The sequence below is a fragment of the Lissotriton vulgaris genome, chromosome 8, assembly GCF_964263255.1.
Source record: "Lissotriton vulgaris chromosome 8, aLisVul1.2, whole genome shotgun sequence".
In the NCBI taxonomy this organism is placed as follows: Eukaryota; Metazoa; Chordata; class Amphibia; order Caudata; family Salamandridae; genus Lissotriton; species Lissotriton vulgaris.
The window spans coordinates 1,098,023,632-1,098,311,989 of NC_141696.1; the positions used below are offsets into that span (position 1 = coordinate 1,098,023,632).

The 288,358-nt window shown below is 44.9% G+C and overlaps 1 long non-coding RNA gene across 1 annotated transcript; it reads right to left on the reverse strand.

Annotated features, from left to right (window-relative positions):
- Positions 1-208,263: 208,263 nt before the first annotated feature.
- Positions 208,264-211,473, reverse strand: LOC147698311 (uncharacterized). Its single transcript, XR_015299194.1, has 3 exons — positions 209,876-211,473; positions 209,561-209,779; positions 208,264-209,447 (listed from the first exon to the last, which is right to left on the reverse strand). It is a non-coding gene; the product is annotated as an uncharacterized LOC147698311 (long non-coding RNA).
- Between the last annotated feature and the right edge of the window lie 76,885 nt (positions 211,474-288,358).

A 288,358-nucleotide genomic window follows, 5' to 3' on the forward strand; every position in this document is an offset into this window, starting at 1 on the left:
GGCTGACCTTGTCCCTGTATATGGCTTTAAAATGTATTTTTGAAGGGAAAGAATTCCCTTCAGGGTCCTCCCACAAATGGATGAGGCGCATAGCCAATAAAGTGGCCTTAATCTTTTGTAACCTTGTGCATAAGGAGCTAACTCCGGGGTAGTCCATAGTCTTCGCCAATAGGTAAGAGGTCTAAAACCTGCAGCCTCCTCAAAAGAAACACAACCCAGATCTGCAAGTAATGGTCTAAGAGGTGTCGATTGAGGAAGGCCGGTCAATGCTCTCAGAAACCTTGTTCTAAGCTTAGACTAATGGAACTAGATTTTCGAAGCCCCAAAGTTCAGCTCCATAAATAATTGAAGCTCTAACCTTCCCTTGGTAAATAGTTAGAGCCGGAGCTACTGGTTTTGTTCGGGATTGCCGGTGTTCTTTTAAGAGGGCCCTTGCTCGTTGGTTGTGCCTCAAGACCAACAGATCCATCTGTGGCTTCCAGTTCAACCTTTTGCCTATAGTAAGGCCCAGATATGTAAAGGAGTCAGTTTGTTCAGGGACGAATTATTCATTTTTACTCTAGTTTTCACATTTTTTAGTTTATGCAAGACCATGAACTTGGTCTTGTCAACATTGACTACAAGGTTGTGGTCTTTACAAAAAAGACTAAATCGGTCGAGGGCTCTTTGCATACCTACTTGTGTTTTAGACAAAATTAGAGTGTTGTCTGCAAACATTAAAAAAGGAAACCTCAATCCTGCGTAGGAGTAGGAGCGTCCGTAGGATAATCGGTGTAGTATGAGATAACATTATATATGAACAACGAGGAGAGGGTAGGGGCGAGAACACACCCCTGCCTAACTCCCTTGTTCACAGGGAAACGTTCTGTTAGCTCACCCTGTTGACCCCAACGGACTTGGGCATAGGTAGATTCAAGTAGATTTATGATGAAAAATAAGATCTCCGCGGGCATCCCTGATTACTTAAGACTGTCCCATAGATTGTTACGGGGGACTAGATCAAATGCAGATTTAAAATCTATAAATGCTGCATACAGGGTCCCCCAGCTAGGATCACTGTATTCCAGTATATTAACATGAATTTAAAGACATGGTCGATAGTGCTAACATGGGAACAAAATCCTGCTTGATAGGTGGATAAAATTTTGTTGTCATCAATCCAATTATTAACCCTGTATAGCACTAATCTGGCCACCAGCTTTTGCATTGTGTCTATAAGGCTTATGGGCCGATAATTAGACGGGTTGGCACAATCCCCCGTTCTGTAAATGGGGATAATTTCAGCCCCATGCCAGGAGTCCGGAAATGGCGGCGCCTCTGGCCAAGCCATTCGCAAAAATTAAAATATATTTGATTCAATTCTCCAGATCAGATTTGAATATAATGGCCGGGATACAAGCCAGGGCCCTGCCTGCAGTTACCCCATCAAGGGCACGCTCAATGTCCACTAGGGTAAATGTTAGGGCTTGATCTGGGGCTACAGAATGGTACTGCCCTGGGCTATTTGAATGGTATGAAAATTGGGTCTGGTAGTGTGCAACCCAAACTTCTGGGGGGACATTGTTAACTGGTACCGGACCGGCATTATCACTGCCCCACTTAATTAGTTGCCAGAATAGGCACCAATTTTTTCCATTACTCGCGTCTAACAAGTCCGTTCACCTGTTTTCCTCGAAGGCCTTCTTTGCCCGTTGTTGGGTTGCCTTATAGTCAGACCTCAATTTCCTTACCTCCTGCATTGAACCTGCCCTTAATGCTTTAGACAAATCCCTGCCGGCTATCCTACATGGCCTGTCATACCACTTAGCTGACTTGTGGATAAGGTATATATTGATTCTTTTTTTGGATTTTGTAAAAAAGGATCTCAGCTTAGCAAACAGGGCATCGTGAGCTGATGTAAGGGCAGGAAGAGTGTTCTCATTAAGGTCAAGTTGTGAGAGGGCAATGAGAGAATCTGCAAATGTTGACTTAATCCAATTTAGAATGCCCTCATCCTCAGAAATCTAACCCCATTTTAACCTACGTGAGTCGTTGGACAGAATAACATCTGCTGTTACAATATCCATTGTACCCCTCAGGAGTGGGCGGGACTTTGCCTCTAAAGATAATATCAGGGGATCATGATGGCTCTCCGGTCTTTTCAGGACCTCCATGTCCCTCACCCTCTGCCAAAATTCTAAGTTAATAAGGAAGTAATCGATCATACTGTTTCTTAACCCATTGGTATAGGTGGGGTTACCTTTACTGTCTGATTTTGATCTTCCATTGACAGCCCGGAGCCCCCTCTCTCTTCAGTGTCAAACTTTTTAACTGTAGGACAGCTTCAGTCCATTTCTTAATTAGAGCTAACATCAAAGACGGAACACCCCAAGTAGTATCCTCATCACTAGTGAGGTTACCATCTTCTAGACCAAGTGGCTTGAACGTGCAGTTGAAGTCCCCCGCAATGATCCGGTTGTGTGATCCTTTTAGTGATTTAATAAGTGTATCCAGGCTGGAGATGGTCGGTGAAGCCTTGCCTCCCACCAGCCTTCTGCCTTAAACATTTATCAATATAAACTCGGGGTCATCATCAGTTATTATCTTAATAACCAGGATATCCGGATTATCTATCCCCAGTTCTTCTACCTGAAAACCCGCCTGTTGTCTAACCCAGATAATTAATCCACCTGAGGGACGCCCTTTGGTGCTCGCAATTGCTGGCTTACCAAATGCCAGGTATCCTGGCCGAAAAATCGTACTCAGAGACCAGGTCTCCTGAAAGGCAATGATATTATGGGACTCCATGTAATTAGACCAATCAGAGGAGCTAGTCTTCGATACCAACCCAGCGATGTTCCAGGATAAAATCCTCAGTGAGCTTGGACTTAATTCCTCATCTTGTCCTATCTGTGCCAAGTCCCCTGTACACTGTGACCCGCTAGTTGTCACTAACTGGGGGCTTGAGTCTATCACATGGGGAGTAACGATTTGATTATGGAGGTCCTCTGTCCCTAGTAGTTCTACAGGTGGCAGTCAATCACAGGCATCTAGGCCAGACAAGGGAGCAAATCTATTAACTATATTAAGGTCAAATGGTCGGCCTATGGCTCTATAATGAGCACTACGAATGCCCCCGCCTGTTAATGCACAAAAAAGAATTACAAAGTTGTGTTAAAAAAACGCCTTTATCGGATGAATTTCTGCAGGTGAAACCTGCTGATATTTTTCGGGGGAAAATATCTGGCATATACTTGAGCTTGGAGCTTTTAGTTGCTAGAGGTGATAATTATGGCACCGGATGAATGACAAATGCCTCAGTGTTATTTTTTTATTGTGTACGATAAATATTTCATGTCATAATAGCCAACTCGTAATCAGAGCTTAATCCGAATATTGAGGAAAATGGAAAAGGTAGCTTTCCACTAAAACACCATTGCACACTGAATGCTAAAAACGAGTGCTCCTCTGTTTGGTTTTCCAATGAATATATTATATGATAATATTAAACTGTGACTGTGGACTGGCATGCAAGCGTCTGATATGGCCCAGATGAAACGCACTGTAACTGCTGTAGCCCAGACAACTTCATCTGACAACTGAGACCTTGGCTAGAGGGCTTATTAATATTATAGGGTGCCAGAAGCTGCCTGTTAGTTCCAAGATTTGATCTGCATAAGCAATCCACAGGTTCTGTTATCATGCATGATATTTCTAGGGAATTACATCCTCAGTACTCTGCCTCTCAGATATTTTGAAATTTTACTGAATCGTTTCTTCAGTCTGCACTTTCATCTGAAGGTTGCCTCCTTAATGGGGCTTTTTTGTGACATGTGCTGATAATCTCCTTTTTTAATATGCAGAATGTTCAACGCTTGGAAGCACAACTTTGAACATTGTGCTTTTTAATGTGCTAGCTTTTGCTAACATTTTATGCTAAATACCTTTGCTGCAGATTCTTTTAAATGTGCTCAAAAGGAAACAGTGAGGAAACGTTTTCATAACCAGCCATTCTGAGACTTAACTTCCAGTCTCTTTTCACCCTCTCCTCTGCATCTTTATTTTCTACCTTAATTTTGTTACTAAAAATGTAATATATAATTAATAATGATAATACAGCAAAACGTCTCCAATGTAAAATACAAAGTTTCTTAAAACCACGCTAAAACAAATCTTTCTAATAGATATCCAAACGCACCTGAAATATTCCATCCATAATGGCATATTATCTGACTCTTACACCTCTGACATAGATGATTCTATTTGCAATGACAGCTTGCACATCTTATTGCTTGCTGAGACCTGATTAACCCAGACTACTCAACCTCTTCTGGGCATTCTCTTTCCATAAGGTCACCATATGGTGACCAGGATGTATGATTTTATAGCATGTGAAATCATATGATTCATAACGACCCTTATAACTTCTCAAATGATATAATTTGTCACAACATAGTGCTTGTTTAAGGTCCAGGGAGGATCTGTCTTGGAGGTTTGGGCTGGACTGTTCCCATGGGCAGCAGGGTCAATACTGATTTGCATATGGCTAAATCCAAACTGGGGTGACATGGTGAGCAAAAGAGTGATGGATTAAACCCAGATCTGTGGCTGGGGTGAGTGTTTGAAAAGTTTCAGCACTCCGTCCATCATCATGTTGCATTGCTTTTTCTTTCCTAAGTGGCCAAGGAATGACCAGACGTGGGTCCCTTGCTCACTGTGCAACTGGATTTAATCTAGCCTGTTTTATGTGAGGTGATACCCTGAAACTGGTCCTAGGATGCTTCTTTCCAGACCAGGGAGGACCTGGCTTGACAGTTTGGGCTGGACTGTTCCCATGGGGAGCAGGGTAAAGACTGATTTGCATATGGCTGGGTCCAAACTGGGGTGGCATGGTGAGCAAAAGAACAATGGATTAAACCCAGATCTGTGACTGGGGGTGAGTGTTTGAAAAGTTTCAGCATTATGTCCATCATTTTGTTGTGTTGCTTTTAAATTTATAAATTAGCAAATTATACAAAGGCCTGTTATCACTCTATACCATGGTTTCCCACTAACTTACCTCAGTGTACCATGGCACACTAAATCACTCGTGTACAAAATTAGGATTATATTGTGTTTCCATTTCATAAACGCATAGTGTTGCAAGGGAAATGCAATACTTACATAACATTTACAAGACTACTCAAAGCCACCATACATTCCCATGCTTTGCTTGGTACATGTACAGAAACGCAATCCAGCTCAAGTTGCTACCTTGCGTTACTCTACACTTCATAATCTACAGTCAAACAACATTTCCACTACATCTGTGCCCCACTACACTGTATCTCACTAAACTATACACCACTCACCGTTACGCTATTCCACTGCACGCCACTGCAATGTACACCACTCCACTGTACCCAATTCCACTGTATGAGACTCCACTATACGCTACTCCACTGACCGCTAATCCACTATATGCCACTCCACTCTACGCTATTTCACTGTTTGGCACTCCAATGCACACTACTCCTCTGTACGCCACTATACTGTACGCCATTAAATTCTACTCTATTCCCTTGGATGAAACTCCCCTCTGCGACAGTCCAATGTATGCTATTCCACTGTACCTTACTCCACTGTACGCCATTGCAGTATTTGTGAATCCACTCTATGCCTCTCCAATGTACACACTACACTGAACATCAGTCTAGTCCATGCCACTCCACTCTACCCAACTTCACTATACACTGCTAAACTATATGCTATTCTACTATACGCACTCCACTGTATGCGATGGCACTCTATGCTATTCCACTGTATGGCATTCCACTATACGCCACTCAAATGTACGCCAAACCACTCTTCGACAATCACCTCTATGCTCTTCCATTGGATACCTCTCCTTTGCTCGCAACTCCACAGTATGGTATTCAAGTTTACCACACTGCACTTGCCACTTCAGTCTATGCCACACCACTATACACCACTCCACTGTACACTACTCCACTGTGCGCTAATCCACTGCACGCCATACCACTGTATGCTATTCCAGTGCATGGCACTTAACTCTACCACACTTCAGTGTACCCTATTCGACTTTCTACCGATCTGCTCTTCTACACTCCACAGTATGCTATTCCACTACATGTTACTCTACTATACGGCACTCCACTTTACGCCACTTCAATGTATGCCACTGCACTCTATGCAGCTCCAATGTAAGTCACTATGCACCCCTTAATAGAACTGCACTCCATAAAACTATACTGCACTTTATAGCACTCTACGTGACTCTACTTCACTCTATCCACCTACTCTCCACTGTCTAAATCTACAGTCCAAAATATGCATGTACTCTCCAGTGTACAACTCTCTATTCCTCTAAACAACACTTTTCAATACTGTACAATACTGCTGTCCACTTGACATTATGAGACAACACTTCAATGTATAAGAGTTTACTCTAATGTTTTCTACCCAACGACACAATAATCCACTCCATGCCCCTCTACTCTGTGATACGCGAATACACTGTAGTATATTTTAATGCACACCATGGGTACTCGCAAACATTTTCCCGGTGGCTAAAAAGTTTGGTCTTTGATATGACCGAGGGCAATACTGATGGTTGTGGGGGACATGTGGGGATACATTTGGTGTAAGGGAAGCGAAGCATGTACAACAAGTGGTTGAACTAAATTGAACAATGTGAAACCAAAAGACCTGGGATGAACCCATTTGACAAAACTGTGTGATCCTGGGCAATAGTTTTATTTCAATTTCCCTCCTTTTCAGGTCGAGTCAGCACAGCACGCATGCGCTGCTCTATGGGAGGCTTCATGTAATCAATAAAAACTTCTTTGTGTGGGTCAGACTCCTCCCACACATCTGATTGTCCTTTGCTTTTGTCTTTCAGAAATGAAAGCACGCAAATGGCCAAATGTGGGTGCATGTCCCACCTTTTCGATAAAGGTTTTCTCCCATGGCGTTTGGGTATTGGGAGCGAGCAGCTGCACGCATTGTGCCAGCTGCATTTCTTAAATTCCTTGCAGTGCGCGCGCACCACTAACGGGCTTGTTTTTTTTACAATCTCGCTCATCTCCATTTCCCCTGTTTACCTCCCTCTCTCACCTACAGTAGGGACGCCCAAAGCGGGCGTGCTCTTAATTAAAGAAACCTACTTGGACGCTTTGTCCTTTCCCCTCCCTCCTCCATCTATGACTTGCGTGCAGCTTTTTTTTACCAGATGCATTGTCCGCTTCATTGTGTTTGCATTGTTTTTTGCCCTCTTCCTCCGTTAATCTAAATACGTTCTTCTCCATTCCCTCTCTTCACTCCCCTCTCTCACCCACAGCAGGGACGCCCACAAAGCAGGCGTGCTCTTAATTAAAGAAATGTACTTGGACTCTTAGTCCTTTCCCCTCCCACCCCATCCATGCTGTGCAGGCTTTTTGTTTTTACTGGATGAATTGTCCGCCATTGTGTTTGCATTTATTTTGCCCTCACACTCCGTTAATCTGTCTGCCCATCGCACCACACACAGTGCTACCTCAAATCCAGTTTCAGCCAGTGCTTTATGCAGCTGGCCAACACCCGCCTTCACCACTTTCATGCTCGCAGCCCGGCCATGGCGGATGGGAAGGACAGAGAGGAAGAATCCCTGAACCTCTCCAAGGTGTGTGTCACAACGTGGTTCGTGATTAAACTAAAAAGTACGCATTGAAGAATATTGCATGTGTATCAGGTATTTTTTATTTACATTGAAATTATTAACATTTTTGCTTAAAAATATTTGGTTATTTTAGCCCATTTCGTAGGGTAAATACGTATCAAATCATTTCTCCCCAATGCACGGATGCCACCCTTCATGGTCCACGGGCGCTCTGTTAATTCAAATAGAAATCTGCTGACGCTTGCTCCATTTTTCCCCTCCTTCCCCATTCATGCCTTTCATGTGTCTTTTACACAGAAGAGTTTTTCATACATAGAGGGTTGCAATGGATTGTGATAAAAAATTAACCTGGCGCCTAAGAAAGTGGCCCACATATGGGATTACACCTTTTCACAAAACGCTGCTTCATGTGAGGCTTTAGCTGTACGCTTCTAGCATTCAATTGCCTCGGATCCTGTGTTAAATATTTATAAGGTGAAAGCCCACACAAGTTGCAGTAAAGCATGCCTTCTCCATTGTTTGACATCTTATAAGAGGTTTCCCCATGCCCTCTTCTCGTTTGATTGAACTGCAGGTACTGCATGTATCAACGAGGTGTGGGATCCCTTTATGTTGAATTGCATCTCTTACCAAACTTCCAAACACCTCTGGCAAAACACTTATAAGGTCCCGGAGGCGAGGCCTATTGGCTATGCCAATGCTTGCTCTTCATTATTACACATAAGAGGACCTCAAAATACATGACTTAGGATCTGTGCAGTACAAAATATTCTCCTGTGTTTGAATTTGATCACTAATGGCCTTGTTATCAGGGTGGGGAGCCGTAGAGGAGAGTATGACCATTTCCAAATTCATGTTTGAAAACTATCATTTTATTTTTTTTAAAATACTTCTGAATGCACTGCTCAAATCTGATTTACTAAGGTGAAACAGTTCTGCAGGTTAATGAAATACACTTTTTGAATTCTGAAGAGCCTATCATATTTTTGCACTTTTGCTGTCTTTAAATATACAGGTGTTCCTAAAGTTAAAGGGTTCAGTACACCCTAGTTACTTCCATTCTTTAACTGTATTTAACCTTTAAATAAATGCTTGCTGTTTATTAAAAAAAAAAAAAAATAATGTTTGTTCTGAGTGTAGTCAAAAGCAGCCCAGTGCTGCTGTTCCCCAGGGGGCCGCATGTAAAGGTCAGAAGGGCTGAATGTGGCCCCAGGGCTGTACCTTTAGTAACACTGCTCTACACTATGTTACGGAACTCCTTTGAACTTTATCCACTCTACTCCACTGTGTGAGACTTTACCTCTCACTACACCACTGTGCAATGATACACTGTACGCAGCTCCACTGTACAACACAATACTGTACTACACACAACTCCAATCTACAACACTCTACTACACTGTTACCCACTCTACCCTCTACATTCTACCTCATTTCAATAAATCAACCATACAATATTCCATTCTACAACACTTCTCTCTCCAACACTCTCCTTCATTTTACTGTACGACACTCCAATGAACGATATCTTAATAAATAACACTCAATACTACGATTTGAAACACATTTCAATGAAAACATAAATCTCATTGAAATTCAATGAAACAAATAAAGGTTACAGATAAATTATAGTTAGGAAAACTTTATGTATTCTTTGCATACAAACCATACTTAAACTACACAAACATTTGAAATTCGAAAGTTATAGTTATAACTGTATTTTACAATTTACACATCACTTTCGCAGTACTATAAGTTGCCCACCTACATGCACAGTGTTACTTATAACTTACATTTTAACTTAACACACCACCTTGAAGTTACTATATTTCATGCGGCTCCGTACGCAGTGTTTTTACCTCACTCGCCATACTACATTAATTATAACTCACAACTCAACCATACACTGTGCTCTGAAAAATCATCTCAATTGAAATGTCATGTGTTGTTATGAATGCTATGTTTCAGATGGTGTAAGCAATGTAATATGCAAGCGTACAACCAGTGTATTAAGATGGAGCAATTTTTTAAAATATTATTTCATAATTCTTAAACTTTGTTATTTTCCCTTATTTTCAACCAAAGGGAGATCTCCATACTGGTAACAGAGACCTCCACCCACAGATGAACTAGTAGTAACTTTACACTCATAAATCCTGTTCTTGCACACTCCACCCTTTGTTTTGAGTGAGTGAAGACAATGAAGTTGGCCCCTCCTAGTAAATTTACATTCAGTTTTTATGATTAGCAAAAAAAGTGTAAAAATTGAATTTTACATGTGAGCAAATCTATTATGCCCACTGTTTCCTCTAAAGTGTGCACCTGGGTGCCACACAGGCTCCAAAGTCTCCTCCTGCTGAGCAGGAGGGGAGCTCTTAAGGTGCTAAGTGGCCAAAGTAGACCTGGATAGAAAACAAAGGATATTCACAGCCGCAATAGAAAAGCAAGCTTGTGTTTGTGTTTTTACACTCCCAGGCCTTTAATCATGGGCGCCTATTATTTGGTTTTGCAACCTCATGCTATTTTCATCTCTGACCCAACAGCCCTTCGCCTGACTTTTATTGAGGCTCTGTCATTATTCAGAAGAAATCATGACCCCAGCATACAAAGACAAAAGTAAAGTTTTAGTTTACAAGCTACCAGTATGTTCACCAAATAGCCTACACTCCTCAGAGCTGGGAGAGTCAATACTGTTAACGTCAAATAAATGGGAGGTTTGCATGAAAACTAAGTCTATATAAGTATGCTTACATGCACATTTATGTTGCCAGACTGTATCTAATGGCACGTATCCCTTCTACTCAATCTTTTACCTTTTAACCCCTTTGCCGCGGGGCTAATTCCACCATGACGCAGGGAGAGGGGAGCCGCGCGCTGCACCGCGGTGCTTGTGACAGGCTCGGCTTGTTATGAAGCATGGTGGTGCTGTGCTCATGACGAACTCAGCTCGTCATGATCACGCCTCTTTAATGGAACGCCCAGCGCAGCAGGGGAATTATCCCCACGTGTGTGTTCCATGGCAGTTATGACAAGCTCAGCTCATCATGAGCACAGCTCCACTGTGCCTCATGACGAACTTAGCTCGTCATGAGCAACGAAGGTGTTAAAGACCACTTAATAGCACTCTGTCTACAATCATCAAGCAGTGGGAAAATTTTTAAGTTAGCCCTGGGTTAAAAGCCAGAGTCTCTGTTTCAGTACCTGCAGAATACATGTGGTATCCACAAATGATGGTTTATGAAGGGACGCTTAAAGGGCATGTGGGAATGATATGTCTCACATCTGTGAGACTTTGCCTTGTACTTTTATATAGTAGGAGCTAAAGTTAATATGAGGAATTTGTGGAAAAAGCCAACCTGTCTATTAAGCTGTTGCTCCTGTGTATGCATAATAATTGTTTGTGATCTAAATCACACTAGAATTATCTTCCTGTTATGTGTGCAATGATAGCCAGTACAATATTTTGTATACATGTTCTTTAGCGTCATTACCAAGAAAGATACTACATACAACATAAACACTTGTTAAGTATTGTATATTATGCTTCTTTCCCTCCTTCTCCTTACAACTGATTTTTACATGTACTCTGTATTATATAGTGTTATTCTATTTGGGTATTCTATTTGAAGCTCTGTCAATATTTTATATCTATTCTCAATGTCTGTATATAATGCTTTCCACACCCTTTGAGTCTCCTATGTGCTATATAAAACTACAAAGATAAAGTTAAGCCATTCACTTTTTTGGACTAAAGGGGTTTTTATGACTATAACTAGTCTATATAATTTCGCAATGTTAAAATGTTAAAACTATGTTTAGCTATTCTGGAAGACAGGTTATGACTTTACTATAGAGTTTTCAGTGATCTAGTGCTGCATTTCTATACGTATTTGACAGTGCCTGCATATATGCTACTTTTATGTGCTTATTTCTTAAGCACTGCAAAGGGGGCAAATAAATAAGTGAAAATATGACTGATTTTGTCAGGGCGAGTAAGTTAGAATGTGAAGAAGAATAAGTGAGTACCCTGTGACTCTACAAATAAATACCCAACAGGTACATAAAGTAATTTTCTGAATCCAAGCATTATTATATTTGGGTACATTGGCAAAATATGGAATTATTTCATGAACCACATCAACCCATCTACAGATTTTAGCCAATATATTGGTGTAATAATAATTCAAATATACCTTTAAGTATGTTTCAGTGCAAAATGAAACTGAGATGCTGCACCTAGATCCCCCTGAGGCTGTGAGTTTTATTACATCTGAGTTGTGCATGAACACAGACTCAGCGATGGTGCAATGAAAAAAAAGTAATTAGAGGGAACATCGATTGTGTTCAATTAAAATCAATGTGGAGATTGTGTTGCAAAAGCTGAATATATATTCTAACACTAATTGGTATCAGACCAGGTATGAGAGAGTGACACTGTTCCATAATCACTTAATTCAACTGTGCACCAGTTGCCCTCATTCGTCAGGGGACACAGCCGGGTACATGTATGTGTGTTCTTATATAGCGCTCGACTTACCCTAGGGCATCTCGGCGCTTGCCTTGGGAACCCGTCCTGGCTTTTCCCTGTGAGATAACCCGTACTGGGCATCCCCAAGGTGAAAGCCAGGCATCCCGCCGCGGGGGCCGTTGTGGAGATTAAGTAAACTAATGCCCAGAGTTGCAGAGTGTGAACCAGTGATTAGAGTGGGCACCGAAACGAGAATTATCGAGTCCGTGGACAATTGGGCTCAAGACCCTGCCGCGTCGGGAATTGAACCCTGGTCCCGGGTCTGACCTCTGCTTCAGGGTATGCCTCCTCTAAACAGGTCCGACCTCTGCTTCAGGGTATGCCTCCTCTAAACAGTGAGCCACACTTCTCATCTTGGTTCACGAAAGAGTACAACCCAGGTGTCAGGAGGCTGGCACCTTGGAACACGTTCATTTGTTTACTTCATTTCACAGGTCTCATGCAAAATTTGAGATATTTTCCATTCTCTTCACTGTCTTTCTTCTCTGTAGAGTTTTATCTCTACTCTCTTTTGAGGTTGATCTGAGGTAATATGAAGAAGCTGCCTAAAGCTATGCTTACTCTTGTTGATGCAACCCAGTGGATCCTGGGCTAACTTAAAATGTAATAAACTACCCAATGGTTATGACGTAGAGGAACAAGCAGCTTTACCTGGTTGGTGTGAACTAACCACTGATATGATGTGCAAGGAGAGGAGCTTTCATGGTAGATGAAGTGTATCCCTGGGCTCTAGCTATGTCTCAGAACTATGTGAGACATCTGAAAAGGGGCCATGATTAAACCTGAACTGCACTGAAAATGTATAAGACCCTAATCACACACTGGATTTTAGAATATGTAAAGTATTTCTCCAGTCGCACTTTCAACTTACTACAAAATGCAATTCGAACCTTTTCATAGATATTTCTGCCTCCATCTCTCATCTTCTCTGTTGGCAGATCTCAACCTGGTATATATTTCGTGGTAAATGTGGGATGGACAAAGGGTAGTGGTTGGAAAATGAGGAATAATTACTACTAAATTGTTGGGTTTTATGGAAATTGAAAAGAGGGTTTGAGGGAGGAACATCTGTATACAAAATGCGCCTCCACAAAAGAGTAAGACAAATGCTAATCACAAAATACACTTCTAATTACACTACAGCTATAATTGTGACAAAACAGGCACAAATGTACTGCAGTCAAGCCATGAAGAAACTAAAGCACGACACATCATTAACCAGTGGTACTGCAACACACTTGCAAAGAAAACGCAGGTTGCAAATAACAATGTGGAAAAATGCAATATTATTTAAGGTTTTACCAATTTTAATTATAAATGACCAATTAAACATGTTTTACATAAAAATAAGTGTTAATTAAGAATTAAATGAATGGATTTGAATGGTTATATTTTGTTTGAATGCTATTTTTCAAAATCAATTATTTTTAAAGAATGAAATATGCTGTAAAGTAAAGTAAAAGTCATTTTGACCCTAATATATCAGGTACTTATTCCAGAAATTACCACAGTATGAACATTGAATTATTTTACATTACTTTTTTGCCAACAAAAGTGATTAAAGCTGACACAGGGAAACATTTACTCCATGTATCATATGCCATGGTATTTCAGCATGCTCGGGAATTGTTACCCAACAAGAGTTGAAGACCAGCTTAAAAGGCTTTGGCATCATGGCTGATTTTTAAACAAAATAATGGACATAACAACAACTGTGACAAATGAAAGCTTTCCCTCACACATTACCATAGCAAAGAACAGGTAAATTAATCAAAATGTCAATGTTTCTCTTAGTTAATATTATCAACTGTCATGTTCTTCAAAAATATTTTATTTATTTGAAGTAGTGTTCATATGCATTCAGCATTTCTTTATTTTGTCTTGATTCTTTTTCAGCGGATAGAGTTGACCAACTATCTACACCATGGGTACTCATAGTACAGCCCGCGGGCCTCCAGCGGCCCGGCAAGCCTTCCCTGGCGGCCCGCGGACCGTGCAGACATCATACCCGTGTTTTACATTATTTTTTTGTAAAAGTATCAGCAAACACCCCGGCAGCGCAACTCTGAGACTTTGCTGCTCTGTGGGGGCCGGGCGATTCCTGCCATTGTCAGAGTTGGGCTGCAGGGGCGCTAAGAGGTGAACAAAGCCTCATTAACATGTGAATAGTCTTTTAAAGACCTGTGAAGTGCTGGGGTGCGGCTGTGTATGTGTGTGCCCGGAAACTGTCTCCGCCCGGGCACACACAGGCAGGGTGAGATAAAGAGGGTGACAGAGGAAGTGGGAGGGAGGTAGAGGGAAGGAAAGGGAGGGAGACCGAGTCAGACAGAGGTAGAGCGAGGGAGCACGAGGCAGAGCGAGGGAGGGAGGGAGACAGAGGCAGACAGAGGGAGAGCTAGGGACGGAGAGCGAGGGAGGCAGACAGAGGGAGAGTGAGGGAGAGCGAGGGAGGGAGACAGAGGCAGAGCGAGGGAGAGCGAGGGAGGGAGACAGAGGCAGAGAGAGGGAGGGAGACAGAGGCAGAGCGAGGGAGAGTGAGGGAATGGGACAGAGGCAGAGCGAGGGAGAAAGACAGAGGCAGAGCAAGGGAGGGAGGGAGGGAGGCAGAGCGAGGGAGAGGGAGGGAGACAGAGGCAGAGCGAGGGAGAACAAGGGAGACAGAGGCAGAGCGAGGGTGAGCTATGGAGGGAGACAGAGGGAGAGGAAGAGCGAGGGAGGGAGACAGAGGCAGAGCGGGGGACAGCGAGGGAGAGCGAGGCAGAGCCAGGGAGACCGAGGGAGGGAGAGCGAGGGAGGGAGACAGAGGCAGAGCCAGGGAGAGCAAGCGAGGGAGACAGAGGCAGACAGAGGGAGAGCGAGGGAGGGAGAGCGAGGGAGGCAAATAGAGGCAGAGCGAGGGAGAGCGAGGGAGGGAGACAGAGGGAGAGCGAGAGAGGCAGAGAGAGACAGAGCGAGGGAGAGCGAGGGAGGGAGACAGAGGCAGAGCAAGGGAAAGCAAGGGAGGGAGACAGAGGAAGAGCGAGGGAGAGCGAGGGAGGGAGACAGAGCAAGGGAGAGCAAGGGAGGGAGATAGACGCAGAGCGAGGGAGAGCGAGGGAGGGAGACAGAGGCAGACAGAGGGAGAGCGAGGGAGGGAGACAGAGGGAGAGCGGGGAGAGCGAGGGTGGCAGACAGAGGCAGAGCGAGGGAGAGCGAGGGAGGGAGACAGAGGCAGAGCGAGGGAGAGCGAGGGAGGGAGACAGAGGCAGAGCGAGGGAGAGCGAGTGAGGGAGACAGAGGCAGAGTGAGGGAGAGCGAGGGAGGGGGACAGAGTCAGAGCGAGGGAGAGCGAGGAAGGGAGACAGGCAGAGCGAGGAAGAGCGAGGGAGGGAGACAGAGGCAGAGTGAGGGAGAGCGAGGGAGGGAGACAGAGTCAGAGCGAGGGAGAGCGAGGGAGGGAGACAGAGGCAGAGCGAGGGAGAGCGGGGGAGGGGGACAGAGGCAGAGCGAGGGAGGGAGACAGAGGCAGAGCGAGGGAGAGCGAGGGAGGAGGGAGACAGAGGCAGAGCGAGGGAGGGCGACAGAGGCAGAGTGAGGGAGAGCGAGGGAGACAGAAACAGAGCTATTAAGAGCGAGGGAGGGAGACAGAGGCAGAGAGAGGGAGAGAGAGGGAGGGAGACAGAGGGAGAGCGAGGGAGAGCAAGGGAGGGAGACAGAGGCAGAGCGAGGGAGAGCGAGGGAGAGCAAGGCAGAGCGAGGGAGAGCGAGGGATGGAGACAGAGGCAGAGCGAGGGAGGGAGACAGAGGCAGAGAGAGGGAGAGCGAGGGAGAGCGATGGAGGGAGAGCAAGGGAGGGAGAGCGACGGAGGGAGAGCGAGAGCGAGAGCGAGGGAGGCAGACTGTGGCAGAGCGAGGTAGAGTGAGGGAGAGCAAGGCAGAGTGAGGGAGAGCGAGGGAGGGAGACAGAGGTAGAGCGAGGGAGAGCGAGGGAGGGAGACAGAGGCAGACAGATGGAGAGCGAGGGAGGGAGAGCGAGGGACAGAGAGCGAGGGAGGGAGATAGAGGTAGACAGAGGGAGAGCGACGGAGGGAGACAGAGGCAGACAGAGGGAGATCGAGGGAGGGAGACAGAGGCAGACAGAGGGAGAGCGAGGGAGGGAGACGGAGGCAGACAGAGGGAGAGCGAGGGAGGGAGACAGAGCGAGGGAGGGAGACCTCAGAGTGAGGGAGACCTCAGAGTGAGGGAGGGGAAGGAGAGAGAGGGAGACAGAGGGAAGGAGGGAGAGGGAAGGAGAGAGAGGGAGACAGAGTTAAGGAGGAAGAGGGAAGGAGAGAGAGGGAGAGGGAAGGAGAGAGAGGGAGAGGGAAGGAGAGAGAGTGAGAGGGAAGGAGAGAGAGGGAAATAGAGTGAGGGAGAGGGAAACAGAGTGAGGGAGAGGGTAACAGAGAGAGAGATGGAGAAAGAGAGAGAGAGAGGGAGACAGAGAGAGAGTGAGACAGTCAGAGTGAGTGAGACAGAGGGAGTGAGACAGTCAGAGTGAGTGAGACAGAGGGAGAGAGGGAGTGAGAGGGAGTGAGACAGAGGGAAACAGAGAGACAGAGGGAGAGAGAGGTAGAGAGAGGGAGGGAGAGGGAGAGAGAGAGGGAGGGAGACTCAGAGAGAGAGAGAGAGAGAGAGAGACAGACAGACAGACAGAGAAAGAACGAGAGAGTGCGAGAGAGATGTGTGTGTGCCGGGTCTGGTGGCTCAGTGGACGAAGGCGTCCGCTGCAGGGAACTGTGAACAACCTCATGTTCACAGTTTTTTTTGTTGCTCTAGCCCCGCCCCCTTCCCCACTGACCCCGTCCCCACCGGTGCGGCCCCCGGACACAAACCACACTGTAAATTTGGCCCCCTGAGAGAAAGTTTGTGGGTACCCATGATCTACACCCTCAACCATGCATCACATTTCTCAGGGGATGTCTGTTTCTGCCATCGCCCTGCCATGGCACATGGTATCAGCAATAGAGCAGAATAATAATATTGTAGTGATCTAAAGAAAACATGAGGATGGTCAGGAACTTTTGCTCCCAAACCAGGACTGTGTTTGGATACTCCATCTGGTTTCGGTAATTTATTTAGAATTTGGAAATTTGACTTTAAATATGAACATTTGGCTTTCCATATAGAACGTTTTTCAATGTGTTTGAATTTCATAGATTGGATTTTTTTTATATTACTTCTATTTTTATACTCTATTGTAAATCGAATCAACACTATTGTTTTTTAATATTGCCCTGTCACAAGGACTCACTACATTATCTCCATTTAGGATTTCACAAAATATATTTTTAATTAACAATGAATAAAATCCAAAATACATTTCTTGGAAGGATTGTTGATATTTTGTGAGTAAGTGATTGTGGATGTATTAATATGTGATTGTCTGGCATGATTGCGAAGCATATAAATATATTACACATATTAAAAACATTAAAACTTTACATGGTAACAACACTATAAAATGTATGTACATTTTGGTTAGATATCATGGAGTTTTATTATCAAAGGTGCAAACAGGGTGCAGTTTTACAATTCTGGTTTGGCTAATGGTGCATACCAATGAAATTAATAGTTATTTTGAGTGAGTGAGATGTTAAGAGAGTAGTGAAGGGGGCCTTGCCAAGAAGGTGGCGAGAGCGGCCGCGCTGCCTTGAGCTCCGCTCTGAGCCCGCCAGCAAAATCCTGTCCTTACCTTGCCCTGGCTGAATACCCCCTGAAATTTCAATAGCGGAAGTCTTCCCGCACCATCTTCCGTACTCGCCAGCGCTGTTGAGCGACGTGCAGGGCTGCTGTGAGCCCGAATCCTAAGTGCTCCAGTGCTGTGCCCACGAGGCCTGAAGACTCTGGACAGAGACGCTGGGACTTGGCATGGCTGTCGCCTACTCAGCCTGTGCGTGCACTGTAGCCATCGTTGGTGATCGGGTGCTACGGCAGCTCCTGACCTGGCTCCTGCACTGTCAAGGACCCGGGCTGCACCACACATGATCCTGTCTCGGAGGCGTGCTGCAACATTGGTGGAACTACCCCGGAGCACAGGTACACTGAGCCTGCAACCCCAATAGACTGTTTTGAGGTGAGGAAGCCTCCGGAGCCGTGTGAGATCAGAGGGACACCGAGACGCCCCTATGGTGGAAGCGGGGGCAACCTAATGGCCTTAGCCTAGTTTCTTTGTCCCTTCCTCCACTCACACTGTGCAGAGCGACCTGGGCCTAGGCCTCAACCCTTCAACATCTATGCACGGGCGCAGGGCCGGCTCTAGGCTCATGGTGGCCCTGTGCAGGGAGCGTAGGTGGGGGCCCCGGAAGAGGCGGTCCGGACGGGGCGGAGCTCAGGAAGGTGTTTTCATAATACGTCCAGAAAAGTCGTTAGATGATTGACCAGTACCTGCGGCTGCTCCTACCCTTCCGAATTCGTCTCAGAACGATACATTTTAGGAGGAGGAGGGCATTGTGACACACGACATGAGGGACTGGGCGCACAGACAGCTGCAGTGTCAGGGCCACCATGACAGGGGCACCGGACCCCCACAACCCCTCCACAGAGAAATAATCGGTGGCTCTTTGCCCAGAAACAGTAATATCGATGCCATATCAAATATGGTGTCTTACGCTTGCCGGGTGGCCACGTCCGTTGCAGACACTGCATAGCCACCTCGTGACACAACAAGCGTTTAACTGTTGTCGAACTTTGCTGCTGCGTTTTGCCAGCTTTCGCTGTTTCCACCAGGCACCACGTGGAGGTAGCAGCAATACCCAGCTTTTTTTTTTTTTTATGTTCTGTTTTTTAATTTTTTCTTTTACTTTTATACTTTTTGTGTTTTACTGTTTGCTATCTCTTCTATATTGTTTCCACTTTTCCATTTTCCTTCTTTCGTTATCTTACGACCTGTTTTTTTCATTTCTGCATACTTGCTGAATAGCAACATAGCGAGTCTGATTAAAACCATGGAAAACATCTTGCGTACTTCTTTATGAAAGGAAGTCAACTTTACGAGCCTTCTGTGCTGCAAATTCCTTGATAAGCTGTCCGTAATCTAGAGATCTAGTAATGTCATGTTCAATTGATAACAGGGCCAAATGATTCAGTCTCTCTTGAGTCATTGATGTCCTCAAACAATTTTTTATCAATTTCAGTTTTGAAAAAGTTCTCTCCCCTGAAGCCACTGTAACTGGGATTGTCAACGCAATGCGTAAAGTCACTGCAAGATTTGGAACTGCAGTGTGCAGTTTGTTTTCATAAATAAATTGTAATGTTTCCAAAGCTGTTGCATTATTTGCCACCAAGGAGGAGAACATTCGAAGCTCGGTATGTAAATCTCCAGGATCAACATCTGAGTCAGAACTGTCGGTTAACACTATGCTTAAATCTGCAATCTTTTCATCAATTCAGTATCGTTCATGCTAGCAATTTTCCCCCAGTCGTGAAGGAATCCAAAGAAATCATAGTGATGTTTCATCTGAGTGAACCTTTCAGTCATGGACACAATTGCTTGATCCATCAAGACGTTGAAGAACTCAATGCGATATTTCTCTTTTGGTTCTAAGATTCCCTCATCACGACTCTCGTATTGAAATTGTCTCCTAATCGTTCTTCTTCGCAAACTTGTAGATGCAGGAAAACTTATCTCATCTGAGCTCATCTCCAGTTCTTCCGCCAACTCCTTAGCTGAAACTTGTGCAGATGTCAAACCACTCTCCTTATAAGTTTCCAGAAACTGGACAGTCTTTTCAAGGCATTTTAATGCAATGTCAAGTTGCATATCCTTACTTTGCCTGATTTTGCAAACAAGATTTATTTGCTGCAAAAGGTCATACCAAATCACCAGCGATACTAGAAATGCATAACTCCTTAATTGCTTAGCCAACCCGGCTGCCTCAGTTCTGGCCTTTGGGTCATTCGCTTCCTCTGATACTTCAACCACGGCATCATAAACGGCGGCCACTTGGAAACGGACAGCCTTGACGCTATCAATACGGCATTCCCATCGAGTTTCGGATATGGGCTTTACTGTCAGATCTTTAACGTGCTTTATTAGTATTTGCCATCCATCTCTGTGTTGAGGCAGAAAACAGTATATAAATTTGATGCAAGATTCCAAAAAGAGTCACAGCGTGAGTGGATGATTTCGCCATATCACTAAGTACTAAATTCAAGCTATGGCAACCGTATGGAACATAGAACGCTCTTGGATTCATGTCAAGTAAACGTTTCTGAACACCACTCTTGCAGCCTCTCATATTTGCCCCATTATCATACCCTTGACCTCTGCAATTTTGAAACGGCAATTGCAATTCCTGCAGTTTTTGCAAACATGCTTCTGTGGGACCAGCACCTGTGCTGCTTTCAACAGGCAAGTATCCAACGAAAAATTCACTTATTTCGACTGGCATTGTTTCCACGTTCACAATTCGAAGGACCATTGTCATTTGCTCCTGATGACTTGCATCAGGTGTGCAATCCAAAATGACAGAAAAACATTTACTCTTGTGTATTTTTGCAATAATGTTGTCCAAAACTGAAGCTCCCATAAAATTAATGATTTCATTTTGAATATTCTTGCCCAAGTAATGGGCATGGATTTCAGCGCATTTAATTCTCCGCACATGCTCTTGCATATATGGGTCATACTTGGCTAGCAGCTCAACAAGACCTAGAAAATTGCCATTGTTCTGTTTGAACAAAGTATCAGTTGTACCACGAAAAGCCAAACTTCGTTCTGCTAGAAAATGAACAATGGATATGATCCTTTCCAAGACCTTGCCCCAACGATCACTTTCCCCTTGCAGTAACTTCTGCTGTTCTTTATCTATTGTTTGTCCTTGTTTTAACCTTCTTTCTAATTCAACCCAGGCACTGACGGCGCGTATATGTTTTGAAGAGGATTCATGATCAGACAGACAACTGTGCATGTGTGCCCAGTCGTCATTTCCATTATTAGTAAATTTGATCCCTGCGTCAGAAAACAATTTACAGCAAAAACAGAATACTGCATTATTATTTTTTTAATAAACAAGCCAGCGCCTATCTATAATTTCACCATTCCTTAATTTCCGTGAGTACATGGTAATAGAAAAACGACGTTTACTTTTTGAGTGCTCATCACTTGGATACTTTGTTTTAGAATCTGGGTCTCTGGAGGGACCCCTTTCAACAAGAAGAACACGTTGAGCGTCAGTAAGAGCGTTCGGCCACGAAGCAGGATCACTCCAATCACATAAGTCATATTCAGAACACAGGTCTGTAACATGGTCTTGCTCTTTGGCTTCCTTTTCACTACCAGCATCATCCGCCTGTAAACTCTGAACCTCCTCCAGAATGCCAGATGTTGATGGACCGATGAATGATGTTTCAGTTTCTCTGTCTGAGGGTCTATTGTCAGGATCCTCATCCTGAGTTGGTAATTGCTGCATGTTTGTATCAATGTCAGAGTCACCTTGTTCATTTTCATTGGTCTGCTCGTGAGTATCATTCTGCTCATGGATATTATCATCATTTTTGTGTTCTTCTTTATGGTAGTCAGCGCCTGTTTTACCTAGTGCATCAACAGTACTCTGGCCAGAGGATTCTCCATCTTTAGGTTTCCCTTGAGTGAGAAAGTTCAGGATTGCTCCTTCCTGTGACGCTATGAAAGCCTGCTGAGCCACCTTTCTCTTTCGTTTCGAAGAACCAGATTTGTGTACTCGAATTCTCTTCATTTTGCTTGCAATACAACTGGCCGGGCTACAGTGGGGAGAAAAAGAAGGCAATCAGCAGTGGCGGCTGGTGAAAGATTTTGATGTCAATGCGAAAAAAATGACCTGGTGTCAACACTAAAGGAGTAAGGGAAAATGTACAGAAAGCACACAACTAAAGTAATTAAAAAGTGGAATTACATTTATTGTAAATATAAACTCATTCATAATAAAAACATTAGTGAAAATGATTCAAAATACACCAACAATTCTATAAGTAACTTAATAACACATTAATCATATACATATATCACAGTTACAAAAAGCAATTTTAAAATAAAAACAACAGACAAAATAGAACAATAGATCACAATTATTGAGAGAATTTCATAAAAAGATCTGGTGGCAAACAATTTAGGTCGACGCGCGTTTCGGCGTTGTAGAAAACGCCTTCATCAGGAGCCACAAAAAAAGCTGAAAAACATATTTAAAAACAGAGTTAAAAACCAAATGGTTGCATTCCTAAGTTTGAATATAACAGTGAGAGAAATATCAAACTGTTCTCAAATGTGCTTTCATGACAATGATCCCTACTCGTGTAGCTAAAACATACATCTACACAAGGTACAAACTAAAGATTTAATATTTGAGCAGTGGTTAGCGGGCAAAGTGCCCTGAAGTCGCAACATGGATAATAACAAGAAGCGAGTTGAAGTTCATACAATCAACTCCAAATGATGGTGCCATAATATGTGTAGAGAAATATGACTCTAGTCAGTCACCTGTAGGGATTAGGGTGTCTGAGAAAGGCCTTCATAGTTGGCCAGAGTGATCTTGGTGGATCTCACTCTGAAAAACACTGTCCGTCTAACTAAGTGGGTCTCACTTTGGAAGTTAGTATCCATCTAAATAAGTAGTTAGTGGGATGGGGGAAAATTCCCTGAAAAATACTGTTCTATATAAAAAATATTATCAAATCATTAAAGTATGATTGTAGTGCACTGTATTTTAATAATCCATTTAATGATGAGAATTGCAGGTATGTAGTTATAGTCAAAATTAAAATTAGATCTGATAAAGGGATGGAATACATGAGAGCAATAACTGAAGCCCTTCACTTTATTGGCCCATCTTGAATGCAGGGTTGAAAAGAGGTCCCAAATTCCCAAGTAGATTCATAGTGACCAGGCTCAGAAAAATAATAAAGATGTGCTGGACTGTACTGAAATGTACAGAAATCTCCTTACCTAAAAACTCTGATGGTGTATGCAATGATTTTCTCAAACAGCTGCAAGAAAGCGATGCAACTCATTTATTTTCTGGTAGTGTATTGAACACGCAATGCGTCTGTAATGAGGGAAGAAGCATGGAAGGAGTTGTTACATTTCATAGTAAATGGATTTGAGCTAGCCATTTAAAAGTTTGTACCTTGTGTAGATGTATGTTTTAGCTACACGAGTAGGGATCATTGTCATGAAAGCACATTTGAGAACAGTTTGATATTTCTCTCACTGTTATATTCAAACTTAGGAATGCAACCATTTGGTTTTTAACTCTGTTTTTAAATATGTTTTTCAGCTTTTTTTGTGGCTCCTGATGAAGGCGTTTTCTACAACGCCGAAACGCGCGTCGACCTAAATTGTTTGCCACCAGATCTTTTTATGAAATTCTCTCAATAATTGTGATTTATTGTTCTATTTTGTCTGTTGTTTTTATTTTAAAATTGCTTTTTGTAACTGTGATATATGTATATGATTAATGTGTTATTAAGTTACTTATAGAATTGTTGGTGTATTTTGAATCATTTTCACTAATGTTTTTATTATGAATGAGTTTATATTTACAATAAATGTAATTCCACTTTTTAATTACTTTAGTTGTGTGCTTTCTGTACATTTTCCCTTACTCCTTTAGTGTTGACACCAGGTCATTTTTTTCGCATTGATTATTTCCCTGTATCACGGATTATTTTTGAAACAGGGGGTCCTTGATTGTTACATTGAAAGATTTTGATGTGTCATTTTCATTTAAACCACAAATTACCAAATCAAAGGATTTTCCCATATTAAAGTGACGCACTGGTCGCGCAAGCGGCTTGTAAATACAAAATGACAAGAACCTTAAAGAAAACCAAGACAACATCCGAACAAAGGGCATTGAAAAGACTAGGCGCGCCAAGCTTTCCACATGCATGTATCTACGTGTGTACTATAGATCATATACAATACAATCAGACACGATTACGGTTGTTTCGTTGTCATTTAACCCATGCATGACCACTGTCCACCTACCATGGATGCAATGCCTAGCTTACTGTCCTGTAATGCCGTTTACTTCTCTTTAATGACGAACATTGGTAACAGGGGAATTATCACTACATCCTACACATTTGGTATTAGTGAGAATGATCATTACTCACATAAAACCTCTCTGAACGTGGCTATGGAAATAAAAAGCGGAGCCTGAATTCATCGCCATCTTTGTCACTACGTCACGTGAGCCTTTCTGAAATTAACCCTAGGGGTCTTAAAAAACATAAATACCATACCACACACATTGAGCAGAATCAAGCCGTTTACTGCAGCAGACTTTTGTCTTCCCGTGGCGCATAATTCCGTGGGCCATGATTATGAGGTACCGGTGGGGCCGTATAGATGTGGTGGGTGAAAGGGCCCAGAGGGTGGAGTGCCTGTCCAATGCCCAGTCCCAGAGGTTCTATGATATACCCTTGCCCAGACAAAAAAGGTCAGCATCTAGTTTAACACAAATGCCTGCTCTGCACACCAGGTACCAGCTCTTGTTAAAAACACTATTCCCCTAGTACCCAGAATCATCCTCCCTTTTGTTGGTGGTATCACTGCATGGAATATACCAGCATCCAAATGTACCCCTGCCCTGGGTCTATCTCGACTGAATGACTGCACTACAATCTGTGCCCCATGGCCTATGAAGGAAAAGATGGCGTTCTCAGGATGCAGAGCCAGGCTGCTGGACTGTGTGGACTTACAGAAATAAACCCCTATCTGCCTGCTCTGAATCAACTGTGCTAGCATCCAGTGCCTGAGAACATTCTTATTACACAACCACACAAGCTGAAAATCTGTGTTTAACATAGCGTGCCACACGCCTGGTATTTTGCAGCTTCTATCATTGCATCCAGATATATAATAAAACAAGTAGCACCATTACAACCACAAGAACTAAAGTCAGGGCTATCAGGTTTGCCAATGGTTGTTAGGTGTGAAAGATAAATAAGCAGCAACCATGGCTTCGTTGTATATAACACTGATAATGATTCAGTTCTGAAATGATGAGACTGTGAAAGTACTATAGCGAGTCTCTTTGAAGTTAAATCGGAGGCAGTGAAGGGTGGTACTGCTGCAGATGTAAGATTTGTTTTTCATCCTGAGGGTGAGGGCAAAAATAGAGAGCCCGATAGGGACCCGCTCCAACACCTGTTTTTTTAGAACTGCCGGTGCTGAGCACCGGCAGGACCTGGCCCACTTAAAGCGCTGGCCACATCTCTTCTAAACCAGAACATAATAAACCTCAGACCAAGGGCGACTCCTTCTAAAGAGCGTCCGTCAAACTGCTAAGTCGACCACTATGGACAGGTCAGATAGACTCAGGTAGGTGGAAGTGGCCAGCCAGGCACAGACCAACACATACAAAAAGTCAGCTGCGGTTGTGTTTTACGACCGAGAATTAAGCTACAGACAAGCTGACAGCAGATGCATGTCAAATACAGAGCTGCTGAAACCGGGGAGGTCAGCTAGACTTGACACCACAGAATGGTCACGTAGACCAAGGGAAGCCAATTACAATATTCTGTCAGGAGGAACACACCATTTATGTGCATATTAACACATGGGAGATGTTTGCAAGGGCTCTGCTGGAACCAGGAATATGTCAGCTATGCTCAAGCTGGCATGTCTAGATTTCAGCTAAAGTCAAGCTGTCAAGAGAGGATAGCTTGGTCAGGCAGGGCCAGGATCGCAGAAAGCACATATAACCTATGGCTATGCTAGAAGCAGAGACATCAGCTCTTGTCAGGCTGCTTCCAGTAATTTAATCCACCCTAGGAGGAGATTGTGCCTCCATGGTTAGGTAGCAACAAAAAAAAAGACACATGATTGTGGCACAGAAGGCCGTATGCACTAACGGGCCGGGGTGCAAATGGTACACTACCAAGAGCTGTAACCCTGGCACTGAATGAACAGCATCCACCCTCTCCTCACACACCCAAGTTGCAAGAGGTACCAACTCGTCAATGCTGTTACTCCTCATGCAGCCAAAGAATAGCTCATCGAGGCCCTGCAGCCCTTACTCCTGCTGTGTGCCCCTCTTGGCCAACCCAATCCTACCCACCTCTATGCATGCACCCCAGACACGGACAGCCCACCTCGCTGCTCCCCTTTCATCAGTTTGAGAGCATACAACAAGCCCATCATCACCATTCTAGGTGCAGAGCTATCTGCCCCACCGACTTTGGTTTAAATGTACTTGTGGCCAAATACTTGAGAGGGCATGGGCGCCCTCTCACTATGCCCACTAGGAGCTTGGCACGAGGAATCATACAGCTGTACACTGGTCCTGATAACGGGGTTGCTGGACAGTATGTGAATACACGCAGGAGCAGCTAGGGGTGAAAACACATAGCAAAATGGCCAATGGGATAATGAGGACATAAGATGGAAGACCACATTAGTGGAATCAAATGCATTGCAAAAGTGCCTTAATGCAAGGGTATCACCTAGCAGTCTACAGCCAAGCCAGCCAAGTATGCAGTATGCACCAAACATCACTTCCAGGTACAAACAGCTCTTCATTTCCAGCCTTCGGCAAAAGAGAGATTGCTATTTGAAACTGGAGTACCAGCCATTTGCAGGCAGAGTGTCAACAATCACTGACACAACAAGGTAGGTAATTTTTGGTGAAAAACCGGCAGTGGCGCCCGCCATTAACAGACCTGGCAGGTAGTTTAAGGATAGAATTGGGATGCATGATGGGAGCTCTCAACAATCCATTCTATACTAAACTATAGCCTACCTACTCAGTGACTCACTGTTCGAGGCCTCTGGCCTGCACTAGTTGCACCGTCCTCCCACTCCCACATCACATTGCACATTATTACTAGTGCCGATTTGAAATTAATTGTGTCAGTACCTGTGCAGTGCTGAGTGCAAGTCCGCGGCTCACTGACTGACTGTCGACAGGACAGGGAGTCTCTCACACAGTCCAAATAGGGTCCGGTCCGGTCTCGGGGATTGGGAACAAACCGGAGTCAGAGTAGGTGTTCTCTGTGAGCAGGCTTTGTGGCGGCGCGTTCGGTTCAGGATCTTTCTTTGTTCTCCGATGACGACGCAGTCACGCAAGCACTCTAGTCTCGTGACCACGACCCCAGACCACCACACTCGTGACCGGGCGTAACGTAAGCAGATGCGAGTTGCGCACTGCGCACAGGCAGCGCGCGCCGCGGGGGCTGTCCCAGGGCCGTCACGTCATGGTAGTGCTAAGATTGACGGCCCTGGGACCCAGTGCTGGCTGCCTGACTCTGCCTCTGGGATTTGATTTGGGAAAGTGAAAGTAACTAGCACTACAGGTAAACAACAACAGCGCTGGCCGGCCGCTGCCATTGCTAGTAGCCGGAGTCGGAGCCGGGGAGGCTGCCAAATCCTGCCAGGGGGCCGCCAGTGCCACGAACGGATCCTCGTCGTGGCGGCCCCTGGGGTTTGGCGGCCCTGTGCAGGTGCACAGTTTGCATATGCCTAGGGCCGGCCTTGACGGGCGACCTGCCTTGTGCTCTTGCCTGCCAGTACCGGACTATCTGCCCACACCTCTTTTTGTAATGAGTTTAGACGGGGTAACCCAACAAAAACTCACGGACCTGGGTCACTAAGTACAGTACATAAAAAAAGGTCTGAGTTATCACAGTTGTTTCTAAATATTCAGCGGTTTTTACATGGGAAAATGTTCACCACATGTATGTAACATTATGCATTTTTAAGCAAAATAAACAATAAAGCTTACAATATTCAAAGTATGACTGTATTTATTTTTACAATTGTGTCCATTGTGAATTGCTGCATCACAAAAGTAACTTTTTGCTTTTAAAGTATATAAGCATAATTTTCAAAACATCATAGTGATAGTGCTCTCAGTGAAGGAAGGAAGGGATGTGATCGGGTTTGTGAGGGACTGGGTAAAGGTGGTGTGACATTGGTAGCATCATTATAAATCAGTAGGCCTTTACACTTAAGCTAGTACACATGCTCCCTAATCACATCACACTTAGGCTAGACAAATCCATTATATTTAATCCTATGGTGTGCTGGGTTGGTGTGGTCTACGTTTAGACCCCTATGGATATGGAAGGGTTATTCTTGCCTCATGTTTGGGTCTTCATCAGGAAATAAATGGGAGCACATTGATGTGACGGTCGGCGTCTGCACCGTCACTGTTTGGGCCAGCGTGGGCTCCTAAAGATTTTACTCTTACATCTATTTCGCGTGGGTGGGCCAGTGGAGAACGATTTCTTAATTCAGTGCGTGCCTGGCACCATTCTGCTTCATGGTCAGCGTTTGCGGCCGACTGAAGCAAACGCTGACCATGAAGCAGAATGGTGTCAGGTGCAGACGCCGACCGTCACACCAAATTTTTGATTGATCAATTATCCCTGAGGCCACTTATGATCTGGCGGTCAGTCTGGCTTCAGGTGGAAAAATCTTTTACCAGATCAAACCTTGAGGCCTGTCTCCTATTGGACACATACTCTAATATACCCTGGCTAAAATATGTGATTAGTTGTTTATCCAATATTTTTAATTTAAATGTCCTGGCTGATCCCAGCGCAGTGGCTCTAATTCCAAAGTCCGAGCTGAAATCTAAATTTTTGGCCTTTTCAGTAAGAAAGAGAACTTTGGCTAATAGATCTTTATCAACTGTTAAATTTTACAAAAGCTATACCATTGCTGAATGTTTTCCTCATTATTTAATATGGGTGACAAGGCCATCACAAAAATGTGCCCTAACCAGGTTGAGGTTTGGTGTAGCACACCATCTAGTAGCACTGCCTACCATTAAAAAGCATCTGCAAGGGCCATGTATGTGTGATGGTGTATCTAGACAAAGTACTGTGCACTTTCTTCTGATCTGTAAATTATATATGAATTTTCGTACAACCTATTTAAAACCGCTATTTTTTAAGTATGGCGTTCGTACAGTTATGCAGGCTATGAGTCTTATTTTTAACTTGCAACATGTCGATGTCTGTTTTTTAACTGCTACGTTTTTAATTCAATCTGTAAAAGTTAGGAAAAGCATGTGCTTTTAAATTCTTGTGTCTGTTATATTCTGGTAGTTTTCTTTTATTCTGTAAATAACTGTAATTATTATGCAATGTATGTACTTCGTGCTTTTATGGTCATTTTTTATGCACCGAATAAAGCTTCATGACTTGACTTGACCTGTAGTAATGATTCACCTAAGACATCCTGCAAGGCAAGATCTCGACTTTCTTTTCGATAGAACGTGCGCACTGGGTGCCGGGAGCCCCCCATGACCGGGAGCCTTCACCAGACCAGTGGTGGTGAGGCTGTTCAATTAACCCAACAGGTACCACATATTGCAAGTCACCCAGGCTCAGGCCCATGGCAAGTTGATAACTATGGTCCATATATACCCGAACTACACTTTATCATGACAATGCCATCGCTCCTCCTACCAGGGAGTTAGGAAATGCCTGAGGGACCACGACATCCAGTACTCACTGCAATATCCGGCACTCCGCCGCATTCGCCATAAGGAGGGTACAGAATTCTGCAATACACCTGAGGTGGTGTGGAACTGGATTGACCTGCAAGGCCGTGCACACAGACCAACCATAAAATTGAAGGACTCTCCCCAGGCCTGGAAACTAGTGGAGCCCAATAGGGGCCGCAGTAGAGGTTGGATACGCCGTGCAAAGTAAGCCCAGTTGGCCCAGGAACGTGCACAGGCCATCAAAACAGAGGAACACATTAGTAGTAGGCATGAGCGGGAAATCCGTTACGCTCGTGGATTTTGCGGATTTTTGGGAAATCCGCAATCCGCGAATTTTGCGGATTTCCCGCAAAATCCGCAAAAAAAAATCCGCGAGCGTAACGGGTTCAAAAGTTGAACCCCCACTCATGCAACTATTTTACAATGGCGCCAGCAAGCTGCCAGCGCCGTTGTAAAATAGTTACAAAGTTAGCTTGCACAGGAACCACTAGATAAAACGAAGCAGGTGCTTCCTGTGCAAGCTAACTTTGTAACTATTTTACAACGGCGCTGGCAGCTTGCTGGCGCCATTGTAAAATAGTTACAGCCTTACACAGGTCACTCAAGGGACCCCTGCGCCCTTCAGGGCGATTGCATAGTAACACACACATGGTCACTCGAGCTAGTTGATGCTCAAATTCAGTGACTCATTCATTAGCCCAAAAACAATCATGAGCGTCTTCGAGGCTGGACAGGTGTGCCTCTTCCCAAATCTACCGTGGAAAATCAGCTGTGATGCTGGGTAGAGGGCGGCCTTTGCATGGTCGCTCGAACTAGTTGATGCTCAAAATCAGTGACTCATTCATTAGCCCAAAAACAATCATGAGCGTCTTCGAGGCTGGACAGGTGTGCCTCTTCCCAAATCTACTGTGGAAATTCAGCTGTGATGCTGGGTAGAGGCCTTTGCATCCTTGACTTTCATGAGCGCAATCCCCGTGCTGTTCCTGTGACCAGGAGCTTCTTTCTCTTCATATAATTGTGTTCGCACGGGTTGCTGCAAGTTCGCACGCGTTTTGTACAATTTCGCAATTTGCGAAATTGTACAAAACCCTCGCGAACTTGCAGAAACCCGTGCGAACATAAAAAAAACAAAATCCGCACGGATTCGCGGATTTTGCGGATTTTGGCAATCCGCAAATTCGCAAATCCGCAAATTCGCGGATTGCCAATCCGCAAAATCCGCTCATGCCTAATTAGTAGCCAAACATCCTCTGAAAAACTGGACTCAGACACAGCAATGGATCAAACACTGCTCATCACAGCCTCACAGCTTGATGCACTGTCGGGGCCAGCCCGGGCCCTTACCCCATAGACTGCAGTCGCACTGGGCTGAACTTTCCAGAAACCTACCAGGGCTCCCACTGCAAAGACTGGACATTACGAGCACACAAGCTTGAACCCAGGCCGAGTCATCAGAGGCTGCACCCCAGCAATGTCAACTCGTTCTGCTGCGCCCTCGTCAGTGAGTAATAAGTAGCTGATATAGCACTGATATTGTTTATATTTGTTTTATATTCTTTTTCTGTTTATTTAAAGTGCATTTTAGTGTGAATGGCCAATTGCCCATTGGCGCGTTGGGGTGGGACGTTGGGGAATCTTCTTTATTATATCGATCTCTCTATTCGTCCTCGTAATGCTGGGAGTGTGGGCTGTTTGCACACTTTTAGCACTGTGTGGGGGGTGGGCTGTGGGGGATTGGGTAGGGCAGGGGGGACTGGATGCTTGAGGCTGTCCTGGATCAGACATCCACCTCACAATTGGATACATGGTGGCTGGAGATTATGGCTTGTTGACCTGGAACATGAGGGGCTTGGTGGGCTGTGGTAAATGACACAAAGTGTATCAATATTTATGTAGTCATGGGATCACATTTGCATTATTGCAGGAGACACACTTCACCGCACTAACACTTGCATCACTCCGTAAGCGCTGGAAGGGTACGATCATGGGCACTACCTACTCAGGATATGCCAAAGGCACGCTCATTTGGGTGGCACGGGGAACCTCGCTACAAGTCACACACTCTAGAGTAGATGCACAAGGCCGTTTTGTTACCATGGTGGGCCTCCTGAATGGGTCCCCACTGGCATTGGTGTCTCTATATGCTCCAAACTCAGGCCAATCTTTATTCCTGCAATCGCTCATGTCGTCCTTTTTCTCAGACCCCGCGGTCCCCTTGTACTAGGGCGGTGATTTTAACGGGGTGCAGGGCCTTGACTTCGACCGGTCCTGCCTCCCCCCTTCTGGGAGTGCAGTCCATCAAGCTAGCACAACACATGATGGAGTGGGTATCAAACATGCAGGTACACAATGCATTGAAGTACTGGGTTTTTCGGAACCCAGCGGTGCCAGGGAACACACCCGAAGACTTAGAGTTCTTCCTGTTTCAGACTACAGAAACACAGAGTCTTCTTGGTGAAGTCAAAGATCGTATTTATTGGCTGCAGCCAGTAACAGGTATCCTAGAAGTACAACACGCTGTATGTTCTCAGGAGACTGCTCAATCTTACAAAGCCAGCCTTCTTTTTTTATACAAAATATTATGCTTTAGGCAAACTTTCCTTATTTTACAGTTGACCATTCACATATTTTCACTACAAAGAAAAAGCAGAGTCATGATGACAAGCCCATATTTCAGTTCGTTCAGCCCATAATCAATTACCCGGCAAGGGCAAGTATTTTTATCAGATATCGCCAGACCCCCAATAAAAACGGGCACCTCCTCCTCATAAAGCAAGTCTTAAAGAAAGAAACAGGGACAGGTGTGTGTGAGATTAGGCATGGTTTGTGTGCGATGAAAGGTTCACGGCATGTTGCACCTTGATGCTAATCTCATTCGGCCACTGGGAAAGGAACTGACCGAACAGGTTTGGCCTTGGGCAGTGGAGTCAGCTTGCCCAGGTCACAGAGGAGTCAGCAAAGGTATACGTGTCCTTCAGACTCGTTTCTGGCCTTAGTCATTTGCCTATGTTAGGGCAATCACAAAATGGCTGCCGCTCACAAAATGGAACCCGAGGGTTCAGGACGGAAACTCTCATTTCAGGGTGATTTCGTCACCCGAATATGACGAAAATGCTTGTGCATGGTATTCTAATCATTTGCGGTCTGCCGATACCAAAATCGTCATGCTACGACGAAGTTTATAACACGGGTCCAGAATTTTCAGTACCACAGACCCTCCTTTTGCCCTTACATAGGCAATAACCTATACTCATGCTAATCTGAGTCCAGGTCTGTATTCATAAAGTCACTGAGATGTTGCTGTAGCATCATCCTATTACTTAGCTCGTTTCTTGATACAGGCTTCCTTACAAAAAATGTAGCACAGAGGCCACATATTGCAGGAGCACACTGTACACACAGACAGAACAGGAAAAGAATGGCTAAGATCATCCCAATGACTATCAGAATCTTCCATCCCCAGGCAGATACCAGTTCCCAGAACCACCCCATCAAAGACCAATCTCCTTTATCCACGTGAATAGATTCAGAGATCTTATGCAATTTGGAAATGGCCTGGTAAACTGTCGGAGCGTTATCGAGGATGAAAATACAACAACTTGATTGGATCACTTTACATACGCCACCTCGGTCTGCAAGTATGATGTCTAACGCGACCCTGTTCTGAAGTGTCATAAGGCGATCCGACTGGAGCTCAGCTGTCAAATTACTAAGGGCACCGGCAGTTTCAATCACAGTAGATTCAACCACCCTTGTTAATTGCCTTATGTTCCTGCTGTTAACCATAGGTCTCCAAAACGGCAGAAACCCCTTTACAAAATCTCCAAATTCTTGTCCTGCAGTGTCTTCCTTGCTGATGACACCTCTTACTATCCTTCTCTTGTGGTAATCTGCCGCAGCCGTGTAGGTGGGAGGCAACAGGAACGAAACAAAACATGTGCCCGAAAAGTCAGGGGGCAACCATGTATAGGCTCTATCATGGCAGATGAAATAGGTACCCTTAGCTGCTAGAAACGGAGGGGAAGTCTGAGACGCAAAAACGTATGTTTCAGTGCAGATACTTTTCCCTAGCTGAGCTCTGGGATTCTTGCCATTACCTTGCAGAACCATTGTAGCTAAATGGTAAAACCAAGTATGGGATACCCTTATCTGTTGTATGTGGCATAAGGCCACACACCCAACAATTAGTTGTGTTCACCACTAATTGGTGTTGGTGTAACAGCTGAACAAAGGAGTTATTAATAAACTCTAATCTACTAGTTGATTCGTGTTCAGGGAAAGGGTGAAAAGAATGCGAGGAAACAGTAGAAGGAGGTGTAGACTGTGTAGTGGGTGCAAAGGTCTCTTGAAAAAAGAATAAGACATATCCTATTAAAAACATCATTACACTAAACAATATGAAAATACATAATATCAAAAATCTTTTCTTTGTCATCAATATACACATTCTGGCTTTAAAGTCTTTCAGTTTGGCAGGTCTCTCCATCTCGAAAAACTCCATCCTCTCTAATTTGCTGCCCGCGGCGGTAGGGTGTTCTATGCTAGAGAATGCTTCTGTTAGTCTAGGGCAACTCCCTTAGACCAACCAGAACTGTTGACCTAACGTCTTCAGCTGCACTCCAAAGACTTAATCAACCGCAACCCTAGCAGCAGAACCCGGATGGCGGTTCTAAAAACAAAAATAAGCAAGTTTCTCAGATGAGAGAGCTGCACATTCAAAAATAGCAAAGAAAAAGAATTTTTATTTGTCCATAGTTCTCGGTCTCAAATTGTAACGCCTTCGTCCAGGTACTGTCTAATCTTGAAACAAGAGGTCAGGCTCTGTAGTGATCAATCGAATTGATGGTGGCACAGCTTCTTGCAAGATATTGTCGCTTTCTTGTTCAGAAAGTGTTCCTTTTACACTTGCATCGCTAAAAGGCAGGAAACGAGGCACAGTCTCAGTTTCAGAGTCAGCGATACCCTCCTGGACCCTACGGTCGTACGGAAGAGGCAGTGGGACCCTCTTACAGTGTACGCCGTGGATCCAGTGCTTTTTCCCTTCTACTCAAACAGCTGATCTTGTTGAGAGAAGGACGAGGTGGGGACCGGTCCAACGGGGCTGGTCATTCTTTGTCCGCTGGAAGTTCTTAATCAGCACCCACGATCCAGGATCGATAGGATGTCCTGGAGTTTCAGAGACCTGAGGTAGGGTATTGTGAACCTGTTGGTGTAAAACACGCAATTTAGCCGTCAATTCATACAAATAATCAAGCAGTACAGGGTGTACAGGGTGTTCGAGTTCACTATATTTTCTCGGCCTTGGCACTCCCCATATATTGGCCGGACGGCCAAACACAATTTCATAGGGACTAAGTCCCACACGCGAGTGAACAGTCATTCTCGTTGATAGGAGTGCTAAAGGCAGAGCGTCAGGCCATTTAAGACCAGAACTCGCTTGAATCTTGGCCAATTTCAATTTTAGTGTGCCATTATAACACTCTACTAGTCTAGCTGATTGGGGGTGATTTGCAGCGTGGAATTTCTGTTGGATGCCTAGCCCCTCACATACTTTCTTCATCACTCGACCCACAAATTAACTCCCATTATCACTCCAGACCATTCTTGGCATTCCAAATCTAGGGAAGAATTCCTTGACAAAGGCTTTAGCTGTAGATAAGGCAGTGTTGTCTTTTAAGGGATATGCTTCTACCCATCTTGAAAAGGCACAAACAACAACGAGTACGTATTTCAAATTGTTGCACCTTTCCATGTGAATGAAATCTAGCTGCAAAACCTTGAACGGATATGTTGGAGGAGCAAAATGACCAGCTGGAGTTGGAGTTCCCCTACCAGGATTGTATTTCAAACACACCATACAGTTCTTCACCAAGTTCTCTGCGCCCTTTGGAATTCCCGCATTCTGCCAAACCGGAGCCAACAACTTGCAAATCCATTGAAAACCACGTACAGCACCCGAAGGTCACTGACAGATGCGCACCAGACTCATGAGTCGGAGATACAGCGACGTGAGCAGCTCGTTCCTAATGACCCTCGGGTTGGTCCCTCTCTGTCCCAGGATCTCCCAGCATTCTAGGGCACAATGGACTACCTCTGCACGTTAGATTACAAGACATGCTTAGCACGCAGCCATAAGGAGGGAGACAAGGCAGGCAAGCTGCTAGAATGGCTACTGAAGTCCGATACTTCCCAACCCCCCCATCACTGTCATACACACCTCCGCCGGGACTCTTGTGAACATGCGGAAATCCAATAATCAGTTCTTCTACGAATACTACACATTGCTGTATGTGGCCCCCGTCGTGCATGACCCTGCCTCCATGCAGGGCTTTCTTGCGGGAATCCAACTCCCACAAATCAAACCAGCAGATTACAACTCCCAAGAAGACCCCATCGCGGTAGATGAGATCATGGAGGCAATCGGGCAGCTGGCAACTGGTAACGGGCTGGGAACAGACAGCTGGCTGTCGGAGTTTTACTCTACCTACTCTGAACAACTAACACCTTGGTTGGCCAGTATGTACCCCAAAGCCTTTGAGAAGGGTGAATTCCCACTCACTTTGAGAGAGGCAACGCTAGTGATCCTACCGAAACCAGGCCTTGACCCTCTCCAAATGTCCTCATATTGCCCTTGGTCGATGTTGAACGTGGACTACAAGATACTTGGGAAATTACTAGTGGATAGCTTGGTTGCGGCTGTCCCTCTATTGGTCTATGAAGACCAGAATGGCTTTATACTGGGGAGAAACACTGGCCCGAATCTACTTCAACTGTTTTCATTGTTAGAGTGGGTGAACGGGGAAGCAGAGATGTTAATCCCTAGACATCGAAAAGGCGTTCAACACTCTGAGCTGGGGTTATCTGCTGGTGGTGTTAACAGGGTTTGGCATCGGCCCCAACTTTATATGGTGGATATGATTGCTGTATCACAAATCACAGGCCAGGGTGAAGACGGGTCGCACTTTCTCCTCACCTTTCCCGATAGTGCTTGACACACGGCAAGGTTGCCCCTTGTCACTGATTTTCTTTGCCCTGGCCAGGGAGCCATTGGCATGTAGACTGCGACAATGGGTCATGGAAAGGGGCCTACATGTAGATCGTCGGTGGCACATAGTGTAGCTGTATGCGGATGACATATCAATCTACCTGCGAGGCCGGAATGAGGTACTGCAGTTGATAATGGATCTCTTAAATGAGCATGCAAGGCTCTCCGGACACCGAGTCAATTGGTCTAAATAGGTGGTGTTTCCGATGACACCTATGTTACCAGCCCAAAGACAAGCTGCACCAAACACGCCACTGGAATAGGCCTGATTGACTCTCCTGTTCTGGCTGGGTCTCCAATTGTCTCCCATGGGAGGGGCGGTCATCTTCAAGATGCTTGCCCTCCTGCATCTTTTGTACTTTTTTTCTACACTCCCCGCCGCCTGCCTCAAAATTATTTTAGGAGCTGGAATCCATTGTAATCTCCCTAATAGGGGGGGTGGCTCTTCATAAACAAGCATTGGAAATGCAATAGGTCTCGCATTAGGAAAGTTTGAGCAATTGGTATTGTAAATGACACTTTTTTTATTTATGTGTTGGTTTTGTAACTAGCAAAAGTAATAGCTTTGTCAGTTACAATGTCAATAGTTTTAACTTTCGCAAATGTGACACCTATAGCATTTGTAATGCAATGTGTGTTGTCTTTACGTGACTTAGATGTCAGCTCTGGTCGTTAGGCCACATCTCTAGAGGAAAGGAATAGATGGTGTCAATGAAAATGTTTGTGCACACACGTTGCTGATGACCACAAAATACGGCGCAAGGAAATGCAATGTATAGAGTACTACTTAAGTGTGCACGCACAGGGGGGTGCAGATACGTAGGTCACCACTGAAGGATTCACTGAATAAGCACTAATAGTAAAGGTGTGCTTATCACCGCAAGATACACTTGAATAGGGTTAAATTCCGATAAAGGGTGCATTAACTTGTGCTTAGATGCGCTGTATTAAGTGTGCATATCACTGTTGACACGCAGAGGTGAAGGGTGATAGTGTCCATATCACTGTGGTTTGCTGCGAGATTAAAAAAAACTTCCAAGTAACGATTTGCAAAGCAGTAAAAGTGTGTGTATCACTGTGGAGACACAAAGGTGGTACAGAAACAGATGACCAGCTGAAAGGTGTGCACATCACCATGCAACACGCACTAAGGAATTTTTCGCTGTACCACGGAAAGGCAGCACACTGGCGTGGAGAAGCAATCTCACATGAGATGGCTGTTATTGATGTTGATCACACGCTGAAGGGTGTGCGTGTCATCGTGTAGACATGCGTTGTAGAGGTAACTGTAGAATACCTTGAAAAGGCACACTGGAAGGAGAGCTTACATAAGATGGTCGCTGTTGTGAGGCGTGTGAGGGAAATGGCTGATGACATGGGGGAGTGCGCTGAAACTTTCGAGAGGATCGAGAGGATCGAGTGCTCAGGCAGTTGTGAGCAAAAAGTACGGGAAGACGGAGGGCATTTCTGTGGGGAGGGGGGAGGAGAAATGCGACACGGCGGGCAGGGGAGGGGGCAGAGCGGGGAGAGGGAACAGACGGAGGGAAGGCAGATAAGGGGAGGGGGGAGGAGAAATGCGACACTCACTGTGGAGACACAAAGGTGGTACAGAAACAGATGACCAGCTGAAAGGTGTGCACATCACCATGCAACACGCACTAAGGAATTTTTCGCTGTACCACGGAAAGGCAGCACACTGGCGTGGAGAAGCAATCTCACATGAGATGGCTGTTATTGATGTTGATCACACGCTGAAGGGTGTGCGTGTCATCGTGTAGACATGCGTTGTAGAGGTAACTGTAGAATACCTTGAAAAGGCACACTGGAAGGAGAGCTTACATAAGATGGTCGCTGTTGTGAGGCGTGTGAGGGAAATGGCTGATGACATGGGGGAGTGCGCTGAAACTTTCGAGAGGATCGAGTGCTCAGGCAGTTGTGAGCAAAAAGTACGGGAAGACGGAGGGCATTTCTGTGGGGAGGGGGGAGGAGAAATGTGACACGGCGGGCAGGGGAGGGGGCGGAGCGGGGAGAGGGAACAGACGGAGGGAAGGCAGATAAGGGGAGGGGGGAGGAGAAATGCGACACGGCGGGCAGGGGAGGGGGCGGAGCGGGGGCCTGGAGTGCGGCGGAGGGAACTGATGTGCACGCGCTTTTAAGCTCAATGCGCATGCGCATTGAGCTTAAAAGTCACGGGCACTGCAAGGAATCGCCACGATTCCTTGCAAGTCAGTTAAAGAGTGGTTAAGCCCCCATAGTCTCGCAAGCTCGATGCGCATGCGCATCGACAGGCGAGACCTAATTATATCTGCCACTATCGGATGGCGGCCTGGGTGCCCCAAAGTATGAGTGATACTATGCTGCAGCACATATGCAATGGCCAATTAGATGGCTGGCTAAGAGTCACCTCACTGAGTTGGTCATGGCGGCCCTTTCCTCGGACTACCCAGTACTACTGGAGTGGTTGTCAGGCACAACTATTTTGACCCAGAAAAATCAAGGCAACATCCTAATGGCAGCAGCTAGACCTAGCTGGTCCAGATAGGTGCTGCCAAAGGGTCAGACCACTCCATATGCCCCTGGCCTGCCTCTGGAGGTACTCCCGGGTATGCTTGCTTGTCACGAACACCTGGAACTGGGGCCCTGGAAGGAGAGGGGATTAGACACATGGGAGACATGTATGTAGACTCAAAACTACAAACATTTGGGGAGTTAGTGGTTGCCTATGAGGTACCGCAGGGCTCATTCCTGTTACAAGCCCTGCTTACACGCCACTCCCTATGAACTTGACATAATGACTGCACCGAACTTCCCACATCGCACCTTATGCAAATGCTGCTAAAGTATGGAAGGGGTAGGCACGGCATAACTGCCATTTACACCTCTCTTAGATTGGACGATACACCTGCACTGACAACATTATGTGCGTACTGGGATATTGAGCTAATCACCACCATCTCTGATAAACAATGGCTGCAGTGTCTCAGCCACCCAAAAATTATTTCGACCAGCGCCAGGTTGAAGTACACTCAATTCAATTATTTGCATCATACGTTCCTCACACCCCATAGGCTGGCATGCATGTACCCCACCGCTGCTGATATATGCCCCTGGTGCCGGGGACAGGGGCCCACATTTACACACATGGTATGGAGCTGTACAAGTATTCAAATGTGCTGGACTGATGTAGCCACTATACTCACAGAGGCAGTGTATACTCAGGTGGGGACGCAGCCTACTCATTTCTTATTGGGTGTCACAAAACACAGCGCTTCTCGTAAGGGCCTGAATACATTTCCAGACCTATCCCTGGGCCTCGCCATGCATAAAATGGCCATGGCATTGAAGGCCCTAATGGGTCCCAACATATATTCTTGGTTGTTTGACCTTTGCAGGACACTGGTGTCAGAACATACAAATCAGCTAGCGGATGCAGCACGAGCGTCAGCGCCCCTGCGACCGAATCCCACTCAAAGGCAAGATTACCTGACACTAATCGAGGCCAAGCTGTCAGTGGCACACCCTCCCTCTTAGCTCAGGTCATTAGCACGGGACCTTCTCTCTCTCAGCTTTACGGGACCCGCATATGTATACATACGCATCCCTGACCGTCGGGCACACTGGGCCCCTGCTGCTTTCTCCATTCTCTTCCCCATCTCCTCTGTTCTTCCCTTCCCCTGCCCCCCTCTCCCTTTGGCGCATTCTCCACCTGGCAGACCACGGCACCCAAATAGCTACAAATGTGATGCTCATTGATATGCTCCACAGACAAGTACTCTTTGGCCTGTGCCTACATACAGAGATCGACCTTTAGTTCTTCTTTTTCATGTTATTTCACTTTGTTATTCATGTATAAGTCCATGATGGAATTGATCTGTGTAATAATGACGGGTTTTCCTTTTGTTCCTATGACTCATGCAATTGTTAGTACATGTACTATGTCACGGAAATGTGAGGCGGCACAAATAACAGACTGAACTTTCCTTCTTACTGAATGGGATTCCCTGGCATCTCTCCTACACCATTCAAAATATTGTCATTATAATGCCAATGTTGGATTATGTTGTTATGCAGATGCTAAGGTTATTATTTTGTCAAAAACAATAAAAATCCTTTATAAAAAAGAAAAAGAGAGCAGTGAAGTAAATTGTTGACTGGTTTTACTATCCCCTTGGGGTGGGCGCTGTCCAGGCCTCCGGCTAAGCAGAACTGACTGTGGTTCTGATTTTGGGTTGTGGTGTTTGTGGTGATGGTGTTTGATGTGGAGGTGGTTGAATTGTAGGTGTTGCAGGGACATTCCCATCATGGTTGAGGGTTGTCTGGGACCTATTGATTGTGGTGCCTGAGTTAAATCCTGTGCATGCTTTGGCCATTCATATTGAAATTGGCTCTTGTGTGTCATTGTCTCTATCATCATGGTCAAGGCATTCTATCTTACTGTTTCTCACCTCAAACAATTAAGATGTTCACAGTGTATAATTGACACTACTTGAAACATTCACAACATGATTCAAGGCATGATTCTCCTTGTCAGCTATCAGAGGGAGTCCTCTAAGGTGGTCACAATGTAATGAACAGTCACCCCCATGTCACAAATATCCCCCTTTATCGTTGATTGCTCATGGAAAGATTGATGCTCCTAGAGGACAGCATGTGGCCATGCCAACATCCCCACCACACTCCAAGCATGCATTGCCATCTAACATGTCCAGCATGTTTTCCATCACAGAGAGGGTTTTCATCTGGGAGAATATTGAAGTGAGGAGAGCTCTATCTGACTAGTGGCGTCCTCTCCCTCATATGATTGCACATGCATTTTGAAGCGTTACTAACAGAGTTAACAGAGGTACCTGTAGGTTGAGGACTGTATGGAAGTACGTCCTGTGTTGCTAGGATAGGCATCCATAGCTGCTTAGTTGATGGCTAGAGACTAGCAATCCTCAGGATCGAACTTAAAAGGAAGACTGATGGTCAGCTATGAAGTGGACTGGGCTAATGATTTCTGTTGCAGCCAAAAATGGGCTCCTCATCTTCTTCCTCCTTCACCACCTCCTGCTTCTCCTCTTCTACTGAAGGGTCAATTGCTGAGATAGCATGTTTGAGAAGGATTAAATTTTGCCGGGGATTGTCCACCACGCTTCACTTGAGGTTGGTATAGTATTATTGTCAGTCTTTGTGTCTCCAGTACCTACCAGAGAAAGATGATAGAAGTAGAAATACATCAAGTAAAATTCGTGCTCAAAACTTCACCAGACATGTTTTATCCAGATTTCTCAACAAAGGCACTCTTTAGCTCAGTGACATCAGACCATCAAACATATGAAGCTAAGAGTTGAAGAATACAAGGAATTACAATATATGAGAAATGGCAACTCACCAGCTACAGCCGTGGATGCTTCCTTAATGGATAAACGCCTTGATATCAGTTGCTGAACCAGTATCCTGGAAGGCATTGGTAGTTAGTTATCCCCCGGTCTAGCAGCAGGAGAGAAAATTAACAAGAAGTCTGAGTTAAAGATTTATGAATCAAAGAATAGTAGTGGTACCTGACACAATGTCACTACAGAGAGATATACATGTAATTGACCCCATAATCCATAACTAACAAATAAAATATAAAAAACAGACATGTGCAGCAACATATAAAAGATAGTAAGAAAGTACAAATGATGTCATATCGTGGTACATGTCATATAGTCACAGCCATACCTGATTGATGGATGGTAGTGGGACAGATTGCTGTTAGTAGAAATCCCCTCATGTCATCTGTGGTGTTGCTTGCAATATGGAACCAGGGACTGTTATGTCACAGCTTCTGACAAGAGAAGCATGTACATAGTAATAAAACATATATTCGTATGCAGGGTGACAAGTTGGATTTACAGTAAAACAAATACACCAGGTCCAATAATCAATCATTAAAACATTCATAGAGCACTGGAAATCACCTGTGATTTAACTGGTCTAAAGGAAAGAATTACAATGCTATGTCAAACAATTAAGAAATGTATCAAAGTATATTACAGTCATGAATTAAATAAAATGAGAACATTGGTGAATACACTGATGTGTGTCAATAGACATGACTAAAAAAGGGGGAGGGGGCAAGGTGCTGGGTATAGGTCCAGTGGCTTGTGCTCCTGAATACTAGAGTTGTCATTAAAGAGAGTCACAGATCCTGAGATGGCAGTAAAAAAGAGAGAGAAGAAATATTGTTCCTATGGAGGGGTCGGTAAGACCTTTTACTTGATGCCCTCAAACACCCTGAAGGATGTCATTCTTCCTCAGGGGGCGGTGCTCATAGTCGGGCTGATGCTGCAATACCTTACAAGTCCCCCGAAGGGCTACTTTGTTGGAGATCTTTTTAGTGATCTAGCCATCAGGTGTGTGCGGGTCTGAGTGCAAAGGTATGTGAGGTGTAAATATTAAAATCTGACTGGAAGGAAGGTAGATTAAATTAATGAAAAGGATCCCTCTGTCATCATTAAAAGACCAAAAGGTTCCTGCTGTTGAGCGCGCCCACAGGATCCCGGGCGGCCGTCCCAGCGGCCCATGTTGGCGTGGATCCTAAATTTCAGAGACAGGAACGTCATCCTTCAACATTCCAGAGCTGGTGCTCCTCTGCGCTACGAGAACTCAGATATTTCCTTTTTCCCAGTCTTTACCCAGTGGGTGCAGAAACAGAGGCGGCTGTTCATGTCGATCAAGCGGGTTCTGTGGGACCAAGGATTCAAATACCCCATGTTGTTCCCTGCACGCCTCCATGTTGAGGCGGATGGGCGCGCATGGTTCTTCGAACAAGCCAAGGCTGCGGCGCATTGGGTTGAGAGCAGAGGAGCAAGAACCCCAGTGGGACGGAGTGGTGACGGGACTGGTGATGGTCAACCGGCCTAAGTGGACGCTTATCCAGTGGTTGGACAGTATTGTTAATTGTTCATGGGCATTTTCTCTGTGGCCAGATTAGCGTTTTTAGTAGTGTGGGGTGGGTGATGCACTGAGTGGGGATCTTCTTTCAGGATTGGGGTTGAGTGGGGGGCATTTCTGAATAATTCTGTGGAATATGTTTGGTAGGGATGAGACGCAGAATTGTCTGGCTTGGGTGGTACGGACCCCCCTCCTCCCCTCCCCTTATAGGGGTTTTCTTCCCTTTTTTCATCCTTGAATTTTTGGGGCGACAGGCACTCTGCCAGTTTTTCATGGGCAGTTTCAAACCCAGAGGGCAGGGCAGCGGGGTGGGGAGGAGTTGGGAGTGTTGGTTTATTTTGTTTGGTCGTAATTTGGTTTGCATCAGCAGCAACTTTGGATAATTTGATTGGGGGAGCGATAGCATTTTCAGTGATGTTTTCACAAATTTGGAGATGGCATCGGACGGGGACAGTGAGGTTAAACTGATGAGTTGGAATGTCAACCTTTTGGGGGACAAAATTAAGAGCAGTGTTGTCCTTCAGTGTATTAAGCGCTAAGCACCTGATATTGTTCTCCTGCAGGAAACCCATCTGATCGGTGACACATGTAAAGCGTTACACAGGGAGGGCTATGTTCTACTAGCTCATGCAGGATTTACCACGGGTTCATGGGGAGTTGGTGTTTTGATGAAGTCCTTCCTTCTTGTGATGGTGGATACTTGGTCCGATGCGAGAGGTAGATATGTGGGGATCTCGAGCAGGTGGGAGGGCCATTCTATCACCTTCCTCTCAGTCTATCTGCCACCCGGCCTGCAGGCCTCCACCTTCAGGGATTTGGGTACCTTGCTGTTGGAACTTCCTGAGGGCCTTTTGGTGCTGGGCGGGGATTTTAATTCAGTGGTTGCTGAAGACCTAGACCGTTATCCCCCGCGGGACCTCCCCCGTTCGCATCACTGGTTGCCCGAGTTTTTAGATTCCATGGGGCTGGCGGACGGGTGGAGGGCTTTTTATCCTGATTCCTCCCAACACTTTTCTTTCGGGGGCTCACTGGAGCTTATCTAGAATTAACTATTTCCTGTTGCTGTCCTCACAACTCTCACACATCCGGCAAGTACGCCATTTGGCCAGGGGTATTTCTGACCACTCGCCGCTATGGCTCCATTTGACGCTCGACCTCCAACAGGTAGGGCGTGTGGCCCGCATAAAGGCATGGTATCTGCGGGACCCCCATATCTGGCGGGAGCTCCTCGAGACCATTGAGAAATATTTCAATGAGAATGTGGGCTCGGTTGAGGCCTCCCAGGTTCTTTGGGAGGTGTTTAAGGTTGTGATACGGGGTCAGGCACTCTCTCTCATTTTGGGGAAGAGGAAGGAGCAGAGTAGAGAGTTAGTGGAATTGGAGACGGAAGTGGAGAGGCTGGAGGCAGAATTGGAGTTAAACATATCGCTGGGCGATCTTCATTTGCTCAAACTTAAGCAGCAGGAACTCAACGGACCAGGCGAAGGCCATGGTCAGAGCAGCTCAGGGGCGATTATATGAAGTGGGCGACAAGGCCGGAAAGCTCCTGGCCTGGCTGGACAGAAGGGAATGGTCCAGTAGACTCGTCCAGGAGCTACGCGTTCCTGGGGTTGACTCCCTGTCGGACCCACAGGCTATAGTAGATTCTTTTGCAGCCCACTTCCAGGCAGTTTACACCTCGGCCGCTCCGTACTGGGTCAAGGACTGCCGCAGGCTGCTTACCGACATTGCCTTGCCCAAACTGTCTGAGGTAGAGCGTGACCTCATTGATAGTGACCTAAATAATGAGGAAGTAGCAGCAGCAATCCGTGCTCTCAAGCCGGGTAAGGCTGAGGGCCCTAATGGGTTACCGGTCGAATTGTACAAGCATAAGCCCGACAGGTTGGCTCCATACCTCAGAACCATGTATGAGGACTTGAGACTGCAGGGGTCCCTCCCTTTAGACCAACGTATCACCACCATAGCCACCATCCACAAAGAGGGTAAGCCCAAGACCAAATGTGGCTCTTAGAGACCGATATCTCTGCTAAATGCGGAGCCTAAAATCCTGGCGAAGCTTCTTTCCACCCGTCTCCTGCCAGTGATCGGGACCTTGCTCCACCCGGATCAGTCGGGTTTCATTCCGCACCGCAATACGGCACTGAACTTGTGAAGGATCCATGGGGTGTTAAGTAGGGCCTCAACGATACAGGAACTGGTGGTCATAGTCTCCCTGAAAGCCACCATGGCCTTTGATACCATTGAGTGGCCATACTTATGGGTGGTGTTGGAGAAGTTGGGCTTCGGCCCGAAGTTCATTCAGTGGGTGCAACTACTGTCCTCCCTGCTTATGGCCCAGGTAGTAGTTTATAACAAGAAGTCAGCTACCTTTCTGTTGGGCAGAGGGACCCGACAGGGCTGCCCCCTGTACCCTCTGCTGTTTGCTTTGGCCCTGGAGCAGCTGGCAGCCTGGTTTCGCCAAGATCTGATGGTGCGGGTCATGCGCTGGTCCTTGGAATTGGAAGATCGCATTTCCCTCTATGGGGATGATATCCTTCTCTACCTGACCCCCCCCAGGAGATCCCTGAGCGTGGTCCAAGACATTTTTACAACTTACGGGCGGTACTCCGGCTATTCCATAAACTGGAGTAAATCTCCTATGGTTGTGGTGGTGGGAGAGCCTCCGATTCCGCCAAAGCGCTGCCCGCTGTAGACTCGCACTGACAGGTTTATGTATTTAGGTATTTTCCTCTCGCTGGACCCTTCTCTTTGTTATTCTCGAAATCTCCTTCCTTCATTGCTCCGGCTTCTCAGAGATATCGCCCGGTGGAAGACTCTTCCTCTTTCACTGTTGGGAAAGACCGCCTTGTTTAAGATGATGTCCCTGCCCAGATTTCTGTACGCTCTCCAGAACGCTATGGATTTGGTCCCTGTGTCATATTTTCGGGAGGTGGAGAGTCTCCAGCAAATTCTTCTGTGGACTGGCAAGTCTCGTATTGCCCTTGCCAAATTATCACTGAACTGGTATGACGGGGGCATCAGCCTCCCGGACATACAATTGTACTACTGGGCATCGCACTTGTCTTTCATCAATCACTGCACCTATGCGCAGCCAGGTAGCCCGGGATACAATATAGATAGGTGGCTCCTTTCTGGGGGGACTTTCATCAGGGCTCTCTATTCCAGACCCCTGCTCTATCCCCTAATGGGCCCACTAAGCATGCAGTGCAAATTTGGCACACGGCTACTTCCCGTCTGGGTTGGCGATGGAAACTCCAAGCAGCTGGGCGACCTGTGGAAAACTAAGGGGTTCGACAGATGGGAAAGGCCGCCTTGTTTAAGATGATGTCCCTGCCCAGATTTCTGTACGCTCTCCAGAACGCTATGGATTTGGTCCTTGCGTCATATTTTCGGGAGGTGGAGATTCTCCAGCGAGATCTTCTGTGGAATGGCAAGCCTCGTATTGCCCTTGCCAAATTATCACTGAACTGGTATGTCGGGGGCATCAGCCTCCCATACATACAATTGTACTACTGGGCATCGCACTTGTCTTTCATCAATCACTGCACCTATGCGCAGCCAGGTACCCCGGGATACAATATGGATAGATGGCTCCTTTCTGGGGCGACTTTCAGCAGGGTGCTCCATTCCAGACCTCTGCTCTATCCCTTAACGGGGCCCACTAAGCATGCCATGCAAATCTGGCATACGGCTACTTCCCGTCTGGGTTGTCGACGGAAACTAACGCCTGTAACTCCACTATAGGACTCCGAGCAGCTGGGCGATCTGTGGAAAACTAAGTTGTTCGACAGGTGGGATCTTATAGGTCTCTCTCGCATAGGAGACCTGTGGGATAACAAGGATGTTAAGCCCATTGCTGAGCTGCAGCACCATTACCACGTGGCCGATTCGGAACACTTTCACTACCTGCTGGTCCGTCATGCACTTCTCGCACATCATAAACCTGGGACCGCCCTGCCGCAGTCATCCCCCTTGGACGATAGGGTGCTGGATGGGCATCTCCCTGACAGTACCATCTCCCTGATATACAGAAAGCTAGTCAATAATTGCTCGGACCCTCTCGGGTCTCTCAGAGAGAAATGGCTTGGGGATGGTATAGAAATGGACGATGAGTGGTTGCAGTAGGCAGTCTCCTCTCCCAGAGTTGTGGCTATCCCGGCCCGCCTCCGCCTGGTCCAGCTCAAACTTCTTCATCGTGTTTATGTCTCGGGGACTCGATTGGTGCGAATGGGTAGAGTGGAGGAGGGAGCTTGCAGGTGGGGCTGTGGCCAGCTGGGCACCTTTTTTCATATAGTCTGGGAATGTGCTTATATCCATTCTTTCTGGCACGTGGTCCGCAATATCATTAATACGGTCCTGTCAGTACAACTCCCAGAAGAAGCCTGCAAGTGTCTCCTGAATATTTGGGAGCCGACAGATTGAATGTTTGTCAGACACAGTGGGTAACGTTGGGGTTAATGCTGGTCAAGAGGAATATAGCCCAGAAATGGGGCGCGTTAGACCCGCCCACGGTTCAGGATTGGGAGAGGGACATGGATTGGGCTATATTCCGGAAAAAACTGTATATGTAGCACAAGTGTGCCCTAAGAAGTGGTCCCGGGTATGGGGCCCCTGGAACTCCCATTGGGGTGAAATATGTCAGCCTCCCCTTACCCCTGTGAAGGACGACCCCCGACTCCTTAGACATTCCCCTGGTGTGTTTTGTACATTTTTGTGAATTTTCTCGCTATACCGATGATGCTGACTGTGACCCCGCCCCCCTTTTCTTCTTGATTTGTGATGCTTAGCTGATGTTTATGTGTTGTTTTCTTTTCTTTCAATAATAAAAACTTTTTTTTTAAAAAAGACCAAAAGGTTGTGTGCTGCAAAAGGGTAGTTATGGCCCTCAGTTATGGCCCTCAGTGGTCCTGAAGAAGCGCTAAGGATCTCCTGCTAAGACCCACACTACAGCGCAAAACATGTCGACCCCATTCCCATCTGAAACAGACTCTGCACTTTTATAGCTACTGAGGGCCACAACTACCCTCGAGCAGTACACAATCTTTTGGTCTTGTAATGATGAAAGAGGGATCCTTTTCATTAAATTAATCTACATTCCCTCTAGTCACCTTTCAACATTTACACCTCACATACATTTGCACTCAGATCCGCCACACATAATGGCTAGATCACTAAAAAGATCTCCAACAAAGTGACCCTTTGGGGGACCCATAGTGCATTGCAGCATAAGCCCAATGAGGAGCACTGCCTCATGATGAAGCATGACATCCTTCGGGGTGTGTGAGGGCATCAAGTAAAGGTCTTACAGACCTCTCCATAAGAACAGCACTTCTTCTCTCTCTTTTTCACTTCCATCTCAGGAACTCTGACTCTCTTTAGTGACGTGTCAATAGACATGCACACGTCTTATCACTTTTGAAAAGAGAGATATGATTGACCCAAACACAAAAGAGCAGGCTGTGGATCTACCAGTCTATACTATGTGTTTACTGTGTATGGCCATTCACAGTTTTGGGGCAGCACTAGGAGCAGAAGCAGAAGTGGTAGCACATGGTGATTCAACAAAGGCTCACAGAAATTGATTAACTTTTTAGAGTAAAAAACATGACAATATAAGTTATAGTTGAGTAAATTTGATCAGCAAAATAACCCCCCCCCAAAAAAAAATTAGGATCCAACAAACTAAGGTGTATATAAACTTTTTTATTCGGCTTTTCGCAGAGGAAAACCATAAAAGAAACGTTAAAAGGTACAATTTACATATTTGCACAGAGATACGAGTTAAAAAGGTAAGTTCAAAGAAGTTCATACAGGAACAATATACATTTAAAGCAAAGGTATCAAAACATTTCCTTTCGTCGAGGTAACATTTCAAGGTGCTTTTTACAGGTTTTTCCCGTGCTTCGTAATACATTTAAAAAAATTGAGAACGATGTAACAAACAGATTCAGATTCCAACATTTGAAGTCGAAGGAATGCAGGCCGGCATTGTCTAAGGCCCCAACGCCTCAATATAGGAAGTAGCCAGATTTTCCTGTGTGGATGATGGAATTTACAAAACATGATGACATGTAAATTAGACTGGTTAGATTTCCCGTCACAGGGACAAGAAGGAAAGCTTGAATCCCACCCGTTATTCAAAGGGAAAGCAACCAACCAATCTAAAAAAAGTATCCAATCTGAATATTGTCATCAGCATTCTCTCATATGTTGTCACCTGCAGTGTTAGATACGGATGAAGGCCGTGCGTTGTTTGAACCATGTTCGCATGAATGACCAAAGGTTTTGACGACTCGGATGCCAATCTCAGTGTCTCTAAATGACAGAGGGCTTGTTGCTTTAAAGCTCTCTTCGGGAGGTCGACTATGGACTCTGGTTGGAGATAATATTTCTTAAGGCCAAGGTCTTTAAAGAAATTTCTAATGTAACAGAGCCACTTTACTTTTGAAGACTGGTCAAGAGCCATTGTATCAGCTACAATGGACTGGGTCAGCGCATTTTTGACAGATGTCCAAATGCGCCGCCACAACATCAATGGTTGAATCTTGAGCAAGTCCTCTAGGTAAGGAATTCCTAGTTCCAGGTGAGAGGTGTAGGTTGAAGTGCCTCTCGGAGTAGCTAAAAGAAATCTTAGGAAGGTGTTTTCTGCTACCTGAAGGGCGCTGATGTCCGTGTGTCCCCAGACTCCCGCTCCATACAAAGCAATGGCCTGGCACTTGGCACTGTAGATTTTCAGTAACTCCACTGGTGCCCTCCTCCCCAACCTCTGGGAGAAGCTCATCAGGGCCGCTATGGATCTTTTAAATAGATGGCATCTTGTCTCTACTGCTGGCTTTCATGTCAATCTTTTGTCTATCATGATACCAAGATATGGGTACTGGGCAGTAACCTCGAGTTTTTGATTGTCGAGATAAATTTCTTTTACTCCTTTTTTCCTAGTACCTGATATCATGACAAACGTTTTTTTGACATTCACTTGTAGGTCCAGACTGCCCATAAAAGTCGTGTATCTATTCAGGGAGTTCTGAAGTTCGCGCGGTGTACGCGTGAAAATGACAGCATCATCCGCATAAAGCAGAGCGGGAATCAGGCGCTGTTTTATACGTGGGAGGTCCTGGGCCCCCCTCAACATCCCCGTCTCCAGGCCGTTGGTGTAAAGTGAAAAAAGGAAGGGGGCTAGGACACACCCTTGCCTGACTCCACGCTCTACTCTAAACGATGCCGTCAGCTCGCCGTTCAGGCCAAAGCGCACTCTTGCTGAGGCTCCTGGATAGAGCTCCCTCAGAAAGTCTAACAGGGGGGAATCCACTCCCATTTGGCTTAAGACCGTCCACAGTTTTGAGTGTGAAACGCAATCAAAAGCTGCGGACAGGTCTACATAGACCATATAGACCATGTTCTCCTTTGCCTGTACATATTTACCCATTATCAGACTGAGGTTGAGGGCCTGCTCTACCGTTCCGAACCCCTCTCGAAAACCAAACTGGAGATCTGAAATAATGCCTCTCTCCTCACCCCACTGCTGAAGTCGCTCAAGGATTACTCTCCCGACGACCTTGCCAAGTGAGTCCAGCAATGAGATGGGGCGATAGCATTTCACATCCTGGCGGTCCCCTTTTTTAAATATGGGGACCATGATAGAGTTGGTCCAGGAATTTAGCACTCCCTCATTTGCGGCAGCTGTACATACTCTTGTAAGAATAGGGGCCCAGAGGTCCAAGTTGTGTTTAAAAAAGTCCACTGGGACCCCATCAGGGCCTGGGGCTTTCCCAGTTTTGCTTATTTCCAAGGCCACTAATAGGTCGGGTATATCAAAAAGCAGCGGAATTGGATATTGTACTTTTGGTAGCGTGTTAACAGACCCATCTATGGATGAATCATTTTTAAAGATATTAGTGAAGTGGGCCACCCATGTTTCTTCATCTATGGCCACTTCAATCTTGGGACTATTGTTATCAGTGAGATAGGGAGATCTAACCGTTCTCCAAAAGGCCTCGCTGTTTTTTGAAACGGCGCTCATATGCAAATCTTCCCAAAGTTTCTGTTTCAGTTCCTGGGTTCTTAACTTGCGTTCCCCAATGTATTGGCGCCTGAGGAGTTGGATCTGTCCCGTGTCTCTGGGTTTATTGTGTAAGGCGAGTTTTAATTTGGAGAGGGCTGTGGTGCAGCTGTGATTAAACCACCCTTTCTTAACGGGATGCTTGGACGTTGGTTTAGCCGTGAGTAGTCCCTTGATTTTCTCTAAAATTTGTCTAAAATTATTTAGGACTTCTTTGTGATTTACCGAAAGATCCAAGCATTTAATTATGTTGGGGTAAGCCAACTCTACCAGTTTTTTTGTGATTTCATTAGGGTTAATTTTTTCCCATTTTATTGTATAACCATTCTGTTTTCCTAGCTCTATCTTGTTCTGGGCAAGAGTTTTTTCTATTTCTGTGTTTTGGGGCTTATACTCGATTAGATAAAGGTCCATCCTCGGCGCAGAATGGTCACTCAGTGAGTTGTCGATAACCTGGAAAACTTTAGCTATATCTAACAATCCAGGAGACAGGAAGATGAAATCGACTGTCATTTGGTGACCTCTGCCCACATAGGTCGGAATGAGGGAGTTTTGATCCAGACTTGGACGGTTAGCAATTACAAGATCCAAGTCGGAGAGCAGATTGTTCATAGCATTCCCCACCTTGGTGTGAACAAAGTGCACTAATGGGGCCTCGAATTCATCCACAATCCCACAACAGTGTAATTTCACCAGTGGGCATGGATGGAGGTTAAAGTCCCCTCCCCATAATAGATGAGTTGCCCCATGTTGGCCCTTCCACTGATAGAGTTGAGTTAATCTCTCATGCACATTATGGAGAAGAATCAAAAATTGGTCTTCCTCTAAGTTGTTATAAGAGTTGACCAAAAGGATGGACTCCTTATTCGCAAAAGAAAGAGAGAGAATTTGACAATTAGAATCAGAATAGACAGTGGACACCTTTAGGTGGTTCAAAGTATTTGCTATATACGTTATTAGCCCTCCTTTAGGCCTGCCTATTGAGCTACGCACAGCTGGGATAAAATAAGTTTTGTAGCCCAAAAGGTGGAGCTCTATTATGGACCATGTCTCTTGAAGGCAAATTATTTTACATGGTTCCAAAATGTTTTGGGCCGTCCCATCCTCAATCTTCGGGCGTAGACCCGCCACGTTCCAAAAGAGGATGGGTATGGGCAATGTATCAGCTATTAGTGCTACTGCTTCAGTGGTTACCGGGGGAGTACTTATTTTAGGGAACGAGTGGGGTGAGTTAGAGTTGATAGATTCAGTTTCCGTTGGTGGTCAATTGACCATTTCAAGTCCACTGAATCTATTAGTCAACGGGATGTTATACCAAGGGTCCCAGCGGGGCGGTTCTCTATGTACCGTCCTTTGCGTGTGGACCCCATTCTTCCCAACCTCCTCCCTGGTAACGTGATCCCACTAAGTGCCAAGAATTATCATACTCGCGATATCGGGGGCACCCATAATTTCTAGTATTAGAAAAATCAACCTGACGGGGGGCTGATTCAGCCCATGGAGGATCATGATCCTGAAAAAAGCCATTGGGTTGTCTTAAGGGGTAAAGAAAGGAGAGTGGTTTAATACCAATACCTCCGTTTGCATTCGTGTGGTCCCAGGAGCAGATATAATCTGCTACGTGGGGGTCTTCAAAAGTAATCACGATGCAATCCCCAGGGATCGTTTTTCTGGCTTTACCCTCCCATGGTGTCCTACGTACTGTCAGGATCCTTCCATACCAAGTTGGAGGCATGGGACGATTAGTCTGTAACCAATGTTGTGCCTTGTTTTTCAAGGACCAACTAGGTTCTGCATTGTGGTCCGCTAGCTCTGGGACACCAGTCATGACCACTACGTACGGTGAAGCTTCTGGTGGCAAATTGACAGGGAATCTAGCCTCCCCGGGACCTCTAGGAACATTTCTATTACCTATTGGAACCAGAGGATTATGGGCCAAGGTTTGAATCACCGGAGTTTTAGATGTTGCTTTATTTGTTGCCTTATTTGTTGCCACTGCCTTTAGTGCAGGTGTTGTTGGTGGCTGGGCGTTTCCCTGTGGCAGAGTAGTGGCTACGTTGGTAGTTGGATTCGGTGTGCTCTTAGTAGTCGTTAATGTAGGTGTTACAGCCTGAGGTACATTCTTTTGAGTGATTGCGGGTTTTGAATGGGCATTTGCAGGCTTTAGGGAAGATTGGTTTTTATGATTATTTCCCCCTATTTTTTGGGCCCCTGCCAGTTGGTTATGTTGTGAGAGGTTAACGAACTTGGATATCTGGATCTCGATCTCTAACTGTACTAACTTTTGTTCTACTGGTTGGAGAAATAGTTTAAAGAGGTCAGCGATCTTGTTTAACAGCTGTGAGTTATCACTATCTAGTGATCCCTTGCTAGTGGATAAACGGATAGGCGAATCCAGATTAACGGGATTAGGAATTTCGTGATCAATATGATGGATTAACGCAGAAACTACTAAGTGTTCTGCTCTAGGAGGTGGATTCTGTAAAGCACTAGAAGTATGAGCAGTCGTATTAGGGGTAGGGTTTTTCAGATCATTCTTTCTTTTGCTTATTGCGCCCTCCCTCCTTCCCCTTGCTTGCATTCTTTCCAGATAAGTCGTTTGTAGGGGGGTTTGAGGTAATAGCTCGGGTGTTCTTTCAAGATCTGTGCTTAACTGTGAATCTGCAAGCTGGGACACCGATAAATCCACATTGATAGGCAGGCTACGTCTCTCACGAATCACCCTCGGGCCTTCATTATTATTCCCCGGAATTGGTGTTCTGGCGTCAGCCAGATTACCCATGGAGGATCTTTTGGCAAATGCTAAATCTAAGGATACCCTTTCCTCTATCAGTGATATGCTTTGGTCTATGAATGTATTAGCCTTTGTGATGAGATCATCCATAGGACCAAGCAATTTACCCACGCTTAGTTTTATTACCTCTAGTCACCACCATATTACCTAAAAGGTGACAAAGGGAAACAGAAGGAAAATGAAAATAAAAATAAAAAGGGAGCAGCCCAGTCCAGTCTCGCCAGTCCTCGAACGGCCTCAAACGGCCCGCCCTTTGCCCGGGCTTAGCCCCGGGCTGAGTCCCGCTCCCGTCCCGCGTGCGCGGTAAGGGTGGGGTTAATGCAGCGGGGAGGAGGAGGAGTCCGGGAAGAGGGCACAGGTGTGCGTGATGTGGTGAGCGCTAAGAACTGTGGTCCTCGCAGTCCCGGACTCGGTGTTCCAGCGGCAGTTGTCTCAACACCCCAGGAGTCACAGGCAGAGACGAAGTAACAGCACCGAAGGGTCTTCCTCACGGGTCACAAAGCAGCATTAGGAACAGAGTCAAAGTAACGACTGCGAGCGGCACCCGCGAAGCGGGGTCCGCTAGTCGTAGATGTAGGCGCCCAAATCAGCTGGGAGGAGTCCGGGAAGAGGGCACAGGTGAGCGTGATGTGGTGAGTGCTAAGAACTGTGGTCCTCACAGTCCCAGACTCGGTGTTCCAGCGGCGGTTGCCTCAACACCCCAGGAGTCACAGGCAGAGACGAAGTAACAGCACCGAAGGGTCTTCCTCACGGGTCACAAAGCAGCATTAGGAACAGAGTCAAAGTAACGACTGCGAGCGGCCCCCGCGAAGCGGGGGCCGCGAGTCGTAGATGTAGGTGCCCAAATCAGCTGGGAGGAGTCCGGGAAGAGGGCACAGGTGCGCGTGATGTGGTGAGCGCTAAGAACTGTGGTCCTCGCAGTCCCCGACTCGGTGTTCCAGCGGCGGTTGTCTCAACACCCCAGGAGTCACAGGCAGAGACGAAGTAACAGCTAAGCCTGGGCGTAGTTCGCGTAGCCGCACTCCGCGGAGCTACGCGAAGATGCACTTGCACTCCGCGAACTACGCATATCTCCGCGAGCATGCGTAGTAGCTTGCTTGACCCGTTCGCGAGCCATTTTTCGTCTTCGGGAGCGCCGTGGAACTCTGGAACCTGCTCGACACCACATCTCCAGACGTCGCCTTCCTCACGGAAACATGGATGAGCGCCTCCTCAGCGCCCGACATCGCCGTCGCCATCCCGGACGGATACAAGATCACCCGGAGATACCGCGTCAACGAGACAGGAGGAGGCATCGCCATCGTCCACAAGAACACCATCCGCATCACGACCAACTCAGACGCCACCCTCACAGCCGCTTAACATCTTCACTTCCAGATACACACCGACCCCAGGACCACACTCAGAGGCACCCTCATCTACAGACCCCCACGACCTCGCACACAATTCAGCGAAGACATCGCAGACTTCATCAGCCCGCACGCCCTCGCCTCCGCTGACTACATCCTCCTAGGGGACCTCAACTTCCACCTGGAGAACAACAACAACAACACCACCACCACCCTGCTGGACAACCTCGCCAACCTCGGACTCATGCAACTGGTGAACACCCCCACCCACTACACCGGACACACGCTTGACCCAGTCTTCTCCTCCAGCAAGTACATCTCCTTCAGCCACTCCACCGGACTCCACTGGACAGACCACAGCTGTGTCCACTTCAGCTTCAGAAAGACCACGACTCACCACCACCCGCAACAGGTTCCCAGCAGGAACTGGAACAAGATCACCACCGACCAGCTCACCACTTCACTGAGCCAGAACCCTCCCGCCAGCTCAACGGACCCCAACCAAGCAGCCAACAACCTCACACAGTGGATCACCAATTGCGCTCGCCCAACCAGCCTCGACCACTCGCAGTCCGGCTTCCGCACCAACCACAGCACCGAGACCGCCCTCATCGCAGCCACTGACGACATCCGAGCCCTGCTCGACAACTGGGAAACAGCGTCCCTCATCCTCCTGGACCTCTCTGCAGCATTCGATACGGTCTGCCACCGCACCCTAGTGCAGCGCCTCAGCAACATCGGAATCCAAGAGAAGGCACTGGAGTGGATCATCTCGTTCCTCACCGGAAGAACCCAGAGAGTCCGCCTCCCCCGTACAGATCCAAGGCCACCGAAGTCATATGCGGCGTACCACAAGAATCATCACTCAGCCCCACCCTCTTCAACGTCTACATGAGCCCCCTCGCAGCCATCGTACGCCAACACAACCTCAACATCATCTCCTACGCCGACGACACCCAGCTGATCCTCTCCCTCACCAACGACCCAGGAACCGCCAGAACCAACCTACACGAAGGGATGAAAGACGTAGTCGAGTGGATGAGGAACAGCCGCCTGAAACTGAACTCAGACAAGACGGAAGTCCTCATCCTTGGATCATCACCCTCTGCCTGGGACGACTCCTGGTGGCCCCCTGCCCTGGGCAGCGCACCCAAACCAACGGACCACGCACGCAACCTGGGCTTCATCCTGGACTCCTCCCTCTCGATGACCAGACAAGTCAACACCGTCTCATCATCATGCTTCAACATCCTACGCATGCTCCGAAAGTTCTTCCGATGGCTCGCCACCGAAACCAGGAAGACGGTCACACAGGCACTCGTCACCAGCCGACTGGACTACAGAAACACCCTCTATACCGGAACCACAGCCAAACTCCAGAAAAGACTCTAACACATCCTGAACGCCTCCGCACGACTCATCTTGGACATCCCCCGACACAGCCACATCTCCGGACACCTGAGAGACCTTCACTGGCTCCCCGTCAGCAAGAGAATCACGTTCCAAATCCTCACCCACGCACACAAGGCCCTCCACGACCTGGGCCCCAGGTACCTCAACAACCGCCTGACCTTCTACACTCCTACCCGCCAGCTACGATCGACCAGCCACGCCCTCGCCGCCGTGCCACGCATCCGAAGATCCACCTTGGGAGGAAGATCCTTCTCCTACCTGGCAGCCAAGACTTGGAACTCCCTCCCCATCCACCTCCGCCTGACCCAAGACCACCTCTGCTTCAGGAAGCAACTCAAGACATGGCTGTTCGAGCAATAGCTGACCCCTCTCCCCCAAGCGCCTTGAGACCCTCTGGGTGAGTAGCGCGCTATACAAATATCCTGATTGATTGATTGCCTGCATGCTTGGGATGTGTAGCGCGCGAAGTTACCCATGAGGTTTGTCCCGCCCGCTCGCGTCCCCTTATTTCCGGTCACTACTAACGTGTTCGCAAGTTATTCTGTGCCAGATTGCAGTTACTGCGTGTTCGGCAACTCGATCTTACCGACAAGCATCCTCGCGCACGCGAAAATGCTATTGAACTACGCTACGCAGCAGTTTGCGGAGTATTCGACAACTTCGCGTTCTCCGCGGAGCGCGGAGTTGCCGAAACTCCGCAAACTCCGCGAACGGAGCGTAGTTCTTCGCCCAGGGTTAGTAACAGCACCGAAGGGTCTTCCTCACGGGTCACAAAGCAGCATTAGGAACATAGTCAAAGTAACGACTTGCTTGTTGCATTGCAGCTGGACAATAGAACATTGACCTCTTCTTTCAATTTAAGACTAAGTATAATCAAAAGCGCTCAGCACTGCCCTCCATTGACTCTCTGCTCCTCACGACAGTGACGACGAGAGCCGGGAGTGTAGTATCCACCTATAAAGTGCTAGTAGCTCTGATAGACTTTTGACATACCTGTTTGTGTTGTACATAGTGTTTGGAGACAGGCCCCTTCTGTTACCCTGCCACATTAGGAGGTAATCCTGCCACTGCTGTAACAACCAAATTAGTTGCAATGGTGACTGTAGGAACGAAGAGTTAAGGGTATTAATAATAATAGTGTCATACTAGAAAGGTGCGTTTTTTTAGCATTGTGTATGAGTGCAGGGCCTGCTCTAGAGCGGTGCGACCTGTGCCACTGCACCGGGTGCTGACTGCAGGGGGAAGCACGTTTATTTTGGTTTTAAAAGCACATGCTGCCGCGTTCCTTGCCTATAGCAATTTCCAGGCAACAATAAAAATGTCAAGATAACTCCAGTGATTTATGTTCTTCCTGGAGGGAGATTGGAGTTTTGTCTAGTTGTGGTTTTGATGGATTATAAAATAGCCCAGAGGATTAATATGCCTGCTGCAAAGAATGTGTACCTTGCAGATCACACAGAGCATATTATGTATATAGTTCAGTGGGTTACTGCTTTTCTGTACGACATCCTTTTGTTACTTGAAGTTTATAAATTAAAATTCTAATATAGAACAGTGAATTATTAACAGTCATCAAAGAACTGCATGCATACTGCAAAGTATAGATTAGAGCATAGATTAATATTGCAAAAAAGGTTCATTTAGGTAGAAATCGATTCTTAATATTAAAGAGAACCCCCAACTATGGTGTTCCGTTTTCAATTCTGAGTTTGGCTACTCCAGAATAGCCTTTGTCTCTTGGATCCTGGAGAACTTCTCCTTCACCCACCTCTTCTCATACTCTCATTTTGTTTAAATGTCCCTGTATTGTGTGCCTGCTTCCCGGAACCATTTACAGAGTTTGTAAGCTCCTGCCAAAAAAGCCACCTATTCTGCTTCACTAAAGGTTTATGGAGGCAGACCTTTTAGTTGCCTATAGTGGTTGAACATGAAGTTAACTACAAGGGATGGCTCCTCCTCTGAGAAGTGTCTCTTTTCATGGAGGGTTGTGGTATGTATCCTGGAGGATGGGCAAGGGTCATGTTGGCTGTAGTCTGACTTTTCCAATGGGGAGAAGGCAGAGCCTAGATGGTGAGCTCTTTGTATGTGTTTTATGCAGGGCCACTGAACCCCTGCAATTGTGTGGTCAGAGTTTTTTGCAATTTTTTCAGATTTGCTGCATTTGCCACATAATCCATCATCTGATATATAATCTGAAGATGTTAACAAAAACATGTTGTTTCTAGCTCCAAAGGATCATAAGTTACTAACAACACAGTGACACATGTTGCTGTGCATTGGTAGGCCCTTTGCAAAAGTTGACTGGTCACATTTGTGTTGCTTATTGCTACATTTGGATGTTAAATTGGTACTAATGAGGTGCAGCCAATTCCCAGACAGTGTTAACAAGTGTAAAAGTGTCAAAATAATTAAGAAATACTATACCAAAATGTGTCACGTTATACTGCACAATTTACCTTTTCTTGCTGCATAATTTAGTCAACCCTGTCACATAATTTGGCTCTCCCCTGCCACATTATTCCAGTGGCCTTAGTTTTATGGGAATGGTTGTTGGTGTGTGTGAGTTGGGCCCCTATTACCTTCTATTCAGCGGTCTCCACCCCGGTGGCAGACATATCCCCCAAACGGGCAAAATAAGTTTGTAAAGTTACTCGTAGTAACTTTATGGTCATAAATGTAGTTGTAGGTATTTCCGGCCCCCTCCTTTGATGGGGTGGTGATTCATAAGTCTACTCCTAGGTATAAATCTCCACATGGAAAAATTGAATAGCAAAAATGTGGTGAGTTACACCAAGGAGCAGGAATAGATCTGCTTGTGGGTACATCTACTGATGCAAACTCACCCTCGTGATATGGGCTCATGGGACTAAGAGCTTGTAACATAATGTATAGCTTAAGGTGCATTTTGTATATATATAAATACACTACAAGTCAATGTTTAAATTCCAAGATAACATTGAAAGTTAATTTGCCTGGTCTAAAGATCTGTACAGAAGCTTCTGGTCAAGTTACAATCACAGTTTGTCTGGTCCGTACCTCACATGCACTTACCCAGCCTCTAGTCTCTCTATTTGTTCTCAATAAGGGCCAGGAATGAGAACCCATGAAAGGATTTCATATCTTCTTAGGGTTGATGGTCTGTCAAAAGTGATTGAAATGCATTTTTGAATTGTAAGCACCATGTGTTAGCATCTTAACGAAGTTGAAGTCTTTGTGTCTCTGAGACTACTTCAGAACAGGAGGCAAGCACACACAAGCCCTTGGAGATTCATCACAGACAAAGTTCCAGTCTTTGTCCTTGCCTTTGAAGAAGCAGCAACTGCAGGCCAACGCAGCAAAGCAACACAAATCAAAAGGGCAGTGCGCCTCCTTACAGCTCTTCAGCTCTTCTGCTTTGCAGAGGTTCTTCTTGGTTCCAGAAGTGATCTTAATTCTTGAGGTTTTAGGTCCAGTACTTATACCCAATTTTGTCATTGTTCTCTTTGCTTCAAAGTCTCTGAGCTCAGTCCAAACCAGATCTGTCCTCCCTGGTCCAGCATGAACACAGGGGGATGGAGACAGCATTGCGCAAAGGAGACACAGCCTATTCAGGTGCTAACAAAACTCTTCCCACTATTCTAAATGCAGACCAGGTCTATTCAGTTTATCGATGAGTCACCCAGTCAAGGCAGGACACACCTCAACCCCCCTTGTGACTGTCTATAGTGAATGCACATCCCCAGTTCCTGTCACTCCAAAACCAGATGGTGCATGCATAACAGGCAGAGGCACACAGAATGGTAAAGCAAGAACATGCCCACTTTCTAAAAGTGGCATTATCAAACACACAATATAAAAAACACCTTAACTAAAATGTGTGTTATTAAATTCTGCATTCAGAGATCCTAAACTCCATTTCACCATCTTGTCCCAATGGCAAGTTACACTTATAAGATGTAACAAGGCAGGTTCCCTGTTAACCTATGGGACAGACAGCCTGCCTTTTAATAGGGAAAAACGAAATACACAGTATTTCACTTTCAGCACATGTATAACACACCAGTATATGTCCTACTTTTCACATATGCTGCACCCTGCCCATGGGAGTACATTGGGCCTACCTTAGGGGTGCCTTACATGTGAAAAAACAGAAGCTTAGGGCCTGGCAAGTGGCAGCACTTGCCAAATCAACATGCAGTTTACAACCGTGCGTGGAGAAGTGTGGCTCACGGTGTGTGGAGAAGTGTGGCTCACGGTGTAGAGCAGGCAGACCCGGAAGCTGAGGTCAGACCCGGGACCAGGGTTCAATTCCCGACGCGGCAGGGTCTTGAGCTCAAATGTCCACGGACTCGATAATTCTCGCTTCGGTGCCTGCTCTAATCATGGGTTCTCACTCTGCAACTCTGGGCATTAAGCTTGCTTAATCTCCACAACGGCCCCCCTGCAGCGGGATGCCTGGGTTTCACCTTGGGGATGCCCTGTAGGGGCTATCTCACTGGGAAAAGCCAGGACGGGTTCCCAAGGCAAGCGCCGGGAAACCTACGGGTAGCTGTGTGCTCAATAAATGCAATAATAATAATAATAATAATAATAATAATAATGCAGACAGTGCAATGGCAGGTCTGAGATACATTACAGGGCTAGTCATGTGGGTGGCACAATCAGTGCTGCAAGCCCACTTGTAGCATTTGATTTACAGGCCATGGCACACTCAGCGCACTTTACTAGGGACTTACCAGTAATTTAAATATGCCAAACATGGACTTACCAGTAATCTAAATATGCCAAAGATAGATCATAACATCAATTTACATCGAGAGCATGTGCACTTTAGCACTTATTGGCAGTGGTAAAGTGCCCAGATCTCTGTAGCCAACAAACAGGGTGTTAGACCCGGCTTCCTGGGCACCAGGGCACTCAGGGGTAACTGCGCTCCAATCGCATCAACTGGAGTGTTCCCTCACTGGTGTCCTGGGGCCTCAGTACTAAGGGACCCAAAACTGGATAACAAAGTACTCCTCTCCAGCACTTGACTCTCTCAGGGTAGCGAGACAGAGCAGTCCAAGGCTTACTCAAGGAGGTGAGGTGGGGTTAGACATTCACAATACAGTGTAAACCGTACTACCAGCTGATAAACTCAATGTCCAGTCAGTGCTTTACTTTTTATAAAAGAAAAGTACTTTAATACACATAAGATAAGTATTCTACACATAAAACTAGGATAAACAGTGAAAACCAGAAGTCTCTACAACCCTCTGGGGCAGAGTTCTGACCCCAAACAGTATTATAGCGCCTAGACGCCAAGCACTATAAAAACACAGTTAACATGAAAACACACAGTAAGCATTGCATATTACAGATCATGTTACACAGGGCTGTTCTCATTCACTAGAGCCTTGATACCAAACTTTGTATTGAAAGGATATAGTTTCAGCATATGATGTGAAGTCAAATGTTCATGATCAGCCCCATAACCCCCCACCCAAAGCAACAGAAGTGCCCTCCCATTGTGAGTGAGGACACCGCTCTAGTGGTGTCAGGGATCTGATCAGAGGTGCCGGCTGTCTTGGCACAGTTTACTGGAGTCCCACTAGTCCAGGAGCCACTGGCTAGCTGTAGGAGGGTAGTGGCTGGGCAGAGTGCCAGTTCACCCTGATACCCTCAGAGATCACAAAAAGAAAGGTGGGGGCCTGCTTCACTGGCCTCTATTCCCAGTTACTGCTTGTACAGGCTCCCACAGCGCAAGGGAGGAGCCCAGAGGGGATTTGATCTCACCTTCAAAGACTAGAATCAAGCATCCTCCTCTCTCTGGCTCTCGTCATGTGCTGCAAGCTTCTTTCCACCAGCCTCTGTGATGTGCTGTAAGCTTCCTTTCCACACCTTGGGTGATGTGCCGCAAGCTTCCTTGGGCAGCTGTCTGTAATTTCCTTGGTCCAAAGCGAATGCTCCTCCAAGCCTCACAAAAACAGCTGGTCCTTCCTTCCAGACCGCAGTGAACAGAGTCTTATCTTCTGCCTTCACACCGCGGGGTCGCAGCTGGTTACCGTCAGAGGGCTCTCATGTGGCCCCCTCCTCAGTCATAGACCAGTCTTGAACAACAGCTGACCACTCAGGCCAGACTTTTATCACCTCTGATTGATAGGCTCATCCAATCAGAGGGTCTGCTACTTTCTGCATTCCGAATACACCTCCAATCACAGACCATTCACCGCGTGTTCAATGCATGGGTCAAGCATGTAGCAGGTCCTGTTCTGGTATCAGGCTGTGCAACCCTCTAGAGAGGAATTTTAATTAACTCCAGCCCAGGAGGCCCTGACCAATGGGGAGGGGCCTCTCCACACAGTTAGTGCAGCTAACCCCAGATAAGAGCTGAGTGTCTCCCCCAGCCCACCAGGCCTTTCCAAGGAAATAGGGAGGGGCGCGGGGGAGCTGGGATGTCCAGCAGAACAGCTCGCATTCCTCACACTGGCTCAAATCCCCATTCTTCCCCTGTACACCCACGGGCTCTCAAATACACATCAGTCAGATAAAGGCAACAGGCCCACAGGCATGGCAAACTGCACAGACTTGGTCAGGAGGGTGCCTAGGGACTCACCCCTCCTGACTATAGATTTATTGCTGCCACCACTGTCAGTCTACCACAGCCATAATAGAGAGGGCAGTAGCCACTCTCTGAAAAATAGGGGTGCACTAGGCATGCCCCCTCGACCTCAGAGCCACGCTCTAGGGTCTCAATCCATGTAAACAGGGAAACCCTCAGTGGACATGTATGATTGTCATGCTCACTGAGGTAGGATCTAGAAACTATACAGTAGCTTTTGAGTGACTTGCCTGGAGATTAGCATAAGGCAGGGGAAGCACTCTCTCCAGAGACATGCAGGAGACTTCCCGTCCCAACATATGCCCTCCCCAGATCAGAATGGCCGGTACTTACTTCCCAGTGGGAGAAGACCGATCATCTGATTGGATAAACCGGCGGGAAAGTCCATCTGCATTACCGTGCTGTAAGCCTGCTTTATGTTCCACTGTAAAATCTAGTCCCTGCAGAGATATGGACCACCTAAGCAACTTTGGATTCTCACCTTTCATTGCCATAAGCCACTTGAGGGGCTTGTGATCTGTTTGAACCACAAACTTTGCACCAAACAAGTAAGGCCTGAATCTTCGAAGGGCCCACACTATGGCAAAGCATTCTTTTTCAACTGCAGACCAGTTCTGCTCCCTGGGGAGTAGTCGGCGGCTGATAAAGGCCACCGGATGCTCCCTTCCCTTTTCATTGAGCTGGGCAAGAACTGCCCCAACTCCCTTGTCTGAAGCATCTGTCTGCACAATGAAGGTCTGACTGTAATCAGGGGCCTTCAACACAGGTGCATTGCATAGTGCAGTCTTCAATTCATCAAATGCCTTCTGACACTCTTCAGTCCAGATCACCTTCCTGGGCTGCTTCTTAGAGGTCAGGGCTGTCAATGGAGCAACAATGGTCCCATAGTTTGCTACAAAGTTCCGATAGTAACCAGTAAGGCCAAGAAAGGCCCTTACCTGGGTCTGAGTAGTGGGAGTCTCCCAGTCCAGCACCGCCTGGACTTTAGCCTCCAGGGGGCGAACCTTCCCATTACCCACCTGATGTCCAAGATAAACAACAGAGGACTGCCCCACTTGACACTTGGTTGCCTTGATGGTCAGCTTGGCCCCCTGCATCCTCACCAACACCTGCTCCAGGTGTCCCATGTGGTCCTCCCAGGAGGAGCTGTAGACAGCAATGTCATCCAGGTACGCCACACAGAACTCTTCCAGGCCTGCCAATACATGATTGACTAGGCGCTGGAAAGTGGCGGGAGCATTCTTCAATCCAAAAGGCATAACTTTAAATTGGTAGAGGCCCCCTGGGGTTGAAAATGCTGTTTTCTCCTTGGCACCAGGTGTTAATGCAATCTGCCAGTAACCGCTGGTTAGATCAAAAGTACTAAGGTACTTTGCGGCACCCAACCTATCCACCAGCTCATCAGCTCGGGGAATAGGATGGGCATCAGTTTTTGTCACAGTATTTAAACCGCGATAGTCCACACAAAAGCGTAGGTCAGCTGACCCCTGCTTAGGCACCAACACCACTGGACTGGCCCAGGGACTACGGGAGTGTTCAACAACCCCTAGCTGAAGCATCTTGGCCACCTCAGTCTTGATGCACTCTTGAACCCGGTCTGACATCCTATATGTCTTGCTCTTAACAGGCAGGGTGTCCCTGTACCGCTGCCACCAATGTTAGACCCGGCTTCCTGGGCACCAGGGCACTCAGGGGTAACTGCGCTCCAATCGCATCAACTGGAGTGTTCCCTCACTGGTGTCCTGGGGCCTCAGTACTAAGGGACCCAAAACTGGATAACAAAGTACTCCTCTCCAGCACTTGACTCTCTCAGGGTAGCGAGACAGAGCAGTCCAAGGCTTACTCAAGGAGGTGAGGTGGGGTTAGACATTCACAATACAGTGTAAACCGTACTACCAGCTGATAAACTCAATGTCCAGTCAGTGCTTTACTTTTTATAAAAGAAAAGTACTTTAATACACATAAGATAAGTATTCTACACATAAAACTAGGATAAACAGTGAAAACCAGAAGTCTCTACAACCCTCTGGGGCAGAGTTCTGACCCCAAACAGTATTATAGCGCCTAGACGCCAAGCACTATAAAAACACAGTTAACATGAAAACACACAGTAAGCATTGCATATTACAGATCATGTTACACAGGGCTGTTCTCATTCACTAGAGCCTTGATACCAAACTTTGTATTGAAAGGATATAGTTTCAGCATATGATGTGAAGTCAAATGTTCATGATCAGCCCCATAACCCCCCACCCAAAGCAACAGAAGTGCCCTCCCATTGTGAGTGAGGACACCGCTCTAGTGGTGTCAGGGATCTGATCAGAGGTGCCGGCTGTCTTGGCACAGTTTACTGGAGTCCCACTAGTCCAGTAGCCACTGGCTAGCTGTAGGAGGGTAGTGGCTGGGCAGAGTGCCAGTTCACCCTGATACCCTCAGAGATCACAAAAAGAAAGGTGGGGGCCTGCTTCACTGGCCTCTATTCCCAGTTACTGCTTGTACAGGCTCCCACAGCGCAAGGGAGGAGCCCAGAGGGGATTTGATCTCACCTTCAAAGACTAGAATCAAGCATCCTCCTCTCTCTGGCTCTCGTCATGTGCTGCAAGCTTCTTTCCACCAGCCTCTGTGATGTGCTGTAAGCTTCCTTTCCACACCTTGGGTGATGTGCCGCAAGCTTCCTTGGGCAGCTGTCTGTAATTTCCTTGGTCCAAAGCGAATGCTCCTCCAAGCCTCACAAAAACAGCTGGTCCTTCCTTCCAGACCGCAGTGAACAGAGTCTTATCTTCTGGTTACCGTCAGAGGGCTCTCATGTGGCCCCCTCCTCAGTCATAGACCAGTCTTGAACAACAGCTGACCACTCAGGCCAGACTTTTATCACCTCTGATTGATAGGCTCATCCAATCAGAGGGTCTGCTACTTTCTGCATTCCGAATACACCTCCAATCACAGACCATTCACCGCGTGTTCAATGCATGGGTCAAGCATGTAGCAGGTCCTGTTCTGGTATCAGGCTGTGCAACCCTCTAGAGAGGAATTTTAATTAACTCCAGCCCAGGAGGCCCTGACCAATGGGGAGGGGCCTCTCCACACAGTTAGTGCAGCTAACCCCAGATAAGAGCTGAGTGTCTCCCCCAGCCCACCAGGCCTTTCCAAGGAAATAGGGAGGGGCGCGGGGGAGCTGGGATGTCCAGCAGAACAGCTCGCATTCCTCACACTGGCTCAAATCCCCATTCTTCCCCTGTACACCCACGGGCTCTCAAATACACATCAGTCAGATAAAGGCAACAGGCCCACAGGCATGGCAAACTGCACAGACTTGGTCAGGAGGGTGCCTAGGGACTCACCCCTCCTGACTATAGATTTATTGCTGCCACCACTGTCAGTCTACCACAGCCATAATAGAGAGGGCAGTAGCCACTCTCTGAAAAATAGGGGTGCACTAGGCATGCCCCCTCGACCTCAGAGACACGCTCTAGGGTCTCAATCCATGTAAACAGGGAAACCCTCAGTGGACATGTATGATTGTCATGCTCACTGAGGTAGGATCTAGAAACTATACAGTAGCTTTTGAGTGACTTGCCTGGAGATTAGCATAAGGCAGGGGAAGCACTCTCTCCAGAGACATGCAGGAGACTTCCCGTCCCAACACAGGGTTAGAAAAATAGGAGGCAAAAATGCAAAAATATTGGGGATAAACCTGCAAATAGGGCCTGGTCTAATAGGGGAAGACGAAACTGGAAAGGAAAAAGAAGATTTTCTTGCACTCAGTAGGTCCATAAGATTAAAAGAGTTTGAGCAAATGACAAAAACTACTGGGGGTTGGTATTCTAGTGTTTTTGTGGATGCTTTAAGAGATTTTGATAACCATTTTGCCCCAATGTGTCTATTGGAATTGTTAGATTCAAGTTTTTTCAAACGAAGCAGGGGTTAGGGGAAACAAATCATGAATATGTGGCCACACTACAGAAATTAGCTGGGGATTGTAAATGTGGCCATTTACTGAAGCAACTCATCTGTGATTAGGTAGTCATGCATACTCAGGATCCAGAAATTCAAAAGAGATTGTGAATCAATGGTGATGCTGACCTTAACCTCATTGCTGCGGCTGATATTTTCCTCCTGTGCTGGGCCCCAATGATAATGGGTGTGGTCGTGACGGAACCATTCCGTCATCAGCACAGCTCAATCGTGACTGATGACGGAATGGTTCCGTCCCCAGCATCGAAGGGGTTAAAGATATCCTAGAAACAGTAAGGAAATCAGAGTAATCCAGCCGCAGTGCTAAGGCTTTGAAAGCAGATGCAAATGAATCCAGTGAAGAGGTGATAAGTAAAGTTAAAAACAAGGAAGTTAGCAAAACCAAGAAAGAGAGTGTTAAGTTGCATGATTCTACTACTAGGAAAGATGGTGTCAAATGTTACAGTTGTGATAGTAGTTCACATTTGGCCTCTGGGAAATTTTGTCCAGCGACCAAACAGAGGTGCTCGGCATGTGGAGTCACTGGGCATTTTGCTAGAGTGTGTAAAAAAAAGAAACGTTATTGGGTGAAATGTGTGACTGAAGCAAGCTCCAGTGAGGATGAAAGCAAAGTTAAGAAGATTATGCACTGTGATGTAGAGGGTGCTGTGCACCATGATCCAATTAAGGATTTATGTGTTCTGGATAATAATGAAAAATGAGTGGGGGCAAGAAACCATTGGAGAGGTTAAAGTGCATAAGTATTCTAATTCTGGATCTCCCTATACAATTGTAAATGAAGAAGTGTGGAACTCATAGTTTCTAAATAAGTTTGGAAAAAAACTACTGGAACCAGATATAGGTCCGGAGGGTTTTTCAGATAAAAAGTTAGACATTGGTGAGCTACAGATCCTTGTTTTTCCTGTTCAAGAATAGGGAATCAGTAGGGAAGTTGCATATTGCAAAGAAGGGTCATTCAGTGTTAGGATAAAGGAACCAGAGTGACCTGCACATGACTTTAGGTACTAATAGTTCTGAGCCTGTCAGGATTGTTGATGAAAAAGAGACTATTGGGACTGACTGAAAAATGCTGTGAACATTCCCTCACGTTTTTTAGTGGGTAGTTTGGCGTGTTAAAGGATTTTGAGCACAACATTGTTTTAAAAATGGATGCTTGTCCTAAAATACATAGAGCAAGAATTATTCCAATTCTTCTGTGGATGAGGTAGAAAAAGAGTTAGAAAGATTGGTCAGTGCAGGCATTGTAGAAACTATTGAATCCTCTGACTGATGTCCTCCTGTAGTAGCAGCATGACTTAGCAAAGGCAAAACAAGGCTTTGCATCGATTTGCGCCACTTATACAATAATATTGCTGTGGATAAAATTCCGCTTTCTAGGATTTCTGAGATGTTAGCGTTGGTAATGGATACCAAGTGGTTATTACTATACTATAGGCCTGCAAGCAACATAGCCCACATCACCAGATTTGGTTAAAGGAAGGAGAGCAAACCGTGCACAGCTTTGATCACGTCTACTGGGTGGTCCCAGTATAAAAGGATGTCTTTTGGTCTGGCATCTGCAATCTGCAATGGCCACTTTCCAAAGTCTCATGCATCAAATATCTCTTAAACATTTAATTGTAAGGTGTTTCTAAGAAGAAATTTAGATTTTCTGCAAGGATAGGTTTGAGCATGACAAGGCGAAGTAGGGCAAACAAAACCAAGTTAGTGGAAGTGATCCAGAATGCTCCTCATCCAACTAACAAGGACGTAGTCATGTAATTACTAGGCCTGGTCGAATTCTATGCAACATTTGTGAAAGGATTTTCTAACAAGATGTACAGTATAATACAATTGTTGAAGAACAAGGTGAAATTTGAATGGTCTGAAGATTTTAAGGTGGAATTTTGTGGCTATATAAAAGGCTTTAGCGAATCCCCAGTGTTAAAATGCTTTAACATTGCATTTGAGAATGTGGTTACTTTGGATGCCAGAAACAATGACTTGGGTGGTTTTCTGTCACTGATTGATGAGGAAGGCAAAGAAAACATTATTGAGTACGCCTCTCATTCATTATCCCCAGTACAAGAGAAATTCTCAGTTATTGCAAAAGATCCCTCGCCTGTGTGGGGCCCTAGAAAACCACCAATCTTTTGTTTGGGGCACATTGTGCATAGTATTGAGTGACCACAAACCCTTGTCAAATTGATCAATACTGAAGGTTTACTCAATGCGTCTGGTAGGATAACAGGAATGTCAATGTGGTTACAAGACTGTATTTGCAATGTCTTAGCTGATTTTTTTGTCTCATATGCAAACAGATATACAAGATTGTGATAAGAATAAATGAAATGAATTAAAGATTGCTTTAATACATTATCAAGGTGCCCCCAGAGTGAAAGAAGAGAAATGGAGAAGGGAATAGTCTAAAGATGGTGTTTTGGAACAACTCCTTAAATGGGTGGAACAAGGTTGGCATAGGAAATCCATTGCTTCAAAGGAATTGAGACAATTTTGGGAAATCAAGAGTGAATTGTCAGTGATCCATGGAATTGTACATAGGGGTGATAGAGCCATCCCTCCATCCACACTTAGCGACAATATTATGAAATTGTGCCACAAAGGCAATTGTGACATCATAAAGATGAAGCAGAGAGTTAGGATGTGGTACTAGTGGCCAGGTATAGGCTTGTGTGTAGAAAGATTGGTGAAGAATGGGATGGTGTGTGCCAATTCTGACAAATCTTTAAGGACGTTGAGGCATAAGAAGTGTGAACCTATAATTCCTGAGAGACCTTTGCACACTGTAGCCATTGATATTATGGGTTCCATCAAAATATATCATTGCCATGATTGATGTGTTCACCTGATGGCCTGTGATCAAATTGGTAGAGAAAATTGACTCAGTTGAAATGCTTACATTTATTAACAAGTCTTTTGTGGGTGAAGGGTTAACAGTCCAAATTATCAGTGATAATGGTGTACAATTTATGTCAAATTTAGCCAAAAATGATTTCGAGAAATTGGGAGTGAAGCATAAACCTACTTCTCTTTATAATCCCAGTGGAAATGGCATGTTGAGAGGTTTTAGAGAGCTATACAAATGGCTGTAAAGAATGGTCAGGATTGGGAGATACAAGTGCAGAAGAATATGTGGACATGTAGGACCACCATTGATGAAGCGTTGGATGTGTCTCCTTTTGATGTGATGAGAGCAAGGGGGGTGAGAACTAAGTGCAATCCTGAGTGGTTTTTGCAGCCATCTGATTCAAGGTGCCTATGGAAGAGGTGAAAAGGAGGAGTATTAATAAGCATCAGAAGTATAAAGGACATTTGATCACAAAAGGGACTCCATGAATGTGAATATCTGTGAGGGTATGTGGGTAAACGTTAAAAAACAATGGAAGGTAAAAAAAAGGCAAACGTCATTTCTCTAAACCTTTGCAAGTATCTAAAGTTTTTCACAATGCTGTTCTTTTGAGCTATGGAAAGGTACGGAACCTCAGAAGAACTGCTGTTCTTAAAGGGGACAGTAGTTTGTACAAAACGAATTTCAGGATGGTGAGTGAAGAGTTATTACTTGATTCTGTTAGAGAGAGGCAAGATCCTGGTGTTAGTAATGAGAATGAAGGTACTGGGAAGAGGGAGGCGGACAGTGGTAATGATGTTGTTGCAGCTTGGGCACCTAAAGAAGAAGCAGAGTTAATTGAAGCAGAGAGTGCTCCAGTTAGTAAGAGTTTTCTGCTGTTGATAATTGTTCTAATGGTAATTTTGATGATATTTGGAAGGGAAAGGATGGTCGTAATGGAAGGGTACATGTCAGACCTAAGTGGATGTCTGATTTTGTGTGTGACATGGCTGGACACTGAAGGTGTTTTGTTTTCTGTTCTAAAGTGGGGACAATGTATCATGTTTACTCTTGTCATGTTATCATTTACTGTTGTCACCATTGTATTTATAATGTTGCACTGCATCCTAATGTGTTTACTTTTGTACAGTTCTCTCTTCAGCACGCTGGTCCTAGAGTTCTAGATCCTTGGTCTTGGAAGAGAGAGGGCAGTTACTGGAGTGAAAGGACCAAGACAAAATGTAATCCTGTATGCTGTATATATTGGTGTTTCATCCTGGAATAAATTATACTTGTTTACCTTGAATTACAACTTTACATTATATCATTGCATTCAGAGGTATTTGTTAAAAGTGAAAGTTTCAAACATGAACTTAAAAATAGCCCCCCTGTTGTATATCATTTTAGGCCCCTAGTGTAATTTTCCCGATTCATGCCCTTATATAGGTATAAATTAACATGTCCTTATATAGGCATAGAAACCATAACCATATTTAGACATAGCTCATGCAGTCCAAATACGGCATGGCTACTTCCACTATTTCCGAAAATCCACAACGATTTCTTGAAGAACTCGGCTTCAGCAGTTAGGGACTTCCCCTTGCTTGAATATTGGTTTGTCCAAGAACTCATGGAGTTTTCAAAGAACTGAGACTCTTTGATGACGTTATTATGTCTACCTTTACGTCAAACTCGGCACCTTCAAGGTATAAATATGACCACACTTGCACAAGCAAACACATGGTGGTTTGGAGCAGTTCGACTATCTACTTGCCCGACGCATCTCGCAACAGCAAGTGCCGAAGGAAGCCGACCCTCCAGCAGACGCACTGAGAGAGACGCTGTTTTTTCTCCTGCTGAGAAATCCAGCTCCAGTGTTTCCAAGCTCCCCTTGCGGGGTGTTGGGAAATCGAGCCCTGAGACAGAGAGATACCAGACCTCCTTCATTCTAAACCAAGGTACGGAGCGGATTAGACCCTAAGAGAAATCTTGGATAGATTCTTGGCAAAAGAATACTAAACTTATGCTACACCACACTTACTTCTTCCCTCGTACTAGACTTAGGTTGGGTACATCGGGGTAGGCATATTTTAGAAGCACCAGTTGAGTACTTTAACAGGCACATGCATCAATATTGCATTTTGCGATTCCTTAATTGCGAAAAATAAGGAATCGCAAAATTCAATGCATCAAGAAATTGCTAAAAAAATTGCGATTTCTTAATATTCCTTAACTGCGACTCGCAAATTGCGAATCACAATTAAGGAATACCTCCCCATTCATTCCTATGGGCCTAGAGGCCCATAGGAATGAATGGGAAGACATTCTCAATTTGCAATTAGCAATTAGCGAATCGCAAATTGAGAATGCGATTTCAAGGGTGCAGGGGTGTCCAAAGGACACCCTGTTTCACCCCTGAAATCAATCTGTGCTCACCTTAGGGCATGTGTGTGCATAACATGAAACTTTGAAAAATGCACAAAAGTGCATTTTTCAAAGTTTTCGCAAATTACCATGAGGTTCAACCTCATGGTAATTTGCTCCCCCTAATTGCGAAATCGCAATTTTTTAAAGTTTCATGCATTGCATTTAAGGATTCGCAAAATGCGATTCCTTAAATGCAATCGCAATTTGAGAATTCGAAAATATTTGCCTTCACCCTTCACGCATTCCAAAAGCAGATTTTGCAAATCGCAAACGGCCGATTTTTGCGATTTGCACCGTTTGCGATCGCAAAATCCTTTGATGCATGTGCCTGTTAGTCTTTATTTATTTATGTATGTATATTATGGCTTAGAAACCATACCATGCTTTTACAGTATTATTTTATAATACTCTTCTTGCTGTACGCATTATACTTTACAGCCAGTATTACGATTGTTGCAGTTCATTTCTTCTGCATGAGAAAGAAGACTATTCAATAAATACTTTTTATTGAAAACACCTGTCTTTCTGTTTTCTTTGCACCTCTGATGAAACAAAGCATGCACGAATGACTGAGTAAAATATCTATCTATTGTTTCCACGACTCTGAAGATCAGTTTTATCTTGGGGAAACAAAGTTGTCATGTTTATGCGGTTGTCAGAAACTAATCCCTTCTTGTGAATCGAGAAAGTTTCTAGTGACCTCTGAGCTAGCTGGCACTCACAATTAAGTTTAATATATTCGATAGAGACCTAGTAGACATACGTTCAACAGCACATCTATAGTATATATTATTCCAATGCGCAGAGCCTATTGGGAATACAGGAACTACACTACACCCCGAGCATACACCATGCAGTTAGTAAGGGCAACAGCAGCCGGCAGAGGTAAGCGTGGTGAGGCAGTGGTGTGCAGAGAGGTGGAAGTGAGGGGAAGTCGACAGACGATGGAATCGGTATAATTAAATAAATAATACCTATTGCGTTGTCTATCGGCTCCCCCCCTCTGCCGAGCCCCGCCTCGCTTACCTGTGCCGGCCGCGGCAGAGTAAGGGGCCTTGAGTCTTACATGGAACAACATTATAGTCTATTTAAATCAGACACAAGTGAGATGCTATGGTTGTATAGCACACACCCTGCACTCACCTATTACAAAGTGCTCTCAAGTGCAATAAGGAAAACAAGGACATATGGTGAAATACAATATTTGCCTTGGATCACACTGTTTGGCCTGCTGAGAGAGCCGGAAAAATGTCTAGGGGCATATTATCAAGGAGGGCGTTAACAAATATTGCCGTTTTAGCGGCAGAAAACTGTGATACTGGGCTTGATAATATGGCCTTGTGAATTCCAATAGAAACCCATGTTCTGGTGTGAACATGGGCTTCTATTGGCGATAATTTTAACGCCCTGCTTGATAATATACCCTAGGTTTTCTTATTTCACATTGTACCATTCAGCCACTCGACGGGTGTTCATTTACCTTGCTTGATGTATATAAAAGGTTAAAGATTTTTCTACTAATTTGCGCGTTAAGTTAAAGCATAGGTGGCAGGTAGAGGTCACATTAAGCTCGGCTGGTTCTGGGCATGAGGACCAAAGAGAACTGTGCCTCTCCCACCTCTACTATGACGCAGCAAAAACAAAAATGTTTATCTACAGATCCGAGTTAGATCGCCAAATAAAATTCATAATGCATGTTGAGTCTATGATCAATGAGTCTGAGAGAGCGTGAATTGAACGAATTGCAGTAGTACCTCATTTTTATATGTAGTACGCACTATCATGAAGAGAAATGCCATGAGTGCCAATATTATATACATTTATATTCTGAATTGTGTGATTAACTTAGAGTTTTAAGTAGAAGTGGAACTAATACAGAAATGTATACTCATGAATGCTTTTATTAGACGTGATTAATTCTGAACCCATGTCATGAAGCTGCTAAAATGAGAGATGGCAATGCGGTTAAACGTGGAACGTGGTAGGCCTCAGGGCCTGAGCAGGAAGGGATTGGGGAAAGGTTTTCCATTTCATTGATGTGGGTTGCACTAAATAATGTTTAGTAGTTAAGAGTGTTATAGGTTTATATTTTATAGATGTGTTTACCTAATCATAGAATAGAATGCTAATATGCTATTAATTAATGAAGAAGATAGAATGTTATAATCCTTATAAGAAATGCTGTAGGCCTGAAATGTTTTAGTCATTGCAGACACATATTGGTCTTTGAAGAGAAATGTTTCAAGTTTCGTTAAAAGTTTATGAAATGGGGGGCTTTGACTGCAGACGTCTGTCGACAAGACAGAGGAGGGATCCAATTATAAACCAAAAATGAATAGATTCTTGTTCTGAGGACGATTCAGACATGTAGGAGTATTTGGAATGTTTTAGGGGGTATCAGCGGGCCGGAGAAGAGTCTGCGAAGCAAGGTCAACACAAACGCACGAGGCCTCATCATGGAAAAAGCCAGAAGATACACCACGTGAGAGGCGTCTCGCAAGGGGCGTCTCCAAAATTATTGTGTTCTGTATTAGGGACAGCACCCCTGGGAGGAGATAGAACAGATGCCTGAGGACCCTCTAGAGAGCGGATGGGTAGGCAGAGAGGGGTCATGACTGGAGAATTATAGGTTTTCATCTAGAGACTAAGAGTGGGTGATCTTCCTAGGAAGTCATTCACAGCTGACACCTTTTGATAGGTTGAGATCTTGTTAAGTAGGGATACCATCTAGAGCAGGGTAGGGACAGCCTAACCTGTATTTTTTCCCTCCAAATTTAAATGACGGAGAGAATTCAGTATGTGTCTATGTTAATGGCCTTATTATTCTTAGAGCTTGTGTTAGTAGTTTTCTTCGCTCGACTGAGAGTTTTCAGAGAGCACATGTATGTAGTTGGACCTGTATATCTAGTGAATCTCCTTTTGAGATGTTTGTACTTACAGTTAACCCTTACTTTATAATAAACCTTTAAAAGCTAGAAGTTGTCTGTGGTTCTTCTGAGCGGAGTCCTTTCTGGGGTATAACTAACTGGGTAAGAGGTGCACTTTCTTTCCTCAATGACAGGCAATAAAGGTTCAATTGACCAGACTGGGGTTATGGGTCAATAGGGATTGGGTATCGATCAAAATCTCAAGTGGACCAGTTGGTAGCTACAGAGGATGGTTGTCTTCTTGAGGAAGGTGACCTAGGCCAGGTTAGATTACCCCAAGGCCCCTAGAGATCGATGATTGGAAGAACCGCCTGCCGAAGAAGGTCCGGATGACGTAAGACAGAAAAGCAGCAGTATCGGTCGAGAGTGAGTATAAAGGGTCATGCGTGTTAGATTGCGGTGTTTTGTATTGTATCTATGTTGTAATGTCTGGCGGAGTTGAATGCCTGTAGAGTGACTGTGGAACAGGTTGTGAGCGCGCGCAACCGGTGAAAATCTTAAGTTCAAGGTGAGCTTAAGTGGTTCGGGTGTATCGGACATCCAGAGTAATTGTCAAACCGGAAAGGGGGTCATGAGGTACCATTGATCGCCCGAAGGACCGAGATAGGGGGAACGGAAGAGTGAGTGTGTGAGTAACGGACGCTGGTCGGAAGTTACTGTGTGTAAGCAACCTATCAGAGAGACGGAGGACGTTTCGTCAATTGGTCTGACAATTACAGATAGACTGTGGACGTACAGTCAAGAGAAGTGACGGCTTGGTCGGAAGTAGTCACTTTTCGGCGGATGAATGGGACGCATGCATGACCGGGAGACGAGTTGAGAAAGGAGGGGTACTGCTGCGAAGCGGAGACTAGTGACGTCAGAAAGTGCCGCGCTGGGATTGGCCGGCCGGAGAAAGACCGCGCTGTGATAGGCCAGCCAGCAAAGCCGCGCTAGGATTGGTGGATAGACATCAGGAAGTAAACAGAGTAACGAGGCTGAAAATTGTGTGTAAGATTATGAAGTGTTTTAAGTGGTTAAGAGCGCTGTTTAAGAAAGAAAGACAAGGGTTATATGAAGGGGAAGAAGTCCCGCCAGAGGGTACGCCAGCCCGTTATATGGCTGAAATTGTGGGGCTCCACACAATACTGTGGATTTCAGAGTGGAGCAAGATCACGGAAGGAAACGAGGAACTGACGTTTCCGAAGTACGGGACGTTCAGATTAGAGGTGTTACATAGATTGAAAGCAGTCATGACTTCAATGAGACCCATGCCTAGACCAACCCAGTTCGAAGCTCTCAATGCATGGCTAAGGGCAGCGCACGAGAGGAACCTGAATAGACGACAAGAAAGGGTGAAACGATCGGTAAGGGCAGTGCAGGAGGCTAAGTGGGATGCGGATGCTAAAAGATGGAGAGTGCATAACATGGAAGTAAATAGATTGTACCCAGTATTAGAAACGCCCGAGAACAAAAACCCCTTAGAAGAAGATGAGGAGAGCGAAACAGAAGACAGCTTGATAAATAGACTATTGTCAGACAGGCCACCCCCGTATATCAGAGCAGAGGGAGATGCCGAGCAGAGTGAAAAAGAGGGGGACAAAGTAGGAGAGAATAGACCGCTTTCCAGTTCAGAATGGGATCCCAAGGCAAAGAAGGAACTGCCCCAACCTCGTCAGGTGCAACAGGTGGTCGGAAGGTTCGTGGTACAAAGGGGTCCGGAAACGGAGTGTGCCACATCCTACCCATTACCAGATGCACTACAAGTACCCGTCACCATAGGTCCTATAGTATCGATGTATGACCCAGAGAGAGCTAGAAGAGAGGAACGGGTACGAGGTGACAGAGAGAGAACAGAGACGGTAAGGAGGAATGGTACGATCAATTCCCCAAGTCAGCTGCCGATACCGAGAGAGTGGAGCACCCCAGCACAAGCAAGAGAGGACCCAGGAGGGGATCCGAGGGAGCCTAGATGGCCAGTAGATTTTAGAGGGACAGGACGAAAGTCCTTCCAGGAGCTAAATGAGTATATGAGAGAGTGGGATGAGGCTATAGAGGCTCACAAGAGAGTCAGAGCAGCAGAAGCTGGAAGGGAAAGTCAAGATAGCAGAACCCGGACTCACTGTGGGGCTGGAGAAAGCAGTCCAGAGTGGGACAGGAGGGAACAAGATCAGAGAGAGGATACTGGCCCAAGAAGGGAAAGGTCAGAGCGAGACAAAGGGGGCTTCGAGTGTGAGGGGTTGTCCCGTGCAGTGCGCAATGAAGGAGACCGGAGAACGCAGGAATATAGGAACAGTTTCAAGTGCTCTCATCAGGTGTCCGGGAATGATGGACGGAACGAGAGTTGTGAGAGGTCTCGTCAGGATCCCTGTGATTACAGACAAGAACGTAGTCCTAGGGACATGGGGGATCGGGAAGGATCTTATCGGATACTGAGTGACACTAGAATGCGAGAAACTGAGAACAGGACAGAGAATAATGGTGAACCTTCCCATGAAGGAAGGCGAGCAAGGGAAAATGGAGAAGGGGGAAATAGGCCTGTGTTTCACCACCTCCCTAGACAGGATGGTCGAGCGTGGGATTTGGAAAGATGGGAGGAAGGTAGGGCTCTCCTTAACTCTCCGGAGTCTAAGCGGAGGGCTCGGAGCTGGGATGGCAGGGAGACAGGTGAACCCCCTACAAAAGAGATACTGAAGGCTGAGATAAAGGCCAAGAGACTTGATGTCGCCAGCTTAAGATCAGACCTGGATGACATGGTGGAGGGTCTCTTGCCTCTAGAAAGGCTGGAAAGGTATGAACAGGACGAAATACTGTTTATGGCAAAGGACATTACTCGGAAAGCGAGAGCAACCCATGAGAAGCTGGTTGAACTAGCAGGCAAATATATGGTGGACCTGTCAAGGACCAAAGCATTACAGGGTAACCACAGATTACATTATTCAGATCGAGACCTAGATGAGAGAAGGACAATAGGATTGAAAACGCACATAAGGGAACTGATCATTGGAATAAGGACATGGAGGACATTAGATAAGTGGGAAGAGAGGTGGTCCAAGAAAGGGACCGTCAGGAGGAGCACGGTTGCTGTGACTCCAGGAGGACCGCAAGGAATGGAAGCATACCCTTTGCGTGAAGTCGCAAATGGGAACTATGTGCATGTGCCATGGAGTAGGGGAGACTTAGCTGCTTTTACCACTTCCTTCCCCAAATTGCGGGAAAATCCAGTGGAGTGGTATAAGCAAGTTGAAAGATTTGTGAAAATCTCAAAGGTCCTTTGGATAGATCTGAATACGCTGTTCGACATTGTAGTGCCAGGAGATTTGTGGACAGCATGTAAGGTCAGTGCTGAGTGGCCCACGACAGAGCCAGATAGGGATCCTGCCACAAATGGACCGTCTGAGAGTGTGATGGCAAAATACGAGAGAGTGATGACATGGCTGAAAGAGAAGGTGCCTATGCAGGACATAGATTGGGTTAAAATAGATCGAACTAGGCAAGAACCAAAAGAGACAGTTCACGAGTATTATGAGAGATTGCTGAAAGCCTTTAAACAGTATAGCGGCTTGGATGTAATGGATCCGAAGGACATAGGGCAATTTGTGTCCAAGTTTGTCCTCGGCTTGAGACCTGACATTAGTTTGATGATTCAGCAACACTTGATTTGTTGGCAAAACAAACCCTTAGATGAAATTCTGAGATATGCTAGATACTGTTGTGATGAGATAGATTCCAAGGCAAAGAAGCTAAAAGAGAAGTTGATGGTGGTGCAGATGCAAGCAGCAGGAAAGGGGGGACAACAGCAGCAGCCGCAAGGGACTGGAACGGGAGGAAAGAGACAGTTTAGTCAGAATAAGGGCAATGAGGAGAACTTTACTTTTAGACCCAGAGTAGACATAGCCACCTTGAAGAAAACGACACGGTGCCACCAGTGTAACGAGGTGGGGCATTGGAAACGCGAGTGCCCATACAATGTTGAGATAGGAGAACAGGAGATGGAGGAAGAAGAAGAGGTCCGAAGTGTGCAAAAAGGGGGGGTAACGCAATACCAAGGAAAGGTGCTCAAAGGGGGGGGGCCTCCTCCCCGAGCCCAGTTTCCCCAGCCACCCAGAGTAGCGACGATGGGAAGGACATATAGACAGATGCCTCTGTTTGTAGGAGGAGAAGAATGCTATTACATTGATCCGCTAACAGGACAGAGAGTAGAAAGAGAAGACTGTACCCTCGGGGCAGCCATAGACGTGGACCAGAGGGGACCCTATATAGAGGCAGAAGTGGCAGGGTGCCCCACGACTTTTCTGGTGGACACAGGAGCCACTAGGTCCACGATCAGATCAGCAGCAGTTCCAGGCTTGCCCATGTCAGGAGAGACAATACAAGTGGTGGGGGTCGCTAACAGGAGAATGACCAGCCCACTGACTGAACCTGTCCAGGTGAAAATAGGGAAGTATAAAGAGGAACATCAGTTTGTGGTGTGTGATTCTAGCCCTGTATGTCTATTAGGAAGAGACCTTTTGTGCAAGTTAAATTGTACTATATACTGCACACCACAAGGAGTAGAGTTATTGACTAATGATGATGACGCAGATTTCAAGGTTGCAAATTCCAGGATATGTGTGGAGCTGTATCCTACTTTGACTGTGGATGAGCTCCCCTGGGATCTGAGAGAGACAGTAGCCCCGGAAGTGTGGGATTTCACTGGGGAGGACATAGGATTGGTAAAAGGGGTGGAACCAGTGAAAATAATAGTGAAACCACATGCTGAGTTTCCAAGAACACCCCAATATAAATTGACACCAGAAACGATTGCAGGCATCAAGCCTGTGATCGAGTCCATGATCAAGCAGGGAATACTGAAGGAAATCGTGGGTAGTCCATGTAACTCCCCGATTATGGGTTTGCAGAAACCAAATGGGAAATTCCGAATAGTGCAGGACCTCCGAAAGATTAATAAAATAGTTGTTTCATGTTGTCCTGTGGTGCCGAATCCATCTGTGATACTGTTTCAGATACCGGTTCAAGCTGAGTGGTTCACTGTGATTGACCTTTGTCAGGCTTTCTTCTCGATTCCATTGGATGAAGATAGCCATTTCCTTTTCGCTTTTAAGCTGGAAAATCGCGTATTAACATGGTGTCGTATCCCTCAGGGGTATACAGAAAGCCCATCGATTTTTAACCAGCTGTTGAAGAAGAATCTTGAAAATCTAGTATTGCCCCAGAAGTCAGTTCTGGTCCAATACATAGATGACCTTCTTGTGGCGTCAGAGACCGAAGAAGCATGCAGGGAAGATTCCATTGCTTTGCTAAATCATCTAGCAGAAAATGGGCATAAGGTGTCCCCGGGAAAATTGCAGTACTGCCTGACAGAGGTACAGTACTTGGGACATCGAATAGAGAAAGGAAAACGAAAAGTGTCACCAGACAGAATAGAGGCGATCATGAAGATGAGTACGCCCAAAACACAGAGAGAAGTCAGGATGTTTCTAGGAATGGTGGGTTACTGCCGACAGTGGATTGCAAACTTTTCACTGAAAGCAAAACCTTTGCAAAGACTGACGCACAAGGAGGTGAGTGATCCGGTACCATGGGACGATGACTGTTTGATGGCGTTCCTGCAGTTGAGAGAGGACCTGTGTCGTGCTCCTGCTCTGGGAATGCCGGATTACAATAAATCATTTTTGCTTTATTGCTGCGAGAGAGAGGGTTGTGCTTTGGCTGTGTTAGCCCAAATCCACGGGAGTGCCCGTAGACCAGTTGCTTATTTCTCAGCTACTTTAGACCCAGTAGCTGCAGCGTTGCCCGGATGTCTCAAATCCGTTGCCGCAACCGGTGTCAGCATAGAGCGGTGTGAGAACATAGTTATGGGGCACCCGTTAGAGGTATACGTGCCCCATTCTGTTGAACTGTTAATGACCAGGACCAAAACACAGCATCTGACTAATAGCAGGCTCACGCGCTATGAACAGGTCATACTTGCTGCAGAGAACGTGACCCTCAAGAGATGCTCAGTTTTGAACCCTGCTACTTTGATGCCTCTCCCAAATGACATTGAAGACGATGATGAATGTACAGACCATGATTGCCTCGATGTGACTGAACTATGCACCAAACCGAGACCCGACATCGTGGATGAGCCATTGACTGACCCCGATGAAATTTTCTTTGTTGACGGCTCATGTGTAAGAGACGAAGTTGGGCAGTTGAGAGCAGCTTATGCTGTTTGTACAATTTCTGGAATTGTGGAAGCAGGATGCCTGGAAGGAGTACACTCCGCTCAGGTAGCCGAAATTATTGCATTGACCCGTGCTTGTTTGGCAAGCAACCAAATTCGAGTCACCATATATACTGACAGCCAATATGGTTTCGGTGTGGTTCATGATTACGGGCAACTATGGTCTCAGAGAGGTTACCTGACGTCTTCAGGCTCTCCCATTCGCAATGGAGAGTTTGTGCGTCTACTGTTAGAAGCTTTGCAATGTCCAGCAGGTATCGCAGTTGTGAAGTGTGCCGCACATACCAGAAATATGGACTTCGTGTCACAGGGCAATAGATATGCCGACGAAGTCGCTCGGTATTGTGCTGAGCAAGGGTACAACTTCACAGAGGTGGAAGTGGGAGGAATAAATGTAAGGACAGAATTGGCTATGATATTAGAAACTGTTGATACTTGGGACGAACTAAAGTATATGCAAGACAATGCACCAGAAGATGAAAAACAGTCCTGGGAAAAGGCAGGATGTGTGATGGGAGAGTCCCATTTCTGGGTTTCAGCAGATGGAAGAGCAGTGTTACCTAATGAGATGGTGAGCCCAATGGCAAGACAGATACATGGCCCTGTACATCTAGGAAGAGATGCTATGCTGAGAGTATTTAGACAGACTTGGTTCAACCCGAAATTTAGAGTGGCAGCTGAAGCAGTGTGTCAACGTTGTGTAACCTGTCAGCAGTTGAATGTAGGGAAGAAAACACCAGTTACACTGAGTCACATAGGGAGATCTGGAGGTCCATTCAATCGCATGCAGTTGGACTTTATTGAACTACCGAGGTGTAACCGCCTCCGTTATGTCCTGGTGGTTGTTTGTGTGTTCTCCAGATGGGTTGAGGCGTACCCTACACGTAGGTGTGACACCCTTACAGTGGCTAGGTTACTGCTTAGGGAGCTCATCCCGCGATTCGGGGTACCGGCCTCTTTGGAATCAGATAGAGGGACACATTTTAATAGCGAGCTTGTGAAGATGATTTGCGCAGCTCTAAATATTGATCAGAAATTACATTGCAGTTATCGACCAGAAGCTTCAGGAATTGTGGAACAAATAAACGGCACCATTAAGGCCCGACTTGCTAAGATGTGTTCATCAACGTCCCTAAGTTGGCCTGATGCGTTGCCATTGGTCCTTATGAGCCTTCGTAGTACCCCAGATAGAAGAACGGGGCTATCACCACACGAGGTGTTGATGGGGAGAGCAATGAGGTTGCCGTCTATACCCACTACTGCATTATTGAACATTTCAGATGATATGATCCTGGACTATTGCAAGGGGCTGTCTGACGCCATTCATTCTGTGTCCTTCCAGGTGCAGGCCGCCGAGGTTCCGTCAAGGCAGGAGGTATGCCATGACCTGCTCCCTGGAGACTGGGTGCTCATACGGAAGTATGTGAGAAGAAACTGCCTGGATGTTCGTTGGCGTGGGCCCTACCAGATCATCCTGATCACGAACACAGCTGTCAAGGTGGGAAGCCTGCCCAACTGGATCCACGCGTCGCACACGCGTAGGGTTCCGGCACCTCTAGAAGAAACAGCTCCTCTCTCGGATAGACGTCCAGCTGAGGACCGAGAAGCCATAGAGGGGGCTAGCCAAGCTGTAGAGGTGCCTGAAGAGGCAGGGAGTGAGTCTGACCAAGCTGAGGACGGTCAGTACAACAGTGAGACAGAAGACGCTACTGAAGGAGAAAGTAGCTGGGAGACCGAATCAGAGACTGAACAGGCTGAAAGGGAGCGTGAACAGACCCGGAGAAGAAGGAGCAGAAGGGTATGTGGAGAAGCTAATTGGCTGCAAAGAAGGAGCTCCGGCCAGAGGTCAACTCCAGAGAGAACCCTTGCTCCAGTAGCGGAAGACTCAGACTTGGAAGAAGGTGCTCAGGGCGCTGAGGCACCAGACTTGAGAAGGTCAAGAAGAGTGCGTGTGCCTAGCAGAAGGTACTCCACACCTGAGTGGACCTACATGGTGTCAAATGTCTTCGGATCAGAAAACAGGGAGGATCCGAGCGGTGGTGGTGTCCACTTCTGAGCCCATCGTCACAGTGGAAATAAGACTGTTGGTGCCTGGAATCGACCAAGAAGGGTCACTGACTTTCATGCTCCCCAGACCTCCCCGCCTCAGCAGGTTAAAGCACATGTTTTTCACAGAATTGCAATTCCCCGACTTTGGTACAAAGATGACAGCTCATGAAGATCACACTCTTCGCTTGGAAATATTGAACTTTGCTATTGAAGCTGCAGGTACAAACCTTATTGTAGATGCTTAAGAGACTTTGTAAATAAGCAAGAGAAAAAAAAAAAGAAGATTACCTAGCGCCCAGGAAGCAGACAATAGTAGGGACTTCCTTTTAGTTGACGGAGAAGGGCTAGGGTTGTCTGAATTGAACTTTTAAAGGAACTTTTTGCGAAAGAAGGTTGTCAGCTTCCAGTTGTGTGGTTCTAAGGACGAGAGAAAGTAAAAGAGACTGTAAAGGAACGAGAAGAAGAGAACTTTGTGCAGAGACAAGAGAGAGCCACACTGTCTGACGAAATGGAGGCCGACACCCAGAATCGCGGAGCTAAATGTATAATAGGTACACTAATAGTAGGAGTGATAATATTAATAGTTTTAGTTGTAGCCGTTTCCTATGTAAAGGGACATGAAGAGGAGTCAAAGGTAACTGATGTGAAATCTGTAGAAACGCTTACACCCATAGTACTTGGTGAGAAAAGGGAAAACATTAAAGAGAAAGCGTTATTAGCTGTAGAAGCTCGTAGGTTACACGTGGATGAGTCCCAAGGAAACTTTAGGTCAAATGCTTATGCTAAACTTCTCTACGAGTATGTGGATGCTATGGACGTTAAGGACTGTTACGTCTGCATGCAGTTGCCGGCGTCTGTAGACGAAGGCATTAGGTATCATCATCTCCCACTGACATATGGCATCACTTGTAGCTTATTGCTTAGTATATTCTATGGGAGAGATAGTTTTGAATACTATTTCTCCAATTATGATGCAGTGTTACCAGAAGTCCCGAATTATAAGGCAATGAATAAATGGGACTACTGGAAGAGTGAAGACAGGTTGGCAAAGTTTTTCATTCCATGGATTACTTTAGATACTTCACATGCCCGTAGAAACAATCTGACATGTAAGGTGTCAGAAGTTGAGAAAAAGTTCATAGGGCAGGTGGATGATAGATACAGAAGACAGAAGATTTTGAGAAAATCAGGACAATGGAAGGTAGATTGGACCGAGGAAGAGAAGGCACACAAGAGGAAGGGTAGTAGTGGTCCAATAGCTTTGGATAAAGCGCAGAGAGGAAAGTTATGTCTACACAGACCCCAAACATATTACGAAAATGTTTATGTAGGAGAAGTCAGTTGTGAACATGCTTTCAATATAGAGTACTACACTAAAGACTTTCTTAAGGAAATGCAAGTGATTCCAAATGTATATTTTGTCTGTGGAAGAAATGCTTACGTGAGACTGCCAGACAACTGGTATGGCTCATGTTACTTGGCAAGTGTCTTCCCCAAAATATATCATGCCCAAGAGATAGGGACCATCAAGGGCAAGGCAAACTCGAGAGGGAGAAGAGCCATAGGGGATGCAGAAATGGTTGGAGATGTATTTGGAGCTGTATTTCCTCTATTAGGGCTTATCCTCAATGATGTCAAAATTAGACGACTGGCAACAGTCGTAGACAGGTTGTCTGCCAGCACTGCTCATTCCCTAATGCTGGTAGAAGGAGAGATGCAATCGATAAGGGCCATGGTTCTTCAAAACCGTCTCGCCCTAGACGTCCTATTAGCAAAAGAGGGCGGAGTCTGTAAAGCTTTGAAGGTTCAGGAATGTTGTACCTACATTCCAGATAATTCAAAACCCCTTGAAAAAGTTATTAAGAACATAACTAGTATTCACAAGGAGATCGAAGATTTGAGCAGGGAAAATGTTTGGGAAAAGGTGGGCCATGGGATGAAGAAAGCTGGCAGTTGGTTTGCCGCATTAGGCAAAAGTTTTGTGTGGAGTATACTGAAACCTATCATCATTATATTGATTTGTGGGATCGTATTGTGGGGATTGGTGAGAGCATTCCAATGGTACAGAGCCAGGAGGTTGGAGAGGGCACATAGAGAGCAGCTGGAGAGATTAGCTGCGATACAAGATAATCAGTACAGGAGTCTGAGGGCTCTGGAAACGAAAAAACGAGGTACATTAGCTATTACTGCAGTTTGAAGTTGGTGATGACCCCGAGAGGTCATCAAAGGGGGGAACTGAGAGAGCGTGAATTGAACGAATTGCAGTAGTACCTCATTTTTATATGTAGTACGCACTATCATGAAGAGAAATGCCATGAGTGCCAATATTATATACATTTATATTCTGAATTGTGTGATTAACTTAGAGTTTTAAGTAGAAGTGGAACTAATACAGAAATGTATACTCATGAATGCTTTTATGAGACGTGATTAATTCTGAACCCATGTCATGAAGCTGCTAAAATGAGAGATGGCAATGCGGTTAAACGTGGAACGTGGTAGGCCTCAGGGCCTGAGCAGGAAGGGATTGGGGAAAGGTTTTCCATTTCATTGATGTGGGTTGCACTAAATAATGTTTAGTAGTTAAGAGTGTTATAGGTTTATATTTTATAGATGTGTTTACCTAATCATAGAATAGAATGCTAATATGCTATTAATTAATGAAGAAGATAGAATGTTATAATCCTTATAAGAAATGCTGTAGGCCTGAAATGTTTTAGTCATTGCAGACACATATTGGTCTTTGAAGAGAAATGTTTCAAGTTTCGTTAGAAGTTTATGAAATGGGGGGCTTTGACTGCAGACGTCTGTCGACAAGACAGAGGAGGGATCCAATTATAAACCAAAAATGAATAGATTCTTGTTCTGAGGACGATTCAGACATGTAGGAGTATTTGGAATGTTTTAGGGGGTATCAGCGGGCCGGAGAAGAGTCTGCGAAGCAAGGTCAACACAAACGCACGAGGCCTCATCATGGAAAAAGCCAGAAGATACACCACGTGAGAGGCGTCTCGCAAGGGGCGTCTCCAAAATTATTGTGTTCTGTATTAGGGACAGCACCCCTGGGAGGAGATAGAACAGATGCCTGAGGACCCTCTAGAGAGCGGATGGGTAGGCAGAGAGGGGTCATGACTGGAGAATTATAGGTTTTCATCTAGAGACTAAGAGTGGGTGATCTTCCTAGGAAGTCATTCACAGCTGACACCTTTTGATAGGTTGAGATCTTGTTAAGTAGGGATACCATCTAGAGCAGGGTAGGGACAGCCTAACCTGTATTTTTTCCCTCCAAATTTAAATGACGGAGAGAATTCAGTATGTGTCTATGTTAATGGCCTTATTATTCTTAGAGCTTGTGTTAGTAGTTTTCTTCGCTCGACTGAGAGTTTTCAGAGAGCACATGTATGTAGTTGGACCTGTATATCTAGTGAATCTCCTTTTGAGATGTTTGTACTTACAGTTAACCCTTACTTTATAATAAACCTTTAAAAGCTAGAAGTTGTCTGTGGTTCTTCTGAGCGGAGTCCTTTCTGGGGTATAACTAACTGGGTAAGAGGTGCACTTTCTTTCCTCAATGACAGGCAATAAAGGTTCAATTGACCAGACTGGGGTTATGGGTCAATAGGGATTGGGTATCGATCAAAATCTCAAGTGGACCAAGTCAATGATCAAAGTAGTCTGGGAGGCTATTTTTACCGTCCGGTAGGTTTCGGTGCTTACACACGTTCCCTTTATTTTCAAAGGCTAGTGGGGAAGAAAGGACAGAAAAAACATCTAACTATACAAAGACGGCCGTTGAAATTCAGTTCTGGGAGATTTAAGATTTAACATCATCACCTTCAGCGGAGCGACCGTTGATGCCGGTAAGAAACGTCTGTCGTCACTCCTGCCAGGGGGCGCAGACAGGGGGAGAGCTCGGAGGCCATCTGGAGGAAGAGAGGGCAGGTTGGGACTGGGATTAAAAAGGAACCGCAGACTGAAAGGTTTGGACTGTTTAATTTAAGTACCTGTCAATCGACAGCAGTGAAGAGGCGCATCAAGTTACTCGCCGAAGTAAGCCTGCAATATGTTTTGCGGGCGAGGAACATCACAGCCGATGATAAAATAAAATATTTTATTTTCTCAGAAGCATTCGCCGAGATTTCTCGATTTACATATCCCACTAATGACATTAAAAATTCATACACGTACAAAATCGTAAACAGTTGGATTTCTGCAATAAATATCAGACACATTACAATCAAAGGAAGAGTGGTGGTGATTACAATTTGTAAACGCTCCCTGGAGATGACACGAGTGAGCAACGTTCTCCTCACAGGAGGAGGCCGATGGGGCGGAGGGGAGGGCGACGGGGGGTGGGGATGGGCGGCTGCGGGTCTTTTTTTCTGGAAAATGATGCTATCAGCTTGCAGGAAAACACGACACACTTGCATACATTATCCGTCTTGGTCAGCCGCAGTCGGATGGTTAGTGTGAGTGAGTGCATTTTTGTGGAGCTCTCACAGGTTCTTGCATTCATGGTTTATGTGCTAGTGAAAGATGTTCACCAGCATCCATGGCAAGCTTGAAACTTCCTAACTCGTGTGCACCCATCATCACCAGGGAGAGCACGTGAAGGTCAAAGTGTGAGTGAAACATCAGGTCCCATCCCAAAATGGTGTTCGCCAAACATGTACACAGAGCTGCTAAACGTCCACTAATAGACCCAAAAATATGTAGATTGAGCTATACCTTTAGGTATTATTGTGAAGTTGCAATCAATTCTTATATATCAACACTGGGAGGACAGTTCAATTTGTTCAAATCAATTGGCTAATTGTTCGATACTGTTGTGTAGCAAGATACGCGCAAGGAGAGGGCAAACAGCCCCATCCCCGAACAAGGTGTGCATTTTTAGGTGGGACCTGGCAGTGGCGGGTGAGTGCCTTCTCTGAGAATGAGAAGAAATGTCAGTGGGTTAAAGGTGCACCAGTGTGCGCTCAAGAGTGCTTGGTCGATACGTGTGGCAAAGTTCATGGATGCTTTAGGACAATACACACCTGAAAGCAGACCTTACCTCACCAGATAGGCATCCCAGTTAGAATGGCTAAGAAAATAGTGTCACTTTCAATGATGTCTACGTTTTTTTTTATTACGGTAGAGTCAGTTGAATAGTGCACATTCTGGCATTAATTAGGCGCTAGCAGAGTCCAAATACATTTTCAAGGATTTTTAGAGAACGTTTCGAGTTTCAAGTATTCTATGGCAGACCACAGTCTGATTTGACCGGAGAATCCGTGCAAACAGTGGTATATTAATGAATACTTTAAATGGGTTAACTAATCACTCTATGGTAGCACTCAACCAGGGTTGAAATGGCTCCATCTATAGTGGGGTTGAAGACAGTAGGCTGGTTTTTGTACTAGTTCTACTGAGGGATTTACAACCCATTCAAACCTAAAAGCAGCAGAGCAGCACACAGTTTTCTTAATGTTGTCATACATACATATAGACTCATATGTCTTTTGCTGGTGCTGTAAAGTATTGCGCATGAATACAGTGCCAGCCCTGAGGTACCGGAATACATCAGGAGCCAAGTATTTGTAAAAACTATCACTCTTTTATACAATGTTTGCAAAATTGTACTATATAATAAATCATTCCTCTGCACATTATTTAATTATTTATTTAGAGTGCTTCATGGTATGGTAATAGCAGAAGACAGATTAATATGCATTTTTTATTTCAAAGAACACTGCAGTGTTGGGAGCTCTATTGAAGACAATTAAGTTGGTCAGGGTTAATAATGGCCCATTTAAGCCTTTTGCTCCAACATTCCAATGTTTATCTTCCAGTTTCTCCCTTTTTAATTGAAGAACTTTCTACCCTAAGTGGGTGGGATGTTTTAAAGCCTTATAACCCATCTGCCCGGTTATTAAAGGCTCTCTCCCTCATTATAGGCCATACGCTGCTGCTCAAGCCTATTACTCAGTTTCATAGCCTTTAAAAACCCTCAGCATTGGGTTATGGCAATGTATTACTTATTTTTTTCAGTATGTTATGTTATGTTAAGTTAACCGGATTTGTAGAGCGCGCAGCTGCCCCAGCAAAGGGGCGTCCCGGCGCTATAATGGACAAAAAGCCGGACACAAGCAGTACCAAAGACACAACCAAAACAACTCTAGGAATCCGGAGGAAAAAGAAAGGTTTTTACTGCCTTCCTAAAGACCAGAAGTTTGTCAATAGTGCGGATATGGACAGGAAGAGAGTTCCATAGCCTGGCAGCAAGCACTCTAAAAGAGCGGCCATCGGCCCTAGCCCTCTTAAAGCGCGGGACTGTGACCAGATGGAGTCCTGAAGATCTTAGAGACCGCGGGGGTACATACGGCAGGATAAAATGCTCCAAGATCTGAGGAGAGGAGTGCTTCAGAATTTTAAATGAAAGGCAAAGAGACTTAAACTTAATCCTCTGAGCAACAGGGAGCCAATGGAGTTTATAGATGGTTTTTTTGGCCGAACAGAATCTCGGCAAGCCTACCAGAGCCCTGGCGGCAGCGTTTTGAACACGTTGAAGACTGGAAAGCCCGGCCTGATTAGCTCCCAGCAGAAGGGAACTCGCGTAGTCCAACCTGGACAAAATCGTAGCTTGTACAATAAGCTGTCTGGTTGGAGCATCAAAGAATTTAAAAATGGGTCTGAGCCTACGAAGAGTCCCGAAGCACGTGGCAGCGGTTTTCTTAGTGTGAGAGACAAAACTAAGTTTAGAATCCAACCAGACCCCTAGGTTTTTAACCTCGGTGGCAGGGATAGGGGTTGGGCCGAGCTCAGATGGCCACCAATGATCACCCCAGAGATGACTCTGCCTGCCAACAATGAGCACCTCGTTTTTTTTGGCGCTCAATTGCAGGCAATTGTCTGTCATCCAACGGGCCACTGAGCTGATTCCCTCACGGAACTTAGCCGCCTCAAGGTCGGAGGCCCCACTTATTGCAACCGCCAGCTGCGTGTTGTCAGCGTAGGACACCATAGTCAGGTTCCAACGCTTGGCGACAGCAGCCAGCGGCTGCACATAGAGATTGAAAAGGGTGGGGCTAAGAGACGACCCCTGCGGAACACCCTGTGCAATAGGATAGGGTTTAGATTGGAAGGGAGGAGTGGCAACCCTGAATGTGCGACCAGATAAAAACGTTCGGAACAATTCGAGTGCCACGTTGTCGACGCCTGCCTCACCCAAACGCTTTAATAAAACAGCGTGGGAGACGGTGTCGAACGCGGCACTGAGGTCAAGAAGCACCAGTGCCGCTGTTTGACCAGAATCAACCAAAGTTCGCAAGTGATCGACCATTGAGAGCAGCGCAGTCTCAGTGCTGTGGCCAGGTCGGAAGCCATTCTGCGAAGGGTCTAAGATATTGGCAGAATGGAGATGGTTGGATAGGATGCATTGACGTGGGCCTCGGTCAGTTTTGCCACCCACGGAAGAAGGGATATGGGACGATAGTTCTCCAATTTTGATGGGTCCAGGGCAGGTTTTTTTTAAAATGGGCATCACCTTGGCTTGTTTCCAGCTACCAGGGACAGAGCCTGACGTCAGGGATAAATTGATAAGGTCGCATAAAGGAGGGAAACAGAGTGAAGCAGATTCTCTGAATTGGGCAGGTCGTAGAGGATCCATTGGTGAACCTGATTTGACTTTCCCCGCAATTTTATTAAATTCCTCCATCGAGAGCTCTGGGAAAGAGCACAAAGACATGGTTGTCTTCGGGCCAGATTCCAGCTTCTCCGAAGATGCGGATGAGCCAGGAAAAGAACGGTAAATGGCCTCCACCTTTTCCACAAAAAAGGCGGCCAGGCCCTCACAATGCGAGGCAGAGCAGATCTCAGCGACTGAGGCTCTACTGGCTGTAAGATCCTTAAGCACCTTAAATATTAATTTAGTAGGATTGGTGCTGATGTTAAATTCATGAGAAAAGTAAGCGGCAAGAGCTTTACAGACCGCTCTATGATATTTCTTAATCCTAACAAGGTACTGCGTTTTCCTATCAGGCTGATATGACTTACGCCAGGCTCTTTCAGCTTGTTTGCAAGATTTTCTTAGGAGCCGAAGCGAGTCATCATACCAGGGACTGGATTCGGCGCGTCGGCGTTTACTCTCAGCAATTGGGATCAGGCAGTCTAAGGCTCCAGTCAGCCAGCTACAGAGAAGATCATAGTCCGACTCAGCGTCAGCAAAGGGGCCCGGAGGATATAGACCAAGAAGCCGATGAAAATCGGCTAGCTTCAGTTTTTTCCAAGGGCGTCTAAGAGACACAGGCGCAATTGCTCTGTGAGGAAAATCCTCAATCGTGAGGTGCAGCTCTATAAGGTGGTGATCAGTCCAGGCCATAGGCCTGGGAGGCAGCACTTTAGCCGAAGTTAGATTGGTAAAAATAGGGTCCAAAATGTGCCCACCAACATGAGTGTGATGATTAACCAGCTGAGATAGCTGGAGAGCCTCCAGGTCGGCAAGAGTGCTACTAGCCGCAGGAGAAAGGGGGGTATCAAAATGAAGATTTATATCGCCCACAATACTAAAGTTGGCAGCCCTTAAGGCTAGTGAGCTGACAGCTTCAGGGAGAGCTGACCTAAAGGCAGCGTCCGGGCCCGGAGGCCGATAAATAAGTAGCCCAGAGAAAGTAAAATGGTGACTAACAGAGATACAAAAATGGGCACTTTCGCAGCCTGCTATGTCCATAGCCTTCCATACACATGAGTAGCAAGATTTAACAGCAGCCGCAATGCCACCGCCTCTCGAGTTACGATTGTGGGTGAAAATCGCATACTCAGAAGGAAGAGCCAAATTAACCGCTGCCAGAGCTTCCTCATGCAGCCATGTCTCTGACATAAAAAGAATGTCAGGAGCTTCCTCCGTAAGTAGATTATGGACGTCCAAATGGTGTTTAACCAACGACCTCACATTGAGATGGCAAACCTTAAAGTCATAAGGGACCTGAGATTTTACCAGCGGTGGAACAATACTGTCTAGGCATCCTGGGGGGCTATCCTATAAGCAGAGGTGGAAGCGGGAGATGAGAGTCTAAAAACGCACCCGGGGCACTGAAAAGGGCAGGAAAGTACAGTTAGCTTAGAAAAAAAATTGTATTTTTATTAGAGAAATGTTTATTGAAGATAATAAGAGAACTAATGGATTACACTGTTTGGCTGTCTGTATTAGCAGGAATTGAACAAAACAACTATCAAGAAAAAAATCAACCCATTTTGGAAAAAACCTTTTGTTGTTTAAAAACAATGTTGTCTATGGAAAGGATAGATTAATAAAGCTGCTACCTCTCAGGTGCCAATAAAAATGGACATATTTAAACAGAAATGGCTCTGCACTCAACTAAACAAAAAATGCTTTATACATGGATATTAGTGTCCATAGTCCATCTTTCATAAGGATAAAGTGGTATCTCCCAAATATGGCTGTCAAATGTGTGCCATGATTTTAAGGTACTGCAATTGAATAAAAGAATAAAGAATAAAAAGAACTTATTTTTCCAGCAAAGATGCCTCACTACGTGTTTCATTTGGGAGATACCACTTTATCCTTATGAGCGATGGACTATGGACACTAATATCCATTTATAAAGCATTTTTTTGTTTAGTTGGGTGCAGAGCCATTTCTGTTTAAATTTGTAGTGGGGAAGGGCTCTTCTCCATTTATTGGGGATGTATGAGGATCACGTCTCTGGCTCATTTCACCACGCTTGAACTCATGGTTACAGTCACAACACTTTAATGACTGGTGCACGATTTCGTTGCGCTGACCTTTCTTTGTGTATCTTTGACAAACGGACACATATTGGAATAAAATGTTTAGGATTACAGAGTAGAGTGGGGTGGAGTGGTGTAGAGTGGAGTAGAGTGGAGTACAGTGGCATATTGTTAAGTAGAGTAGCATAGAGTGGAGTGATGTGAGTGGCATAGAGTGACATGACATAGAGTGGAGTAGAGTATCAGAGGTGAGTGGCATAGAGTAGTGTGGTGTAGAGCAGCGTGTTGTAGAGTCAAGTGACAGAGTGAGTAGAGTTTCATAGAATGGAGGTGAGTAAAATGGAGTAACGTGTCAAAGAGGGGAGTGGCACAGATTGGAGTGGAGTAGAGTGGCATAGAGTGTAGTGTAATAAAGGGGCGTAGAGTGTTTTAAAGTGGCATGGAGTGGAGTGTCATAGAGTGGATTGGCATGGAATGATGTAGAGTGGCAGAGAGTGGAGAGGAGTAGAGTTGTGTAGAGTGGAGTAGAGTAGAGTGACAGAGTGGAGTGTCACAGAATAGAGTGGCATAGAGTAGAAGGGTCTAGAGTTGAGTGGCATATAGTAGACTAATGTGGCGTGGAGTTAAGTGGAATAGGATGGATTAGGTGTCAGAGGGGAGTGTCGTGTAGTGGCATAGAATGGAGTAGAGGGGCGTAGAGTGGAGTGGTGGGGTGTAATGTGGAGTAAAGTGTTGTGGAGAGGAGTACTGTTGTAGAGTGGAGTAGAGTGGAGAGGAATGTCGTAGAGGCGAGTGGTGTAGAGTGGAGTGGTGTTGAGCAAAGTAGAGTGTTGTAGAGTGGAATGGCATAGATTGGAGTAGAGTGTCATAGAGTGAAGTGGCATAGAGTGTAGCAGAGTGTCGTTGAATTGAGTGGATTAGAGTGTCTCACACTGGAGTGGAGACAATTGTTTTAGAGTGAACCACCGTTGAGTGGAATAGAGTGTCATTGAGTAGAAAGGCGTAGAGTAGAGTGGCATAGAGTGGAGTAAAGTGGCATGGAGTGAAGTGGTGTAGGGTGGAGTAGAGTGTCGAGGAGTGGAGCAACATAGAGTGGATTGGTGTAGAGTGGATTAGAATGGCATAGAGTGATGTAGACTGGCATAGAGAGGAGTGGTGTGGAGTGGCATAGAGTGGTGTGGCGTAGAGTGTCATGGAGTGTTGTGGTGTAGAGTGTCATAGGGTGGAGTGATGTAAAGTGTCGTAAACTGTTGTAGAGTGGAGTAGAGTGTCATGGAGTAGATTAGAGTATAGTGTTGTAGAGTGGAGTGTCTTAGAGTGGAGTAGAGTTTCATGGAGTAGAGTGGAGTGGTGTAGAGTCGAGTAAAGAGTCATAGTGTGAAGTGCAGTAGAGTGGAGTGGAGTATAGTGGCAGAGAGTGAGCGGAGTAAAGTGGCATGGAGTGGAGTAAAATGGCATAGAGTAGAGTGTCATAGAGTGGTATGGTATGGAGTGGTGCAGAGTGGAGTATAGTAGAGTGGTATAGAGCGAAGTAGAGTGTCATAGAGTGGAGTTGCGTAAAGTAGAGCGAGATAGAGTAGAGTGGCCTAGAGTAGAGTGGTGCTAAGTTTTGTGGAATGAAGATTTCACTCTATGCCACTCTACTATACTCCACTCCATTCTAATGTCTAGCATGTCTGACAATAGGTTAATTTCATCTGTTTTAACTGTTGCTAGTATTGATTGATGCTTTCTTTGTTTTTAATTATTGCTTGGTTGTCCCGTTTTTCCTATTTTCCCTTTCACCCCTTCTAACCAGGTCGACTAATTACCCCAGTACAAGCCTACTAGGGAACACCCTGCCGTTTCTGGGCACTAGCCATATTATTTGCAGAACCAGACGGTAGTGCACCACTCACAATTGAGCTTTTTCCGGTCCTGATGAAGTGCCACAAGACCCATTAGGGGCTAAAGAGGCATGAAACATGTTGACCCACTCCACTTTGGCAGCCCTTAAGGAACATTAAATCCACATAAGGGCCCACACACTGGCTTTTAATCAGGCTTGAGGTACTTAAGCCAATAAACCAGACCAGAGTAGGACTGCTCCTGACCTATTTTACCTCACCTACCTGTGCACTGCCCAGCCCTCACACCCGTAAGCACCCAATGGTGTCTTCAAAAGATCTCCGACAAAGAGCCCCGTTTACGGGAGCCCATCAGGCATTGCTGCACTGGCCCGACGAGGAGCAAGGCGAAATGATGAAGCAGGATATCCTCTGGGGTGTGGAGGGCATCACGAGGAAAGACCTCCCTTTCCCCTCATGTCCAGCTAGGAACCGCACACCCCTCTGATTCTCCGTCCCTGCAGCCCACCAACAATGTGCAGTATGTGTTCATTTATAGGGTACTTTGGTCTAGTATTGAACAGAGGATTTATGGACTATACTTTTTATATTAAAATAGCTGTTGATAATACAAATCCAATTACTTTCTGCTGTGTTGAAACTGATTTTATTATCTGCTGCAGTTTTAATATTTTAGAAAAGATAACTAATAAATCATATGTCCATTAATAGAAAATACAGTTTGATAGGCATTTGGGCAAAATATTGTGTCAAGAATATAGAGGTAAAAAATAATTTAAAGATACATTTTTATGGGTAAGCAAACTTTTACTTTATTTGACTCCACATATATGTACATTGACAATATACATATATAAATATATACATACATATATATATATATATGAACAAGGGCATGTGAACAAGGGCTCTTGAAGCCCGAAACGCGTATTGCCCTCCTGTTGTACCAACTGCAATAAAGCCAAGAACCTGTGAATTTCGTGGTCCGTCTCCTTCTCTGCCTGCCTCGCCGTTCTTGTATAGTTCTGGAAGTGGCGTTTGTGGAGTATCTACATATATATATCTTTAAGGTACGTAGATGTGGAGTTAAGAATAGTATATCTAAACTAACCTATTTCAACTTACCTTCTCGATATTTTGATTCTCGTTATTTTTTACAAAATCTTCTGTCCACAAGATATTTTTAGCTTTGATAGTGTATCAGACAACTCTTTTGAGATGAGATGTGCTGTCTGATAGGATACAACCTAAAAATGTTACTCCGTGGTGTGCTTTTACTTGTTTTGGTAAAAATTAATTCAACAGTTTTTAAGTCTGACTTGACAATGCAGCTGTCATCAGACATTGTGACAATACGTGATTAACCTAAAAGGCTGTAAGAAGTACTGTCATGAGAGGGCCTTTGGCTCTGCCCACATATTGGTAGCCATGAGGACATGTTTTGAATTGGCAGACATTGTGTGATTACGCATAGAATACACTTGCCATCCACACAGCATGTCATTCATTTATCCAGCTGTCGAGTCTAGAACTTGCAGGGGCACAAACACATGATATTATAATGCTATTGAATTGTTTTACATAACTAGATGATTTGCAGTATTTTTTTTCTCTGCCAGCAGCACAGATGGGAGGAGGAGTGCAGTTATGTTTTTGAGATCCCAGGGCAGCAATAATCTATATAGATTTTCATATCTGGGTTAACAGTGCAACTGTTGTGTGACCTTATGTGGTCAAAATGGTATGTTACTGTTACATCGCATTTTTTACATCGTAATGCTGTTACAACGCAGCTATTACAACGCTGGTTCCATTACATCGGATGCTATTACAACGCAGGATATTACATAGCAGATGCTATTACAACGCATACCATTACATCGTAAGTATTGGTAAGTATATAATTTTTTTTTATTTTATTTAATATTATATAATTAATGTAATTATTTTTAATTATAAATAAATATATTTATTTATGTTTTTTAATATTATAAATTAAATATATTAATTTAATTAATTTTTATAATAAGTATGAGTATAGGAGTATATGTTTTGGGGTACTGAGGTATATGTTTTGGGGTGTTTGGTTATTTTTAGGTTTTAGGGCAGTGTTTGGGTTTTGGGGTACAGGGGTGTTTTTAGGTTTCAGGGCAGGGTTTAGGTTTTGGGGTACAGGGGTGTTTTTAGGTTTTAGGGCAGGGTTTGGGTTTTGGGGTACAGGGGTGTTTTTAGGTTTCAGGGCAGGGTTTGGGTTTTGGGGTACAGGGGTGTTTTTAGGTTTTAGGGCAGGGTTTGGGTTTTGGGGTACAGGGGTGTTTTTAGGTTTTAGGGCAGGGTTTGGGTTTTGGGGTACAAGGGTGTTTTTAGGTTTCAGGGCAGGGTTTGGGTTTTGGGGTACAGGGGTGTTTTTAGGTTTTAGGGCAGGGTTTGGGTTTTGGGGTACAGGGGTGTTTTTAGGTTTTAGGGTAGGGTTTGGGTTTTGGGGTACAGGGGTGTTTTTAGGTTTTAGGGCAGGGTTTGGGTTTTGGGGTACAGGGGTGTTTTTAGGTTTCAGGGCAGGGTTTGGGTTTTGGGGTACAGGGGTGTTTTTAGGTTTTAGGGCTGGGTTTGGGTTTTGGGGTACAGGTGTGTTTTAGGGTTCAGGGGTAGGTTTGTGTTTAGGGCTGATTAAATTATATTTACCATTTATAAATTAATTAAAATATATTTATTAAATTAAATTAATTATATTATATTAATTACATTTTTTAATTAAATTAATTAAATTAAATAAATTATTTTAATTAATTTAATGTAATTACTATTTAAAAAATATTTAAATCAAATTAATTTCATTATATTTTTTAAATAAAATTTATTATAATTTTTTTTCAAATTAAATTAAATAAATTGATTTTAATTTATTACATTAAATTAATTACTATTTTAAAATTTATTTTAATTAAATTAATTAAATTAAATTAATTAAATTAACTTAATTAAATTTTTTTAAAAAAGGTATACTTACCTATACTTACGATGTAATGCCATGCGTTGTAATAGCATCTGCTATGTAATGCCATGCGTTGTAATGGCATCCGATGTAATGGATCCTGCGTTGTAAAAATTCCGATGTAACGGAATGCGATGTAAAAAACCGCGTTGTACTGACACCAATCCGTGTCAGCCATTGGCATATGGACGTGTGCATATGGCGCCGGTATGCTCCGCCGCATGAATCGCGGAACCTACCGCCGGTGCCGTGGAGCATTGCATCCAGCCAATGGCATCGATGATGGCGTTGCCATGATGCACATTTGAAAGTCGCGGGAGGGGTGCTCCGCTACCGCAGAGGCGGTCATTGGATACTTCTAAATGATGCACCATCGCGGAAGCGCACTCAGGGCCCTGGCGGTGCATCACCGCCGTGGAGCATTGCATCCAGCCAATGGCATCGATGATGGCGTTGCCATGATGCACATTTGAAAGTCGTGGGAGGGGTGCTCCGCTACCGCGGAGGCGGTCATTGGATACATTTGAATGAGGCAGACCCGGACAACCAATTGAAGCAGCTTTCGGCCTTCCTACCGACCACAGGGGGCTATAAATCTGTGGGAGTGAGGCTCACATTCCCACTGCTCCAAGAGCCTGCTGCCTGCGACTATCTCCTGCTGCCTGAGACCCTGTCCTGCTGCCTGAGACCCTGTCCTGCTGCCTGGGACCCTGTCCTGCTGCCTGGGACCCTGTCCTGCTGCCTGAGACCCTGTCCTGCTGCCTGAGACCCTGTCCTGATGCCTGAGACCCTGTCCTGCTGCCTGGGACCCTGTCCAGCTGCCTGAGACCCTGTCCTGCTGCCTGAGACCCTGTCCTGCTGCCTGGGACCCTGTCCTGCTGCCTGGAACCCCTCACAACTCACTTCCGCCACAGGTCTGCCATATCCACAGTGATGTCAAGAACAGAGAAGGTCCGTGCCACTCCATTCACGAGTGAGGAGCTGGATGTCCTTGTGGACGGGGTGCTGGCACAGTTCCCACGGCTGTTTGGTGGTCCCAATGTTGTGGTAAGTCACCATGAAGGGAGCTGCAGGGCAGGGTGGTGTCAGACGTGTAGTCGTGATGCTGCAGTACATGCTTGGGGATGTGGTGTGATGGCTTACACTGACAGACAGGCTGTTTCCTGCTCGCAGTAGTGTGTGTGTTGCACTGAGAGTCTCACCTGGGCCTGTACTCGTATGTGTGAGTGGGGGGTGTTACATTGCCGCCCATACAGAACCAAGGGTTGTTAACCTTTTAGATGCCAGGACAGTGAACGCTTGTGAGGGAATTTAAGGGTGCCCCTGTAGTCAGAGTCGGTGTGAGCCACAGAGTGGGTTCAGTGGCAGCATACCCAAAAGTAGAACATCAGCAAACGTACATGCTACAGTTGCTTCACACTCATTAGTGGATATACCCCATCGGTGGCCTGTGCAATTTCTGCTTTACACACTGCTGTAGATGCATTTGTGTTGAGGCATTATGCCTTTGTGTGCATATCATGGAGACTAGGGACCACAATGTGTGCATGCATACTCCAATATTTATGCCATGCAGAGGGTACGCACTGTTCTGGAGGGAGGGAGGTCACTGTGAGTCCAGAGTCTGTGTCTGGCTGCAGTAATGATAGATGCTGGCATCTTACATTGTGTAATTTTTGTATTGCCCTTCTTTACTCTCATGCCTGCAGCTCAAGGTGCACCAAAGTAAGGCCGTGTGGAGGGCCATTGCAGCAAAGGTGCGAGCCCTGGGGGTATCAAACAGACGACACACACACTGTCACAAGAGGTGGGACGACATCAGCCGACTGGCAAAGCAAGTGGCAGAGATGACCTTGGGTATGCTACCACGCACAGGACGTTTGGAACGTCGCACCATGACTCCGCTGATGGCACGCATACTGGCAGTGACCAATCCAGACCTGGATGCACGTCTGAAGGGGCATCAGCAGAAAGACAGAAAAGGTGAGTATCTGGGGAGCGAGAGTTTGTCTGGGAGTGGATGCATATGTACAGGGCCTGTGCCAGCGGTGACACATGTGATGTGCGTGTGTTGGCATGCTGTGTCATCTGATGTGAGTGGCGACTGTGATGTGTGCCTGTATGAGGCATAGCGCCACCATGGCCTTACTGTTCTGCCCATGCATGCAGTTCTCAGTCCTTGACAGATTTTATGTGTCCACATGGTCTCTCTGGTCTGTGATGGTGTGGGGAGTCCATATTGTGCCGAACTGCAGTGTCCATTTGATGAGTCTCACACCATGTCTGTGTACTTTGCATGCATCCATGATGTTTGAGTCCCACTCATCCGACGATTATGTGTAGCCTGATTGCCACATGGTGTTTGATATGGGCTAGTTGGCATTGTGGCATGTGTAGTCAATACGTGTGTGTGTGTGGTCCCCTCTGATTCCCTGTAGGGGTGTGAGTGATGATGTGTGTTGTGGCTGCATCATGTCCATGGGAATGGTCAATGTGGGCTGGGGGAAGACCATCAATGGGCAGGGTGTGGTGCTGTGTGGCATCGACATGCCGCACTCAAGGAACATTGTCTGCATGACAGGCACTGTTGTGGTCTATATCTTGTGAAGAAGATGCACAGTGTTTGCAGGGTGTGTTGGTTCTCTTGTAGCTGTAGGCCTCTACTACGCATGATTGATCTGCTATGGTGTGCACAGATGATGACACTTACACACACCTGTTTGTCTCACTAATGCAGATTTGCAAGACAACACAGCAGTACATGATCCTGAGACAAGTGTTTGCGAGACCAGCACGACAGCGGCAGCGGAGGCAAGTGAGACTGAGCCAAGTGACACTGACAACACCAGCGCTCCTGAGGGTGACAGGAGTATGCATGAGGAATCTGTCGCTGAGACCCAAAGTACCACTTCATCGGATGCCGGCGGGGATGCATCCCTGTCTGCAAGCACAGGGGATGTGGAGTGTGCCACGACATCTGACACCCAGCGGCCAGTGCCCAGCCTCCCATCCACTTCCTCTGGTGCTGCCCGTATCCGTGTAACTAAGAGGGGACATGTGACATTCACACATGGCACCGCAGCCCCTGCACCTGTTCCCCCTGCTGCCCTCAGTGCAGAGTGCGTAGAGCTCCTGCGCCAAATTTGCGTGGGCCAGTCCGCCCTGCTCAATGCCTTCAGTGCCCACGATAACAAATTAGCCCAGGTTCTGGCTTTCATGGAGGGCATACACTCTGACGTGGGTGGGCTACACCGCACAGTCCAGTCATTGTCAGCCACAGTCACAACAGGCCTCCAACAGGCACATGGTCCCATTGCAGCTCAGGTGCCAGTGACGTACACACATTCAGGGGACACATCAGATGACATTGTCCACTTGGGACCTACATCTACTAAACGGTACAACACTAGGAGCACAGGTCACACACTGAGCAAACAATCCCATCCACAGTCTCCATCTCCGAAGAAGAACAGGGCCCCCCCAAAGTGCACGGACAAGGGGAAGTCACAGAAAAGTAAGGCCACAAGATCATTGACCAAACAATCTGGCTCACATGCTGCAGAGGCATCACCAGATAATGACTCAGCAATGACCACAGAGGATGTGTGGCACGTCATGGCTACACCTGGGGAGAGCACAGGGACACAACCACCCACCACATCAACACCAAAAAAAAGGACATTGAGGCAGGTTGAGGAGGGCCCTGTTGGGACCAGGCCAATGGTTGTGGCAGGGAAGCCCAGTGTTGTGACCAGCCCTGGCAATGAGGGACAAGAGGGCACTGTGGACACCACCCCTGGGGTTAGTGGTAAGGAGGTCACTGTGAGGGGTACACCTTCCGGAGAGGGTAGGGTGGTCTGGAGGCGTAGTCAGCCAAAGCGTGATGCAGGATCAGGCACATCACCTGAGGGAGTGCCAGTGTCTGCCCCTGATGTGGGACAGTTGGTGTGTGTGCCTATTCTGCCATCTCCACTTCCCATCAACCCAAAGACAGGCAAGCCATTTCATGTACCGAAAAAGTGGAAGGGCACCCCTCCAACCTCTCCCACCCACACTGTGTCAAGGGTGTGCATGACTCCACCTCCATGTGCCACGGTGCCACCTGGTCCACACAGCCCTCCGCCTTGCAGGCCCTCTGTTATTGCGACATCACATGGCCCTCTGTCACACCAGTCAAGTAGTCCTGCTGTCCATGACACGCAGCCAGATCACAGTCCGCATGACAGCCTGGAGTGAGTCCACAACACCCTCATACGCTTGTTCCACACACAGGTGTGCTAGTAAGGACCATTGTTTGCAACCTGGGTGTGTTGCCAACCCTGTTGATCTGCTGTGCTGTACTGTCCCCTGTGCAGCCTCTCATGTACTTACTGTCTCCCCTGCCAAGGACTCTGGGCCTGGTGCTCTGATGTGCTGTACTCTCCCCTGCCAAGGACTCTGGCCTGTTGCTCTGATGTGCTGTACTCTCCCCTGCCAAGGACTCTGGGCCTGTTGCTCTGCTGTGCTGTACTGTCCCCTGTGCAGCCTCTCATGTACTTGCTGTTTCCCCTGCCAAGGACTCTGGGCCTGTTGCTCTGATGTGCTGTACTCTCCCCTGCCAAGGACTCTGGGCCTGTTGCTCTGCTGTGCTGTACTGTCCCCTGTGCAGCCTCTCATGTACTTGCTGTTTCCCCTGCCAAGGACTCTGGGCCTGTTGCTCTGATGTGCTGTACTCTCCCCTGCCAAGGACTCTGGGCCTGTTGCTCTGCTGTGCTGTACTGTCCCCTGTGCAGCCTCTCATGTACTTGCTGTCTCCCCTGCCAAGGACTCTGGGCCTGTTGCTCTGATGTGCTGTACTCTCCCCTGCCAAGGACTCTGGGCCTGTTGCTCTGCTGTGCTGTACTGTCCCCTGTGCAGCCTCTCATGTACTTGCTGTCTCCCCTGCCAAGGACTCTGGGCCTGTTGCTCTGATGTGCTGTACTCTCCCCTGCCAAGGACTCTGGGCCGGTTGCTCTGCTGTGCTGTACTGTCCCCTGTGCAGCCTCTCATGTACTTGCTGTCTCCCCTGCCAAGGACTCTGGGCCTGTTGCTCTGATGTGCTGTACTCTCCCCTGCCAAGGACTCTGGGCCTGTTGCTCTGCTGTGCTGTACTGTCCCCTGTGCAGCCTCTCATGTACTTGCTGTCTCCCCTGCCAAGGACTCTGGGCCTGTTGCTCTGATGTGCTGTACTCTCCCCTGCCAAGGACTCTGGGCCTGTTGCTCTGCTGTGCTGTACTGTCCCCTGTGCAGCCTCTCATGTACTTGCTGTTTCCCCTGCCAAGGACTCTGGGCCTGTTGCTCTGATGTGCTGTACTCTCCCCTGCCAAGGACTCTGGGCCTGTTGCTCTGCCTTGCTGTACTGTCCCCTGTGCAGCCTCTCATGTACTTGCTGTCTCCCCTGCCAAGGACTCTGGGCCTGTTGCTCTGATGTGCTGTACTCTCCCCTGCCATGGACTGTGCCATTCCTGTTAATGTATGTCCTCTGCATGGTCTCTGCCATTTGTACATGGTTGTGTGGATTGCTTTTGTCTATTTCTGTTGTATTGCTACATCTGTGCAATATATGAATAAAATCTGAAACTTCTGGTGTGTGTTTTCTCATTCTCGTTGCTGTTTGACTTCCTTTTCTTGTTTGCATTTGCTTGAGTGTTTAACATGCTATATGTTTCTGCTCAACATTGCTAGGCTGTTTGTGGCCATCTTATTTTTGGACAGGGGTGACGGGATCTTCAGTCCATTCTGGGCCAGCTGATGTTGTAGTCTGTAATGGCTATTTCACAGGCAATGCTATTTTCCATTTGGGGATTAGCTTTTGCTGCATACACTGTTCACAGGTCACCTTGGGAGGACACTGTCAGCACAGGGTGTGCAGCTGTAGATTGGTTTTGTATCTGTGTGTGTTGCTATGGGGTATGTGTGTGTTGTCCTTTCTGTGTGCCCAGGCTTGTATTTGTATGGTCATCTTGTGTTGGCCCTTAGTCCAGGTGGCATGGCTTACATGGCATTTGTGGTGTTGGGTGTGGCAGAGGTGTGCAGTGTGAAGGGTCTTGGTTTGTGGAGTATGTATGTGTGCCCCTGTATGGTGTGTGACACACAAGTGTGAGCCAGGAGTTGTATGTCTGTTTTTGGTTTTCTCTTGCCCTGTGTGGATGTATGTTTGCACTTGTGTGGGCTATGGGGAGTGCAGTGGTGTTGTGTGTTGATTCTCAGCCACTCCTGCATTGCCTGTGTCCCTGGTTGTGTGTTGTGTGTTGCAGTGTGTGTGTGTATTGTGCATCATGTTGCTGTGCTTGTTGGTGAGCATGGGGGTGTACAGGATTAGCATCTGGCCTGTGGCTAGCTCGAGTGGTGTGCAGTGTGGTTTGGGGTGGTGTGTTTCTGTGATGTGGGTGCCCTGGCCATGCCTTTGTGTGGCCCTGCCTTCTGCATTATGTGCATGTGTCGACCTCGGCGGTGACGTGACCAGGACCGGGACGTTCCTGCTGGTTGGTGGACGTGCAGTGTTCCGGATGGTGTGGATTGCATTGTACTGGGGTAGGTGATGTGTGGGTGCCCATGTGGATGTGTAGTGTCCCCTAGCAGGATGCCAGTGTGTTGCTGGGGCCCTGTGTCTGCATGTGTGTTGTGCGGTGCATATGTGTAGTGGCGTACAAGCGGCGGCGTCCGCGGCGGCCCATCTGGCGATAGTGTTGCAGCAGGTACATGACCGGATGCATGTGGAGGGCTGGGTCCATGGGGTTCATGTCGGCTCTCGGCGTTCGTGCTCCGCTGTCGACTTTCCGCCTGCTTCAGCTGTGCGGTGTCTCCGCTGCTGTGCGTCGGCTTGTTTGGCCCATCCTAATTTATCGGACGGGGCGGACGTCATCGCGCGCGGCGGAGGGATTCGATAGGCTCCCTCCGCCGCGGTGGCGGGCGCACTTTGATGGCGGTGCGCGGCGCGCCGCGGCGGACAGGAAATGACCTGTGTTTACCTATCCTAATGTTGCGGACGTGAGTTCCGCAGCTCGCGGGCGGTAAAAGCTGTTTTTCCGCCCCGCCACCACCACGGTGGTGCCACCGCCCGCTATCCTAATGGACCCCTAAGTGTGCATGACTGTTTGGCTGGCAGTCTTTGGCTGGTCAAACATTCATGCGTACTTTGTACAGCCTGGTGGGGAACATGCACAGGCTCTCTGTCCATCTCTGAGCACCAAACCACAGCACTCAGACCAATCACAATGCTTCATTGCAGCGTTTTGATTGGCTTAGAGGAGCCTGGGGGCATCCTCCTTCCGGGACTCGCCAGAAAGGGGAGCTTCAATGGAGGAGGGACAGCATCTGCCAAAAGCGAAGTGTTTTTTTAATAGTTTATTTTTTGACCCACTTTCCCCCACCGTACTCCCTCCCCTACTACCTCGTTCCCTGCCAGACACCGCTGACTGAAATGGTCATTCCTTCTTCACTGGTTTACTTGCAGTTGCTATCGCAACTGTAGGGCACTCGGCTAAGTTTCCAGAGTGACTCTTGATGAGGAGTTCTATTTTGCTCTTTTCTGAAAAACTAACCCTTCATGGATTCTACTCAGGCTAGAGTAGGCTCTAACTTGTTTAGTGATAATTTTCCATTACGGAACACTTTTTATTGATTTATGCTGTCACTGATCAATCTTTTATTTAGCATTTCTGTAAACTAGACTAATCTGAATAAAGATGACAAACTAGACTCAACCTTTAAAATAAATAAAGGGTTTGAAAACTCTATCAACCTCTCATCACTGACTGAATGATAAGAATCTAACAGTTTAAGATATATGCATGATGTGAATGTTTCATTCCAACTCCATTCGCACCACAGTGGCAAAGGTTCATTGACCTGTCGGGAAGTCATCGGGATTCCAAAAGACAAAATTTGTAACAGAAACCCTTTAGAAACCCAAAAACATTTCCCACAGAGGTACTTTTTTAGGTTTCGGCTGCAAAAAAGCTGCGCAAGCAGCTTTTGCGCAGGAGAAATCTATTGAGTTACAGTATGTGGCTCTGGAATCCGCCCTCTGTTTCATTGGCTAGCTCCATAAATGGAGGCTAGCCATTGGAACAGAGAGGCGTCCATCATGGCCGGACCAGATTCGGGGGCGTTCCCGAGAATTTTTGGCTTTTGGCTACGTCATGCTACGTCAGCCAAAAGCCGGGAATGCCCCCGAATCTGGTCCGGCCGGGCCGTGCTTGCTGCTGTCCTGCCTTCCTAAGCCAGCGCTTTAGATTTCCTGTTCATTTTAAATGTGCACAAACACGCTTTAAAACAGTTTTCTAACCCGAAAGCATTACTGGGTCAGGCGGTAGAACACGGACAGCGTGTAGTACCCTTCCTCGGCGGGCGCACGCTCACTAGAGTTGTAAGCCCCGCCTCCCAACCGAGTCTTTAAGAAGCTACCGCTCGTGACGGCTCCTTCAGGCGACCCTCATCTTTGTCAGTGAACAAAATGGTGTCCTACTGTGTGTCTGCCGGCCGCCTCCAGGTGAGGGTGACTTGTCCCGCATAGTATCCCATAGGGTGGGGATAGTGAAGGGAGCAGGCAGGGTCTTCCACGGAAGGCAGCCCGTACTGCACCCTCATGCCCATGGGTCCCCGGACCACACTGGGAATGGTCAGAACCATTGACTGTCTTGAACTTGACTCTTGCGAGCCTCCCTTAAGTCAGTGCCATGAGATTTTGGGTGACTGGACGAGGCGCCAGAGTGCGCGCAGGCTGCAAGGCAGCATTCTGCTCTCTGTCTCACCTAACGGTCAAGGTGACGTCAAGGTGAAGTGGGCAAGGAAGCGAATTGGGGAAAGAGACTGAGCCAAAGTAGTTTTCTGTGAGGTCTATCGGAAAAATAATCTTCTGTCGGGTGTACCGTTAAATGAGCCACATATAATACGCCATTCAAACACTGCTAATTGTACAGCTGTTTGCTTTTAGACGGGGTTCCGTCTCTCTTATACCTGTCAGTCTAATGATCGTCTTTGGACATCAGAAGGACTCACGGTTGCCATAGCAACAAACTCCTGGCTTAATGTCATAATGTCATAGGATTCTGTGTAGTGTACATCCATTATAATTGCTTTGTATTGCCACGTGGAGATTCCTGCACACGATTCAAGCGATTAGTTGGGGATGGCCGTCTGTTGAGCGTGTGCTTCGGGCCACACCACATTCAGGCGTCAGGTGGTCAAAAAAACGGTCAGATTGAGGGTTAAGAGCAGCCCTGGAAAATGTTTTAGTAATACCCATCTCCATTCACAGTTTCATTATATGATAACGACGGAGCCAATTGTTTCACTTTTTTTTGGGGGCCCAAATCTTTTTTTTTTTTTTGCAGCCTCAATGGAACGCGACGCTTCCTCAGTATCTGCTACATTGACCTAGGAACGTTATTTGTTTTTTACTTTAAATCATGTTTGTGCCTACAAGAAAACTCGTGGGCACTCAGGACTCTTTCTTTAGATGGTGGCAGGTACCTTGCATTTAGTTATAAGAGGTGGCCAGTGCCCTCCAGCTCAGTGGATTTTTTTCTTGTTTTATAGCAGTTTTTTCCTTGGTAGATGCCTGGCTCACTCTTACCTCTCCCTCCTACTTAGTTAACAAAATCAAAGTAAAAAAAAAAGTCATTGTCATTTTGAGAATGTCGTTTTTCTTTTTGAGAATTTAGTTTAATTTTGAACTGGCTATCAGTTAATATTTGGATTGCAACTCTTAAGTTTCATTCTGATTACTAGTCAAGGCACTGCTGTATTAATTGTTCTGGAAGTAATGGCATACCCCTTTCAATTGATTTCTTTGGTTTCATTTGTGGGAGGACTGAGGCAGGGGTAGTCTGGTGGAGACAGACTAATACTTGTCTGGGATGAAGGGAAGGGATTTTTGCAAGATTTAGAATAGGCTAGGATGAAGATGGTGTGATTAAATTGGGAACTATCTTTCTAGAGGAGTAAGATGGAGAACAACTGAACGTATGCCAAAGCGAGAGGGAGCAGGAAAGGTGTCCTGCTCAAACTGACAGTTGACCTGGGAGTAGGGCCGTACTTTAATTACGGTTGAGGGGCCAAAGAGTGATTTCATATGGATTTACAGCCTGATTCATCATTCTCCCGTTTTGCGAGCCCCTAATAGCGATTCATAGCGAATCGCTATTAAGGACTCGCAAAACGGGATTCATGTAGAAATTGCATAAAGAAATGAGATTCCTACATATTCCTTATTTGCGATTAGCAAATTGCTAATCGCAAATAAGGAATAACTCCCCATGCATTCCTATGGGCAAAAAGGCCCATAGGAATGAATGGGGAGTATTCCTTATTTGCGATTAGCAATTTGCTAATCGCAAATAAGATAGCGATTTGAAGGGTGCCAGGGGTGTCCAAAGGACACCCTGTAGCACCCCTCAAATGAAATTTTACACAGGTGTTGCACACACACATTTCCAAAGGACATGTGTGTGTGTGTAACATGCAACTCAGAAAATTGCATTTAAATGCATTTTTCTGAGTTTTCGCAATTTACCACGAGGTTTGACCTCGCGGTAAATTGCGGCCAGAAATTCGCAAAAAGAAATTGGATGATGAATTGCATTTAAGGAATCTCAAATAGAGATTCCTTAAATGTAATTCCTCGCAAAATTGCGAGATCGCAATTAGCGATTTTTGCATTTGGGATGCTGAATCCCAAATGCAAAAATCGCACTCGCAAAAGGCCAGATTCTCAGAATCTGGCCCTTTGCGAGCCCAATCTTGTTTGATGAATCGGGCGGTTAATGTTTTTGGAGGTAGAGCCATTATTGAAAAGAGTTGCACTATGGTCTGGATTGTGTGGAGTAGATGTTGAAGAAAATCATGAAGGATCCCCAGATCGAAGTGCTTCTTGAGCTGTTAATTATTTACACACCCTTTTTCAGCAATTAAAATGCTTATGGAAAATGCCACAGGCACTGTGCTGTCAGAGAAGAAAAAAAACACAAATGAGAAAAATTATGTAATGCAGTTGAGTTGATACATTTCCCACAAGCAGAACTTGGTATTCCCTTTTGGTATTGTTTTATGATGTTTCATCCCAACCCTTGTGAAGAATGCTAGATTTGTCCTTGGTTGGGTGGCTAAAGTAAAGGTATTGGTGATTTAATCAGAATCTTGAATCCTCACTAGATCCGAGTTGTTCTGTGCTGTATTAGAACGGGTTCCAAGTACGGAACAGTCGTGTCATGAATGAGTGGTAGAGTATCAGTCGGTTATAGCTTCCAACGTTGCATTTTAATGGTTGTTTGCCAGAAAAAAAATTGTATTGGCGAGTAAGATTAACATTATTAGGCGCGAAGGGCTCCCTATTCAACCTTAAATCGAAGGGTTCATGATCTCTCTCTGGTCTTTGTAGGACTGCAGTGTCAATACAGAATTTCCAGTCTCTTAGACAAAGCAGAATGTAGCGCACTGGCCCTTCTTGAAAATTGGGCAAGGATTGCCAGCAAAGTTAACAGTAGTCGCCAGTTGATGTGCTTCTTCATTCTTTTTCTTAACCCCTTCCAGGCTCATGACGAGCTGGGCTCGTCATGGCGTAGCCTCCTCGCACGCTGATGCCGAGCCCAGCTCGTCATGAATAATGGGATTATGAAAATCTGAGCATGCAAGCAGAATTCCGCTCGCACGCATGTGGTTAAAAGGGCAAGAATGTCAATTAACCGAAGCGGTAGGTTTAGTGGAAGTGAGATCACATGCTATTTAATGTTTACTTTTATGTACACACTCGTGCTCAGACATACACATCACACATACAAGTTCAAGCATAAACATATTCGCTCTCACCTAAACACACAATCATCCACTAGCACATGCACAGTGTACATTATATAAGCACTTTACTTCCCTCGGCTGCCAGGGTTGGTCATATTTCTGCTACTTGTAACTGATTCTTCATTACACCAATAGTGAATAATAAAACATTCACTGTTAGTGTGATACAAAATTGACAGAAGTAAGGAGTGGATCCCCAACTAACGTCCATAAAAACGAGCTGCATTTGTGTTCTTCGCATTGATTTTGCCACTTTTTGGTGCCAGCAGTAGCAAAAGTAGTGCAAATGGTTGCAAGGGTCAAGCCCGGGGTTGCAGCTGTGACCCATAAAGGACGTCCAGATAAATGGGGATTTGATAGTAATGGAGTGTCCCGTAACTTGAAAGAGTCAAAGGTGGTATTAAAACCAGGTACCTAGAGTAAAGCGCATATTTAATAACAAATCAAGGGTGAGTAAGCTTGATGTATCTTTGCATTTGTTATTTCTTCTGTTATAGCAGTCATAAATTGGCAAACTGAAACGCAGACCTAAATTCAAGCTTACCTAAAATACAACTTTATTATTGGGGCTAGGTTCAATACTGTAGTTTGAGAACCCCTCCACAACTATGGTTGGTGTTTCCACATTTCTTGGATATTAACAAATCTATCAGTTATTAAAATGACACCACCCAGGGTCATTAAGTGTAGATTTATGCCAATAATGTTCCAAGGTATGACCTTAAGGGAATTGTGGTGTAGGAGGGTCTCCTATGCAGCAATTGTGGTAGGCTCTAAGAGAACAGGGGCAACTAAAGGGGAGTCCATAAACAGGTTATGTAAATTCATATCTTATATTTTCATTCAAACCTTCTTTAACTCATGACTAGTAAATGTTTTCTTACAGTCCCACTTCCCTGTTTTAACCTAAAACTGGGTTTCATTATGTAGTGCATTGATTGTTGCTACTAGGAAGGTGAAACTATTCGATCAGGCTACCTTGACCTCTAGGCCATTTTGACATGCATAATCAGAGGTGGACAAATAGTCCAGGAAGCATGCAAACATGGGAGACTTTCGAACATTCATTGGTTTTCATTTTATAATTTCAAATTCAAGTGTATTGTCTTCACTTAAGGTTCCACAATTGTCTGAAATCCAGTTTGAAAATCCTTCCAGAGGGTCCGGGCATGTAACATACCCTCTTCACCTTCGAGGACAGAAACAGAAAATTGGATGGCAATACAGCACCTCCCATTTTTAGGTTTCGCCTGGGGCACGGAGCTTTAGCTCCGCCCCCAGAGAAATCTTATGTCTCTTACAGTGTACTCTTAGTCCCGCCCTCTGTTCCATTGGCTAGCTCCATAAATGGAGGCTAGCCATTGGAACAGAGATCTGTCCGTCATTCACGGACCAGATTCGTGGGCGTTCCTGCATTTTTTTCCCTCTCCACCCTTTTTGCACCGTCATTGGGCGGTGGGCGGTGGGCGGAGTTTCGTTTTTTTTTGTGTGTTTGTTTTCCTCATTTAATGCCGACCACGGCCGCCGGAAGACGTCCAGGTGAGTGCGTTCCTTTCCCGTCCCCCTCTCCCGCTGACCGTGTGCCCGGTTCCCCCCCCCCACTGCCCCCGCTGTTCGTGTCCCCATGTCCCCCCCGCCCCGCTGTTCGTGTCCCCATGTCCCCCCCCGCCCCCGCTGTTCGTGTCCCCATGTCCCCCCCGCCCCCGCTGTTCGTGTCCCCATGTCCCCCCCCGCCCCCGCTGTTCGTGTCCCCGTAGGTGCTTGTTTCGTAATTCTTTCAGTCTTTGCTTCAGCCTGTAACGGAAGTGCAATTTTCCAATCCTTCATGCTCTCGCCTTCCCCTTATGACCCAGAAGAGGAAGCAGAGAGAGGGCAGGGAGAGGCGGTAGGAGATAGCAGCTGACAGTTTCCTCAGCATACACCAGCAGCGAGAAGGCATCGAGGCAGGCAGCCAGCGCCCTGTCCAGTGCCCCACCTGTACCGCGCGCGCCTCCCCTGCAGCCTGAAGATAGTGGACTGCGAGCACTAGGTGCAGAAAGCCTGGCTGGCCGAGCAAGCCGAACGATACGATGACATGGCAGCGGCGATGAAAGCCGTAAGTGGGGGTTCTGGGGCCCGCCCTGCTGTCCCAAGGGACTGTCCTCCACCGGAGCGAAATAAATAAATACATACAGTTCAATTATACACCTTCAGCGAGCGCGGGGCTGCATGTCTGAGCGTGTCTCCAGGGAAGGGATCAGTATTTGTTACCCCCAGTCGCCCACCAGGCTCCACCGACAATATTGGTGTGAATTAAGCAATCTCAATGTGTGTCCGTCTGCCTCCCGCGCATGAAACCGAGGGCTCGGATGGCAAGACCCTCTGAACCCAGGCGAAGTTACTGTTATTCCTCCTGAGTCTGAGGGGCATGGTGCAAGTACCCTTAGAATCAGCCCCCCCCCTTCATTCTGTAACGAGCCAGGGCAAGGATAGTCTGCTCCCCAAACATAGAAGTACTTCCCGATCTAGGTTGGGAGTTTATAGATCCATGTACATCCACCCCCATGGGTATCCGAGACGTTCCCATTGACCAGATGATTGGGATTTTACACGCATTGTACCTGGTCTAATATTGTGCGCCCCCCTACCCAGAGCCGTGAAGACTAAATTGTCTAGGCTTAGGCCTCTTATTTCTAATTAGTGACAATGTTTGGGAAAGGCATGCCTGCATGAAATATGGTGATTGATGGAGGCGTTGCAGTATACGAACCCTCCCATAATTGTGATTATAACGTACACGTTTATTCGACATCCGTTATTTTAGGTGATTGCGGGTGGGTGGGGGCAGTGTCACATACCAGTCTCTATTCCTGGAAGGGGAGGGGGGGGTACGGGTGCCATCAGTCCAGCCTCTCCTTCGTTAGTATGGGTGTTGGCAGAGGGCAGGGCTATCTGCCCGTCCATCTAGCTCCTTTGTAAGTGGGCTTATTTGCCTTACTGGCAAATGAGAACATTTCAGTTGTACATGTCTGATTGAAGTGGTCCTAATGGCACTCGTCAGAAAACCTTGTCCGTTTTTTTCCTTCTTGGCTATATCTCATGAGATTTCTCGTAATTAGTTAAGCTAAATATTTATTATAATTAACTCATTCTTTTGGTATATCTCAATTATGCCTGGGGAAAGCTGGTTGGGCTTGGAGCAGGTATGCTAACGTTACAAAACAATTCCATTAGGTCCAGCTGATTTCTTTGATCTTTGAAATAAAGCAATCGTGGGAGGCAGTGACAAGCCATTCGAGACGATTCTGGATTTGTCATATTGCAGAGAGAGGCTGGACCATGCTGAATAGGTTGAGGGGAGGGATAGACAGGGATGCCTTAACGCGAGGAAAAATCATTTTTTGCCTTTGTCTGAGCAGGCGTGAGCTTATGAGGAGCCTGGGTTGTTCTCATGGTCGACGAGCATGGAATGCTGATCTAGGATTGTCGCATCGGTCTCGTTTGCAGATGTTAGCCTACAGTACATGGCACCATTGTATTTGGGCGGGTTATAGAATGGCAGACACCATGGTACCGTGCCATGCGTATAACTATGCTTATAAGTCATGAGGAAATCTGTTGTACTGCATATTGATTCAGTAAAATAAATGCGAGTTTCACAAACGCTTTAAGTTTACAGGTGTGGACATAAAAAGCGTTTTTGGTAATATGAACGTTTTGATTTTTTGGTGTTTTTTTTTAAACTTCTGGAATCTTTTGTAAATCGAAGGGAGGTTGTGCCGGTGTTAAATATTAGACTGCTGTTACATTTTTGCACGCGGACTTTGGAATGGTTTCATGTATATTTTTAAAACATGAGGTTGGTACATGGCTTGTATCAGACAATGTACAATATTCTGTTTGCTGTTCTTCTATTTTATATCATCCTAAATTGAAATTCGTCTTGAACAATCAGCATTTCATTGTTCTATGTAGCAACATTATTGTTGGAACTTCTTAGCTGTTCATAGTCTTTGTTACCTTGCAGTACAACTCTTTTCAGGCAATTATTTAATTGAATGTAGAACCATTCCTAACACTTGTGCTTAGTCTGAGCCGGTTCCACAATATCACCACTATCTATTTCAATGAGCAGCCTTAAAGGTGCTGTATGCTGTTTTGTGAGGTAGTTTATATATAACTTTTTTTTAAAACGTATTTTTTTTCTTTTAAAGGGACTTGTGTGACAAATACAGTTTTCAGAGTCATGGTCTAAAACTGAGTTCACAGCGTGCAAGACCTTTGCGTGGAAGATTTGTATTCATTCACATAAATAGGGGTTTGACTTTTCTTTAAAAAATACAGTTCTAGTTGAGTTTGGCATTGAAAATGGTCCCAAATCTGAAATGGGGTACTTACTGAAAAGCAACTTATTAGACATGAGGCAGAGAGATTCGTTCACTGAAGATGATCATTAATACAGGACGGATGCTTGAGGATGCCTTTGCTTGATATCTTCTCAGGATGCAGCAGTCTTTTCAAGTGCTTCTCCAGCAGGTGACCCCTTTGATAGTTTGCATCCGCACTTCGGGCTTAACATTCTCCTTGATGCCACTGGGCTTTGTCTGATGCCCGCTGGAGCTACATGGCTTAGCTATAGGGGAGATGGACCGTGGATTCCCTCCTTGGTCGTCACATACCCAGTCGGTCTTCAGATAGACTTCCTCTTGTCTCTACTTGTTGTCTTTTCTCTCTTTCCTCCCTTCCCACCTCCCCGCCCCCGCCCCCTCCAATGCTTTTCTCTCTCCTTTCTCTCCTCTACTAATGTATTGCCTATTATTTTTGATGTATTGTGTAATTGTTGATCTTGTCTGATACATTGGTGATCCTCATGTATAGTACTCTGATACCTTTGGGTCTAGCCAACCTCACTTTCCATCCTCCCCTCCACTACTTTCTCTCTCCTCTCTCTCCTCCCCTAATGTATTGCTGACTGTTTTGATATAATATTTTCTTGTTTGATTTTTTCCTATATATTGTTGAACCACATTGTTGCACTTCCTTTCGTCTCTCCTGCAGTCTCCAACCGCATCCGCCCTCCATTTATGTCTCTCTTTCCCTCCTCTCTTAATGTATTGAGACTGAACTATTTTGTATGACGCCCGATGGAGCTACTTAGTTTAGCTATAGGGGAGATGGACCATGGATTCCCTCCTTGGTCATCACCTACCCAGTCGGTCTTTAGACAGACTTCTTTTCGTCTCTCCTCATTGTCTCGTCCCTAGCTCCTATTCCCTCTCCCCCGAATTCTCTCCCCTTGCCTGCTACTCTGCCTACCCCCTGTCCTCTGTGCCCTTTGACTAAGCACTCTTCTCCCCTTGTTGGGGAAAGATACCATATTTATACTCTGGAGTCTCAGCGAACCCGCTGAGTGAGTCCACTGCGCCAAGGGAGCCACTCACACTTGAGGTATGGTATAGCACCCCTTGCCAAAGCACTCCCTCTTCCTGCTTTTGTGTGTGCCTCTGTTGCCTGCTTGCGACCCGGTTTTGTGTGTGCCTCTGTTGCCTGCTTGTGACCCAGTTTTGTGTGTGCCTCTGTTGCCTGCTTGTGACCCGGTTTTGTGTGTGCCTCTGTTGCCTGCTTGTGACCCGGTTTTGTGTGTGCCTCTGTTGCCTGCTTGTGACCCGGTTTTGTGTGTGCCTCTGTTCCCTTCTTGTGATCCGGTTTTGTGTGGGTGCAAATGCAATAGGTGTCGCATTTGCGAGAGATTAGGCTATTGGCTTGGTAAATGACAATGCCATTTATTTATGTTTTCAAAGCCAACACATAAATAAAAATGTTGTCATTTACAATGCCAATAGCTCTAACTTTTCCAAAGGCGAAACCGTTGCATTGTAAATGCTTGTTATTTTTGGTGCAGCACTCTACGAGAGTGCATGTGTTTGCACGCCATCTCTCCCCACCTTGTCCTGCATTGTTGCTTGCATCTATCCCTGTCCACCCCATTCCACATTCCATTGCTGCTTGCCCAGTCCTTCACACCCCCTCCCACTTTTCATTGTTATTGCTTGCCCAATCCTTCCCACCACACACCACCCCAAACCCCCACTGAATTATGTTGTTTTGCTTACCCATCCCTGCCACCCCTCACCTCTCACTTCCTTCCGTATTCCGTTTTATGCGGACTGCATCACAGCTCTTTGGGCCAGATGCATCAAGCATCCATTTTGCGATTCCTTATTAGCGAAAAATAAGGAATCGCTAATAAGGAATAGCAAAATGGAATGCATCAAGCAATCACTATGAAAATAGCGATTCCTTAGAATTCCTTAAATGCGACTCGCAAATTGCGAGTCGCAATTAATTAATACCTCCCCATTAATTCCTATGGGCCTAGAGGCCCATAGGAATGAATGGGAAGACAATCTCAATTTGCGAATCGCAATTAGCGATTCGCAAATTGAGATTGCGAGTTCAAGGGTGCAGGGGTGTCCAAAGGACACCCTGTTACACCCCTGAATGTGATCTGTACACATATGTTGCGCACACACATGCCCTTAGGGCATGTGTGTGCGCAACATGAAACTTTGAAAAATGCACAAAAGTGCTTTTTTCACAGTTTTTGCAAATTACCATAAAGTTGTACTTCGTGGTAATTTGCGTGCCCTATTAGCGAATTCGCTATTTTTGATACTTTCATGCATTGCATTTAAGGATTCTCAATTTGAGATTCCTTAAATGCAAACAATCGCAATTTAGCGAATTCTCTATTTGCGATTTTTGCATTTGGGATGATGCATCCCAAATGCAAAAATTGCACTCGCAAAGGGCCAGATTCTGAGAATCTGGCCCTTTTGCGAGCGCATTTTGCTTGATGCATCTGGCCCTTTATTCCTTCCCCTCCCGCCTCCGTCCTGTCGTTGCGTGCCCTGTATTTCCAACCCCTTCTCCCTGTTATGGCTTGCCTCATTCCCCCGACCCCCTCCCCATTGCTGTTTGTCCCCCGACCCCCTCCCCATTGCTGTTTGGCCCATACCCATTGCTCCATCACCCCTCCTGCCAGAAAAAATGCACTATGACACATGGATTCCCTCCTTGGTCATCACCTACCCAGTCGGTCTTTAGACAGACTTCTTTTCGTCTCTCCTCATTGTCTCGTCCCTAGCTCCTATTCCCTCTCCCCCGAATTCTCTCCCCTTGCCTGCTACTCTGCCTACCCCCTGTCCTCTGTGCCCTTTGACTAAGCACTCTTCTCCCCTTGTTGGGGAAAGATACCATATTTATACTCTGGAGTCTCAGCGAACCCGCTGAGTGAGTCCACTGCGCCAAGGGAGCCACTCACACTTGAGGTATGGTATAGCACCCCTTGCCAAAGCACTCCCTCTTCCTGCTTTTGTGTGTGCCTCTGTTGCCTGCTTGCGACCCGGTTTTGTGTGTGCCTCTGTTGCCTGCTTGTGACCCAGTTTTGTGTGTGCCTCTGTTGCCTGCTTGTGACCCGGTTTTGTGTGTGCCTCTGTTGCCTGCTTGTGACCCGGTTTTGTGTGTGCCTCTGTTGCCTGCTTGTGACCCGGTTTTGTGTGTGCCTCTGTTCCCTTCTTGTGATCCGGTTTTGTGTGGGTGCAAATGCAATAGGTGTCGCATTTGCGAGAGATTAGGCTATTGGCTTGGTAAATGACAATGCCATTTATTTATGTTTTCAAAGCCAACACATAAATAAAAATGTTGTCATTTACAATGCCAATAGCTCTAACTTTTCCAAAGGCGAAACCGTTGCATTGTAAATGCTTGTTATTTTTGGTGCAGCACTCTACGAGAGTGCATGTGTTTGCACGCCATCTCTCCCCACCTTGTCCTGCATTGTTGCTTGCATCTATCCCTGTCCACCCCATTCCACATTCCATTGCTGCTTGCCCAGTCCTTCACACCCCCTCCCACTTTTCATTGTTATTGCTTGCCCAATCCTTCCCACCACACACCACCCCAAACCCCCACTGAATTATGTTGTTTTGCTTACCCATCCCTGCCACCCCTCACCTCTCACTTCCTTCCGTATTCCGTTTTATGCGGACTGCATCACAGCTCTTTGGGCCAGATGCATCAAGCATCCATTTTGCGATTCCTTATTAGCGAAAAATAAGGAATCGCTAATAAGGAATAGCAAAATGGAATGCATCAAGCAATCACTATGAAAATAGCGATTCCTTAGAATTCCTTAATTGCGACTCGCAAATTGCGAGTCGCAATTAATTAATACCTCCCCATTAATTCCTATGGGCCTAGAGGCCCATAGGAATGAATGGGAAGACAATCTCAATTTGCGAATCGCAATTAGCGATTCGCAAATTGAGATTGCGAGTTCAAGGGTGCAGGGGTGTCCAAAGGACACCCTGTTACACCCCTGAATGTGATCTGTACACATATGTTGCGCACACACATGCCCTTAGGGCATGTGTGTGCGCAACATGAAACTTTGAAAAATGCACAAAAGTGCTTTTTTCACAGTTTTTGCAAATTACCATAAAGTTGTACTTCGTGGTAATTTGCGTGCCCTATTAGCGAATTCGCTATTTTTGATACTTTCATGCATTGCATTTAAGGATTCTCAATTTGAGATTCCTTAAATGCAAACAATCGCAATTTAGCGAATTCTCTATTTGCGATTTTTGCATTTGGGATGATGCATCCCAAATGCAAAAATTGCACTCGCAAAGGGCCAGATTCTGAGAATCTGGCCCTTTTGCGAGCGCATTTCGCTTGATGCATCTGGCCCTTTATTCCTTCCCCTCCCGCCTCCGTCCTGTCGTTGCGTGCCCTGTATTTCCAACCCCTTCTCCCTGTTATGGCTTGCCTCATTCCCCCGACCCCCTCCCCATTGCTGTTTGTCCCCCGACCCCCTCCCCATTGCTGTTTGGCCCATACCCATTGCTCCATCACCCCTCCTGCCAGAAAAAATGCACTATGACACAGCCGCAAGAAAGCACTTTTTTTCTAACATTTTTCATTCCGTTTGCACAAGGTACTCGCCTTGTGAATGCATTTGGTGCACTCAAAACCTTGGAATGATTCCGCCTGCAAGTGTTTGCATCTCCATGTCCATTTCAAGAGCTCCATTCCCTTGTATTTGCTCGAAACCGTTTTCCTTTTTCATCCATAGTTAGCTGCGCAGCTAGTATAGCTACTCAGAGCAGCTCATCATAGGGGATTGGAAATAGAATGTGCCAGTGAGGGGACAAGTATCCTTGGAGTTTGAAAAGACCCATCACTGCCATGTCTGAGCCATGGAGGCAGAAGGAAGAACTCCATATATATGTTTTACATATAAGAAATATCCAATGTTCCCGGGGAGGGGGCTTGGAAATTAGAGGGGTGTTATTTCTTGTTTGGCTTATTTTGTGGCCTTGCAGCTGCTTGATGATTTGAGTCGGCTGTGAATCAAGGGCCACATTTATGAAAAATAATGCAACACACAGCACAGCAAGTCACGTTGCTGTGCTGCGTTTCAGATAAAGGGCAGGAATGTAGCATATTTATTATGATATGGCACTCTACTGTCCTTTTCCCAGGGCTGGTGCACAATGGGCTGCCTAGAACCATTGCAGGCACCCTTGCCCAATGGTGCAAGGGTGCTTGTGTTGCATGCAGGATTTTTTTGTGCAGGAAGAGGCACATTCCAACACAAAAATAATCCCCTAAGGCATATTCCTCTATCTATGTGTGCTGCAGAATTCAGCGCACATAGAAAGAGGAAGTAGCAAGGAGAAATAAAGATATCTTTCTGCATTACGCTTTACCTGGGAAAGCATAGCACTTAGGCACATTCCTAGCAATGAAAATCAGCAAATCTGTCAAAGTTCATGGGAGATGCATGGAAAAACCGAGGAAATGTCCATGGATGCCTTCCCAGGACAGAGTAACGTAACATAGTGCCAGATGTAGGTGGCCAAATAGCGAGCGCTAAAGCTCAAATTTGTTTGCGATTTGGCAGCAAGCAATGTAGGTAAGTTGAAACCTACTAGCAAAATAAGGAATCACAAAATTGCGATTCCTTTTTTTGCTTTTGCATTTAAGGAATCGCAAATTGCGATTCCTTAAATGCAATGTAAGTAGCACAAAAGAAAGTGCACTTTAGCCTTATGGAATCGCTAATTACCACCAACTTCAAGTTGGTGGCAATAAGTGATTTTCTTTAAAAAAAACACTTTTTTGCTTTTTTTAAGTGCCATGTGGCACACATTCATGCCCCTAGGGCATGTATGTGCGCCACATGTGCACACATGCACATTTCAGGGGTGCAACAGGGCGCCCTTTTGGAACCCTGGCACCCTTGAAATTGCACCCGCAATTTGCGAGTGCCTCTTGGTGACTCGCAAATTGCGGGAGCAATTCCTATTAATTCCTATGGGCGCAATTTGTGATTCACAATTAAGGAATATTAAGGAAGCGCAAAAAAATATTGCGATTCCTACCTACATGGTATTTTGCGATTCCCTAAAAATCGCTATTAACGAATCGCAAACATTCATTTACCTACATCTGGCCCATAGTGATTTGCTCTTCGTTGCATTACTCCTGATTTATCAAGCCTCTCAGGACCACGCAAAGTGGCCTTGCGTGGCTTGATAAATCGCCGTTTAGGATTTGCATTGGGCATGCACAACGTTGTATGGTGCATATGTGGCACAAACCCTTGATAAATATATGTTTATTTTGGATCAAATATTACATTTTTAAACATTTAAAAGATATATCTTGGAGGAAATGTCTAACTAGTCAAGTGTGTTCGAATTGTGAAGAACAACAAATAAACAGAGGTCATGGTCAAAAGAGATATGTTGATATTAGGGTTTTAGTGGATGCTTTTAAGGATTCAACACCTCAAACTATTAACTTGAAATGCGAATACTACTCGCTTGCACCACTTGCCCAAGGCACACTATGACAGCACTGTCTTCGTTGCTTTGTTATTTTGGGCAAAATTATTTCAACTAAACTCGTAATTCCCAGAATTATCAGGTGATTTGACTTCATCGAGCCTGGAAAATCTTTAAGGAGTTTGAGCATCTGTATTTAAGGGATGTGTCGAAACCAGAGTACAATAAGCATTGTGAGAACCAATAGATTGGACTTTGGAAAGCTGTTGGGGTTGAAATGTTCCTTTGTATTGAAGCAAATGGCAAAAAAGTTAAAAGAAATAAAATTTAAAAAAATATATAGAAACTTTAACGTGGCCGCCATATGCTTGCAGTAACCATTTTAAATTTAAAAAACATTCACTGATGTGTCCATTTTACTAGCATATTTTTGTGATATGTATTTTACTATTATTGTTTGTGAAGGAGACTGGAGTAATGCCAAACCTAACAAAACACTCATATAGCAGGCAACTCAAATGTTACAATTTCACTTCAACACTCAATAACAGCAACTTTAACAAGCATTAACAAATACAGAAAAAAGGCCCTATCACGTGTCTTCATTCTTTTTTTACTTTCAGTCATGCCACACAGCAGCTGCGCTGCTGTACAATGTGACTAAACAGATCATAGACAAAACCGATAGCTCTTGTGAGGCGGAGACCTCTTAGCTGTGCCAATGTTTTTTTGGGAGAAATTGTCAAACGGTACAAAAGTCAACAGCAATTAAAAAAAAATAACGATTTCAGTGTAAAGTGCATATTAAAAATATGGAGTCACTACTGCAAACTTGTTAATTAAACAATGTTGCAGGTTTGTTCATTGCTAAATGAGTAACCTTCTTAGGTAGTGAAGGTAGTGGTGTAACAAACTTGAAGCCGCCACCTTGCAAAGTGTATGGATGCCCCCTTGCCCCTCCCCAAACCTGCACAGGGGCTGTCAGGCCAGGAGCTTCTGCCGTGCACAGTGCTGAAGGGGGCCCCCTGGAGCTGGGGCTAATGCTAGCTACTGAGTCACGACATAATTAAGAATTGTATTCTGCTGCAGAGGGCAATAATGGCTGTTAAACTCCTCGAACCTGAGTAATAAGCCCAATCCACAGATGAGGAACTATCATTTACTGAGGTAATTTATCTACCAATACAGTTATAAGCGAAAGGGCTATACATTTATTAGAACATTCCAGCAACTGGAGATAAAATGTTCCAATTTAAAAAAAGGGAGAAATAGATAGACACACATTGGAATTTTGAAAGATAAGATGTGTACCAACCATTATTGGCTCTGAATCACTCCATTATCTTCAGTAGAATTCTCAAGTCTAATGTTCTAAGGGGGGGGCAGTACTTGATACGCAGTGAAGATGGTGGCCTTTTTCTGAACTCTGCGATACCGCTGGTGCGGATGCTCTAGAAAAATATATTCCTGGTGATTTTTTGATCACCTGCTGACACCGGAGAAAGGCGGAACTGCTTGTGACCATCAAGGAGTTTTTTATTTTCCTTGTGCTCGACGCTGCTCTGCTAGAGGCTGCCACATGCAAGAGAGCATGCCTGAGGTAACGTCCTGGAATGGCGTCCGTCATTTCAGCCTGGGTGCAGCATAAAGTATGAGGGCTGGAGTCAGTCACTTAGGGCCCGATGTAGGTAAAAGCGATTTTCCGATTTCAAAATACCGAGGCGGTCCGAATCGGTATTCTGAAATCGGAAAACGAGATGTAGGGAAAAAAAAGCGAATGAATACCGATTCGGTCGGCATCGGTAATGAGAATCGGTACGTTCCGAATCGGCACGGACCGAATCGGGAAGTACCGAATCGGCCAACAACGAATCGGAAATTACCGAATCGGCTAACACCGATTCGGATAGTCCTGATTCGGCTAACACCGAATCGGTAAAAGCCGATTCGGTAAAATCCGATTCGGCAATCATAGAATCGTAGCCATGAAAACACACCCATGGCGAAAAAGCCCATAGGAATGCATTGAAGAAACCGATTCGGTAAAATACGATTCGGATAATACCGATTCGGATTTTACCGATTCGGTAATTTCCGATTCGGTAAAAGCCGATTCGGCAAAAGCCGATTCAGCCAATGAGGTGGCTCCCCCTCCCCCACCCAAACAGGGAGTGGCAACCCTGGCAGGTGCAGCTAATTAAGAAGTTTCTGGAGAGCCAGCCTGAGCTCAACACTCAGAGTTAGCAGCAGTGGGAGTAGGAGGTTGTCAACTGTAGTGAAGAACATGGCAGACCAGAGCGAGAGCCAGAAGTCCTCCCAGAAGAGGAAGCCGAAGTTCACCACCACCGAGCTTCAGGTGTTGGTCGAGGAGGTGGTGAGGGTGCACCGCCAGCTGTTTGGAAAGCTGTCCCTCAATGTGCCAGACAGCACCAAGAGGAGGATCTGGGCCGAAATCGCCCAAAAGGTGAATGCTGCGGGTGTCACCCCCAGGTCCGTGGAAGAACTCAAGAAGAGATTCTACGACATCCGCAGCCTCACAAAAAGGAAGATGGCTGAGATACAGAGGCAGGCTGGAGGCACTGGAGGAGGCAGGAACCCGGCGCCACCCCTCACCGAGCTGGAGGAACTGGTCTCCAGCACCATTGAGAGGGAGAGTGTCAGTGGAATTGGGACCCTGGACAGCTCTGCGAGAGCTACAGCTACAGGTAAGAAGCATGCACATCATGACACACCCTACCAGACACCTCCCCATTAGACACAATGCATAGGCAAACCCCAGCACAGTACTGTCACCAACATACAAGAGACAAGCATCATGGTACATGTAGTCAGCAGAAGTTAGCAAAATATGGCAGTGCAGGATCACAAGACAGGAAACAGTGTGACACAGTGTAAGGAGATGCAAGGACATGTGGAATGCTTTAATTGAACTGACTGTAATACATCGGCACTCAGTTTACAAATGCTTCTTTGTACCTAGGGGCACCATCAGGCGGACCAACATTGTCATCAGAGGGAGCAGCACCGTCTGACACTGCACTCGCAGGGCCGAGCACCAGCCAGGCTGCCCAGGAGGAGGAGGAGGATGGAAACACCCTAGGGCTAGGTATGGAGGGAGACCTGGTGATATACTTCGACGCACTGCACTCCCCACAAATGGCCAGCACACCCCCCTTGCAGTTCTCCCCAGAGAACTCCCCTACAAGGGACACCATTCCACCTACACCAGCTCCTGCCACAACCATGGCTTTGCCACCTGTACAACCTGTCCTGGGAGCAGGGGCTCAGGGACCGGCCAGCACCACACCCCCACAAGTGGCACCCCAGCCCACTCAGCAGGCCGGCAGCAGCAGTGCCCGGCGCCGTGCCATCACCACCACTGCTGCACCAGCACGGGAGGGCAGTGTATTCCTGGGCCTCGAGGGAAAGATGGTGAAGATACAGCGGCAGCAGGCAAAATCCACGATGGCCTGCCAACGCCAGCTCCTGCAGCACAACCTGCAGATGGGAGAAATGGTAAAGGGATTTCAGGCCTTCGTGGAATCGAATAAGGAGGTGGCAGCAGGGTTAGGCAGGCTAACCACTGCCATAATCCAGTTGTGTAGCAGAATGGAGGAGCAGGAGCTGGTGCGCAGGCGGGATGCCCGTGTACAGAACCGCTGCATGAGCCGCCTTGCTGCGGCAACGGCACAACTGTGCCAGCGCAGCGCAAACATGGAATCTAGCCTGAGTCAGAATACGGCAGAGCTCACAAGGGGGATGGCCCGGATCACCACTGCTATGGAGGCCATGATTATTTCGAACACAGCCTCCAATCCTGCCCTGGACCTGGGTGATGCTGGGGACAGCAGCAGCCGCAGCAGCCCGGCCAGCGCTGCGTCTGAGCCACGTAGGAGCACCAGGCGCTCCGCAGATGCTGCTGGTCATTCAGAGGGGGCTGAGGGACACCCCAGTGGGTCTAGCAAGCGGGCAAAGAAATAGCCTTGCAAGGGCGGGTGAGGCAACCTGAACCTTGGACTTTAGTTTTTTTTCCTATACACCATTTTTTGTTGCACATCAGTGCTGTAACTGTGTTGCAACAGTATTAAAATTTGTTTTTTCCCAACCACCATTTAGCTGTCTTTGCATCTGTACTCACTCAGAAATAGTTCTCAGTAATCTCCTCACGTCTGTATCTGCCATCACTTGGCGTACACACCCCAGCTGGCTGTGTCAGTGGCACAGCTTCGTCGTCGTCATGGTCCTCGTAGTCAGACAACTCCACCTCAGTGCCCTTCTTCACCGCAAGGTTGTGTAACATTGCACATACAGCTATGATCTTGCAGCAGGTGATGGGGGTATACTGCCTTGCACCTCCACTCTTGTGCAGGCATCTGAATCTACTTTTCCAGATGCCAAAGGTCCGTTCGACAACATTCCTTGTGCGTATGTGGGCCCGGTTATACCTCCTTTGGCTGGGTGTGGAGGGGTTGAGGTAGGGGGTGAGTATGAATGAGCGGAGGGCATATGCACTGTCGCCTGGAAGACAAAGGGGTTACATTACACACATGCATACATGTATTACACCTAGCTACTATGTGTTATGGGGGTCTGATGATGTGTCTCACCTAGGAGGTATCCTTCACCAAATTCGCCAGCCATCAGCCGTGCATAGATGCCGCTCTGTTGGAAAATATAGGAGTCATGGGTACTCCCTGGAAATTTTGCTACCAGGTCTGTGATGGTGCACTTTGCATTGCAGATCACCTGCACGTTGATGGTGTGTGTAGACTTCCGATTGCGGTATATGTATTCTGTGTCCGCTGGTGGGCAAATCGGAATGTGCGTGCCATCTATGCAACCAATGATTTGGGGAAATTGTGCCATCTGGTAGAAGTCAGCTTTAGTTTGTAGCAGTTCTGCGTGGGTTGCAGGGAAAGAGATGGATTGGTCCATCCTGTGTATCATGGCGTCAAGGAATGTGTGGAAGAACCTTGACAGGCTGCTCTGGCTCACCCCTCCTGCTGCTGCAACTCCACTTTGATAGCTGCCAGACGCTAGCAGGTGTAGGCTGCATAGCACCTGGATGTGCGCAGGGATGGCGTGTGCCCTTGGGGTGTGGTGGTCCAAGAATGGTTTGAGATCCCTGATGAGCTCAAGTATGGTGTCAGAGTCCAGCCTGTATCTCTGTAGTATCTCTGCCTCTGTGAGCATGAACAGGGTTATCCTCTGTCTGTAGACCTGTTCATTTCTTAGCCATTCCCTCTGTCCTTCCTGCTGTAGCCGCCTCGCAATGACATAAAAAGCTGCCATCCTGCAAGTTGCAATGCATTTTGGGACTGTTTATATGGGTTGGAGTTGGTTACCACCTGATTGGAATCCATGGTAAATACCGAGTGGATTCTACCGATTTTGAGCCGATTTCGGTGTTTCTGTGCCTCCCTACATCTCCCCATCTGTCGGAATCGGGGAATTTCCCGATCGGCGATTCATACGAATCGGTATGTTTTCCGAATCGGCTCATGTCCGAATCGGTCTATCTACCGATTCGGTACATGGACCGAATCGGTCCATGTCCCGATTCGGTGTCACTACCGATTCGGTACATGGACCGATTCGGTAATTTTCCGATTCTGTGTCACTACCGATTCGGTACATGGACCGAATCGGTAATTTTCCGATTCGGTGTCACTACCGATTCGGTACATGGACCGAATCGGTAATTTTCCGATTCGGTGTCACTACCGATTCGGTACATGGACCGATTCGGTGTTTGCATCCGATTCGGTGTTTTACCGATTCGTTACATATCCGATTTTTGGTATGTACGTATCGGATTCTTTCCCATTTGGTACTCATTCCGAATCGGATATCACTCCGATTATGTATGTTTTTTGTTCCCTACATCTCGATGGCTGTTTACCGATCGGTAAGGGCCAAAAATCGGTATTTTCAGCAGTTACCGATCGGTAACGGCCTACCTACATCGGGCCCTTAATCCTTTGTGAATTTAGGATTTTCTCTGATTGAAGGTACTGTGCGCACCAACACTTTTTTGGGATACATTGATGAACCTTATTTATTAGTGCTGTGAGGGGCTGTTCTCACATTTGGAGGTTTCAAAATGGTGTCAGCTGACAGGAACTGTGCTTTATTCTGAATCAATTGCTGCAAAATCTCAAACTTATTATTGGATCTCCATTTAGTGCTGGATACCTACTACATGGAAGGTATCCCAACTGCGACATTATATGACTACGCTGGTCATTAATGCAGATATGTCATGATATGGCTGATGAGGTGTTTGGTCAGATTTTTATTTCTTTGTAGCGGTTTGTTTTGTCTGCCAACAAGTACCTCTTTGCATTAACTTCATTTACTAAACTTCAGTTTCCAAAATCTCTTGTTTCAACATTTAGTGTGCCTATGTATTTCAAATCTGTTGATTACAAAATTGAGGCTGCTGACTGGAATTTTGCTGTCTTGTGCTATATTTACTGACAAATTCTACTCTGATTAACGAGTCATAACTCAGTAGTTTGGCTTATTATTCACCCAAACCTTTGTGCTTGGTGGCTCCTCCATATTTTTCTACCTGTCCTTCACAGCTTACATCAAAGTTCTATTACTCCCAATGGCGGACAGTATGGGTGGTAGCACCAAATACAGGGATTCCAAAGGGAACCTAAAACGCTCCAAACATTTTTCACCTACCCCAGACTCGCCGGTTAAAGGTAGTCCTGAATCTGCCTCAACTTTAGAATCTATATTACTTAAGCTCAATATTGTTCATGATATAGCTCAAAGTATCAAAACCAATACAGATCTACTGCAGGTGGAAGTAGCGGCAATTCCTAATGATCTTAAAGATCTTTCAATACATGTTTCTAACGCTGAAACAATAATAAATAGTGTGGAAGGCTATACAAATAAACAAGCAAAACACATCCAAAATTTGGAGCGTTCTATTACATCACTAAAGAGAGACTTGACAGAACAGGAAGATCGTAATCGTAGAAGTAACCTTCGTATTTTAGGATTACCAGAGAGGAGGAAGAATGCTTCTCCTTCAGTAATTGATTTCTTGCCTACGTGGATCCCAAATCTTTTGAATCTCTCTTTCCAAAAAGACTGTGAATAGAATGAGCTCATTGAGTTCCAAATTTAAACCCAGAAATATGACTTCTCCAAGACCGTTGATTTTTAAATCTTTGCGACATCAACACACAGATCAAATCTTAGCACAAATGAGGAAGATCAAGATGATTCAGTGGGAAGGTCATCACATTTAAATTTTGCTAGACTTTGCTAGAAACAGCGTCATTTGTCACAAAGGCTTCCTCAACCTACGCTGAAGGCTCACTGACATGGGCATTCCTTTTTCTTTTTCAGCACCCTCAAGATTCTGGATCATTTTTAAAGGCCATCCACAGATTTCATATGAACCTACAGATCTTTCTACTTTCTTGGATAATCAATCTGAATGCCAGATGGACTCGGATTCTCTATCTGGTACTTTGCGTTCATAGTTACCTGTATAGGATGACCTGGTCTGCTTCCTTGTTTTTTATATTACCATTTTCCCTTTGTTGCTGAAAAGTATTTGGCCATGCCATTGTATATTCATATATTTATAAGATTCTATATAACTTTGTTGATGATGTTCCAATTGTATGTTTACTTGCAGCCTTTTTACATTTTTGCTTAAATTTCAGATTATATAACATCTTGCTGTAACTATGCTGATGCTTTTCATGCTATGGATAATCCAGACTCTGCTAATTGATATTTTACACAGTACCATGCAGTGCCTTAAGTTGCATTCCATTCTTCTTAGGATATTACTCCTATAGACATATCTTGCATCAAGTTGGTATGTAGCTTATATGATTTCTTTCAGCTATATTGTTCTATTTGATTGACTGTGTTTATGAAATATTTTCTTATTACTCCTACCCCTCTTTTTATAACTCCTTTGTTACAGGTAATTATTCTATCTCTTTCATATTTTCTTTGCTACCTTCATTTATGGAGTTTGTGTATATGCTATATATTATTTGGTTACCTCATTGGTCATCAATGGAATATGTTATTCTCTATCAGTGATCTCCTATTATTTTATATATCTCTTTTGCTTTGTTCTCAGTATATTAATATATGCAATGTCATTCTCAGATGCATCTTTATAAATTGTTGCTGTTAGTCTGTTATTACTTATTAGTCGTATAATTATTTTATAATATTATATGTATAAATGTTGTTTTTATTTGAATAAATCTGTATATTTATGTTAAAGTATGTAAAAGCTTGATTTTATATGCTGTTTCAACTAGGATTTGTTTAGTTATTGCAGCTGACGTTTAACTTACATTTTATTTATTTATTTAATTTCTCGCTAATAATTTGTTCTAATTGAATGACAATATTTATGTATTTATTCTTTTGTTACTTCTACACCTCGCTTTATAGTTTCTTCGCTCGAGGTAACTATTCTATCTCTTGTCCTTTTTCCTTGTTTCCTGTCTTTCTGGAAGTTTGTCTATAAGGTATATATTATTTATAACTTCACTGATCACCAATGAACTACGTTATTATCTACTAATGTTTTTCTAGTATTTTATATATTTGTGCTGCTCCGATCATAGGGCAGCAATTAATGTTATGATATTTATGAGATACATCTTTAATATTTATGTTTCTACTCTGTTCTAACTTGATTGTTGGATCATTATCTTATATATATTATACACATCAATTTGGTAGTTCTTTGAATGAACTTTATGGTTGGGTTAAAATATGTATATGCTTGAATCACTGTGCTATACAGCTATGCTTTGTTTGCTTATGAATTGTCATCTCCTTGCAGACGTTCCATTCATGTTATATTTATTTAGGCCCCAATGTAGGACACCAAATGCCGGTAGGTAACGGCCGATTTTGGCCGTTACCGACTGGTATTTGGTTTTTGATATGTAGGGGCCTTAAATTTTACAGAATCGGTAAATTTACCGATTCGGTAAATTTACCGATTCAGTAAAATACCGAATCGGTAAATTTACTGATTCAGTAAATCTAGATGTAGCTGGCACTGAAAACAGTGCCACATGGCCCTTAAGAATTCGTTATTTACCACGAAATAATATTTTGTGGTAAATAACGAATTCCAGTGTACAGGCACATCTGTGCATGTACACCTGTGCCATGTGGCACACATACATGCCCTAAAGGCATGTATGTGTGTCACATGGCACACAAGACAGAATCAGGGGTGCAACACTGTGTCCGCCCGCCACTGCATCAGTGCAGTGGACTGACCACCGATGTTGCAGCAGTCCCGCCAATCAAATTAGGATGCGCCCGCAACACTGGCCGACGCATCCCGCATTCTTTACATTGCGGTGGGTGGTGCTGCAAGCAGCACCCACCACATTGCAAAAAATGCATGTTGTATATTTGCATGCACAATGTGACAGGAACCACGCGGAACCTGCCACCTTGTGCATGCAAATGTAGGGCGTAACCCTCATGTGCACTTCCCACCAACCCAACACCCAGGGGGCCCAAAACGTGCTCCCATTACCAAGGAACACATGCCTTTCCATTATGGCATCACCGCTATGGAGAGGCACAAATCCGCACAGATCACATTATAGCAGGTGGTGCCTGCCAGGAACCCCCACCACATTATGGGCCAGGACCGCACAGCAGGCAATCATAATGATCGTCTGCCTTCGGTAAAGCGGCAGATTTATTTATTTATTTATTTAGCAACTTGTAAAGCGCCTGGTGACCCGAGGGCATCCCCGCGCTGTGAAGATTAAAACCTGCTGAGGGGGATAGGGCGGAGGGTTTATTTAGGATGGTCTTCCCATACACCGCTGGCCCCCTGCCATCATAATAGGACCGGGATTACTTGGCGTGTGGCCGGGGAGAAATGTTGTGGTGATCTGCCCGACATCATAATGGACCCCCTGGAATGGCTTTCAAGAAGCTCTCCTTATGAGGAAAGCCTGGGTTTTAGATGCTGCATGTTCTGAGGCTTCTGGGAAGAAAAACGGGATTACTACTATTATCTTGAAGAGATTTTGATTACCTATAGTTGCAGCTGTACATGGTACCAGAAGATGGTTACTTACTTGTCTGACTAATGGTTCGGATGACCTATATGCTATGAATATATATTCATAGATAACTTGGGACTCCGTGCGGCAAGGATAGGTTTCCAGTGGGCCAACTCTGTTTGACAAAGCACTCAAAGGCGGCCCTGGGGTTCAACTACCAGTAATTTTTAATTCTTTCCTTACACAGAAGGCTGTAAGCAAGCTACACCATGAGTACACGGTCTAGCACACAGTAGAGATAGGGACGGGTGCGCCTTAGCATGCGCAGACCTCCAGCTCACCTCATTTGGTCCTGAAGAAAACCTAAAAATTACATAAGGTTGAAACATGTTGACCATAGTCTCACTTCAAATTTGATACTCTCTGGTCACACCACGCCAATAGAAGTATCCCACTTGTTTTTAATAGTGTCATACTGACTCCAGAATAAAGTCTATAGGGAGCACATTGATTACACTTTTTAATTTCACTCTTTCACAACTCACAAGAAAGTCCAGCTCTGCTGCAGTTGCAGGTGTCGAAGCACACTTGAGTGGCACTCAGTCCCTCAGGTGTTCCCCGATGATGAAGCATGTCACCGAACAGGTCGGTGAGTGAGGGGTTTATTAAGAAAGGAAGAATTCTTTCTTTCTTCATTTTTTGCTCTCTGCGCTAGATCACTAGGACTCTGGTTCCTGTGGATACTCCTTTTTTTTGTTTTGTTAAAAGGAATATATATTCTCCAAATATACATGACCCAAATTTTTGGTGTGCAATAAATAAGAAATTTACTGACACTCCACAAAAATCAAGAACACTTGTTGGAGGTGATTTCATTCTCCCTTTCAATCCTATTTTAGATAGACATTCTGCTTTGAAATTTTGACCCCCAGGGCACATACACAGTTGCTTAATATGTAGTTTTCACACCATCTTTTGGGTGCTTGGAGATTGCACAATCCTACAGGTAGTGCCTTCACTTTTTTCTCCTCTCCTTAATTCTAGCTTTTCTCTTATTGATTATCTTCTGGTTGATGTTTCTCTTTTAAAACATACTATAAATGTCATGATTCATCCAACAGTTGTTTCTGACCCTGCTGCAGTTTTGTTAAGCATCCTCAATCTTACGGATAATAAAGGACCCCGTAATTGGCATCTGAAAACAGAAATCTTGGAGAATGAATCAGAGGTTAAGGAACTTAATGACGAGATTGTTCGTTTTTTCAAGGATAATCAGAGGACTCTCCAATAGTACTATGGGATGCCTTTAAGTGTACTATAGGAGGTCAAATTATTTAGAAAATGGCAAAAAGGAACAGCGATATTAGGAAATCTCTTCAATCTCTGGGGGACGATATTAAACAGAAAGAGCAATTATATAGACATACTAATGACACATTTCTCTTGCAAGATGTTAAACATTTAAAATGCTCTTTTAATTCCATAGTTAATAAAAGAGCTTATATTGGAGTACCCGCTCAGAAATCTTGTTAAATAATACGGAATAGAGCTGGCAAGTTGTTAGCTGCTACCCTCAAATATCAGAATACCAGTAAAACTTATTTCTCATATTCCGATAAAACTGGTTTGAGAAAGTATCATACCCAAGAAATTCTTGGAGTTTTTCAAGAATTTTCTGAAAAGGTATAAACCCCTCAAAGTCAATGTACTAAGCTTAACTGCCAACAGTTTCTTCACTCTCTTTCTACTACTAATGTTTTGAATGACAATATGATCGAATTGGGTAAGCCAATAGAGATTGATGAGATTATTCAGACTAATAAGGCCACTCGATCAGGGAAAGCTCCTGGGCTGGATGGCTTTCCCATTGCCTTTTATAAAATGTTTACTTCTTCCATAATGAAATACCGTAAAAATATTTTCAACAACTATGTTCTTTTTGGCAAGGTTTCAGGCACTGCCTCTGAGGCTTCTATTGTAGTCATAGCAAAAGAAAGTAAGGATCATTCTGGTCCAAAAAACTTCTGTTCCATAACCCTGTCAAATATCGAAGCGAAAACGTTTGCAAATAATTTTGCAAATTCTCTGGAATGTTATATTCCTAATCTCATTCATGACTCCCGAACAGGCTTTGTCAAGGGTAGGCTTGCTAGAGACAACGTTCATACATTCTGTCACATTTAAGAAAAAGAAAAACCTTCCTCTTTGCCATCTGCGGAGATTGCCATTGATGCCGAAAAGGCATTCAACAAGTATTTTGGCCTTTTTTACAATCTGTGTTAGAATCTCACAATCCTGGTAGCTCTCTTATTAATATGGTTATTGCTCTTTATGCGCAACCGAGGGCTAATATAAGGAATAATGGGGCAACGTCCTCCTTTTTTAATCTTCACCAAGGCACTAGACAAGGATGCCCACTTACACCCCTTCTTTTTCTTTTGTCTATTGATCCACTTCTCTGCTTACTTAATCTGAAGCCGGACATCAAAAGATTCCAATTTGGAACACAAATACTGAAAACGGCTGCTTATGCTGACGATGTTCTTATTGTTTCAGAAGACATTGAATCAGTGAACCCTTCTATTTCTAATCTTATTCGTGCTATTTCAGATGTTTCTGGCTATAGTCTTAACAAAGAGAAAAGGAAATTGTTTCCTTTGAATTCTTTGTGTCTTCCTTCTCACTTGGGTAATTCAGTGTTTAAGTGGCAATCTAAGTGCATTAAATATCTGGAGATCTGGTTCTGTAAAAATCTTATAGATACTGTTAATTATAATGAATCCCATATAATAAATAAAGGTAATAATCTTTGTCCTCCTGGTCTCCAAAATATATTTCTTTTTGGGGTAGTTTACAAACTCTTAAAATGATGATAACCCTAATCATTAGTTTTTTATCTTCTATGCTACCTCTATAGCTTTCTTCTTTTTCATGAGATTGACGTAATCACTTCAAGATTTTTATGGAATGATAAGAGCGCTAGAATTGCTTACAAATATCTTTGTAAACCCTCTATATTAGGAGGGTGTAACCCCCAACATTGGAATCCATACCAGATTTCTTTCTTGGCAGCTCAGGGAGCAATTTGGTTTTCACCAGTACCCCAACATATACCATCATGGATTTATATAGAACGAGAAGTGTGTGCTTCCTTTTCCACTCTTTCTTTGCTCACAGCCTCGCAAATTACATTAGCACACTCTCAGTGTATTATATCAGATATGGTTAATGCGTTGAAATACATTGATCAGAAAGTTTTGAAGCTTATTCATAAATCAAGATGGACATCTTTATGGTCTAATCCTAAGCTTCCTACTGACATTGAACCCAACATCACTCAAGGGCATCAGACAGGTGAAAGACATTTAGGATACTAATCAAGATCCTCTTCCTTTTTCGTTCTTAGTCAAAACATAAGATCTCAATAACATGGATTTTGTATACTTTTTTGAAGTTAAAAGTCAAACTTTCTAAGATACCCCTTTCTACAGATCTAGTTACTGTCTCACTTTTTTCTATGTGGGTACATTCAAGCCAAACTGCTTCTAAAATGTACAAATTTTATCCGCTCCTCTACCTTCAAAACCCACAATTACTTCTTGTTAAATGGTCTCACCATTTTGAGGACAACTTTCTAAAACATATTTCACAGGATACCGGGCAACTGAAAGGGAAATTATCTTTACGTAATAAAATTGCTCCATCACTGATTCAATCTAAATTATTTACTGCAAATCTTTTATACTGGACTACCGCTCATTTGCACAGGTCGAAATTAAGAGAGAGTGATCTTTGTTGGAATTGTAACTCAGTACCAGGAACCCATCAACATATTTTCTTTGAATATATGCTATTATACTCCTTTTGGGGCCCAACCCATCATTAATCTTTAATACAGCTAGAGCTCTCTCTTTACCTATGATTTTGATGGGTCCATGGGCTATAGAGACCCCTTTAACTCTTGACAGTATGGATTTGGAGCTCTTAGATTTGCTATTATCCATTGCAGTCAAATTATACTCACAGAATGGAAATCTTTTCATTTCCTCTCTTACCATACCTGGTAGGCGTGTGTCTCATATCTTCGTGGAGCTCATATTTTTGTTGAAAATAAACATCAATCGTCTTCAATTGCTAGTAGTGTATGGCATTCGTAAGATAATTTTATGGATTTGTCTTTTATGGGGTTGGTAGCTCAATATCCTTTTGAATCCATTTCTTAATTTATTTTTCATAGGTGTAGCAGGTGTCCCCTCCTACCATCTCATATTTCTTCCTTCCCTCCAGTATCCTTTCCTCTTTCTCTCTTTCTTTCTCTCTACCCATCTTTCACTTCTTTCTTCTCACTGATGTATCCTATTAACCAAGCAATACAAACTCACACATGACTTTGCTGGGATATACGTAGATGTTCCATCTGTCCCATCTTCCTGGGATGTATACTTAATATTTAATGAATTTGTAATACCTGTTATCTATCATGACATTTATCGGATCCTTTTTATATGATAAATTTGATATCCTTTTATTCCAGTCCAGATGTTCTTTGTTATGCAGTCCTTTTTAATTCTTCATTATTATATATTTGCTTCTAATTTTTATGCAAAGTAATAAAGATATTTGAACTAAAATAAGTCTAATGTTCTAATATAGTAGGACTTTAATTGTATCTTTAGCTCACCTCTCACTACTCACTGGCACTACAATCTTGACGTCAGCTCAGTATATGAAAAGACCATCCCATTTTATTTCTTGGTGCTCTGTGGTTAACAACAGCAGATCCAAGTCCCACTCACTCAGTTTGTCTAGTGCTAAGTCGACCAGACCTCTTTGGGTATCAGGCACACTAGACTTAGGTCTGAATGCTCTGAATTCAGTTTGTATATGGGGTACTCTCTGTGGGACCTCCATTTTGTCTATATGTCACATACCTATGCAAGTTGGATAAAGAAACCTTTGCTGACAATTAGAAGTGAAATAATGTGCACTCCTCTAGTAAAACACTCTTTTATATTAACTCTAAACCATACAGGTAGAAAACTCTGATTATCTCCACTACATTTCCATTTCTCGTTTGGATAGAGTATATTATGTAATGTCCTTTAAAAACCCTGCTGACGTGATGTAATTAATTAACTTGCATTGACGTCAGACAAAAATAAATACTTCACCCTGAAATCTACCGCACACTCATAAGGTGAGAATAACGCAATCTTATTTTTCCATTTGAATTTCCCTAGAGCTTTTAGTGAATGCTTTTAGTGAACCTGTGGCACTTGTTTTGGGAGTGGGCTTCTCCTCAATTCAGTACCTCTCTTACCCTCTCTCCCTGATAGGGTTTCCACTCTTTATGGGTATTATACCTCATTGCCCAGAAAACAATTTCATTTCTCGCTCTCTGACAAGCCCATCTGAAAGTCCATGAATAATTAGGAAACTTGGAACGAGTCTGTCACTTCAATGCTGTTGAACTATGACCTCCTGGCGGTGAGTGTTGTTTACTTCAGAGTTCACTTCTCATATAGCAGTGCTATGACTGAACAAGAGAGCTTGGTTTCTTAAGACATCATTTGCTGTCTTCAGGAACTGTGTCAGGGTAAGTATGGGAGAGGCCTTGGGAAATTCTATAAACTGTGTCCTACCCATGCTCTACCTGCATACAGGCTTCCTCGAAGTTTCCTGCATAAAACCAACCGCTCCTGGCATGCTTTCCAATTCTTTGGATCTTTCCATTTCTACTCGCTCTGCCTCCAACTCCTAACTGAAAAGCATTCACTTTACTCAAGACTAGCTGCAACATTCGGCTGATGAATTCTCATGTGGCATCTGCTCAGACAGACACTGGGACATTAACAGCAGCAGCAAAAATATAAAACCTGCCATACAGATAAGCAAAGCAGTGAAAGCACCCTGAAGAAAAAATGCATCTGCCAGTCTGTAAACAAAAGAAAAAAATGCTTCTTTAGTGGCGGTTGCATCCTAATGGGCCTGGTGCGACCGCCGCACCTCTTTTGGTTGATCCCGTTTACCGTTACGGGGGCGGACAGACAAAGTCTGCCCGCCATCGTAGTGAGGCCCTTACCGTGGTGTGTTTGATGAGGGAACATGAAGAGAACACAGCAATGTTGCAGATCTTGAATAAGACCACACAAACTATGCAAACAGTGCACCTAACCCAAGCCCTCACTTAGCCATCTTCTCAACAAAACCATTACGGTGGAATTATCATTACCTCAAATTGTCATGACCTCATTGAGGTCATATTGGCCAAGTTTGTAGGAGTGTATGATTAGAGATAGAATAAGAAATAATTCAAAGCATATCAAAGTAACTTGCATCACATGCCTATGTGATGATTGTCAATGTGTTGACTTACTTTCTTGTGGGCATATGATGCAGAAGCTTCTTGGACGTATGAAACGTCACTTTTATTTTTTATGATTGATTGTTTTTTCCTTTGTGAGCTGTGCTTCAGAGAAAAGTGTACTTATTTGCATTAATCCTGTAAAAGCTATATTTGTTCTCTTTATGGTGCAGACAGTTGCCATGGCTGACCTTCACAATGTTGATTTGCCAAATACATGCATACATTGGTTTAGTAGGAAGTCTCAACCCTAATGTTACAGCAACATGGTCAGATAAGTGACCTCCTAGATGTTTCACTTTTGTCACCCAAGTTCTCAGGGTCTCACTAATTAAAGAACAATCTAACCTAGATCTGTGACCATACTTCTTATTATGAAACGTATAACCTCTCCTACCTCCCGCTCTCTCTCCATATATCTGTCCACCCTAATTGCTTTATCGTGCTCTTCAACAAAGCCCTCATTTTACAGTTTTGCGATGCTCTACTATTTAGAGATCTATCCATTACCAGATCCAAGACTAAATTAAAATCTCCTGTAAGTATTAATGGATCTTGAAGACAGCAACTGAGCAAAAAGACGATTCAGAGGAACTGTATCATCCAAATTTGGGCCATAGTAACCTACTATTGTAATTTTGTGAAAATACAACTTTATATTGGCTATGACCCATCTCCCAACATGTCCACTTTAGGCCTTTCGACTGTTAAAGCTGGATGTTCCTTTAGAACTATTGCAACACCCTTTTTTTGTTATCTGCTGTGTGGTACAAATCACCTCCTTAATCCAACTTTTGGTTTTGCACAAGGCCCTCATCTCTTTCCCGACTAGGTGTGTTTCTTGGAGGATTAAACTTTGTTCTGGGACATCTTTTAAATACTGAAATATCCTTTCCATTCTATGTTTTACCCTTAACCCGTTTAAATTCCACGTCAACATCCTCAAATGTATATTTTGATCATCCACAGCCTGTATCATTACTTATTAAAATGTGTAGTGTATTCTAAAAAGATTTTATATGGCGACTTGGACATATTTGTTTTAGTTTGTTTTACCCTATGCTCCCCACCCTGTGACCTACCCAGACCCTTCCCTCCTCCCACCCAGTGCTCCCCTGGAGAACCCCCACTATTTCACCCATGACCCTACCCTGGCCTTCGAGGCTATCCCTGGGTCGGGACAGAAGTTGCATCCTGAAAACTCATGAATAGCTACTAAATTGTTTTTTTAAATATATTTATCATGTGTTAGTTGAAGATGGATTTTATATATCTCCTAATACACAATCCTACCCTTTTAGCTTTTAGTACCTTTATCTAACCAATAATTCCTTGCTATTTTCTGTGATCCTCTGTAGAAGTGCTTCTGCGTCCTCCAACCGTCTTATTGTGTGCATTTTATTTTTAAACATCACTTTTAAAGTAGCTGGAAATTTAAGATGTGCTGTTGCTCCCAACTGATTGAATGGTTCTAACAGCTTACTTAACTCCCACTGTTTAGATGCAGTTATGGAGGAAACATCAGAGCGAATCTGAAAAGTGAAACCATCCACACCTAATGTATTCATTTTTAACGCCTTGTTTAAAATGTTGTCTTTCAAATTATACATCAAAAAATGAATCAAAATCTTCCTGGGTCTCTTCTTATTCGGATTAAGCCTTAAGGAGTCCCTATAGACTCTATGAATGTCAGCACTTGGAGCTTGTTCTGAACATTCAATGTTAGTTGTCTGCTTGATTAGTTTCACTACAAACTCTTTTATATTATCCCCTTTGACTCCCTCCGGCACTTTTAGTAAACATAAATTGTTCCTTCGTTGAGCATTTTCAATAGATTCTAACTTGTTCTAAAAATTACTCTCTTGTTCTTTTATTTTAGCAAGGTCTTTCACATTTTTATCAACTTTCCTTGTTAGCTCGACCACCGTCGTTTCTAATGCTTCCGCTCTAGCCGTTAGTGAATCTAGGGTATCTTCCATTTTTCTCAGAAGACTTTAATTTCGGCTTGGTTCTTCTCTGAGACCTGGAATCTACTCCTCATCTCATCGGTCAGAGCCTTCTGGAGATCTAAGGTTGTCCTCTGAGTGTTTAAACTGGTGGCTCCTTCGCCTGGTGTTTCCTGTTGTTTATCCTCCTTCTCCTTTCCCCCTCTTTGGGAATCAACTGAAGGGGCCCCATCTTTTTCCAAGTCTGGTATGTTGTCAGTTGTCTTTTCCAACCTGTGACCTCTTATACCTTGCTCTACAGGCAAATCTGCTAATGGCTGGTACTGATTAGGTATTGATATACCATCAGAATATTGAGGCAACCCGATGAGATCACCCGATTTGCCACTAGTGCTATCTTTAGACATGCTCTCTACTGGTTTAAGTATTAATGTATTAGGCACTGTCTTAAAGTAGTCTCTTAATGAAGGTGTAAGATTAATTCTCTTTTCCTGTTCCTGGTTCAGTGTCTTGGCTTTTTTCTTTGCCTTAGATTTGGATTTTTGTTTTACTGAATAAATCTGTGTCTGAGTCTCATGATCCAGGGATAAGCAGGCTTTGCGGACTGTCACGCTAATATCAGCTACTTCCAGATCTGCTGACCTAGAAAGTAAATCCCGTCCTGAGCTCCTCAGACCATAGCGCAGTGGTATTTTACCTGATAATCCCCTCCTTTTCGCTGCTAACCCCTTCTTGGATCGACCCCCCTTGTTCCCCGGGTACTACAAATGCAGATAAAGCATTTACTTTCTGTTTTAAACATGCGCTGCTGTTAATATCTGTTTCTTCGCAAGGGGTGTCCTGTGATCCGCTTCTCCTTATGGACTGGTAAAGGGTGGGAAGTAATTTATGATTAATAATAAAAAATTAGTTGATCATTAATATTAATTAAGTAATTTATATTTACTTAGGGTATTTGTTAATGTTTTTTGCGTGGGTTTTACTGTTATAGGGGTACAGTGCGGGGAGTACATGAATTTTACTTATTTTATAACTAGTTGATAAATAATGTTCATCTTTTTATTGAAAATAAGTTTTAATTGTGTAATTATTTGTTTTTACAGTTTAATTTTAGCTGTCGGTTGTGGGTATTATAGGGGTAAAGTGTCGGAAGTTAGAATAATTGTTATGAGTTTTAATTTGTTTTTTAATGAATAATATTTCTTTAATTTGTAAGTAATTATGTTATTAAGGACTACATTTTTTAAAATGTAGATGTGGGTTGTGAATTGTGTGGTGTTATAGGATATGAAATAAAAAAATACATTTAATAAATAATGTTTTTTTTCTAAATGATTTCTAATTCAAAATATTGATTTATTTGGAAATTATTTTTTATTATATTTAATATAATATTTGTAGGTATTTGTCATATATATATTTAACATTATAATATGTTGTTTAAAAATGTTTGCTGCATTGACCTTACTTCTATGCTTATGTACTGTTTTCTCTTTACAGGTGAACAACGTCCAGCATGAATACTGCCAATCTGTATGTGATGTTACTGTATTCATGTTTAGTACTAACATATGGGAGTTTTTTTTACCCCCAAGTTGTGGACTGTACTAGTTTTAATATTGTTGTGGCGGCATAGTTTACCCTCCGCATTGTGACTGTATTCACTCGCTACTTACTCGCTCTTGACTGTCAAACATATGCTATTTTAACTATGATGCCTAAAGAGACGGTGCATCAACTCTGTTCTACATGTTAAATGTTCTCATTTTACTACCAATCTGTACGTGATGTTACTGTAATCATGTTTAGTACTAACATATGGGAGGCTTTTTTACCCCCAAGTTGTGGACTGTACTGGTTTTAATATTGCCCATCTTTTTGTGCCCAAACTGAAAAACGTATGTGGTGGCATAATTTACCCTCCGCATTGTGACTGTACTCACTCGCTTTTTACCCCCTCTTGACTGTCAAACATATTTTAACTGTGATACCTAAAGAGACGGTGCACCAATTCTGTTCTACACGGTAAACATTCTCATTTCATTTAACACTGGATAAGTCCCCAAATCCAGCTTTAACCATGTTACAAATCTACATTCAATACATTTATTGTTCTTATAATGGACCCCAGAACCCTTGTACCGTTTTAGTTATCACACTAGATCAATCCCTTTCCCATATAATTGCGCTATTCTATTCGTGTTTTTTTCCACTTCAATAATATCAAAGTTCTTTTTCAGATTGCTCTCGGACTTGGTCTTTTTACAGTTAGTCTTTTTACAGTGGCACTTTACAACCAGGCCGCGGTGATGCAGTATTTTCTCAGCATCGAGCGGCTGCAGGCAGAGACTGAGTACGTGCATGCCCCCCTTTAAAAATGTTTTCCTTAGCCGACTGCCATTCCTTGTGATTCATTCCAGCGGCAGGAGCGTCTCCCGCGGTAAGCGAGGAAAGCGATGAAAGCCTCCTCTTTCTTTCCGATTTTCATTGTAAAACGGTAGTTTATACTGAGTCACGGACATTGATAGAGTGTTGTTATGATTCCTTGTAGACTGAGGCACGGGTTGTTCAACTTTGAAATTGAGTATCCAGGCCACCAAGGATCGGTGAGTTGTCTATTATTGTTCTCTGGTAGTTATTTAGAGTATACCGAGGGTACATAGTCCAGAGGTCTCATTTTCCCCCATTCTTTCTACAGGTTCACATGCCTAAAATAGTTAATGTGCATACCTGCCAAAGAGGTATCTATTTATTTATTTTTCATCGCTTGTGTTATGTTTGGAGATATGTGTCTTGGTTAATCCAGTGCGCTCACGGGCGTCCAGGTGTTTTAGTGCATTTGAGTGATAGGTCATTTTTCGGCACAAATCAAGTCACAATATTAGGTAGTTATAATCAAGCTTGAGTATTAGGCAATGGCCTTTTGCTTCTATATAGACGATGATGAGATCAACAGGTTATACATTTTCTCTTACTGCCCGACCAGTGATTCGGATTTTGGCTATAACAACTACAGGGCGGGAGTAAGATCCTGGAGGGGGATCCTTGTCTATTACCAATGATGAAGTGGCAAGCCCTTTGTCGATTGGTTTACTTGTTTCCCAATCATAAGAAAGAAACACATGTTCCCATTCTGGTCCGCAGGGCATTTTTCAACATCTAGCACATCGAAGGAGGAGTCTCTAGTTGTCTCCTTTTTCGACCAATGAGGAAGCGGCAAACCCCTTCGGCGATTGGCCCATTTTGTCTCCAATCACGACACAGAAGCGCATGCATCCATTCTGGTCCACAGTGTGTCTTTAACGCCTGACACTTCAGTATGCCTGCTACCTTCCCCTCGGCTCAGAAGGTAGCAGGAGGTACGGACGGACAGGTGGGTCTCTGTCGTTTTGACACGTCTTTTGTGAGGTACTGGCCCTAGAGCGGTTCCTGAGAGGACGCGCCTTTGACAATTCGTTTTGGGGTACTAGCTCCAATCACTATTTAAGATCAATTTAGCATAGCTCCAGTGTATGGAGTAAAGCATTTTTTTGGTAAGCCCACCTTTTTACAACTATGATATGGGGACTTTTTCATTACATTCTTTCGAGCTTATTCTTCGTCATTCCCTGCTGGGCTTTAGAGGTTCCTCTCTGCTTTTGCCCTTTTTTTACTCAGAGTCATCTCTCAGACGCCTACTAATTCAAAAATATAATGAATTATATGTTTTCTCCCTCTCATCTCTTTAGAGCGGGGCCTCTCTTTTTTTGACCTGAGCGAGTGCCAGGCGAGGTGAGGCCATCTCCATATAAATTTATGGGTGAGTTTATTCAGTTTTGAACCTGAAATGTGGACTATTCACACACTCATTTCATGGCTTCTGTTTACTACAATAATGTAATTACATTTGTTTTTGTTATAGGAGAGTTCTTTGTTCATGATGTTGAGACCACCACATAAATAAATAATTTATATCTGGTAGGTCATTTAATTTTCTTCTCTCACTTTTTACAGTTGCAGTAGTGTAAATCCAACAGGTCCTGACGAAAGCCTTGTATGGCTGAAACATGTTGACCATATTATTTTCACAACTGGTAGTGATATTTGTTTAACACACTATCTTCACTCCGCTTTTAATCTTGCCAGTATGATGACCCCCCTTAATAAAGTCGTTTCTTGGCATCACACTAGGCAATCTTAACACACACTTTCTTTCACCACTTCACAAAATTTCTTTTCAGCACTGCAACAATACTCCATCTTCAGCCCACCTATACTTTTTTGTTGGCTCTCTATCACTGGTGAATCTGTCGCTAGTATTCCTCTACATACAATCAAGGAGGTACTTAGCAGATACCAGTTCTTAATAAAACCCAGATGACGAGACTCCGCCATTGGGTGGGCTGATGGGTATTATTTCACACTCTTCTTGCTCTCCTTATACTAACTACTTATGAATGTACTGGTTCTTTGTAGCTTTCTTTTTAGACCCTTAGCATCCCTGTTGTGTTTTCTGTTAGTTAGATTGGGGGATAGGATGCAAGCTGGTCTTTAAATACTCCCCTTAGACCCCTCTCACGTTGTGTTTTTTGATATACATTTTCTCTGCCTTCTTTCTTTATCATGAATTGGTCAAAGAGGAGCAAATCCTCTGTTCCTCTTCATGAAAGTAGCATGATGTCTAACATGTTGTTATCAGTTTTACTTGGTCCTGAGCCTTGACGCTTTTGAATGTGGCACTCTAATGTCAGGCCACTTATGTATACACCTTATTGTTTCAGGTGATATCGCGCTCTCTGTTTTACTAGGAGCCTACCGGCCCATCTTGTCATGTTGAATCTGCGCCACAAATGAGGCGGTTGTTTGGAAAATATTAGCAATTTCCTACGCCTATGTTCGAATAGGTGCACTTTTGTTAGTTCAATCAATTTTCCATTGACCCTAGGTGCCCTCAGCCTTCCACACCATCAATCCCAGTCCTGAGGAAGACCCCGTAGTAAGGTGGAAATTAACCTTCGTATATCAGGGGTGGAAACGTCAACTTTTACATCTTTTACCTATCCATGAACAACAGATTATTAATACTGTGTTTCAATATATGGCCTAGGTGTACCATTGTTTTCTTATGTGGCTTAGTAAATATGCTTCTGTGATGTCAATGATGTATACTGTAACCTCACTGGATCTTTAAAACCTTCAACTAAACCCCATCCATCACCAAAAAAAACCACTTACCCACCCCACTTCCTTTTTCCTTCTGGGCACATTGTATATATTCAATGAAGACTCTTTGTCATACATATGCTTTGATGAGGATGTGATTAAATAACATCTTCTCTAATTAGTTGTGCAATTGTTTTTTCTTTAGATTAAGTAAATAGGATTTTTTGTGTTCTTTTTTTTAAGTGCTTGCTGGTGTGGCGGCTCAGAATGTACTTAGCTGTGATATTTACCAACAAATTAAAAGATCCACCCTTAGCCCGTCCACCGCAGTCACCCCTCTTAATTTGAAACAAACCACTCCAATGTGTGTACCTAGATCATTGAGGTCCCTTAAATTCAGATGATGCATTTAAATACATTCTAATGGCTGTAGATTCTTGCTCCACATTCCTATGGGAGTGGCAACAAATATCAGTTGATGTTCGCACTATTATTAAAGATTTGAAAGTCTTCCACTTGGACCAGAGCCCTGATTATTTCACTAAGGCTTACACTATGTGAACCCTGGGTGTTGCTGTGCATTATTCCTCACCCTGTCATACTGAGGGTAATTTGATAGTGGAGAGGAAAAACTGACTTGAAGCTATCCTTAACAGCTACAATATTAGTTTCAAACCATAGTTGGATCCATCACTCGTTTGGAGTCCATAGAGCATTCAATAATCTGTCTAGACAATCTTTGGGGTATTGAGCCCCATACGAGGTGCTGTTTGGCATCCAGATGTACTTTCCATATCTTGACAGTATTTGCACAGTGGTGGCAGATACACTACTTGATATAAATGAACATTTTGCTGTCTCTTATGAACTACGAGACTTCTGGAACAAGTGATCTAATGAACCTTTCAAATATTCCGCCACTAATGGAGTGAAGGAACAATCAGCACATTCTGGCTGGATTCTAGATTGAGAGACGATTGCAGTAAAAAAGGAGTTTGGCCCATCTTACCATGCAGTGGTGCCGGTCCTCGGCATCCAAGGTAAAGGAAATGTGAATTTTCCACTGCTTGCTGGATGTAAAGACAAATGACTTGTCACCAGTGATCAAGTAAAATTGCATCACGCGGCAAGTACTACACAGTAGTCCACAAGGACTCCTGGGTAGGTCCCTAACTCCTCTCGCTACCCTACAGGAAATTCCTTTACAAGTTTTCACCAACACCAATGTTTCCCCCCAGTTGGGGAGGGCCCAGAATAAATTATTGTTGATTCCTGTAATCATTACAAATACAAGTAATACGTGAGAAAACAGCTTGCTTCTGCTACCCCTAACAACAGAGTTGCTTATGATGAACCACATTTGGAGGTGTCTACCAGTACTCCTCTGCCAATTACGGCCGCTGTTTTTCAACAGACTGCTTCTGGTTACTTTGTCGATATTGATCACTTTTCTTCTGACCCTTCACTACATGTGTACATAGTTTTCTTCTTTTGAAATTGACTTATCTGATCCCTCCATGGCTTTACATTTGGATTGCAATTTCACAACATTTGCTGTTTCTTTGGATGTATTTGTGATTGTTTTTTCATATTAGTACATAGATATTATCTCCCAGAGCGTTCTACTGCAGAACTGGTAGTTGAGATGTTGAAACCTCATTCGTCTTTACATAAAGTGCAACGTGACCTGTCCTTGTGAACATGTCGGTCTTTCCAGAGCTTGAAGGAATTGTTTGGCATAAGGTGCCATTTGATGTTTTTGGTCCTACAAAAACATTGCAGATCTCTTATGTTTTTAAGGTTGTGATGGGTGACTTGATTAACCCTGGATTTATTTCTGAAGATTGGGATGTAAAAACAGTTACCTCAGTGCTCTCAGAGCTTGAATATTATACTGTTTTTGAATTACTTTAGTGCTGTTTGAAAACTGATCCAATAGCAGAGACAACTGCATATTCCTGGTAACAGGATGGGCTGGGTGTAGAACGTATGATACATATCAACTCAGCAATGACTGCTAGGGAGGTACCAGGAACTTCATTAACTTGACAGGGACAGAGGTGTAGCCTGCTCATCCATAGTTTGTTTTGTGTAAGGGGATACTTAAGGAAGGAGAAGCCTTTGTTCATTAGGCCCAAGGTAGCCAATTGGGCACCCACCCAGTGGGAGTGGGTGCTGGCCCCAGTTTGATGTAGCTTAGGAGGTGAATTCTCATTTTCCCTAACTCCCTCCAAGGAGAGAGGGTCTGAGCAATTTTGGATTCCCACCAGTATAGTGCATTCTGTGATAATTTGCAGTACATCACACAGTATATGCTTCACAAATAGCAAAGGTTACCCTGAGGAAACTTTTCCCCATCGATCAGGGAGTGTCCAGGAGTTGCTCCCACATACTGACTACTGAACCATACCATAATGGACCTTATCCACAGCTCCTCGGAACACTTTCTAGACCTGTGAAAGAACAAAAGAAGGACTGCACCTGTTGTTTAAAACCTGTAAGGATACTTAGACAGCTGGACCCGCTCTCACTTGTACCCAGGAGATAGAAGTGTACTTCAAGGGTTTACCTTCTATATGGCTACATACACAACAAGCTGCAAGAGACCTTTTTCCTGACGTCCTCACCTGACCAGTTGCAAATGGACCCTGCTGGAATGCCTATGAAGGAGTGGGTTCTGACCCCAAGTAGTCCCTTAGGTCCTGGGATCCTTGGTTGTGTTTAAATTAACTTCTCCAGCAATGTCTGAAAAGTTAGGAGAGTTTTGGACTTCCAGAGAGGTAGGCAGTATTTACCATATTAAAGAGTCGTAGGGTGTCATCAACAATTATAAGCACAAATGTTTCGGTGCTATGTCCAAGCCTGAAATAGAATTTAAAGCATCCTATCAAACTTTTTACAGAGGTATAATTTTCAAGCTGGCTTATTTATTTATTTTATTTTTATTTATTTGAAGAGTTTTATATAGCGCTGGCTAGACCCGGAGGTATCAGAGGGCTTTACATGAGAACCAACAATGTAACAGAAAAAGTTCAACAATTACACAATAAATCCCAAAAAAAGAATAGGCAATACAATTAGGAGAGGGGGGAAAGGAGAGAGAGAGGTAGTGGAGGTGAGAAAGGGAGGATGGGGGAAGAGACAATATGGAAAGACGAAAAGAGATCTGTCAAAGGACCGACAGGGTAAGGTGAATACCAAGGAGAGAATCCACGGCCCATCGCACCTATAGCTAAACCAGGTAGCTCCATCAAGCATTCGACAAAAAAAGGTTCAGTCTCAATACATTTAGAGAAGGGAGAAGGAGAGACATAGAAAGAGGGAGGATGCGGGAGGAGACAGCAGGAGGGACGAAAGGAAGTGCAACAATGTGGTTTAACAGTATAATAGAAAAAGATCAACAATTATACCTTACAACGAACAGTCAGCAATACGTTAAGAGAAGAGAGAAAGGAGAGAGAAAAGAAGTGGGGGGTAGGTGAGGTGAGAAAGTGAGGATAAGGGAAGAGACAACCGTAGAGACGAGAGGAAGTCTGTCTAAAGACCGACTGGGTAGGGAACGACCAAGGAGGGAATCCATGGTCCGTCTCCCCTATAGCTAAACCAGGTAGCTCCATCGGGCATCAGACAAAGTAGCAAAGTAGTTCGGTCTCAGGTGTCGAGGGAAGAGGTTCGCAGAAAAACAGGATGGGAGGGAGATACAGCAGAAAGACGAAGGAAAGTCTGCCCAAAGACCAGTTGGGTAGGTGACGGTCGAGGGGGAGTCCCAAAACCCATCTCCTCTATAGCTATCAGGTAGTTTCATCTGGCTTTGGCCAAATAGCTATGTCTCAATAAGAAACAAACAATTTAAGGAACATGGATGGCAAAATAAATAGAGCGTAGAAAGGAGGGAACAGGGAAGGTGAGAAAGGGAGGATAGGGGAAGAGACAACAAGGAGAGACGAAATGAAAACTGTCTGACGGCCGACTGGGTAGGTGACGACCAAGGAGGGAGTCCACGGCCCATCTCCCCTATAGCTAAACCAGGTAGCTTCATCGGGCATCAGACAGAAAAGTTCAGTCTCAATATATTGAGAGAGGAGAGAAGTAGAGATAATAAATAGAGGGAGGAAGCGGGAAGAGAATACAGGATAGACGAAAGGAAGTCTGGCTAAAGACCGACTGGGTAGGTGACGTCCAAGGAGGGAATCCCCGACCATTCTCCCCTATAGCTAAACCAGGTAGCTCCATTGGGCATCAAACAGAATAGCTAGCTCTCAAATGATGCTGGAAAATTCACAGGTAAATAGGGTGGGGACAAGGGCCAGGACAGGTAAGGGCAGAAATCAGTATCGGGAAAGTGGAGAGGAGTAGAGCGGGGAGGGGTAGGGGTAGGGGGAAGGTAGTTCAGTAAAATTTACATGATTATAAACAGTTGCTGGATGTCTTGGCTGAGGACCTTCCAAAGTTTTGCCTTAAAATCCCTAAATATGCTCAGAAAAATGTCTTTAGTCAGGGCCATGTTGTCAGCTACCTCTGCATGTTTTGGCTAGGGGCGCTTGTCTGCCAGTGCAAAAAAAGTTTGAGACCTTGTTGGGTGTTTTGCTGGACGTCTTCTTTGGCCTTGGTCTTCTAGGTCTCTAATGGTGGCGGTGTAGGACCTATCCGACATTCAAAGCTTGAAGGAAGTGCAATGATCCCTGAGTATAGTGATGAATGGTATGCCCAGTTAGGCCGCAGGTGGCAGTACATAATTTCCCATCCATTTGGAAAAAATCTTATTGTGGCAGAACAGGAAAATGTGTGTAAACAGAACGTGAGTAACTGCTGTTCGCGTCAGCGCTATATTTTGGCACATAATATGTATTTGATTGCAAAATGGACTCGACTAATTTTGAATAAAAAAATAGCGATGGATGCCTCATTTGCAGCTTGCATGTCTTTATATAATGTTCTGAAATTTTTTTGTAATTACACTAAGGGGAATTATGTGAATTTTGCACACATCTAACCATGACATCGCAAGCAAACCAACACAATTGAGTGGGCAAAAGAAGTACTCAAGTACATAACCATAAATTTACCAGAGGCCAGATTTGCTTTACCATTTTCCTAGAAGCCAGATGATCATGAAGGTTTCTGATGCAGACATGGAGGGAGCGTCAGTGTTTTGCTACCTGAATAGACAACATTGACCCTACAAGTATTGAGCTGTTGTCAGGATTTTATTTGCAAGATAGACCTTTGCCTGACAAATTCTCAATTTTTGTCTTTAAGAGGGTATAGTTGCAGCAGTGATTTGCGATCCATGCAGAGGATGAAGCAGATAGCCTTGAAGAAGACTCTTCTAGTTAAGGGCAGACATTACTGGGTTTATATGGTCTAAAATTTGAAGATTCAGGAAAAGGCTTGTCATGATGTTTAGGATCTGTGGAAGTCTAAAAAGAATACATTAAGAAAGAACAGCTTGGGTTCAGTTTGATGGCATAGTTCAAACATGAACATAGCACACTCTGTGAATGCATGGATTCAGTTAGAGAAGCAAGAAATGGCAATATTCTGCTTAGTGCTCTCAGCTGATAAAAAGAAAGCCTAATAATGTTGATGATTTGGTTCTGAAGCTAAGCCCAGAGGGCTTTCAAGCTCAAGGTCCAATAGTGTGGGCTAAAACGATTAAGGGGCATGATAGAGAACCTTTGTCACTTGGCAGTCATTGTGCCCCACTAAACCTGTGGATACTTAGAGCATGAGAACCACTGACTGACCATGGCAGAAGTCTACACCAATGGAGGAAGTGACCAGTCTGAAAAGCTGTCATTGTCTTTAATTCATCAGTAGGTCCATCAAACTTCAGGGGAGCACTGGATACAAAGCAAGGCGATCCCATAGAGGGAAAGCAAACAAACGTTGGAAATACCAATCGTTCTCACCTTTGGGACCTATTGGCTTTCCCAATGGTTTTAGCGATGCTGCACAGCGTCCCCATTGCTGTGCAACATGGCTAAAGGAGTGTTTTAGAAAGCCTATTACACAGCACTTTTTACTTTTTATTTACCCATCGAAGTTGGATCAGTAAATTAATTGCTATTTCTTTCAGCAAACTAGAGCCTATGGAACAAACCCTCAAAAGACCATCACTACAGACTGGATTCTTGTCATCGCTTCTAAAAACAAGCATTGGCATTGCCAATAGGTCTCGCCTTTGTGACCTTATCAGTGTTTAGACATGCAGCTTATTATTCTGTGTGCTGTACCACCAGGGATTAAAGAGCTATTCAATTGCTGCACTCTATAGGCAGTTGCCATCTGCAAATGGTCTGATTTACAAATTCATTTTGAGGCAGGTGGTACTTGTAGCATCAAACACTCAATGTCCGGAGGGGGAAATTATATCATCCCAAGACTACCACAATGAGAAATTGGCAAACATAACATTCACTATCAGTAAGTAGTTCAGGCAATATCCCAGACACTCATTGCCAGCAAATAGTACCACTTTTAATATCCCCAGATACTCATTGTCAGTAAATTGAAAGAGTAGCGCCCAGCATCTTTCACAGGCAGAAACAGGTAATGCAACATCACTGTCCAACTGTCAGAAATTGGCATTTATAATATTGAGATACTAAAAGCCAGAGAAGGGTGCTTGTAACATGTGTGGCTACCACACAGCATAGATAACATCCTCAATCCCTTAGTCAACAAAATCACAGGTGAGAGATATTCCTTGCTACCCTAGCTCCTCTATAGCCTTTCGGGACTCACTGCCTCACGTAGCCCCTGACACTTTTGTATCCCCTTGTATAATTTTCAGTGCCACTATGGAGCTCTCAGGTATACACACCTATTTCATTAAAGCCCCCCCTCCCCCATGTAACAAAGAAATCCCTTTCGTACCCCCTGTGGAAATTTTCAATGCCACTATGGAGCTCTCAGATCTACAAACCTATTCCATTATATATCCCCCCAACCTTTTAAAGAAAGCAGCCAAAGGCTTTAATCATAAGTGTTAGAACTGGGGGTCTCTAGTTGGCAGAGGTAGGTACCTTTGTCCAAATAGGGACCCTTGCTTCTAGTCAGGGCAAGGGGTACACTTCTAAAATAACCCCTGCTCACCCCCTTGGTAGCTTGGCACGAGCAGACAGGTTTATCTCAGAGGCAGTGTGTAAAGCATTTGTGAACACATAAAGTAATACAGTGAAAACACTACAAATGGAACCACACCAGTTCAGAAAAAAGTAATCGTTACTAAACTTAACACAAGAACAAACAACAAAATCCACAATACTGCAATGAAAAATAGACTTTAAAAATGGTAGAAATAGCTCAGTTCAATGTTGATGGTAAATGCAACACTTTACTCTCAAAGTACCTTGGATGTGTCACGCAATACAAGCAAAATAGTCGCAGGGAGGGTGATGTGTCGGTTCCTTGCTTCGGGGGAGGTGATGCATTAGTTCCTTACCGGAGAGGGGGTGATGTATCCTTTTCTTACTGTGACCTGGTGCGATGCGAGAAGATGGGGCCACCATACGATGATCCGGTGCGATGCAACAAAATGGCGTCTTGATGCGATGCAATCACGTTGGATGTGATGCGTGCACGCCCGATGGCCGTGCGGCAAACTCACTAACATTTTAGCCATGACAGGCCCTGCTACATGCTTCTCTGGTGATGCAACACACTTCGTCAATGATGCAACGGCAACCAGCTGCAGCGGCGGCATGCTTCTTCGTTGATGCGATGGCAACTGCTGCGACGGCGACACACTTCTTGTTGCATCGCGCTTCCAGCTCCCAGCAACTCGCAGTCTTCTCAGAGGGCCCAAACAACAGTGGGCACCTCTCTGCAGGCAGAATTCCTTAGCAAGGGAATTCGGGGGAGCTGGTGGTGAAGTCTTGTATCCCTGAGACTTCAGACAGGAGGCAAGCACAGTTTAAGCCCTTGGGGATTTTTCTTCAAGATTGCAAAAGTAAACACAAAGTTCCTTCTCTCCTTTCCATGGGAAATAAAGTAACCACTGCAGGCCAACCCCAACAGCACAGCACAGGGGCAATCTCCTCCTTCAGCTTCCTTGGTTTTTCTCCTTGGCAAAGGTTCGTCTTTAATCCCAGAAGTGATCTAAAGTTCTGGGGTCTGGGTCCCCCTTTTTATACACAAAAAACCTTTGTCTCTGAAGGCAGAGATTATCTGTACAAGTCCAAACCAGTTCTGGGTGGATTCTACCAGTGCACAACTTCTTTCTTCGTCAGTGTGAGCAAGGGTCATCAGACACACCACAGGAGGTGGAGTCAGCATTGTGGAATTCAGGCACAGCCCTATTCAGGCCCAGGTGCTACTCCTCCCACCAATCCCAATGCAGATAGGTCTATTCAGCCTTGTGCTGGCTCACCATGGCTCCTGGAGCCACCCCAGCCCCTGTCACTCACAAACCATACATGGAAAACACAACCTAGCAGAGGCAGGTTTAGATGGTTAGGCAAAAACTTGCCTACTTTCCAAAAGTGGTATTTTCAAACACAGAATGTTAAAACCATCTTCACTAAAAGATGTATTTTATCGTTCTGAGTTCAGGCATATGAAACTCGAATTTCTACCTAGTTCCCTGAGTCAGTTAGCATTATAGGTGTTATAATCAAACTGCCCATTCTGGCCTATGGGAACAGGCAGCCTTGCAATAGTGAAAAATGAAATTGGCTGTAATTCACTATCAGGACATGCCACACACATCAGGGCATGACCTATCTTTACCATACAATGTACCCTGCCCTTGGGCCTATCTTTGGGGTGACTAATATGTAGAAAAGGGAAGGTTTAGGGACTGGCAAGTTGGTGCACTTGCCAAGTCGACATGACAGCCCCAGGCTGCACACAGGCTCTGCAATGGCAGACCTGAGTCACATTTTACAAGCCGCTTCTGTGGGTGGCACAATCAGGGCTGCAAGCCCACCAACAGCATTTGAGTCAAAGGCCCTAGGCGTCTTTCGCTTTGCCTCAAAAGTGGGAAGCCGCCGCATCATAGATATGTTGAATATATACAAACATAGATGTACATCGATAGCATTGTATGGTTCCGGGGTTTGGGGACATTGTAATGTAAAGGCCCTGCAAATTACGGAAAATATGTTCCTCAAACGGTTGCTTTGCCTCCCACCCTCGGCATCTACTGTCTTAACGCACATGGAATTAGATCTGGACTATTTAGCTGACCTAATCGAACTGAGGCCACTGTTGGTCTGGAAATCCATTTTTACCAAGTTTGAAACTGCCTTTACAAAAGATATTATTAAGGACTGTCTATTGTTAGAAAAAGTCTCTAACATTCCTTGGCTAAAATATGTAATTTCAACTGTTAAGGATCTGTTTGATATGGATGTGAGTAAAGATCCTGTATGTATTAATTCTCTGACCAAACAGGAGGTCAAAAATGAATTTTTGCGGGTCAAAATTGATTTGCGGAAAAATGCAACAAAAGAGTATTCTACTCATGTTTTTTATTATTCCCTTAAAGATGATGTTTCTGGTATACCTATGTATCTTAATGCTATTAGTAGACGGTCTCATCAATTTGTACTTTCAAGACTGAGACTAGGCATTGTACATAATTTGGTTGCTTTTCCTACAATGAAATGCTATTCTGTTACCCCTTGTCCGTGTGACGGTTTAACTAAACAAAGCACACTGCACTTTCTCCTACTCTGCCCTTTGTACAAAGCTCAGCGCATTTATTATCTTAAACCTATGTTTTTGAAATATTCCACGTATACCGCAGGAAATGCAATGAAGTTATTATTTTCACTTGCGAGCCCAGATTTATGTTTCTTTACTGCTACCTTTATTTTAAAATCTATCACAGCAAGACAAAGTATGGTTTTCCCCTAATTTATGTACAAGACTTTTTATATTTTATGCTAAACCTTCTTGCCCAACCGTATGATATGTACTTTCCCTGGAGTCATATCTTCGTATGTGCACTGTTTTATTCTGTATACTTTTATGATGTTTTTTAAAACAATCGAATAAAGTTTAAGAAACGAAACGAGTCAAAGGCCCTGGGCACACATGGTGCACTGCAATTGGGTCTGACAAGTAAATCAAATAAGCCAAATATGGAGTCACTAATCCAATGCAACAATCTACAATAGGGAACACTTGCACTTTGGCACTGAATAGCAGTGGCAAAGTGCCCAAATCATCTAGACTAGCAAAACACATAGCAAAAATACAGGAGACAACAGCAAAATAATGGAAGGGAGACCCACACCAATGGTGCCAGGTCTAACAAAAAGCTACTAAAAGTTAATCCCGAAACTCTTATCTCCGACCCCTACTTCTCAAATAACTAAGGTAATATAACCAATGACATCATCTTATATACTAAAAGATGAGCCCAATGGTGCTGTAAAGCCCTTTTCACTCTATTCTCGATCGCCTCCACCAGGAAAACAGCACATGGTCTCATGATATCTATCATACCCTCCCCTTTCTACAAAGCTGCAGTAACATTTACCATCTATCATAATGAGATCATCCTTATGCAATCATCAGATCGTAACCTAGATCTTCTTGATAATATCTTTCCCCTCATCAAAGAAAAAGTTTTTAGACCTCATCCTACCTCTCTAACTGATCTCACCCCTTGTGCACTTTGCGATAACCTGGCAGATTCCCCACCACTACATTTCACCTCTGTATCCCATCCGGCAGATACTCATTCCCCTGTCCTGATTGACACCAATGTGGATGACACCCATCTCCCCACATACTTCTCATCCCACAGCACCCCCATGATCCCTAGTATTCCCATCAATGCCCACACCCTCACCTCCCATCCTGCCTGCCTACACGCCCTCCTCCCCTCACCATTGCTCCCGTGGACCCACTCATACGCCATAACCACTCCACCTATCTTCCTCCAGAAAGCACAGACCTGCCCACTTCCTATGATCAGGACATTATAATTCTGACAGAAACATAGCTAAACGAATCATCCACACTCATCCTAGACATACTTGTACCCCCAAACTATCACGTCACAAGACTTGATAGAACTGAGAGACCAGGCGGTGGTATTGCTTGCATACATCGGAGCAACCTCTCTGTGATTCATTCTGACTCCCAATTACCTACCTCTTGTGAACAAATGGGCTAAGAGATCACTAATAACAACAATTCAATATGCTCATTACATGCATTCTACCACCCTCCAGGGGATAACCTCACCTTTATCAAAGATCTCATGGATATCATAGCTACAAATGCCGGTCAACAAAAGACTCAAATATTCCTTGGAGATTTCAACGTCCACTGGAATGACCGTGACTACCCAGGGGTCAATAGCCTCAAAGTGTTCTGTAGTATGGCCTAGGGCCTGCTTTGCGTGCATGTTATGTTAGCATTTCTTATTAGAAGTTTAAACGCCATTTTACCTTTTGCTGCTTTTGCACGCGACACTCCATAGCTGGTTTTGTAAGTTAGCCTTCACGAAGGTCTACACATGAGAAAAGGTTTGTTTTCAACATCTCTAGACTTACATCATGCCACTAGTCTGCACAGTGAGTGCTAAAGCCGTCAAGGTTATCAAAACATGTTTGTTGTTTTTCTACATGTTCGGGTAACGTTATATAGACACAACATTTTGGCGGCTGTGAGCCAAGTAAGATTTTGGCGTCCTTATTATTACACACTAGCCATGATTTCAGGCACTTGGAAGATTTCTGTTCCAGGGATGCAAAGCCTATGCTGATCCAGATGTAATTTACTCTTACTGAGCGCTATAGGACCAGTTTTCACCATCATTGTATTATGATTCCTCCTTTTGGATTTTATGGAATTGTAACCATGCTGACCATATTATTTTTAACCATATGTCTGCTTATGTTGGCTAAGATACTGCACATGAGATCACGTCGTTAAAATAAATATTTTAACCTTATCGTGTCTCTTCTTTACTCCTGTTGTGGACTGGTATGAGAGTATAACAAAAGAGTGTTCTTTCTTCCCACCATTCCTGAGATGGTCCTAAGTCGCATGTTCTAGGTTGTCTAATCATTGGTTACTTTGCTGTAGGACGAAGAGCTAATGTAACACTGGTGTTATGTTATGTTATGATAAAATTTATTTATTAAGCGCACGTACGCCCTTAGGCTTCATGGCGCTATCAAAAGGGAACATAACACAAAAATAATACTCTAAAAGTAAGCCTGTTTAAAAAGCCAAGTCTTAAGAGAATGTCTGAAGGTGAGGAGATCAGGGCTTTGCCTTACAGGCAATGGAAGTGAGTTCCAGAAAGTAGCTGCAAGATGGTCAAAGCAGCTGCCACCCAAGCATTGTTTCTTAAAAGTCGGAACAACTAAGAGAGCTTTATGAGCAGAACGAAGATTTAGTGAGGGATTATACCTAGAGACAAGCTTTTTGATAAATTTTGGGCCTGTATTCTGTAGGGCTTTAAAGGTAATACATCCAGTTTTAAACGCAACTCTTTGTACCACAGGTAGCCAGTGTAATCTTTCCAGACCAGGTCTGATAGGCTGCCATTTCGGTTGTTTACAAATCAGCCTGGCTGCTTGGTTGTGGACAAGTTGAAGTCTTTTTAGCAGGCCTGATGGAAGTCCCAGATAAAGACTGTTAGAGAAATCTAGTCGGGAAAGAACAAGGGCAATAATGACCTGGATAAGAGCAGATTGCGTTAAGAAGTGGGCTATTTTCCTTATTTTCTTGAGTTGAAAAAAACTTCCAGAGACTACTGTTCCAACTTGTCCTTTCAGTGAAAGATCTGCACTGAGCGTAACCCCCAGACTTTTAACCTAGAGGGATTTAATGGGTGGGACCTCCATGCTAGAAGGCCAGAAACATGGGCCCCAACTTAGTTCACTTTTCCCAGGCAGGATCAATTCTGTCTTGCCTGGGTTAAGTTTTAGATGGTTAAGGTTCATCCATCTCTGTATGTGTGTCATAGTATTCTGAAATTCTGTTACAGAATCTACAGTATTAAGGGGGAAGACAAGTTGGAGATCATCCGCATAGGTATAAATAGTACCTTTAAAGTTCCTCAAAGAATAAAGTAATGGACAAAGATAAAGATTAAATAATAAAGGTGATAGTGAGGATCCTTGAGGGACCCCACATGTAGTGGGGGTTCTGGGAGCTGTGAACGTACCCAGTCTCACTGATTGTGTGCGTCCTGATGCTAGCTGGTTGGGGTTTTTCTAGGTACTGAGGTGAGTTTCTGGTACACCACAATTCACTGATGTCCTAGGTATCTGTGCACAGTTCTGTGTATGAGCAGGATCCTTGCAACAGTTCCTTTCATACCTTAACCTCTCCAAATCTGTGACAGCCCTCCTCATGATAAAGGTTCATCCCTTGATCATGTAATCTCCAAAGCGGACTGCACTCAGCTGGAATCGATCTTCCCTTGGGACTGGTCAGACCACCACATCATCACATTCCACATCAATGAATCAGTTAAACCCCTTTCTGTCCAACCCCTGAGAAAGAAAATTGGGAAGAGAAACATAAATAATGCAGTACCCAACTTGCTCACATCCTCTAGTCCTAACCTCATGCTTCCACCGGAAAGTTTAACGATGTACAAGATCTGACTTACCATTATTTCAAATCCATGAACAGGGAACTAGACAACATAGTCCACTTACAGTTGAAAAGACTCAAAACGCTGGTAGGTATGATGGTAGGCTAAACGAAGAAAGATGTTCATGAAGAGTAATTGCACGACGATGGAGATCTGCACCACCCTCTGACCATCTCAAACTACTAAAAAGCACAAGAAATTCCTTTTACGGAAACATTAGAAGATCAAAAGCAGACTTCTTCAGTAAGCAATTAGACCAAGCTAAGAATCGACCCAAAAAGCTATTCGATCTAATCAAATCTCAATCAAAAGGTGGCTCGCACCTCCCCCAAGCTAACACAGACATATTACCAAATTGCGAGGAATTTGCCTACTACTTCACTACGAAGACAGAAAACTTAAAGTCAGACTTGTGCAACTCCCTACTATCCTATACAGATACTCACATGGTCACCTGATTGCCCCCGCCAGGAGCCCCTCTCTTATGCTCCGCAAAGTTCGACCAAAAAAACAACTTCTGCTCCGCCTTCAATACTTACAGCGAAGAAACTATATTGAGAACACTTACAGCACTGAATCCCTCCAACCACTACACAGACCCTCTACCCGCAAACTACTTAAGAGCCTTTATCCCAATGATATTGCCATTATGGATCAAGATTTTAAACACCTCACTGCTTCAAGGAACTATCCCTGAAATCCTCAAAGTAGGCCAGGTATGTCCAATCCTAAAGAGGCCATCTGTGCACCATCCAGACTTGAATGACTATCGTCCAATATCCAACATCCCCACCTTGGCCAAATTGCTAGAAAAATGTGTTCACACGCAACTTGGCAACCACATAAAATGATTCAGCTTGCTCGAACAATACCAATCAGGATTCCGTGCCTGACACAGCACTGAATCAGCCATGACCTACATAATAGATGACGCATTAACGATCCTGGACCAAAACTAAGCCTGTCTAATAATCCTGCTTGACCTATCCTTGGCCTTCGACACCATCAAACCAGACAACTTGCTTGACCTCCTGAAACACAGAATGAGTCTATCTGGCTCTGGGCTTAATTGATTCTCCTCCTTCCTCCAAGATAGAACACAAAGATTCAAGATTAATCAATCCATATCCAAGTCTACTCCAGTCACTTTAGGAATACCGCAGGGATCCTCCCTCTCACCAACAACTTTCAACCTTTTTGTGGAACCACTCACCAAGCTTCTCAGGCCCTCAAATGTCCATTATCAAATGTACGCAGATGACACACAACTTTATATAAAGATCCACTCATTTGAGGACATCAAGTCTCTCAATGCAATGCTCAAACAAACACAGACCTGGTTGGCCAACAACAATCTGAAACTAAACACCCTCAAAACCGAATTCCTCTTAATCGCCCCCCCCTAGCCAATCGACCATCATCCTCGAATGGATAAAACACCTGACAGCACTCAATGGTCAACCTCTCGTTATCAACTCAGCGAAATCGCTGGGAGTAACTCTAGACTGTAAGCTAAATATGCAGAAACACATCAGCACCTCCACAAAAGGAGCACATTTTCAGATGAACACCTTGAGAAAATTCAAACCCTTCCTACCCGCAAATGACTTAAAAAATGCAGTTCAAGCGTAGTAATCCCTAGAGTGGACTATGGGAGTACACCTCTCTGCGGCCTTCCCTGATCGATGATGGCCTCTCTAAGAGCTTCAATCAACTCAGCTGCAAGACTCAGCACAGGCTCCAAAAGAAACTGTCACATTTCCCCTGATCTTAGTACCCACAACTGGCTACCTTTTGAGGTGAGAATACCCTGGAGAAACGCCTGTATGACACACAAGGCTTTACATCACAAAACTCCTAGTTATCTAGCTGACAAATTGGAGCTCTCCTGTGGTAACAGATCCACCAGTAGCTCACATAACTTGCAACTGAAACCACAACGATTTGGTAGGAAGAAAACTTACTATCGGACCTTCTAAGGAATGGCCACCAGGATTTGGAATACCTTGGCCCCAGAAACGATGCGAAGCCCTTCCAAGGCATTATTCAAAAAAGAAGTGAAATCTATTCTCATGGCCAAATTCATCTGAACTATTGGTGTATCCTGTATAGATTTGTCTTTTTGTATTATATTACTATTACTGTTTTATGCTAAACTATATTTTTTGCTTTGCATGCCTCTATTACTCACACCTTCCTGTTAAGTGCTCTGATTCCCGCAAGGGTCTTGCTCGTGCTATACAAAACCTTCACAATAAAATGAAATAAATAAATAAATAAAATAAGAAAGAATGCCAGTCAGTAAAAATGATAACATTAGAAGATATCCCTTTTTAGAAAGCACCACGTAACAACACCCTAACACAGAGAAATACCTAAAACCGGAGACATCCAATGCTACAAAAGGGGCACTGTTAACATCCTCAACAGCTAATATCTCTAGATATTTTGCCCGCTATATTATGGCACGATGATAATTTTTACATCTATTCCCCAGAGGTATGGATGGTTCAGTCTTGGTTCTTTAACTTTTGGCATCTATGGTTTTGCTCTTCTCATTTTAATTTAAAGCATTCCAGTACGAGAGTGAAAGAAACAGGACATAGTTAACTACACATGTATGACAAGTGGCCATTTGAACTTTATGTACCCCCACCGCACAGCCTCAAGTACTGGAAAACAGCCATGGATCTGTAGGGCATGTAAGGGCAGTGTGGTGACAGTTGGTAATGAAATCCAGACACCTCCTAACACAGACTGACATAACAAACACTCAGTGCTCTTCAATATCCATGCTGCATCCGGTTGATTTCAAAAGACTCCTGGCTACAATGATCTAAAAAGAAATCTCTTACTACATCAGTGACTAAGATCCACCAATGATGATACAAATTTATAAGGCAATTCAGATGGTAGTCTGTAATGAAATCATAAAATAAAGGGTTGTAAGTTACCCAGACTCTGTTTGCAATGCAAGGGTCGAATTAATGGCAGACTGTACACTATACAAACAACTCCATCGTAAAATACCTTCAGTGTCCCTGAGTAGGTGCTTGTGGATGGTATATTTTCAAAAATCTCCTTTAATTGACCCCTAAGCCTACATTTTTCCTAAACATTGTTGAATAAAGCAAGGATAAAAACTGCTTGTGTTAGAGACTGTAATATAAAAAAAGTTAAGCATCCCAGATACAAAGGTAGTATACAGTGAATCACTTGACTTACTTACTTATCACAGAGGTTTGTTTTAAAAGTCCATAGCTGCCCAATTAAATGTACCAAATAATACTGAATTCAACAACACCCCAAATTAATTGTCATTATTCAACCTCAGCACAGTTTAGAACAAGACCTTAATACCTAAAAATGCTTTTCCTGCAAGCATGGAGAAAACATCTGGTCCTATAAATTTGTCGTAGAAAGGCTTCCATGTTCTAGTTTACGATATGAGAGTCTACTCCCTTGGGAGCATACTTGTGGCACACTAATCCAATGTGCCACACTATTAAACTGGTACAAAAGGGAGTGGTGATGGACGGAGCATCTGAACCAATCAAACACACATATCCAGTCAACAGATCTGGGTTTATTCCATCACCGTTCTTTAGCCCACTCTGCCACATCAGTTCAGACATGGCCATATGCAAATCAGTCTGACCCTGTGCCTCATGGGAACAGTCCAGCCCGAACTACCAAGCCATGCCTTCCCCGGACTGGAAACAAGCTTCCTAGGACCGGTTTCTGGCATTACAGCCATCTTCAGCCAGGCTTGCTTGAATCCAGTGGCAAAGTGAGCAAGGGTCTCACGTCTGAGCATACCATGCCAACTTATGGCGAACAAAGCGGTACAAAGCGGCACAAAACGGTGTGGTGATAGACGGAGCATCTGAACCAATCAAACACTCATACCCAGTCAACATATCTGGGTTTAATCCATCACTGTTCTTTAGCCCACTCTGCCACCCCATTTCAGACATGGCCATATGCAAATCAGTCTGACCCTGTCCCTCATGGGAACAGTCCAGCCCGAACTGCCAAGCCATGCCTTCCGTGGTCCGGAAACAAGCTTCCTAGGACCGGTTTCTGGCATTATAGCCGTCTTCAGCCAGGCTTGCTTGAATCCAGTGGCAAAGTGAGCAATGGACTCATGTCTTAGCATACCCTGCCAACTTATGGCGAACAAAGCGGTACAAAAGGGGGTGGTGATGGATGGAGCATCTGAACCAATCAAACACTGACACCCAGTCAACAGATCTGGGTTTAATCCATCACCATTCTTTAGTCCACTCTGCCATCCAGTTCAGACAAGGCCATATGAAAATCAGTCTGACCCCGTCCCTCATGGGAACAGTCCAGCCCCAACTGCCAAGCCATGCCTTCCCTGCACCGGAAACAAGCTTCCTAGGACCGGTTTCCGGCATTACAGCCGTCTTCAGCCAGGCTTGCTTGAATCCAGTGGCAAAGTGAGCAAGGAACTCACGTCTGAGCATACCCTGTCAACTTATGATGAAAAAAGCAGTACAAAAGGGGGTGGTGATGGATGGAGCATCTAAACCAATCAAACACTCACACCCAGTCAAGAGATCTGGGTTTAATCCATCACCGTTCTTTAGCCCACTCTGCCACCCCAGTTCAGGCATGGTCATATGCAAATCAGTCTGACCCTGTGCCTCATGGGAACAATCCAGCCCGAACTGCCAAGCTATGCCTTCCCTGGACCGGAAACAAGCTTTCTAGGATCGGTTTCTGGCATTACAGCCGTCTTCAGCCAGGCTTGCTTGAATCCAGTAGCAAAGTGAGCAAGGGACTAACGTCTGAGCATACCATGCCAACTTATGGCGATCAAAGCAGTACAAAATGGGATGGTGATGAACAGAAGGCATGGCTTGGCAGTTCGGGCTGGACTGTTCCCATGAGGCACAGGGTCAGACTGATTTGCACATGGCCATGTCTGAACTGGGGTGGCAGATTGGGCTAAAGAACGGTGATGGATTAAACCCAGATCTGTTGACTGGGTGTGAGTGCTTGGTTGGTTCAGATGCTCCGTCCATCACCACCCCCTATTGTACCGCTTTGTTCGCCATAAGTTGGGAGGGTATGCTCAGACTTGAGTCCCTTGCTCACTTTGCCACTGGATTCAAGCAAGCCTGGCTGAAGACTGCTGTCTTCGGTGGGTAAATATTAGGGGTGGGCATTGAACTCTGCTCTGCTGGAGGAGTTTGCAAAGTTTTGCCAACTCGGTGCTCCACTTGGAATGTAGAGTTTGGCAAAACTCCATCAACTGCAGCATAGTGGAGTTCAAAGTCTGACACAAGTACTAACACATCAATGTCAGTCTCTTCTGCACTGCTCCTACCATGTCTCACTGAGCTTCCTCTGACATGCAAGATGCTGGGTAGTTGTGGATTCGGCTGTCCACATGCCCACGCTTCACCGCTGGGTGTTCCCAAGCTAAAAGCAGTATTGCAGACTAGACTAGAGAACTCAGCGCCCACACAAAAACAACATGGAATGCCAGGAACACCAGCTCTCTTGCGGCTGGACCAAGTATTCCCGGAAAGGATCATTCGCTTCTGTAGCAAATTGAGCAGCAGGGATACAGAAAGCTTGTCAATTTTGTGGCGGGTTTGGAAAGTAAAAATACAAAATAACTTATCAAGTTATCAAGTCCCGATTGACACACTAACTTCCCCAGCCAGTCGGAGCTTCCGAACTAAAAGGCAGTCACCTGGTTGATGCACTTTGAAGGTGATTCCCATCCGTAATGTATTCAGCTTAAGTGAATTGATTTTACTTTTGGCATGTAGGCTAAGTTATCCCCTAATTAATCTCCTTGTGTATTTTCATTATAATTTAATATATGTGCAAAACTAGTGCCTTGCCTAATGTGTGGTGAGCATATCCATGTAGGAAAAGGGAATCTATTCAGAAGACAAAGGGCCCGATTCACAGAACTAACTTAAGACATTTCCTCATTGATGAGTAAGTGCCTTCTGTGAATACCAAAATGAGTAAGTGCCTTCTGTGAATACCAAAATGAGTAAGTGCCTTCTGTGAATACCAAAATGGTAGTAAGTTTAGGATTTTGTCTTAAGTTAGTTGTGTGAATCAGGCCCTGAGGAACCAGGTTTAGGATTGGGACATGACATTGGTTGATTGACTCCACATCCTGTAATTGTGTAAATTACTTATTCCCCTTATACATAAAAAACAGACTTGTCTGGAACGGAAGAGGTCCCTGCTGTTCAGGGTGCTGTTTGAGCAGAGCGTGGTTCTTGCTTCACCGACTGACCCCAGTAAGCTCAAAAAGTTACTGTGACTGTGTGGAGAGATTGACACACGGCAACACCCAGTGCCAGGCAGGCCGCAGAACCGGGATGCTCTGCGCCTCGCTTCCACCTGGGCCTTCGACAGAAGCTGCGTGCTTGTGGTGACCAGTGAGTGACCATCCACATTACTGTGGGTGCAGTGGTTTCACTTACACGGCAAGGAGGCATGTGCTGCAAGACCATCTCTTCAGAAAGAGACTATTATGCATTAGCGCAGCTGAGCGAGGCAATACTTTCACAGAGACTCACATTACCACCCGAGCACCTCGAAGTTAGACCCTCGATGAACACCCAGGCATTGGGATGGCATAAAAAATACAAAATACCATAACAGAATAAAATATAAACTAGAGCAACACCTGGAGCAATGTAATACTATTGAAAAGCAGTAAATTACAGCTTTAGAATTTTTCGGTAACTCCACCAAGGCCTAGTAAATATGCAACTAGTGTTTGTAAAAGGGCTCCGATATCTTGCAGCAAGGTTTACTCTATGCAAAAAAAAAAATTTTGAACACATAAATCAGAAATACGTGACCACGGGAAAGCCTTACTGGGTTAATGAGGGGGCACAGTTGCTCCCGGTCTCTGAAAGTGTAGGGAAATTGAAATGTCATTTAGATGGAAACGCATAACCCCCAGAGCTACAAGCCCGCAAAGGAGATGCCGGAAATCTGACACGAGCAGGAAACATAGCCACAGGTGGTAGGTGGTGAGGGACCAGCACAACGAGCCGAATAAAAAAAAAAAAAGTAGTGTGTCACACCTACCTAAATGGTCAAAAGTGAAACAGGGTCAGTCTCCTAGGTGGACACAAAGAGTCAAAAGGCAGGACAATAACAACTAAGGGACCATCGAAAAGCAAGATTTTATGAAGGGCACTACAAAGAACCAATTAAAAGAAGGGGTTTGTTCAAAGCCCGTACAGTGAATGCAGCATGCCTCGAATATAACATATGCACGTTGCTACGCTGCCTAGGCTCAACCTAAAAAATGACAGGTACAGATGCCAACCTCGCTGTGAAGCAGCAATTGCAAAACATATACAAGGACAATAAATAAACAGCCAACCTCCTCTTTGTCCTCCTACTGATCATACACTGGAGTTCATACATAGAAATGGCAAGAGGAAATGAAGAGGAAAACATAAGCAGAAGTGGGACAGCTTAAAAGAGCAACTCCACATTTTAAAAGGCTCTAAAACTGGCACTACATTGGAAAAATATTCCTTTTTGGCAAGTTCATTAAAATTGACAATATAGTTAAAGGAGTAACAGGCTGTGTGCAAACAAGGCTTAATTGTGCTACACCAAAGCAAATAAAGGACATATCTATATGCCCGGCACACAATCCCTTGTGGTTTGCTGTTAATCTGAATAGTAAACTTACATTACCTTTCTATGTTTCTTTTTTTAACCACAATATGTTAACTGATGACAGACTGTTTATTGAAGTCATCAATATTTTTTTTTTAGAAGTAGGTGAACGATCTGCTGAAAAAGTAATTTACTTAGGATCAGAGAGAAACATGCCCTCCGGGTTCGAGCACGCTGCATGTACTCAGTGTATGAGCTCTATGCAGTCCATCTTTGTCTTCCAAAAAGAAAGGTTCTAGGGATTTTCACTAATGTGCATGGCTAATCAAATGGCAGGTGGTGGGAGTTCTGCACTAGTGTGAGCTTGGATCATTTTGCAGTCAGTGGTACTTCACGTCCCCACTAAGGAACAAAAAGACTCTCTATATAAGGAGGAACAGGCTATTGAAAACTTCAGGATTAGGTACAGGTGTGGGACGGATTGAGGAAGTTTGAACGCAACGGAGCTGCTCCCAGCAGCAAAAGAGGGCTAAGTACAAATATTTCTTTTGATATCGGTGGGGGGACAATTATATCCCCAACACACCGACCACGTTTTTAGAACACGATACAGGTGCCAGCAATATTAAAGTTAATGTGACGCCTGTAATGGATTTTTAGCTCACGTTTTCTTTATTTGGGCCCCCACTTAGTTTAGAAGTGCATCCCTGTTGTCAGGTGTACGCCCGCCCTCCATCAAACCAGGTTTTTGGAGGTCGAAGACTGGTCAATGATGAAGCATGAGACCAGGTGGTTGAGGCCAGTCCTACACTTTTGTGAGATGCCTGCACTCACAAACTAAGAAATATTTGTACTTAGCCCTCATTAACCGCTGGGAGCAGCTCTGTTGCGTTTAAACATTATTGTTGGAGGCCACTAGCTCCTGGTACCCCTTGCCTCTAGTTTCCTTGTCCTAGACATGCTCTGGGATTCTGTGGTTAAAAAGATTGAGGAAGGTCAGCATAGTGATACAGGTAAGGTAAATAGAACTTACTCAGGTACTAAGGGCCTCATTATGAGCTTGGTGGTCCTCCGGTGGGCCCGCAACTGCATTACGAACAGAAGGACCGCAAAGCCTGTGGTGCGGCCGCCCACCAGATTATGAGTGTAATCCATGGCAGGCAGGCAGTGCTGTGGCGGGCTCACAGTGGTGGTCTGTTAGGCTCATAAGAGAGCCTTAACAGCAGACTGCTGCTTTGACACCACCTGCAGCACGTTCCTGCATGGTGTGGCATGCACTGTGTTGTGTATGCCACACTGTGCAGGAACGAGGGTGCTATTACAGGGGCACAACATGTACCTCCCAGCACGCACCCCCATGCCCAAGTGACTGACAGCCCTGTTAGGGTCCCCTTCCTTGCATGTCGGCCACCCTTTTCAGGGTGGGCTCACTGCCATGAAATGGGCGATGGAAATTCGAATTGGAATAAGCTCGACAGTGCCAGCAAGACACTGCCAGTATATTCCTGGCCATTTCCAGACCATCGGCACAGTGAGATCCTTGATTCCGGTGGAGCCAGCAGTCTGACCGCCACACTCAAAATGCGGCAGATGACACCCATTGTGGCGATGGTCGGTCCGCCGTCATGAGAACAGCAGTCCTGTGGACTGCCGTACTCGTATTAATGCCCTAAGTAATTTGCAAAAGACACACAGTTGATGGACAGAATGCAGAACAAATCAAAATTTCACCCCCAGTCAGAAGATCTGGGTTAAATCGATCATTCTTTTGCTCACCATGCCACCCCAGTTTAGACCTGGCCATATGCAAATCAGTCTTGATCCTGAGTGTCATGGGAACAGTCCAGCCGGAACTGCCAAGCCAGGTACTTCCTGGACCAGAAACAAGAATCCTAGGACTGGTTGCGGGGTTTCATTCCTCATCAGCCAGGATAACTTAAATCAAGTGGCACAGTGAGCCCAGGACCCACATCTGGGCATACCTGGTGCACTTAGGGCGAGAAAGCAAAAGACACACAGTTGATGGACGGAATGCAGAACAAATCAAAACATTCACCCCAGTCAAGAGATCTGAGTTAAATCCATCATTCTTTTACTCACCATGCCACCCCAGTTTAGACCTGGCCATATGCAAATCAGTCTTGACCCTGTGCCTCATGGGAAAGGTTCCAGCATGCACCCCCAGGCCCAGAAGCGTCTCGGGCCCTTTTGGAGCCCCCTTCCTTGCATGTTGGTCACCCTTTTCATGGCGGGCTCACTGCCATGAAATGGGTGGTGGACATTCAAATTGAAATAAGCTCAACAGTGCCAGCTAGACACCACCAGTATATTCCTGACCATTTCCAGACTGTCGGCACAGTGGGATGCTTGATCCCGGTCGAGCTGGCGGTCGGACCACCACACTCACAATGCGGCAGGCATACACCCAGTGTGGCGGTGGTCGGACCGCCACTATGAGAACAGCAGTCCTTTGGACTGCCGTACTCATATTAATGCCCTAAGTAATTTGCAGGCAGGGCTGGGGAGTCTCTGCGGGCTTTCGCCACACCAGCAGGGCTCTTTGTAATCTGCAGCTGCACTCATTTTCTTAGCTCGTGCTCTGCTTTGTTTTGAACCTTTTCCTTGGGTTCTTTGTTGTTCGTTTAAATCACTGCGGGTCTCTGTTCAGTTCGAGTGTTTTCGGTCAGTCAGTGGACTGCCGATGCGGAATGAACAGGAGATCGCCTTTGTGGGTCTGTTGCCTGGAAAATACATACTTCTACCAAACCTACATATGTTATCCTGGACTTCTTCCTACCTTCATAATCACATTGACTTATCTTATTATTAAATATTGATTGATTGTTAACCTTTACTCATGAATCTTGGAGAATAATATTTCAAATAAAGAATGAAAAACAAGAACATTTAAAACACTTTTACTTGACTGAACTCTCATTATTGACTGAACTAAAACAATGATAATTTGATAACTATATATGTTGAAATGTGATTTTTCGTCTCAGCTGAAAACAACGATTCATCGACATGTATTCGGGATACTTGGTGATGAGTAAGAGATGACAGGAACCCAATGTGGCTGCACCACATGCCTCCTGCCAAACGTTAAATGATACACTAAAAATGTGTGACTATATACCAGTTTGTCAACTGTTGAGCCTAATAATCAGGGAGTCAGGGTAGGCCGAAATGGCAAGATCAGTGGCAAAAAGACAATCACAAGAAAACCATCTAAATCTATGACAGTTACCAAGTACTGAGGTGTACAGAGTAGAAATGTTAAGCCATCACCCAATCAAATAGTATGACCAGATATAGTATCTGTTATTATTTTTCAAAATGAAATATTTTACTGCACAAAAGCAGCATCATAATACCATCACGATCAGTCCCCTATCGTACTATGCAAGAGATATTATCATGTATTTCAATTGCCATTCATAGCCACGGGTCTTGATTCCCTTAAATTGCTCTGGGAGCATGCATCTTTCTTCATTATCATCTTTCTATACGAAGTTCCTTTTGTGTTTTATCGATAAATGGTAGTTCATTTGTACCAAGTAGACAGAAGGATGGGGGAATATGGGATATTTTTATTTCCATGTATTCCTTGAATTTGGACACATGCAAGCTCACTCATCTGATTCCTTCAACAAACAAGGCTCGGCAAAGCCAACAGGCCTGACTTTACTGTGGCAATGCATGCAAAAAGGCTTGTGCATGCCTGTGTCTTAATGCATTACCACATTACAGCCAGACATATCGGTTTACCAAAGTTTTTTGTTGTTGCTTTGAGCAGCAGAATTGTGCAACCTTATGCAAGTGTGTGCTCGTGTGTAAAAATATATATGTATGTGTGTGCGAGTATCACATTACTCCTGATTAAAACATTAAAAATGATTTGTGAAGTGAAGAAACGAAACACAAAAGGATTGTTTTCTGTATATAATGCACACAATGAAGGTTTGAGATACAAACTATTTCTTCATTCATTACAAGGTAAGCACTCCTGAGAGAGTGGAATGTATTTTTCAAACAGCCATGAGATGAGAGAGGAATAGTCCTCTGAGTGGAGCCAGAGTCCACTTCATGCCTATTTTAAAGAACTGTTAACAGTAGGTCTTGCAGACAGTTGCTATGTCAAGCTAGACCTAGAAAGGGTTGATGGTTACATGTCCAGCACACATCCATCTCACTGCAAAAGTGGTAATTTCTATTGCAATCTTTTCTTTCACTAAAACCCAATTGAGTACAAAAAATACTCTTTTAATAGGCACTCGACTCCTCTGTGTAAAGCAGTAGGAATTCTCTTCGTCTCTTTTCATTGAATGGTCACAGCTTGGTCCTGGATTAAGACAGCACACAGCTCGGCTACTTCACACTGAGTACCTATTCAAAGTTAAAAGGCTATTTTAAGTGATCTCCAGTATGCAGATCTATAATTCTTGACATATTTTGTCGATACATGGTTTTCTATTCAGAGTTCACACAAAGTCACAGTAAACAGTAAACCATTTTTCTGTATCTAAAAGTAACAGTGACTTTTATGTCAAGCAGACTCCCTTATCTGCTTTCATATGTCTTCCCATGAAAAAATCTATCTTGGATTTAAATGAGAAAATGTGCAGTAACACACCAAACTCGTGCTTTAGGCATGGCTGTGTGGTTGAGGGTAATAGTTGCTGTTGAGTTCCCAGCATTGTTAAAGGGTAGCCATACGTAATGAAAGTTCCTGATTTCTCTGGTGCGAACTTGTATCTTTCACCTGCTCATGTTGTCTTTACATGTGGCAAAGGCCTTCTTAAATATTACTTGTTTATTTCCCCTTCTTTGGCACACAAGCTTCCATGCTCCTACCCTCATATCTCTGCATCTGTTCCTCTGCCTCCTCATTACATAGGACCCTCTGCACCGCATTTTCCATTGCCTTCTTTCTGCTACCCTTCTCTCTGAGGAAACGCCTATTTATGAATGATCACCCCCAAACGTTTTGGATTGCAGCTGCTGGTTTTTCCACTCTGAGAGTGCCCGGAGGCCTGCTAACCAGACCTCAGTGCCAGTGCTCTAATCCATTACAAAATATAAGCTGATTTGGCTACTTCTAATTGGCATTGGCTGACTAACTTATAAGTGCCTGGTATATGGTACCATTGGTACCCATGGCTTGTAAGACAGAGTGTCCCTCTGGTGCTGCTGCACTGGCTGTTCCACCCTGTGTGTTACAAAATACAAAATGATACCTAGCCTGCCACTTCAGCCAGAAAAAAGCAAAACCAAAAGAGATTGTGGACGGAGGGTTGAACATTGCAAGCACTCACCCCCAGTCAACTGATCTGGGTTTAATCCATCATCATTCTTTAGCTCACTCTGCCACCCCAGTTCAGACATGGCCAGAAGAGCAGTTTTAAAACTGCTAGTACAACTTTGCGGTTTTAAAAGTCTCCCTTAAGGAAGGTCTATGTAGCCCTAAGGCCCTGAGCTGTATACGGACATATACATTTAATTAGTCCTAACAGCAAAACATCCAAATTGCCATTTTTGATGGAAAGGTTCGTAGCACCTTTGGCTAAAAGTGTTATTAGCTGACCTCTCAATCTGACTAACATCTGAATGGGACTGCTTAAAAGGGTACTTCAAGGTATCAAATTAATGGTGGCATTAAACCCGACTTAATGCCCAAGTCAAATTGTATTCACTTTTAAATAAAGGCACATTTTAGAAAGTTGTCTCTCTGTAGACCAGCTTGTCCAGTGACCTCGTACAGTTGATGGCCACTAGACCCCTTCTGCCATCTTGGGAAGTAGTATGAATGACTCCAAGGCACAGTAACAATAGAAGCTTGCTACAGGGAGAGGTGTTACTTCTGGCTTGCAGGTAGCCACTAAGGGTGTTGGCCCAAAAGGCGAGCTTCAAAAGCGAAGCTGCATTTGGAGGGGAAATAGGGATCACACTCTTGAACGGCTGCCCCTTTCTACAGGTAGACAGGCTACTGGCAGGAAAAAAGGGGAGACCAGTGCTCCAAGAGATTTTCCCGTGGGAGTGTAGCCCACAGATAGCCACACCTCTAGGGTGAGCTACCAAGCTCCTAACATCCAAGGAAGGATTTATGTAATGTAATGTAATGTAAGTGTGTATTTATATAGCGCGACTGTCACTCCAAGGAGCATCTTAAGAGTGGGCAGAATAGTGAACTCTGGTATTTCTAGGTGCCACACAAAGCCGGAAATCGTCACAGGGAGGAGGGATCCTGGTAACCCATTGGCTAGTGACAGCATTACTCCTCCTGGGCACTGTCGGGAAATAAATATGGTAGCCCTGGCAACCTGAACCTCAAATCATGATGGACTGGAGAAGGGACTGAAAAAGGAGAGCTCTGCTGATCCCTTGACCTGGTAAGATTGGTTGCAACAATTGGTGGACTTTACCTGTTGCACCTTTAGCTAGCAAAGAGAGGGCTGTGCCTGTGGCTCCTGGCTCATGGATATGTCACTTCCGATCCCCAGGCAAAAAAAGTGGCTCCAAGGGTCAGTCAGTTGACTCCCTGGAACGAGTGCCAGGGCCAATAAACCTGAAGAAGCCCATTCAAGCAATACAGTAGCCACCTTCTTCGAACTGCCGCAGACTGCCGCTGGGAGACCCAAGAGACCAATCATCGACAGTCAAAAGTTGCACTTGAGTCTTCTCAACCCAGGAGTATCATCTGAGCCAGATTGGGAGCCAGAGAGGGACACCAGCTTTCACTAAAGGATACTGTTGGACCCACTGTGTATGTAGATTGGTAGTCCAGCTACAACTGGCCTTCTACCAGCTCAAAAAGGACTTCAAGGAACACAGGTCCTGTGGCCAAAGTCTCCCTACCTTACCTGTGGACCGAGGAATATCCACAAGACACCCCTTTTGACTGCAAAGCACCCAGAGCATATTTCGTCATCCCGCGCTCCCAGCATCAGGACCACTCTACTGAAGTCTAGGGCGGTCTTGATGTAAAGTGTGGAAGAGGACTTGAGACTGCTTTGGTGACCAGATAACTGTCCAAAACACCTTACTGCCACCCATGGCCTTCTCTTTACAGGATTTGATCACTCCATTTTGGGCAGAGTAGTCTAATGCAATTCTTTCAAATTTTTCAAAAGTTTCTAAACTTTACAGTTACCAGTTCTTGTTTAGCTTTGGACTAAAAAGCTGAGATTTACAGATTTACTTGAAAATCTATGGCCCACATGCATCAACAAGGCCATTTGCGATTCCTTATTAGCGAAAAATAAGGATTCGCTAATAAGGAATTGCAAAGGGCTAAGCAAGAAGAACTCGCTAAAAAAATTAGCGATTTCTTAAAATTCCTTAATTGCGACTCACAAATTGCAAGTCGCAATTAAGGAATACCTCCCCATTCATTCATATGAGCCTAGAGGCCCATAGGAATGAATGGGAAGACAATCTCAATTTGCGATTCTCAATTACAGAATCGCAAATTGAGATTGCAATTTCAAGAGTGCCAGGGTGTCAAAAGGACACCCTGTTGCTCCCCTGAAATCTGCATATGGGTACATCTTGCAAACACACATGCCCTAAGGGCATGTTTGTGTGTAAAATGGAGCTTTGAAAAATGCACTTTAGTGCATTTCTCAAAGTTTTTGCAAATAACCATGAAGTCCAACTTCATGATGGTAATTTGCTCCCCCTATTAGCGAAATCGCTAATTTTTTTACTTTAATGCATTGCATTTAAGGAATCTCAATTTGAGATTCCTTAAATGCAGTTGCAATTTAAGTAATAGAAATTTTGCGATTTCTTAAATTGCGATTTTTGCATTTGAGATGTTGCATAATTCTGAGAATCTGCCCGTTTGCAACCGGTTTTTCCTTTGATGCATGTGGGTCTATATCTATGGAACCCTCCAATGGACTTTCCTCATCTTGGTGTCTGAAAATTCATAAAAATATAATCTATATACATTTATTTTGTGGTGTGCAACTTTCTTCTTTCTTTGTTTGATGCTTCTAAATTCCTTGTATTAGCTCCTATTTTTAAACTTTTTTGTTCGAAGCCACAGCTTCCCAGGGTTGAGCTAAATGTTTTATAAACGTATACGACTGGACCCAAGACAGTTTTGTGAGTGTACTGTATGGTAAGGACGTACAACCATACTATATAATACAGCTTAATCCCAATACAGATATTCCTCTGCCATGGTAAGTTGTTTCATGCACAGCATTAGCAGCTCATCCAAAACTCATCTCTTTTTCCATTCTGTAGCAAGTCTTACAAAAACTCTAGTGGCAATAACAAACCTTCAATTTGTTTATAGAGTAGAAGTAATTCTGGTAAAATAGCAACAGCAGTCGGATATCATCAGTGTAAAAGAGGGGAGAGAGTCCAAAAGAGCTCCCCAACTCCCCCAAAAGGTTATACTTATATATTAAACAAAATAGAAGACAATAATGCATTATCCTAACTGCCCCTCACTACAGAAAAAAGCATTATTAATAATTAAGTCAAATTAATGCAACTCTGTGTTCATTTCACTTGAATGTAGGCCAGGGCAGAGTTCGCGGTGTACCACTATGTGTAACTCTGCAAAGTGACCAAAAAACTCTGCTGCGCTATGCGGGATTAAGCAAGTGGTGGAGTGCGATACGTCAGGGTGCTTGCACTGATTTGTAGTGCCAGGTGTTTGTCCTGCCCTGTAAAATCAATGCAAAGTGCACTGTGTGCAGCCTAAAAGGGTGCTTCTCCTTTCTGCTGCTCAAGTAGATGTTCTACTTCAGCAGAATCTTCCTCAACATAATCAACAGGTTTCTAAATACAGGTGGTAGTGGCCAGCCACAACCACCTACATTGAGAAATCTCACCAGGAGGTGGTCAGGAGTAAGATTTTCCTCGCTCGCAATCACCAATTTAATGCAGGCGAGCCGCAGGAGAGGAAAAACTCAGCGTCACTACATAGAGTGTTTCGGAACTCTTCGAGGAGTGCGGAATGTGAAAATCTCAGCAAATTCTTTGAGCGGAGTGCAATTTCATACCCAGGCCTACTTGAAAGCTGGCACTGAAGGAGGAGTATTCACTTCTAGCAGTATTTCTGTATTACGGGCTAAGAGCAGCTTCCAAGGTGACATATTCCACATGACCCACAACTTAAAATATTAACGCTGCTACTCACCTCTTTATCTCCCAAACATCTCATTACACGTCTGTACAATTCGCTACAAGCATAAGGACCAATAATCATTCCTACTCTAAGAAATAAATGGAATTCCGAGCTGAATACCCCACTGTTAGGAGACGGTAGGGCTTATTGATGTGCACAAGCAAGAGCCCTATCGTCCAGTAGGTTAAGAATAGTCCATTGTAAATTCCTCCATGGAATTTACCATACACTATCCAGTTTATTGACAGGGGACTCAGGGAGGATGCAACATGTTACAGGTGTATAAATGTAGACACATATTTTATGCATTTAGAGCATAGACATGCCCAAAGATCAGGAGATACTGGCTGGAAGTCTCCAGGAAGCTGATTGAGATTGTTATCTTCACAACACAATCAGAACCGAATATATATGTTGTATGCAGTTGGTCAAACAGGTCCCACAAAGCGTCTGAAAATGTATACCTCTAGCAATATTGCTTGTAAAACTACATATTGTGGTTCTCTGGGGCAAAGACAGTACACACACTAAGACGCTTTGTATTGGAAACCTGGTATACTGTAACAAACAATTGTATAGTGATATTATCTTGTAAAGACGCAATGCAACAAAATAGATAAGGAGTAGAGATACCCAGAGTAAAAGTATCGAATATACATTATCAGATCTGCTCAGACCATGCTATAACAATATGAGTCTTAAATATGAAGGATGAATTATGTATGATGGACGCAGTTGCAATGGAGAATTACTCCAGATATTTGTTACTGGTTTTACTTCTCTCCCTCTGCATGCATGATGAAGCAGGAGCAAATGTAAAGGTTTGGGGTGAGGGATCTATATAAAATAAAATGGTATTATCTATATACCATAAAATGGTATATGGCTAAATCAATCAAATGCATTTTTATAGTGCTCTGCTACTTCAGCCGAAGCATCCCAACGCTCATAGCAGCGACTGAGAACGTACTTGATCATCAAGGCCTAATCCTGGTCAAAGAGCCCAGTTTTTAGCTCTTTTTTAAAGCAGTGAGCTTACTGAACCATGACAAGTTTGAGTAGTCAGGAATTCCAAAGCTTCACCACGCTGAACTTTAGCATATATAGGAACTCGCATAAGCCAGACGTTATTGGACCCCAGCGATCTCTTTTATTGGTACAGGCCATGTCTTTTCCTCAAATAAAGAGGGCCTTTGCTGTCAATGGTTCTACAGGCCAGAGTGAGGGCCTTAAATTGAGCCCTTTTCACCACCAGGAGCCAGTGTAGCTGCTATAAATGAGGTGCGATGAGTTGGCGAAATGGGGCTCGCCGGATAACCAGGCTGCCGCATTCTGAATGATCTGAATAAACGTTAAATAATAGGGGTGTTTATCACCTCAGGTTGCTGAGTGATATGAAAGACAACTCACTCAATGCTCTAGTCTATTTGAGATCACTCAGAACCCCTCGGGAAAAAAATCCCCATTATTCACAGTTACCAAAGTATAACTCTTTATGTTATAAGAGACTTCAACAGGCGCGGTGCATCCATTGGGGAGTAGGGGCATAGCCCCACTAAGCCTCGTGGACGCGCCGCGTCAAGCACTGCACTACTGCAGTCAGTATTATTAGGACATTTTTTGCTGTTCCTCACGCCCGACACAATCGGAGTGCACCAGGGGGTGGGGCTGGGCTGGGCTGCTGCAGCTTGAGTGACAGTCCACAGTCAAATGCAGCAGTACTAGTGCGCGTGTGAATTTTTGGCCTTGGATCAGCCCGCACATGCGCTTACATCTTCTTCCCCTTAGAGAGGGACCCAAGGGGTGCTGTTTCATACGGCACCCCAGGGCCGCAGCCCCCGGGGTTGAAAGGGCGGATGGTAACTGTGCCCCCCTAGCCAATCCTGGCGCTGCATGCAGCGCCAGGATTGGTTGGTCCACCGCGCAGCAATCCATTATTGGGTGCCGCAGCCGCACTTTCTATGGCAAATCACTGTGTGACTTCATGTGAAGCCATGCAGTGATTGGCCATTTCGGGACGCACGCACGCTGTCTGTCTGGCTGCTCCCTGACAGTTTGCTGGTGCCTGCTGCGAGGTGGGAAAGGGGTGTGGCAGGCGGGAAGCAGATTCGAACTCAGACTGCTTCCCGCGTGTGTCTGCTCTGTGGTGGTGGAACTTTCTGGAAGGAAGCCAGCTTGCGGGTGTCACCACAGCACTTTCTCGACTGCAGGTTGCTGTCTGGACTCCGGACTAAAGTGAACTCAGGAATGGAGTTAGCAGTTCACCAGCAGCCCAGGTAAGGCCCAGGTGGGCATTTTTTTAAGTTTTGGGCTAGAACGGCAGAGCGGTGGGGGAGCAGACTCAAGTCTCGCCAGAGACTTACAACATCATTTGAAAGGGATTTCCGAAAGTCTGGGAGTTTCAAGTAGATCTGATGCGAGGTAAAATGCCTATTTTATATAGGAATGGTAAAGCAGTGCTCTGTGTGAGGCTTGGAGCACTCAAAGTACATGGTCAGAGCCCTGGTGAGTACACTTTGCTTAGACTTTATAGGGAGAACGAAGCTTAGAGAGTAGGCAGTATTCTGAGTTCAGGGTGAGAGACTTGAAAGCAGCGGAGCTCCGAGTGCCCAGTCAGAGACTTAAAATGTAGGCCGTGATCCCAAACGAGCATACAATACTCCCTGGGCCCGCCAGAGAGGCTTGGGTAGCAGGTAGTTCTCGGAGTACATTGTGAAAGGATTGGCACGTCAGTAGTGTTTGGAGTGAATCCTTCATAGCGAGAGTCTTGGAGAGCAGGCTGTGCAAGTGCACTGTGACAGGCTTGGAGAGCAGGCAGGTATCAGAGTGGATGGCGACAGGCTTGGAAAGCAGGCAGTGATCAGAGGGCTTAGTGACAGGCTTGGAGATGTAGTGAAATACCCGCACTGGGTGTTGTGCTAGGAAAGCACGCTTATAGGTAGGCTTTCCTATTTTCTATTTTTGATTGTGAATTCCAGTGATTAGTTTTTCTATGTTTTACAACATATAAAAAATTGTAAGAATCATTGGTTATCAATGTTTACTCTTTTTTACTGTATAAAAAAATCACAGGGTTGTGAGTTTTTCCAGTGCTCGTAAGGGATTTGTTTTTTTATTTCTTTAATCTCTCATTCATCACTATTGTCAGGTCTTCTCTCTTTCTTTCGTGCTCCTAATTCCCTTTTCTGTAAAGTTTCCTGAATTTGTTCTTGCCCGTAACGTTTCATTATTTCACTCAACTCCCTGCCTGTCCCATTCCGAAGAGCTCAAACTCTTCTATTGAGTCTACCACTAACTTTACGCCTCACCACTTTCAAATGTCACCAGCCGCCCCTGGACTTCAATGCCATCACTATTGATAAAATATTGTAATCTGAATTCTCAAAATTCAGCAACTCAGAACTGAGGGGCATATTATCAAGCCTGGGCGATAAAATTATCGCCGCTTTATCGGCAGGAAACCGCCGATAAAGTGGCGATAATGGGCTTGATAATATGCTCTATGGAATTCCAATCGCAGCTCATGTTAAATGTGAAGGACATCTAACATGAGCTTCGATTGGAATTTCATATAGCATATTATCAAGCCCATTATCGCCACTTTATCGGCAGTTTCCTGCCGATAAAACAGCGATAATTTTTTCGCCCAGGCATGATAAAATGCCCCCAAGTTAATGGCATACCATAATTAATCCAGTATGCAGTTCGTGCACTGTAGTAGCAAACAAGGTGAGGCGAACTCTCATATCTGTATGGTGGTTCCACCAGCCTCTGTTGAAAAGGATGATGCGCCATAATCTCACTTTCCAGTCTGATTAACATTCCCCCTGAGCCAAATCCTTGGGCATGTCTATGTAGACAAGCTCTGAAGTATTCTTAGCTAGACAGAAGAAGTAAAAATGAGATTAGTTGCAAGACCACATACCATGTTCAAGTGAGAGAACATTTCCTCATTGCGATATGTTCAGGTTTTCAAAGATAGCTTAAATAATGCATTACAAATATATATTTTTGAAAGCGACAATACTATTAAAAAAGAAAAACTTCCCCTTGTAAAAGAAAGTGATCTTTCAAATCGCTAGAAATTGGATGTATTGAATAATAGAGGCATGACAGAAAGGATGCCAAACCACGCAAACAGAATTAGGGCCATCCCAACATCCTCGGCGAAATCCCATCTACCAAAGGTAGAGCTCCTGTCAGTTTGGTAGGGTATTTTCAACTAAAAAGCTCATGCTGACTCAGCAAAAACACTTTTAGTGAAACTGCAATGCAGGTCTAGCCAGCACGTTTTGTGAACATTTGCAAAATAAATACATGGACACCATTTTTTATTGGTTCTTCATACTCTCTCTCTGAATCTTTCATTTGAATCTTTAATTTCTTGTCTCTCTCTGCTTATTACTGTATTTTCTTAGTTTGCTTCCCTTCAATCCCTTTTCTATGTTCATTGTTTTTGTCAAGCTTGTTGTGGCCTTGCCAATATATATTTCGGGATCTTTTTTGCTTTCTCAAGACCACATGGGAATGAATCCTGTTCTGATGGGATGTCCCTTTTCAAATGATGTCCTAGTTTCCAATAATGTTTTACTCAAAATCGAAGCTAGAGGCTCCACATCATCCTTGCACAGGATGGCATATAACCATTGTGCCGCCTGGTCCGCATTTTTTCTGAAAAACAAGAAAGGAATGTCCCTGATTTGTAAGATTTTTTTTTCAGAGTTAGGTGAAGGACTGGGAGGTCTGCACTAAAGGACTGGGAGGTCTGCACTAAAAGTGGAGCCTCCTGGTGTGGAAGAGCTGGGTAGGCTGTTGAAGATGGACCACGACAAGTGGTTTCTGACATCGAAACCAGCTTAGGCTCCTCTTTTGGAAAATTAGTGGCTCTCCCATCTCTAAATATTGAAGTAAACTACAAGTGTGATGCAGTTTACTACAAGTGTCCTATATCCACCACACTCCAAAGGACCTCCTAAACATGTTGATTTTTCATGAACAAAAATTCGAAACCAAAGTGTAATCATACACCTGATACTGAAAATCAGTTCAAAGTTGTCCAACAGGAAATATTCTAGAATTAGTTTATTGCATTTAAAGTAGTTCCGAAGAATGATAAAACTGCAGAGATGTATACCCATTTTACTTTTATAACAGATGTACGACCTTCAGTATTTGTGACTCACAATTTCCATATTTTTGCGACTCACAAATTGCGAGTCGCAAACACTGATGTACAACAGTGTCTGAGACACTGTTTGCAATTCCCAAATGGGTCACAAAGGAACTGCCTCATTAATATTCATGAGACAGATCGCATTTTACGACCCACTGGGAATGGCCAGCACTCACAGTGATGATGGCCTGCTGGGACAGCAGACCACCATGTCTGTAACTGCTCTTTCAATAAAACAGTTTTTGGTTGTTGAAATGCAGCCCATTTTTCATCAGAGATAAAACTGGATACATTTAAAAAATACAAATGAAACACTTCAGTTTAATTTTTTAAGAGTAGGCAGTGGTCGTGGGACCACTGCCTGCTGTGAAAAATATTTTTGCTGCCAATCACAAAGGGAAAGGGGTCTGCTGGGGACCATTTCCCTTTTGCAACTGGCTTACCACCAATTTGAAATTGGTGGTAAATACGATTGTTTTGCAAAAGCATTTGCAATCGCAAAACAAACTTACATCCCCCTATGACTTGCTAGTAGGAAGGGATGGCCTAGGCACGCCCCTTCTTAACAGCGACTTGCAAAACATATTCTACAAGTTGGAAATTGGTTACCGACTCACAAAATATGTTTGGTACATGCTACAACCCTTTTTATTAGGATTTACAAACGGGCAGATTTCCCATTTGCGACCACTAAAAACGTTCATCTGGCCCTAGTTTCACTCTGCTTACAGAAATGTTTATGGCAGGCAGTGACCTCATGTGAATCCTCACATCCCAATAGGACTCAGCGATGTGAGAAATTGCCCTATTTCTAGAGCGATGACAATCTGTTCCTCCCTATTGGAAGCGTTCTTGTTAATTTCTTCTGGGCAAATTAGAAGTTAATATGACAAGGCCATAGAACTGAAATTTGCCAATGTAATAACACAAAAGGGACTGCCTTCCATGGAAGTTAGTTGGTGAGTTGGGGTGTGGAGCAAGACAATAAATGGAGAATCAGAAAGAAAATAACTTATTTAAGAATGACAATGTATATAAGTTAGAACAATCCGGCAATGGAAGTGAAGTACACAGAGAGTGAGCAGTATAAGAAGTGGAAAAAGACCATGGACATTGGAGAAGATGAAGGCACATGAGAGGACAGTGAGTGAAACTGACAGCCAAAAGACAACGTCATAGCAGCATTGTCTAAAATGCCGTTAGACACAGTGACCCCAAGGATATGGGCTCTGAGTCCCATTGTTGCCACGCTCCCAGGCCATGGCTGAAATGCCTGCTCTTTCATTTCTCTTACCCTTATCTATTTTAATCACAACCATGGAAAAGGAACTGTCTTAGTGTGATTCACCGTATCTCATGCTGTTGGGAGTGATTTCTAAGGTGGAAGCTGAGATCACTGGTAAGAAGATCTGACCTTCTCACTTGAGCACAGATGTGGAGATTTGTGGTGATTTACTTGGCGTTTTTATTGCTAACTAGTGTGTCATACAAATTGCGGTAATTCAGTATTGAATCTTACACTGTCCTCCATCTTGCGGAATGAAGATTGGCTCTTAGGTGTACTACACCTACTGGCAAGATAACGCTAGATGTTTTGTGAGTGTACACTGTAGACACCGGCCACCCCTTGAACAATTTGATGCTCAATAAACTCATAAACTCAAATAATAGATTCTCTCTACAACAATGTTTAACATGTATATAAATGACATACTAGTCCTGCATTCTCGATCTCGTTTCCCCTCTCAGTCTCATCCTTGTCTGAAATAGTGGCCTGTATACCGTAAAACTCCGCATTTCTGTGGTTAGTCGAAGAATGTCCCTTTTTTGAGGATGAACTGCCCGCTTTATTCAGTTTTTGATAGTATTGGTCATATATAGTGCCCTTGCTAGGTGGGTGTGTGTGTGGGGGGGGGGGGGGTGTCTTTTAATTAATTTATAGATATTTTAGAGATATCATTCAGGAGAAAAATGAATTAGGTCAAATATGAATCACCCACGCTAATGAAACCATCTGCTGTTTTAACAGTATTCATAGCAAGAACTAGGTATCGCTTCGCAAATATGTTTTAGTTTAATTAAACATTAGCACTGTGATACATACCAGACCTAATTAACGCACGTATGCAGGTAAAATCTACCTTCTCTGTGGCAAAGGGTCATCATACCTACATTATCAGCAGGAAACAGCTTTTTGTCGAGGAAGCATGAATGCCAATTAGTAGCAGACAGAGTAGCAGAAGGTAACGAGGGCCTGCCCTATAGTACACCAGGCAATGTCCTTACTACTCCTGGTCTCAAGAGTAATGAAAGGCTGCAGATGGAACAGGGACTAAACAGAGCTGAAGGAAACATGTTTATTTCCTGCGGTTGTAACTCCTTTACCGTCTTGCTACCTAATCTGCTACAAATAAGAGGCTGTTGAGTGGACAGACATGGGGATAAAGAGCCAACTTTATTCGACTTTATTTTATTTTGTTTAGTATGCTTATGTAGCGCACTAACACCTATACAGGTATTTAGAAGTCTTTGATGTCATCGAGGGGTACAAGTTCTGTGATGTCACTTCCGCAATCCATGGTTTTTCGTGAATCAATGTCAGTAGGAAGCTGACCGTGGTATTTTCAGATATCTGAGCTTTGTTGGACATTTTGTTTATCTGTCGCTCGTGTGGAATTAGGACAGCTGTGGCTAAGAGGATGCTTAGAGAAGATTGGATGTAGCCACTGAGGCCCTTATGATTACATGATTGAGACGGCAGATTAATGTATCCGGTGGCCAAATTCAAACCTGCGGCTATGTACGGCAGAGATTTTAGAAATAATCTACTTATACAAATGATCATTGGAAGCTAATTAGATTGCATGTTGCCCCCAAAGCTTTTGTGCATTTTCTTTAATGATTTCCTGAAACGGCATGACTTTTTTTTTAGTTATTAAAATCATCAATTATTTCATTTTATTTCTAATGAATGCGCCATATTATTCTGTAATTGCTTGTTAGATGCTGCCTTTATCAGAAATATTTTGAGTTGTCTGAATGTATGCCAGTCCACACTGCAAATATATGCTTATTATGCCTCAAGTAAAACAGACGTATGTTGTTTCCTGGTGCATGTAGCTGAGATTACTTCTGACTAGATGCACACAAAATGCATGCGAAAAATGCATGCAAAGCTGCAACTGGGTTAAAGGTTAAACACCACTGGAAAAATAGACGCTGGTTCAAAGTTGTAATGTAGCTCACCTACTTGCCATCATGTACACGTAAAACACGTACATTAAATATATCGTGGGTCTCCTGGATTGGTTGGGAATATCATTCTACCCCAAAAAGAGGTAGAAGCTGTCGACTAAAGAGATAAAGAGTACTAGAAATGGAAAACGTCCCCTTGAGGAATTTGAAGGGTTATGATATATGCTACCAAGCAGACTGAACAACTTACCTTAAAGGAGCCACCACTTTACACAAAAGCATTACATAAACAAAATGATATCAGTATTGGAAAATAATAGAGGGCAAAGTCTTAAAATCCAACCAGGGCTAGTATACTGATTAGTTAAAGGTGGGTAGTCATATCACATAAAGTGTTAGGACACGCAAATTAAGTAGTGAAGGAATCATAGCGGCACTATTTCACTAACTTCGAAGATGGCAAATTGTTGCTTGCAACGAGGCATTATAGGCACGTGCTTCAAAAGTCTATCTAGACAGATCTCTGATTTCTTCTCACTTCTTTTCCATGCCTATGACATTCACCAGCTCCAATAGATCACCGAGTGGACAACCTCCTGCATAAAAAGCATAGGAAGTTAGATTAAGAACATAAATAGAAAATACGGACACAATAAAGTGCCCTGCAGAACTAATCATTGCTGTCAGCATAAAAAAGACAATAATAATGTCCTCTCTCACATGCTTCTCATCCATAGCACCATCAAATGCCACATCCCATAACACAATACCTGCACATCAGTGAACAAGGAAACATTTTCCAGAGAGGCGCAAAGCAAAAACAACACACTTTATATATACATACTGTAGCATGCTATCCATGTGTATAAGTACTTCAGTGCCCCACATAGGGATAACAAGCTATATAAATCCTATCATGTACTAACTTATTTGTTAATAATGTTTCCTATTTCTACAGTTTCACATCCTAAAATAGCCTGATAGCTCAAAAAACCTCATCCACTCTATTGCTAAAACACTGCATGAAACATTGCTCTTGACTTAAAAATATTGATTGTTTTATCTCCTGTCTTTCTGTTGAGTCATCCCACCATGCTGCCTTCTCGTCGTGCCTCTTTTCTCCGAGGATAGCCTGTTTTAAGCCCATTGCTCACATATAATTTCATTGCTCAGACTTTCTTCTTTACTGAAACTACGACTCTGCAACTTAATAATACTTAATGTCTTCTAGTCTATCTATTCACTCCACCAACCATCGGCATGAACTCACATACCCACCTCCACCCCCACCTCCACTGATGAATACACCTAGCTTCAATTGATTTAACCTACCACACAAAAACCGACAAGCAAATGATTTGCCTGAGAGCACAAGACTCATACCGATAACGATCAATAAATAATAACCACTGGATTAAACATTACCTTGGTTCCACATTAACATAAAGCCTGGGCAAAATTGGAAAGACACCGGTGTAATTGGCATTATTTTGGTAATTTCGTATAACAAAATGTAGTTGAAATTACAACATTACACTACTATCCCATATCATTTAATTTCAGAGAGAAATTTAATAGGAACTCAACTCAAAATTCAAATTTCTAGTTGAATTTTAACCTGAACGAATCATTCCAGTAACTTTTTGAGTGTGAGAATCATTTTGCATAATTACACAGAATTTTGCATACTTTTTCAGTAATTTAGAAAATTACACCACAGCAAAATACGTGAGTTTTGCGCACCCCTAATTAGCAAGCTAATTGCCACAGAGAACTCCAATGAATGCCTTCTCAGGGATCCGCTACCTAAATACAAGCACAATACAGTCTAAAAAAATTGTATGAAAAGGTAGCAGTATTTTTTGCCCTCTCTAAAGTAAACAATAGAACTTAACACAATATCATATTGAAAACAACATAACATCACAATTAAAAAAGTAGGGCTCAAAACAACAAAACAATCGAATGCGAACACCGCAAAACAATCACAGTAGAACACAACATCGCATTGCTATTATGCAGCATAGAACTAGAAGCGCTACTGCACTGTCAGAATAAAATTCCACCTAACAAATGTGAACAAACATTCATGTCACACACTACCACCTCTAGAAATCGTCTTTTATAATATGGTGGTGAAACGTGTTATACAAGGGCTGTCTTATTTATTATCAAGAATAGGAAACAGCGCCAAGAAAAAACGTTTTGTGATCTGGCCGCACACCCTTGATAAGCAGGCAATCATTCTTCCCAATATTTGTGGTGTTGTCTTCCTCTGAGACAGATTTTAGCCCAATCATGGCTATCTATGCAGTTCTGTCTCTAACATCGAGGTACAGGCAGAACACCAGAAGAATGTACTGGCTGCCTCCCTAACCTCGAACAGTGTCCCATCTCACTGTTAAAAGATGAACATCAAACACTGCAATGAGCTCCATTACATTTCTGCTCCTGAAAGCATCGTTCCTTTCAGTAGTAAAACATTATTGATGTGCCTGCTGCTTGATGTATCAAAATAGGATGCTAGCATATCGGCCAATTACAGGAAAAGCAGGCTGAGGCAGAGTAAGTGAGCAGCAGCAGGGAAGGGCAGCGGAGTGAAGGGCACGGAATGCAAGTACAGATGTGAGGGGAATCATTGAGAACATGAGTCTGGATGTCCAGTTGTATAAAAAAAAAAAGTACTGTTTTGTATAGACTCAATGTGTTGGTTTGTGGCCATTTCATAAAGTGAAATTCATGTGTAACAGATCTGCAACAGAAGCGTCGTAGGCACGTGCATGGCAGTGATTCAAATACATGAGTCTGGTGGAATTGAGGCAGTGAGTTACATGCTCGCATCTGAGAAACTCCCAATGTAAATAGGTTGCCAGGTAATGTAAACAGGTTTCAAACAATTGGAGCCTCACCTACATGCAACCGCATCCATATAAAAGACCAACAAGATAGGGACTACTTGTCACTAATATTCCCAGGAATTTGTCCAGTAACATAAATCCTTAGGTCAAGATGCGTGCTTGTTATAAAATCACACAGGACCACATACAGTTCACCCAAAAAAAGTATGAAAAATAGAGAGAGTACCTCACGGTAGAACAACCCGAAGGGGTTCCCGGTTAGTAATTACCAGTATGCCCACTTCTCATCATTGGCCACTCTCTCTATGTGAAAAGACAAACGTGCACTAGAAAGAATAATAGTGCGGACGTGAGAATAGTGGTGAAAAACACAAATAGTGACAGACGTACCAACATTGACACACACTTGTAGTGTACAGAAACAGATAAATAGACCCCTGACCAAACACAAAAAAGGTTAATGTGTAGTAGGGTTTTGCTTGCTTTACCGTTTTATTCTGACGCAGCAAACCCCACTTGTTTAAAAATGGTTACTTGTATACCATGGTGATTTATGTCCTCAAGCCAACATGTTTCATCGCTCCACGTTTTAGCGATTTCATCAGGGCATAAGAGGGGTTAACTATTCTCAGTCTTTTCAGACAAATGTGGACCTGTGTGAGGAGATAAAACAAAGAGACGCTCAGAGCGCCGTTCATGCCCCTCCCATGGGGGGCACCACCGATGCAGCATAAATTGACACACAATTAAGGCACATTTACCTTGAGGGTGCTACGTCAGCACGTACCAGCACCACTCATTTGGACACCGTGTCAAATATTCACGTGTCCCAGATGTGACCGGAAATAGTCGCAGCCATCTGTACATGTTTAAAAACAGATTATGCATCAGATGGAACATTACGAAATAGAACGCTTTGGTAACAAGTTGGTAGCGAGAGGTGGATAACTACTATGCTGTCCCCAGTCCCCAACTTTGTAAGGCACTACGGTCGTTGTTAAATGACTTTAAGAAACCCTCTCAATCCAGCATCTTTCTCCAGATTGACGAAAGCTAACTCCATATATAAATAGCAGGGGTTATGCTGTTAGTAACGTTGCTGGCTATTGCTCGTTCTTAAAGCATGCACGGCTCACAGTCATATGTCGGTCCCATTAAAGAATCGGACTCGTATTTGCAGCCCATCAGAATCAATCGGAGTCGATACACATACCCCCAGAACACACATACGCTAAACCTCCACAGCCCTCTTACTGTTGCCGAGTCCCTCCGGCGCTTCCGACGGTCCTCGCTCTGGGTTTGAGCGCGGAACAGGAAGTAGCCGGAGGGAAACGTGACTCCGCCCACCACGTCGCACGGCGCAGCCATCTTGGAATTGGCTAATGCCAACCTGGAGTCAACTTCCTAGCGGTTTAGCGAACCCACGGAGGTGTCCCATCCCTTGTAACTTGAGTCAAACAGAAATAAATCTGCCAACAAGTTGGACCACAACTATTAGATCAATTCGATCTGGGCTGCCGCTGCACTAATGAAAAGTATAGCCTACTGTAAACAATTACGCTTAGGATGACAACTCATGCAGGTTGTTTCATGTTGAGTTGCAACTCGCGTTATGGATAAAGGTTGGCAACATAACAACCACATACCTACATAAATACCATGGTATGTGTGTGTGATTCTCTAGATTGAGTATCAAGCGACAAACAAGGGGAATTCACTTATGCATATCGTGGGTGAGTGTACCCCATGCAAGCACAAACAGGGGTGTTTTTTCGTAAGACTGGGACCCTCATAGAAGTGCATGTGTTCATAGATAATATAGGAGCAATAGACGTAGATCCCTCAGTATTCCCACAACCTTGTGGCTGATGTCCTTAGAGCCTAGCAGGAATTAATTTGGAGGTACATGACAAAGCCCTGTTATCGCCTGCTCACTCTATTCCACTCAATATTTTCATTAAGTCCCTCCTGATCTGCCTTCTCCAGAAATATCCATTTGGCTTCTTTTCTTGCCGGAATATTCTCCAGGTTGTGGGTTTCGTCCACCACCTTCTCTAAGACGGTCCACTTGAGATCTTTGGGATCATGTCCTGAGGTATTGAAATGTTGTACTAGGCGGGTGGTAAGTTTCTTTGCTCTGATAGTGCTCAGATGTTCCTGCACTCGTATTTTCACTTTGCGGGTCGTGAGGCCGATGTAATAAAGACCACAACTGCACATAAGTCTGTAGATAACATGTGTCGTGTTGCAGTTGCTGAACCGGTTAAGGAACCAGGTTCTGCCCCCGCGTAAAGTTACACTCTTGGTGACTGATGTCAGCCCACAGACCGAGCAGTTACCACATGGATAATGTCCTGGTGGTATAGTGCTTGCCTGGACCATGTTCAGATTGCGTGTGTAGACCAATTTGTCTCGTAAGTTAGGGGCTCTTTTGAAGGCAAAGCGAGGGGTTGGCATCTTGTTCCCCCCTATATCAAGTATAGACCAATGTTTTTTTATGATCTGTCTTATTTTGGTTGACAGGTGGTCAAAAGTCGTCACTACCGGTAGGCACGTTTGTTTTTCTTTAGCATTGCGCTCCAATAATGCTTCACGTGGTGTGTTGAGAGCCCTTTTCTGTGCATGTTTAATCACTTTAGCTGGATAGTCCCGTTGTTGCAGTTTGCTAACTAGCTCAGAGGATTGCTCAAGAAAAGTTTCGGTAGACGAACAATTGCGCCGGTATCGTAAAAATTGTCCAACCGGGAGGTTATCCCGGAGTGATCTTGGATGGAAAGAGTGGTAGTGGAGGAGGGAGTTCCTATCCGTAGCTTTGTGGTGCACACTAGTCACCAACTAGTAATCTGCCGCTGTAATGTCAACGTTAAGGTATACCTCCGAAGTGTTACTGATGATCCAGGTAAAACGGAGACTCTCATCCACTTGGTTCAACCATTGTAGGAATGTGTTGAGCCGGTCCTCTGTACCTGTCCAGATACAGAGGACGTTGTCAATATAACGTCTCCACAGAGAGATGTTCTCTCTGTATGGACTGGACTCATGGAGGACCACATTCTTCTCAACCTGGCCCACATAAATGCAGGCCAGGCTGGGAGCAAATGTGGCCCCCATAGAAGTCCCAGAGGTCTGTAAATACAGTTGTCCCCGGTACTCAAAAAAAAAATTTGTGAGTGCCAATTCAATGCATTGCATGACGAACGTTTGTGGTGTGTCATAAAACCACTCCATCGACCCCAGGGCCCGCGCTGCTGCCACCAGCGTGGCGTCCTGGGGGATGCTGGTATACAGTGACTCAATGTCAATTGTAACCAGTAGTTGGTTTACAGGGTCAAAGGATGTTTCATTCAAGATGTTTAAAATGTCGGTGGTGTCTTGTACATATGACTCCTGGGTGACTACCGCTTCCCTGAGAAAGAAGTCGGCAAACTGGGATAAAGGTTCAAGGATAGACTGAATCCCAGAAACAATGGGGCGCCCGGGAGGTGGACGTTGGGGCTTATGAATTTTTGGCAAGATGTAAAATGCCGGCACCCTGGGGTTGCTGTTAATAATGAAATCCGCCTCCTTGGAAGAGATCCATTTTTTCGAGACTGCATCTGACACCATTCTCTTGATGATGTCGGCAAGTTCAGGGGTGGGGTCGCGCACTAAAGGCTGGTAGTTAGTGCGGACCCCCAGAAGTTTTAGAATTTCCGTCTAGTAGTCACTGGTGTTAAGTATAACTACGGCCCGCCTTTGTCGGCTGGCTTGATGGTAATAGCCAATATTTCTTTAAGCAGTGCCTCACTGAGACGTTTTGCCGTGTTGATTATTAGTATCAACCAATCACGGGTACATTTGTTTGCAATGAAGCTCCAGTCCACCCGGAATTGCTTATCTTCCAGGAAGATTTTTGGCTCAAGTCGGACTATTAGACTTGGAGGAGAGGCACCTGCCCGGAGATATTCAGTCATGAGCGCTCCATGCAAAGCCACACGTATCTGGCGCTTCTTTAAAGTGCTTAATTTTTCCCACTCTTCTCTAGCTGTACCTTCTGTACTGAGGGGTGCATCAGGTGGAAGATAAGCAATTCCGGGTGGACTGGAGCTTCATTGCAAACAAATGTACCCGTGATTGGTTGATACTAATAATCAACATGGCAAAACGTCTCAGTGAGGCACTGCTTAAAGAAATATTGGATTTGGAGGAGAGTCTTAATAACAACCAGGCACTAACTGATGCTAAAGACCAGCTAGCACGCATTCAGGGAGATTTGGCTGAATATAAAACATATATGGTCAACCAAAAGATCAAAGGTCTAAAAAAGAATCTTGAACGACATACCCACACCTGGGCTTTCCCCTACACTGAGGACGAATATTACGATAGACCAGCTGAGCAAGCCAAGGCACAACCATATCAGAGACTGGGGCAATACCATCAGAGAGGTGGCCAGAGGGGAGATAACAGACGCACACCTAATAACTGGCGATTTGATAATACGAGCAGTGAGGACGAGGAGGGCCCGGCTCGACAAACAGTACCAGCAAACAACAGGGTCAATTTTGCCCCTGAGAATAGATCGGACGTAGATCTAGGAGCTCTATTTAGGTCTTTTTTAGGCCAGCCCCAGAGAGGTGGTCGAGGGGGCAGGGGTCAACCACAGGGACAAGGTAGAGGGAGAACACAACAGACATGGCAAACATTCTCACCCCGCATCACACGGAGCAGGGCCAGCTCATTCTGCAATTAGGGGGAGGGAACAATCCACCATCTTCCATTACCAATGACATTGTGGTAAATTTATCCTCCTACGAACTTACAACTATCGAGCGGAGTGTTTTAAATAAGGGGCTCGGATATGTACCAACACTGAGACATGACCCTTTCCTATGCAGAACAGAAATCTCAGAGATGATGAGAAAGATAAAATTACACACATTTTTTGCTGATAAAGAAAGCACGCCTCTCTCTCTCTTTGACACTAATTTGCGCAGGCCCTCCAACTTTTGTCCACCCACGTCGCTCCTAGGACCAGAAGTGGCGGTATTCGAACAACGCGTCATCCAAGGAATTGAATCTCTGGAACAAACCTCAGGACCCATCTCAGGCCATAACATGACAAAGGAAGAATGGCAGGCGATCGGAACCTTACAAAGAAATGTGGCTATTACCATCAAGCCAGCCGACAAAGGCGGGGCCGTAGTTATACTTAACACCAGTGACTACGAGACGGAAATTCTAAAACTTCTGGGGGTCCGCACTAACTACCAGCCTTTAGTGCGCAACCCCACCCCTGAACTTGTCGGCATCATCAAGAGAATGGTGTCAGATGCAGTCTCGAAAAAATAGATCTCTTCCAAGGAGGCGGATTTCATTATTAACAGCAACCCCACGGTGCCGGCATTTTACATCTTGCCAAAAATTCATAAGCCCCAATGTCCACCTCCCGGGCGCCCCATTGTTTCTGGGATTCAGTCTATCCTTGAACCTTTATCCCAGTTTGCCGACTTCTTTCTCAGGGAAGCGGTAGTCACCCAGGAGTCATATGTACAAGACACCACCGACATTTTAAACATCTTGAAAGAAACATCCTTTGACCCCGTAAACCAACTACTGGTTACAATTGACATTGAGTCACTGTATACCAGCATCCCCCAGGACGCCACGCTGGTGGCAGCAGCGCGGGCCCTGGGGTCGATGGAGTGGTTTTATGACACACCACAAACGTTCGTCATGCAATGCATTGAATTGGCACTCACAATTTTTTTTTTGAGTACCGGGGACAACTGTATTTACAGACCTCTGGGACTTCTATGGGGGCCACATTTGCTCCCAGCCTGGCCTGCATTTATGTGGGCCAGGTTGAGAAGAATGTGGTCCTCCATGAGTCCAGTCCATACAGAGAGAACATCTCTCTGTGGAGACGTTATATTGACGACGTCTTCTGTATCTGGACAGGTACAGAGGTCCGGCTCAACACATTCATACAATGGTTGAACCAAGTGGATGAGAATCTCTGTTTTACCTGGACCATCAGTAACACTTCGGCGGTATACCTTGACGTTGACATTACGGCGGCAAATTACCAGTTGGTGACTAGTGTGCACCACAAAGCTACGGATAGGAACTCCCTCCTCCACTACCACTCTTTCCATCCAAGATCACTCCGGGATAACCTCCAGGTTGGACAATTTTTACGATACCGGCGCAATTGTTCGTCTACCGGAACTTTTCTTGAGCAATCCTCTGAGCTAGTTACCAAACTGCAACAACGGGACTATCCAGCTAAAGTGATTAAACATGCACAGAAAAGGGCTCTCAGCACACCACGTGAAGCATTATTGGAGCGCAATGCTAAAGAAAAACAAACGTGCCTACCGGTAGTGACGACTTTTGACCCCCTGTCAACCAAAATAAGACAGATCATAAAAAAAATTGGTCTATTCTTGATATAGGGGGGAACAAGATGCCAACCCCTCGCTTTGCCTTCAAAAGAGCCCTAACTTACGAGACAAATTGGTCCACACACGCAATCTGAACATGGTCCAGGCAAGCACTATACCACCAGGACATTATCCATGTGGTAACTGCTCGGTCTGTGGGCTGACATCAGTCACCAAGAGTGTAACTTTACGCGGGGACAGAACCTGGTTCCTTAACCGGTTCAGCAACTGCAACACGACACATGTTATCTACAGACTTATGTGCAGTTGTGGTCTTTATTACATCGGCCTCACGACCCGCAAAGTGAAAATACGAGTGCAGGAACATCTGAGCACTATCAGAGCAAAGAAACTTACCACCCGCCTGGTACAACATTTCAATACCTCGGGACATGATCCCAAAGATCTCAAGTGGACCGTCTTAGAGAAGGTGGTGGGCGAAACCCACAACCTGGAGAATATTCTGGCAAGAAAAGAAGCCAAATGGATATTTCTGGAGAAGGCAGATCAGGAAGGACTTAATGAAAATATTGAGTGGAATAGAGCGAGCAGGCGATAACAGGGCTTTGTCATAAACCTCCGAATTAATTCCTGCTAGGCTCTAAGGACATCAGCCACTAGGCTGTGGGAATGCTGAGGGATCTATGTCTATTGCTCCTATATTATCTATGAACACATGCACTTCTATGAGGGTCCCAGTCTTACGAAAAAACACCCCGGTTTGTGCTTGCATGAGGTACACTCACCCACGATATGCATAAGTGAATTTCCCTTGTTTGTCGCTTGATACTCAATCTAGAGAATCACACACACATACCATGGTATTTATGTAGGTATTTGGTTGTTATGTTGCCAACCTTTATCCATAACGCGAGTTGCAACTCAACATGATCCAACCTGCATGAGTTGTCTACCTAAGCGTAATTGTTTACAGTAGGCTATCCTTTTCATTAGTACAGCGGCAGCCCAGATCGAATTGATCTAATAGTTGTGGTCCGGTTCGTTGGCAGATTTATTTCTGTTTGACTCATGTTACAAGGGATGGGACACTTCCGTGGGTTCACAAAACCGCTAGGAAGTTGACTCCAGGTTGGCATTAGCCCATTCCAAGATCACCGTGACGTGGTGGGCGGAGTCACGTTTCCCTCTGGCTACTTCCTGTTCCGCGCTCAGACCCAGCGCGAGGACCGTCGGAAGCGCCGGAGGGACTCGGCAACAGTAAGAGGGCTGTGGAGGTTTAGCGTATGTGTGTTCTGGGGGTATGTGTATCGACTCCGATTGATTCTGATGGGCTGCAAATACGAGTCCGATTCTTTCATGGGACCGGCATACGACTGTGAGCCGTGCATGCTTTAAGAACGAGCAATAGCCAGCAACGTTACTAACAGCATAACCCCTGCTATTTATATATGGAGTTAGCTTTCGTCAATCTGGAGAAAGATGCTGGATTGAGAGGGTTTCTTAAAGTCATTTAACTACGACCGTAGTGCCTTACAATGTTGGGGACTGGGGACAGCATAGTAGTTATCCACCTCTCGCTACCAACTTGTTACCAAAGCGTTCTATTTCGTAATGTTCCATCTGATGCATAATCTGTTTTTAAACATGTACAGGTGGCTGCGACTATTTCCGGTCACATCTGGGACACGTGAATATTTGACACGGTGTCCAAATGAGTGGTGCTGGTACGTGCTGACGTAGCACCCTCAAGGTAAATGTGCCTTAATTGTGTGTCAATTTATGCTGCATCGGTGATGCCCCTACATGGGAGGGGCATGAACGGCGCTCTGAGCGTCTCTTTGTTTTATCTCCTCACACAGGTCCACATTTGTCTGAAAAGACTGAGAATAGTTAACCCCTCTTATGCCCTGATGAAATCGCTAAAACGTGGAGCGATGAAACATGTCGGCTTGAGGACATAAATCACCATGGTATACAAGTAACCATTTTTAAACAAGTGGGGTTTGCTGCGTCAGAATAAAACGGTAAAGCAAGCAAAACCCTACTACACATTAACCTTTTTTGTGTTTGGTCAGGGGTCTATTTATCTGTTTCTGTACACTACAAGTGTGTGTCAGTGTTGGTACGTCTGTCACTATTTGTGTTTTTCACCACTATTCTCACGTCCGCACTATTATTCTTTCTAGTGCACGTTTGTCTTTTCACATAGAGAGAGTGGCCAATGATGAGAAGTGGGTATACCGGTAATTACTAACCGGGAACCCCCTCGGGTTGTTCTACCGTGAGGTACTCTCTCTATTTTTCACACTTTTTTTGGGTGAACTGTATGTGGTCCTGTGTGATTTTATAACAAGCACGCATCTTGACCTAAGGATTTATGTTATTGGACAAATTCCTGGGAATATTAATGACAAGTAGTCCCTATCTTATTGGTCTTTTATATGGATGCGGTTGCATGTAGGTGAGGCTCCAATTGTTTGAATACTGTGTGAGTGGGGGGCTGCCTTACCTATTCCCCTCCCCCTTCACCCCTAGTGATTGTTCAATGTAAATAGGTTGCCAGACAGTGGTGCCAGGAAATACCACCAGGTGACCAGGCCCATCCAGTCTGCAAATGCGGAATTCCACCACTTACTCACAAACATGGGGAGCATTTTCGGCAGCTGTAAGTTACTGATGACCACTTTTAACTATTACACATCCATATTCTCAAAAATAACACGTATACCTTGCCTTCTTCTTTTCCTCTGATGAAGATCTTTTTTTGCTGCGATTTCTTGGCATGTTTCCAGTTGTGCAGAAAGTAACGTGTTCTTGGGTGGAATGGCGCAATCACAAATCAATCTCTACACTCAAGTGTGTGGAAAAGGCTGCTTTAATAAAGCCGGTGCGCATCACATTAGCATTAACCTAGGCTCTTCCAGGCTAAACAGGTCTCACTAAACACTGCATATCGCTAACCTCATATCTCCCCTCCATTAAATAACCCTCTCCAACACAGTTCTTTCATACAACCAAGCTTAACCTCCTGCCACCGCAAACCTTGAACTTTAAGTGTAAAACTGAAATGCCAACCTTACCCCATTCCCACATGCCTCCCCATTTGAGACTGCCTTTTCCCCTTCAGCTTGTTGTAAAAATGTCCGTACACTCAGAAAAAAACAGCGTGCAGAAGTTTTTCTGCCACACCTCTCCCCTGGTTTGTAATTATCATTAATGCTATCCACATGTTCTCCAGCAATGCCTCGGCAATGGCTTCCCTCAGCGGCATTAAATATAAATCCATTCCCATGAAACCAACAAGTATGTTTGTCATCCCAAAGAAATCTCCCTTCAAACTTATTTTCTGGGTGAAACACGCTGCCTACCCGCTCCTCCTTGTAAAATGTTCTCATCTCTCTATCAGCCTTTCTTTGCCCACTATCAATTACCTCTGGCTTGTCTGCCCCCTCTGCACACCCACCTCGGAATCACCTCCGTCCATATAATGTCCCTTGGCACAACGCAGGGTCTTTACCTCTTTCAAGAAATATGCAATGTTACAACACATGCAATACATCGCACGCCATTAGAACGTGGTTGTTACAAAGACTGCGTTGTTACATCGCATCTCAATACAACGCAATTCATTACAACGACTTGCTATAGGGGGAGCTGGATGTTGGAATTGTATCATTTATTTTTCCAAGTCCAGTCTGTGCAACAGTAAATCCAACACCTTCATTGTTACTACTTGCATTGTAATGGTTCGAGATGTAACAACACGGTTGTTGTAACAACCACATTGTAATGGCATGCGATGTATTGCATGCGTTGTAAACAATATTTCCCCCTTTAAGTCCTTCTTCATTTCTTTAATAAAAGCTAAGCCTGTCACCTTTACCATGTTGTTTTCCCCTAAATGTAATACCAATAAACTAGGACAGCCGTCTTTGTCCAGTTTATTATTTAATGTGGGTAGCAAACTCAACTGTCTGCCATATCGCCATGTTGCTGAATGTCGTTTTACCCATTTCACAAAACAGTAACCCAAATGCAGACCATCATTCTACTGCACAAGGGACTCAGCACAGAACTTTATAAAAGAACCAGCAAAAAACAGTTTGATAATTATCTGTTTCATTTTGCCTGCCTCCCAGTCTCTCTTGCCTGCTTATGTCACTGCCACAGTGCGAAATGAATCCATGCCATAGTCTTCTTGGTGCAAACCCAAGGCTCTTAACTCCTTTTGTGGCACTACTATCAGCTAAAACACAGTACCCTTGACCATCCTTGTGGAAAAATAGCCATCCCCCACTGTTCACCCTTATCATTCAATATCTCCTCCATCAAAGCACTGGGTAAAAACGCACCACGGGATAAGCTCTCAAGAATACTTCCACCGCTGTTGCCTCTAATCTGTCTTTGCTCTACTCATGGTGATCCCCAGACCTTCCTGCCTATCACCTGCAGCTTACTCCTCATGATGTCTTTGACTCTAACAGCGTTGACACCACTGTCCTAAAGGCTCCAAAGAACATCCACACCATAATGAGGGAGAAAAGAACCATCTCATGACTTTAATTGCAAACTGCCAGGAACTTACCCAGAACCCACCACAATACCGGCCATGATATTGGATGCCTTACTTTGCCCGCCACCCTCTCTCTCTTGTCCACCCTTCCAAAATTCACCATCCCCACTCTCCTACACTAGGTTCATAACCCCACCACAACTTGCTAAAGAATGTTATACCAGCCAACTTATCCGCAATGGTGCAATGGTCACCTTTGATAAAACTTTCTCAATCATAACCAGGGTGAAATGTACTACATCCTCCTGCCTTCTCCATTATTCAGTAACAGCAATTCATCTCTCTGCCCTGACTGCAAAAATGTCTTCCATGCCTGTTCAGATGTCAGGCACGTCTATGGAGCAGAGAGCCCACCACCAACTCCAACATTCTTGGCCAGAGTTCCGGAAGCATTCTCGTTTACTCATCATCTGCTGGTGGAAGAGCAGATAATCTCTTCCTCTGTGAACAAGACAAAGCATCTGCAATTTTATTCTCAATGCCTGGGGCATGCATGCCATGCCCAAAAACCAATATTGTTCTGCAAAGAACCCAAAATAAACACCCACAGCGAGTGCCACACCTTCAGATCACTTGCTGACTGCCTATTCATAATGTTCTAAACTACCATGTTTATTATGTGAAACAGTACCTTCTTGTTCACAAATAAACCCCTCTCAAGACGAAATCATCCCCGGGAGAAAACAATCTCTAAGAATGCTATGCTACACTCCCCATTCAACCATGCATATGGTTATTGTTCTGCACACCACTGCACTTGCTGAAAGAGGACAAAACATGACCCTCATGCTGTTCACGAAAACACCTCAATGTTACTTTCAGTTTCTTTTCACAGCCCCTCCAACAAGATGCCATTGAAACACTCTAGAAATGTCCAACACATTCTTAAGTCGGCCCACATTCCAGCTGAAAGCCTGAACCAGTGATGAGGAAGCAACAAGCCTGGCCATGCTAGAATCAATCTACTTAGATAGTTCTTCCCACCTAGGTACTCTGCAGGTGAAATTTAAGTGGCACATCAAAACTTTTCACAATTTGGCAATTCCGCGTTCAACGCAGAACGCAGAATTGCCAAAAATCCCGCAATCCGCGGCGTAGCGAAATTCTGAGCACATTGAGTAGAGGTATTGCACAAAACGGTGGCCTCTTCTTCGCTAAATATAAAGGACAGGATTCATTCTGGCACAATGCTCCTGTCACAAAAATTCAATCTCAACAGGAAGCACTTACAGATATAAATAAAGCAGGTGCCTGAGCTGCAGCTCAAATTTAGTAACGCATTAATCAGCCGAAAAAGTTTGTGAGCACGGTCGAGACTGGGCAGGTGTGCTATCTCCCCACATCTACCGTAAAAAATTAGCTGTGATCCTTGATGGAGGTCTTTGCATCCATGAGTTTCTCGAGTGCAATCCCTGTGTAGTTCCTGTGACCAGGAGGTTCTTTCTCCTTATCTGCTGCTCTAATCGGTCTCTGACCTTTTATAAACAAGAGGCATGTGAAATCGCATAGAAGCCCCGCCATTTGGCCCCGCCCCACATGCACTAGTAGTATGCAACGTCTTCCCACCCATTACCCACTATGATGGACAGCTCACTCAAGGGACCCCGGCGCCTTTCGCAAAGTTATAGGCACATATGGTCACTGGAGACAACTCTTCTGGCCCTTTAGGCAGCTGTAGTGTAGGAAAAGCACTATGTACATTTACCCAATGAGGTAGCACTTACTGATTAGCCAGTAGAAATTACTTCCATTGAGTAGAGGTATTTCACAACACGGTGGCATCTTCTTGAATGAATATGCAGGGCAGGATTCATTCTGGCACGATGCTCTTGTCGCAAAAATTAAACCTCAACAGGAAGCACTTACAAATGTGAATAAAGCAGGTGCCTGAGTTGAAGCTCAAATTCAGTAACGCATTAATCTGTCCAAAAAAAAAGTTTGTGAGCACGGTCAAGGCTGGGCAGGTGTGCTTTCTCCCCACATCTACTGTCAAAAATTAGCTGTGATCCTTGATGGAGGTGTTTGCATCCATGAGTTTCTCAAGTGAAATCCCTGTGTAGTTTCTGTGACCAGGAGGTTCTTTCTCCTCATCTGCTGCTCTGATCGGTCTCTGACCTTTTATAATCAAGAGGCATGTGATTTGGAAAAGTCCATTAGTTTAGTCATTTTTAGGATTTTATTTGTTCATATGCAGTCTGCCCCAGTGGCATGCATAGCTTGATATGTAAAAAGTGGCATTAGTCTGCAGTTCTTATACTAATATTAATTAATGACTGACTAAGTACAATTGTAAGGATTTTTCGAAACATATGAGGGTTAGGTTTAGATAATAAGGCTTGGATCATATGTTCTCCAGAGTTTCTGTCCTTAGTCTCCAACTGACTGCCCTTCTTTTTCCATAAGAATACATCTAGGTATAGTGATCTTGTATGTTTTGATGATTTGATGGGTCTGATTGGTGTGTAGTGCATTACTAGTGCATTACTAGGACCCTGGCCTTTTTTAAAATAAAGTTTGTGCAGTAGACATAGAATCTTGAATATATTGTGCATCTCTGCTCATATTGTTGAATGTAGAGCACACTGGGGGTGTAACAGTAGCCGCATGAGTCTTTAGCCACGTATTTCACATTGATTAAATGAAACGTGGTGGCTCTGATGTCGCTATCATGTCACGTCATATTTTGTGCTCACTACAGTAGGGTGCGATTTGGAATTAAAGATAGTTTCAGCAGAAATATTCACATAGCCCCTTTATGTTGTGCAAGTGAGTTGAGGAAATCTGAAGAGCCCCCGCTCCAAAACTATCTCTACTTCCTCTAGCAAAAAGTTATGAGCGCTCTCGCTTCTCTCATCAGTTTTTAGTCAAACAGCAACAGGAAGAATGTGGATATCCCTCACTGCCGGTTGAATAATATAGTAATTTCTTTTTTACATTTACTGGTTGATTGATGGTAACATGCTTACCTTGTAATGCTCCACTATGTAGGCATACATCTACAAACAAGCATTTGCAATGCAATAGGTCTCGCAGTTGTGAGAGTTTGAGGAATTGGCATTATAAATGGCAATGCCTTTTATTTACGTGTTGGTTTTTAAAACATAAATAAAAGGCATTGTCATTTACAATGCCAATAGCCTAATCTCTCCCAAATGCGAGACCTATGGCATTGAAAATGCTTGTTTATTATCGCTGCACCTGAGAACAGTCAGGACCCGTCCCACTTGAAGACTTGATTTACTCTAGGTAAAGGTAAAACTAGGAAGAAACTGGAAACGCATTTACTACTGTAGACTTATAGTAATCCATTTGCGTGGTTACCTCAGAGTAGAAGTGTGATAAGTTACAAAGCTCTTTGTCACTAGGTTTTGGTATTCTTTGCATAAATTACCAAAATATGCAAAGAGGAAAATTGAGCATTTGTATAAAATGAGCAAAGATGCAAGAAAACCAGGACTTCTGCAAGCATATTGTATGGTAGTGTAAGTGGTCATGAGCCACTCATGAGGAAAAGCTAAGCAAGGGATGTACAAAAGAGTATGAAATACAGGTAAATCGCTGGCGCTGTTAGAGTACTCATTAGAAAATTGGTACTGCAAAAGTTCAAACTACTCACAAGTAATACTGATGTAACAGTTTCACAGTACTCATGATAAAATGCTACACAAGGCATGCACTTGCAAACAAAACACCTGTGAGTTATCAGCACCTTCTAAGAAGCATAAGAGCAAGCAATGTATAAGTGTGAAGGCCAGTGCGTAATTTGTGAAAGAGAGTGTCAGGACCTGAAACTCTGCTCAGAAGCCGGCGGCCGGTGCAGTGAAACATGGGCACGAGGAATACCAAAGCTGGTAGTTTTAATGCCACCTCATACCTCTTTAATCCTCTACCAGACACTCCCCTCCCCTTTATCTCACTCCTTGAGGTTCCTGAATTTTCATTTTGTGACGATTTTGCCATCTTCCGCCATCTTTCTGCTCTGTGTAATAGGTACATAAATTAAGTGGAAAAATAAGTGTGGGTTCCCCAAGAATAAGTGCTGCCACTGGCAACTACCAGCTCAAATTAGGCACTGGTGTAGGCAGAGGAACTGCAAACTACAGGTAGAACAACAGTCAGAAACTTCATGAGCCTGCGCTAAGGTGATGAAGAAACTTGCATGCACCCCTACCTCCGAGGCAGATTGGTTGACATTTCAGGTGTCTTAAGGCATTCCACCTGCGCCAAAGCAATGAGGGCATGTTGGGTGACTCTCCGGGAGTGGTGGGGTGGTTCCAGTGCTTTAAATGGACTGAGTTTCTTACACTTTTTTATTTTGAGAGGGAGAGTACCTGATCTCAAGAGTGACATAATACGTTTAATTGGAGAGTACCGGCACTTCTCAGAAGCAAGCAGATACTTTGGTAAAGGGTACCAACATTTCTGTTTTTCCATTTCAAGCACTGTGTGGTTTAAAGGGCCAGGATACATGTTCAACAAGTCTGCAAAATGGCACAAAATTACGTTTTTAGTGTTTTTATTGACACTATGGCAACAGGATATTGTAACCCATATAACAGCTAACAGAAACATGGTGCCCTAAATATCATCCAATAATACCCCCGATAGTGGATAATAATAGTAAACCTGCACCCAATGTGACAAGATTTTTTTAAAGGAAATTTATGACAGAATACTTGGATGAGGCAATATTTTTCCTAATGATCTTCTGACACCTTACCCTTAGAGAGCGTATCTAGGCCTCTGGACAATAAACGTAAGCACGCCCCACGCTCTCCAGTTTGCAGACCACTTTGTGTGGAGGTTGCAATCTGGAAATTTGAAGAGTGTACGTTTTGCTGGAGGCGTAGTGCACCAGGTATGTTGGCAGACTTTATCTCAAGCTTTCTGCAGTGAACTCTTGCAGTCCTGGCCCACCTCAGCCTCAAGATCTCCCGTGACGCAGACCCTCGTGACTGTGCGCGCCCGGTGTGCTCTGGTGCAGGAGGCGCCTCATTAAAGCAGAGCACTGTGAGGGAGAGAAAGGAGGCCGCACAGTGTGTGTTTGTTTATAAAGTTTAACATGTATTCTCCTTCAGCTTAACCGCTGCGGTTATATTTAGACATAAGTTGTAGAGACTGCAGCTGAAAAGGCTGCATTCAGGCATGTTTACACTTTTATTATGTAAACCTGGGGGTATAAGAACGAGAATGTGAAAGGGAAGAACAAAGGCAGGGGAATAATAAAAGGAAGAGTGTGTAGAGTAGAGGAAAGGAAGAAAGAAAAGAAAGGGTGGAAAAGGGGAGAATGGGCAAAGGAAAAGAGGGTGGAAAGGGCCATAGGATTTGGATCGTGGAAGAAGAGAAGAAACAGTAACACAAAGGTATGAAGAAATATTGGACAGAAGGCGGGATGATACATGTAAGGAGGAGAGAGAGGGAGGGAGGTGGCCCAGGCATCACAATAAAAGTGGTCCTAATACTGAATCACATACCTAAAAAAAAGTTCCCCTTGTTTGCAAATTGGAGCAGTTATTAACTTGTATAGACACGATGTGTAAGGGTTGTACAAGGGATGGAAGATTGCATTGATCTGACCTTGCTGCAGGCAATGTTTGTGTTAATATCAGGGACATCAACTGTAAAAACCGTTCCAGCAGATCATAAAACAGGGCCACAAACAGCCCAAAATCCTGCCCACACATGACACAGACCTTCCAGACCAGGACACGGGCTCAGTTGTCACAAGAGTCCGTGATAAGGCAAACTAGAGGGCCAGCGCTCCCTACAGGCGGGCAATGCAGCTATTCATGGCACCACAGCACAAGAGAGAGCAGGGAAAGAAACGGAATGGAAACAAGGAAAGGGGTCAATAGCCGAAAATGGAAGAACACAAAATATGAAATCATAAAGTGTGAACAGGAAGGCAGAACAGAGAAAAGATCAGAGGGTTGAGGTTATGCTCTTTATTCACACTTTGTTGTCTCCACATCCCTGTTCGGATCCGGGAGAGAGGACCTTCCCAACAGAGGAGCAGGGAGGTTTTAGGTCTCGTAGACAGACCTAATGCCGTCCATCCACAAAGCTGACTTTTTACGATCCGGATTTTGACGAGTGCATGTGCTCTCGTGCACGAGCTTGCCCAAGACTTCTGCCTGCCTCCTGCCTTGAAGGCAATCTGCTTCTCCGCCCCCCTGGCAGCCAAACGCTCTTCAAAGAGTTTGCTCCACGCCCCCGCCTGCACCACTCTCCATACTTCTCCTCCCACCTCCCACGGCCGTCCTGTCCATCCCCTGCCTCGAGCGCGTCCACTTCAAAGCCATCTGTTGCTCGGCCTTACTTCTCCTCCCTCCTCCTCCCCCCTAATTACATCCCTGTTCACGGCCGGGAGGCCGTGCTTCAAAGGGATCCGCAGTCCCGCCCCTAAAAGCTTCTTTCTTGTTTAGTCACGACCCTCCCCCATTCATGTTTGATGTCTGGAATATAGTGAGGGTAACGGTTTTGTTAATGTGAAATTCGCTTGTTAAACAGAAACATTTCACAGTGCGTAATAAATTAATCCTGGACTCGAGTGTTTAAAAAAAAGAGTTTCCCATCGCCCATATCCACTTTCACGGCCGCACTGCCCTGTGCCTTCCTCGACTACTTCCTGTTTGCTGACATTTATCTTTTTTTTCTTTCTTTTGAAATAGCTGTCTTTCTGACACTTGATAATATTGCATGTTGTCAATCTGACCCTATGCTTGCCTGTTGGTTATTTTTTTAATTTAAATTACGTGCAGACCTCCGAAAATGCACCCTTTTACATTAATAGCAGTCAACAAGGGCACCCGCCCCCTCCCTATCCCGGGCGCCGCTTAGGTTTCAGCGTGGCACCAGCTTTCACTTTTAACACGGCGGCCAGTCAACAATGGCACATGCAGCTCTTTTCTGTCACGCTGTAAACATTCAAACTACTTGACTCCAGGAATTCCTGCCCCGGCCTGTTTAGACTCCGAGCACTCTCTGGTATGACAGAAGCACATTTTATGTAGTTCGGCTGAACTGCCGCCGCTCCTCCAGCTTGTTTCAGAAGAGTTGCCTACATGCATTTTAAGTGCGTTGGCTAAAAGTGCACGGCATAGTTTTAGTTTGCGGGCAGGTTTTCTCATCTGTTGCTCTTTCTGCTGTTCACTTTGTCCCATGCAGTTTTTACCAGTGTGCGCTTTAAAAATGATAATGTTTGTCTGAAATGCAGCCACCGCTGTGCTGTGTTTGGGACTGGCCTCGGTGCTGCAGATTAGAGTGGACGTGCTAATCAATTGCCCGTTTGAGAGGACGTTGTCCCGTGCCTTTGCCTAAGACATTTACATATCCCCAGAAGGTGACCGATGCCTGGATTGTGTGCTTCCTGTTCTGTTCTGCGGGGCCCCAGGGCCCTCTTTCTGCCATTTGTTCCCCTTCAAGAGAGTAAGATAGCGTGGGAATCTTTGGAGCTCTTCAGGTTTGGGGCCCAATGCCACTCCGTGCTGGTTCTCCTGGCATCATGTATGTCTCTCTCTGAAACATGCCAAGGACAGGCTGCAGTCTCTGCAACTTGTAGTGCCTCGTTTTGTGTGGGTAGGGGAAGGGTTGACCTCACTACAGTGTTTACCACAGTTAATGAAGATCAGATGGGAGTACACACAGAGCAGCTCTCTGGGCCCAATCTGAGCCACGTACTAACGGACACAAACAATGCATCTGAGACGTCCGTCTTAAGGCAGCCCTATTATACTAAACCCGCCTTTTCTTGACTTTTTATTTTCCTAAACCCATATTTTGTTTATTAAATGTGTACATTTTTTAAAAAGAAATGTTTGCAACTTTTCTTTTATGTAAGGGCCCACTGTTGTCACACTGCTTCTCACAGCGTTCTTTGCATTCACGTTTGAGAGAGGCTCCTCTGAGACCGGTAAGTGCATACATGGATCTATATATTGCGTATGTAACTCCAAGTGGTGCAGTGAAATATTTTAACTCCTCCACGGGGAAGAACGCATTGTGTTCTTGTTTTTTTTTTCCTGATACGAAAACTTGTTTTAGAATACGAAATGGAGTTTTTGCTTGCCCCTGCCTCTGCCGTGCTCTGTTAGCAAACACTGCACATAGAAGTCACGCGCCGGATTCCTTCGCATTTCCTACTGCTAGTCAATGGCTTGTTTTTGTTTTCCTTAAGGCAATATTACTTATTTCTTCCATGGTGTAGACCTTTCCTGTTAGGGGCTTTGTTGTTCTGTGAGGACATTGAGCAGTGGCGTCACTAGGCGGGTGCGGGGGGTGCGGACCGCACCGGGTGACACCATTAAATGGGGTGACACCCTGACACCAAAATGAAAAATATTAGTCTGTCGAACCTTACCCGGCCAAGATTATTGTCCAATTAGGCTACGATTTAAAATGTAAGCACTGCACGGGCGGTGATTCACGCCAGAACTAAGGAGAACCGACATTATGTAAGTAGTAGTTAGAACTTTTACGAACTGCAGGTGGCGCTCTTGCAAGTCTGGCTCTATTGAAATTCCCGCCCGCGCCACGGCTTTCTGGAAGTGAGGTCGGAATCAGGAAGCGGCTTGGAATTTGAATGGAGTTGTGTGCTGAGTGCTGTGCGCGTCCCGGCGACGCGGCATAATAAATGCGCTGCTGCCTGCGCAGATTTTCGTTGGACCAGACGGGTACATCGAAACTCTTAGCAGCATAATGGCTGTGCATATTAAGTCGTCAAGGCTTCGGGCGCTGCTGGGAGCTGCAACAGGTGAAGCCCACCGCCACCGCTGCACCAAACTCGCGCTCAAGGCAGAGGGCTAGACTGGACTGTGGGTTCCGTCATGAGCAATGCGGCCGCAACGTCGTCATGACTGCCAGCCTGAAATGTGTTACAGACAGACTACTACTGAACAAGAAGTAAGTACTTTGGCCTGCCACTGAGTGACGACTCAAGCAAGTAGTGTTATTGTCACACAGCGTATCATACACAAACACTGCTCCGTGAAGACGGTAAATAACAGCGGCGTATGATGATGATGCAGATCCAGCCGCACGTTCATTAGCCCAAGTAGCGGGGGCCGGGGCACACCGTGCCAGTAAGTAGTTAATATTGTTTGCCGGCTGCGCCATCCGCCTGTGGAGCCTGTATGCTCTGCTGCACAGCAAGCAACACAATGCCAAATCAGATAAGTTCGAGACTCACTTTAAATCTTCACTGTATTGCTTTTATGTAGGGCCCACTGCAAAGCAAAGTGAATATACATATAAACTTTTAAAAAACGGAATTCCTTAAAGTGATTGTGATTATTGTAACAGCATATTTTAATTTCGGGAAGTGATGGCTCGTTATGAGGAAGGAAAACATCCAGAGACAGCCCCGCTTCTCTCACGCTCAGCTTGTTTCATACTTGAGGCACGTATTTAGAAAAGTAATGGGGGTCATGTCGGCAGTTTTTTGTTATTTGAAAGTTGGTGAAAGACAAACATGTAGAATACTCACCTGGGCACAGAGTGTGCATGGCTGCTTATTAAGAATCAGGAGGCATGATTGTATTTTGCTTAATATTGGGCCTCACTGCTACCATTTACTCCCTTGTATAGCCGTGGTGCCATTTTAGTTTCACTGATATTGTAATTGCTGTTTTATGTTGTTGCTTGAGAGGCCTTTTTGTATTTGTGTGTTTTTGTTATGTTTTAATTCTGTAGGACATACTATGGAAACAGTAGTACACCCCACAGGACAGTAACCCACCGAGCACGATGGTAATGGAAACATATCAAATATATCCTGTAGTAGTCAGGGCTGGTCAGGGTTTTATTGCACTGGGTATTTCTCCACATCCCTGCTGTATGAGGGGAGGAGCTGGGGCCGGAATAGAACAAGCTGGTGGGGATGGAGTTTATTGTGACTGCACAGGAGAGACAGAATGTAATAGTGGGAGAGTTACTGTCACAGAGATATTTTATCTAACTTCCTGAGCCAGAAGCCTGCCCTGTGTGTAATGTTACAGCGCCTGAGCTGAGCTCAGCATTGCAGTCACTGTCTGTAATCTGCAGGTAGGGTAGTGATAGTAAGCTGGGGTGGACAGGAATGTGGCAACACTGCAGGGAAGACCAAAAGCAAGCAGGGAAATACTCTGAGTAGAACGCATGGCCTCCAAGAGCAAGGGGATGAGTTATGAAAGGATGGGTAACACCTCTGCAGTGCTTTAGACTCCGGTGTAGAGGAGTGGGCTTGGAAAGGCCCCAGAAGAAGAAGGAGCCCCTCCGTGAATGCTGCACAGATGACTACATCTCCTCGAGGAGGTCCATCATGGATTCATGGGGTAAGTAATGAGGGGGTGACACCATGAGTTACCCGCACCGGGTGACACCAACCCTTGTGACGCCACTGATATTGAGTAATCGTGATCATTGAAGACGATAGCAATGTTATAGCTGTTTGAAGAGCACCTGGAATGGCTCGCCTGCCCACACACGGTGACTGTGGGGAGGGAAGAGCTGAGCCTCCCTACTACAAGTGTTTAGATGTATCTGCTAGAGGCTGCCAAGCAAACTAGCAAGGGCTTAGAGTACGATGGATGATGTCTGCCACTCAATGTATACATAATGTGAACATTTGCTATTAGGTCTACGGATGTTTGCAAATCCCAGCGTTCACCGTTTGCACCCAATGGCGCCCTCACCCTCACACCTCCTCACACACCCTCACTCACCCTCACTCACTCACCCTCATACACCCTCATCAGCATAGCATAACAAAACATAGCATGGCATAACAAAAAAAGCATAGGATACACAAACTCACAACCCTCTCACCCTCACTCTCGCTCTAACACACTCACCCTCACTCACCCACCCAAATCACCCACCCACCCTCACTCACTCACCCACCCTCACTCACTCACTCACCCACCCTCACCCACCCACCCTCACTCACCCTCACTCACCCTCACCAGCATAGCATAACAAAACAAAGCATAGGATAGGAAAACATAGCATAGCATAACAAAGCATAGCATAACAAAACACAACAAAACATACCATAGCATAACAAAACATAGCATAACAAAACAAAGCATAGCAAAACAAAACATAGAATAGTATAACAAAGCATAGCATAGCAAAACAAAACATAGCAAAACACAACAAAGCATAGCAAAACAAAACAGAGCATAACAAAACATAGCAAAACAAAACATAGCAAAACAAAACATAGCAAAACACAACAAACCATAGCATACATAACAAAACATAGCATAGCATAACAAAACACAACAAAGCATAGCATAGCATAACAAAACACAACATAGCATAGCATACCAAAACAAAGCTTAGCATAGCATAACAAAACATAGCATAATAAAACATAGCATAACAAAGCATAGCATAACAAAACATAGCATACCAAAACATAGCATAGCATAACAAAGCATAGCATAACAAAACATCTCATAACAAAGCATAGCCTAGCAAAACACAACAAAACATAGCATAGCATAACAAAACACAACAAAACATAGCATGGCTTAACAAAACATAACAAAACATATAATAGCATGGCAAAACACAGCATAGCATACCAAACACAGCAAAACATAGCATAGCATAACAAAACATAGCATAGCAAAACAAAGCATAGCATAATGAAACACAACAAAGCATAGCATAGCATATCAAAACATAGCATAACAAAGCATAGCAGAATAAAGCATAGCAGAGCAAAACATAGCATAGCATAACAAAACATAGCATAGTATAACAAAGCATAGCCTAGCAAAACACAACAAAACATAGCATAGCATAACAAAACTCAACAAAACATAGCATAGCGTAACAAAACAAAGCATAGGATAGCAAAACTAAACATAGCATAACATAACAAAACAAAGCTTCGGATAGCAAAACAAAACATAGCATAGCATAACAAAACATAGCATAACATAACAAAACATAGCATAACAAAACACAACAAAACAGCATAGCTTAACAAAACAAAACATAGCATGGCTGAACAAAACATAACAAAACATGATAGCATAGCAGAACACAGCATAGCATACCAAACACAGCAAAACATAGCATAGCGTAACAAAACTTAGCATAGCAAAACAAAGCATTACATAATAAAACACAACAAAGCATAGCATAGCATAACAAAACATAGCATAACAACGCATAGCAGAATAAAGCATAGCAGAGCAAAACATAGCCTAGAATAACAAAACATAGCATAGCATAACAAAGCATAGCCTAGCAAAACACAACAAAACATAGCATAGCATAACAAAACACAACAAAACATAGCATAGCGTAACAAAACAAAGCATAGGATAGCAAAACTAAACATAGCATAGCATAACAAAACAAAGCTTCGGATAGCAAAACAAAGCATAGCATAGCATAATAAAACATAGCATAGCATAACAAAACTCAACAAAACATAGCATAGCGTAACACAACAAAGCATAGCATAACAAAACAGAGCATAACAAAACATAGCAAAACAAAACATAGCAAAACAAAACATAGCAAAACACAACAAACCATAGCATACATAACAAAACATAGCATAGCATAACAAAACACAGCAAAGCATAGCATAGCATAACAAAACACAACATAGCATAGCATAACAAAACAAAGCTTAGCATAGCATAACAAAACATAGCATAACAAAACATAGCATAACAAAGGATAGCATAACAAAACATAGCATACCAAAACAAAGCATAGCATAACAAAGCATAGCATAACAAAACATCTCATAACAAAGCATAGCCTAGCAAAACACAACAAAACATAGCATAGCATAACAAAACACAACAAAACATAGCATGGCTTAACAAAACATAACAAAACATATAATAGCATGGCAAAACACAGCATAGCATACCAAACACAGCAAAACATAGCATAGCATAACAAAACATAGCATAGCAAAACAAAGCATAGCATAATAAAACACAACAAAGCATAGCATAGCATATCAAAACATAGCATAACAAAGCATAGCAGAATAAAGCATAGCAGAGCAAAACATAGCATAGCATAACAAAACATAGCATAGTATAACAAAGCATAGCCCAGCAAAACACACCAAAACATAGCATAGCATAACAAAACTCAACAAAACATAGCATAGCGTAACAAAACAAAGCATAGGATAGCAAAACTAAACATAGCATAACATAACAAAACAAAGCTTCGGATAGCAAAACAAAACATAGCATAGCATAACAAAACATAGCATAACATAACAAAACATAGCATAACAAAACACAACAAAACAGCATAGCTTAACAAAACAAAACATAGCATGGCTGAACAAAACATAACAAAACATGATAGCATAGCAGAACACAGCATAGCATACCAAACACAGCAAAACATAGCATAGCGTAACAAAACTTAGCATAGCAAAACAAAGCATTACATAATAAAACACAACAAAGCATAGCATAGCATAACAAAGCATAGCAGAATAAAGCATAGCAGAGCAAAACATAGCCTAGAATAACAAAACATAGCATAGCATAACAAAGCATAGCCTAGCAAAACACAACAAAACATAGCATAGCATAACAAAACACAACAAAACATAGCATAGCGTAACAAAACAAAGCATAGGATAGCAAAACTAAGCATAGCATAGCATAACAAAACAAAGCTTCGGATAGCAAAACAAAACATAGCATAGCATAACAAAACATAGCATAACATAACAAAACATAGCATAACAAAACACAACAAAACAGCATAGCTAAACAAAACATAGCATGGCTGAACAAAACATAACAAAACATAATAGCATAGCAAAACACAGCATAGCATACCAACACAACAAAACATAGCATAGCATAACAAGACATAGCATAGTAAAACAAAGCATAGCATAATAAAACACAACAAAACATAGCATAGCATAACAAAGCATAGCAGAGCAAAACATAGCATAGCATAACAAAGCATAGCATTGCATAACAAAACATAGCATAGCATAGCATAACAAAACAGCATAGCATAGCATAACAAAACAAAACATAGGATAGCAAAACAAAACATAGCATAGCATACAGCATCACTCTGCACCACCACCTCCCTCACTCTATCTATTGCCCTCCCTCACTCTATCTATTGCCCTCCCTCTATCTATTTATCACCCTCCCTCCATCTATCTATCACCCTCCCTCTATCTATCTATCGCCCTCCCTCTATCTATCGCCCTCCCTCCCTCTATCTATCGCCCTCCCTCTATCTATCTATCGTCCTCCCCCTCTATCTATCTATCGCCCTCCCCCTCTATCTATCTATCGCACTCACTCTATCTATTGCATCGCCACAGCACCATTCAACACCACCACAGCATCACTCAGGGGCACAACAACATCACTATGCACTACCACAGCATCACTGAACGCTACAGCATCACTCGTCGCCACCACAACATCACTGTGCTCCACCACAGCATCAATCTGTGCAACCATTCAACAACAACTGGTTCAAATATGTTATCTCAATGTTTCAAGCTTTATTACAAATGTAACAAAAAGATGTTAATATGTGACATATGTTCTTGGATTTTCGTCACAATAAAATACACTGAACATAATCTTCACAAATGTTATTTACAAAAGTTTAAGCTATTGCCATTATAAATTACAATAACTTTTATTTAAGTATTAATTATTTAAAAAAATTAAAAACCATTGTTATTTGTAATATCAATACATGTAAGTCACTTAAATACAACACGTATTGCATTACAAATGCTATAGGTGTCACATTTGCGAAAGTTATAACTATTGGCATGGTAAATGACAAAGCTATTAAATTCGCTATTTTCAAAAACAAAACCTAAATAAAAAATTTGTCATTTACAATACCAATAGCTCAAACTTTCCTAATACGAGACCAATTGCATTGCAAATGCTTGTTTCATTACTTGCCACAACAACATGCTGCCCTATCGCTTGACACTCTGCTTGGCAGCAGTAGCATTGCCTGGGAGCCGCGACAAGCTCTGAGTGCCACCAGAGATGGCAGCGGCACACTCTGAGCCCAGGGAGAAGGTTGTGAGCAGCCGGGGCTGTCACCCGAAGGATCTGAGCTCTGCCCTGATAGCCAGTCAGCTGCAGAGGGCAAACAAAGAAAGCATGGGGCACTGAGACAACATCACCACTGGTGATAGTCGCCCAGCTGATAGTCCCTGTCCTGTCTTCCAACCCAGCTCTAACACTCAGCTGAGAGGCCAGGCAAACCTCGCACTCCATCTCTAACTCCCAGCTGAGAGGCCCTGCACCACCTCACAGCTGAGAGGCCTTGTCCCCCTCCCATTCCATCTCTAACATCCAGCTGATAGGCCAGGCAAACCTCCCATTCCAGCTCTAACTTCAAACTGAGAGGTCCTGCAGTGCACCCCCTCATAGCTAAGAGGCCTTGCACCCCCTCCCGTTCCAGCTCTAACTCTCAGCTGAGAGGCCTGCAGCCCCCTACCATTCCAACTCAAGCTGCAAACTCTACAACTGCCTCCAATTCCAGCTCCAACTCCCATATGAAATGCCCTGCAAACCCCCTTCCTGATTCAACCTCCAGCTGAGAGGCCCTGCTCTTCCTCCCATTCCAGCTCTAATTCCCAGCTGAGAGGACGTGCACCCCCTACCATTCCAGTTCTAAATTTCTTACAGGCCCTGCACCACCTCCCATTCCAGCTTTAACTTATGTCTGAGTGGCCCTGCATCACTTCTCATTAAGACCTCTGACCCCAGAAGAGAGACCTTGCACCGCTTCCCTTCCTGTTCAAACTCCAGTGTAGATGCCTGGTGTCCGGGGTCGGGCACTAGGGCAATGGTCCAGTAGCCACTTTCGGCAATATCTGAAAATAACAGGACTCACTGCTTCCCAGGTCAGCAGCACTTAAACATACCCTCCCCCAGAAGAGTAATGCAAAATGGTGGGGCCCCACGGGCTGGCAGGAGCAGCCAGCCGGCGGGTGTCCGCCCCTCATGGTGCCCCCGCGATTCCCGGCATGACACCAGCGGCAATGCCGGGGGTGCCAGCCCGGGGGCGCAGGCGAGGTGGGGGGGCCTTGAGGGGGAGACGGTGGTCTCGAGGTGGCAGGGGTAGGGGGCGGGTGGTCCGCCACCGCACAGAGATGGCAAGTCTGCTGCTCTCCGCCACAGCAGCCCTCTGTGTGGCAGAATAACGGGGCTGAGAGCAGAGAGGGAGGGAGGGCAGAGATGCCAGGTGCTTCCAGGACTCGGCTTCCCTCCTCCTCTCCCTCCCGCAGGCTCAGGGGTCTGGGAGAGGGCCATCGGAGCAGGCTGAGGTGTGGTGGGTGCAAAAAACACAGTTGATGGACAGAATGCAGAACAATGTCTTACATTCACCCCAGTACAAAGACCTGGGACTAAATCCATCGTTTTTTTGCACTCCACACCACCCTAGGTCAGACAATGGCTATATGCAAATCAGCCTAGACCCTGTGCCTCATGGGAACAGTCCAGCCCGAACTACCAAGCCATGTCTTTCCTAGACCGGAATCAAGCATCCAAGGACCGGTTTCTGGCTATCAGCCTTCTTCAGCCTGGATAGCTTGACTCCAGGGATGTGGAGAGCCTGGGACTCACGTCTGAGCACACCCAGCCCACTCAGGGTGAAAATTGCAAAAAACACAGTTGATGGACAGAATGCAGAACAATGTCTTACATTCACCCCAGTACAAAGATCTGGGCCTAAATCCATCATTTTTTTGCACTCCACACCACTCTAGGTCAGACAATGGCTATATGCAAATCAGCCTAGACCCTGTGCCTCATGGGAGCAGTCCAGCCCGAACTACCAAGCCATGTCTTTCCTAGGCCGGAATCAAGCATCCAAGGACCGGTTTCTGGCTATCAGCCTTCTTCAGCCTGGATAGCTTGACTCCAGTGATGTGGAGAGCCTGGGACTCACGTCTGAGCATACCCAGCCCACTCGGGGGGTAGCATTCCAAAAAACACAGTTGATGGACAGAATGCAGAACAATGTCTTACATTCACCCCAGTACAAAGATCTGGGCCTAAATCCATTGTTTTTTTGCACTCCACACCACCCTAGGTCAGACAATGGCTATATGCAAATCAGCCTAGACCCTGTGCCTCATGGGAACAGTCCAGCCTGAACTACCAAGCCATGTCTTTCCTAGACCGGAATCAAGCATCCAAGGACCGGTTTCTGGCTATCAGTCTTCTTCAGCCTGGATAGCCCAACTCCAGTGGTGTAGAGAGCCTGGGACTCACTTCTGAGCATACCCAGCCCACTCGAGGTGAAAATTGCAAAAAACACAGTTGATGGACAGATTGCAGAACAATGTCTTACATTCACCCCAGTACAAAGATCTGGGCCTAAATTCATCGGTTTTTTTGCATTCCACACCATCCTAGGTCAGACCATGGCTATATGCAAATCAGCCTAAACCCTGTGCCTCATGGGAACAGTCCAGCCCGAACTACCAAGCCATGTTTTTCCTAGACCGGAATCAAGCATCCAAGGACCGTTTTCTGGCTATCAGCCTTCTTCAGCCTAGATAGCGTGACTCCAGTGATGTGGAGAGTCTGGGACTCACGTCTGAGCATACCCAGCCCACTCGGGGTGAAAATTGCAAAAAACACAGTTGATGGGCAGAATGCAGAACAATGTCTTACATTCACCCCAATACAAAGATCTGGGCCTAAATCCATCATTTTTTTGCACTCCACACCACCCTAGGTCAGACAATGGCTATATGCAAATCAGCCTAGACCCTGTGCCTCATGGGAACAGTCCAGCCCGAACTACCAAGCCATGTCTTTCCTAGACCGGAATCAAACATCCAAGGACCGGTTTCTGGCTATCAGCCTTCTTCAGCCTGGATAGCTTGACTCCAGTGATGTGGAGAGCCTGGGACTCACGTCTGAGCATACCCAGCCCACTCGGGGTGAAAATTGCAAAAAACACAGTTGATGGACAGAATGCAGAACAATGTCATACATTCACCCCAGTACAAAGATCTGGGCCTAAATCCATCGTTTTTTTGCACTCCACACGAACCTAGGTCAGACAATGGCCATGTGCAAATCAGCCTAGACCCTGTGCCTCATGGGAACAGTCCAGCCCGAACTACCAAGCCATGTCTTTCCTAGACCGGAATCAAGCATCCAAGGACTGGTTTCTGGCTATCAGCCTTCTTCAGCCTGGATAGCTTGACTCCAGTGATGTGGAGAGCCTGGGACTCACGTCTGAGCATACCCAGCCCACTCTGGGTGAAAATTGCAAAAAACACAGTTGATGGACAGAATGCAGAACAATGTCTTACATTCACCCCAGTACAAAGATCTGGGCCTAAATCCATCATTTTTTTGCACTCCACACCACCCTAGGTCAGACAATGGCTATATGCAAATTAGCCTAGACCCTGTGCCTCATGGGAACAGTCCAGCCCAAACTACCAAGCCATGTCTTTCCTAGACCGGAATCAAGCATCCAAGGACCGGTTTCTGGCTATCAGCCTTCTTCAGCCTGGATAGCTTGACTCCAGTGATGTGGAGAGCCTGGGACTCACGTCTGAGAATACCCAGCCCACTCGGGGTGAAAATTGCAAAAAACACAATTGATGGACAGAATGCAGAACAATGTCTTACATTCACCCCAGTACAAAGATCTGGGCCTAAATCCATCAGTTTTTTGCACTCCACACCACCCTAGGTCAGACAATGGCTATATGCACTATCGACCGCGCACTTTTTTCACTAAACAGATGATTGCGGAGCACATATGTTACCAACTCCCTGACCAAAATAAAACACTGTTCAGACTAAATAACTTTACGTCTACTGTGCACGTGAAGTAACTGTGTGTTTTGTAAATATATGCCGCCTTGGCTACCACAATATTTGTCAAAACTTCTTTTGAACCGCTGCTACTGCATTTCTCCTCTCTCAGACCTAGATTGTTTTCCTTTACTCTCTGTACACTGTATAAATGCCACAACGTTGGCGCACATTCTATATTTGGAGTAAAACAATAGTGCTCCCCATAGAATCCTGCATGACTGTCTACTCACCTGATATAAGTACCGACCTACATAATAGTTTGTGTTGGTTTTTGTCTCCACAGCATGGGAATTTCCCATTACTCAACACTGAATCCCACACAAATTGTGTGAGGCACATTTCTTAATTTTCCTTCGTACGTTTTGTTTGTTTATACGTTTTTTTTGTCCTGACGAAAACTCCATAGACCCGACCGGGCCAAGTGAGCTGAAACATGTCGACACGTCTTTCAAGAGATATGGTAGTCCAGTAACTTGACCACCTGCATATCGCAACTCCTTTTTAACTATAGTGCCTAACTATCCAGAATAAATAATCTTTTTTGATTAGACACTATTTTTAGTCTGTTCCTCCACATATATTCTTTTGATCTCTGGACACTTCTACTTGTACCAGAGGTAGCCTCAGGTGAGGCAGGCACCCAGCACGTCAATCGATCACCCGAGGAATACGCCATGACTCCTGATGGGGCGGAAAAAAGATACACCGCAAACGACAATACCAGGATGTCTATGAGGGTTTTCGAATACAAACCAATGGTTTTGTAGAAACAAGTGTCCATTCTATTTTTGATTATTGAACGTTTGCCCAGGGGAAATGAATGGACTTCTAATCCTCTTCCCTCCTATTTTTGATATAAGCCTTTAAGCAGCGGACAGCTGCGGGAATCATTCACACCCTTGCAGAATTACCTATTTTGCTCTATAGGGTGTCCTTTGTTTACAAATCTTTGAACACAGAGAGAGGAACTATGGAGAACAACACCAGTCTGAGCTTTTCAGGAAGTGACATAGATGAAATCTTAGCAGGACAATCATTACTACAAAACCAAGAACTAATACAAGCAATTGCACAAACAGATGATTGGGACACATTGACTAACAAAAAGATGGAAGTGCACCTTGGACTACCTAGTCCTCATAGTAAAGACAGCAAAAAGATTATCGGATGCACTATTGGTGGAGATACAGGAATGTGAAAATGAACTCAAGAAAAACATAAACTCCCAGGTGTATAAAAAACGCCTAGATGAAATAACAAAAGAGATGGATGAAATGCAGGAATATCTAACGCAAAATAAACTCCAAAAACTAATTAAAGAACTGAAGAAATTAAGCCAAGAAAAAATGCACCCATACTCGAAGGATGACTAAACAGTAATCAGTAATGGATCAGATGGAGACTCCACAGGGGGGACCTCGTCTGAGGGTTCAGAAGGCAGCTCCGAAGAGTCCACACCAAGAAGGGGTCGAAATAATTTCAGATTTCCACGCCCACGACGAGGAAATAGGTGGCAACGACCACCGTTTTTCCATGGAAATTCAATGCCATATTACCCACCCTACATGCCTCCTTATGCGGGATGGATGAACCCCTATCACCCCGGCACAAACCAACAACAATCAATGGATAACTATCAAATGTCGAATACTGCAAATCAACATCAAGCTCAGCCTTTTTTAGGAAGAGGCCAAAACCAGTCTCGGGGCTGAAAGAAAAACCTCAGATGGCAAGATCAACAGCCCAGCGTACAGACGAGGAGCATGGCTTCAGCCCAACCAGGAACGAGCAAGAAGACTCGCTAATAGTGAATCTGACCAGCATCGTTCTGACCGAGGATCAGACGAATGTCCTGAATAAAGGACTTGGCTTTGTGCCGACACCATCAACAGACCGATTCAAACTTAAATGCGAAGTGTCGGAATTCTGCAGAACTCTCAAACTGAAAGCATTTTTCAATGAATCCTCCAACCAAACCATGGAAGGTGACACCACCCTAAGAAGAAAGTCTAAATTCTGTCCACCGACTAGTGCAGTACCCATTGAAATTCAAGCTTTTGAACAGGCAGTTATGAAAGGGATTGACAAAATGGACAATAAGAAGAAGATCTACTAAAATATGAGCAATAAAGAAAAACAAGCTTTAACTGAATTAAGAGACGAGAACATAATAATAAAATCCACAGACAAGGGGGGTGGGGTGGTGATCTTGACAAAATAAGGATATAATCAACAGTGTCTGTCTTTACTGTCAGATGAAACCTTCTATAAAAAACTGGACACTGATCCTACTGAAAGACTAACCAACACCGTTGCTATCATGGTACATGAGGCAGAGACCAATGGATGGATCTCCAAAAAAGAGGCTGACTTTCTAACACCAAAAGGACCAAAGGTACCATTTTTCTATTCACTGCCCAAAACGCACAAAAACAAGTCCCCACGACCCGGACGCCCGATAGTATCGGGTATTGGATCTTTGTTAGAACCCTTATCAAAGTTCGCGGATGAATATTTGAAACCATTAGTCCAAAGTACCCCTACCTACTTAAAAGACACCAGAGATCTCCTGATTCAGATTGCAGATCGGGAATTCAACCCAGATACGATGTTACTGGTGGGATTGGATGTAGAGTCTCTCTACACCAGCTTACCCCAAGAGGATACCTTAAAAATGCTAGAAGATCTTCTCTTTTTGCAAGACTGGACACACAAAACTCCCCGACATTTCATTCTTGAATGCTGTAGACTGGCCCTACAAGAAAATTACTTTGAATATAATGGCCAATTTTTCTTGCAATGCTATGGAACATCCATGGGCAGCGCTTTTGCGCCTTCAGTAGCGGGACTCTATGTGAGCCGTCTCGAACAAGAATGTGTCCTCCATAACACCAACCCATACGTTTCCAGTATAATATACTGGAAACGTTATATCGATGATGTTTTACATATTTGGGACACCAGACTAGATCTCACCACCTTAATGGAATGGCTAAATGGTAGGGACCAGTGGTTAAAATTTACCTTCACTGAGAACAATCAAAAAATTGATTTCTTGGACTTAACCATTTTTGCTGAGAATGGAAGATTGGAGACAAAAACCTTCACTAAGCCTACAGCTAAAAATAGTCTGCTTTCATATCACAGCTACCATCCTCGCCCTCTGCGAGATAACCTTCCCTACAGTCAATTTTTGAGGCACAAACGCAACTGTAGTAAAAAAGACGACTATACACAACAAGCACAGGAACTGAGTCGTAAGCTACAAAAGTGAGATTATACTCCAGCAGTAATCTCTAAGTGCAGAAAACGTGCCAAACATCAGCCCCGAGAATGCCTCTTACAGAACACTAACAAAGAACCAATAAAAGATCTTGTCACCTGTGTTACTACCTTTTGCCCTGCAACCTATGATGTTCAAAAACTCATAAGAAAAAACTGGCAGATACTGACTTCAGGCAAATTCAACTGGCCCAAACCCAGATTTGCGAACAGAAGGACGAAAAACATCAAAGACGTCCTTGTGCACACCAGGCCAAGGAGTAAACCACTCAAGTCTACCATCAGAGATAAAAACACGACCCCAATCACTGGCCACTACCCCTGTGGCACATGTGGAGTTTGTAAGTTTACGAACACCACCAAGACTCTACAATTAACTGACAACATACTGTGGACTCAAAGAAGCCATACCAACTGTAACTCAACTCATGTAATCTACCTAATCACCTGTCCCTGCCGACGCCAATACGTAGGCATGACTTGTCGCAAAGTTAAACTCCGCATAGGAGAACATCGGAGCAACATCAGACTCAAGAAAAACAACATGTAGCTATGTACACATTTTGTGGAGGCAGTTCACACCTGTGACAACCTCAGATGGACAGTTCTTGAAATGCTTCAATTCAAAAATCAAAATGCAGAGCAAACTCTTTTCGAAAAAGAACAAAGATGGGTAGACCGCCTCAAAACAGACACACTGGGGATGAATGATCATATTCCTTGGCACCAGTTCTACTGAAAAAACTACATCGTCTTGAGTGTCCTCCATCTTACTAGTACCTACTCGCACATAGAGTTGTCCCTCTTTTGTGTTTAGGACCCATATAAAGGAATGGGATCTATAGTCCCGCCCATAGCCAGGGGAAGAGTCAGCACAAGGGACACAAAGCTGTACCTCATGGGTAAGAATGGTAGCACACCGCTTTCCAGCAAAACGGGTAAGACTAATAACTGTACTAATCAGTGGGCCCATCTTTACTTTGACAGTAAAAAACCGTATGCGACTCTGGTTCCCCTGTTGAAGTGCTCATTTTGCGCAAAACAGGTAACTACAATTTTATTCATCAATAAGGGTCACATAAGTCACAAGTCACGTGTCCTTTAAAACCCAAAATGTCCCATCAAATAATTACCACTATCGACTGCGCACTTTTTTCACTAAACAGATGATTGCGGAGCACATATGTTACCAACTCCCTGACCAAAATAAAACACCGTTCAGACTAAATAACTTTACGTCTACTGTGCATGTGAAATAACTGTGTGTTTTGTAAATATATGCCGCCTTGGCTACCACAATATTTGTCAAAACTTCTTTTGAACCGCTGCTACTGCATTTCTCCTCTCTCAGACCTAGATTGTTTTCCTTTCCTCTCTGTACACTGTGTAAATGCCACAACGTTGGCGCGCATTCTATATTTGGAGTAAAACAATAGTGCTCCCCATAGAATCCAGCATGACTGTCTACTGACCTGGTATAAGTACCGACCTACATAATAGTTAGTGTTGGTTTTTGTCTCCACAGCATGGGAATTTCCCTTTACTCAACACTGAATCCCACACAAATTGTGTGAGGCACATTTCTTAATTTTCCTTCGTACGTTTTGTTTGTTTATACATTTTTTTGTCCTGACGAAAGCTCCATAGACCCGACCGGGCCAAGTGAGCTGAAACATGTCGACACGTCTTTCAAGAGATATGGTAGTCCAGTAACTTGACCACCTGCATATCGCAACTCCTTTTTAACTATAGTGCCTAACTATCCAGAATAAATAATCTTATTTGATTAGAAAATATTTTTAGTCTAGTCCTCCACATATATTCTTTTGATCTCTGGACACTTCTACTTGTACCAGAGGTAGCCTCAGGTGAGGCAGGCACCCAGCACGTCAATCGATCACCCGATGAATACGCCATGACTCCTGATGGGGTGGAAAAAAGATACACCGCAAACGACAATACCAGGATGTCTATGAGGGTTTTCGAATACAAACCAATGGTTTTGTAGAAACAAGTGTCCATTCTATTTTTGATTATTGAATATATGCAAATCAGCCTAGACCCTGTGCCTCATGGGAACAGTCCAGCCCGAACTACCAAGCCATGTCTTTCCTAGACCAGAATCAAGCATCCAAGGACCGATTTCTGGCTATCAGCCTTTTTCAGCCTGGATAGCTTGACTCCAGTGATGTGGAGAGCCTGGGACTCACGTCTGAGCATACCCAGCCCACTCGAGGTGAAAATTGCAAAAAACACAGTTGATGGACAGAATGCAGAACAATGTCTTACATTCACCCCAGTACAAAGATCTGGGCCTAAATCCATCATTTTTTTGCACTCCACACCACCCTAGGTCAGACAATGGCTATATGCAAATCAGCCTAGACCCTGTGCCTCATGGGAACAGTCCAGCCCGAACTACCAAGCCATGTCTTTCCTAGACCGGAATCAAGCATCCAAGGACCGTTTTCTGGCTATCAGCCTTCTTCAGCCTGGATAGTTTGACTCAAGTGATGTGGAGAGCCTGGGATTCAAGTCTGAGCATACCCAGCCCACTCGGGGTGAAAATTGCAAAAAACACAGTTGATGGACAGAATGCAGAACAATGTCTTACATTCACCCCAGTACAAAAATCTGGGCCTAAATCCATCGTTTTATTGCACTCCACAACACCCTAGGTCAGACAATGGCTATATGCAAATCAGCCTAGACCCTGTGCCTCATGGGAACAGTCCAGCCCGAACTACCAAGCCATGTCTTTCCTAGACCGGAATCAAGCATCCAAGGACCGGTTTCTGGCTATCAGCCTTCTTCAGCCTGGATAGCTTGACTCCAGTGATGTGGAGAGCCTGGGACTCACGTCTGAGCATACCCAGCCCACTCGGGGTGAAAATTGCAAAAAACACAGTTGATGGACAGAATGCAGAACAATGTCTTACGTTCACCCCAGTACAAAGATCTGGGCCTAAATCCATTGTTTTTTTGCACTCCACAACACCCTAGGTCAGACAATGGCTATATGCAAATCAGCCTAGACCCTGTGCCTCAAGGGAACAGTCCAGCCCGAACTACCAAGCCATGTCTTTCCTAGACCGGAATCAAACATCCAAGGACCGGTTTCTGGCTATCAGCCTTCGTCAGCCTGAATAGCTTGACTCCAGTGATGTGGAGAGCCTGGGACTCACGTCTGAGCATACCCAGCCCACTCGGAGTTGAAAATTGCAAAAAACACAGTTGATGGACAGAATGCAGAACAATGTCTTACATTCACCCCAGTACAAAGATCTGGGTCTAAATCCATTGTTTTTTTGCACTCCACTCCACCCTAGGTCAGACAATGGCTATATGCAAATCAGCCTAGACCCTGTGCCTCATGGGAACAGTCCAGCCCGAACTACCAAGCCATGTCTTTCCTAGACCGGAATCAAGCATTCAAGGACCGGTTTCTGGCTGTCAGCCTTCTTCAGCCTGGATAGCTTGACTCCAGTGATGTGGAGAGCCTGGGACTCACGTCTGAGCATACCCAGCCCACTCGGGTGAAAATTGCAAAAAACACAGTTCATGGACAGAATGCAGAACAATGTCTCACATTCACCCCAGTACAAAGATCTGGGCCTAAATCCATCGTTTGTTTGCACTCCACACCACCCTAGGTCAGACGATTGCTATATGCAAATCAGCCTAGACCGTTTGCCTCATGGGAACAGTCCAGCCCGAACTACCAAGCCATGTCTTTGCTAGACCGGAATCAAGCATCCAAGGACCGGTTTCTGGCTATCAGCCTTCTTCAGCCTGGATAGCTTGACTCCAGTGATGTGGAGATCCTGGGACTCACGTCTGAGCATACCCAGCCCACTCGGGGTGAAAATTGCAAAAAACACAGTTGATGGACAGAATACAGAACAATGTCCTACATTCACCCCAGTACAAAGATCTGGGCCTAAATCCATCGTTTTTTTGCACTCCACACCACCCTAGGTCAGACCATTGCTATATGCAAATCAGCCTAGACCCTTTGCCTCATGGGAACAGTGCAGCCCGAACTACCAAGCCATGTCTTTCCTAGACCGGAATCAATCATCCAAGGACTGGTTTCTGGCTATCCGCCTTCTTCAGCCTGGATAGCTTGACTCCAGTGATGTGGAGAGCCTGGGACTCACGTCTGAGCATACCCAGCCCACTCGGGGTGAAAATTGAAAAAAACACAGTTGATGGACAGAATGCAGAACAATGTCTTACATTCACCCCAGTACTAAGATCTGGGCCTAAATCCATTGTTTTTTTGCACTCCACACCACCCTTGGTCAGACAATGGCTATATGCAAATCAGCCTAGACCCTGTGCCTCATGGGAACAGTGCAGCCCGAACTACCAAGCCATGTCTTTCCTAGACCGGAATCAAGCATCCAAGGACTGGTTTCTGGCTATCAGCCTTCTTCAGCCTGGATAGCTTGACTCCAGTGATGTGGAGAGCCTGGGACTCACGTCTGAGCATACCCAGCCCACTCGGGGTGAAAATTGCAAAAAACACAGTTGATGGACAGAATGCAGAACAATGTCTTACATTCACCCCAGTACAAAGATCTGGGCCTAAATCCATAATTGTTTTGCACTCCACAACACCCAAGGTCAGACAATGGCTATATGCAAATCAGCCTAGACCCTGTGCCTCATGGGAACAGTCCAGCCCGAACTACCAAGCCATGTCTTTCCTAGACTGAAATCAAGCATTCAAGGACCAGTTTCTGGCTATCAGCCTTCTTCAGCCTGGATAGCTTGACTCCAGTGATGTGGAGAGCCTGGGACTCACGTCTGAGCATACCCATCCCACTCGGGGTGAAAATTGAAAAAAACACAGTTGATGGACAGAATGCAGAACAATGTCTTACATTCACCCCAGTACTAAGATCTGGGCCTAAATCCATTGTTTTTTTGCACTCCACACCACCCTAGGTCAGACAATGGCTATATGCAAATCAGCCTAGACCCTGTGCCTCATGGGAACAGTCCAGCCCGAACTACCAAGCAATGTCTTTCCTAGACCGGAATCAAGCATCCAAGGACCGGTTTCTGGCTATCAGCCTTCTTCAGCCTGGATAGCTTGACTCCAGTGATGTGGAGAGCCTGGGACTCACGTCTGAGCATACCCAGCCCACACGGGGTGAAAATTGCAAAAAACACAGTTGATGGACAGAATGCAAAACAATGTCTTACATTCACCCCAGTAAAAAGATCTGGGCCTAAATCCATCGTTTTTTTGCACTCCACACCACCCTAGGTCAGACCATTGCTATATGCAAATCAGCCTAGACCCTTTGCCTCATGGGAACAGTCCAGCCCGAACTACCAAGCCATGTCTTTCCTAGACCGGAATCAAGCATCCAAGGACCGGTTTCTGGCTATCCGCCTTCTTCAGCCTGGATAGCTTGACTCCAGTGATGTGGAGAGCCTGGGACTCACGTCTGAGCATACCCAGCCCACTCAGGGTTTAAATTGAAAAAAACACAGTTGATGGACAGAATGAAGAACAATGTCTTACATTCACCCCAGTACTAAGATCTGGGCCTAAATCCAATGTTTTTTTGCACTCCACACCACCCTAGGTCAGACAATGGCTATATGCAAATCAGCCTAGACCCTGTGCCTCATGGGAACAGTCCAGCCCGAACTACCAAGCCATGTCTTTCCTAGACCGGAATCAAGCATCCATGGACCGGTTTCTGGCTATCAGCCTTCTCCAGCCTGGATAGCTTGACTCCAGTGATGTGGAGAGCCTGGGACTCACGTCTGAGCATACCCAGCCCACTTGGGGTGAAAATTGCAAAAAACAGAGGTGATAGACAGAATGCAGAACAATGTCTTACATTCAGCCCAGTACAAAGATCTGGGCCTAAATCCATCATTTTTTTGCACTCCACAACACCCAAGGTCAGACAATGGCTATATGCAAATCAGCCTAGAACCTGTGCCTCATGGGAACAGTCCAGCCCGAACTACCAAGCCATGTCTTTCCTAGACCGGAATCAAGCATCCAAGGACCGGTTTCTGGCTATCAGCCTTCTTCAGCCTGGATAGCTTGACTCCAGTGATGTGGAGAGCCTGGGACTCACGTCTGAGCATACCCAGCCCACTCGGGGTGAAAATTGCAAAAAACACAGTTGATGGACAGAATGCAGAACAATGTCTTACATTCACCCCAGTACAAAGACCTGGGCCTAAATCCATCGTTTTTTTGCACTCCACACCACCCTAGGTCAGACAATGGCTATATGCAAATCAGCCTAGACCCTGTGCCTCATGGGAACAGTCCAGCCCGAACTACGAAGCCATGTCTTTCCTAGACCGGAATCAAGCATCCAAGGACCGGTTTCTGGCTATCAGCCTTCTTCAGCATGGATAGCTTGACTCCAGTGATGTGAAGAGCCTGGGACTCACGTCTGAGCATACCCAGCCCACTCGGGTGAAAATTGCAAAAAACACAGTTGATGGACAGAATGCAGAACAATATCTTACATTCACCCCAGTACAAAGATCTGTGCCTTATTCCATAGTTTTTTTGCACTCCACACCACCCTAGGTCAGACAATGGCTATATGCAAATCAGCCTAGACCCTGTGCCTCATGGAAACAGTCCAGCCCGAACTACCAAGCCATGTCTTTCCTAGAGCGGAATCAAGCATCCAAGGACCGGTTTCTGGCTATCAGCCTTCTTCAGCCTGGATAGCTTGACTCCAGTGATGTGGAGAACATGGGACTCACGTCTGAGCATACCCAGCCCACTCGGGGTGAAAATTGCAAAAAACACAGTTGATGGACGGAATGCAGAACATTGTCTTACATTCACCCCAGTACAAAGATCTGGGCCTAAATCCATCGTTTTTTTGCACTCCACACCACCCTAGGTCAGACAATGGCTATATGCAAATCAGCCTAGACCCTGTGTCTCATGGGAACAGTCCAGCCCGAACTACCAAGCCATGTCTTTCCTAGACCGGAATCAAGCATCCAAGGACCGGTTTCTGGCTACCCACCTTCTTCAGCCTGGATAGCTTGACTCCAGTGATTGGGAGAGCCTGGGACTCACGTCTGAGCATACCCAGCCCACTCAGGGTGAAAATTGAAAAAAACACAGTTGATGGACAGAATGCAGAACAATGTCTTACATTCACCCCAGTACTAAGATCTGGGCCTAAATCCATCGTTTTATTGCACTCCACACCACCCTAGGTCAGACAATGGCTATATGCAAATCAGCCTAGACCCTGTGCCTCATGGGAACAGTCCAGCCCGAACTACCAAGCCATGTCTTTCCTAGACCGGAATCAAGCATCCAAGGACCGGTTTCTGGCTATCAGCCTTTTTCAGCCTGGATAGTTTGACTCCAGTGATGTGGTGAGCCTGGGACTCACGTCTGAGCATACCCAGCCCACTCGAGGTGAAAATTGCAAAAAACACAGTTGATGGACAGAATGCAGAACAATGTCTTATATTCACCCCAGTACAAAGATCTGGGCCTAAATCCATCATTTTTTTGCACTCCACAACACCCAAGGTCAGACAATGGCTATATGCAAATCAGCCTAGACCCTGTGCCTAATGGGAACAGTCCAGCCCGAACTACCAAGCCATGTCTTTCCTAGACCGGAATCAAGCATCCAAGGACCAGTTTCTGGCTATCAGCCTTCTTCAGCCTGGATAGTTTGACTCCAGTGATGTGGAGAGCCTGGGACTCACGTCTGAGCATACCCAGCCCACTCGGGGTGAAAATTGCAAAAAACACAGTTGATGGACAGAATGCAGAACAATGTCTTACATTCACCCCAGTACAAAGATCTGGGCCTAAATCCATCGTTTTATTGCACTCCACACCACCCTTGGTCAGCCAATGGCTATATGCAAATCAGCCTAGACCCTGTGCCTCATGGGAACAGTCCAGCCCGAACTACCAAGCCATGTCTTTCCTAGACCGGAATCAAGCATCCAAGGACCGGTTTCTGGCTATCAGCCTTCTTCAGCCTGGATAGCTTGACTCCAGTGATGTGGAGAGCCTGGGACTCACGTCTGAGCATACCCAGCCCACTCGGGATGAAAATTGCAAAAAACACAGTTGATGGACAGAATGCAGAACAATGTCTTACATTCACCCCAGTACAAAGATCTGGGCCTAAATCCATCGTTTTTTTGCACTCCACACCACCCTAGGTCAGACAATGGCTATATACAAATCAGCCTAGACCCTGTGCCTCATGGGAACAGTCCAGCCCGAACTACCAAGCCATGTCTTTCCTAGACCGGAATCAAGCATCCAAGGACCGGTTTCTGGCTATCAGCCTTCTCCAGCCTGGATAGCTTGACTCCAGTGATGTGGAGAGCCTGGGACTCACGTCTGAGCATACCCAGCCCACTCGGGGTGAAAATTGCAAAAAACAGAGGTGATAGACAGAATGCAGAACAATGTCTTACATTCAGCCCAGTACAAAGATCTGGGCCTAAATCCATCATTTTTTTGCACTCCACACCACCCTAGGTCAGACAATGGCTATATGCAAATCAGCCTAGACCCTGTGTCTCATGGGAACAGTCCAGCCCGAACTACCAAGCCATGTCTTTCCTAGACCGGAATCAAGCATCCAAGGACCGGTTTCTGGCTACCCACCTTCTTCAGCCTGGATAGCTTGACTCCAGTGATTGGGAGAGCCTGGGACTCACGTCTGAGCATACCCAGCCCACTCAGGGTGAAAATTGAAAAAAACACAGTTGATGGACAGAATGCAGAACAATGTCTTACATTCACCCCAGTACTAAGATCTGGGCCTAAATCCATCGTTTTATTGCACTCCACACCACCCTAGGTCAGACAATGGCTATATGCAAATCAGCCTAGACCCTGTGCCTCATGGAAACAGTCCAGCCCGAACTACCAAGCCATGTCTTTCCTAGAGCGGAATCAAGCATCCAAGGACCGGTTTCTGGCTATCAGCCTTCTTCAGCCTGGATAGCTTGACTCCAGTGATGTGGAGAACATGGGACTCACGTCTGAGCATACCCAGCCCACTCGGGGTGAAAATTGCAAAAAACACAGTTGATGGACGGAATGCAGAACATTGTCTTACATTCACCCCAGTACAAAGATCTGGGCCTAAATCCATCGTTTTTTTGCACTCCACACCACCCTAGGTCAGACAATGGCTATATGCAAATCAGCCTAGACCCTGTGTCTCATGGGAACAGTCCAGCCCGAACTACCAAGCCATGTCTTTCCTAGACCGGAATCAAGCATCCAAGGACCGGTTTCTGGCTACCCACCTTCTTCAGCCTGGATAGCTTGACTCCAGTGATTGGGAGAGCCTGGGACTCACGTCTGAGCATACCCAGCCCACTCAGGGTGAAAATTGAAAAAAACACAGTTGATGGACAGAATGCAGAACAATGTCTTACATTCACCCCAGTACTAAGATCTGGGCCTAAATCCATCGTTTTATTGCACTCCACACCACCCTAGGTCAGACAATGGCTATATGCAAATCAGCCTAGACCCTGTGCCTCATGGGAACAGTCCAGCCCGAACTACCAAGCCATGTCTTTCCTAGACCAGAATCAAGCATCCAAGGACCGGTTTCTGGCTATCAGCCTTTTTCAGCCTGGATAGTTTGACTCCAGTGATGTGGAGAGCCTGGGACTCACGTCTGAGCATACCCAGCCCACTCGAGGTGAAAATTGCAAAAAACACAGTTGATGGACAGAATGCAGAACAATGTCTTATATTCACCCCAGTACAAAGATCTGGGCCTAAATCCATCATTTTTCTGCACTCCACAACACCCAAGGTCAGACAATGGCTATATGCAAATCAGCCTAGACCCTGTGCCTAATGGGAACAGTCCAGCCCGAACTACCAAGCCATGTCTTTCCTAGACCGGAATCAAGCATCCAAGGACCAGTTTCTGGCTATCAGCCTTCTTCAGCCTGGATAGTTTGACTCCAGTGATGTGGAGAGCCTGGGACTCACGTCTGAGCATACCCAGCCCACTCGGGGTGAAAATTGCAAAAAACACAGTTGATGGACAGAATGCAGAACAATGTCTTACATTCACCCCAGTACAAAGATCTGGGCCTAAATCCATCATTTTATTGCACTCCACACCACCCTTGGTCAGCCAATGGCTATATGCAAATCAGCCTAGACCCTGTGCCTCATGGGAACAGTCCAGCCCGAACTACCAAGCCATGTCTTTCCTAGACCGGAATCAAGCATCCAAGGACCGGTTTCTGGCTATCAGCCTTCTTCAGCCTGGATAGCTTGACTCCAGTGATGTGGAGAGCCTGGGACTCACGTCTGAGCATACCCAGCCCACTCGGGGTGAAAATTGCAAAAAACACAGTTGATGGACAGAATGCAGAACAATGTCTTACATTCACCCCAGTACAAAGATCTGGGCCTAAATCCATCGTTTTTTTGCACTCCACACTACCCTAGGTCAGACAATGGCTATATGCAAATCAGCCTAGACCCTGTGCCTCATGGAAACAGTCCAGCCCGAACTACCAAGCCATGTCTTTCCTAGAGCGGAATCAAGCATCCAAGGACCGGTTTCTGGCTATCAGCCTTCTTCAGCCTGGATAGCTTGACTCCAGTGATGTGGAGAACCTAGGACTCACGTCTGAGCATACCCAGCCCACTCGGGGGGAAAATTGCAAAAAACACAGTTGATGGACAGAATGCAGAACAATGTCTTACATTCACCCCAGTAGTACAAAGATCTGGGCCTAAATCCATCCTTTTTTTGCACTCCACACCACCCTAGGTCAGACCATTGCTATATGCAAATCAGCCTAGACCCTGTGCCTCATGGGAACAGTCCAGCCCGAACTACCAAGCCATGTCTTTCCTAGACCAGAATCAAGCATCCAAGGACCGGTTTCTGGCTATCAGCCTTTTTCAGCCTGGATAGTTTGACTCCAGAGATGTGGAGAGCCTGGGACTCACGTCTGAGCATACCCAGCCCACTCGAGGTGAAAATTGCAAAAAACACAGTTGATGGACAGAATGCAGAACAATGTCTTATATTCACCCCAGTACAAAGATCTGGGCCTAAATCCATCATTTTTTTGCACTCCACAACACCCAAGGTCAGACAATGGCTATATGCAAATCAGCCTAGACCCTGTGCCTAATGGGAACAGTCCAGCCCGAACTACCAAGCCATGTCTTTCCTAGACCGGAATCAAGCATCCAAGGACCAGTTTCTGGCTATCAGCCTTCTTCAGCCTGGATAGTTTGACTCCAGTGATGTGGAGAGCCTGGGAATCACGTCTGAGCATACCCAGCCCACTCGGGGTGAAAATTGCAAAAAACACAGTTGATGGACAGAATGCAGAACAATGTCTTACATTCACCCCAGTACAAAGATCTGGGCCTAAATCCATCGTTTTATTGCACTCCACACCACCCTTGGTCAGCCAATGGCTATATGCAAATCAGCCTAGACCCTGTGCCTCATGGGAACAGTCCAGCCTGAACTACGTAGCCATGTCTTTCCTAGACCGGAATCAAGCATCCAAGGACCTGTTTCTGGCTATCAGCCTTCTTCAGCCTGGATAGCTTGACTCCAGTGATGTGGAGAGCCTGGGACTCACGTCTGAGCATACCCAGCCCACTCGGATGAAAATTGCAAAAAACACAGTTGATGGGCAGAATGCAGAACTATATCTTACATTCGCCCCAGTACAAAGATCTGGGCCTAAATCCATCGTTTTTTTGCACTCCACACTACCCTAGGTCAGACAATGGCTATATGCAAATCAGCCTAGACCCTGTGTCTCATGGAAACAGTCCAGCCCGAACTACCAAGCCATGTCTTTCCTAGAGCGGAATCAAGCATCCAAGGACCGGTTTCTGGCTATCAGCCTTCTTCAGCCTGGATAGCTTGACTCCAGTGATGTGGAGAACCTAGGACTCACGTCTGAGCATACCCAGCCCACTCGGGGGGAAAATTGCAAAAAACACAGTTGATGGACAGAATGCAGAACAATGTCTTACATTCACCCCAGTAGTACAAAGATCTGGGCCTAAATCCATCCTTTTTTTGCACTCCACACCACCCTAGGTCAGACCATTGCTATATGCAAATCAGCCTAGACCCTGTGCCTCATGGGAACAGGCCAGCCGGAACTACCAAGCCATGTCTTTCCTAGACCAGAATCAAGCATCCAAGGACCGGTTTTTGGCTATCAGCCTTTTTCAGCCTGGATAGCTTGACTCCAGTGATGTGGACAGCCTGGGACTCACGTCTGAGCATACCCAGCCCACTCGAGGTGAAAATTGCAAAAAACACAGTTGATGTACAGAATGCAGAACAATGTCTTACATTCACCCCAGGACAAAGATCTGGGCCTAAATCCATCATTTTTTTGCACTCCACAATACCCAAGGTCAGACAATAGCTATATGCAAATCAGCCAAGACCCTGTGCCTCATGGGAACAGTCCAGCCCGAACTACCAAGCCATGTCTTTCCTAGACCGGAATCAAGCATCCAAGGACCGGTTTCTGGCTATCAGCCTTCTTCAGCCTGGATAGTTTGACTCCAGTGATGTGGAGAGCCTGGGACTCACGTCTGAGCATACCCAGCCCACTCGGGGTGAAAATTGCAAAAAACACAGTTGATGGACAGAATGCAGAACAATGTCTTACATTCACCCCAGTACAAAGATCTGGGCCTAAATCCATCGTTTTATTGCACTCCACACCATCCTAGGTCAGACAATGGCTATATGCAAATCAGCCTAGACCCTGTGCCTCATGGGAACAGTCCAGCCCGAACTACCAAGCCATGTCTTTCCTAGACCGGAATCAAGCATCCAAGGACCGGTTTCTGGCTATCAGCCTTCTTCAGCCTGGATAGCTTGACTCCAGTGATGTGGAGAGCCTGGGACTCACGTCTGAGCATACCCAGCCCACTCGGGGTGAAAATTGCAAAAAACGCAGTTGATGGACAGAATGCAGAACAATGTCTAATATTCACCCCAGTATAAAGATCTGGGCCTAAATCCATCGGTTTTTTGCACTCCACACCACCCTAGGTAGACAATGGCTATATGCAAATCAGCCTAGACCCTGTGCCTCATGGGAACAGTCCAGCCCGAACTACGTAGCCATGTCTTTCCTAGACCGGAATCAAGCATCCAAGGACCTGTTTCTGGCTATCAGCCTTCTTCAGCCTGGATAGCTTGACTCCAGTGATGTGGAGAGCCAGGGACTCACGTCTGAGCATACCCAGCCCACTCGGATGAAAATTGCAAAAAACACAGTTGATGGGCAGAATGCAGAACTATATCTTACATTCACCCCAGTACAAAGATCTGGCCCTAAATCCATCGTTTTTTTGCACTCCACACTACCCTAGGTCAGACAATGGCTATATGCAAGTCAGCCTAGACCCTGTGCCTCATGGGAACAGTCCAGCCCGAACTACCAAGCCATGTCTTTCCTAGAGCGGAATCAAGCATCCAAGGACCGGTTTCTGGCTATCAGCCTTCTTCAGCCTGGATAGCTTGACTCCATTGATGTGGAGAACCTAGGACTCACGTCTGCGCATACCCAGCCCACTCGGGGTGAAAATTGCAAAAAACAGTTGATGGACAGAATGCAGAACAATGTCTTACATTCACCCCAGTACAAAGATCTGGGCCTAAATCCATCGTTTTTTTGCACTCCACACCACCCTAGGTCAGACAATAGCTATATGCTAATCAGCCTAGACCCTGTGCCTCATGGGAACAGTCCAGCCGAACTGCCAAGCCATGTCTTTCCTAGACCGGAATCAAGCATCCAAGGACCGGTTTCTGGCTATCAGCCTTCTTCAGCCTGGATAGCGTGACTCCAGTGATGTGGAGAGCCTGGGACTCACGTCTGAGCATACCCTGCCCACTCGGGGTGAAAATTGCAAAAAATACAGTTGATGGACAGAATGCAGAACAATGTCTTACATTCACCCCAGTACAAAGATCTGGGCCTAAATCCATTGTTTTGTTGCACTCCACACCACCTTAGGTCAGACAATGGCTATATGCAAAAGTGGTGGGGGCACTCCTGTCTGATTCCCCCATCCAACGCTCACTCTCTCCCCCGCCCCTACTGAAGCCGCTGCTCCTGCCTTAAATCCTGTGGGTGTTCTGATAGGGGATAGCTGGGGCGTGGTGGGCGACCACCCCTAAACACTTCGGGGGTATGCCACCCCATATCAGATCCCACGGACGATGAAAGAGGTGCATGGGGGCACCCATTTTTGACCCCCCAAGAAAAACCTCACAAGACCCCTGCATCTGCAGCCCCCTACCTCGGAGGGAGTTGGGCATCTGCTGTAGGGATCTTCTTTATGAGAGTCTTATGTCCAACGTCATCTATTCCAAAACATCACTCCCGGTCCGATCTGTGCATTTCTCCCTTAGTTCGAACATTCAGATTGATTCCAAAAATGGTACCCCCACCAACGAGCCCTGTTGGCCCCGCCCACCGGAGCAGAGATTTCACTCCAAAAACACAGAAGCTGGACAGATATACAAAGATTTGCAGGAGTGGTTCAGACTCGCGACAATCCTGGAAGTCTGCTGCTCACCAGGAAACCACGAGGGAGGCCGGCGCCTCCTACAGCACAGAAACAGCTGAGGAGCGATCCACAGGAAGCAGGCTCGAATGTATCCTTGGGTAGCGTACACCGCCATTGTTGCCAAATAGAATGTGGGGTATTTAGGAAACAAACAAAAGCATGCAGACAGCGATACTAAGTAGCTTGAACATTTTGACTCGAATTTACTATGAAGGGACTCTCAGTTTGTTACGCTGATAGTCTGTCATGAAAGTTAAAGCATCTTGTCCGAACGTATAAACCTATAATGAATGCTCTTAAATACACTCAAAATAAATCAAGAAACAGTCTCTTTAACTGACGTCAACTTCGTACGTTTTGTAGGCAATGGTATTTCCGTTTGTCGCGAAAGCTTTATCTTTATGGGGCCATGTGTTTGAAACACATGGCCCCATAAAGATAAGAAACCTTTTGCAGCAGAAGGAAGTCAGACGAGCCTGTCCAAGTGGGTCGTCTGACAAAGAGAAAAGTCGACGTCACATAAAACTCTTCCCCAATGGCTGGCCACCGTTTAGCATAAACGGGACGCCGGCCAATGGGAAAGAGGGGCGGGGCTTAAAGCCCGATACCGAAGCTCCCCTAAATCATTAAATCTCACCAGCAAGACTTCGCATGTGCGCAGCCCACGCAGGCTCGACCTAAAAACAACCTTAGAAGAATAGAAAAAAATAAATAAAACCACAACGATCAGGGACACATGCAATTTGTAAGGTATTGAAGAAACAGTAATACTTGAAAAAATGCATTAGGAAACCAGTAAGAGTATCACAGAGTGCATGTTCAAAGTTTAAATTTAGATAGTGCATCATTTTATGTTGTTTGCATCAACAATGCTTCAAAAAAACACATGAGATACAAAAGCTGATATACGTACATGTAAAAGAGTTATTAGTGTTTATGGAGTCATTATGAATACGAGCAAAAATCACATACTGTTATGAGAAAATTCGGAGCAACCTTTTCATGATGCACATGGGTACAGGCTAAGCCTAACCTCTATATGAATAAGGGTGAATCAGAAGGCATGGTCCAATGCAGAAATGCCAATGAGCGTTCTGACACTTACAAACGATAGGCAAGCGTGAGATTGGTAAAATAATGTAAAACAAACATAGCACAGCCATGTAGAGGTCAACCATAACAATGATGTTCCAAAATGAATATGGTGGTCTGGTGTTCGAAGGTACATTTATTCATTGGCACCACATTGCAGGTTAATTGTGGCAGACTTCAAAGTGGGAGTCATATAAAATAGGAGTCAACTAGTTGGTATTTGTGATGCACCCACCTAACTTAAGTGAACTGCCAACTATAAGGAAGCTAGAGTAAGAAGGAGACAAGGGTAGAGGTCAATATATATGCTTAATGCAATGCACTATAGAAAAGAGCAAATAGGCCAAGTCAGCAGTACTTTGTTACTTCAAGGGAAACACTGTAACATACCTTTGTGAGATCTAGGCATCATCGAACAGAGTCAAGGAATCTTGGTGACACATTGTGTTTGTGTATGTGTGCTCCGCCGTACATCAGTTAATGTAGAGCAATGGTTGAATCAAAGGGAATCAAGAGATGCAATGATAATTAACCTGTGCATTGTTGAGGTAATTGGTAAGAGTGAGTTAATGAGCATTGGCAAAGCCAATAGGTCTTACCTATGTCAATGCCTTTTAACCATGTTGTACAGCAGTGGGGGTTGCTGTGCAACATGGCTGAATGTTTTGAAGAATAAACCGCTATGCCACTGGCAGCATTGTACACATGGGGAAGTGATCTGTTTTCTTATTCTGGGATTATTCTCTGCCATCACAAAAAAACGTTTTCAAGAGCAATTGACAATAACACCTTGTCAGCAAACATAAACCAACAAACAATTAAAATACAAACGCATTCATCAAATGGTAGCAGAAAATCTGAGCCAAAGACTGGGGGTGCTGGTAAAAAACAAAGTAAGGAATAATAACAAAAACAAAAAAACAAATAAATGAAAACTGCAATCCCTAAACTGGTGCAACGTTTTCAATCTACTTAAATGGGTCTAAAGTTGTCAAAAGCGAAAACGATCATGTTGTGGCTGCAATGTCTAAAACTCAAAAATACATAAAAGGGATTCAAGTGAAAAACCTTGTTTAATTTTTTTACTTACAAGCTCAACTTTACCGTGTTGGCTGGGTTTGAAGAAAGTGCCAAAACGGCCAAGCAGGGCAGGTAGTGCTCCACTATCTGCATTGCAATAGCATTTTGAAAGCTGCTTGTGTGACTTTTGGGGAACATTTTTGGCCGGACAAGAGGGGCAAACAATATGTAAATGTAAATGTGTTTCGATTTATATAGCGCACTTAAACCCAGGGGTCCTAAGGCGCTTGCTTAGGGAACCCGTCCTAGTATTCCCCTGTGAGATATCCCGGCCGGGTATCCACAAGGCGAAAGCCAGGCATCCCGCCGCGAGGGGCCGTAGTGGAGATTAAGCAAGCTATTGCCCAGAGTCGCAGAGTGTGAGCCCGTGAGTCGAGTAGGCACCGGAGCGAGAATTATCGACTCCATGGAATTTTTGAGCCCAAGACCCGCCGAGGCAGGGAATCGAACCCTGGTCCACGGCCGATCTCAGCTTCCGGGTCTGCCGCCTCTAACCACTGAGCCACGCTTCTCCACATAAAGGGGGAAAGGAGAGGAGGTGGAGACAGACAGAACAAACAACAATAGGGTAGGGGCGGGTCAGGCGGACATGCAGGAGGAGGTGTGGGTGGCGCAAACAAATATGCTAGAGGGAGTGGGAGGAAGGAAGTGTGAATTAAAGGAAAAAAGAGTAACTCTCCAAGCAGCGAGCAATGGTAGGAACCTGGGCTGAGATGCAGTGGTTGGGCCATGCTCCTATGTAGGGACAAACAGGAAGAGGTAGTGAAGCTGGCACCTGCTGATCATGGAAGCAAGGAAATTAGAGTGACAAGTAAGCCAGCCAAGAGTAAGCAACGGGCAGGCTGTAAGTTCTCTGTAAGTAAATACATTTTCTCACAAGAGATAACACATGTACTGGTCCATGTGAGACCTAAAAATAGGACATGGGAGGGAGAGGGTGAAGTGGCAAAGAGATGCAGGTGCCCACCAAATATACCAAAGGGCTTAATACAACTGACAGTGTCCTCAAAACATTTAGGATTGCCGATGAGAGCTCAGGAGAGTGTTTAAGGAGGGAGCAGGAATTTGTCCTGCCTGAGGGCAAGCAGGGTTTATCATACCATGAAGGTAAGTATTTGAACGTTTACTAGAAGTACTTTACCATGCAGGTAAGTATTTCTTTAAAATAAAATACTTTCTATGTTATTTTTAAAAAGTGGATTGTAGGATGAATAGAGTTAAAGGGAGGTATGGGTGATTTTGGGGTTTAGTGGTTGGTTGAGGTAAAAGGAGGTAAGGTTAATTTTTGGATTCAGCAGTGTGTAGAGATAAAGGGAGGTAAGAGTAATTTTAAGGTTTAGTGGTGGCTAAAGGAAAATGAAGGTAAGGATGATTTTAGGATTCTAGGGTGGGTGAACATAAAGGGATTTAATGTTGACTTTAGAGATGGGAGGAGGAAAAAGGAGGTAAGAGTGATTTTAGGGTTCTTGTGTGAGTAGAGGTAAAGGGAGGTAAGGGTGATTTTAGGCTCCAGGGGTCGCTAGTGATAAAGGGAGGAAAGGGTGATATTAGCTTTTTATGGTGATTTAAAGTAAATGGAGGTAATGATGATTTTAGGGTTTGGGTGGATAAAGGGAGGTAAGGTTGAATTTAGGATTCAGGAATGGGTAGAAGTAAAAGGAAGTGTGTATGATGTTAGGGTTTTGGGGTGATAGTGTTTCAGGGATTCTGCTCAGGAACAGGACTATGCTTGGGACAATAGAACATCAGCATGTAGGGACTGGCTTACAATACTACCTCAGTATCTATGAACTCGAGTCTGACTAGCTATAGTGCCTCGCTTTCCCTCCTAACTTTTCCAGGGAGACAAGTTATTTGGCACCCCTGAACAAAACACTCTCGACCCGATCTGGGATCGCAGTAACAAAACACACCCTTTCACTCTCTCACTTGTACTTGTCAACAATTAGATAAAACAAGCATTTACAATGCAATGGTCTCGGCATTATTAAAGGTAGAGCTATTGGCATTGCTCATTAATTTTTTTTTTTTAAATCATAAATAAATGGCATTGTCATTTACATTGCCAATAGCTTAATCGTTAAATAAATGGCATTGTCATTTACAATGCCGATAGCTTGATCGCTCGCAAATGCATGACCTATTACATTTACACCCACACAGAGCCACACACACAAAGTCACCCACACACACACACAGAGCCACCCACACAGAGCCACCCACACAGAGTCATTCACATTGAGCCCCCTACACAGAGCCACCCTCACACAGACAAAGCCACCCACACACAGAGCCACCTACAAAAAAAGCTATCCACACAAAGCCACACACACAGAGCCACAGAGACACACACACACACAGCCACACAGAGCCCCCACACACAGCCACACAGAGCCCCCAGACACACAGAGCCCCACACATACACACACACAGAGCCCCCACACACACAGAGCCCCCCACACACAGAGACCCCCACACACACAGAGCCCCCCACACACACAGAGCCCCCCACACACACGGACCAGGGTTCGATTCCCGGCGCGGCAGGTTTCTGGACCAGGGTCAGCGGACTCGATAATTCTCTTGCCTCGGTGCCCACTCTGATCAGTGATCACACTCGGCAACTCTGGGCATTAGCTTGCCTCATCTTCACTAACGGCCCCCCCACACACAGAGCCCCCATACACACAGAGCCCCCACACAGAGCACCACACACACTCAGAGCCCCACACACACACAGCCTCACATACGCACAGAGCCCTAAACACACAGAGCCCACACACACAGAGCCCCCCACACACACAGAGCCCCACACACAAAGCCCCCCACAAAGCCCCCCACACACACAGAGCCCCCCCACACACACAGAGCCCCCCCACACACACGGACCAGGGTTCGATTCCCAGCGCGGCAGGTTTCTGGACCAGGGTCAGCGGACTCGATAATTCTCTTGCCTCGGTGCCCACTCTGATCAGTGATCACACTCGGCAACTCTGGGCATTAGCTTGCCTCATCTTCACTAACGGCCCCACCAGACCGCCGGGGATGCCTGGTCTCACCCTGGAGATACCCATTAAGGGACCATCTCTCAGGGAAGCCAGGAAGGGTTTTGCAGCGGTCGAAGCGCCTTGGGACCCTACGGGTAAGTAGTGCGCTATATAAATGCCAATACATTACATTACATTACATTACATTACATTACACACACACACACACAGTAGAGCAAGAACAGCGAGGGGGCAGGAGAGCAAGCACAGCGAGGGGGCAGGAGAACCAGGGGGCAGGGGAGCAGGGACAGCCAGGGGGCAGGGGAGCAAGCACAGCCAGGGGAGCAAGCACATAACAGATGCTGAATCCGCAGCTATTCAGTGGAAGAGCTCAACATACAACAAGCAGGGAAACAGAGGCACAAAAACGGAGGGGACAATCACCGGATCACAAGCAGGGAAACGGAGGCACGAAAACGGCAGGCACAATCACCGGATCACAAGAGTGAAAAGGCTAGTGACTCCCCTGTGAATCCCACTGTGGAAGGGGGAAAGACAGCACGGACAGTGTTAGGAAGGGGGCGTGGGATAGTGAGGCAAAAGCAGATAAAACCCAGGACAAAAGGGGACGTGCCGTGGGGTAATGAAAGATAAATAAAGGGAGTGAAAGGACATTGAGATCTCAGTGCCCCGTGATTTGAGGATCACCCGTTGTCTTGCAGATTTCGGGAGAGAGCAGAAATACTCACTCCTCAGTGTTTCTGGACTGAGATCCCAAACAGGTACTCCGGCAGGGGCCACTTGGCTGGGATCGCAGGCAGATCCTGTTGCAGGGACATAGCAGGGGGGCGCAGCCCGCCCCATGCGGCATGAGTTTTTGCAGCAGCGGCGGCCTCCCTTGCCCCCACCTCCCGCAGGCGACTAACGCAGGGGCCGCCACGGGCGCCTAAGGCCTAGCTGCGCCACAGTCCCGTTGAGGGCAGGCCGGGCTCCCAGAAGCGGAGTTTCCTGTTCTACTGGCTCAGGAAAGCCGTAGCCACGAGCCACAGCTCCGAGCCACATACGCTGCATTCTTTGCAGAGTTTCCACACTCTCCCTTCAGAGAGGAGGCAGCAGAACATGGCCTGTCGGGGAGGAAAAGAACAGTGAAGTGAGGGCGGCGGAGGCATTGGGTAAGGAGTTCCGGGGAGAGAAAATGCTGGAAAAAGACAAAAGCGAAGGCGCATAGAAAATAGAGCGAGATAATACAGTGTTATTTGGGGGGAAAACAAAACAAGGGGCGCATACAAGACCTGGAGCAGGACTGACGGATCCTGGTGACCACCAGCCCGGGTACACACGTGCTGAGGCGCAGGAGCTGGTCCATGAGAGCACACAGAACCCTGTGTCAGCGAGGCTGTTCCTGCCAACAACAACAACAACAAAAATGGCGTCCGCATACGTCAGAAATTTTCGGAATCGGGGGCGTGTTTTTTGCTGAGTGACGGATGACATCACAGATAGAAAGAACGCAAAAAACACGCCCCCGAATCCGAAAAAGATGGGGCTTCAACCGAGTGACGCCCCTCTCCTCAAATGGCTGGCCTCCGTTTAGGAAGCCAGCCAATGGAGAAGAGGGGCGGGTTTAAGCCCCCTAACTAAAAAACATAAAATCTTCGGACTCCGCCCACTGCTACGCAGTGCGATGGTCCTCGACCTAAAAAAGACACGTAGGAAGTTTACACTGCTTATTTAAACTATTGTGCTCTAAGATGCAATAATTGTGCCACAAATAGAAAACAAATACATGTCAATAATATCCTCAGCATGGTTAATAAGCCATATGCAATAAAAAACTCTGTTATGTTATCTAACATATTTGCTTACACCCTCCCGTACTACTGAAACTAAGTGGTTATGCATTGAAGAGCTCTGGGTTTAGTGGTCGACCTCGTCCCTTAGCATACATAGGTGGATGTTCTGCATCTCAGCTGACGCTGCACTCTTTTCTCAGGACCTTTGCTCTGTGTGTCCATTTTTCAGAACCCCTATTTTCAGTTACATGACAAGATATGTGTATTCAAAACAGCAGCTGCATTCTTTTATTATGTCTATCTGCTAGTGTCTGACTAGAGTGAATAACAAGGGGCAATGTTGTTTGACCTTGCCTGGGTTGTTTGGACTAAATTCTAGAAAAAGAGTAGAATACGAAATCATGTGCTGGTTCTGTGTGAAAATACAATGAGGCATAAAGACAAGTGTGATATTAAGTAATGTGTGCAAAATATAAGTGGCCTAGAACCTGCCCAATTAGGCTAACATAGGGAAATCCACAATGGGAAATACAAGAAACACATGACAGTAGAAGTAAATGGAGGTAAGGGTGAAATTAGCGTTCTTGAGTAGGTAGCGGTAAAGGGCATTAAGGGTAATTTAGTGTTCAGGAGTGGATAGAGATAAAGTTGAATCACAGCGAGTTTGAGGTTGAATAAATAATCCTCTATAAAACAAGTAGCCAACAAATAAGTAAATGTGACACAGAGGCAAACATTCATTACGGAAAAAACATGCTGGATGGCAACACTCGTAAACTACAAGGAATATGTTTACAGCTCACGATAAAAACAAAACACAGCCAATATGTGTGTTTCAGAAATTAGTAACATGTCAAAGTTTTGAAATTGCTAGTTGTATATTTTCAGCTCTTGCAAAAATCAGTGTGCAAGCTTCAACTCTGATGTTCTCAAGTTGTCTTGCAAGAAAAAGTAAAAAAAGTAACACAATGCCTTTGCAAACAGCTTGGAAGTACACTAGTCAAGAAACCAATCAGAAATGAAGACAAAGTGAAGCTCACACACACTGACACAATCTCCCTTTCTGAAAAGGAAGAAAATAAGAGTGACAATGAGGCCAGCCAATGTTAAGTATTGAGAGATCTAAAAGGCTCTCAGTAGACTTTTTTTTTATAGAAACAATAGATAATCACTAGTGACCGCACATACGCTGTTTGTGTGGACATGCTTTAGGTGGGTGAAACATTTGTAATGTATTAATTAAAATAAAATAGGTCAACATATGTATGGTAGGTGGAGTTTGATACTCATAAAGGAGTCACTTTGTCAATAGTCTCTGGCATGTAGCCTTGCTTCAGTTACTACAATGTGAAAGATTAAGCTGCCATGCCTTGCACCAAGGAAAACAGCATAAACAGTTCCAGTTTAATCTATTTTCCTCCATACCATGCATTTAATCCAATATGGTCTGAACACCCCCTAGAAAATGTTATTCAATTATTTATTTTATTCATTTTGGTAGATGCAATATGTAAACCAGCCCCCAACAATTCAAATATAAATGCCATGAACAATACCATCAATATATAATCCAAATCAACACAATACAATTCCAAATGCTTGTGCACCCCACTCCACACACACTACCTCTCATTTAGCACCACACTCATGAACACTCCAAACTAACATTATTAAGGTCCCATCTGAACAATAGATTAACTTTGATGGTCAAACAAAGTAACCCCCATCATTAGACTTCAATTGTTGGGTCTTGATTTGGGTTTTTCAAACAATCTTGGTTAACACACGTTTCAGTGGAATTCTATTTCTTTCAATCACCTTCTTCAGGGCCTAATATGCATCAATGTTTCCTTTTGTGACCAAATGCAACATGTCGGTTGGTTTCTATATAAAGATACATATATAAGGGTCAGGAACTCCTTCTCAAACAAGCAATGGCTTAAAAATGAATTATCACCAAGACAGCTCCATGAAGAAACTCCTCCATATCACCAATCAAAACCATGTGTAAAAAAAGAAAATGTGGGGAAGCATCCAAAACATTCCGTGTAGAAACAAATAGAAACTGAACAATAAAAAATATACACAGAGCTGCCACCACCATGTAAAATAACCAGTGCTATATCCTTAAAATCATATCACAGTGCAAGGCCTTTATTACCATAAAGGACTCATGCTAAAAGTTTATTAACCATTTATTTTACACTTACAATTATATTGATCTTATGTCAGCCAAACTCGAAATCCTGGTAACTGTGACAATTTCTCTAACTCACAATTTTTTATCACAGCAGAGTGAATTAATAGGCGACCGAGATCTCAACCTTCTATGTGATGGTCTATTCAATGCAAAGACTAATATGTGACATTATCTGCTAACCCCTCATTTTGTCAGAAGAACCATGAGAATGCCACATGATCTCTCCATTTCTAACCATCACTCACCATGTCGAGAGCAGATTAAAGTGATCAAATCAAACATACCTCAAACACACATTCACTGTTGAAAGCAGACTGGATTTCAACTAATTCATGCTTCAGTAAATGCTATTATGTCCCTGTCCAGAATATTTCCTCACACAATCCAGGTTTGTTAGTTCTAAGAGAGAAAATCCAAAAAGTTTGTCTCTCCCTTCTAACTTCAGTCTCAGGTCATCCCTAGTGGAACTTCACCTTTTCTTAAATTAACCATAGCAATTCCAACTCTGTATGCTTTGCCTCCATCCAGTGTTGGACTAATGGTGCCTGGGTATTCTTTGTTCTTATCGCATATTGGTATTCTCCAAAACAGGTTCGAAACTTGCTCCCTGTTTCGTCTATATAACCCTGAACACATGGGCATAGGATTAAATACACAATGCTACTACTCCTGTAATTAGTAATTTCCTTCAAATATATCCTGTTTCCATTATGTACTCATTTATCAGTCACTATAGCTGTGCCACATGCATAACATGTACCACACCTATGGTTGCCTCTCACAGGAGTTCCTCCTACTATTGATCTTTGATTCCATCCAGACTTCTGTTTGAGGCTAGTTTATCCCTCACATTAGCATTTTGCCTGAAAGCAAAGAGAGGATTTCACTTTCTCTATCTTTGGTTCGTCGTTCAAATTTAGGTTCTTCCAATTGCTTTCAATAACCTTCCTTACCTTATTATTCATATTTGAATGGCTAGTAATGCACACCAATCTTTCCTCCTTCGTGTTTTTATTCTGAAGGAGGGCTTCCCAATCGTAATACTTATCTCTTTTAAATGTTTCCTTTATCAAGCTTTTTAGATATCCACTTTCATAGAGCTTAGGGCCAGATATAGGTAGGCTTTTACCGGTCGGTAACGGCCGAAATCGGCCGTTACCGACCGGTAAAAGCCTTTTCCTATGTAGGAGGCTATTTTACCGATTCGGTAAATAACAAATCAGTATTTACCGATTCGGTATTTACAGAATCATCATTTACCGATTCGGTATTTACCGAATCGGTAAATGAGATGTAGGAAGCACTGTAAACAGTGCTTCTGGGCTTTAAGAATTCGTTATTTACCACCAACTATTAGTTGGTGGTAAATAAGGAATTCCTATGTAAATTCATAAATGTGCATTTACACCTGTGCCATGTGACAGACATACATGCCCTTAGGGCATGTATGTATGCCATATGTGCACACCAGAACTAATCAGGGGTGACACCCTGCCACCCTTGACTTTTTCCCAATTTTACCGAATCGGTAATTACTGATTCAGTTATTGACCTTCATTCCTATGGGCCTCCAGGCCCATAGGAATCAATGGCAAACCGATTCGGTAAATACCGAATCTTAACGATTCAGTATTTTTTACCGATTAATTACCTACATAGGATTTACCGATTCTAAAATACTGAATCGGTAAAATTCGGTATTTTAGAATTGGTAAAACCTATTTACCTACATCTAGCCCTTAATGTTTTAGTTCTTCACTGTTCTTCAAGGAAGCATCCATTCTGGAGCAATTTCTCCAAATTATTCTGACAATTAGAATTTAAACTGGAAAACTGCAGTAGTGTGTACTGTATGGTTCAACTTCCAAATAGCCATGCTGGCCCGAGTTCCAGATATCTAAGAACTCTACTCAGCTGACAGCTGGAACACTGATAGAGTGTCAGCTGTGTCAGTTGCGATAGAGATGTGCAAAATGAGATGGTGCTGCAGTCCAACATGTATACATGTGCACATATATGTGTGCCAAAGTATACAATTGCTATGCGACACATTGCCGATTATTCAGACCGTCCTGCTTGATGATATGCTTACACAGGGTTGTGTAGGCACGCCAACAAGTGGTGCAGGCATCTGAAATGGCAGGGCCATGTGTTCTCCTAAAGACATCAGCTTACTGGAAATGCTGCATAGAGTATATGTGTGCATAGGAAAAGATGGTGGGGGAGCTCAATCAAGCACAAACCATGTCAGGACCACAGTTGGAGGGACAGAATGTGATGCGTCTTCTGTATATACTTTCCCTTCTCACCCTCTTGTTCCTAATGATCAGCACAATCATGGCATAGCCTGTCCCTAGCTGCATCCCCACTATTTCGGATTCACTACTTTGTGCTTGACTGCAGTTGATACATTATTCATAGGTAATTGCATCAGAAATAAAGTAGAGGTAAGAGTAAAGATTAAATATGCTTATAGTAAGAGTTACGTATTTAAAAATAGGGTAAGGTTAACTAATTAAAATGAAAGTTATGAAAAAGAGTGATGCAGGGCCATGCTGCAGGAATATATTATATTTGAGATCTAAATTATCATTGTGGAAAAATATTGATTATCACAGTATTATAATGTCAATCATATGTAGTTACGTATAGATTTATTATTCTAAACTCCAAATACATGTATCTTAATAATTACGTTGTTTAGAGGTGGAGTCAAAAGCATTAACTCTATCCATTCATGATATTCTCAGCTATGACTGACTAAGTGTTACAGCAACCAAGATGGACATTGGCTACTTACTTTTGGAATAGGTATGTATGTTTTCTTTTCAGATCTGCTGTGCGCTTATTGGTACTGGCCCCTTTGGCCTATTCCTTCTTGTTTCATTTGCTTTCACGTTTAAAAAAAATATATAGTGTCCTTGAACATTTCCACATTTACACGTTGTGGTGCTGTTTGCACAGGTAATATTACACATGCAGACTGTTATTTTATTCATATGGATGTATTGCTACACCAGTGCTACATTTTCTAAATGCAGGTGTGTGCCTTTAGAAATATTAGGATTGCATATGCGACAGGCAGGATGTTTAATAACCCATATGGGAACTTTTTGTTTGTGAATCAAGCTCAGAGATTCTTATTGACAAAAAGTTACAAACAAGCATTTTCAATGCCATAGGTCCCGCATTAGGAACGTTTGAGCTATTGGTATTGCAAATGACAAATTTTGCATTTATGTGTTGGTTTTGAAAATAGCTAAATTAATAGCTTTGTCATTTACAATTCCAATAGTTTTAACTTTCGCAAATGTGACACCTATAGCATTTGTAAAGCAATACATGTTGTATTTATGTGACTTAGATGTATTGATATTACAAATAACAATGGCTTTTTATTTTTTAAAATAATTAATACTTAAATAAAAGTTAATTTATAATGGCAATAGCTTAAACTTTTGTAAATAACTTTTGTGAAGATTATGTTCAGTGTATTTTATTGTGACGAAAATCCAAGAACAGAAGTGAAATAACATATTTTTTTGACATTTGTAATTAAGCTTGAAACATTGAGAGAACATATTTGAACCAGTTGTTGTTGAATGGTTGCACAGATTGATGCTGTGGTGGAGATGAGTGATGTTGTGGTGGCAACGAGTGATGCAGTGGCGTTCAGTGATGCTGTGGTAGCGCATAGTGATGTTGTTGTGCCACTGAGTGATGCTGTGGTGGTGTTGAATGATGCTGTGGCGATGCAATAGATAGAGTGAGTGCGATAGATAGATAGAGGGGGAGGGAAATAGATAGATAGAGGGGGAGGGCGATAGATAGATAGAGGGAGGGCGATAGAAAGAGGGAGGGAGGGCGATAGATAGAGGGAGGGCGATAGATAGATAGAGGGAGGGCGATAGATAGATAGAGGGGGGCGATAGATAGAGTGAGGGAGGGCAATAGATAGAGTGAAGGAGGGCGATAGAGTGAGTGAGGGCAATAGAGTGAGTGAGGGCGATAGTGAGTGAGGGCGGTAGAGTTAGGGCAGTAGAAGTTTATCAATTCTGAAAGGATGAAATGCTGATTTGGCCATGCTGGAAATTATACTTATTGCCTGGAAGTAACACACACAAACGTCAGCAGCAAGTGACTGGTTCACAGGTCATTCATTAAAACACGTATTCATTGAAGCATTCATTCCATCGACTCTAGCACCTCAACTGAATTGACGGCGGAGGGGAGAGCACTGAGTTGGGTTTGAATGCATATAGAAATGAGTGCAGGGACAGGGTAAACTGTAATTCCATTAATGCCCTAAAATACATTGAAACCACCTTGGGAACTGGTTAATTCTGCCGCTTAGCAGCCTGCTGTATTTAAGCGTACTGGCTGACTACCTGCTAGCACTCAAAGGCGACCTTGCCGTTCAAATACAAGAAAAAACAAGAACAAACATTGCGTAGGCAATGGTCGCATGGCAAGGAAGCCGGCGCAAGAGGGATGGGATCAAGGGGAGGCCTTTAAAGGGGAATTTTCCAGGACAGCGGGAGGCTCAAAGGAGGTAAAGGGATGGGGGGGTCAGAGGCTGGGAGCACGAGGTTTTTGCAAGAAAGGAAGGAGGGTCGGAGTCTCAATGAAAAGGGATGCGCAATTTTATTTATGTTAATTGATGCGTTTTAATTTGCATATAGCCAAGTTCTGAGCTGGGATGGTGCAGTGAGCTAAAAAACGGTGATGGATCAAGCCCTGATCTTTGGACTGGGTAAGAGTGGTCTGCTTAATTCAGACACTCTGTTCATCACCACCCCCTTTTCTGAATCATTTTTGTCCACCATAAGCGTGGAAGGGTATACTCAGATGTGAGTCCCTTGCTCATTGCACCATCAGGATTCAAGCAAGCCGGGCCGAAGACGGCTGAAATGCCAGAAACCAGTCCCCGGTAGCTTGTTTCCTTCCCAGTATAAGAATTGGCTTGGTAGTTTGGTCTGCCCTGTTCCCATGATGCACTGGGCCAGGGTCAGACTAATTTGCATATAGCCAAGTTCTGAGCTGGGATGGTGCAGTGAGCTAAAAAACGGTGATGGATCAAGCCCTGATCTTTGGACTGGGTAAGCGTGGTCTGATTAATTCAGACACTCTGTTCATCACCACCCCCTTTTCTGAATCATTTTTGTCCACCATAAGCGTGGAAGGGTATACTCAGATGTGAGTCCCTTGCTCATTGCACCATCAGGATTCAAGCAAGCCGGGCCGAAGACGGCTGAAATGCCAGAAACCGGTCCCCGGTAGCTTGTTTCCTTCCCAGTATAAGAATTGGCTTGGTAGTTTGGTCTGCCCTGTACCCATGATGCACTGGGCCAGGGTCAGACTAATTTGCATATAGCCAAGTTCTGAGCTGGGATGGTGCAGTGAGCTAAAAAACGGTGATGGATCAAGCCCTGATCTTTGGACTGGGTAAGAGTGGTCTGCTTAATTCAGACACTCTGTTCATCACCACCCCCTTTTCTGAATCATTTTTGTCCACCGTAAGCGTGGAAGGGTATACTCAGATGTGAGTCCCTTGCTCATTGCACCATCAGGATTCAAGCAAGCCGGGCCAAAGACGGCTGAAATGCCAGAAACCGGTCCCCGGTAGCTTGTTTCCTTCCCAGTATAAGAATTGGCTTGGTAGTTTGGTCTGCCCTGTTCCCATGATGCACTGGGCCAGGGTCAGACTAATTTGCATATAGCCAAGTTCTGAGCTGGGATGGTGCAGTGAGCTAAAAACCGGTGATGGATCAAGCCCTGATCTTTGGACTGGGTAAGAGTGTTCTGCTTAATTCAGACACTCTGTTCATCACCACCCCCTTTTCTGAATCATTTTTGTCCACCATAAGCGTGGAAGGGTATACTCAGATGTGAGTCCCTTGCTCATTGCACCATCAGGATTCAAGCAAGCCGGGCCGAAGACGGCTGAAATGCCAGAAACCGGTCCCCGGTAGCTTGTTTCCTTCCCAGTATAAGAATTGGCTTGGTAGTTTGGTCTGCCCTGTTCCCATGATGCACTGGGCCAGGGTCAGACTAATTTGCATATAGCCAAGTTCTGAGCTGGGATGGTGCAGTGAGCTAAAAAACGGTGATGGATCAAGCCCTGATCTTTGAACTGGGTAAGAGTGGTCTGCTTAATTCAGACACTCTGTTCATCACCACCCCCTTTTCTGAATCATTTTTGTCCACCATAAGCGTGGAAGGGTATACTCAGATGTGAGTCCCTTGCTCATTGCACCATCAGGATTCAAGCAAGCCGGGCCGAAGACGGCTGAAATGCCAGAAACCGGTCCCCGGTAGCTTGTTTCCTTCCCAGTATAAGAATTGGCTTGGTAGTTTGGTCTGCCCTGTTCCCATGATGCACTGGGCCAGGGTCAGACTAATTTGCATATAGCCAAGTTCTGAGCTGGGATGGTGCAGTGAGCTAAAAAACGGTGATGGATCAAGCCCTGATCTTTGGACTGGGTAAGAGTGGTCTGCTTAATTCAGACACTCTGTTCATCACCACCCCCTTTTCTGAATCATTTTTGTCCACCATAAGCGTGGAAGGGTATACTCAGATGTGAGTCCCTTGCTCATTGCACCATCAGGATTCAAGCAAGCCGGGCCGAAGACGGCTGAAATGCCAGAAACCGGTCCCCGGTAGCTTGTTTCCTTCCCAGTATAAGAATTGGCTTGGTAGTTTGGTCTGCCCTGTTCCCATGATGCACTGGGCCAGGGTCAGACTAATTTGCATATAGCCAAGTTCTGAGCTGGGATGGTACAGTGAGCTAAAAAACGGTGATGGATCAAGCCCTGATCTTTGGACTGGGTAAGAGTGGTCTGCTTAATTCAGACACTCTGTTCATCACCACCCTCTTTTCTGAATCATTTTTGTCCACCATAAGCGTGGAAGGGTATACTCAGATGTGAGTCCCTTGCTCATTGCACCATCAGCATTCAAGCAAGCCGGGCCGAAGACGGCTGAAATGCCAGAAACCGGTCCCCGGTAGCTTGTTTCCTTCTCAGTATAAGAATTGGCTTGGTAGTTTGGTCTGCCCTGTTCCCATGTTGCACTGGCCCAGGGTCAGACTAATTTGCATATAGCCAAGTTCTGAGCTGGGATGGTGCAGTGAGCTAAAAAACGGTGATGTATCAAGCCCTGATCTTTGGACTGGGTAAGAATGGTCTGCTTAATTCAGACACTCTGTTCATCGCCACCCCCTTTTCTGAATCATGGTGTGGGATGTGGCTGGCGATGATGTGCATGCGCCTGGCTCACATGAACTGTACGCAATACGCAACTAGGTAGACTTTTCGGACCGCTTACTATAATCTTGCCTATTCAATCCCTGTGGGATAGAATAGCTGGACCTAAAAAGGGTAGAACCTGAAGGAGATTAATCTGCATCAGCTGAACAGCTCCACTAAAACACTGTGGGGCATATTTATCATAGTATTGTATTGCCCATGAGCCATGCTCGGAGGTGCAAGTGTGACGCAACACTAATGTCAGATTTATCAAGCCAATCAAGGCCACCTTGCGAGGCCCTGCATGTCTACATATATCTGGAGTAACCCAAGGCCCCAGAGAGGTGCTCCATGGGTGGAGCCGGGTGTACCCCACGTCCACTCATGGATTTTGGAGCATTTCCAGATTTACCATTAGTGGTAGATCTGGGAATGTATCAACATGTTATGCCACAACAGGTCAGATGTAGCCAGCGGAAATATCTTTATTTCTCCTTGTTTTTTCCAATTACTACATAGAGAGGCGAAAATGCCTCTCAGGATCTATTTTGTGCAGGAAGTTATCCCTTCCTACACAAAAACAATACTGCATACAACGAAGGCACCCTTGCACCATGGGGGCCAGTGCTGGTGCTAGGTAGCCAGAAGTGCAACAGTGTAAGGAAAGGATGCATTGTATGATGTTAAATACGGCGCAGTCCTGCTTTCACGCAGCACAGCAAGGTGGCTTGCTGTGTTACGCTGCTTGAAAGTATGATAAATATGCCCGTGTATAATCACAGTTAGATAAATAATACATACTAAAAGACATTTTATTATTTAATGTAGTTAGTGATCAGTGCTATCTTTTAGTCAATGAATCTTGCAGCACATATATAAATTACCTAGTGGACCTTGATCAGGACCGCAGTGCCAATAGGGACAATATGCCACCATCTTGTGACATGCCTGCTGATGGTAATTAACCTTGATTTCAGGGGAGGACGAGTTGTGGCAGGAATATAGCTCGCCAGTGAAAAACATCAGCACACTGATGCCCCTGTTGGGAATGGCACCTTGCCCTAGAGAAACGTCAATTATTCCCATGTGAAAACCTCGCTTTACATAGAAACGTCATTATCTTCAGATGAAGTCTTCTTCCTTCATTGGTGTAACAAATGGTCCTTATTTCCCACTAACTGTCGCTTTCAAGTATTCTGATGCCAGGTCAGCAGCAACTTCTCTGATACAGATTGGGCCACTGTAAGTTTCTCAAATCTTGTGAAGCATTTTCTACCTTTCATCCTGCCCCATGCCTCAGCTGCCTTTGATCTGTGTAAAGGTTATTCAGCTATATTAAAAATATAAAAAGCCTTTTTACTTCTCAACTTCTGAGGCTCACCCTCCCCTAGAGCTAAACCCTGTTTTTTTGGATTTTTGGGGCACTCTGCAATAACGACTTCATAACTTGTTTCCAAAAAACAGTAACGTCCTATGTTATTTCCCCCCCACATTTTTGGGATTCTGAAAAGACTTTGCATTTGGGGTTCCCCTGTAGGTACATTAATGATTAGCCAAAATATAGCAAACGTGTTATTTTTTTTAAGTGAAAGAAAGCATAATTTGTTTCTAAAAATTGAATTAACAAAAGGTCACCACCATCCCAGAATTAAGGAACAAGCAGAGGTGTAAAATAAATTTTAAAAAATGCATTCTTTAAGTAGCAGTCCTTTTTTCCAATATTTTGTGATTTTACATATTTGCAGTTTGTGGTGAAAACAAGAGTGATGCCCATAGGTAAACTCAACAAGCATTTACAATGCAACGGTCTCGCCTTTGCAAAAGTCAGAGCTATTGGCATTGTAAATGACAACATTTTTATTTATGTGTTGGTTTTGAAAACAGATAAATAAATGGCATTGTCATTTACAATGCCAATAGCTTAATCTCTTGCAAATGTGAGACCTATTGCATTTGCAATGCAATAGGTCGCGTATTTACGCGGGTTTGAGCTGTTGACATTGCAAATAACAATGTGTTTTATTTATGTTTCCAAAAATAAAACATAATTAAAATTTCTCTCACACTTCTGTCTCTCTCACACAGTAGCAGAGAATAGTAGTAGTGAGTGAGTAGTAAAGAGTTAGTAAAGTGTACTAGAGAGTAGTAGAGTGAGTGATCGAGAGTATTAGAGTGAGTAGTAATGAGTGAGTAATAGAGAGTAGTATAGAGTGAGTAGTAAAGAGTTGTAGTAGAGGTAGTAGAGTGAGTAGTATAGTGATTTGAGAGTAGAGAGTAGTAGAGAGAGAGTAGTAGAGAGTGAGTAGTAGAGAATGAGTAGTAGAGAGTAGTAGAGTAGTAGAGAGTAGTAGTGAGTAGAGTAGTAGAGCGAGTAGTATAGAGTTAGTAGAGTTGTAGAGAGTGAGTGGTAGATCGTATAGAGTGATTAGTAGAGTGTGAGTATAGTAGAGAGTAGTAGAAAGTGAGTAGTTGAGAGTAAGTAGTAGAGAGTGAGTAGTTGAGTGAGTAATAGTGAGTAGTAGAGAGTGAGTAGTAGAGAGTGCGTAGGAGAGGAGTAGAGAGTGTGTAGTAGAGTAGTAGAGTGAGTACTAGAGAGTAATAGAGTGATTAATAGAGTGAGTAGTAGTGAGTAGTAGAGAGTTGTAGAGTATTAGAGTAATTATTAGTGAGTATTGTGAGTAGTAGAGAGTGAGTAGAGAGTAGTAGAGTGAGTAGTAGAGAGTAGTAGAGTGAGTAGTAGAGTGAGTAGTGAGAGTATTACAGAGTGAGTAGTAAAAAGTGAGTAGTAAAGAGTGAGTAGTAAAGAGTGAGTAGTGAAGAGTGAGCTCATCCATCGCTCACCTTTAGCTAGCCCCTCCCTCTCCTGTCCTCAACCGACTCTCTCCCAGACCCTGATAGGAAACAGACAGCCAGCAAGTGAGGTGAGAGAGAAAGTGTATGGGTGCGAATGTGAGTGTGTGCAAGAATGAATGTGCGAGAGAGAAACTGAATAAATAAGCGCACTCGTCTGTGCATAGGTGTCCATGTGAGAGACCACAGTATATGAGAATGAGTGAAAAAGATGGGGGTGGGGGTGTGTGTGTGTGTGTGAGAGAGAATGAGAGAGTCAATGCCTGTGAGAGATTGACGCCCTAAATGTGGTAAAAGTGATGTCGCTCAGCTGCCTCCTGCCCTCCTCTCCCACTCCACCTCACCTCTGTTGCTACCAACATCTGCGCATCCAACATCTGTGGGCCTCTCGTCTGAGTAGCTTCTTGTTGGCCTGTGGGAAACCCTTTTGAGAATGTCGAGTATGTGACTGAACCTGTCTGAACACTTTGGCCAACGGAAGGAGAGGCAGCTGAGGCCTTCGCTGACACTGCGCCATTCTTCCCGCTCGGCCCTCCTGTCACACGAAGTAAGAGGACAGAGTGCACCCCCTCTGTAGGGTCAGTGCACTTCTGTCCCACACAGGAAGTAAGAGGACAGAGTGCACTCCCTCTGCAGGTGTTAGTGCACTTCTGTCCCACACAGAAAGTAAGAGGACAGAGTGCACTCCCTCTGCAGGTGTCAGTGCACTTCTGTCCCACACAGGAAGTAAGAGGCAGAGTGCGTGCCCTCATCAGGTGTCAGTGCACTTCTGCCTGTCAGAGGCTATTAGGGGCAGGTCAGGCTCCATCTGTAGGTGTCACTGCACTTCTGTCCCTCACAGGAAGTAAGAGGACAGAGTGCACTCCCTCTGCAGGTGTCAGTGCACTTCTGTCCCACACAGGAAGTAAGAGGCTGAGTGCGTGCCCTCAGCAGGTGTCAGTGCACTTCTGCCTGTCAGAGGCTATTAGGGGCAGGTCAGGCTCCATCTGTAGGTGTCACTGCACTTCTGTCCCTCACAGGAAGTAAGAGGGAAGAGAGTGCGCACCCTGAGTGGGTGTCAGTGCACTTTGTCACAGGAAGTCAGAGGGCAGAGACTGCGCGCCCTCGGTGGGTCTCAGTGCAATCTGTCACAGGAAGTCAGAGGGCAGAGAGTGCGCAACATCTGTCTGTCACAGGAAGTAAGGCAGAGAGTGCGCTCCCTCTGTAGGGTCAGTGCATTTCTGCCCATCAGAGGGTATCAGGGACATGCCAGGCTCCCTCTGTAGGTGCCAGTGCACTTCAGTCTGTAACAGGAAGTAAGAAGGCAGAGAGTGCGAGCTCTCTGCAGGTGTCAGTGCACTTTAGTCTGTCACCGGAAGTAAGGGGGTGGAGAGTGCTCCCTCTGTAGGCGTCAGTGCATTTCTGTCAGGCACAGGCAGTCGGAGGACAACCGGTGAGCTCTCTCTAAAGATGTCAGTGCACATCTGCCCATCACAGGTTATCACAAGCATTTTAAATGTTCTGTACTATAGAGCGGTGCTCCATTGTCCTGAGCTGCTTGCCAGGTGAGGAGAAACACTTTCCCCTTGAATCAAAGGTGAGCCTATGACATTTTGATAATATTGATTTCAAATGCCGTGTAAGAACAATATTCCAGTAATTACGGTGGTAACCCATACTAATGATGGTATGTTATCCTATTTTTGTTCTTATGTCTGTCTATCTGTGTGTGTTATGGCGACTCGACATCTGGAACTCTTCCATTTTACCAGGAGGAAAACCAGAGGTGAACAGGTGACATTTACCATTTTTGTTCACTATTGTTTTTTAGCTTATCGCAAGAGCAGTAGCAACTAAGTTTATCGGTCCTGAAGAAGCGGCAGGTACCAATGTGGACCTTTAAATGTCCGCAGAAACTTGTCGACCAGATAACCCAGTCAGTAGTTATTTGTTTAAACCATCTGACTTTTTTGCACTCTATTTGTTTTTATCGTTGGAAGTGCACGACTCCAGAATAAAGTTATTTTGCGTTCACTATCCAATTTTACTATAAGCACATTTCTTTATCACTATTCACTAATCACACTTGCACTGCTTTCAGTTACAAACAACATCCACCAATCATCCTGTAAATTACATCATCAAAATCAACCATCTCCTAGCAACACCTTTGGAGTTGGTAAACTTGGACTACCTACTGTGAAGTAGACCACATGATGAATTGGGTGGTACAGGAAGAGTAACTGATGGACACTTACTCACAAAAGGTAATTGTCCAGTAGTCTGCTTACATTTGGAAGCCTACACATAGCCATTTCCACACACATAGCTTTCCTATAGTCTTAGACCCACAGTTATTCTTTGTGTTTTTCATAGTCTGTAAGGGGGATTATAACTGTGCTGAGGTCGGTAAACATTCCCTCGGACCCTCTTCCCATCTTTTTGTTTGTTGTAGTTCTTGAGCAGCCGAGGCTATGGGTCCTTTTAAGATTAAAGTGAGAAATTTCGTTTCTCTCTATCCACATCTACGATTGATGTGGCAAAATAGCAGTGTTAACTTTTGTTGATAGCTTTGCAGTGACTGTAACTCTAGGGTCATTAGATACAAATACACAACGGTTCCTACAAACTGGAACACTATTCAACTCCTTAAGAGAGAATGGCGACAAATCTAGGCCTACCCTATGACGAAGCAGAAATCCAAACGATTCTCGAAGATAATCCCAGTATGCTCGACATCCTACCAAAACCCCAAAATACAAGTGAAGATGGGGGGCCCAAAATCTTGATACTAAAAAAGAGTCATTCCTGTATTTGTATCCATGGGATCACTATGGCTGAATATCTCCGGGGAAATGGAGCCCCTTCAGGATTGATAGTCTTGAATTCCCCAAGGCTCTTTCTGGACGATGAGGACTTCATAAGAGACTGGTATCTCATCGCCTGGAAATGTGCGCGAGACTGGCTCGTGCTAATTATAAAAACTGCAAAAAAAGCTGCAGACAAGATCATGGTGGAGATCCAAACTCTGGAGGGACAAATAAGAACCACCATCTCGGATAAATTATTCACCAAACAACAGGATGAGAATAAAAAAACAAACAAAGATTTTAAAGACAACGTCTTGTTTTCAAAGCTAGAAAATTGCAAAAAGGATCTAGCGAAATTCTCCAAAGAAAAGATTTACCCTTACACAAGTGCCAACTATGTCCCCACACCATTCAATCGTAATGGAAAAAGAGGAGGTTCCACCTACGGGACATCTTCATCGGAAGATAATTCCAGCGACTCAGACTCTTCCAATCCCCACAACCCAGAAACCACTAATAGAGGGAAAGGCAATTGGAGACAACGGAGGGGGCAACACTACAACCAAAGTCAATTCAATCCATGGTGGCCTCCAAACCCGTGGATGCAAGGACAATTTCAGTTCCCCCAACAGATAAGTCCCTATGGACAGGGACCTTTCCCACCGGGCCAAAATATGCCTCCTTTTTTAGGGTTTGGCCGAGGGAGGTCGCGCGGGAGACGCCGGGCTCCACAAGGCCAGGTACAGTGGAATGTCCCCCCACAATCGATGGACCTCCGGAGCGGAAAACGGATTCCTCAGGGCCAAGCAGGAACGAGCACGGGGGCAGCCTCGTAATTAACTTGAGGTTGGGGACCCTTACACCGCTGGAAGAAAAGGTACTCAACCGAGGCCTTGGATTTGTCAAGACGAACATTGGAGACCCCTTCCAGACCCAGATTGAAACCTCTAAATTTTTCAGGAAGGTGAGACTCCATTTTTTCTTTTCAAAAGATGACAGTGAAGAGACGGGTGTCCAGAACACCGGACTCTAGAGACCATCGACATTCAGTCCTTTGGCTGCGACTGTGCCAGCAAAAGTAATAACGTTTGAGGAAGCGGTGCAGCATGACATTCAAGAATTGTTCAAACAAACCCACAAACCCTTCATGAACATTCCCAAATTAGAACAAGAGGCGTTGAAGGAACTGATGAAAGACCAGTCGATTACAATCAAACCAGCCGATAAAGGCGGTGCGACGGTACTCATGGACACAACAGCATACAGGGAAGAATGCTTACGTCAGCTGGGAGACACACGATCTTATCAGCCCCTGACTGAAGATCCTACAGCCAGACTAACTACGATCATTGGACACATTGCAGAGGAGGCATTAGCAGAAGGTTGGATCACTGCCAATGAGGCTGCCTTCTTACAAACTCCACACCCAATAAAACCGTACTTCTACGTCCTGCCTAAAATTCATAAAGTGTAGAGACCCCCTCCTGGCCGGCCCATTATTTCCGGCATTGGATATTTGTTGGAACCACTATCAACTTTTGTGGACACCTTTCTAAGACCATTAGTGAAACTCATGCCTACCTATCTACAAGATACGAAAGATCTGCTTAGGTTGCTGCCTGAAATAGAATTTGACTCTACAACAGACCTTCTAGTATCTTTCGACGTGGAGTCACTGTATACCTCCATCCCCCAGAACGAAACATTAGAAGTTATAGAAACCCTACTAAGAGAACAAGATCTGGATTCTATAACACCCATTTCCGTGATCATGAATCTGGCCACAATAGCCATGAAAGAAAACTTCTTCGAATTTGAAGGCCAATGCTACCTACAAACATCTGGGACTAGCATGGGCAGCGTTTTTGCACCGAGCCTGGCTAATTTGTATATGCACAAATTCGAACAAGATCACGTACTACAGACTGGGAACCCGTATCTAACATCAGTACGGGTTTGGAAGAGATATATTGATGATATCTTGGTGGTGTGGCGTGGCACTGTACCGTCTCTTCTGGCCTTCCATGAATGGCTGAACAACCGCAATGGTTTTTTGCGCTTCACAGTTGAATACAACCAACATTCACTGGCTTTTCTGGACCTATTAATTACAGTAACATCACAAGGTCTTAAGTCTGAGCTATACAGGAAGCCTATGGCCCGCAATTCCCTGTTACAATATAACAGCTGTCACCCTAAGTCACTACGTGATAATCTGCCATTTGGGCAGTTGCTACGGATACAGCGGAATTGCTCAAACAAAGATGATTTCAATAAGCATTCCAAGGATTTGGAAGAACAACTTGGGGAAAGGAATTATCCCAAAAAACTCATCAAACACTCCAAAAAAAGCCGGCCAATAATAACCTGGAAGCCCTGCTAGAGCCTGCTGCTCCAAAGGAGACAAACAAAAGAATGACATGCATCAATACCTTCAGTACAAGATCTAATGCAATCCAGCGTATCATCCGAAAACATTGGAGAATCCTAAACACCGGAACTGATTCTCTTGAACAACCTCTCTTTGCTTTCAAGCGAGGTACCAGCTTGTGAGATTAATTGATACACACTAGACCACCAATGAGAGAGGTCCACCAAGTAGGCACACTATGGAACATGCCTCCGGTAACAGGACATCATCCCTGCGGGAATTGTGCTGCCTGCCCCCAGACCAAACGCTCCACAACCATTGATATAGGGACAGGTCGGCCCTGGGAACAAAGACGCTTCACCAATTGTAATAGCAGTCAACTGATCTATCTAATAACCTGTCCCTGCTCACTCAGGTATGTCGGGATGACTACTCGGAAAATAAGAACAAGAATTTCCGAACATAAAAGCATGATTAGGTGCAAAAAGCAGGCGACCAGATTAACAAATCACTTCATAGAAGTAGGGCACAAACCAACCGAATTTGAATGGACTGTTTTGGAACTACCAAACATCCCGGCACATATAACTGACGTGTCCAAACACCTGTTCATGATGGAACAAAAATGGGTGTACAAGTTAAATTGTGACAAGGCTGGCCTAACTGAAGATATCCCTTGGATGTCACTATGAAACAATTGCTCCCAAGAAATTGTCCTTGTAGCAGAACATAATAGAACCCAAACATCTATGTAAGCCTCTGGCCATACCACCTTGATAATATGATTGACCCCAATGTGAATCAGCTAAGTTGCCATTTTCCCAAACTGAGACACTTGTCCTCAACCACATACCATGTAGGTATTCGCTACGGTGCTGTATACAATCCTTCTGACCCTTGCCTCGCAAACACATGTATAAGCCGCTTTTTAATTTGAAAAATGTTATCAAAATTTTTTTTTTCAAAAATAATTTTCCTACATTTTGTTGTAATGCCAAAAGGGCATCATTACAATCAAGAGTACTGGCCACCACTTGATATTAAATAGGTGTTTAATTAACTATATACATGGTCAGAACGAATTAACTCGAGAAGGGCAAAATTGTGGACTACATTTCCCATAACCAGCAGCTGTGGGAACATGTGGTCCGCTTCATCCAATGAGAACCAAGTCAAAACCAATAAGGAAGTAGCAAGCCCCTGCCGCGGTACCTCCCCAAACAGCCCAGAAGGCTGCCAGGAGCACCGACGGAGAGGTAAGGGCGAGACCATGCATAGAAGGGAGACGATGTAAGATTGTTTGTAATATGTGCGCAAGCAATTTAGTTTCTGCTCTGAAAACTGAGACTAACCTGCCCTTGAACCTTCATTGCGGACTGCCAATACGGCATGATACACAGATCCGAGCATCAGCAGAAGCGCGAATTGTGCTTCAATGCAATAGTTAATAAACAATGGCATAAACGATACACGCGGTCTGGAAAATGCGCGTAAGGAATTGAGTTATGATTTTGAAGTGTGAGACGTGACTGGCCTCGTATTTCCATAGGGGATCGCCGCCAGGGCTCAATACACAAATCTCAGCTTCTAACAAACGGCCTGAACTTGTCGGACCACGCCATTCCATAAATAATGACAAGAGTAAAAAACTGCTTCGAGCACTTAATATGTGGGCTGGCTTCACGGCTATGAACACAGAGCACTGTTTAAATTAACGCACATAACTGAGTATACAGGTCCTAGCCTTAATAGACGTGCTAAACTCATTACAACGCGCTAGTCCACAAATAATTATAAAAGAAACTGCATCGCGCATTCTTTATTACAATACAAAACGTGCGCATGAATATCTGAGTGAGTTTGCCGTATTTGACAAATGAACAATAATCACTTCATCTAGTGACCCAAAAATTCTTTACAAGACAGGCTTCACTCACCAATAGGGTGTTTGCCATTCAAAACCAGATTTTCAAGAGATAACAGGCCCGCGTTTTTATCAAAACTAAGACGAATCAACAACAGGCCAGTCTTTTTAACTCTGTTGAACTGTTTGACCCTATGAGTATCTAACTGCTGAGTGGCCACACAGGTTATCACAAGCTTTTTAAATTTTCTACTATAGAGCTGTGATCCATTGTCCTGAGCTGCTTGCCAGGTGAGGAGAAACACTTTCCCCTTGAATCAAAGGTGAGCCTATGACATTTTGATAATATTGATTTCAAATGCCGTGTAAGAACAATATTCCAGTAATTACGGTGGTAACCCATACTAATGATAGCATGTTATCCTATTTTTGTTCTTATGTCTGTCTATCTATGTGTGTTATGGCGACTCAACATCTGGAACTCTTCCATTTTACCAGGAAGAAAACCAGAGGTGAACAGGTGACATTTATCATTTTTGTTCACTATTGTTTTTTAGCTTATCACAAGAGCAGTAGCAACTACGTTTATGGGTCCTGAAGAAGTGGCAGGTACCAATGTGGACCTTTAAATGTCTGCAGAAACATGTCGACCAGATAACCCAGTCAGTAGTTATTTGTTTAAACCATCTGACTTTTTTGCACTCTATTTGTTTTTATCGTTGGAAGTGCACGACTCCAGAATAAAGTTATATTGCGTTCACTATCCTATTTTACTATAAGCACATTTCTTTATCACTATTCACTAATCACACTTGCACTGCTTTCAGTTACAAATAACATCCACCAATCATCCTGTAAATTACATCATCAAAATCAACCATCTCCTAGCAACACCTTTGGAGTTGGTAAACTTGGACTACCTACTGTGAAGTAGACCACATGATGAATTGGGTGGTACAGGAAGAGTAACTGATGGACACTTACTCACAAAAGGTAATTGTCCAGTAGTCTGCTTACATTTGGAAGCCTACACATAGCCATTTCCACACACATAGCTTTCCTATAGTCTTAGACCCCCAGTTATTCTTTGTGTTTTGCAAAACAGATACCCCATAAAGAAGATAAGAAACCTTTTACGCCACCAGTAAGTCAAGGAACCCAGTCTGAAAAGGACGGGGCTAAAATAGAAAGAAGAACATCACTAGGACCTCTTCTCCAATGGCTGGCCAACGTTTAGGACGTCAGCCAATGGAAAAGAGGGGCAGGGGTTAACCTCGCTAGTGAAAGTTACTCTATATCATGAAGTCTCGCCAGCTCGACTGTGCATGTGTGCAATCTTTTGCAGGCTGAGACCTAAAAAACTATACGTTTCTGAAAAGTACACACAATTCCATATTCATCAAGAGATTATTTATATAGACAGCCATTGCTTTCCCAAAGGAACTGACTGTTGAACTCAAGTAATAATGAAAATAAAGAGGAAAAAACAGCAATAAGTTACAAAGTTTTCATGTGTCAGATTTTGTCCCAGTGGTTGATTTACAAAAGTAAAATACCATTACATCCGCCAGATGTTTTTGTTTGCACGAATGTACCGTGTTTGTGGTTGTCCAAACACAGATGATAGAGAACCAACTACTGAGCTACAATTTATAAATATATTTTGCTATATACTGACCATACATGAATTCATAAGGTAAATCTAATGAATTGAAAATGGGTTTAAAAGAAACATTTTTAAATGTGCCCTAGCTACTAAGTTTCGGGATACTGATTATTTGTACAGCTCTGAATTTGGGGTTACCAATATCATGATTCCATTCAGGTGGTGTTATGAAAAATGTGTTCTTCTTTGCTTATAGGAATAGATTTGGAACTAAAAAATGAATTGTAATTCATTTGATTATAAAAAATGTTCTCCTTTTCTAGGGTTCCCAGTCTTCTCCCAATACAGATGGTACCCCTCTTGCATGAGATGGCCCATTTACTGCAACAGGCTGGTTCCTTAAATGCATTGTGCTGATATCAAGATTTTGTCTCGAAAACTGACCCATTTTAGAGATATTCGTTCCTGCAGTATTTCGGTTCCAGGCTCGGCCACCACCTAATGAAACCTACCACACCCAGAAATTTCTGGAAACAATACACCCAGGGCAGTCCAGGCAGTGTGCCTTTTATGTAGACTCACTATTTTTTCTTACTCAGAATGCCCTGCAAGCCTTAAACTTTAGGTTAGATCATGCGTTTTTCCCCACCTTCCTATGAGGAGAGTTCTGGAATCTGAGGGCATCTGCAAAATTCCTACCACTTAGCATTCCCACACATATCTGCATAAAAAGTCACTAGTGTGACTTGGCCCAACGCCCAAGACAGTAGAGATGAAAACTAAGACCATTTTAAATCATTGTACTATCACTGTAGTTTCTGCATGGTTCCTGGATCATCTGCTCTTGTCTTGGGACTTTTGGGGTGGGGAGCACCTTGATTGATATCCCAATCCCATTGTTTAAAAAATATCTCTGCCAATCAGAGGACATTCTGCAACCCAACGGGCAGAGTTAAATTATCTAGTCTTCCTTGATGGGGGCATATAGACTGTTGGGACTTTAATGGTAGGCACAATCAATCAATCAATCAATCAATCAATCAGAACTTCTGTAAAGCGCACTACTTACCCGTGAGGGTCTCAAGGTGCTGGAGGGGGGGTGGGGGTGCTGCTACTGCTCTAATAGCCAGGTCTTGAGGAGTCTTTTGAAGGTTAGCAGGTCCTGGGTCTGCCGTAGGGAGTAAGGGGAGGGTGTTCCAGGTCTTGGCGGCGAGGTGAGAGAACGATCTGCCTCCTGAGGTTGCTCTTCGGATGCGGGGTACTGTGGCGAGGGTGAGGTCGGCGGAGCGGATCTGGCAGTTGGGGGTGTAGATGCTGAGTTGTCTGTTGAGGTATGTTGGACCAGTGTTGTGGAGTGCCTTGTGTGCGTGGATGAGGAGCTTGAAGCTGATCCTCTTGTTGATGGGTAGCCATGTTGAAAAGCAATCACGAAGCAGTTGAAATTCTAAAGTAAGGTTTATTATAACAGCCCCACACCGGTGGAGATGCGTGGGTCAGCAGAACATCAGTTATGACAGATGATGTCACAGAAGGTGAACTCGGGAGGAATGGAATGTTGGGGGAGCCAATGGGGAAGGGAAGAACTCGTAGGGAGCTCACGCGCAGGGGAGGAGAAGGTACCACGCGCTGGGGCACTGGGGGGTGACATAAGTGAGATACAACACATCTTCCTCTCTTGAGGGTTTTGACAACTGAGCCACGGAATGTGGTAAACAATACCATGTGAGTACATAAACTGGTGAACAATTAGTCACAGAAAAAGTCATCCAAGCGTTTTGGTCTTCGGATGGTTCTACCAAACCTTCCAGATACCGACGGTAAGTTAGGTGCACATTCGGTGTCAGAATGGGAATCATAGCTAGTTCTGCCAAACCTACCACTGAGCCTGTGACCGTCAGATGCAACTTCAGAGTCAGAATGTGGGTCATCGTGACTACTCCGATTACATGTCGAAGTGCTGGGATTGACACCAACAGACTGATCTGTCGATTGACCGTCATCTGAGTCAGAGTCAGGTTGGAGATCGTGTGTAATGTCATTTCTAGACAAGTTATTATCTTCAACACAAGACTTATCAACATCCACCCACAGATCATTGCTAACCGTAACATGTTGCTGTTGATTGTGAGCCTTACCACCAGGATGATAATTTGCCAGTCTGCTCATGTGCCATACTTTTCCATCGCTGAGTCTTGCCGCATTGTTAAACAATTCATCAATGTAAAGAGGGGCAGTGAATCTGCTTTCTCCTTTCTTTACCTTTTTCTCCAAACAAACTTTCACAAGTTCGCCAACCTTGAATGCATGATCCTTAGCGCTGTGTTTCGAATCATACCATTCCTTGTAGTATTTCTGTGCTTTGATAATGTTATTCCTTATGTTTTCTGGTGACCATTCAATTTGCTTGGATTCGGACATCCACCCCAGGTCAATGCTTAAAGGCTGTCTGCTTCTCATGAGAACAAATGGTGCTGTGTGTGTGCTTGCACAAGGAGATATCCTGAATGCCCAGATGAGTTTGTATACTTCTTCTTCCCAGTTTAGGTTTGCATCTCTGGATAGTTGTATGTGTCCCTTCAAGACACGGTTGAAACGTTCAGTGAGGCCATTACCTTCTGGATGATAAATTGAAGTGGTGTGATGAGTGATGCAGTTCCTCGCTAGGAAAGACTTGAATGCCTCTGAGCAGAATTGTGGACCATTATCGGTGAGCACTGATTTGGGTAATCCTTCACTTAAAAACAGTTTGTCCAGGAAATCAATAAATTTTGAGCTGTCAATTTCATCGACTATTTTTATTTCCGGCCACTTGGAGAAATGATCTATCGCCACTAGGATGTACTTGATTTCTCCGTCATGTCCTTCGATGGGCCCCACTATGTCTAGGCCCAATTTCTCCCAGGACATTTGAGGGGGTTGAATTGGAGAGAGACTGACTTTTGAAATTTTAAGAGTTTTGTCTGAGTCACAGCATTCAATACAGTTCCTGACCTGGACCTTAATTTGTTTGTCAATACCCGGCCACCAATAACTTGACCTGACTCTCTGCTTAGTCTTGGTGATGCCAAGGTGGCCTATGTGACACAATCTTAGAATTTTGTCTCTGAGCGTGACAGGGGCTATAGCTTTACCCATTCTGTACAACACACCGTTTTCCCAACTGAGTTCATTTCTTGTTTCCCAGTACGCTTTGACATTGTCATGTAGGTTGCGCTTTTCTGGCCAAGCAGCGTTTACGAATTTGCATACCACTTGTAGCGTAGGGTCACGCGACATGTGTTGACTCCATTCTTCCACTGATATTCCATCCAGGTCAGTGTTGAAGAGCAGAGCTACTTTCTCCTCATCTTCTTGTGTGACCATGCTTTCAGTGTGAGGCAGAGGTAGTCTGCTGAGGAAATATGCAATTTTGTTCTTCACTCCAGGCCAATATTCTGCCGAGTAGTTGTAATCCAACAACTTGATTGACATTTTGCTCAGTCTTGGTGAGGCATTTTGTAGACCAGAGGCAGACAGTATCTTGATTAATGGTTTGTGGTCTGTGCGAAGATGGATTTTGTATCCCCACACATATGCTCTGTAGTAATTGAGCGCCCATGAACAAGCCAGCATTTCACGCTCAATAACGGAGTACTTTTCCTCTGCAGAGGTGAGCGACCTGGAGGCAAAGGCTACAACCCATTCTTGGTTCGATGTGTCCTTCTGTGCTAGCACAGCACCGATTCCTTTGTTGCTTGCATCAGTAGTTAGATAGATTTCTGCTTTGGGATCGAAACCTTTGAGGAAAGGCGCCTCGCTGATTTCCTTTTTGATGGTATCAAAGGTGTTCTGACAGTCAGGTGACCAGACAAATTTGGTTTTATTTTTCAGTAATTGTCTAATACTGTAGGTTTTTTCAGAGAAATTCCTTATGAATTTGGAGTAATACTCCGTCAGGCCAAGAAAGGCTCTTACATCTTCTTTGCTTGAGGGACATGGAGCATTGAGGATTGCGTCCACTAAACCTTGTTTGGGTTTAATTCCTTCTTGGCTGATGGTGTGCCCAAGGTAAATCACTTTGTCTTGTGAGATTTTACATTTGTCTAATTCTACGGTTAAACCATGCATTTTCAGTTTGCTAAAAACTTGCCTAAGGCGTGTGTCATGTTCCAATTGGTTGCTGCCCATGACCAGGATATCATCCTGGAAAAACCTGATGCCCTCAACACCTTCCAGGATGGATGTCATGACCCTTTGGAAAAGAGCTGCAGCAGAGGCCAATCCAAATGGTACCCTGGTAAACCAATAACAACCAAAGGATGTGATAAAGGTTGTGAATTTTTTACTGTCCGCATGCAGTGGAATTTGGTGATACGCAGATTTCAAGTCTATTATGGAAAATACACACATATCATTGGTGGCACTAAACATTTCACATATACGTGGTAGAGGATATTGATCGACAATAATATTTTTATTGAGGTCCCTGAGATCGATGCAGAGTCTAATTTTCCCATTGGGACGTTTCACAACTACCAAGGGGGAAACCCACTCCGCCGATTCCACCACTTCTATAATGCCATCCTTGACAAGTCTGTTTAATTCTGCTTGAACATCACTTCTCACTGACACTGGTAGATGTCTTACCTTGTGAATGCAAGGAACAGCTGAATCTTTTAGTTAAATTTTATGTTCGAAGCTGTTGAGAAGACCAACTTTACCTGAGAACACTTCTGGAAAATCTTTTTGTATTGCCAGTTTACTAGAAACATTGATAGACAACACCGGATCAGCACTGTTGGGATCGAACATGATACCAAGATCAGCTTGGTCACTCCAGCCAAGGACAGAAGGGCCTTTTTTAGCAACATAAAGTCTGCAAAATGCTCTCCTATTTTTGAATTCGAATTCTAGATCACGTGTTCCTAGGAATTCTATGTTGTTTTCTGTGTAGCTTCTAGCAACAACCTTTGGTTTTTCAAGAGTTGAGCCTATTTTATCCGTGAATTGCTTCCAAACGTTCTCGTTGATAATCGTGAAGGGAGACCCAGAGTCTGCCATTAGATTGACTGTCACACCACCCAAATTTACATCACACATGGGTTTTTTCTTCTTTGTTGACGTGAGTTCCAACACGTCATATTCAATTGAGAAAACATAACTGACACTGTCGGTGTCAGAATACTCAGAATCCTCTTCTGTGGAATCACTCTCTTCTTGAATTTGTCGGACCTGTCTGCTTTGTTTGTACAATTTCCTATTGCATGCCTTAGCGATGTGTCCAGTCATTCCGCATGACAAGCATTTTTGATGTATAGCTGGACACCTTCTTGAATCAGCTAAATGGGTTGGAGACCCACAGCGATAACATTTAGGTTCAGGAAGATCATAGTCTCTTGTGTTACCACGTCTATCACTGCTTTGTTTTGATTTGCTTGGTTCACTTCTTTTGTGATATTCATGCCTCATTTCTTTTTTTGTTTCCCTTCTGTTTTACTTTGCTTGCATTGGAGGACCTTATAGCTTTAATTTCCGCTGGTTCATCCATAACTGCTTTGGCGCATCTTCCTGTAAGTTCAGCTTTCTTGACAAGGGCAACAACCTCCTTCAAAGAAGCCTCTCCATTGACCCAAAGTTTGTCCTGGATATTGGGGTTGCTCGCGTGCATAATTATTTGATCACGCACAAACTCTTCTTGTAGTGCACCAAATCTGCAGGTTAAGGCTAAGTTGTTCAAGGCAGCAACGTAATCTTCGATGCTTTCTTCTTTCCGCTGCTTCCTTCTTGAGATTTTGTACCGGTCGACCGCGACGCACACAATTGGTGAGAAATGATCGTCCAGATCATCCACGGCATGCTGATATACATCATCACCCGTTCTCACTTTCTTCTCTATGTTGTTGTCGGTCTTAACTCCACCTGGACCCAAACAGTACAAAAGTACTTTTTTCTTCTTCACAGCCGTGAAATCATCATCCTCCACTGTCTCAATATAATTAATAAAGTATTCTTTCCATTCTTTCCAAGGCATGCATGGTGCACCTTTGAGAGGTAGAAACGCTTGAGGTTGTGAAAGATTCAAGGAACTAAGAGCACACATAGCGGTAGAGAAACTATTGGCTCAAATTCTCACTGTGATAAGTTCTAATGTGCTGGTGAATTTCACTTATATACCTCTTTTTTTATTGTTCTCAGCTGTCACCTTCAAAGCTCATACTTAGTCACTTTAATTCAAAATAGTCTTTTGTAAAATGTCTGGTTCATTCAGTTTCACTTGTATAATAATTGGTCCCTTTATGAACACTTTATGCAAAGTTCCACGAATACAGGGCGTTGGACAGGCTCGAACACTAGGCTTGGACAGTACGATCAATTTCACTCGGTACGTTTTTTCCATGAGACGCCGCAGCTGACACGTCTTGAGACACTTAAATCTCGGCTGAAGTAATTGGCATCCACATACCCCGACAGTTACGTGGTTCTCGTCCTCATCCACTCATGACGATAAGGCACCGGAATTCCTAAGGTAGGAGAAATTGTTCCGATCTTTCGGTAGAATATCGATTTCATCAATGTTTAAATCCGTCAGCTGTTTCAGAAATGTACCCCGGTGTGAGGCTGTAGTTCCGCTGGTATCCGCTCGTCGTCGCCACTGTTGAAAAGCAATCACGAAGCAGTTGAAGCTCTAAAGTAAGGTTTATTATAACAGCCCCACACCGGTGGAGATGCGTGGGTCAGCAGAACATCAGTTATGACAGATGATGTCACAGAAGGTGAACTCGGGAGGAATGGAATGTTGGGAGAACCAATGGGGAAGGGAAGAACTCGTAGGGAGCTCACGCTTAGGGGAGGAGAAGGTACCACGCGCTACTGCAAAGAGGGTGCTCCTGTAGTCCAGCTTGCTGCTGACGAGGGCCTGGGTGACCGTTCATCTTTCGGTGGGGATCCACCTGTAGATCTTGTTTAGCATGCGGAGAGTGCTGAAGCAGGAGGACGAGACGGCGTTGACCCGCTTTGTCATGGAGAGAGTGTAGTCGAGGATGAACGCTGGGTTGCATGCGTGATCGGTGGGTATTGGAGCTGTTCCCAAGGCGGTCGGCCACCAGGAGTCGTCCCAGGCTTAGGGGGTGGAGCCAAGGATGAGGACTTCTGTCGTGTCCGAGTTTAGCTTCAGTCAGCTGTTCTTCATCCACTCTGCAACGTCTTTCATTCCTTCGTGGAGGTTGGTTTTGGCGGTGAGGGGGTCCTTGGTGAGAGAGAGGATCAGCTGGGTGTCATCGGCGTATGAGATGATGTTGAGGTCATGCATTCGAGTGACGTGGTCGAGCTGTCCCATGTAGATGTTGAACAACGTCGGGCTGAGGGATGAGCCCTGCGGTACGCAGCAGAAGATCTCTGTGGCTTTGGAGCAGAAAGGGGGAGGCGGATGCTCTGGGTTCTGCCAGAGAGGAATAAGGTGGTCCAGTCCAGAGCCTTGTCTTGGATCCCAGCATCGTGAGGCGTGTGCGTAAGGTGCAGTGGCAGATGGTGTTGAAGGAGGCTGACAGGTCCAGGAGGATGAGGGCCACGGTTGCTCCGTTGTCCAGCAGGGCCCTAATGTCATCGGTGGCGGCGATGAGGGCAGTTTTGGTACTGTGGTTGCTGCAGAACCCGGACTGTGATGGGTCCAGGATGCTGTTCTTCTCGAGGTAGCGGGTAAGTTGTTTGTTGACAGTCTTCTCGATGACCTTCGCCGGGAACGGGAGCAGGGAGATGGGCTGGAAGTTCTTGAGGTCCTTGGGGTCAGCCTTGGGTTTTTTGAGTAGGGCGTTGATCTTGGCATGCTTCCACCTCTCCAGGAAGGTTGCTGTCTCAAAGTATATGTTGATGGCTTTCCTGAGATGGGGTGCAATGCTGGTGCTGGCTTTGTTGAAGATGTGGTGTGGGCATGGGTCTGACGGAGATCCGGAGTTGGTGGAGTTCATGATTTTGATGGTGTTGTCGTCATTTATATTGGTCCAGGAGAGCAGGGGGTTGGTGCGGACGATGACCGTGGGGGTGGGGGACTCACTGGTTGCCGGAGCGGTCGTGAAGTTGAAGCTGTCCTGTATGTCTGCAATCTTGAGATGGAAGAAGGTGGAATGTTGTTGGTGTTGGAGCTGGGGTTGGAGAGTTCCTTCACGATGTTGAAGAGCTCTTTGCTGTTATGTGCGTTGTTGTCTAGGTGGTCTTTGAAGGAGGCTCTTTTGGCGGATCTGATGAGTTGACGGTGTCTGCGGGTGGCGTTCTTGTCAGCTGCATGGCTGTCCGATGTCTGTTCGGGGTGCCATTTCTTCTATAGCTTACGGCAGGTTTGCTTGGAGGGTTGGAGGTCTTCCGTGAACCAGTTGGCTTTCTTACTTGTGTGTCTGTTGGAGGGTTTCTTGATCAGGGCGAGGGTGTTGGGGCAGTCGTAGATCCATTGGCTGAGGTTTCGGGTGGCGGTGTCGGGGTCGGTTGGTGGCTCCAGGCGAGGGTGGTGGTTAGCTTGTCTTCGGTGACTTTGCTCCAGCAGTGGAGGGCGATCTGTTTGGTGTGGAGGTGCATGGTGAGTTACCGAAAGGGGAAGTAGATGCAGCGGTGGTCAGTCCAGTGGAGTTTGGTGGTGTGGTTGAAGGAGACGTTGGAACTTGCGGAGAAGATGGGGTCAAGCGTGTGGCCGGTGGAGTGGGTGGGTGTGGTGACGAGTTGTCTGAGTCCGAGGTTGTCGAGGTTGTCGATCAGGGTGGTGGAGTTGCGGTCATTGTTGTTCTTGAGGTGGAAGTTCAGGTCCCTGTGAAGGATGTAGTCTATGGAGGTTAGGGTGTGTGTAATGATGAAGTCGGTGATGGAGTTCGTGAACTGTGGTTGGCATCTGGGGGGGCTGTAGACGAGGGTTCCGGTGAGGGTGGTGTTGGGATCGTGTGGATCTGGAAGTGCAGGTGTTTAGCGGTGCTGAATGTGTCGTCGGTGTTGGTCGAGACTCTGAGAGTGTTGCTGTGGACAATGGCGATTCCGTCTCCTACTCTGTTGGCGTGGTCCCTGCGGGTGATTTTGTAGCCGGTTGGGATGTCTATGGCAATGTTGGGTGCCGAGGAGGGGCTCAGCCAGGTCTCCATCAGGAAGGCGACGTCTGAGGAAGTTTATTCGAGTAGGTCACAGAGTTCAACCGCGTGTCTGCGGGCGGAGCGGGTGTTGAGAAGGATGCATCTGAGGTGGTTGCGTTCATTTATAGTGGGTGGCTTGGCAGGGCGGATGCTGGTGAAGCTGCAGTTCCGACAGGAGAAGGGTCCTTGGAGGCACTTCGGGCGGCCAGGAAGCAGGTGTTGGATCATCCAGTTTTGAGTGCGAGGAGGGTGCTGGCATCGCATTGGAGACGGGTGTCTTGGGGTTCGCGGGGGCCAGGGATTCTGGCGGTCCAGGCATGGATGAGCGCAGACAGGTGCAGACGGGCGCAGACGGGCTTGCCTTTGGCATGCCCGCTGTGCGCGGCCGCCATAAGAAGGGGAGGTGGGAGGGAGGAGCAGATGGAAAGGGAGAGTGGGCGAATTGGCGAGCGGGGTGGCAGGGTGGCAGGGGACACAGCGGCAGGAAGAACGGGGGCAGGAGCGGTGAGGGGACAGAAGGCAAGTGGGCACAGGGCACTGAAACCAAGGGTGAAGGAGGAAAAACAAGCAAATTAAAAAGCTAAGAATAGAGGCAATACAGTACAAGCAAGGGGGGCGGGCCGCAGGGGGCACAGCGGCGGGAAAAATGGGGACAGAAGGCAAAAAAGGGGTCAGGGCACAGAATTAATCAGTGACAAAGTGACGGAGGAGAAAATCGAAAAAGTTAAGCAATGAAACAGAGCATTACAGTGCAGCAGACCTACGGGCAGCCGCTGGCAACCAGGGATGAGGCACAGGTGGTAGCCTGCGGGTGGAGGAGGGCCTCGAACTTGCGGCAGTGGCAGAAGCAGTGAGCAGGGAACACAGGCGCAACAGGTGGAGCTGTTGCGGCGTGGGGGAGCGACCTGCCTGGAGCAGGGTCAAGGATCACTCTCCTCACCGCGCAGCTGCTGCCATAAGAAGGGGAGGTGGGAGGGAGGAGCAGCTGGGAGGGGGGAGTAGACAAATGGTCGAGCGGGGGGCAGGGGACACAGCAGCAGGAAAAACGGGGGCAGGAGCGGAGAGGGGACAGAAGGGACGAGGCACAGGGAACGGAAACCAAGGGTGAAGGAGGAAAAACGAGCAAATTAAAAAGTTTAGAACACAGGCAATACAGTACAGGCAGGGGGCAGGGCCGCAGGGGGCACAGCAGTGGGAAAAATGGGGGCAGGAGCAGTGAGGTGACAGAAGGCAAAAGAGGGCACAAGGAACAGAATTTAACAATGACAAACTGAAGGAGGAGAAAAAAGAAACAGTTAAGCAATAACACAGCGCAATACAGTCCAAGCAGACCTATGGCCAGCCACTGGTCACCAGGAATGAGGCGCAGGTGGTAGCCGGCGGGTGGAGGAGAGCCTCGAACTTGCGGCAGTGGCAGCAGCAGCGAGCAGGGAACACAGGTGCAGTATGTGGTGCTGTCTCGGTGTGGGGGAGCGACCTGCCTGGAGCAGGGTCAAGGGTCGCTCTCCTCACCGAGCAGCGGCCGCCATAAGAAAGGGAGGTGGGAGGGAGGAGCAGCTGGCAGAGGGGAGTGGACAAATGGGTGAGCAGGGGACGGGGCTGCAGGGGACACAGCAGTGGGAAAAATGGCGGCAGGAGTGGCGAGGGGACAGAAGGCGGCAAGAGGGCACAGGGCACTGAAACCAAGGGAGAAGGAGGAATAACGAGCAAATTAAAAAGTTAAGAACAGAGGCAATACAGTACAAGCAGGGGGGGCGGGCCGCAGGGGGCACAGTGGCCGGAAACAATGGGGGCAGGAGCGGCGAGCGGACAGATGGCAAAGAGGGCACAGGGCACTGAAACCAAGGGTGAAGGAGGAAAAACGAGCAAATTAAAGAGTTAAGAACAGAGGCAATACAGTACAAGCAGGGGGGCAGGACCGCTGGGGGCATAGCAGTGGGAAAAATGGGGGCAAGAGTGGCGAGGGGACAGAAGGCAAAAGAGGGCTTAGGGCACAGAATTAAACAATGACAAACATAAGGAGAAGAAAAAAAGAAAGAGTTAAGCAATAATACAGAGCAATACAGTGCAAGCAGACCTACTGCCAGCCACTGGTCACCAGGGATGAGGTGGAGGTGGTAGCCGGCGGGTGGAGGAGGGCCTCAAACTCATGGCAGTGGCAGCAGCAGTGAGCAAGGAACACAGGTGCAACAGGTGGTGCTGTTGCGGTGTGGGGGAGCGACCTGCCTGGAGCAGGGTCAAGGGTCGCTCCTGGTCTCAAGGTCTCAATAGGGTCTATCTCCCACCCAAATATTTTTTAAAGCATGGCTTGGTGTAGTGAGCTATTACAGTTATGAGATAAATACCGCAGTTTCCCCCCATAGGGGGCAAAATGCTGTTGGGCTTCAGAAGGGGGGGGTGTCGGATTGGGCTAAACCACTCAGTGGGCTTTCTAACACCTCCAAGGGAGATGATTGGGGTAAACTACTAATTTGCCCCCTGGCCTGGTCTGAAAGAATGTAGGTCCCCTTATAGGGTGGGGCATCCACAATGCATGGGCACCTATTCTTTATTTTATACTCATTCTCCCTGGAGGGGCACAATGACTGCTGGGCCCAGTATAAGGTGGATTGGTGCCTCTTCAGTCCTCCACCCACCTTGTATTGTTTTTCAAACAAATATTCCCAGGTGCCTAATGGGTATTCTTCCCCTCGTGGTAGAAAGACTGCTAGGCCTGGTATGCGGTGGGAGCATTGCCCGATGACCGGGCAGGCTATCTCACTCCTTCTTTAAAAAAAATATATTATCCCTGGTGTCTACTGGGCTTCCTGCTTCTTTGGGGAGCAGGCTGGGGGTAAACCCCCAACCACATCCACCAGAGGGGCAGAAAGAGTTTTGGAGCAGAGACATGGCCCAATGCCAGGGAGAGCCTCATCCACTTCTTATAAAAATAAACAAAAAATATATATATATAAACCCTCCAAACAGACCCCGGCAGGACAGAAAAATAGAAATTAGATTTTTATGAATGTGAGAACTTCCTTCTGCGCATTGGCTCATGTCTACACTTGAGCATCACAATCCTGAGAAGGATAAGATATTCCCCAGAGTATTAATCACAGTGTACCCCATTCAATCAGTGTGATGTCAACTCAATGCTTATGCTACAAGTCACACTGATTAAAAATATAATGTCAGGATATGAGTGGAGCCTTAAAGTCCATGCACTATTCTTAAAAAGAAAATCCTACGGATGCTCCCACCTGTTAGAATTTGTTTAGTATTGCAGTGGACAAACTTTTTTGTCCACCACACAGAGAAGATACTGCAATGGAGTTAAATGGTTCTTCCATCACATTTAAGTGCTTAACATCATTATGAATATGTCATTGATTTTTTGCATCTTAAATGTATTTGGAGTGTGATGGGGTTACATGCCTTTTATGTGTGTTTGGTCTCAATGGCATCCATGATATGATAGCACAATTAGCAGCCAAAGCATGTTCACATGACTATCAACAATTATGGTAGTAGGATTTGTCTTGGGAAACAACATAGGCTTTGGTCAATGTAAATATTTATTAGGAATAGGATAAATTCAGTGTGTAGTAGTGAGGGGCAATGAAGAGTGTTAAGTATTTTGCAAGTGATCTCTTTGTGAAGAATTGGGTTGCTTATTGAGGTGGGTGTGAGCCCTGTGAGCTTAACCCTTTGGTAGCTTAGTGCAAGGCAGTCAGGCTTACCTTAGAAGCAATGCGTAAAGTATTTATGCAGCACTTCAAACAGTAATAAAGTAAAAACACAACACAAGAAAAATCCCACACAAATCCAGAAAAATAGGTTGAACTTGAATAAATAATTTGAGATGACAATGGCAAAAATCCAATTAATGGAGCTGGGAAAAATCAATTTTAAAAGTTTTGGAGTAAAGTAGTGCTTAGAAGGATGAAGCGTCAATTGAGGTTATCTGTTCATGACGGACAGTGTTTGAGTTCAAGCCAACTGCGATGAAGCACAAACCGAGTTCAGTCCATTGTTAAAAGTATCTTGCATCTTAAGTATCGATGTTCAAAGTTGTGAGGATTTGTGTCTCGCTGGGTTGATTGTCGATGTCGAGATGCACCTCGCTGGGTTAGTGTTTGCATAGCCCCCGAGCAGAAGCTGCTCTGAGTTGAGAATCATCAAACAACGTTGAGTCAGGCCAGTAGTTGGCGTTGAGAAGTGTTTCACTCAGCCGGTGCTTGCAATGCATGGTACCTCGTCGAGATCCAGCAAGTTTTGCCAAGCTGGACCGGTTGTTCGTGTTGAGGTGTGCTGCGCTTCATCTGTGCTAGTAGAGCTGCAGGAGGTCACCCAACTGACCTGTGGAGACACTCTGGAGGTTCTTGGTCCAAGCAGGCAGGCTGGCCTCTGCAGAGCAGTTCATAGCTGTAAAAGAGTCCTTGGACGACAAAGCAGGCCATGGGCAGCAGAGCAGACTACACACAGTGGGGCAGTCCTTTTTCTATAATATCCACAAGTCCAAGGGTGATCTGAAGAGATAGGTCTGATAGTCTCCTTTTTGTACCTGGTACTCACTTTGAAGTGGGAGAATCTTCTGGAGTTTTCCCCTACTGAGGTGTCTGGAATTTTCTGCATTGCTGCCCTAGTCCCAGACTGCCTGGGGACACCATAGGCCAATGTGAAATCCTTTGTGTGTGAACTGAGCCAGTGTCTTCAATGTCTGAACACAACCAATTCTGACTTAGCTGTGAAATCTTGTGAAAGTGAGACGGTTATGCCAGAAGCTGATTCCCTACGAAACATAAGCTCTGTAACCACCTGAAACGCGAATATAGCATCTTATAGGAGAAGCAGCGAGCGGAAAGGAAAAGAGGAGAAAAAAAAGATGACCCCCCCCCCCCGAGCCCATTCAAGGTGACTGCATCAGTTTTACCTGCTGCACATTGCTTCAGTGTTCAAGTATCACCGCGCATCTACAAGAGTACAATATGTTTTTAAGGACCTACCCTTCAAAGACATAAACATAACCATTCATAGGGTTAAAATGTATGTCAGTTTATGTTATTTATGTTCTTCCCTAATACCCCCCTTTTCCCACTAGACTCTATCTACTATCAACTCGAACCTGTATTATGCAGTGTAAATCCTAAGGGAAATAAACAAATACAGAATATAGGTAAATAGAGTAGGTCTGAAACATTAAAAAACGAGGACATTACTATAGTTACCATGTTTCCTAAACAAAACAAGAGATAGTTGCCTAATTCAAAATCGATATGAATGGAATCAAGGGACAGATGTATCAAGATTCCATTTTGCGATTTATAATAGCGTTTTTTAAGGAATCGCTATTTAGAAATCGCAAAATGGAATGTATGTAGAAAAACGCTATTTTTTAGCGATTTCTTAGTCTTCCTTATTTGCTTATTCGCAATTTGCGAATTTGCAATTAAGGAATAATTTCCCATGCATTCCTATAGGCCAGGAGGCCCGTAGGAATGATTGTGAAATATTTCTTAATTTGCAAATCTCAATTTGTGAATTCGCAAATTGAGAATAATTTCAAGGGTGCAGGGGTGTCTCAAAGACACCCTGCTGCACCCCTGAAACGTACATGTGTATGCATATGGCGCACATACATGCCCTATGGGCATGTGTGTGCATCACATGCCACCTTCAAAAATGCCAAATTGTGCATTTTTAAAAGAATTTGCAAATTAACATTAACTACAAGTTGGTGGTAATTAGCGATTTCTTACTCAAAATTCGCAATTGGAAAATGCTACATACATAGCATTTAAGGAATCGTAAAATTGCGATTCCTTAAATGCTATGGCAAAATAAGGAATAGCAAATTCTTGCGATTCCTTAATTTGCGAATTTTTGATGCATGCCAAAACATGCAAATAGACCGTTTGTGATTCTCAAAGGCCGAAATTATGTGAATTTCGGCCTTTGCGATTCGCAAACGGCTTGATACAGCCAGGCCCAAGTAATTCCTTCAATGTCTCACATAAATATTGTCCATAGGTGTAGGGATTTAAAAATATTGTGCGGGTGGCTCAGAAATAATTAATTATTAATCACTCTGCTTTAGAAGTGTAATAAAAAAATAACAGTCTTTTCCTTCTGTTTTTAGCATGAATAATCACATTCCACAAGAGTTCATGAATCACAGCACTGGACGGTGAATACATATTCAACAACATATTGTAATCATGCACCTCATCAACTCAGAAGGGCAGTCAGCTGTTAGTAAACCCTCTTGTACCGTTTTAGTCTCTGAAGGTTTCCAGAAAAGTGCAAACAGCACAAAATGCCAGCGAGTAAGAAGCATAAAGAGAAGGAAGTTGGATATGCCGAAATAAATGAGCAGGAGGAATTTCAGCATCATTCACGAGGAGTCAGCAGAAGTGTGACCTTCAACAAATGCGGCAAGTATATGGGGACGCATGGCTGCAGCTGTGACAGTACACCCCTCTCAAGACTCTTTGTACCTGCTTCAGCTTAGCTGTATATTAAACATGAAATCCTCTAGCCAACTGTGTTGCATGCACATACCCTATAGGCCCCCAGGACCTACTCTCTGGACCATAGCATTTCCAGTCAATGATAGAGAAATACATTTTCTCACTCATTTTGAATCCAAAATTGCTTTCACTTCATAATCTGGTTTCTCCCCGGCTTCCAATACTGGTGGGATAGTATCCAAGCATGTACCATCTGTAAATGGTTTGACCATGGAGTCATGCAAAACCGGGTGTACTGGTAAATTTGCAGTGAAATGTATTTCCCCCTTGAAAGATACATGTTTTGTTGTTAACCTCACTAGGTCCCTAACTGAATATAACTGTTCTGGTGTTCCGTATCTGTCAGCATAACTCTTATATCTTTGGTTTTTGCATGGTCACCTGAGTGATATGATGTATTTTAAATATATGTTCCTGAAAAGTGTGCAGCAGGTACTAATTGAGGAGGTTGTATTTCACTATTCTTCATCTTAAAGTGAAAGCAATATGCATAGAGAAAGGGAGGACAACCCAAAGATTTATTTTTGGAATAGTTATATGCGAATTCTGAAGTCCAAAATGAGTTTCGCCAATTGGAGCTGCCTTGTTGGGAATGGCACTTGATATACAGTTCCAGACACTGATTTATTCTCTCAGTTTGATCATCTGTTTGTGGGTGATGACTTGAGGAAAGTCGTATCTCAGGTCCCACGTTTTTCAGAAATGAGATGTGAATACTGAACCATGATTGGAAGTAAATACAGAAGGTACACTGTGTGATTGGGTTATGACCTGTATAAATACCTCCGCCAATCGCTTAGCTGTAGGAAGATCTTTCAAGGGAGTAAAATGCACCATTTTTGTCAAATGATCAACAGTTACCAGAACTGTGTTGAAACCTTCAAGTGTGCATGGTAATCTCACAATAAGAGCTAATGACATAGTATGCCAGGACCATGGGGGACAGGAATAGGCATATGAAATCCCATAGGAGCAGCATGTGCAACTTTTCCCTGAGCACAAACAGTGCAAATTTCTATAAATCTTTGAAAGTCCTTTTCCACGTTGTGCCACCAGAAATGTCTCAATAAAAGTTCTAGGGTTCTTTTTTCTCCAGGATGACCAGCTACCTTACCAGAATGACTTCAATCAAGAGCATGTTCTTGTAGAGTGTGAGTAGGTAAGTATTGACCTCCATTTATGCAGTATGAATTATCCTTTCCTACACTGGCATGTTCCTCTAGGAAAGTTTTGCTTTCTTTTGTGCTTTGTTCTTGTTGAACGAAGATACAAATACAGATTTGTTATGATACATTGTAGTCTGTCTGCAGGTATTATATGTGGAAGATGATTTGAGTGATCAAATGGTTCATACCCATATCGAGAGAGAGTGTCTGCTTTAACACTTTCCTTCCTGGGTTGGAAAGTGAGAACAAAGTCATAATCAGAAAAAAACTGTGTTCATCTTAATTGCTGAGCAGACAAGACCCCAGAAAATTTTAGAAACTATAGGATGCAATGATCAGTAACGACTGTTAAATGCTGTTGGGCCCCCAGCAAATAATGTCGCCAATATTCAAATGTACACTTGATTGCCAAAAACTCTCTATCTGCCATTGTATAATTGATTTTAGCTGAACTGAGCTTATGTGAGTAGTAAGCGAATGGATGTAATTACCAGAAACCCAACTGAGACTAATGCAAACTTCCTGGAGGCTGCAATGATACAGGGAAACAAGGAAAGACTAGACTGTGTCCCCTGCCTCCACCTCCTCCTTACTTCCTGTTTTTGGCTGCGCCACAAGCCTGGAACAGGGATGCTTACTGCAGCAGTGACAGTGGGCACGATTCACAGAATGAACTTAAGACTCAATCCTAAACTTACTACTATTTTGGTATTCACAGAATGCACTTACTACTTTTGGCATTCACAGAATGAACTTACTACTTTTGGTATTCACAGAAGTTAGGATTTTGTCTTAAGTTTGTCTTAAGACAAACTTAAGACAGACTTAAGGCAGACTTAAGACAGACTTAAGAGAGACTTAAGACAAAATCCTAACTTCTGTGAATACCAAAAGTAGTAAGTTCATTCTGTGAATGCCAAAAGTAGTAAGTGCATTCTGTGAATACCAAAATTGTAGTAAGTTTAGGATTGAGTCTTAAGTTCATTCTGTGAATCGGGCCCAGTGTCTTTGAAGTTCACGTGTGATATGTGACAGCTACGCCCCCCAATTCTGCCAGACATGGCCAATCCTGCCAAAACCCAGAACCTCTATTGTGAAGCCATCTGGAAGGAATACACAAAGTCAAACATTCAACTACACCTAGTCATGTTGACCAGGAACAGGCTGCATGCAACATATGGTTAGGACAAGAAAATGGGAATTTTCAAAAAAATAAAAGCCATTTTCTGAATTGTGACTTAAACTTTGACTTTCCTAGTAAAGATGATTTTAAATTAGAATTTCTCAGGTAGCAAACATGACTCTCCTACCCGCTCCCAATCAAAGGTTATCAATTATTCAATGTAATAAGGTAACCAATTGTTTTCCTATGGAGCCAGTAGGCCATGAAGTAGTGAAAAAGAAATGTAGGAGTTTTTCACTACCAGCACATGTAAAACTAAAAGGTGCATATACAACTTTTTAAACACAATACAATGCATCTTTCCCTAAGGACTGTTTAGAACCTACCTAAGTGGTGACATATGTATTAAAAAGGAAGATTTGGGCCTGACAAAAGGTTTATTTACCAGGTCGAAATGGCAGTTTAAATCTGCATACACTGGCTGCAATGGCAGACCTGAGACAAGATTAAAAAGACTTCTTACGTGAGTGGCATAATAACTGCTACAGGCCCACTAGTAGTCTTTAAGTTACAGGCCCATTTTTACATATAGTACTACTTTACTAGGGACTCACAAGAAAATTATATGTGCCAATTATGAGTAAGGCCAAAGTCAAAAAGTAGCTTTATTCGGTTTCAGTTTAAGAATCCATAAAAGCACACAAGAAATACATTTAAAACATTTCATTTTTACATTTGGTCATCATCATATCCTCTATAAAAACAAATTGCGGAACCGAAAATTAGTTACTTCCAGATATAAAGTTAAGATTCAATTCATTGTCAACCTGAATCTCAACGCAGTTTTTAAAAACAAAGAAACAACATATATAGTGAACTCATCCTCTAGCATTTGTAGTCTTAATAGAGTAGGTCTGCATTATCTCAAGCCCCACTTCTTGAATAATACAAATAAGTATTTTCTCCTAATCCAGCTATAACATTTACAAAGCAAAATGCAATGTAACATTGACTGTTGGGATACATCATCACAGGGGCACGGGATCAGTCACTTTGACCAGATGTTCACCTCAGGAAAGGTCGTTAGTCTGTAAAAACTCCCCCCCCTGAAGCGGGTTAACAACATCCGCGTTAAACTGCTTGGTGTGAGCATTAAGTATTTCTGTAGGCCGGGGCCATCCAGGATTAGTTGATTTTGCATTACCGAAGGCTTCTTGCCCTCCAACTGCCATCTAGTATTTTCCAGGTGGGTAAGACAGATTTCCTTCAACTGTTTCCTAGAGATTACAAAAATACATGACGGGTTGACGAAAAATTCCTGATGGCCAATATCTGTTAAAAAGTGTTTTACATATTTGAACCACTCTATTTGTGCGCTGCCCTGAAGGTTCATACAATTCCGAATGGTGTCCCTGTTCAATTCTGTCTCCTTAGAAACCCATACCTTATGCCATAACAGCCTTGGGCTCACCTTAATAAGATCTGATATATAGGCAATGCCCAGCTCTTTATGGCAAACAAAAGTTGAAGTAGACTTCGGAACCGCCAATAAATAGCGGAGGAAAGCGTTTTCACACTTCTGTATCTCAGTAGTGTTCGGGATGCCCCAAATCCCGGCACCATGGACACGCACTTATCCTTATTGATGTCCAGCAGGATTTTCATCGGTCGACCCCTAAGATTAATTGCAAAATTAAGCACAGCACCAATAGCATGGGAGAATGCTAGTTTTCTCGTATTCGCTGCTGCATCCCCGGTCCCTTTATGATCAAAATGTATCCCTAGATAGGAAAATGTTTTAGTGGAGTCAATTTTAGAACCAGACAAAAAATGTTACAGTAGACATTAGTCTTTTTAGAGCAAAACATACTAAAAGTTTTACTAATGTTGATTTTTAGGCCTCTCACACTCATGTAATCAATCAATCAATCAAGGACATTTATAGAGCGCACTACCTACCCATAGGGTCTCAAGGCGCTGGGGGTAGGGGGGTGCCATTACTGCTCGAACAGCCAGGTCTTCAGCTTCTTCCTGAAGGAGAGGTGGTCTTGGGTCAGGCGCAGGTCGGTCGGGAGGGGGTTCCAGGTCTTGGCGGCCAGGTAGGAGAAGGACCTTCCTCCTGTTGTCGCTCTTCGGATGCGGGGGACGGCGGCGAGGGCGTGGTTGGCTGAGCGGAGGTGGCGTTTGGGAGCGTAGAAGTTGATTCGGTTGTTGAGGTAGCTCGGGCCTTGGTCGTGTAGGGCTTTGTGTGCGTGGGTGAGGAGGCGGAAGGTGATTCTTTTGTTGACGGGGGGGCCAATGCAGGTCTCTGAGATGTCCGGAGATGTGGCTGGTTCGCGGGATGTCGAGGATGAGTCTGGCTGAGGCGTTCTGGATCCGCTGGAGTCTCTTCTGGAGCTTGGCGGTGGTGCCGGCGTAGAGGGCGTTGCCGTAGTCCAGTCGACTGGTGACGAGGGCCTGGGTGACGGTCTTCCTGGTCTCGGTGGGGATCCACCAGAAGATCTTCCGTAGCATGCGTAGGATGTTGAAGCACGCCGAGGAGACGGTGTTGACTTGCCTGGTCATGGAGAGAGAGGAGTCCAGGATGAAGCCCAGGTTGCGTGCGTGGTCTGTCGGTTTGGGTGCGGTGCCCAGGGCGGGAGGCCACCAGGAGTCGTCCCAGGCGGAGGGCGAAGAGCCTAGGATGAGGACCTCCGTCTTGTCTGAGTTCAGTTTCAGGCGGCTGGTCGTCATCCACTCGGCTACCTCTTTCATCCCTTCGTGCAGATTGGCTCTGGCGGCGGCGGGGTCGTTGGTCAGGGAGAGGATCAGCTGGGTGTCGTCGGCGTAGGAGATTATGTTGAGGTTGTGTTGGCGTGCGATGGCCGCGAGGGGGCTCATGTAGACGTTGAAGAGGGTGGGGCTCAGCGAGGATCCTTGAGGGACGCCGCAGATGACTTCGGTGGCCTCTGACTTGTACGGTGGTAGGCGGACTCTCTGTGTTCTTCCGTCAAGGAAGGAGATGATCCATTCCAGAGGCTTCTCCTGGATTCCGACGTTGCTGAGGGGCTGTACTAGGGTGCGGTGGCAGACAGTGTCGAATGCCGCGGAGAGGTCTAGGAGGATGAGGGCCACTGTTTCTCCGTTGTCCATCAGGGCTCGGATGTCATCGGTGGCAGCGATGAGGGCGGTCTCGGTGCTGTGGTTGGCTCGGAAGCCAGACTGTGAGGGGTCGAGGGATCCATTCGTCTCAAGGAAGGCGGCCAGCTGCTTGTTGACGGTCTTCTCGATGACTTTGGCTGGAAACGGGAGGAGCGAGATGGGGCGGTAATTCTTGAGTTCGGTGGGGTCCGCTGTGGGTTTCTTGAGTAGCGCGCTGAGTTCGGCGTGCTTCCAGCTCTCAGGGAAGGTGGCGGTGTTGAAGGATGTGTTGATGATGTCTCGCAGGTGGGGTGCGATGACAGCGTCGGCTTTGTTGAAGACGTGGTGGGGGCAAGGGTCGGTCGGAGATCCTGAGTGGATGGAGTTCATCGTGCGGACGGTGTCTTCGGTGCTGATCGGAGTCCAGGCGCGGAGGGTGGTGGTGGGGGTGGTGGTTCGGTCGTGGTGTGCGTTGGTTGGTTGTTGAAGCTGTTGTGTATGTCCGCGATCTTGTTGTGGAAGTATGAGGCGAGGGAGTTGCAGAGGTCTTGCGATGGGGTGATGTCGTTGTTTCCTGCGCTGAGGTTGGAAAGCTCTTTCACGATGTTGAAGAGTTCCTTGCAGTTGTGTGCGTTGTTGTCCAGCCGGTCCTTGAATGCAGTTTTCTTGGCGGCACGGATCAGCTGGTGGTGCTTCCGGGTGGCAAGCTTGAAGGTGGTCCTGTTGTCCGGTGTTGGTTCCCTTCTCCAGACTTTCTCGAGGGCTCGGCAGTTCTTCTTGGAGCTCTTGAGTTCGTCGGTGAACCATGGGGCTTTCTTGCTGCCGGGTCTGCTGGGCGGGGTCCTCAGTGGGGCGAGCTCGTCTGCGCAGTTGCTGATCCACTTCGTGAGGTTGTCTGCGGCCTGGCTGGGGTTCGCTGAGCTGGCAGGAGGGTGCTGGCTCAGGGAGGTGGTGAGCTGGTCGGCTGTGATCTTGTTCCAGCTTCTGCGGGCAACCTGTTGCTGGTGGTGGTGGGTCATCGTTCTTTTGAAGGTGAAGTGGACACAGCTGTGGTCCGTCCATTGAAGCTCTGTGGCGTGGCTGAAGGCGATGTCTGTGCTGGATAAGAAGACTGCGTCGAGTGTGTGTCCGGCGAGGTGGGTGGGGGTGGACACCAGCTGCTTGAGTCCAAGATTGGCTAGGTTGTCGAGCAGGGTGCTGGTGTTGCGGTCGTTGTTGTTCTCCAGGTGGAAGTTGAGGTCCCCCAGGAGGATGTAGTCAGCAGAGGGGAGGGCATGCGGGCTGACGAAGTCGGCGATGTCCTCGCTGAATTGGGTACGTGGTCCCGGAGGTCGGTAGATCAGGGTGCCTCTGAGGGTGGTCTTTGGGTCGGTGTGGATCTGGAAATGCAGGTGTTCGGCGGTGGTAAGGGTGTTGTCGGTGCTGGTCGTGATACGGATGGTGTTTCTGTGGATGATGGCGATGCCTCCTCCCATCTGGTTGGCGGTGCAGTCCCTCCGGGTGATCTTGTAGCCCTCTGGGATGGCGATGGCAATGTCGGGTGCTGAAGAGGCGTTCATCCAGGTCTCCGTGAGGAAGGCAACGTCAGGGGCTGTGGTGTCGAGGAGGTTCCAGAGTTCGATGGCGTGTCTGTGGACGGAGCGGGTGTTGAGCAGGATGCACTTGAGGTGGGTGCTGCTGGTGTTCGACTTGGCGGGTGCTGGTGCGAGGCAGGTCCGGATGCAGGTGAACTTGCAGGCGTGGCAGCTGAAGGGTCCGTGGGTGCGTCGTGGTGTGGCTTGGTAGCATCCTGGGAGTCGATCGGCGTTGAGTGCGCGGAGGTTGGCGGAGGTGTACGTCAGGCTTGTCGGTCGGGGTCTTCGAGGGCCCGGGGTCCTGGCACTGGGCGTGGTCCAGGCGCGGACGGGCGTAGACGGGCTTACCTTTGGCGCGCCTTCGGCGCACAATCGGCGCGTCCGCTGCGCGTGACCGCTGCGCGTTCGCACGGTTGGCATATATGGCGAAGTGCGCGGGGGGGCGGAGCAGCTGGGAGGCGGGAGCGGGGAGGGTACACAACGAAAAGGGGCGGGGCTAGCGGTGATGGCGGGAAGCGGGGAGCGGGGAGGGATGAGACGGGGACGTGAAAAAACGAAGGTGAAGTCAGGCACAAGTGGGGAAAGAAAACAAATCAACAGCAACAGCACAATACAAGTTAGCAGATCACTATGGCAACAACGGGGAGACGGGTGCGTGAAGAAAAAACGAAGGCGATATCAGGCACAAGTGGGGAAAGGAAATCAACAGCAAACAGCACAATGCAATACAATACAAATTATCAGATCATCACAAATTATACAATACAATACAAATTATCAGATCACTATGGCAATCTGCGAAGGAATTGAGAGATCTCTGGAGCCCCAATTGAGTCCCTGCCATGATGACCGCGTCATCCGCGTACAGCAGAATTGGTGCTGACCTTCCTTTTATTTGTGGGTAGTCCTGCCTATTTTCTATTAAATGAGACGCAACACTATTAATATATAAATTAAATAAAAAGGGTGCAAGTATGCATCCCTGGCGGACTCCTTTTTTTAAGGGAAATTTGGAAGTGCACTCACCCTTACTGCCAAAGCGGACCTTTGCACCCGCCCCCCGATATAATTCCTTAATAAAATGTAAAAGACCCATGTCTATGCCTAACTGAAGAAGTGTGTCCCATAATTTTTCATGGCCTACCCAGTCGAAAGCAGAGCTTAGGTCCACGAAAGTCAGGAATAATTTATCTCCCTTTGCCACCACATATTTACCAATAATAACAGCTAGGTTTAGGCCTTGTCTACAGTGCCTAGTCGCTCTTTAAATCCATACTGATTTATCTTCCACCCACATCTGGAGTCTGTTTAAAATGACACTACCGGCCACCTTCATCAATGAATCTAGTAATGAAATGGGCCTATAACATTTTGGGTCATTGCGATCCCCCTTTTTAAAAATGGGGATTACAATTGCTTCTTGCCATGTTGGAATGAACCCTGTTTTATTGCAGCAATTTAGGACATTGGTCAGGAGGGGAGCCCATAATTTAGGATTTGATTTAAAAATATCCACGGGTACCCCATCAGGGCCCCATCACCAGGTCCTCATCACCCCCTGACTCCACCTGTGTATTCCCTAATAAGTAATCCTTGTTATATAGTCCAGTAAAACAATTAACCCAAGTAGATTCCTCTATTGCCAATTCTATGCTGTCTACTTTCCTATCTGCGAAGAAAGGGGCATTCACTGCCTTCCAGAAGCTGATAGAATCCTTACGGAGGGCAACTTCATGTAAGGTGTCTCATGCCTCCTGCTTTATGTCCTTCTTTCTTTTCTTTATAGCCGGATAGTAAAGCCTCCTAGCATTTTGTATCTCATCGCTGCTTTTGGGAATTCTTTTAAGTGCTGTTTTTAGGGTTGCTTGCGCTTTGCTACATTCCGAGTTGAACCATCCCTCAACTTTATCTCCCTGTCGTTTCTTTTCCGATCCCGTCAAGGATTGTTTAATCTCCTCCGTAATATTAATGAAAGCCGGCATAACGGCCTCCAGATTACATGGTTCTGAGAGACAAACCATGAAGTCCTCAAACTTACATGTAATTATTTCTCTAGGAAGAGTATAGGCTCAATTTTACTCCATTTTATGGCATAGCCATTTCTTTTTGCTAAGTTTAACCTGTAGCTGTACAAATTGTTTACAAGTACCTCCTTAACGTTATTGTACTTCTTAAGTTTTAGCGAGAAACTATTGGGATAATGGTCGCTGATTGCGATTTCGCCCGTTCTGAAGTCGGCCAGATTTTGAGAAAGGCTATTTGAAGCCATAACAAAATCTATTATCGAATTGCACCCCCTGCCATTATAAGTAGGTTTGAAATTGACCGATGGCATACATAGTTCGTTTCCGAAACCCAGGTCCATTTCAAACAGCAGGTTATTTACAAGATTACCAACTGGTGTATGTGAAACATGAGTACAGGGTTCTCCTTTAATGTTAACTAAGCCACACCTACTAGTATAAGCATTTGGACACAAGTAGCAATTAAAATCCCCCACCCATAGAATGCGATTTCCTGAAAAACAATCCCTGCTAGATTTCTACATTGCATTTAAAAGACCCTCAAAGATACCGGGAATTTCACATTTGGGGGTATTATTATAAAAATGTACAACATTAAGAGTCTCATTTCCCTCCACAGTGAGCTCCAGCATCTGATAATATTTTGAAACCGCAGTGAATTTTCCCACCGTTGCGTTTGAGGTGTTCGAGATGTAAATGCACAAACCCCCTTTATTTCTGCCCCTTGTCGACAAATCAGCAGGAGAACGGAAAGTGCGATATCCATTTAAATGAACTGCCTCCCTCTCCCAGGTCTCCTGTAGGCAGACAATAGAAAATTCCTTTACAAAAGACATAAAGGATGGGTCATTTAGCTTGTTCGATAAACCAGCAATATTCCAGGATAAGAAAGATAAGAACTTTCCCCTCTCTCCTACCTCCTGAGCAGGGAGGGGTTGGATGCAAGCGCCTTCCAGTCCTGTGTGTGGTGGAGTGTGGGGTACTGTTAGGTTTTCAACCAGGTCTTCTGAAACCCCCTTAGTAAGTTCTTCGCTGAAGGCATTGTTCCTTAGTGCCAAATCAGCTACTGTGGGAGGTGGGCTGTTACCGCTCAAGGGGCCCTCCAGGTTGTTATGGATCGATTGCAAGGGGGCCTCTGGATGTTTGTCGTTACGCCACGCCGTGTTCCTGGTAGTGGTGTTAAATGAGTCCATTTTATGTCAACTTACCATTTCTAGAGTGCTAAACCTGTTTTGTAAGGGCAAATAATTTTGGACATTTGGAGGAACATGTCTATAGGTTCCCACCCTGTTCGGACGGTGGTGCGCTACAAGTGTCCATGTTCCTGTGTTATCTGGTTGATTCAGTGGAGGAAAAAAGAAAGAAAGTTGTCTGGTTTCTATCGTTGCTCCTAGCTCTTGGTTATAATTATAGTTATCCAAGGAGCAAATGTACTCCACCATGCGGGGGTCTCTGAAATTGACCAATACACAATCCCCTGCACATGTTTTCGGTGTATGACCCAACCATGGTAGCCTACGCACCATCATTATTTCACTTCTTACATGTGGTGGTAGCGGTCTATTAGCATTGTTCCAGTGTATAACTTTATTTTTTAGGCAGGTAAATGGCTCAGGACTGGTATTTTTAAATTCAGGCATAACCATTAACACTACCACATACGGGTTCGATTCAGGGGGTAGGTTAATAGGACGTGC